The sequence below is a fragment of the Pseudophryne corroboree genome, chromosome 11 (assembly GCF_028390025.1).
Source record: "Pseudophryne corroboree isolate aPseCor3 chromosome 11, aPseCor3.hap2, whole genome shotgun sequence".
NCBI lineage: Eukaryota > Metazoa > Chordata > Amphibia > Anura > Myobatrachidae > Pseudophryne > Pseudophryne corroboree.
Genome location: NC_086454.1, coordinates 70500980 through 70744772, shown reverse-complemented (window position 1 = coordinate 70744772; position 243793 = coordinate 70500980). Strand labels below are relative to the sequence as shown.

Genomic DNA, 243793 nt, shown 5'->3' with positions numbered 1-243793 from the left:
TAGATATAACACATAGCAGTGTACACAGGACACCACAGCTTCGTTAGGCAGAAGTCTCAAGACTGAATATTACTATTCCAGACTTTACTTGAGACCCTAATGTACCGTAGCAGCAGCAGCCAGTCAGTGTCACTCCCTCTTCACAGTGTGTGGCCACGCCCCCGGATAGGCGGCCAATCACAAGGCAGACTGGGTGTCTGTTCTGGAATTTGCATATGAAAGCGTGTCGGCCAATGAGAGCTCTCCGCTCATTAGCATGCACCTTGGCTGTTTAGCATGTGGGCTGTGTGCAGCGCTAGGAGGGAGCGGAGTGGCTGCAGCAGTTACACTGTATCCCTGGTACTAGCGCCGCGCTCCCGGGAGCAGGAGGAGGCGGGGACAGGAGCTGCCCCTTGTGTGCTGCTGTACTAGTGATCGCTGGCTGCAGGAGAGGAGAGAGGGAAACGCTGCTGCGCTGGGACCCGGGAGCACACTGCATGGACTGGTCCCTCCCAGCGCCTGGCCGCCGCTCATTGTCTGTACCGAAGCAGGGGCTTGTAGCGCAGCCCACACTGGCGGGGATGAGGATGTGCCGCCCCGACTGGCTCATAGCTCTGTCCGCCCTCCTACTGCTGCTGATCTCCCCTTCCTCAGGTGGGCCCAGCGGGGCTTCATCGCCGTCCCCCTGCCCGGTGCCATGCCGCTGCAACGCGGAGAGAGGAGTGGACTGCTCCGGGAGAGGGCTGCTGGCGGTGCCCGAGGGTCTCAGCGTCTTCACCAACATGCTGTGAGTATGGCAGGTGGGGGGAAAGGTGCAGGGGGGGCTCCCGGTGCCCTCAGGGAGGGGGCAGATGCAGGAGGAGAGGACTCTGGTGCCCTCAGGTGGGGGCAGATGCAGGCTGTGGGGCTCCGGCTGCCTGGCACCAGGCTTTGGCAGCTGCTCTGACTCGGTACCCGGGGTCAGTGTGGTCCCCTGTGCCCTATACCTCTCTGCCCCACTCCCACCACTCTATACACTGAATAAAGCCACTTGCAGCCATAGATCAGAACTCCCCTGGCCAAGCAGCAGCTCTATAGAGGGAGCTAGAGAGTGGGGGGCACTTCTGCTGATACTTTATAAGATTACCCAACTCCTGCAGTGCTCCACAGGGGCCACCGCTGCCCTCCAGCCTGACATTCACCTGCTTATTCTATAACCCATGCCAGGCATCTCTACTGTATTGTGCATGTAGCCCATTAAACACTGAACTCTACTTCTACTGTGTTTTTTGATACTAGTGACAACAACAAACTATTGCGGAGTTCATTGTTTCCTGTTATTATTATTATTATTATTATTATTATTATTATTATTATTATTATTATTAATAATAAAAATAAAAAAATAATATATATATATATATATATATATTTTTTTTTTTTGGTGTTTTTAGAAATGCATGAAGTTGATCTGATGTCCTGCATCAGTAGTAACATTGTAAAAGGAGAAAAATATTTCCTTTACACAACCTATTGCACAGTTGATACATAAAGGTCGCATAGTAAATAAATAAAGGTCACCTGATCTTGGAGTGGCAAGCACCTTAGCAGTGAATGGGAAAGACAGCGCTGGTTGCTTACAAATGTTTTGGCTGAAAAGTTTTGTGACTGCTGCTTTATGGGTCATCCGGGTTACCTTCAGTTGACTTGATTCATCAGACTTCATTACATTCCATGATTGTTATTGTAGCTACCCAAATAATCAACTTAGTTGTTTTGTGGCTTTTAATGCTGACACTTTTTAATGGACCAATCGTAGATTTATCGAAGCAATGCAATCGGTGTGGAGTTAGTATGTTCTTCCCGTCTTTGTGTGGGTTTCCCCCAGGTGCTCCTGTTTCCTCCCACAATCCAAAAACATACAGGTAGATTAATTGGCTCTGACATAAAAACTTAACCCTAGTGTGTAAATGTAGTTGGAAATATAGATTGTAAGCTCCACTGGAGCAGGGACTGGTATGATGGTCTGTAAAGTGCTGTGGTGTATCGATGCACTATATCTAGAAGTAAAAAGTGCTCCCTATGTTTACATATTCCATTATTAGTTCACTGAAAAGTTCTTCTGCAATTTATATATAAATAATGCCAAGAATTTTTGTTTTATAGCGCCTATATGTACTCTTGTTAGAAAAGTTGTACTTTTACTATATAGATTGTTCATGTTGCCAGTCTACTATTAAAAATGTGAGCTCTTCTGGCGAGGGAGCTCAAATTCCTCTTGTTTATTGTATGACTTACCTTTATAGTCTGGCTTTACTCTTTTATCCTTCAATTTTGTAATGTGCTGTTTACACCGGTGGTACGGTGTAAGTATTATACATATATGACATGCATAGTATGTAGATGTGTTTTGAGTAACAATCTAGTTTGGTGCTCTATTTAGCCAGTTTTTGTTCTTTATTTGTCTGTAGGCAGAGAAAAAAAGACTCTCTCCCTGCAGAGGTTGATACATGACAAGCCCTTCTGTAGAACGCAATATTGTTGAAGTCCTCCTGCAATTACCCCTGCTGACCTCTTTTCCCACCCAGAAAGTCACAATGGTCTAGCTGTGTAGCCCTAGTGTTTATTACGTACAGCAGGACTCATAGACTTGGGAAGCATAGTGTCAGGGAATTCTACTACCGGACTATGGGAAAGGTATCTGGTTGCTGATCTAACTATTCTAGTCCTAACGAGCTATAGTTGAGAAATAAACTAAATTAAACATTAGTGACCATTGGACTGCGACTGTATGCTTGGACTTGTAGTATCTCAAGTGCTTTACAGTCACAAGGGGTCTAGCTCGCAAAAGGAACATATAACCTAATGTGACAAGCAGTATATTTGTATGACACTTTCTTGAGGCATTTCTACCTCCTGTGTCAGTTTACTTCCTCTAGCAGTGTAAACTTTGACAAATAAATCAATTCCTTTGTTGTAACGTGTATATGTAGTATTTTATTTTATGATTTTTACACTGCACATATTTTAGTTCTTGCCAATGCTTTTTATAATCTATTTTATTCCAATATAATTTTTTTTTTTTATGAGTTCATGATAGACTACAGTAGCTGGCATTGTACATATACTGTTTTAGTGACACAGCTTGAAAGTCGTTGCTTCATTTTAGTGTTTTATGTTGTGGAATCTTCAGATATAATTAAAGTGCCCGTTTATTGTCTAATATAAGTTAAAGAATGGTTTGGCAGTTGAAGGTATCAAACATTGACCTTGGATGAGGAATACAACTCCTATACTTTATTGTTAGAAGTTGAGACTGTTATCTACAAGACTATTGCAGGTTTTGTATGTGAAGGGTTCAGACTTCTTTTTATATCCCAGACAAGTCTTGGCTATAAATTAAATCAATATGATTTTTGTTCCTTACTCCAGATGGGATACAGGTCAACTGTTTGGCAAGACTGAACTTTTTTTTTTTTTTTCTTCCTTTCCCCGACTATGCTTTCCAGTACAAGCAGTCCTCTTAATTATCCTGTGGTTTAGCTTTTTCCCTCTATACGGAAAAGCATATTTGGTACCCTGTAATGTATTCTTAGAGTTTATTAAAGATGACCTAAATTGCAATACATTTTCTTTCTATCGCTCCGTAAATGAAGCCATTTAGGTTTAAGATGGTTGCGGTGAATTGTCTGTATTTCAAGGGCGGAAGGGTATGTGTGTGTGTAACAAAAAAAATCTCTCTCTCTCTCTCTCTCTCTCTCTCTCTCTCTCTCTCTCTCTCTCTCTCTCTCTCTCATGCAGGTTTAAAAAAAAAAACCTTAAACAGAACACACAACAGTGCGCTAATAAATGTGATCTAGGAATTAGGTGATGTTTTATTACTTATAAATGCTCTCCATTATAGCTGCATCAACTGTAAATTCACACTTTTAAACTGATTTCGGGTGTCCTCACATTGATCATTCACTACTAAAGTTTTACCTGACACAATGGAGGCAGCCATTTTGTGCAGGGATATTGTTTCCCGTGCTTCAGTGATGTCGCTGGTTCACAGAAAATTAAATTGATATGACAGATTATTAAGAAAATTAGTTTAGTTCAGAGGTTCCCAAACTCTGTCCTCAGGGCACCCCAATAGTCAGGGTTTTAAGTCTTATCCATGGCCCATCACAGATGGTTAAATCAAATTGACTGAGGTACTCATTTACTCACCTGTGGCCAAGCATGGATATACTTAAAATCTGGACCGTTGGGATGACTTGAACGGCCTCTGGTTTGGCTCAAAAACGTGTAAATGGTAGACTTGGAGTTTATTAATGGTTTAGGATACAAAAGCGTTTGGGGGAGGAGGATGGTACATTTGGGAGCAGAGCCACAATAATTTGACTTTGCTACATGCTGCTGCAAAAGTCTAGTATTTGTGTCATTAAATTTAAACACTATCTGTCCATGCAGAAATATACTTGCTGTATGTATGCCAACTAAAGTATCACACATCTAATCACTGCTCAGGATACTATAACTGAGGCATTCAGGGGCCTATTCTCTGTGCGATTCTGCCTAAAGGCTAATTTTGAGTTTGCGATTCCCCTTTGAACTCCCCGGAGCCCAGAACCACAGATATTGGGGGTAATTCTGAGTTGATCGCAGCAGGAACTTTGTTAGCAGTTGGGCAAAACCATGTGCACTGCAGGTGTGGCAGATATAACATGTGCAGAGAGAGTTAGATTTGGGTGGGTTATTTTGTTTCTGTGCAGTGTAAATACTGGCTGCTTTATTTTTACACTGCAATTTAGATTGCAGATTGAACACACCCCACCCAAATCTAACACTCTCTGCACATGTTATAGCTGCCTTCCCTGCAGTGCACATGGTTTTGCCCAACTGCTAACAAAGTTCCTGCTGTGATCAACTCAGAATTACCCTCGTTGACTATACACACGGTGTAATTTTGTCTATGTAAAGTATGAAAAAGTAAAAAAAAAATTTTTTTTTGGAAAAACTCATGTCGACTTTTTGTTATGTCGACCTACTGACTGTCGACCTAAGTGTAGTTGACCTAGAGACCGCATACCGAGATACCATTGGCCCATCTTCCATGATGTTGGTTACCTTTCACTGCAATATTTGGTGCAACCAGTTAGGCATTCTAATTAACATTTTCAGGTTGTTGTGTTAACAATGTACAATTCCTGTGTGTTATGATTATGAAGGCATTGTTATCCTTTTCTGCATGTGTGGTCTTGGCTTGTCTACAACTTTCTTGTTAAGCTTCCTCTTATTTTGTTACTTAGACCTGATTTGCGTTGTTGTTGTTGTTGTTGTTGTTGTTGTTTCTAGGTTGAAGGTTAATTTAATCAGCACTTTTTCTACAATGTAATTGTTCTACCTCTGAGGATTTTAGTCTTCTAGCTAAAGCATCAGCTGCATCAAGACAATGCAGGGAGACATTATGTAATTACATTAGTGTATATGCTGTATATTTTGGCGATTGTACAGACACGATCGAGAACTATTGTGGTAAAGGAATTTGAAGGTAAACAAGCAAGCAGCAACAAGTCAGGATATTTGGCTTCCTACATGTAATATCTGACAATCTAAACTCCATTCAGCGTGTACGGTACAATAATCTTTTTTCATGTAATAAGTTTGCAGTTATTTTATACATGTATTTATATATAACATTTATTTTCCCTGTGTAATAAGTGTTTGTTTGATTGTGGTCTAAATGACTTTCTCTAACGTCCTAGTGGATGCTGGGGACTCCGTAAGGACCATGGGGAATAGACGGGCTCCGCAGGAGACAGGGCACTTTAAGAAAGAATTAGGATACTGGTGTGCACTGGCTCCTCCCTCTATGTCCCTCCTCCAGACCTCAGTTTGAATCTGTGCCCGGACGAGCTGGGTGCTGTTTAGTGAGCTCTCCAAAGCTTGCTATAAGAAAGTATTTTGTTAGGTTTTTTATTTTCAGGGAGATCTGCTGGCAACAGACTCCCTGCATCGTGGGACTGAGGGGAGAGAAGCAGCCCTACTCTCTGAAGCTAGGCCCTGCTTCTTAGGCTACTGGACACCATTAGCTCCAGAGGGATCGTACACAGGATCTCACCCTTTGTCATCCGATCCGGGAGCCGCGCCGCCGTCCCCATCGCAGAGCCGGAAGACAGAAGCCGGGTGAAAGAAGCAAGAAGACTTCAAAATCGGCGGCAGAAGACTCCAGTCTTCACTGAGGTAGCGCACAGCACTGCAGCTGTGCGCCATTGCTCCCACATTACACCCACATACTCCGGTCACTGTAGGGTGCAGGGTGGGGCGCCCTGGGCAGCAATTAGGACCTCTTGGCTAAAGTTGAACATATATACAGTTGGGCACTGTATATATGTATGAGCCCCCGCCATAATATTGTACAGAAACGCGGGACAGAAGCCCGCCGCTGAGGGGGAGGGGCTTCTTCCTCAGCACTCACCAGCGCCATTTCTCTCCACAGCTCCGCTGAGAGGAAGCTCCCCAGGCTCTCCCCTGCAGAATCACGGTAGAAAGAGGGTAAAAAGAGAGGAGGGGGGGCACATAAATTTGGCGCAAAAACAGTATATACAGCAGCTACTGGGTTAACACTAAGTTACTGTGTGACTCCTGGGTAATATAGCGCTGGGGTGTATGCTGGCATACTCTCTCGCTGTCTCTCCAAAAGGCCTTGTGGTGGAACGGTCTTCAAATAGAGCATCCCCTGTGTGTGTGGTGTGTCGGTACGCTTGTGTCGGCATGTTTGACGAGGAAGGCTATGTGGAAACAGAGCGGGTACAAATGAATGTGGGGTCGCCGCCGACACCCGATTGGATGGATATGTGGAAGGTTTTAAATGATAATGTTAATTCCTTGCATAAAAGGTTGGATAAAGCTGAAGCCTTGGGACAGTCAGGGTCTCAACCCATGCCTGATCCTACAGCGCAGAGGCCGTCGGGGTCTCAGAAGCGCCCACTATCCCAAGTTGTTGACACAGATTTCAACACAGATTCCGACTCCAGTGTCGATGGCGATGATGCAAAGTTGCAGCCTAAAATGGCTAAAGCCATCCGCTACATGATTATAGCAATGAAAGATATGTTACACATCACAGAGGAAACCCCAGTCCCTGACAAGAGGGTTTATATTTATGGGGAAAAAAGGCAAGAGGTGACCCTTCCCCCTTCACATGAGTTAAATGAGTTATATGAAAAGGCTTGGGAATCTCCAGATAGAAAACTGCAGATTTCCAAACGGATGCTTATGGCGTATCCTTTCCCGCCAACGGACAGGTTACGCTGGGAATCCTCCCCTAGGGTAGACAAAGCTTTAACACGCTTATCCAAGAGGGTAGCCCTGCCGTCATAGGATACGGCCACCCTAAAAGATGCTGCGGATAGAAAGCAGGAGGGTATCCTGAAGTCCATTTATACACATTCAGGTACCCTACTAAGGCCGGCGATTGCGTCGGCCTGAATGTGTAGTGCTGTAGCAGCATGGACAGATACCTTATATGAGGAACTTGATACCTTGGACAAGTATACTATAGTACTGACCCTGGGGCATATAAAAGACGCTGTCCTATATATGAGGGATGCCCAAAGAGACATTAGCCTTCTGGGCTCTAGAATAAATGCAATGTCGATTTCCGCCAGAAGGGTCCTGTGGACTCGGCAATGGACAGGCGATGCCGACTCAAAAAGGCACATGGAGGTTTTACCTTACAGGGGTGAGGCGTTGTTTGGGGACGGTCTCTCGGACCTGGTCTCCACAGCTACGGCTGGAAAGTCAAATTTTTTGCCATATATTCCCTCACAACCTAAGAAAGCACCGTATTATCAAATGCAGTTCTTTCGATCACATAGAGGCAAGAAAGTCCGAGGTGCGTCTTTTCTTGCCAGAGGCAGGGGTAGAGGAAAGAAGCTGCACAATACAGCTAGTTCCCAGGAACAGAAGTCCTCCCCGGCTTCCTCTAAATCCGCCACATGACGCTGGGGCTCCACAGGCGGAGCCATGCCCGGTGGGGGCGCGTCTCCGAAATTTCAGCCACAAGTGGGTTCACTCACAGGTGGATCCCTGGGCTATAGAGATTGTGTCTCAGGGTTACAAGCTGGAATTCGAAGTGATGCCCCCTCACCGTTGCCTCAAATCGGCCCTGCCAGCTTCCCCCATAGAGAGGGAAATAGTGTTAGCAGCAATTCACAAATTGTATCTCCAGCAGGTGGTGGTAAAGGTTCCCCTCCTTCAACAGGGAAGGGGTTACTATTCAACAATGTTTGTAGTACCGAAACCGGACGGTTCAGTCAGACCCATATTGAATTTAAAATCCCTGAACATATACCTGAAAAGGTTCAAGTTCAAGATGGAATCGCTCAGAGCGGTCATCGCAAGTCTGGAGGAAGGGGATTTTATGGTGTCTCTGGACATAAAGGATGCTTACCTTCATGTCCCCATTTATCCACCTCATCAGGAGTACCTCAGATTTGTGGTACATGATTGTCATTACCAATTCCAGACGTTGCCGTTTGGTCTGTCCACGGCACCGAGAATATTTACCAAGGTAATGGCAGAAATGATGGTGCTCCTGCGAAAGCAGGGAGTCACAATTATCCCATACTTGGACGATCTCCTCATAAAGGCGAGGTCCAGAGAGCAGTTGCTGATCAGCGTAGCACGCTCTCGGGTAGTGTTACAACAGCACAACTGGATTCTGAATATTCCAAAGTCGCAGCTGATTCCTACGACGCGTCTGCCCTTCCTGGGCATGATTCTGGACACAGACCAGAAGAAGGTTTTTCTCCAGACGGAGAAGGCTCAGGAACTCATGACACTGGTCAGAGACCTCTTAAAACCAAAACAGGTGTCGGTGCATCACTGCACGCGAGTCCTGGGAAAGATGGTGGCATCATACGAGGCCATTCCCTTCGGCAGGTTCCATGCGAGGACCTTTCAATGGGATCTGTTGGACAAGTGGTCCGGATCGCATCTACAGATGCATCGGCTGATCACCCTATCCCCCAGGGCCAGGGTGTCTCTTCTGTGGTGGCTGCAGAGTGCTCACCTTCTCGAGGGCCGCAGATTCGGCATTCAGGACTGGGTCCTGGTGACCACGGATGCAAGCCTCCGAGGGTGGGGGGCAGTCACACAGGGAAGAAATTTCCAAGGTCTGTGGTCAAGTCAGGAGACTTGCCTTCACATCAATATCCTGGAACTAAGGGCCATATACAACGCCCTAAGTCAAGCGGAGACCCTGCTTCGCAACCAATCGGTGCTGATTCAATCAGACAACATCACCGCAGTGGCTCATGTAAACCGCCAAGGTGGCACAAGGAGCAGGGTGGCGATGGCGGAAGCCACCAGAATTCTTCGATGGGCGGAGAATCACGTACGAGCACTGTCAGCAGTGTTCATTCTGGGAGTGGACAACTGGGAAGCAGACTTCCTCAGCAGACACGACCTCCACCCGGGAGAGTGGGGACTTCATCAAGAAGTCTTCACGCAGATTGCAAGGCGATGGGAACTGCCACAGGTGGACATGATGGCGTCCCGTCTCAACAAAAAGCTACAGAGGTATTGCGCCAGGTCAAGAGACCCTCAGGCGATCGCTGTAGACGCACTAGTGACACCGTGGATGTTCCAGTCTGTTTATGTGTTTTCTCCTCTTCCTCTCATACCCAAGGTGCTGAGAATCATAAGAAAAAGAGGAGTGAGAACAATACTCATTGTTCCGGATTGGCCAAGAAGGACTTGGTATCCAGAGCTACAAGAAATGCTCACAGAGGACCCATGGCCTCTACCTCTAAGACAGGATCTGTTACAACAGGGGCCCTGTCTGTTCCAAGACTTACCGTGGCTGCGTTTGACGGAATGGCGGTTGAACGCCGGATCCTAGCAGAAAAAGGCATTCCGGATGAGGTTAGTTCTACGCTGATAAAGGCTAGGAAGGACGTGACTGCTAAACATTATCACCGTATATGGCGAAAATATGTTGCTTGGTGTGAGGCCAGGAAGGCCCCTACGGAGGAATTCCAGCTGGGCCGTTTCCTTCATTTCCTACAGTCGGGAGTGACTTTGGGCCTAAAATTGGGGTCCATTAAGGTCCAGATTTCGGCCCTATCCATTTTCTTTCAAAAAGAACTGGCTTCTCTTCCTGAAGTTCAGACGTTTGTGAAGGGAGTGCTGCATATTCAGCCCTTGTTTGTGCCCCCAGTGGCACCTTGGGATCTTAACGTGGTATTGAGTTTCCTGAAATCACACTGGTTTGAGCCACTTAAAACCGTGGAGTTGAAATATCTCACGTGGAAGGTGGTCATGCTATTAGCCTTGGCTTCGGCTAGGCGTGTGTCAGAATTGGCGGCTTTGTCACATTAAAGCCCTTCTCTGGTTTTCCATATGGACAGGGCAGAATTGCGTACTCGTCCACAATTTCTGCCAAAAGTGGTGTCATCTTTTCATATGAACCAACCTATTGTGGTGCCTGTTGCTACTCGTGACTGGGAGGATTCCGAGTTACTGGATGTAGTCAGGGCTTTGAAGATTTATGTAGCCAGAACGGCTAGAGTCAGGAAAACTGAGTCGCTGTTTATCCTGTATGCATCCAACAAGCTGGGTGCTCCTGCTTCAAAGCAAACTATTGCTTGCTGGATCTGTAACACGATTCAGCAGGCTCATTCTGCGGCTGGATTGCCGCTTCCAAAATCAGTGAAAGCCCACTCCACAAGGAAGGTGGGCTCTTCTTGGGCGGCTACCCGAGGGGTCTCGGCATTACAGCTTTGCTGAGCGTCTACTTGGTCAGGTTCAAACACTTTTGCAAAGTTCTACAAGTTTGATACCCTGGCTGAGGAGGACCTTGTGTTTGCTCATTCGGTGCTGCAGAGTCGTCCGCACTCTCTCGCCCGTTTGGGAGCTTTGGTATAATCCCCATGGTCCTTACGGAGTCCCCAGCATCCACTAGGACGTTATAGAAAATTAAGATTTTACTTACCGGTAAATCTATTTCTCGTAGTCCGTAGTGGATGCTGGGCGCCCGTCCCAAGTGCGGACTTCTTCTTCTGCAATACTTGTATATAGTTATTGCTTAAATAAGGGTTATGTTATGGTTGCATCAGGGTTATCTGATGCTCTGTTGTTGTTCATACTGTTAACTGGGTAAGTTTATAACGAGTTATACGGTGTGATTGGTGTGGCTGGTATGAGTCTTACCCTGGATTCCAAAATCCTTTCCTTGTACTGTCAGCTCTTCCGGGCACAGTTTCCTTAACTGAGGTCTGGAGGAGGGACATAGAGGGAGGAGCCAGTGCACACCAGTATCCTAATTCTTTCTTAAAGTGCCCTGTCTCCTGTGGAACCCGTCTATTCCCCATGGTCCTTACGGAGTCCCCAGCATCCACTACGGACTACGAGAAATAGATTTACCGGTAAGTAAAATCTTATTATTTCCTCTTTATAATTTCATTGAAAACATCTAGTGATTGTTAATTTATGTAGGATAACTCATTTACTGTATGTTTTTATTTACTAATTTATTATACATATATAATAAAATTTCTTTTTTTTTTTCTTTCAAATATTATTGTCGGGATCTAGTTAATACCCTGGCAGAATACCAATGCCGGGAATGCAGTTGCGCCGGGGCTATTCACATTCGTAAGTGTCCTCGACACCCATAGAGTGGGAATAGGATCTGTGGTGAGCACAGCGGGTCCGCAAGGGGCTTTCTAGTGCTCATGCCAGTGACTGTATACTGATCGCCGGGATTCCATACCCAACCCACTAAATAATAATATTATTATTATTATTATTATTATTATTATTATTAATAATAATTCTGTCTGTTTATCTATATCTCCTTCACGCTAAAGGGGTACACACACGGAGAGATCAGTGTTTAAAATCTAAGCAACCTGACTAGATTGCTTAGATTTTAAGCATGGATCTTTCGTGTGTATGCCCCACAGCGATAACGATGCACGGCCCCGCCCATCGCTATCGCCGGTGCTAGATTGAGCCTGCATGCAGGCTTAATCTAGCGGGTTTGCTCACTTCAGCGCTGTGTGAAGCGAGCAGATCCCCCTCGTCGTTGCCCCCCCCCCAGCACAGCACATCACGCTGAGCGTGAGGAAGGGGGGGGGAGATGTGTACTGAGCGGTCTGTGTAAAGATCGCTCGGCACACATCTCTCCCGTCAGTACCCCCCTTAAGGTGCATTATTACAATCCTTGTGTCACCTTACTTTTTTAATAGGAAAACAATGAAGCTCAAGCTGCCACAGAGGTTTATGCAACTGTTTTCCAGTGTGCCAGGGGCAAATTTGGCACCTAACTGCGTCAGCCCCCCTCTGGCATGAACAGATAAACACCTCACTTTGGGGAGTGCACAGTAGTATAAGCGCAGATGCAGCAACATTGGATTACTCCTGCGTTGTACTCGTTTCACAGTGTTCTTTCCCAATAAACTGCCTTTTATTTCTTGGCATACAGAAGTGACAGGTCTTGTTTGACCGTCCATTTGGCATGCCCCCTGTTTCCTGAGGAAACATACAGTCCATCTCTTACTTTGTGCCAGTTTTCAATATAATTATTATTTTTTCTTAAATAGGCAAAGAATACTTGTAGAGTACTTCAGGAGCTGTATTTCAGTAACAAAACCACGTAGTATAATTCACATTATAGAACTTATGCTGAGCAATTAGGTCACCCCTCCCCTTATAGCCTATTATTTGTTTAAACACAAATAAGAAACAAGATCGCTTTATTCCTCATAAGTGAGAGTTGTTAATAATAATAATAATAATATATTTATATATCCTGAGCTTATTTATATATTGAATAGTATTGTGCAGTGCTATGTATATATGCAGTGGCAAATGTAGGATTTATAGAGGGGGGTTTCCAAATGCAATCCACAATCTCCCACTCTGCCAGAACTCCCGCACTTGCTCCAATGTTCCACAATCGGTAGAAGAACCTAGTACCAACCCTGCACATTAATGTACACATTGGTCTTTTTTTACACTGGACACTGTATTGAATACAGTATTAATATTTAGCACTATAGATGGTCTATATTATAGGCTTTATCAAAATTATTTAACTAATATAAATAAAATAAGTGGTCATGTAAAGGTTAAAGAATAAATACACAAACATTACAGTAGAGAACCAGTAGGAGACAGAACTGTACTTTCTAAGCACACATTCTTCCACCTCATTGTAAGATGCCTGTCTCTTCTACATGGCAGCTACTCTCTGGTCCAGTGCATTGATTGAGGGTTCAAATCCACACCCAGAGCAAACTTGGTAGAAGAAGGTGCTACCACTGGGCATGTGCAGCAGCTCTACTCTGTCCCTTAAACTGCATGTTGTGGTGGCAGCTCTAGTAATCATATTATATTCTGTTGCTATTGTCATAATCTGAGTCACTGGCCAAGAGGAGAGGGGTTTCCAGGCAACCGGAAACCCCCGCTGCGTTTGCCTATGAATTATGGCTACCTGAAGTGTTGTCCTGTTAGGGTAAAACCTTCCAAAGAGGATAATGTGAGATTTGCTTATAGCATCCAATCAAGTTCTAGCTATCCATTTTATAGCATGTACTAGATCAGTATAGAATTTGATTGGTTGCTTTGGGCAACACCTCCTTTTGCCCTCTACAGCAGGTTTGATAAATCTCTCCCAATGCCTGATGCTTTAATGGTACACAGTTGAACTACTACTGAAAATGTCAGCTACCATTGCTGTTTTCAAAGGCATTTAAGCAGGAATGAAATATCTCTATATGGGATGATTATGCTATATAACAAAAAAAAACAGAAAAAAATAAGCCTGGTGAATCTGTCACCTTACCAGTGGATTGCACTAATCTTCATTAAGGTGGGGTATCACTTCTGTAGTAAGTAGCTATACAGAATGCAGCGTTTGTGCGGCAGTGATGTCGCTTAAGCCGTGTCAGTTCGTAGGCTGTTTGCTGAACAACATAAGGTCAGATGACACAGTGACTGTATTTGGCTGGAACCTTTTTATCTTCTGTATGATGGCTAATTGTGTCATCACAGTTCCACCTTCTAATAATATAAAGTTTTAAACACCTCTTATGTGTATGGTAAGTTTAAGTAATTATCTGCAGCTATATTTATCTGATGTGCCGAGGAGAGACTATTTAGTCTGATTTTCATACTCGTTTAGATGTGTGTTTATGATGAGGTGATTAAAAACCTTTTGAACTGTACCATAATGTTGTTTCTTGTTTTCTGAATGGGACTGTCAAATGAAATTGCCACTTTAATCTTTTTAAAAGCCCTTAGTAACAGGTGAAGATGAGAAGGTGAAAGATCTGAACCCTTCTGTACACGAATTGGTGAGGGAGGGATTTGGTTGTTTGCTTTCATACATGGTTGTTGATGCTAATATTGTATACTATTCTTATTTGATGTTCATACCCGTAGCTGAAAAGGGTAGCAGTTGATTTACCGACGGTCATAATCCCGACACCCATTGACCGACCCATTGATTAACTCCTTGATTAACTCTTTCTGCACATGTTATATCTGCCTCCCCTCCAGTGCACATGGTTTTGCCCAACTGCCAACAAAATTCCTGCTGCGATCAACTTGGAATTACCCCCATGGTCTCTTACGTACAAGGCCTACCTATAGGGTATAGCAAGTAAAATGTCTAGTAGAATACGTTGCTGGCAAGGGAATATTCGAACTTCAAAGTACAAAACTGATTTGAGATTATTAGAGAAGTTGATTTAATATCCAGCTATCCCCAAGGGCAGCAACACTTCTTTATAAAGGAAAAGAGGGCAGTGCCACAGAGCAGTTAAGCTGGGTACACACTAGACCAGTGGTCTCTAACCTTAATTGGGGTGTGAGCTACTTTCGGAAAATAAAACCTCTGAAAGAGTTACCCCCTCCCCCCAATGCGCGTGCGTTCCTGCGAAAGTGGGTGTGGTCTCACAACTACTAGTAATGCCCCCCAGCGTAGTGCCAGATACACAAATAATGCCCCTCAGCAGTGCCAGATATACAAATAATGCCCCTCAGCAGTGCCATTTATGCTCCCCGCAGTGCCCGATACAGTGCCCCACACAGAGCTAACCCTTGCTGGTTCTTCTACTGCCACCGGTGCTGCTTTTCCTGTATGCCTCTCCTGTGAAGTCCGGAGAGCGGCTGCGGCGAGGGACACAGTCTCTAGCAGCGGCGGGCATTTCAAATATGGTGCCGGTAAGTGAGCCAATCAGGTGCCGCCAGTGCCGGTCCACGAGCTCTGATTGGCTGACGGCCGGCACCATATTGAAAATGAAGGGAGGAGGAGTGCCAATGACTGCCCAAGTCCGTGCGCTCTGTGAGCTACCGAAAATACTACGGCGAGCTACTGGTAGCTCGCGAGCTACGGGTTGGAGATCACTGCACTAGACAATATTTATGAATGATTGGTCGTTTTCCGACAGATCAGAATGACGAATCGTTCACGTTGTCCAGTGTGTACGCACTCCCATGAGTTGTTCGTCATGTCTTCAGATTGGTCGTGCATGCAGCTAAATCTGATGATATAGTCATCGATTTTCAGAACATGGCACTTTGTGTACGGACTACCTAGTGTTCATTCTAGCACCCTGCACTTGTCATAGCCCATGCAGTTCTTCTTTCCTGCCTGGGGTGTTTCTCTGCTGTGGTGCTTCTAGCACGCTCTTGTTTGAATCTCAGTGCTGAGATACAGACCAGAGTGTGCTAGAAGTACCAGAGCAGAGAGTGACACCCCAGGTATTAAAGGGGAACTGCATGGGTTGTGTAGGGTGCTAGAATGAACACTAACTACCTACATATACCTGATATATCGTTAATGACCAAACTCCCGAATGGCGCATGATATATATTTCGGTCGTTTGTAAGATTTCAGTGTGTATGCACTATCATTTGACCAGGAGTTAAAGAGAAATTGGGACGACCATTGTGTTGTTTGCACATCGTCTAATGTGTTCCCAGCTTTAGAAGTGAGGGGTAATTTGAGAGATTTAGTTGCATGTTATAGTGGCCATATATCTTATCCCCGTTTTGATCTGATTTGATTGGTGGACATCGATGACCAGCAATCCGTCGGAGGAATCTGAAAAATACTGCATGTCAAAAATCCCTGCCTTCATGATACCGATCATTTTTTTTTGTTGGAACCGGCATATTGAGGATTTCCAACATGTTGGATTTCCCCGTTCACCGTCCCAGTCATTGGCAGAACGTGGAATTGGCCCAATACCTGCTATGAATGAGCCCTTTAGCTGTACCGCCTCTCTTGAGTGACAGGATTAGAATAGTAAGTGTAGTTTTTTTAATAGTTTCATATTTTAGGTACTTTTAAGTTTAATTTTTTATTTATTTTCTTTATCTGCAAACTTTTTTTAAAGACAAAACTTAGTGTGAGGTGGAAGATGCCAAAGCCTAATTTAAATCAGATGAGCTGCTCCGAAGCATTAGTGTATGGGGACCTCAAGCCCACATGATACTGTGGGTTTAGCTAGGAATAGACTTTAAATTGGTGGTCTCTTCCTAGCTTGGATAACTTTGTTGCACAACATTTAAATTTAAAAAACAAAACAAAAACAATCTTTTGCAAATGGTTTATAACAGGCCATAGGGAATCCATCTGGACCAGGGACCTTGGATGGTTCCTTGAATTTTAGTGCGGTTTTCATTTTGTCAACTCTTATCTCATTATTTAGGAATTTGACAGATAATTGGTCTAGAGGGTGACGAGTTTACAAGAGTGTAAGGATTGTATATAGCACGTCAGTGTCCTGGAAAGATGTAGTTTTGTGGATGTAGGTAGTGATATTCCTAGAATACATCGCGGCTCTGTTTATGGTGGTAGGGAAGTCTAGGCTGCACCATAACTGACCAATGTGGTGGTGGTAATAATATTATTATATGTTGCTTAATGTTCTTGAAACGTCTCTATTTCTTTTTGGGCAAACTGTTTTTCAAAATGATTGACTGGCTGTTTAGGGATTATAGTACTGAGAAAACACATTGTTCCTACATCTCCTGTTTTAACCACTTAACTGGCATGGTCAGATTTCATGCAACTGTGCCGTCCCACCCTGTCCCCCCGTTTTTGACGAGCAGATCCGTTCTGCAGATGTGCATAATATAATGTTTAAATATTTAAAAAAATTATTTTTCAACTTTATTTAATAAAATAAATTTTAAAAAACAATGTTAATGCTTTTGAAGGGAAAAATCGTCAGTTAAGTGGTTTTAAATGACAGTTTATTTATGAAGACAAATTAAATTGAGCTTTGCTAGTTACCTTTTTTTGATTCTTTTTGCAGTCTCAATCAGATTGATTATTTTTTATTTTTTTTTCCAATAGCATTTTCATTCCACATGACTGGGTTGATCCAGTCCCTCAGTAGGCTTATGTAGCTTTGCTTTAAGTAGTCAAAGCAAATCTATGTGGCATTTTATTGCAGTCATCATTGGTGGAGTGCAGTACTGGAGAGAGAAGGCATGCTGCATTTACAAATGGTTAACTTTTTGTATTGGTCTTATATTCTAGGCGTCTATTTTAATGATGAGCAAAAGGCGGTTCTCCTAGCCTTCACTTGTGGCCCCCTGCTCCCTTCGGCTTTGTTGCAATACTTGTTTGTTCCAGCTTGTAATTCTTTGTAACATATCAGTAGGCATTTTAAACAAAGTGCGGCCTCTTTTTAAATTAAAACAGTCATATAACTTTTATTACTGAGATTAAAGGTAATATTCAGCCCTTTTTGAAGGTTAAAGAAACATCTAAACTGTCAGGGTGTCTATCGCTGCTTTATGCATCTAGGGCCTAATTCAGACCTGATCGCAGCAGCAAATTTGTTCTCTAATGGGCAAAACCATATGCACTGCAGGGGAGTGTAGATATAACGTGCAGAGAGAGTTAAGGGGGGTACTCACGGAGCGATATTCTAAGCAATCTGACTAGATTGCTTAGAATTTGAGCATTATCGCTCCGTGTGTACCCCCTACAGCGATAGCGATGCTCAGCCCCGCGTGCTAGAGGCCAATCTAGCGGGTCGCTCACTTCACCCGCTGGTTAGCTCAGCACACATGTCTCCCGCATCGGTCCGTCTATATGGGCCTTTAGATTTGGGTGGGTTATATTGTCTCTGTGCAGGGTAAATACTGGCTGCTTTATTCTTACACTGCAATTTAGATTTCAGTTTGAATACACCCCACCCAAATCTAACTCTCTCTCTGCACATGTTATATCTGGCCTCGATTCCCCCCCCCGGAGGGAGAATAAATAGTGTAGTGCGCCACCGTGTCCACAGCGTGGCGAGCACAGCAATCCTGCAAGGGGCTCATTTGTGCTCACCCAGCTGTCGTTATGCCGGCGGTCAGGATCCCGGCTGTCTGCATACCATACTAGACACCCATAATCTGCTCAAATCATGTAATAAATTGACAAACTTTTAGGAAATAGATTAAGTATGAAAAAGTTCAAAAAAAGAAAAAAATTGTGAAACTCATGTCAACCTTTTCACCTGTTGACCTAGAGACCCTGTCAACCTGGTTACTGTCGACCTATGAACTTTTTTTTTTTTTTTTTGTGTGCTGCTTTCTTTATGGAGGTGCAAAAATAAATATCATTGGAAATGTTGTCCACTGTCAACTTGTGTTACATAGCTGAAACCTCCCCAATTTGGAGACCTAAATGTGTTTCTGAACCTGAATGTTGATCTTACAACTCTCTAATTAAATTTGTAATTGTTACAAAAACTAACTCTATGACCCTATGCTTAATGTTCCGGCTTTCTTTTGACACTTTGGACAATGTCTTACACCTTTTTACAAATATATGTACCCTGATGTTACAAGTTATTTTGCAGAATGCAGTCAAAATGTGGAAACTTATCTTGCTGTGAGAAATTCAGCATGTGCACGTTTCTCTCTCCTAAGAACATCTGATACTGATAGCCATGTGTTGACCGAGCTGTTAATATTTCACTCAGGTTGTGTAGGTCAGGTGTATCTGTACTTGAAGGCTCTGTGCCTTTCCCATAATGCATTGCATGGCACCTTTGCAGAGCATAGTCTGTCGAAAGCTATAATCCACAAACAGAATCACTTGGGGACATAAAATCCTGCGAGGGAATGTGGTTTAACAGACTTTGGTGCAACTAGAATGATAAAATGTTCCAAAGTCTATGCAAAGCATTATGGTAATGTGTGTAAATCTCACCCAGGATGCAGTTTTCCCTGTGTGCCCATATACGTTGTCTGCTACATTTGAGCTTTAAATAAGTCTCTTTATTTCCATTTAGTATCTATGAGCATCTTTTACATTAAGTATTCCCGGGTAATCCCTTCCTTGATGACAAATGACACGGGAGCACCGTTTGGCCATTTACCACCGTAGCTACAACTAATAAATTGCCTCTTTTTGTAAGACCTTAGCTTTGCGTGTTTTTGGCCGAACAGCAGTCTGTGACTCTTGCCCAAGCTGTCTATCTGAATCCAGTCAAAAACAAGCTTTGCCCATTGTGCGTCACCTTAGGTATTCTGACCTGAAGGTGCAGTACAACTCTTAGTGAAGGCAAAATATAATGACAAAGTTCTTTTTAAATTGTGTCTGGCTTATACACATTAATTTCTCTAACGTCCTAGTGGATGCTGGGGACTCCGTAAGGACCATGGGGAATAGACGGGCTCCGCAGGAGACATGGCACTTTAAGAAAGAATTTGGATTCTGGTGTACTCTGGCTCCTCCCTCTATGTCCCTCCTCCAGACCTCAGTTTGAATCTGTGCCCGGACGAGCTGGGTGCTGTTTAGTGAGCTCTCCAAAGCTTGCTATAAGAAAGTATTTTGTTAGGTTTTTTATTTTCAAGGAGATCTGCTGGCAACAGACTCCCTGCATCGTGGGACTGAGGGGAGAGAAGCAGCCCTACTCTCTGAAGCTAGGTCCTGCTTCTTAGGCTACTGGACACCATTAGCTCCAGAGGGATCGTACACAGGATCTCACCCTTTGTCGTCCGATCCGGGAGCCGCGCCGCCGCCCCCCTCGCAGAGCCGGAAGACAGAAGCCGGGTGAAAGAAGCAAGAAGACTTCAAAATCGGTGGCAGAAGACTCAAGTCTTCACTGAGGTAGCGCACTGCAGCTGTGCGCCATTGCTCCCACACTACACCCACATACTCCGGTCACTGTAGGGTGCAGGGTGGGGCGCCCTGGGCAGCAATTAGGACCTCTTGGCAAAAGTTGAACATATATACAGTTGGGCACTGTATATATGTATGAGCCCCGCCATAATATTGTACAGAAACGCGGGACAGAAGCCCGCCGCTGAGGGGGCGGGGCTTCTTCCTCAGCACTCACCAGCGCCATTTTTTCTCCACAGCTCCGCTGAGAGGAAGCTCCCCAGGCTCTCCCCTGCAGATTCACGGTAGAAGAGGGTAAAAAGAGAGGGGGGGCACATAAATTAGGCGCAAAAACATAATATACAGCAGCTACTGGGTTAACACTAAGTTACTGTGTGATTCCTGGGTCATATAGCGCTGGGGTGTGTGTTGGCATACTCTCTCTCTGTCTCTCCAAAGGGCCTTGTGGGGGAACGGTCTTCAAAAAAGAGCATCCCCTGTGTGTGTGGTGTCGGTACGCTTGTGTCGACATGTTTGACGAGTAAGGCTATGTGGAAACAGAGCGGGAGCAAATGAATGTGATGTCTCCGCCGACGGCGCCGACACCTGATTGCATGGATATGTGGAAGGTTTTAAATGATAATGTTAATTCCTTGCATAAAAGGTTGGATAAAGCTGAAACCTTAGGACAGTCGGGGTCTCAGCCCATGCCTGATCCTATGTCGCAGAGGCCGTCAGGGTCTCAGAAGCGCCCACTATCCCAAATTGTTGACACAGATACCGACATGGATTCTGACTCCAGTGTCGATTACGATGATGCAAAGTTACAGCCTAAATTGGCTAAAGCCATCCGTTATATGATTATAGCAATGAAGGATGTGTTGCACATCACAGAGGAAACCCCAGTCCCTGACAAGAGGGTTCATATGTATGGGGAAAAAAGGCAGGTGGTGACCTTTCCCCCTTCACATGAGTTAAATGAGTTATGTGAAAAGGCTTGGGAATCTCCAGATAAAAAACTGCAGATTTCCAAACGGATGCTCATGGCGTATCCTTTCCCGCCAACGGACAGGTTACGCTGGGAAACCCCTAGGGTGGACAAAGCTCTAACACGCTTATCCAAGAGGGTAGCCCTGCCGTCACAGGATACGGCCACCCTAAAAGATGCTGCGGATAGAAAGCAAGAGGGTACCCTGAAGTCCATTTATACACATTCAGGTACCTTACTAAGGCCGGCAGTTGCGTCGGCCTGGGTGTGTAGTGCTGTAGCAGCATGGACGGATACCTCATCTGAGGAACTGGATACCTTAGACAAGGATACTATATTAATGACCCTGGGGCATATAAAAGACGCTGTCCTATATATGAGAGATGCTCAAAGAGACATTAGCCTACTGGGCTCTAGAATAAATGCAATGTCGATTTCTGCCAGAAGGGTCCTGTGGACTCTGCAATGGACAGGCGATGCCGACTCAAAAAGGCACATGGAGGTTTTACCTTACAAGGGTGAGGAATTGTTTGGGGAGGGTCTCTCGGACCTGGTCTCCACAGCTACTGCTGGAAAGTCAAATTTTTTGCCATATGTTCCCTCACAACCTAAGAAAGCACCGTATTACCAAATGCAGTCCTTTCGATCACAAAAAGGCAAGAAAGTCCGAGGTGCATCCTTTCTTGCCAGAGGCAGGGGCAGAGGAAGGAAGCTGCACAACACAGCTAGTTCCCAGGAAGTCCTCCCCGGCTTCCACTAAATCCACCGCATGACGCTGGGGCTCCACAGGCGGAGCTAGGCCCGGTGGGGGCGCGTCTCCGAAATTTCAGCCACAACTGGGTTCACTCCCAGGTCGATCCCTGGGCAATAGAGATTGTGTCTCAGGGATACAAGCTGGAATTCGAAGTGATGCCCCCTCACTGATACCTCAAATCGGCCCTGCCAGCTTCCCCCTTAGAGAGGGAAATAGTGTTAGCTACAATTTGTGAATTGTATCTTCAGCAGGTGGTGGTCCCCTTCTTCAACAAGAAAAGGGTTATTATTCGACCATGTTTGTGGTACCGAAACCGGACGGTTCGGTCAGACCCATATTGAATTTAAAATCCCTGAACATATACCTGAAAAGGTTCAAGTTCAAGATGGAATCGCTCAGAGCGGTCATCGCAAGCCTGGAAGGGGGGGATTTTATGGTGTCTCTGGACATAAAGGATGCATACCTTCATGTCCCCATTTATCCACCTCATCAGGCGTACCTCAGATTTGTGGTACAGGATTGTCATTACCAATTCCAGACGTTGCCGTTTGGTCTGTCCACGGCACCGAGAATATTTTCCAAGGTAATGGCGGAAATGATGGTGCTCCTGCGAAAGCAAGGGGTCAAAAATATCCCAATACTTGGACGATCTCCTCCATAAAGGCGAGGTCCAGAGAGCAGTTGCTGATCAGTGTAGCACGCTCTCAGGAAGTGTTACAACAGCACGGCTGGATTCTAAATATTCCAAAGTCGCAGTTGATTCCTACGACTTGTCTGGCCTTCCTGGGCATGATTCTGGACACAGACCAGAAGAGGGTTTATCTCCCGATGGAGAAGGCTCAGGAGCTCATGACACTGGTCAGAGACCTATTAAAACCAAAACAGGTGTCGGTGCATCACTGCACGCGAGTCCTGGGAAAGATGGTGGCATCATACGAGGCCATTTCCTTTGGCAGGTTCCATGCGAGGACCTTTCAATGGGATCTGTTGGACAAGTGGTCCGGATCACATCTTCAGATGCATCGGCTGATCACCCTATCCCCCAGGGCCAGGGTGTCTCTCCTGTGGTGGCTGCAGAGTGCTCACCTTCTAGAGGGCCGCAGATTCGGCATTCAGGACTGGGTCCTGGTGACCACGGATGCAAGCCTCCGAGGGTGGGGGGCAGTCGCACACGGAAGAAATTTCCAGGGTCTGTGGTCAAGTCAGGAGACTTGCCTTCACAACACATCCTGGAACTAAGGGCCATATACAATGCCCTACGTCAAGCGGAGACCCTGCTTCGTGACCAATCTGTTCTGATTCAGTCAGACATCACCACCGCAGTGGCTCATGTAAACCGCCAAGGCGGCACAAGGAGCAGGGTGGCGATGGCAGAAGCCACCAAAATTCTTCGCTGGGCGGAGAATCACGTAAGCGCACTGTCAGCAGTGTTCATTCCGGGAGTGGACAACTGGGAAGCAGACTTCCTCAGCAGGCACGACCTCCACCCGGGAGAGTGGGGACTTCATCAAGAAGTCTTCACGCAGATTGCAAGTCGGTGGGAACTGCCACAGGTGGACATGATGGCATCCCGCCTCAACAAAAAGCTACAGAGGTATTGCGCCAGGTCAAGAGACCCTCAGGCGATAACTGTAGACGCACTAGTGACACCGTGGGTGTTCCAGTCGGTTTATGTATTTCCTCCTCTTCCTCTCATACCAAAGGTGGTGAGAATCATGAGAAGAGGAGTGAGAACAATACTCATTGTTCCGGATTGGCCAAGAAGGATTTGGTATCCAGATCTGCAAGAAATGCTTACAGAGGACCCATGGCCTCTGCCTCTAAGACAGGACTTGTTGCAACAGGGGCCCTGTATGTTCCAAGACTTACCGCGGCTGCGTTTGACGGCATGGCGGTTGAACGCCGGATCCTAGCAGAAAAAGGCATACTGGATGAGGTTATTCCTACGCTGATAAAGGCTAGGAAGGACGTGACGGCTAAACATTATCACCGTATATGGCGAAAATATGTTGCTTGGTGTGAGGCCAGGAATGCCCCCACGGAGGAATTCCAGCTGGGCCGTTTCCTTCACTTCCTACAGTCGGGAGTGACTTTGGGCCTAAAATTGGGTTCCATTAAGGTCCAGATTTCGGCCCTGTCTATTTTCTTTCAAAAAGAACTGGCTTCTCTGCCTGAAGTTCAGACGTTTGTAAAGGGAGTGCTGCATATTCAGCCCCCTTTTGTGCCTCCAGTGGCACCTTGGGATCTTAACGTGGTGTTGAGTTTCCTGAAGTCACACTGGTTTGAGCCACTAAAAACCGTGGAGTTAAAATATCTCACGTGGAAGGTGGTCATGCTGTTAGCCTTGGCTTCGGCTAGGCGGGTGTCAGAATTAGCGGCTTTGTCACATAAAAGCCCCTATCTGGTTTTCCATATGGACAGGGCAGAATTGCGGACCCGTCCACAATTTCTGCCAAAAGTGGTGTCATCTTTTCATATGAACCAACCTATTGTGGTGCCTGTGGCTACTCGTGACTTGGAGGATTCCGAGTTTACTAGATGTGGTCAGGGCTTTGAAGGTTTATGTAGCCAGAACGGCTAGAGTCAGGAAAACTGAGTCGCTGTTTATCCTGTATGCATCCAACAAGCTGGGTGCTCCTGCTTCAAAGCAAACTATTGCTCGCTGGATCTGTAACACGATTCAGCAGGCTCATTCTGCGGCTGGATTGCCGCTGCCAAAATCGGTAAAAGCCGACTCCACAAGGAAGGTGGGCTCTTCTTGGGCGGCTGCCCGAGGGGTCTCTGCATTATAGCTTTGCCGAGCAGCTACTTGGTCTGGTTCGAACACTTTTGCAAAGTTCTACAAGTTTGATACCCTGGCTGAGGAGGACCTTGTGTTTGCTCATTCGGTGCTGCAGAGTCGTCCGCACTCTCCCGCCCGTTTGGGAGCTTTGGTATAATCCCCATGGTCCTTACGGAGTCCCCAGCTTCCACTAGGACGTTAGAGAAAATAAGATTTTACTTACCGGTAAATCTATTTCTCGTAGTCCGTAGTGGATGCTGGGCGCCCGTCCCAAGTGCGGACTTCTTCTGCAATACTTGTATATAGTTATTGCTTAAATAAGGGTTATGTTATAGTTGCATCAGGGTTGATCTGATGCTCTGTTGTTGTTCATACTGTTAACTGGGTAAGTTTTTCACAAGTTATACGGTGTGATTGGTGTGACTGGTATGAGTCTTGCCCTGGATTCCAAAATCCTTTCCTAGTACTGTCGGCTCTTCCGGGCACAGTTTCTCTAACTGAGGTCTGGAGGAGGGACATAGAGGGAGGAGCCAGAGCACACCAGAATCCAAATTCTTTCTTAAAGTGCCCTGTCTCCTGCGGAGCCCGTCTATTCCCCATGGTCCTTACGGAGTCCCCAGCATCCACTACGGACTACGAGAAATAGATTTACTGGTAAGTAAAATCTTATTTTAACAAGTAGGACCTGCCTGGTGAGGTCTGTCTTCATTACGGTTGTAGCCTCTCCTAAAGTACCATGTGTCCAGTTCTAAAGTTGCTGAAGAACTTGATTTACCTTGACTACCCACTGAAGTGGTTTTAAAAGTCTATAATTCCCACAATATTTTGCCCCACCTTATTAATAACCCAATGCATTCCCTGTTTGGGAACTCTCCAAGCCTTGCTCCCACAGATGCAGTCATTCATGCTTTGCACTGATGAGACCCAACAAGGTTGAAATGGGCTCTGTAAATATGATTGATAGCTCTGCATCCCAAGCTGTGTCCTTAAGGGCATTGGTGATCGCTGAATGGTGTGTGGGAGCGCGCATCGTTCATCGGTCACCAATATTGTCCGCATACACACTCAGCGATTTTAGTCTAGAAAATAAACCATAAATTAAATAAATGAAACCATAAATATCGTTATTGTTTATTTTTAGGCTTATATCGTCGTGTGTGTATGCGGGCAATATAGGTGACTGATGAACGATGCGCGCTCCCACACACCGTTCAGTGATCACCAATATTGAGCTGACCTGAAGCTCAACTCCTCAATGTCGGGCTGAGCTGCATGTTCGGGAATGCCGGTGGTTACGTCACTGAACGTCGTCCATCGCCGGCAATTCCCCGTAGCCTAGTGTTTACCTGTTTTACTGCTAAACCAGCAGTTCTGCGCAACATTGGGCAAATAATGAGTGGTTTGCACATCATCAGACAGAACTCAGAGGAGGAGTTTTAAGCATTTTCTTTTCAGTTCTTAGGGGTAATGCGGTTTGTTTGCGTTGGACTGTGAATCTCGTCTGTTCTAATTGGCTTTCTTATTTACTCACTGAGTCCCTTCATTGCCATTAGCCAGTGGCGGCTGTCGTTAGGTAAAAGGTGGAAAAGACAAATTAAGTCTCTCAACCAGCCAGGCTCAATTTACCTTCCTGACTCACTGTACAATCACATCTCATCTCTACTACATGGTAGTGAGAGATTTCCTCACAATAATTACCTTCCCTGCCCTTTGGCCTTTGTACTATTTGTATGGAGTAACTCTGTTGCTCAGTGAGCATTTCCAAACAAGGCAGTGCCTCAAGCTGTCCTGGAGATGTGATTAATGCTTTTGACAATGCACGTTGGGCTTCGCTGCCTGAGATATACACATTCTGAACCTGCTTGTAAAGTGCCCTTTGTGTGGAGAGAATACAAACAAATCAATTTTGGTAAAAGTTCTACTAGGAACAAACACTGAATAACTAGTGCAATCTGTTCCACGCTGATAAATTGTTTTTACAAATGTTTCCATCCCTGCAGCATTATTTGTGTTCAGTCGTATTGCTGCTCCACCTTTTAGTTTTTGTGGCCAGTAGTGATTTTTATATTTTATTTTACTGAATTGATTTTTATGGTAAATTATGCAAATTCTGTGGTTGGTCCTGGTAAGGTATGAAATTAGTGTGCTTGTGTCATGCTTTTATATGTTCCTTTATATGTACCTTATTTCTCCAAATAGAAGCCAAAAGAAGTCCTTCCCAGTAAAATGTATTGCATATCTGGTTTTGTAGTGTCCCCAAGAGTAAGTTTCCTTTACAGTGTTATTGCAAATCGTCCAATTGGAAGACACCAAAAACAGGTTGCGGGACCCCAAAGCAGGGATTGTCCAGCTTTTCTTTTAATTTTTTTTTGTATATGGTACAGTTGCAGGCTAACACATGTCATTAGTGGGAAATCTGTGAAATGACCAGCCGTACATTTTTAGGGAATCTGTAAGTATTCCCGGTAGACACGGTGCCGGTGGTCACAATACAGACATTGCATCCCGATGGTCAAGATCCCAATGGGGGTGAGGTAACCTCTCCCCTTAGTGCCTAAACCTAGCCCCCTCCCTCCACAGTCTAAACCAAATACTCCCCCCCCCCCCCCCCCCCCCCCCCCCCCCCCCCCGCCGCTGCCAAAACCTAACCCTCACGGCTATACTTACCTTTGTGTTTCCGGATGTTGGAATTCTGGCGTCGGGACCTGTTCTGGATTCCAGCTCCTGCGTTCTGACGGGTGTTGGGATTCCGGTAATGGTATTTCAGCTGCCGGTATCTCGAACATATACCAGTTTTTGATATGAATGTCTATACACATTGTCTGATTCTAGAGTCCATCTGATTGACTCATTTGGTGGTGTAATTCTCGTTTTACATGATCATTCTCTGTTAATGTATAATGTAGTACTCAGTGTAGCTGGACTATCTGGAAGTCTTAGGATTGTGTTTGGGAAGAGTGGATATTTTGCAAGGTAGACTGGGCCAAAGAGGGTACTATCCCCAGCTCTGTCATGGCGATGGTAAGGAGACCCTATCCCTGAAATCTGAAGGCGGCAACATTGTGGACTGAAACATAATTGTGTGAATGCATCATTGTACTAAGTAATTGGTGATGCCACAGAGAAATCATTGGGCGGTGTTTTTGTGAGTTGATTATTAGACCTTTTGTGGGATAAACCCTAATGTGAACGCAGCCTTTCCATTCAATAAGGACTGGTGACACCACTGATGTTGGATCTAACTATTATACTTGCCCCTTTAGGTTGTTTTTCCCCTTAGGAAGTTAATTATTATTATTATTTTTTTACTGTTTGTGTATAACTATGCGCTTTACATAGATGTGTATTCCAGCACCTAATTCACAAGGTGTATGGAAAAAGAACAAACTGCTGCGCTGAATATCAGGAACGAAACATAATGTACAGAGAGCCAACGTAGAAAATAACAATGTTTATTAATAAAACATATAAAAAGATTAATTATCAAATAACCGGTGAATAATATATATAAATATATATAAGAACAATCAATAGACGTGAACTAGTGGTATATTGTAATAACTCAGCTTATTGGGGTGAAAAGTTCCGTGATTCACTTGTTAGATAGTTGATAAATACCAGGTGTGTTGGTAGGATCCTAATGAATTAAAAGTCCCTTAGTTGAAATTGATATTCAATACCTTTCCAAAATGGGCTGGTAAGAGCCGAGCGTCCTCGGCTTCAATGTCCTGCAATGCCCATATACGCTGTGCAGCGGAAAGGAATGGACAGTCTCTTTCACAACCTGGTCGTGGCGGTGTGTGCGCTGATGCCGCTGATGTCGGATGCTGTAGACGGAGGGTGCAGCGGGGACCAAGGAACACCTGGAAGATTTCACCTGAGCTGGGTGTGGATAGGGGCGGGTCCTGACGCGTTTCGTCACGTTCACGTGACTTTCTCGAAGGTGTATGTCACAGCTAAGGGTTTCTGGCATGTCATGTTGGGTGAACCTCCCTGTTTTAGGGTGGGACGCATGACTCATCACATTGACATTCCGCCACTCACCGCATGCGCATCTGTGTTTATGAAGGCCATATGTATGAACATTTAAGCAAAGGACAGCTCTCCCTGGGTGGCATGTACCAACCTTGTGCGATACATCCCACCACTTACAGCGCCGATACTAATAGCATATGTACTAAAATATGTCATTAGTATCGCAGAAGGCAGCTCTCCTGATAAGAACTACCCTTTGCGATGGCTGCCAGTCCCTGGACTACTGGGTCTCTGAGACATTTACATTTGGTCAGAATGGGAGAGCCTCTGTATTCATTGTAATACGAAACACACAGTTTTGTTCCATTGTTTTGAAAAACTCTGGGACACCTTCACGTGATTTGCGCTCATTGGAGCTCATTAGCTACAAAAGAGGTGTTTAATAGTTTTACATCCCAGTCATATATACATCAGAATTCTGTGGAAATGAAAGCTGACATGTCCTCCAGTCATGGTCAGAAAGCTGCTGATTTATGGTTGGAAATTTGACTTCTTTGCAAGCTTTCAATGAAGCAACCTAATCCTCGTTTTTGCCCAGCAATGCTGTAATATGATACTATCTCCTTGGCTTCTTCCCATAGTTATCACAAAGTGGGTGTGGTGAACCTTTATCTGATAGTGAGCCCGCACTACAATGTCATAGCCTCTGGCAGTGCTTCCTCTATCTCTATAGTGGGTGTTTCGGTTAATGTATTACTGAAATGCCATCCAGCACTTACAAGGTTAATGTCGATTTTTATGACCTGTATTCTTCACTAGGCGTGCCTGTTCCCCCTGCAAAAACCATTAATTATATTTATATGGAGCTATGTTGCAATATATGTTACAGCAGTTTTTGTTTGCACTTGTTGCAATTTATTAGCATTTGTTTGCAAAATAAATAAAACTTATGGGGACTGATTTTTGAGTAGTACTCAAAGTGGCTGCAAGTTGTGGGCACTCGCGGAAGCCTGACATACTACTGTGTTACTGCGGGAATCCGTTCAAATAATACAATGGGTTCATGGACGTGTGAGTGGAAACCTGTGCCGCCCATTGGTTTTATGCCAGAAGCAGCAAGCATAGCCGTATGGTATCTATACTTGCGCCAGCTCCATGCTACAGTAGTTGCAAAAGTTCTGTCTGAAACGTGCTTCCCCTTCCCTGTAGGCACAACTCAATATTACACAGATTCTGATACATAGCCATAAAATTCCCATAAGTAAATGTGGTTATGGGCGTTGTCACCGCCCACATCACTCCCCTATTTTACAAAAAGGCTGATCTGGCCAACTCGGAATAGGGCGCAAAAAAAATCGCCATTTGCTTATGTACACGAAGATCAGTGTGAATCACCCCCAATGAGTTTACTTAGCGCTTTATAGCATACTTCTGCATTATTTTATTTCTCAGACCTCTGCATTCAATGTATATGTACAAAATTTGAGACCTATACATGCAGTCTCACTACTCATTTCTGTTTTGGTCTCTGTTTATTAAACAGGAATGTTCGGGAGACCCTTCTGAGTTTTTGGGAGTTCTCCCGCATTCCGGGAAAACAGATGGAGTATTCCTCAGTGAAGTTGGAGGATTGGAGACTTGATGATGTGATTTGGCGCATTGTACAACAGAGTGTGCAGTGACTTTCCCCACCTGGGCATGCCCTCCTAGAGGTCAAAAGAAATTGTCTGTTTATTAAAATGTCGGCAGTATTACTGGTGGATTAAACTTGCAGCATGACTCCAAATGGATGGTGTAACAAATTGAATACATTCATGTATTGTCTATGGCTGGCTATGCATCCTGTAACTCAGCAGTGAGTCACTGGGTTACCTTTACCAGCTTGTGTGTTCTGTACTCCTTTCACTCTTGTATGTGTACGGTGCTCAACACTTTTTCTTCCATAAACACCATTCAGTATGTTTTACCAGCGGACGGGATGGCAGCTGTCAATATCCCGACTGCGGCATCCACCCCGTCAGAATGCCGGCAGCAGGGCGAGTCCCCTTGCGGGCTCACTGCACTCAACACAAATTTATTCCCCCCCCCCCCCCTGTTGGGTGTCGTGGACACCCGCGATTGGTAATAACCCTGGTGCAAGGGGATTCCGGCTAGCGGCATTGTCGGCTGTCGGGATTCTGGCGTCAGTATCCTGACCGCCGGGATCCCGACAGCTGGCAAATTAAACGCATCCCCTGCCTGAACCCATCCGTGTTAAATAATAGAGGGAGAGCTGTATGAAGCGGTGAAAAGAGCGGAGAAGCGAGCCAGTGGAGAAGTTGCCCATAGCAACCAATCCACTGCTAGTTATAATTTTATAAAATGTACTTGAAAAATGTTACCTCATGCTGATTCTTCTCCACTGGCACACTTTTCACTGCTTCATACATCTCCCCCAATGATAGGTGTAGTTATATTCACTTAAAGAGAGGTGAGAATACTAAAGAGTCATTAAGAAAACTTTCTTGCATTTCCTGATTTTGAACATAAAAAAGCTTCTGCATGCTTCAGGTACAAAGGCCTAGCATTCCACAGGTTACATGAGGCATACTGTGTACTGGAGGCCAAGCCCTGTAAGGCTGTGCACACAGGGACCTTTGACTGACGGAGAGCTTGTCTTCAGTGCGGTGATCAGACTACATCAACTACTGCTCTTTTTTGTAATATTACATAACATATTCTGTACTATACTATATAATTTCTGACCTGCAGACACTCTTTACCCGTCTTCTTGTCTGCATGTTATGTAACATGCTCTAGGTTTGCTGCCTACATGTGCAGTCTTCTGCCACCTGATACTTATTCCAGTGTCATCTGCTGACGTAGCTATGTTTATTTACCCTGTACTTGTCCTATATTGTCTGCAACTGTAAGTTGCTGTTTTCCGGTTTTGATTATTTATGTACTCTGTAATTGGGCGCTGCAGAACCCTTGTGGCGCCATATAAATAAAGGATAATAATAATTACTTCTACCATGTTCTCCATAATTGTAGTCTTTTGGTATTTTTGCTTCTTGAATTTTCTGCTTTTGTTGTTCTTAATTGTGCTTATTGCACTTCTCTGTATTTCCCACCATACTACGACGCAGTGGGACTTTTTGGCATCTCAGAAATGTCTTATATGGTTTATTCTACTTCTATTTTTCTGATACCACTAATAAAAAAATAATAATAATAATAATAAAAAAAATAAAAAAAAATAAAAAATATAAATATATATATATATATATATATATATATATATATATATATATATATATATAATATATTTCTCTAACGTCCTAAGTGGATGCTGGGGACTCCGTAAGGACCATGGGGAATAGCGGCTCCGCAGGAGACTGGGCACATCTAAAGAAAGCTTTAGGACTATCTGGTGTGCACTGGCTCCTCCCCCTATGACCCTCCTCCAAGCCTCAGTTAGATCTCTATGCCCGAACGAGAAGGGTGCACACTAAGGGCTCTCCTGAGCTTCTTAGTGAAAGTTTTAGATTAGGTTTTTTATTTTCAGTGAGACCTGCTGGCAACAGGCTCACTGCATCGAGGGACTAAGGGGAGAAGAAGCGAACTCACCTGCGTGCAGAGTGGATTGGGCTTCTTAGGCTACTGGACATTAGCTCCAGAGGGACGATCACAGGCCCAGCTTGGATGGGTCCCAGAGCCGCGCCGCCGGCCCCCTTACAGAGCCAGAAGGCAGAAGAGGTCCGGAAAATCGGCGGCAGAAGACGTCCTGTCTTCAACAAGGTAGCGCACAGCACTGCAGCTGTGCGCCATTGCTCTCAGCACACTTCACACTTCGGTCACTGAGGGTGCAGGGCGCTGGGGGGGGGCGCCCTGAGACGCAATAAAAACACCTTGGATGGCAAAAAAAATGCATCACATATAGCTCCTGGGCTATATGGATGCATTTAACCCCTGCCAGAATCCATAAAAAAGCAGGAGAAAAGTCTGCGAAAAAGGGGCGGAGCCTATCTCCTCAGCACACTGGCGCCATTTTCCCTCACAACTCCGTTGGAGGGAAGCTCCCTGTCTCTCCCCTGCAGTCACTACACTACAGAAAGGGTTAAAAAAAGAGAGGGGGGCACTAATTGGGCGCAGTATTAACTATACAGCAGCTATAAGGGAAAAAACACTTATATAAGGTTATCCCTGTATATATATAGCGCTCTGGTGTGTGCTGGCAAACTCTCCCTCTGTCTCCCCAAAGGGCTAGTGGGGTCCTGTCCTCTATCAGAGCATTCCCTGTGTGTGTGCTGTATGTTGGTACTTTTGTGTCGACATGTATGAGGAGAAAAATGATGTGGAGACGGAGCAGATTGCCTGTAATAGTGATGTCACCCCCTAGGGGGTCGACACCTGAGTGGATGAACTGTTGGAAGGAATTACGTGACAGTGTCAGCTCTGTATAAAAGACAGTGGTTGACATGAGACAGCCGGCTACTCAGCTTGTGCCTGTCCAGACGTCTCATAGGCCGTCAGGGGCTCTAAAGCGCCCGTTACCTCAGATGGCAGATATAGACGCCGACACGGATACTGACTCCAGTGTCGACGGTGAAGAGACGAATGTGACTTCCAGTAGGGCCACACGTTACATGATTGAGGCAATGAAAAATGTTTTACACATTTCTGATAATACGAGTACCACCAAAAAAGGGGTATTATGTTCGGTGAGGAAAAACTACCTGTAGTTTTCCTGAATCTGAGAAATGAAATGAGGTGTGTGATGATGCGTGGGTTTCCCCCGATAACGACGGATAATTTCTAAAATGTTATTGGCATTATATCCTTTCCCGCCAGAGGTTAGGGTGCGTTGGGAAACACCCCCTAGGGGGGATAAAGCGCTCACACGCTTGTAAGGGCTCTACCTTCGCCTGAGATGGCCGCCCTTAAGGATCCTGCTGATAGAAAGCAGGAGGGTATCCTAAAAGGTATTTACACACATACTGGTGTTATACTGCGACCAGCAATCGCCTCAGCCTGGATGTGCAGTGCTTGGTTGGCGTGGTCGGATTCCCTGACTGAAAATATTGATACCCTAGATAGGGACAGTATATTTTTGCCTATAGAGCATTTAAAAGATGCATTTTTATATATGCGTGATGCACAGCGGAATATTTGCCGACTGGCATCAAGTCTAAGCGCGTTGTCCATTTCTACCAGTAGAGGGTTATGGACACGTCAGTGGTCAGGTGATGCGTATTCCAAACGGCATTTGGAAGTATTGCTTTATTAAAGGAGGAGTTATTTGGGGTCGGTCTTTCAGACCTCGTGGCCACGGCAACAGCTGGGAATTCCACGTTTGTACCTCAGGTCGCCTCTCAACATGAGAAGACGCCGTATTATCAGGCGCAGTCTTTTCGTGGACAAGCGGGCAAAAGGTTCCTCATTTCTGCCCCGTGACAGAGGGAGAGGAAAAAGGCTGCAGAAATCAGCCAGTTCCCAGGAACAGAAACCCTCTCCCACCTCTGCCAAGCCCTCAGTATACGCTGGGGCTTTACAAGCAGAATCAGGCACGGTGGGGGGCCCGTCTCAATGAATTTCAGCGCGCAGTGGGCTCACTCGCAAGTAGACCCCTGGATCCTTCAGGTGATATCTCAGGGGTACAAATTAGAATTCGAGACGTCTCCCCCTAGCCGTTTCCTAAAGTCGGCTTTACCGATGTCTCCTTCTGACAGGGAGACAGTTTTGGAAGTCATTCACAAGCTGTATTCCCAGCAGGTGATAATCAAGATACCCCTCCTGCAACAGGGAACGGGGTATTATTCCACACTGTTGTGGTACCGAAGCCGGACGGCTCTGTGAGACCGATTCTAAATCTAAAATCTTTGAACACTTACGTACAGAGGTTCAAATTCAAGATTGAGTCACTCAGAGCAGTGATTGCGAACCTGGAAGAAGGGGACTACATGATGTCTCGGGACATCAAGGATGCTTACCTTCATGTCAAAATTTACCCTTCTCACCAAGGGTACCTCAGGTTTATGGTACAGAACTGTCACTATCAGTTCAGACGCTGCCGTATGGATGGTACACGGCACCCCGGGTCTTTACCAAGGTAATGGCCGAAATGATGATATTCCTTCGAAGGAAGTGAATTTTAGTTATCCCTTCCTTGGACAATTCCCTGATAAGGGTAAGATCCAGGGAACAGTTGCAGGTCGGTGTAGCACTATCTCAGGTAGTGTTGCGGCAGCACGATTGGATTCTCAATATTCCAAAATCGCACCTGGTTCCGACGACGTGTCTTCTGTTCCTAGGGATGATCCTGGACACAGTCCAGAAAAAGGTGTTTCTCCCGGAGGAGAAAGCCAGGGAGTTATCCGAGCTAGTCAGGAACCTCCTAAAACCGAGCCAAGTCTCAGTGCATCAATGCACAAGGGTTCTGGGCAAAATGGTGGCTTCCTACGAAGCAATCCCATTCGGCAGATTCCACGCAAGAACTTTCCAGTGGGACCTGCTGGACAAATGGTCCGGATCGCATCTTCAGATGCATCAGCGGATAACCCTAATCATGTGATAGCACTGTCAGCAGTATTCATTCCGGGAGTGGACAACTGGGAAGCAGACTTCCTCAGCACGACCTCCACCCGGGAGAGTGGGGACTTCACCCAGAAGTCTTCCACATGATTAAAAACTCGACAGGTATTGCGCCAGGTCCAGGAACCCTCAGGCAATAAGCTGTAGACGCTCTGGTAACACCGTGGGTGTACCAGTCAGGGTATGTGTTCCCTCCTCTGCCTCTCATACCCAAGGTACTGAGATTGATAAGATGGAGAGGAGTAAGCACTATATTCGTGGTTCCGGATTGGCCAAGAAGGACTTGGTAACCGGAACTTCAAGAGATGCTCACGGAGGATCCGTGGCCTCTACCTCTAAGAAGGGACCTGCTCCAGCAAGGACCCTGTCTGTTCCAAGACTTACCGCGGCTGCGTTTGACGGCATGGCGGTTGAACGCCGGATCCTGAAGGAAAAAAGGCATTCCGGATGAAGTCATCCCTATCCTGATCAAAGCCAGGAAGGATGTAACCGCAAAAACATTATCACCGCAATTGGCGAAAATATGTTGCGTGGTGCGAGGCCAGTAAGGCCCGACGGAGGAAATTCAACTGGGTCGATTCCTACATTTCCTGCAAACAGGAGTGTCTATGGGCCTGAAATTGGGGTCCATTAAGGTTCAAATTTCGGCCCTGTCAATTTTCTTCCAAAAAGAACTAGCTTCAGTCTCTGAAGTTCAGACGTTTGTAAAAGGGGTACTGCATATACAGCCTCCTTTTGTGCCTCCAGTGGCACTTTGGGATCTCAATGTAGTTTTGGGTTCCAAAAGTCACATTGGTTTGAACCACTTAAATCTGTGGAGTTAAAATATCTCACATGGAAAGTGGTCATGCTGTTGGCCCTGGCCTGGGCCAGGCGCGTGTCAGAATTGGCGGCTTTATCCTGTAAAAGCCCTTATCTGATTTTCCATTCGGACAGGGCGGAATTGAGGACTCGTCCTCAGTTTCTCCCCAAGGTGGTTTCAGCGTCTCACCTGAACCAACCTATTGGTGGTGCCTGCGGCTACTAGGGACTTGGAGGCCTCCAAGTTGCTAGACGTTGTCAGTGCCCTGAAAATATGTTTCCAGGACGGCTGGAGTCTCGCTGTTTATCCTGTGTGCACCCAACAAGCTGGGTGCTCCTGCTTCTAAGCAGACTATTGCTCGTTGGATTTGTAGTACAATTCAGCTTGCACATTCTGTGGCAGGCCTGCCACAGCCAAAAATCTGTAAATGCCCACTCCACAAGGAAGATGGGCTCATCTTGGGCGGCTGCCCGAGGGGTCTCGGCTTTACAACTTTGCCGAGCAGCTACTTGGTCAGGAGCAAATACATTTGTAAAATTCTACAAAATTGATATCCTGGCTGAGGAGGACCTGGAGTTCTCTCATTTGGTGCTGCAGAGTCATCCGCACTCTCCCGCCCGTTTGGGAGCTTTGGTATAATCCCCATGGTCCTTACGGAGTCCCCAGCATCCACTTAGGACGTTAGAGAAAATAAGAATTTACTTACCGATAATTCTATTTCTCATAGTCCGTAGTGGATGCTGGGCGCCCATCCCAAGTGCGGATTGTCTGCAATACTTGTACATAGTTATTGTTACAAAAATCGGGTTATTATTGTTGTGAGCCATCTTTCAGAGGCTCCTCTGTTATCATGCTGTTAACTGGGTTCAGATCACAGGTTGTACGGTGTGATTGGTGTGGCTGGTATGAGTCTTACCCGGGATTCAAAATCCTTCCTTATTGTGTACGCTCGTCCGGGCACAGTATCCTAACTGAGGCTTGGAGGAGGGTCATAGGGGGAGGAGCCAGTGCACACCAGATAGTTCTAAAGCTTTCTTTAGATGTGCCCAGTCTCCTGCGGAACCGCTATTCCCCATGGTCCTTACGGAGTCCCCAGCATCCACTACGGACTATGAGAAATAGAATTATCGGTAAGTAAATTCTTATTTTATATATATATATATATATATATATATATATATATATATATATAATATAATATAATATAATATAATATATATATATTATACAGGTTGAGTCTCCCTTATCCAAAATGCTTGGGACTAGAGGTATTTTGGATATCGGATTTTTCCGTATTTTGGAATAATTGCATACCTTAATGAGATATCATGGTGATGGGACCCAAGTCTTAGCACAGAATGCATTTATGTTACATATACACCTTATACACACAGCCTGAAGTCATTTTAGCCAATTTTTTTTGTAACTTTGTGCATTGAACAAAGTGTATCTACATTCACACAATTCATTTATGTTTCATATACACCTTATACACACAGCCTGAAGGTCATTTAATACAATATTTTTAATAACTTTGTGTATTAAACAAACAAAGTTTGTGTACACTGAGCCATCAGAAAACAAAGGTTTCACTATCTGACTCCAAAAAGTCCGTATTTCGGAATATTCCGTATTTCGGAATATTTGGATATGGGATACTCAACCTGTATGTGTGTGTGTATATATATATATATATATATATATATATATATATATATATATATATATATATATATATATATATATATATATATATATATATATATATATATAATAAGAATTTACTTACCGATAATTCTATTTCTCATAGTCCGTAGTGGATGCTGGGGACTTATAAATACACATATACATACACAGTCCAAAAACACGGCACTCTGCGGACTTGATCAACAGGATAAATAATTCCAACAGCCTTGCTTAGCACAGGTCCGAGAACTTATTCTGGATTCTATGTGTTTACTTCCAAAAACAGCTTAATTGAATGGGTGAGAAAAAGGGGCTCTAATTGAATAGCCCTGGGCATTAAAGCTCAAGGCTACCCCTTTTTTCCACCCCCTTTTAAATGAACGTGGCTAATTGAATTCCACCCTATGTAATCCAAACACTACAAACACATTATATAATCTTCAAGAAATAAGTCTGGCCGTTGCTGCTCTAGTAAAGTCATTAGTCATAATGGGAACTATAAGTCCCATCACAGTGTGAATGCTGTCTGGAGAATGAAAATAAATTTAGGAACTATGTTAAGTCTTTTCTAAATAAGGTTAGTAGAATATTGGGGTCGATTCAATTCGGCAATTTATGAATAGCGCCGGGAATTAGCTCCCGCCGCTATTCAATTCAGCTCCAGTTAAATCGGCGATGGCCCGTTCTCGCCGACTAAACAGGTTGAATTGTCGGGAGAACGGGCATTCTCCGACTTAACTCCCCGGCGCGAGGCTGATTCCCGACAGAATCAGCCTCGCGCCGGCCGCGAGGCAGCACTTTTGTCGGGTTTCTTCTCTCATCCCCCGGGGATGAGAGAAGAATTCCCGACAATTGCGGGTAACTAGCAGCTGAATTGAATAGCGTCGGGAGCCAATTCCCGGCGCTATTCATAAGTTGCCGAATTGAATCGACCCCAATGTATTGAAAAAAAAATTGACAGTGCTCTTATACGGTTTATGTATAATGTTTAAAAGTTGTTCAGGGAATACATTTTCACACTTGCATTCCAAGTTTGCTTGAAAGATTTGGGTGTACATGAGGTTATTAACATAGCAATGTAATTACTATATACTAAAGTACAGAACAAAACCGGTTCATTCACAAGGGTTAGTCAATGATTTAAAGTTTAATACTTTAATAAGATGAGTTTTTTTGTTTTTATTATTATCCATTGTACACCCCTGTGTAATGTAAACCGACCCTTTGTGCGTGATTTAATCGGTTTTCTAAAGCGTCTGATTGTCTGGCCTTTGTAAAAATCCAATTGAAGTCTTTTTCGTTTTTGTGACAAATAACATTTTATCACGAAACCAAAGTTCACACACACCAAGGTTCTGGTGTCTGATTTTATAAACAGCTGCAGAGTACAGTTCGTGAGAGTACAGTTCGTGCTTCTAAAGAATACAGCCTTTTAAAGTCCTTGTCATTATATACTCATTGTGTGGCACTAAATATATACATTTATGTTTGCACTATGCATACAGGAATGATGGAGTTATATTGTTGGTTTTTGTAGTTCTATGTCTTGTGAAGTTCAATGCAATAAGTAACATAAGTTGAATCTTTAATATTCTTTTCTAGTTTTTTTTTTTTTTTTTTTTAAAGCGTACTTCTACTCAAAACACAATAGCCAAAGTTAACTCTGGGTCCAGCATTTGGGACTCCCTGGCTGTTCTGCTCTACTATTTTGTAGGATGTCCAGTGTATGCACAGTGTCTGCTAATGGAAAATTATGGTATAGCTTTCTGCAAAGCTGACCTTATGTAATCATGCCAATTAGAAGGAATACATACTATTTACTGGCGGCCAGGATGCTGGCTGTCAAGATACAGACAGTGGCATCCCAGCCGCCAGTATGCCGGTAGTGGGGTGAGCGCTAGAAAGCCCCTTACGGGCTCGCTGCATTCGCTATGCTGCGGGCACGGTGGCTCCCTGCACTCGCGCAGGGGGGAGAAAAGCCTGTGGAGACTGTATTCTGGCGTTTGCATTTCACCGCCTTTTGGGATTCTGGCATATTTAATGCCTGGACCTTTAGTTCCTTTTAGTTTTGTTTCAGTTATAACCCACAAAAAGACATCTGAATACTTTCAAAACCAGCGGCACATACAGTAGTTATTCTGTGATTTTTTTTTTGTGTTTTTTTTTTTACTTTTAGACCAGTAGTTTCCAAACTTTTTTGAATCACTGCGCCCTAGAGTATCAGAATTTTTTTCATGGCACCCCTAGGCCAAAAATTTCTTATTGAGAAATTTAGAAAGAAATATAAAATCAAGTAGATTGTTTATATGTCATCCTTAGGCTCAACTGTGTGGTGAGGGACAAGATTTGCTTCGGTTTGTCCCCATATTTTATGACTGACAGCTACTAGCACTAGTTTTGCCTATTATATTGACCATAAATAATTTGAATTGGTCCTGGACCACCAATCCAAGGCACCGTTGCAAGTGTCCCGAGGCACCCCAGGGAGCCACGGCACGCAGTTTGGGAACCACTGTTTTAGACGACTTTTATTTATTTGCTTGTGCTTTTGTTCAGTGTTGTGTTTCTTTCTTTTTTTTTTTTTATTATTTCAGTGAAGGTGTAACATCATATCACTTATTGGACAGGGGCTCATATCTTATACTAATGTGCTCCAATGAAAGTGACTGTTGGTTCCTGTCTGTATGTACCTGTGTTCCTCTCTGAATTTTTTTTTTAGGACATATAAATATACATGTTATGCTGTATGTAATATATGTGCTGGCTGGTTATCCCGAGGGGTGGTCTTCAGTATGCCGACTGACGGGATCCCGGCGCACAGTATACCGGCGCCGGGATCCCGACAGCCGGCATACCGACAGCCGGCATACCGACACTTATTCTCCCTCATGGGGGTCCACGACCCCCCTGGAGGGAGAATAAAATAGTGTGGCGCGCGGGCGTAGCGTGCCCGCAAGGGGCTCATTTGCGCTCGCCACACTGTCGGTAAGCCGGCGGTCGGGCTCCCGGCGCCGGTATGCTGGTCACCGGGAGCCCGACCGCCGGCATATCGTAGTGAACCCATCCCGGGAATCTGTAGTGTTGTGTGTATTAAGCCACCGTGCAGCACCCGGAACTCGGCAAAAGACTTAACTCTAAACTTAGGCCCAGATTTATCAAGCCTTGGAGAGTGATAAATTGCACGGTGACAAAGTACCAGCCAGTCAGCTCCTAACTGCCATGTTACAGGCTGTGTTTGAAAAATGACAGGAGCTGGTTGGTTGGTACTTTATCACCGTGCAGTTCTCTCCAAGAGTGAGATTCAAATGACATATCACGCCCAATTTCCTTACTAAAATGATCTCCGTCATCGCGCATATTGCGCCCATAGCAATCAGGTTTACTGTGTAAGGGGCTGGGTACCTCGCTACTCGGGGGGAGGGGGGGGGGGGAAGCGAGCCGAAATAATGATACAACGTCCCTGAAGGCAGAAACAGAACGAGTGTGGAAACGGGTGAAAAGAATTGAATCCCACCCCAAGGCTTGATAAATCTGGGCCTTTACTTATTAACTTCTAAGCCCACCCCCAGATTACTGTGAAACTAGCCAATGGAAGTCTGGGGGCTGCCTTAGGAGAGTAAAGCCCCCCCCCCGTTGCACTGTAACAAGAAATCGCCCGATTTTATCCCAAATAACAGACTGTGTGCACAAATATCTGGTCCTTCTGTAGCTCAGGGATGGGGAACCTTCGGCCCCCCAGCTGTTCTTGAATTACACATACAGTACCAGCATGCCTTGCTGCAGTTTTGTTATTTGGCCATGCTAAAACTGTTGCAGGGCATGCTGGGATGTGTAGTTCAACAGCTGGAGGGCCGAAGGTTCTCCATCCCCGCTGTAGCTGAATGATTGGCCAGATTTTAACCCTGAATGGAAAAAAATTGGATAGTGTGCACAGAACTTTAATATAGATGACTATCCCAGTAATTTTCTCACATAATCTATCTTTTGCCAATAGATGTGCCCTCTTATTATTGTACTATAATGGGCCCTACACACTGGCAAATAATACTGAAATATATGAACGGTCGCGTTCATTAATGAACGAGATACCGTTCATATCGTTCAGTGTGGAGGCACCAGTGATGATGAACGATGCGTGGCCCCGTATGGACGAGATTGTCCATATTTGCCTGCACTGCTATGGAGCCGGGTGACGGGAGGAGTGAAGAAACCTCACCCCCCCCCACCCCCCGTCACTGCGCCCCCCCTCCTGCCGCCAGGTTGGCCGTATCCGCCGTCGGGCAGCTCGGCAGCGGATCTATCAGTGAGTACGGCCCATAAGAATATCTCGGACTAATACTGAGAGGTAAGTTTCACAAGTGCTCTGAATTAGCAACTGATACGCTTTCACATGGCAAACCCGGGTTCGCCCGGGAATTTGAACACTGGTCCTACCCGGCATTGACCCGAGTCAGACCGCTTTCACACTGCACTTCAACCCGGGTTGGTCCCTCTCACAATGAACCCGGGCCAGCCCTGAAAACACTATGGATGTTATTAAAATGGACTTTGTCAGGCTTTGCCCAGGGCACTGGCTGCTGACATCATCAGAGAGACACAGGAACATGCAATCAGCAGTGTTTTGTCCCAGGTTGGTCACTTTCACACTGCACTACGACCTGGGTCGGACCGGTGTATAACTCTGCTTTAATCCCGGGTTGAAATGCCCGTTTTTTTCACTTTGGTGCTTTCACGCTGCACCTCAACCCAGGTCGACCTGGCAATAACTTGGGGTATGACTGATGCATTCAGAATTAAAAAATCAAATCTGATTTCTGCCCTTTTTGTTTGCTGCTCTATCATGTTGCAAATTAATTTAAGAATTAGCCTCTAGCTGTGCTTGTGTTTTGTGGTTGAGTATTTTATTTATTTTGTATAGTTACTATCCTAGCCCTTTTAATCCCTGTATGTATTTTTTATTATCTAGCTCGCTTGCACTCTAGCTCGCTTGCACTCTAGCTCGCTTGCACTCTAGCTCGCTTGCTCTCTAGCTCGCTTGATCTCCAGCTCGCTTGCTCTCTAGCTCGCGCTCTTTCTCTCTCTCCTTCTACCACCCGCAGCTTTATAAGCAGTGTTGCTAACCACTGTCTGATGTTGTGGTACAAAAAATCCCCCAACAATAAACATAACGTAACAGTTTAGGATAATAAAGTTTTTTTGTTTTTTTTTAGAATTAACCTGGCAGAATTGTATAGTATACTATTTTTTTGTGTGAGTGGATTAATGACCAGTTGTTGTGATTAGTGACTCTGGGGCTGTAGATATATTTCTGCTTTATACATTTCCTTAGCTCACGTGTGCTTGTTTGGGATTTTCAATATCAATTTAGATATCCGGCCTTAAGGTTTTTTTTGGCCGGTGGGGTAAGAAGCATTTTGTGTACACACTATTTCAGCAGCCCTCGGTATAGTCTTTTCCCCCCTTTTCTTTAAGTTTAGCAAAACAGGCGTGTAATTCGTTATTGAGCAGAAGCAGTGGGGTTGCTTTGTGCAGGTCTTAATTAAGGGCTTTGTAAGCCTCAACAAAAGCGAGTTGAAAAAAAAAGTATTGCATAGGGCTCATTGTTGCGTGTCCCCATTCGCCTGGCTTGCTGGCCGGCTATTGGTTCACGGTGTGCTTTCTGAACATAACGGACACTTTTGTTTGTGGCTAACGGGGGTGAAAGAAGCCAATTATTGGCGCTTTTATGCTAGTTTTTATTTCGTTTTGAACTCCGTTAAAGGGCAGCTGTGAAATGAGGGAAATAAAAGCCAATATCGACTGAGCTTACACTTGGTCCTGTGGTAACTTAGAAACTTTTTGCTGTTTGGATGTTGCAGTGTTTTATAGTTAAGTTTCATTTTTATGCCTAATTAGCATTTGATAAGTGGGGATCAGGTTTACTTGTCCAGCAAAACGGCAAATCTTTAATGTACCTGGAAACCTTCAGGGGATTTATAGTGGTGATCTGTTCACAAATGGATTTTGGCAATCTGATTTTATTTGCGTAGTATTTTTCAGCTTGGTAACACAATAAGTGACCTTTTTATAACCATGTGTACTAGTTACAGTGATTTAAATTAATTTCAGACTGGCAATTTATTTGTTATTTTCTAATGTAATAAAAATAGTAATACAACAAAGAAAATAACAAGGAGGCATTAAACCTCAGTTTAAGCACATCACTTAGTTGTGCATACATAATATATACTGTGTGTGTGTATGTGTGTGTGTGTGTATATATATGTATATATATATATATATATATATATATATATATATATATATATATATATATATATATATATATATATATATATATATATATAAATAAATATATATATATATATATATATATATATATATATTATAATTGTGATCGTTCCGGTATCACGCAAAAAACTGCTGGATGAATGTGGATCACGTTTTGTATTATCTCAATGTGACATCAAGGAGATTAGCGCTTTAAAGGAAAAAACAGATGCGCGACACTCTGTGTGCAGGCTCCTCAAGTCCAAAATTACTATATGTATATAATAACTTTTTGGGGATAAATCTACTTCTAGCAACTGTTTATGAACAATGGAGACTTTTTTTTTTTTTTTTTTTGGAAGACATCCACGTGAGAGAAGTTGCAGACAAACGCTAGTAGTAATAATAATAATAATGGCTAGTGGGGAAACAGATTATCAGGCCGACAAAGTATATGTAGGTATGAAAACAAAAGTTTGGGAGCATATACAGGTGTCCGCTTCTAATCTATGCGACTCGTGTTTCAATAGGACCTGTGCATATAGCCATATCTTTTAGACAGTTTTCTTCTGGGCTGAGTAACATGAACTCAGTAAAGAAGTTTATTAATGAAATTGCACCTATATTCCTTTGTTTTGTGTTTTTATGTTTTCTTATTACCCCATATGATGCCAGTGCCCAGACGTGTTTACGGGACATACCACAAGCCGGCAGTTAGGTAGCTAACATGTCCCTATTTTCTGCCATACTGCATCAAATCTTATCCGGTTTTTCCCCCAGCTTGGTTGAATTAATAAAGTTAAATAAAAAGTATTTTGGACACTTTGTGACTTGTTCCAGTTGACTTTGTGTGTGCAGCTATGTCATAGTTTTTTTTGCGTTGATCCTTCAAACCATATTTACTTGATGGTTCTTACTCCTTTTTACCATCAAGGCTTGTGTGTTATGGCATCTGATGTATTATCTTCCTTTGTTTCATATTGTTTCCTTTTTCTGTCCTTCTGCACAGAACACCTCAGAGTTGTGTTTAATTACTACTATGCATTTTTCATTGTTTCCTACTGGGAGGTGAAGGAGGAAGAGCAGATCAGCTACAGGGCTAATCACCCACTTACAAATTGCCGCTTTGTGACTTGCTCCAGTTGACATTGTTTGCTTTATACTTTGGCTAGAAGTCAGCTGCACTTTATACTGTGCATGCCAGTATTTGTCTTCTGCATGCTGTCCCTGCCATCTTGGACACTTGTAAAGTTCTAGGTGAGTCAATAAGCTACGGCACATGGAAAGTGCCATCCGCTGTCTGTAAGAAAGCCCAGGACTCGGCAGCCATTTACATCGGTGTCCTCTCTGTCTTTTTGTTTAAAGACTGGTGATCATTAAATGCAGGGGTGCTCAACATGCTGCCTTCCAGCTGTTGTGGAAAAACAAATCCCAGCATACCCTGCCACAGTTTTGCTCTTAGGGAATGCTGAATCTCTGGCAGGGCATGCTGGGATGTGTGGTTTCCCAATAGCTGGAGGGCCACTTGTGGAACACCCCTGTTTAAATGCATTTTACAAGGGTTTTAACCCTAGTCGTCATATTTAAAGGAGCTCTAAAAATAGAACCCACAATTCTTAGTGACCCCCCCCCCCCCACCCACCCACTTGAAATCTTACAAACATTCTGTTGCCTAGCATCTTTACGAATGCGTTCTTAACTTGAACTTAGCGTAAGCGTATGGTCTGGAAATGCTCCCGTGGACATCCAATCCCCTGAAAATGGTAGCGACAAACGTACATTGGACATGTATGTGTTTGGCCATGTATTCTCACTCGCTCGCCTTTTACTTTGCGGTGAAGGGACCGAGGGTAGAGCTTCTGAATGTGCATTGTTATTTTTAACTAGTGTATTAATAGCGGTTTAGTCTTACAGTTACTGTTGGGTTAATAATAAATGATACAGCGTTTACTGCATATGAGTGAAGTAAAGACTTAAGTTTGCAAGCAAGGCCCTCTAACCCCTCTGTAGTGCTCAGCCCTGTTTTATTAGCTCATTGTTTCCAATTGTAAAGTGCTGCGGTATGTCAATCAATGTTAGTATTAATTATGTTGTCCTTTTTTCTTATTTGAGGTCTATTAAGCAGCTATACTGTAACTATCCTGCAGTTATTGTCCTAGCACCAGGAGCTGCACAGTGCTTCATGGTGGATGTAGCGCTCCAAACAGCGCTTTGCCCTGGAAGAGAATCAGCCAAATTTACCACTGAAATGTTGTAAATTTATTTTTTAACCATCCTCTGCCTAATTAGCTCAGGTCTCAGAACACTGCATTCACGGACTTAGTACCTCTGGATGAGAATGTGTGCTCCATCAAACATACTAACCTGAGAGATTGGCCCTTATCCTGGGGATGTAGCAGAGAATCATTTGTAATACAGGTTGAGTATCCCATATCCATATATTCCGAAATACGGAATATTCCGAAATACGGACTTTTTTGAGTGAGAGTGAAATAGTGAAACCTTTGTTTTTTGATGTCTAAATGTACACAAACTTTGTTTAATACACAAAGTTATTAAAAATATTGTATTAAATGACCTTCAGGCTGTGTGTATAAGGTGTATATGAAACATAAATGAATTGTGTGAATGTAGACACACTTTGTTTAATGCACAAAGTTATAAAAAATATTGGCTAAAATGACCTTCAGGCTGTGTGTATAAGGTGTATATGTAACATAAATGCATTCTGTGCTTAGATTTAGGTCCCATCACCATGATATCTCATTATGGTATGCAATTATTCCAAAATACGGAAAAATCCCATATCCAAAGTACCTCTGGTCCCAAGCATTTTGGATAAGGGATACTCAACCTGTAATCGCAATCTGCTCTTCTTCTTTTTTTTTTTTTTTTTTCCTTCGTCTTCCCTTTCCCCGGGGGTATTTAGTGTTTTTCTTTTCCCTCTCTTGTTAGTCTAGTAATGTGAGTCTTATCTTAAATACCTGACCCCTGAATTCATTATCTGCAACCTTTCTAGCAGCCAGTGTGGTGTGAATGGCATACATTCACAGTGACTCTCACCAGGGTAATGGATCTAGGAAGAGCTCCCCGCCATGTGAACTGTCGGTTAACCCATTTGTAACCATATTGCAAGCTAATTCTTTTTGCCGGTGTAACCATTACTGTTTATTGCAATGAGCATTTCTTATGCATGGACTAAAAAAAACCACTTGTATAACAAAAGCTTTATCTGCATAAACCGATCATACGTTTAAAGAAAAAGCCTGTTCAGTTGTATTACATCTGAAAATGCGCTAGACCAACCATGGCTGCATCATGCAATATGGGTAATTTTAGGCTGCCCCCCCCCCCCCCCCCCCCTCAAACTACGGTAGATGTTTATCATATTTTGGGACAGATTTAGTGGACAAGTTGCTAAAAGCAATCAATCTGCCTTGAACTGTCCTTTTTCTAGCACGGCCTGTAAAGTGACAGTTCAAAACTAATTGGTCGGCATGGCCAACTGCTTCTCTCTCTGCGATTTCTGTTTGATGATCCGACAATCTTCTTGATATTTTTAGCACACACACACACTAAAGGCCCCCATACACTAGAGCAATATTGTGCCTTTTGGCACAATATCTACGCATCGGGCCGACTTATCGCGAGTAAGTGGACCACATCGTATGTGGTCCACTTACAGTTACGATCTGAGGTGCACTCTTTGGGGTCGTATGAAGGACTTTAATGTAAGATCTGGCCCTGTTGCTTGCGATGAGGGTGCATGCAATCTAATGTTAGCACATCGTGAGTGAAGGTTCCCTGGACTCGCGATATTGCGAGTGTAGGTCTAGTAGCTGCCTGCGGCTGGCAGGGAGTTGAAGGGGTATGCACACACTATATAACATATGAGCCTTTTGGACAATATCTTCTGTCAAGTCTAAATGGTTGTATTATCAAAGCTGGACAGATTTGGACCATTATATCCACAAAATGCTAATATATACACGCTACACGATAAATCAGTCCAATCTTCCAATTATTGTTAATTTGGCCCAAAAATTGTATAGTGTGTACATAACTTTAGTGGCGTGCATGGCCCAAGAAAATGCTTGGAGCCCCTTATGGTCTTAATCCATTTCTGGGCCTCGTACAGATCTGCGAGATGTAAAATTGCTGCACAAAGCAGTGGGGAAGGTATTTCCTGTTTGTTTCCGGTTATTATGGTGCAGTCTCATTGGCTGGTAGCATTTATTTTTGGATTTGGTTGAATAAACTATAATTCTTTTATAAATTTGAACTTATTTATGTTTTTAGCTTTCAATCACGAGTAAATTTATATGCGGCACAAATTGGCACACTTCTTCTTTCTTTTATTTGATATAAATAACCCAGCCTTTATTGTGAGTGGAGGTAAGGAACTTATAAGAATGGGCAGTGCAGTGTTTGTCTGTGCACTAATGATGCAAAGTTTTTATATACTGAAAAACTTTCTTAAGAAAAAAAAAAGTATTAAAAGTTGTCTTGGTTGAATATATTCACTAGAGGGGGAATTCAATTGTTTTTGGGCGCCCGATGGGCAATAGTCAATTGTTTTGTCGATGGTGCCCATTACTTAACGCTTGTCGCTCCCAGATGCACCAGGTTCAGATGCATAAAGCCGCTAAACCTGTGCAAAGAACTGGGTGCGTTGGGTTTGGGCATCCAAAAGCCCAACTTTGGACTTTCTGCTCACATCCTGAAGAGGGTGCGAGCAGAAATAAAGGGCGCCTGGGGAACTCTTCCCCCATTGGCAGAACAATTGAATATTGCCCATTTTAGGGCATAAAACAAAATGAATTACCCCTTTAGGGACTTGTGGCATTACAGATGCACCCATTGCCCTGCTACAGTGTTCCTCGGCTATTGTGTGCTAGTGAATTATAGTGTATTCCCTTATTTTCACTAATGTTGGTTCACATCACAAAATGGCCGCCAACCTTTATACGTCATGGTAAAACAATGCATTACATCCTAATAGCCATTTAGCATGGTGTAAGTTGAGATTTTCATCCTTAACATTTATTTAGAAGACACTTTTATACTCTTATTTGGTCTTTATTGAAGCCCGTTAATGCCCACTGGGCTTTACCTAGATTCCCTTTGATAATTTTATACATGCATACACTTGGGGGGGAATTCAATTGATATTGCTACCCAATCTCCCGTCTAAAGTGACGGGAGATTGCAGGGGAAATATTCAGTTGATGCTGTTTATCGCGCCGATCGTGCCCATTAGTGTCGGGTAAAGCAGCTAAACCCGAGTAAACTAATGGGCGCAAACGCAAAAAGTGCTGTTTGGGCACACAAATCGCTGACTTTTTGCACGTTTCAGCTTGCCAGCACAGACGACTGCGAACTGAAATGTGTCTCCCCGCGGCTCAACGTGCCCAAACGGAGCAACAATTGAATTGCTCCACGGACGCCATCTAGTGACAGCCATGGGGATAAACAATGAAATTCCCCCCTTTGGGTTTAATGCAACATGAAAATTTGGCCTGAGATGCCGGAGAATTGCTACATTTGTGCGCCCTTATCTTTTTATTAATTTTGTCCTTGACCGGTTTCAAAATATTTTATTTATGCTACTACAGCACTGATAAAAGGCAGGCTGAATTCCAGGACTAGTTTATTTCCTGTCGGGATAATTTTGTTTAGAAAGTAGATTTATTATGCCCCCTATCATAAATAAGTAATCAGAAAGCATTGTGTTGCTATGATACATAATCAAAACACTGCAATCAACCCATGCACAATAAATGATCCCTTCTTTTAAAGTCTGGTATAACATATTCCTAGTGAAAAGAGTGCCAAATACATTACATGTTTTCCATTTTAAGACTGTGTGTATTTCTCATGCTACTTTGGGCTATTTCCGTCCAGCATTCAGCATTTCCAAACCATCACGTCTAATTTAAAAGTGGCAATGCTTTCGCTGGCTCACATAAACCTTGTGTGTTGCTTTTATAGGATCTCTTTTCCAGAACCGCTGTGTACATTTTGTGGTGGAAACAAAAGTTATTTCTGTCGTATGCCAGCCCTCATAAGGTGCCAAGGGCTCTACGAATAAAGTTTGCTTGGTCAAGTGACACAACTAGTTTTTGTATTGTCACAAAATAATTCATCTGCACTTGCTTTTAGTGGCAAGCTGCTAATACAGGATAAAAATCCACATAGCATGCGTATTGTTTGAGAAGGAGTTCAAGAAATGCTTTCTGGATTGCTGTGAAGCTGATTCACGTCACCCAATGTCACTATGGTTTAAGTGACTTTGGCTGAAGTCAACTAGCTTCACTTGCACCCCTGTAGTACAGTATTTCCTAACCTCTGTTCTCAAGGTACAGTCCAGGTTTTAAGGATAACCAAGCTTGAGCACAGGTGACTTAATTAGTACCTCAGTTATTTTAATTTACAGATCTGTGCTAAAGCATGGATATCATTAAAACCTAGACTGTTAGGGTGTGTACATACGGAGAGATCCCTGCTATGTTCGATTTTGACTATGCGATTTCCCTTGAACTCCCCCAGAGACCAGATAGCACAGATTGTACAGATTTTGACTATCTGTGCTTGAGATTTTGTCTGTGTACGATTTTGACTAAGTGCCAATTTTGACTATACTTTGTACTAGATTGTACACTAGATAGTCAAGATTGACTTGCCTGCACAGTCTATCTAGCCTTACGATACCGACCCCACGGGAGCGCGCATCGGGATCGAATCTGTATTGCAAGCTGCCTAACACCTTGAGATATGCACTAACTTTTCATAAGATTTTGACTATATAGTCAAAATCTCACAGATTTATCTCACCGTGTGTACACACCCTAAGGCCGTGTACACACGGTTAGATTCGGACTTATCCGGTTCTCACTGTCCGACGGGGGGCCGGGTCGGCACTTAGCCAGTATCGCAAGCACATAATGAGTGTGCTTGCGATCCTGGTTCTGTGCGATTTTGGCTAAGTGTCAATCCTGACTATCTCTTCTATAGAGATAGTCAGTCAGGATTGACTTGCCTGCACAGCCTATTTTTTCGGCCGATGCCGACCGCGCGGGGCCGCGCATCGGATCGGGATCGCAAGGTGACTGTCACCTTGCGATCTGCACTATCTTTTCTTCCGATTCTGACTATATAGTCAGAATCGGAAGAAAAGATCTTACAGTGTGTACACACCTTTAGGATCAGATTCAATTTGCCGTGTTTAAATACCACGGGCTGATTGAGCTGCCAGGGCTAGCGACCCATAGGCTGCACTTAACGCAGATTTTTGTTTGAGCCTGAGGTTAGGCTTGAACAGAAATCAGTGTTAAATGTCCTGATCTCTGGTGCCGCAGATGTGTTAACCCGTAACTCTGGGAATTTATCCTGGATTCTTTGTGTTAATGCGCGTAATCTGGTAATTTACCACGTGAGGAATAGGTGCTCTAAATGAATAGCCTCTGGTGTTTAAAGCTAGAGGCTACCACCCTTTTCCGTGCGCAGTAAATTACCTCATCTAATTGAATTACCAAAGTTGTCAAACTATATGGCATAGAAGCCAAATCTGACCATATTCCAAGAACTCTGTAGCACATACAAAGCAAAAATGTCACGAGAACAGGTGATCGCCCCCAAATGAATGTAAACATAAAGTGATGTTAAGTCATTTCATTTACATGATTAATGTTAGTTTCCCTAAATGTTAATTACTCCAAGCTAATTCTACCTCAATGCCATAGTCACTTTTCCCCTAGCCCCCTGTTGGTAAATTACTGGTCTTTACTGTTGGTAGTATCTTACTGGGCGCTACTATTGCTGGAGTTAGCTGCTGTGTGTGTCATAGTACTTGCTGTTGCTATCATTGCTGACATTATTGGCCTTTATTAGTATTGATTATAATTAGACACTAATATATTACTATGTTAATAGGCATTTCTCTCCTTAACAGCTTATTACTGGCCATTTCTGTGAACTCATTTGCTACAAACAGTTTACTAGCATGTGTTGAAGTTCCTTAGGACGTGCCTCACAGTAACTGTGTTAAGCTCTTGGTCATTCGTGTGTGTCTGTGTCTGTGTGTGTGTGTGTGTGTGTGTGTGTGTGTTGTTAAATAATATACAGCCCTCAGGGGGCGCCAAGTTTGTGTGTGCGGCGACCAAACTTGCAGATTTCCCACCGCAGGTCGATATTGCAAGAACAACCCTGCTTTTATTTCATGTGGTGTGGAAGATTCTACTGTGAGGCATGACTAGTCTAGCACCCTCTCATGCCTCCGTCATAGCTTATATGTTTCCATAGACACAATCTGCCAAGTACAGAATACGTATTGTGTATGTTTAGATTGTAAGCTCGCAAGAGCAGTGCCTTCTCCCCTCATCTGCCTTTCCTTCTCTTACTTTATCTTATACTCAATACTCCCTTTAATGACACCTAACCCCTGGTTTTCTGTATATACCTTGTACAGGATCCCGGCGGTCAGAATACAGACGCTGGGATCCCGACCGCCACAATGCAGTCAGGGGGCTCGCCACAGGTTCTGTTCCCACTCCATGGGTGTTAATTGCTCTACAGCTTGATGCATTATTTATTTATTTATTTTACCTTGAATTCATTATCTTGATCGCCGACGAGTGCTAATGTAGATCAAGCAGTCCGCGGTGTTGTCCGTTCCTGTTAGCACTGGTCTTAAGGTTTTTTCTTTGTTTTCGGCGCATGCGCAGTTTTTTAGCTTCTGGCGCATTCGAAGTGTCTCAGGCCGGACGCCGGGTTTTCAGTGAAGGTAAGACATCAGGCTGTAGGCGGGAAACGCATCAGGCGCTAAGCATAATGGGTATAGACCCAGTGTGCAAATCATGCAACCCCCTGGAGAATCTCGACTAGTTTCGCCTGTCTCTAAGCAGGCTTCCTCAGGATGCTGAGGAAGCCTGCTTAGACAGGCGAAACTAGTCGAGATTGCAGAGACCCCAATTCTTTCTGTCGGCAGACACTCGTGATTTTTGCTTTGTGTGATTGAAGTAAGTGGCTTTTACATGCTTCTCCTGGGATAGAAACGCTATATGGACTCATGAGGTACTGGCCTGTTTTTGAATTATAATAAGACTGCTTTCCTGGTAAAAATATCCAGACTTGGTGAAGAACTGCCCCATTCAGAGCATTAAGGACTATGGTCCAGTGAATACTGAACACATTTGAAAATATCCGAAGACAATCTGAGTTTGTTTAGAGAATGATAAGTGAATAAATCGCTAAAATATAGCGTATCACTGACTGTGTATGTTTATGTTTTTGTGTGTTTTGTCTTGTGTTTTATTTCAATTTTTTGTATACCGGTATTAGGAATCACCATAATCGTTTTAGTATTTTTAAAATTGATTGAATAAGATACCATGTGAAGGGTTTCATATTTTACCTTTAATAAAGGAGATTTATTTCATCCAATATTTATTCTGTGACATTTGATGTTTGACAGTTTGGTTATATAGCCAAATAAGAAATAGGATTCATTTGATATAATCTAGCGCTGGGAGATATCCTTTTGTGTTTTGTGTTTCGAGTTATAGAGAGGATAGTGGAATCCTCTCTCCTTCTCCATAGCTGCTTTAACTTATCAAGTGAGGCAAATAAAGCGCAGTCCCCAACTCTCCTTTCATCTTATTGTGAATGGACATATAAAGTGAAAATAGTGCTGCTGTATAGGGACGCTCACATCAGTAATAAATAGCGTCTGTTTTGCAGACACAATGAGTTTACGCACCTAACTTGTTGAAAAATGGGACCCTAAAAACCCTCTGTTATCATGCCGCGTGTTGTTATAGTCAGTGATGGTGCCCACACGCCTGTTTTCAGACGTTCGGACAGACTTTTTATTTTATTTTATTTTTTTATGATCGTTGAATTGGTTTTCAGCCAACGACCCCCTCCATGTCTGTCCATCTCTGACTATTTATTTAGTATACAGTTGACCATTACGGGCCAGTTTAGAAGGGTTCAGTATGAGTTACCGATGGACGGGATGCCAGCGGTCAGTATACCAACAACTGCATCCCGTTCATCAGAATCCCAACAGCCCACCATTTAGCCCCCTAACCCTCTTTTCCCTACCCTAACCCTCCCTCCCTGGTTCCTAACCCTAAACTTCCCGTGCCTGCACTCTAAGCCTAAGCCCCCTTGTGGTGCCTAAATCTAACCTCTCCCCACCCCCGCGGCAGGACGTCAGCGCGTCCCACTGTCAGGCCGATCAGTATACCGGCTGTTGGTATTTTGACGCTGGCATCCCGTTTGACATTGGTATTTCGACGACGGGATTGTGTCCTCCCCCGTGATCCCAGCGTCAATATATCGACCGCTGGGATCCTGTTCATTAGCAAGCTAACTGCTTCCCGTGCTAGAAAGCTGGTGTTTAATGAAGTTGCATTATTTCCTCACTTGTTCCAGTCCTGTTCATAGTCAAAATCTATAATTGTACCATTTTGATGTGAATGTGGTTTTACTTCATTCTGTGTATGGTAAGGATGTGTCCTGTATTATGCCAGCACCGATCCATATTGGATTCAGGTTCTGTACACTGTTGTGACCGGCAGTGATTATTATGTATTGTTTTGTAGTATTCCTGGTTAAATGGTATCCATATACATTTTCAGAACCTTTGCAATCTGGTAGAAAATGCAATAGATAGCACCTATCCTTGTGTATCAATGCCTATTTCCCCATATATTGTAAGCTTGCGAGCAGGGCCTTCCTACCTCTGACTGTTTGTTATTACCTAGTTTTATCACTGTTGTTTACAATTGTAAAGCGCAACGGAATATACTGCGCTATATATGAAACTGTTGATAAATAATGAATATACATGAAAATAAAGTGGTTATTACTTTTCCGAATAAGGATTTGGTTGATTATGAAAAAATGCAAAATAAACAATAAAAATAGAATGATGACAGTGCGCTGCTAACAGCTGCTTTTCGGGTATCGCTAAATAGAGATATCTCCTCCCTCCAAATCAAACCGACAAATACAAACGTATAGGATACCACTGAACCAGCGCCAGTGTCGGACTGGGACATGAAGGGCCCACCGGGGGAATGCTTTTATAGGGGGCCATACTTAGGGGTGTGGACAGCCTACAAAGGGGGTGTGGCCAGCTTCCACAGAGGCTTGAAATACACAATAGTCTAGTGCAGTGTAATGCAACATATCTACCATGTATAATACAAGTGCATAGTCTGGAACCTGATCCCCAGAGGAAGGAGTGGGCCCTCAGGCAGTGGGGCCTACTGGTGGTTTCCCTGGTACCCCTGTGGGCCAGTCCGACCCTGACCAGCACTGTGTAGAGGTCAGAATAGTCGTTCTCTTGTAGTCTCTATCTTTTGACTCAATAAATACCGAAAACAGAGAGATACAGAACATAGTATAATACCATAAGGTTTAAAAATTGAATAACACATCATGACAATACATAAAAACATTCTGTGCTGAATCGATTTCTGACATAATGGAACGAACGATCTGTCAACTTAATCATACAGCATGTACTACTAATTGGCATTCACACATGGACTGAATTCTGTATAGGTAAGGACAATGGCTAATTACTAAGTGCAAGTGAGAACTGACATAGGACAGTTCTTATGAGCGTATGGACAGCAGACTTTCCAGCTGCTGCAAAGGAATATTTCTGGTGTCAGTCCGCCTCTCTGGTCTGGCATAGATCGTACCACGTCCTCCTTCTATCAGGCTTGTCCACTGGGGCACCCACGCATTCCGACCCTACCTGGGTCTTTCTCAAGGTAAGCTCCTTATTTCACCAGAAATATTCCTTTGCTGCAGCGGGAAAGTCTGATGTCCATATGAGCGATAAGAACTTAATGTTCTTGGCTCTTCTGGGGAGATTTATCAAATCTTCTACAGAGGATATGAGGAGTTAAGCTTGGTACACACTATACAGTCATCAGTTCAATCATCCAAAAATTGCATGATCGACCCGGTAATTGCATAGTCCGTATGCAGGGATGGTAGCCGATAAATGGCTTTCAAACGCTCCTGCAACGGTACGATCTGATGTGCTGCACATACTATCTTAGCTGTTGACCTCCCGATTGAAAGACCTCAGAAGAAAGCTCACAGTGAGCTAGAAATTGTCTAGTATGTATGGGTGCACTGTGATCTGATAATCACTCTGTCGCCTAAGAGCATTTATCTGCTAGTGTGTACCCAGAGGATCTCTAGATTCTGATTGTTTACTGAGCACAACGTCTCACTTGTCCCCATCGTGCTTGGTAAATGTCATTGCTACATTATTTTGTCCACCTGCGTTAGTACTTACCACGCCATACTGTGCTTTGTACCATAGCTGATGTGGCATTTCAAATGCTATCTAATACAGCATTCTGAAGTTGGCATATCAGGAGTAACCCACAAGGCATATATTTTGCATTTACATTTATGGAGAAGAGCAAAGCATATTTTCAAGGCCTACAATAAATTGTGATCCTCTGCTGTACAAGAAGTCTGCTATAAAGACATTGCGGCGCAAAGTCATAGAAGTCCTCCATATGTCATTAAAGATGATTTCTGCTCATTTTCTGGCTTACGTGGAAACCAGAAACACAGACATTTTTAGATTTCCCCAAAGTGTATATTACAATAAATCGGTTCTACAGCCCTATATTTACTTGGACTTTAAATCATAACTAAATACTTATTTAGGATACCGAACATGAGTTTTGTACACAGCTGACCTTTCAGTTTATCAGATTGTAGACTAGATTTCATGTCCTATGTCTTTTATTTTTTTTGTTATATTTTTGTTTTGTTTATACCACAAATTGAATTTTTTTTATAATAATACCAGTACCGTAGAAACGAAGTGCAAATGTGACTTGCTTTTATTATTGGAGTCATCTTGTTAATGTCAGTTGCATTTGATTTATGTAAGAACTCCATGATGATGCTTGCATGACCCAGAACTGGTTTATAACTTTATATAACAGCGTGGACTTATGGTAGTCGGCATCTATCCCTGATGACTGTTAAGTGGCTGGTGAAAGAGCTTTTGGGGGACATTTACTAAGCAGTGATAAGAGCAGAGAAGTAAGCCAGTGGAGAAGTTGCCCATGGCAACCAATCGGCACTGAAGTAGCATCTATGCTTTGCATACTATAAAATTATACAGGGCTGCTGATTGGTTGATGGGGAAACTTCTCCACTGACTCACTTCTCCGCTCTTATCACTGCTTAGTAAATGTCCCCCTTTGTCTGCTATGTTTTTAGAAATTTGGCAAAGTGATGTTACAACAGACGTCTTATATTCTGATGTCACTTGAAATTGCACCGTCCTTCATTTACATAGATCTAGGTCGCTAGCGTTATCTTCCTGTTGGTCGTGCAGCAGGACTGACGGGCGACATCGTTTGCGGCTGTGGGTACCCACATTGGGCATAGACACTGAGTGATAAGCCCAATAAGTTGATGCGATTCGGCCGGAAACGACACATTAGGCCAATATTGCTCAAATGTGTCCCCGGATTAAATGTCTCTGCACATGTTACATCTGCCCCACACGCAGCGAATATGGTTTCCTAATTCCTTGCTTTATTGCTTTACCTACAAACATGGGGAACTGATGGTATCCTACAAACAGTAGTGAAGTGAACTTGCCGATGCACACTTTGAAGGCAGCCATTTTGTGGTCTTGACCAATATAATGCAGCCCATTAATCACCAGACGTGCCTCATGAATTATTGTATCACCTTGTTGCTGGCATCTAGATAAAGATTACGCTTCCTATTCATTAGCACTGACTCAGGGGTTCGTCTAGCGCAGATGTTTCCGAACTCCGTCGGTGCGTGCCAACGGATTGTCGCATATATGCAATTTACGGCTAATACCCAGAGAATTTTTTGGCATTCATGAAATCTATAAAGTACTACAATGAGATATATAGAGATGAGCGGATTCGGTTTTACTCGTATTTACTCTGTTCTCAAAACGGCATCTGATTGGCTATCCAAAACACGTGACATCCGTGGGCCAAAATGATGCCGTTTTGAGAAACGAGTAAAACCGAATCCGCTCATCTCTAATAGAGAAAATATACACACACACACACACACACACACACACACACACACACACACACACACACACACACACACACACGTACGTAAAATGGATCAGTGAAATTGCCTGCCTGCGTCTTACAAACTTTTTTTTTTTGTATTTACAGAGATATCAGTATGAACAACATCACAAAGCTGCCAGAGGGTGCTTTTAAGAGTTTGCCCTACCTTGTAGAACTGTAAGTATATAATTTGTTAACTTCTTTAATAAAGCAAAGAACTTTTAAACTGAACAGTCTACACTGTCCAAGATTCTAGTTTAAAGAGGAAAGAGGTTCTCCTAAAGAAAAGTGCGTGTGTATGTACAACTGAGTTCTTAACCTTTTGCTCACCAAGCATGTTATACTCTACCCCCTCCCATCCAACGCTACAGACTTCCCATACGTGTTACTACCACAACTTTCTGTAGCGCCTGCTCCTTCTCTAGACTTGCATCTACAGCGGATTCGGAAACGCCCACAAAAGTGATGGCAGCCCAGTCTACATTGATTACATTTTCCTATTAAAGAGGGCACACAACTCGTCTGTGTCACTTCTGATAGTATTGCCTATTTGGCAGTGGTGCACTTAGTGTCTATAAAGATTTATCAGGCACTGTAATCATTTTTGCCTCCTCTCCCGAGAGACTGACAAATTTTGGCAAGTTCTCCCAGACTCCTTTTTTAGAGTGGTCATGCCTTCCAGATCTCGCCCACATCCCAGTGAGGGAGCTTATTCACTATTATAATGCCATCAAGCTGTGTCCACCACTGTGTGTTATAGCAGGGAGGGGGTGGGACTTAATAACACAGGTCGTGACCGCCCCCTCCCCCCCCAAAGTTCCCACTTAGACCTATCCTCTTCAGATATCCCGAATTGGAGGCTTACAATGAAGGCAGATATACTTACATTGGCACACAATATTCCAGCTTCCACTCCTTTTTCTAAATGAAATTCAATATCTTTGACAGTGTTTTTACACTCAGTAGCCATTTTAGGTTCCAAGTGGCTCCCACCATTACAATTCAGTAGACTGATCTGTTGGGAAAGAGCCTGCTTACCCTGCAACCACAGCCTTCTCTAAACTCTTTAATATATAATTTTGCATCATCCTTTATTAATATCTTTCGTATATAGACGATTTACAGTGTAGACTTAGCAATACTGTAAAGGAAAGAAAACCCTATTGGCTTATTTCCTTCCCAAGTGTGCCTTCTCATTCCATGTTTTGGTAATGCATCTATGATCCATTATTGTGCCAGATGCCTACGCACGTTGGTGACGACAACCATTCCGGGGCTGAAACTATATTCACGCTCCTAGTGACCTCTTCTAAGCTTAAGCCCATGTATGCTGGTCCACTGTATGTAGAGGACTCTATTTTCCTATTATTAGTGTGTGTGAGCTGTATTGTGTAATATGTATCAGACGTTTCAGAATACTGAGCCATAAAATGTGCTTTGCTGGTTCAATTATAACAGTTTGCTGTTATGTATTTGTACATGTGGTGTTTTTAAAATAATGTAAATTCAAACTAATTAGTGTTTACAATATCTAAGTGGGTGGGAGCATGCTACAGTAAAGTCCGTGTATACGTAGAGGGGTTTCAAGACGTCTTGTCCAACTGATTCCAATTAGACCCATCCTGTCTGTGTAATCGGAAGGGGAAAATGTTGCCGATGTTTACATCTTGTCAGAAAAATGGTTTATTCAATCCATTTAGTGTGTATGTATGTATGTGTGTGTGTGTGTGTGTGTGTATATGTATATATATATATATATATATATATATATATATATATATATATATATATATATATATATTTACACACACACTGCGCATATGTATCTCTATGCATGTGTATTGCACACAAAAATACACACAACTGTATATTCAATAAAATAGTTGGACAGTGACTCATTATGGTTTTCATATCCGACCTCTAATTGGACACTCTAATCATGGTTGGAAAGTTGACGTGGATTTATATTTTTCTACAGATGCTATCCTCTATTAACATCGTTAATTTAAGTTGGACTGTTGTGACCTAGTTATAGCATTTGGAAATATCTCCCAACAACTTGTGAGAAGTACTCTCATACATAACAAAGGGTGTGACGAGGGTGGAATTGTTAATGAGCGTTTATTAGCAGTACAAATCTCTTAGCACGTACAGCAGTCAGAGAAAAAGCTTTATTAGGAAGTTGATCCTGTTAAATAAACATTGGAAGGGATTGCTCTCTGTATTGGGGATTACATTACTGCTGCAAATGTCATCTACTGCTCCCTGATACATGTGAAATCTAATTCTATTACTTTTATATTGACCTCACCACTGTTTAAATACTGCCTTTTATGCCACTGTGAATTGATTTTTTTTTTAATTTTTTATCTGTGACCCCATGTATGCTGTACCCCTAGTATCTGCACACCTCGCCAGCCAGCAGCAACCTATAGAGTGGGCCTCAGATGGTCGCCTCGGAGGGTTCCTCCTTGAGCAGGATGTACTACATGCTAATTTTATTCATATGAGCAGGCACGGCCAAGTCGTGCCCCCCCACTGCTGGAAAACTACACATCTCAGCATGCCCTGCCGCAGTTTAAGCATTCCATAATAGCAAAACTGTAGCAAAGCATGCTGGGATTTGTCGTTTCACAGCAGCTGGAGAGCCACAGGTTGGCCAGGCCTGATATAGAGTATATCATATTACACAAGTCAGTTTTCCCATATATGACTTGGGTCCTTGTATGGCTTATCTCCCACAGTGTAACCTTCGTAGTGCACCCAACATGGCTGCCTCATCTGGTACGCTTGTGGATAGAATGAAAAATACATGGACCTGGCTGTTATGTTAGGACCCTACTACCAGCGCTAGGACTCTGCAACCCCCTATTTTTGTAAGCTACTCTAGTCGCAACCTGTTCCACTCAGGGCAATCCTACGTAGTATGTCCAAGATGGCTGCCTCACCTGGTACTTTTCATGGGTGTAATATATAACCTATGGAATTTATTACCCAAAGTGACTACACTAACCTTACAGTATGCCTATTGTGTTCTCTAGGCTTTTTTTTTCTTTGTGGCTGTCTACTTGCTTTAATACAATATAATTTTCAAAATGTTTTTTTTTTATTTTTTTTTATTGTAAAGCGACTTTGAGTCCTGCTGGAGAAAAGTTCTATTATATAAATAAATTGTATTTTTCTTATTAATAATATGGTGCTGCATTTATATTTGGTGTTGTAGGTGTAGATTTGGGATGGCTTTGATGCAGCTGACCATCTAGACGTATGCAGTCTTTCTTTTTTTTTTTCTTTTTTTAATCCTTGTTTTCTTATTGCTGTTTATCCTACCCTCCAGCTGCTTTGGAACTAGATTTCCCAGCATGCCATAGTGGTCCTATTAAAACTGTGGCAGGCAGGGCATTCTGGGATATGTAGTTCTGCAGCAGCTGGCAGGCCGCATCTTGAACACGCTTGTTCTACAGACTAGTCATAGTTACACCTATCTGCCAGAGCCTTCTAAAGATGTTTACTGTGTGGCTGTTCATGTTGCCCATCAACAAGTATATGTAGCACTGACTGAAGGACACTGACACTCTGCTGATTGCACTTTGTACACACAAGATTGACTTATGGGGCAACTGCCTTTGACACACTTTGCCAACGCTCCTATGGGGTTACTAGATTATCTTCAGTGTTCTAAAAGACCATGGTTGGCATCAACTGATTGCAGACCCATGGATGTGGCATATAACCTCAGCAGTCCCAATTTTCACTGGAGAGCCCCATTTGCCATGTTTTAGCATCCCGTAGATCGACCTGCCAGACACGTGAGCAGGTAAAGTGATGTTAAGGAAGGCATAAGAACCTGTGTTCTTATCAGAGCCCACTTATACTGCAGCCTGGAATTCTGGGAGGTACATTTGGTTATAATATAAGGTGAAAGGGTCTTTTCTTCTGAGGATTGCATATTGCAGCTAGGCTATTACAGAGTCTGTAGTATTATTGTTAGATTTTTTTAAAGCAGCATGTCAGCTACACTTGATTGTAATTACTGTATGCTTACACGATTATACTACATGCTCATTAAGCCACAAACTTGTCAAGCAGTCGGATAGAACAGTGTGCACCTCTTATCTGATCTCTGCGAGGTGTGGCTAGTGAATTGCGGCCAAACACCAAACGTTGCTTTTCATTACTCTCCGATCACCTCCCAGTGCCTGTGTACTCATAGCTTAACCAGTGCCTCCTGCGCTACAGCTCATGGTGGTCCGAGTGTCTGCTTTGGCTGATGCAGCCTTACAGACATCTGTAAATTGCTTCCAGATGAGTGTCTGTTGGACGGACAAAAGAGAAATGTTAAAAGATTTTTAGATTGCAATATGCAATAGTTTTTAATGGATTCCTGTCCGGTTATTGTTCCATAATTGAGATGCCCTCATGTAGTATTTGTTTGCCTAAAAAAAAATGTATATATATTCTATTAGTTAGATTAGATGTTTAGGCCATTTTATATACGGAACCATTATACGTAAGAATGTAGACACCAGTATGTGCTTTATATTCCTGTAAATGTAGACAGTAGTACATCCTTTATGTCCCAGTGTTGTCACTAGTTTTGTAGTAATAGAAATTACTTATTAGTTAGACAGCTCACAAATTAGCTCTCTTCATTTGCTCCCTTCAATAGATCATTGTTTCCTATCATCTGTCCTCAAGGCACACTTACTTCCTGGTTTCAAGGAGATCCATGCTTGAGCACAGGTGGTTGAATCAATATAACTGAGGTTATTACTAATTAAGGGTACCTGTGCTCAAGTATAGCTATCCTTAAAAGCTGGACTGCTAGTGTGCCTTGAAGACCAAGGTTGGGAAACGCTTGAATAGATGGACTTTAACATACCCTCCAACATTTTACACACAAAAATTGGTACAAATGAGAAACCTTTTCCTATACTTTCAACGGAAGTTTGGAGAGCCATAAATCGGTACAGACCATAAAAAAAAAAAAAAAAAAAAAAAAAGGTACTGTACCTATTAAAAAGGTACAGTTGGAGGGTATGCTTTAAATTAGAGCTGTGCGGGTTTGGTTTTACTCGGGGCTTGAAACGGCATCTTATTGGATCACGGATGTCACGCGTTTTAGATAGCCAATAAGCAAAACACGAAATACCCGAGTAAATCCGAGTAAAACCATACCCGCTCATCTCTACTTTAAATCAGGTGTATTCAGTATAGCTGCCCTTCAGGTTCTGTGAAACTACACACCCCATCATGCCCTGCTTAGTTTTGTCATTAGGGCATGCTAAAACTGTGGCAAAGTATGCTGGGATGTTTAGTTCCACAGCAGCTGGAGGACTGTATGTTGAAAACCCCTGCCATTTAAATGTTTCTATGCAGTGTCTATCAACATGTCTGCTGAAAGGAATTCTGATGTGTCTAGGTACAAAGGCTTCCCCATGATCAAACCAGTATTTGCAATATCTCCAGTTTTTCTTTTCTTATAATCATCACATTGTTTTATTTTCATTGACCTCTGATGTGCTTTCTGCATTGGCACAATTGTCTCAGTAAACTGCTGTGCTTCATATACTCGGGGCAATGAAAATAAAACCACTGTACCTGATGATATAAAGACATGGTTAGAAAGAAAAGGTCAGTGCTACCCATCCAAGTTTTTAGTAAAAGCTGCAGGATGGCGCGTAAAACCAATACGTAACAGCTAACTGAAATGCAAAATAAAAAAAATAACTTTAAACGTGTGAAAGCAATTTCACTTGAGGCTCACTGTAAAATGTAGTCCCAGACAGGCTCCAGACCTAATTGTGAATGGTTTATTTCTTTTTCATCCACTAGGGGTCACTGGAGTACTCTTGGGATATGGACGGCTTCCACCGGAAGAAGGCACTGAATAAATTAATTTTGAGACTACTCCTCCCCTCCATATCCTGCAGCACTCCAGTGTTTTTTCTGTGCTCGACACAGTTAGAAGGCATAGTGGAGCTCGTCCACAAAGTATTGGAATTTTTTCTAAGTTTTTTTTTTTCTTCAATTTCCACGTCCTTTCCCCCCTTCTAACAGGCGTGGGTCAGGGACAGTGGAAGCGGCTGAGTAGCCGTGAGTGTCGGACCTCTCTGTAAAGAGCTCCCTCACTCCACTTGCAGGCTGCCTGCAGGAAAGCTGGACGGAGCTTGGATGAAAGCCCCGTCATAGACTTCTGTCACGGTCCAGGTATGTTGGGTTGGGGCGGTCAGCGCTTGCTGCCGCTCCACTGTGGGGGATTGTTTGGTACTCACCGTGCCCGGAGCGCGTGTACATGGGCCGCTTCACGGTCCATGCGGCGCGCTCTCACTCTCCGGCCCCCAGCATCCTAGGAGACCGCTGCTCCCTGCGCAGCAGCAGCGCTGCTTGGCTACACAGACACGCCGCCATGCTGTGTGTGGCGGGCGGGAGCACGTGTGCATAGGCCGCTCCACGGCTCTATGCAGCACGCTCTCTGCTTCCGCCATCCGCCCGCAGCAGCCGAGGAGTTCCGTTGTCCGGGGCCTACAGGACAGGCCGCTCACACGGCCCTTTGCAAAAACTTCCACAGGCCCAGACCCGGTGCTGTACACGGAGGTCGTGGGAGTGGGGGGGAGACTTTAACAGTATTGGGCAGTGTTAAGTTTTAAGAAAAAAACTTGGTGCTTAGTATGTTTAATGTTCTCCTGTCTGTTCCAGGTTTCCTATTTTACATCTCAGCTAAGAGTGGTACTAGGGGAATTTTGGGGTCAGTTTTCGTATTAGCAGGCACTGCACTTGCCTAAGATATATACCAGGAACTTTGGTGTTATTACTGAGTCGTGCAGTCTGTCTGTGTGGAGTTTGTATTGTCTGTCATAATGAGTAAGACACCAGCAAAATCTAAGAAACATTTGTCATGTCATGTCTGTAAGAGTGTGTTGCCTGATGGATCCACCACATGTACAGCATGTGTTGTTAATACAGCCATAAATACGATTTCCATTCCAGAAGTAAAGCCAGCATCTCAGGACCCTCCGTGGGCTTTACTTGCAGATGTATTAGTTGGTTTACAATCAGAGCTGGCCGCCTCTCGTGAAGAAAGAGAGGCGGCAAGATCTGAGTTTAAAATGAGACCATTTGAGTTACCTGGAGAATCTCAAACTGGTCATAAGTCCACCTTGAGTGGAAAAGATAAGTTTCCTTTTCCTACTAATTTTCCTGTCTCTGGGATACTAGATCTCACTGAACAGGAGTATGAGGAGGGCGAAATAGAACAACAGTCAGAAGGTGACGACTTTGACAGCCCAGGTATTGACAATCTCATCAGAGCAGTTCGTCAGTCGCTGGAGTTTACAGAAACTGAGGAGCCACTGACGAATGATGAAGTAGTCTTTACTAAACGACAGATCTCCGATGTGTTTCCCTATCTCGGAATCTCTTAATAAAATGTTACTGGAGTCACGGAAAAATCCGGACAAACGGTTTTCTATTCCTCGTAGATTTAAATCGAGTTACCCGTTTCCAGAGGCCATGACAGCTACATGGGAGAACCCACCATTGGTGGATTCATCCGTATCTAAACTTACGAGGAAGTTAACCATACCAGTACCAACTGCTACTACACTTAAAGACCCTGCAGATCGTAAAATAGAGGCTATGCTAAGGTCCATGTATACAGCAACTGGAGTGCTGTTAAGACCTGGGTTGGTTGGCATTTGGGTTACTAAAGCTTTAATGGTATGGATAAAAGAGCTCAAGTCGGCTCTGCAAGATGATCATCTTATACTTCTCGCAGATCAAATCTGGGAAGCTGCTGAATATTTATGTACAGCTTCTACTGACGTCTGTCAGCTTACTTCTCGCCTGTCCTCATCGCTAGTCATAGTACGACGAGCACTTTGGCTGCGTTCGTGGCAGGCGGAGACGGAGGTTAAAAAAGGTATAGAGGCATTGCCTTATGATGGCGAGAAGCTTTTTGGTCCTGAATTGGACAAATGGATTTCTGAGGCTACTGGAGGGAAGTCTGTTTTTCTTCCTTCGCCTACAACTATACCTAAACGGAAATATTCTGGTCCGGCGTTCAAATCCTTTAGAACTCAGCCCTTTCGTGGGCAGGGCACAGGAGCAGTCACGCCGGGCAGAAGAGGTCGGGGACGTAGTGCCCGACAATCCAATGCACGTCGTCAAGACACCAAGACCACTAACAAACCAGTGGCATGACGGGCTCCCAGCCCATCTCGGATCCCCAATTGTGGGAGCACGCCTTCAGAGCTTTCAGGGGGCGTGGCTGCAGACGTCCACAGATGGGTGGATCCGCAATTTAGTATTAGAGGGTTACAAAATAGAGTTCGATTATCTTCCGACAGGAAGATTTTTCACGACAGGACTGCCTGTGTCGGACGACAAGAAAGCAGTTCTGCAGGTTGCCATTCAGTCTCTGCTGAATGCTGCAGTGATAATTCCAGTCCCTGTGCAGGAACAGGGGCAGGGTTATTATTCCAGTCTGTTTCTGGTACCAAAACCAGATGGCTCAGTCAGGCCAATATTGAACCTAAAAGGTCTCAATCATTACGTCACTTACCACAGATTCAAGATGGAATCTCTCAGGTCAGTAATTGCAGGGTTAGAGCCACAGGAATTCATGATTGCACTAGATCTCAAGGATGCGTATTTGCACATTCCGATTTGGCCACCTCACCAAAGTTTTTTAAGGTTTGCGATAAGGCGAGACCATTACCAATTTCAGGCTCTACCGTTTGGCCTCTCATCAGCGCCTCGGGTATTCACCAAGGTAATGTCCGTGATGACAGCTCATCTCAGGTCCCTAGGGGTAATAATTGTTCCGTATTTAGACGATCTACTCATAAAGGCTCCGTCTCAACAATTGCTTCTCCAACATGCCTTGCTAACGTACAATGTACTAGTTCAGCACGGTTGGATAGTCAGTTTAAAGAAATCACATCTAATTCCGTGTCAACGACTTCAATTCCTAGGGATGATTCTCGATACAGTAAAACAAAGGGTTTACTTGCCACAACAGAAAGTACAGGGCATTCGTCATCTGGTGCAATTAGTGCTCAAGCCACGCACAGTCTCAGTACATTTGTGCATTCGCCTTTTAGGCACAATGGTGGCGGCTTTCGAAGCACTTCAGTTCGGAAGATTTCACTCACGTCCGTTTCAACTGGAGGTGTTAGCACAGTGGTCGGGATCACATCTGCAGCTGCACCACAGGGTGAGGTTGTCACCACAAGTCAGGGTGTCTCTTCTCTGGTGGTTAAAAATACACAATCTATCTGCAGGGAGACGATTCGGAGTCGCGAATTGGATAATTCTGACAACGGACGCAAGTCTCAGAGGTTGGGGAGCTGTAGTTCAGAGTTATCGGCTCCAGGGCCTCTGGGCGGATCACGAAAGATCGCTATCCATAAATGTTCTGGAACTCAGGGCGATTTACAATGCTCTAAGACAAGCGGTGTACATGTTTCGTTTTCAGACTGTGCAGGTGCAGTCAGACAATGCGACGGCAGTCGCATACATAAACAAACAAGGAGGAACGAGAAGCCGCATGGCTATGCGGGAAGTAGCTCGGATCCTCAGATGGGCCGAATATCACCAGGTGATATTATCGGCAGTGTTCATTCCTGGAGTGGACAACTGGGAGGCAGATTTTCTCAGTCGTCGGGATTTTCATCCAGGAGAGTGGGCATTAAATCCAGAAGTTTTTCAGATGTTGATCCAGAAGTGGGGTTACCCTCAGGTGGATCTAATGGCATCCCGCCACAATCATCAGGTGTCGAGATATGTGTCCAGAACAAGAGATCCAAGGGCAGTGGCGGTGGATGCTCTCACAGCCACGTGGCCATACAGCCTTGTGTATCTGTTTCCACCGTTTCCGCTGCTCCCGCTGGTGCTAAAACGGATCAAGAGAGGGTTCGTCACAGTCATTCTAATAGCGCCTCATTGGCCTCGGAGGGCTTGGTTCTCGGATCTTCTCGGGTTACTCGCAGACGATCCATGGCCACTCCCACTACGTCCGGACCTGTTACAACAGGGTCCGTTCCTCTACCCCGATTTAGCGCGGCTGCGTTTGACGGGGTGGCTGTTGAAAAGGCCATCTTAAGGAAAGAGGGCATTCCTGAGTCTGTTATACCAACCATGGTACGAGCTAGGAAGCCGGTTACGGCAGCTCATTATTATAGAATTTGGCGTACTTATATAGGTTGGTGTGAAGCTCGGAAATTTCCGACATCGTCTTTTAAATTATCCCGTCTTTTGTTATTTTTACAAATGGGGTTAGATGGAGGACTACGTCTTTCCACACTAAAGGTGCAGGTATCTGCGTTGTCAATTTATTTTCAAAGGAAATTGGCCTCGTTGCAGTCAATACATACGTTTCTACAGGGTGTAAAGAGGATACAGCCTCCTTTCATTCCACCTACAGCACCATGGGACTTGAATCTGGTTTTAGATTTCTTACAGTCCGATTACTTTGAACCCTTACAACAAGTGGATATTAAATTTCTCACTTGGAAAACGATTTTTCTTTTAGCCTTAGCCTCGGCTAAGCGTGTTTCAGATTTGGGTGCCTTGTCATGCAAGTCACCGTATTTAATTTTTCATGATGACAGAGCGGAACTTCGGACGAATCCCATTTTTCTACCAAAAGTAGTGTCGTCTTTTCACATCAATCAACCAATAGTAGTTCCTGTGTTAACAGGAGATTCTGGAACGTTGGATGTAGTTCGCGCATTGCGCATCTATGTTTCCCGAACGTCTACTGTGCGTAAGACAGATACGTTGTTTGTTCTCTATGACGCAGCTAAGAGGGGTTGGCCAGCCTCTAAGCAGACCTTATCCAGATGGATCAAACTGACTATACGTCAGGCTTACCTTTATGCTAAGTTACAGCCACCTACTTCAGTAACAGCTCATTCCACACGTTCTGTGGGGACGTCATGGGCAGCGAGTCGTGGGGCTTCTACGACACAGCTTTGCCGTGCGGCTACTTGGTCGTCAGTGCACACGTTTGTGCGCTTTTACAAGTTTGATACGTTCGCGGCATCAGCATCTAGCTTTGGCCGTTTAGTGTTACAAGTGCCAAACAGCTCTCCCGCCACGGAGGAGACTTTGGTACATCCCAAGAGTACTCCAGTGACCCCTAGTGGATGAAAAAGAAAATAGGATTTTGGTACTTACCAGGTAAATCCTTTTCTTTGAATCCATAGGGGGCACTGGACGCCCACCCAGAGCAGTTTACCTGTTTTAGGAGTTCAGTGGTTCTTATGGTAACACACTTTCACGACTGGTTTAAATTTAACAAGGGTTAATCAGTTATGGTGTCAACTGTTTAGTTGTCTGTTACGTTGTGTCAACTTTATTGTTGTCTGTGAGACTATATGTAATTCTCCTTTTGTCAATCTCTCTATCGATCCTGTTCGGCTCAGTAAAAAACACTGAAGTGCTGCAGGATATGGAGGGGAGGAGTAGTCTCAAAATTAATTTATTCAGTGCCTTCTTCCGGTGGAAGCCGTCCATATCCCAAGAGTACTCCAGTGCCCCCTATGGATTCAAAGAAAAGGATTTACCTGGTAAGTACCAAAATCCTATTTTTTCACGCTAGCAAGCCCATTGCTTTAGATAGACACAGCTTGCTCTGTCCATTATAACTGTAAGGGTTCGAGGGTGCAAAACAGTTACAGAGGTAAATTATTTATTGGTGCTAGAGGCAGAAAGGGTTAACCTAAAAATACAATTGGTTTTATACAACACTGAGAAATATACGCAGGGAAAGTTACACAACACAATCAAAAGAAAAATAAAATGGAGTAAAAAAGAAGTTTTAAATACTTAGTAAAAGAGGCTGGCGGGCAACAAGCTAAAGTGTTAAGATGGGCAACACCTACCTGGTATCTTCCTTTTTTTTTTTTTATGCAACTGCTGGGCTTGCATTAAAAACTAGAGATGTTGTGGTCTCCTGTGTAGGGATGGACATCGCATTGCGATGGTTTGCAACCATCAGTGTTTTTGATACGATGGCATTGTTTGTACCATTTGATGGGGGAATTCCAATGTTTGCCAACATCGAATGGTAAACATTTGATGGTGCTCTGATGGTCCCGCCCTCAGTCCTGTCCCAGTCCGGCTACGCATCATAAAGCATTTGCACATGTGCGGACACGCTGCAGAGATCCACTCATGCGCGAACAGGAGGTTTTTTTTGCGCATGCGCAAATTTATGATTTTTTTTTTTTTCTATCAAATTCTTTTGATGCAATGGTCCGTTACCATTGCATCAAAAGATTGAATGATGGAAGCCCAGCCATCAATTGATGGTGGGCTTCCGATGTCCATCCCTACTCCTGTGTCTCCTGTACCACCGTTAGGTCTTAGTCCCAACATCATTACTGTTTTGTGCAAATGGCACAAATCTCTGATTGTGAACAATTCCAGTCACTAGAAGAGAAGGTACTAAGGGGGATATTTATATAATATTGGAGAGAGATAAAGTGTACAGAGATAAAGTACTCATCTGCTTCTGTCATATTACAAGATGTGTTTGAAAAATGATGGTTTGGAGCTGATTGGTTGGAACTTTGGGGGTAATTCCAAGTTGATCGCAGCAGGAAATTTTTTAGCAGTTGGGCAAAACCATGTGCACTGCAGGGGAGGCAAATATAACATGTGCAGGGAGAGTTAGATTTGGGTGGGTTATTTTGTTTCTGTGCAGGGTAAATACTGACTGCTTTATTTTTGCACTGCAGTTTAGATTGCAGATTGAACACACCCCACCCAAATCTAACACTCTGTACATGTTATATCTGCCTCCCCTGCAGTGCACATGGTTTTGCCCAACTGCTAACAAAATTCCTGCTGCGATCAACTCAGAATTCCCCCCTTTGTGTCTCCAAGCTTTGATAAATATTCCAAGTTTTAGGTAAGGTCCTCTTGTAGCGTTAGATTGATGCCTGAAATAGTTGCCTTTTAGTTTAGCAATATATGCAGTTATTTCAGCCCAATGTAAGAACATGTGTGTACTTATTTGTATGCTTTACACCTTCAGCTTGTGTTTTTCCTGATCACCAAATTTATCTGAAGCAGGAAAAAAGGTGGGGCTTATTTAATAATTACCACTTTTAGTTCAGCTTTACTTAAGTGTCACGTAATTATTTTCTCTGGGATATACAGTATGTATTTACTTTTTCAAGTACATGTTCTGTATATGAAGCTCTCTTCCTCATGCTGCTGTAGACATATAAGTCTGCTTGTGTCCGATAAGGGTAGCACCTAATGCCCCCTACACATTTGACGGCTGATACAGCAGACGGACGACCCATTGACGGGGGGAGTGAAGTTTCTTCACTCCCTGGCGTCACCCGGCCCCATAAGCCTGCATGCTAATATGGACAATATTGTCCATATTGGCTTACGGGTATAAACTAGCCGGTATCAACGATAAACGACTGAGGGGCCGCGCATCATTGATCGTTGGTGCCTGCACACTGAAAGATATGAACAATTTCTCATTCATTACCTAACGAGATTGTTCATGTCGGCCGCACACATCGGCAAGTGTGTAGGGCCCTTAGCAGGCACAGATATATCCAGCTGGATTCTGGGAAGTGTCCTGTCTGAAGATGAAGGAGCCAGATACCTACTGCAAACATGCTGCTTGATGTCAGGCACTGAAGTGGGTAGGAAAATAAAGGTTAAAAGTCAGGCCAGGATTGGAGAGAGAGCAAGGATGGTTGTGGTCACTAGCCTGGAGTTGAGGGATGGAGAAAACCATAGTCGTGCAACAAAGGTTTCAGCAACATTGTAACTATCTTTGCTGTTCACTCAGTAAATGCTCAGAAGTCATGGAGGGCTGAGAACAGATGCCTTAGATGAGAGACATACAGGTGCATGCACTAATGAGGCATGATGTCGTAATCCTGTGGTTAAAAAAACCGAAATTGTTGTTAGACGCATGATGTCATAAATTACTGATGTCATACATACCCAAACCCCAATTCCAGGGCTTGGTGACTACTCTTGCAAACATAATAATGATAAAAAAACAAGGGGGTCTTATAGTGTATCAAATAATATCCACCAAAGTGCAATAAAGTGGTCCCGTACCAAGGCATAAAATATATGACTTATTTGATAACACAAAACGACTTCTTGGACGGCTTTCCATATGCATAATTTTTTATGAAACTCAACCCCTGAGATAATCAAAGTTGTGTGTTTGCGTCATCACTGTTGTTTGATCTGCCGATTGTCTTCCAGTTATTGAGAGAAACCTGAGCTATTTTTATTCTGTTTTTTTTATTACTGTATGTGTGATTTCTATCTTTATGGATTGTTTTATATTCTATGTGAATGCGACCACAGTATTTCCCTTGTATGTTTAGTTGTTGAGCTCCAGTAAAGAAGGTTATGCATATTGAAAATCGTCCAGGAAGTTGTTTGTTAACAGGTAAGCTTTATGTATTTTTTTTTTTTTGGTAAGGGACTACTTTATTTCTTTTTACTACACGTTGGTGGATATTGAGACACTATTGCAGTTTTTTCCCCCCACTTTGTTTGTGGATTTGGTGCGCTTCATACAAGTTATTGCCATCCTGTGTTGAGGAGCATGCAACTGGGTATTACATTTTTGGGATCTCTACTGCGGAAGTATTGATTGCATTAATTTTGTTGTGAGAATGTAGTATTATTTAGTTGTGTGTATGTATGTGTGTATGTATATATATGTATATATATATATGTATATATATGTGTATATATATATATATATATATATATATATATATATATATATATATATATATATATATAAAAGACAAAACAGATACTCTCCCTTTTGCGCTATTAAACAGAAAGTGAGAAAGGATTGGGTTAAGGCTGCCAAATTCCACTAAGTCCCTTGTTAGGAGGGACTAAAAAGATACAAATATGTGCCAATAGAGGAATGGGCGCACTTGGGTTGTTTTTCCACCCAATATTCAACGGGGAAAAACAGCAGTCTCCCTAAGATATTTACTCCTAATTTGTGAGCATAAAACCACATTTAACATGTTCCATGTAAAATTTATTACAACATAAAAGCAATGATACAAAACGGTATAGTATCTCTTCTTGCAGATAACACCATATAGTACAGAGGACCAGTTGAAATAACTTTGATAGATTCCTCCTTCTCCTTTGACAATTCGGAGATTTGATGTTTATGAACAAATAACCCTCATAAACATCAAATCTCCGAATTGTCAAAGGAGAAGGAGGAATCTATCAAAGTTATTTCAACTGGTCCTCTGTACTATATGGTGTTATCTGCAAGAAGAGATACTATACCGTTTTGTATCATTGCTTTTATGTTGTAATAAATTTTACATGGAACATGTTAAATGTGGTTTTATGCTCACAAATTAGGAGTAAATATCTTAGGGAGACTGCTGTTTTTCCCCGTTGAATATTGGGTGGAAAAACAACCCAAGTGCGCCCATTCCTCTATTGGCACATATATATATATATATATATATATATATATATATATATATATATATATATATATATATATATATATATATATATATTCCAAATATTCCATATATACAGCGGCACTCAGAGACTTATGGTAAGTGAAAAAATGTGCAAAATTTAATTCATATTACAAACTGTTCAGGCCCCATTTAGGCCTGAACAGTTTGTAATATGAATTAAATTTTGCACATTTTTTCACTTACCATAAGTCTCTGAGTGCCGCTGTATATATGGAATATTTGGATTATTGATTATTTCAAGAGGGCACCGGAGCAAAGTGTCCATGAGAGGTGAGTGCCGGTCCTATATTATATATATATATATATATATATATATATATATATATATATATATATATATATATATATAGTGTGTATGTGTGTGTGTATATATATATATATACACAATATTTTGAAACCAAGCCCTTCTTACAACATAGCACTAAGAACAGCATACAATATAATTAATATGGATGTTTAACCATCTTCTAATATGTTCCAGCTCTTCCATGTGCATCTTCAGCAGCAGGGATATCCATGTTAAATTTTCTTCCCGAAACCTAAAACCGTGGCCACAGTTTTGCTAATCCCCATTCACAGTTCAGCAAATTACTCAGCTGGGTAACTCTCTGCAAAATAATGTCGACACTTAGTGTGGAAATTGTAGCCCAGCTGTAATAAAACACTTGAGTAATATGTAACGTACGCAGCCAAGATATGGAAATAGTTTGGGTTTTAATCATTTTTAGCCTTTTACGAAGGCCATTCTGCGCCTGTGTTTGTTAAAGCATGGTTTAAAACAAGCTGGCTCATATTTAGCAGGTTAATTGCAGGACTTAAGCCCATCACAGTCACCTTAGTGCCAACATTTTCATAGACCAGAAACATGAGTCTCTGTCTTACTTAATCTGAAATATGGATTTATATTTTTGGGAATGGTAGGGTACAAAAAGAAAAAAGGGAGGGAGGGGGTTATAAAAAATGAGGCTTTTTTTTTTTTTTTAAAGGGGAACTCCATTCAGATTGAGAGGTCTATGTATCAAACTTTGAGAGCTTTAATGGAGAGAGGTAAAATATCAGCCAATTGCTCCTAACTGCCGGTTTTCAAACACAGCAATAAAACTAGTTGATTGGTTTGTACTTGATCTCTCTCCACTTTGTCACTCTGAGTTGACACATCTCTCCCTGAATCGTTTGTCAGTAAACTACAGGTTGAGTATCCCATATCCAAATATTCCGAAATACGGAATATCCCGAAATACGGACTTTTTTGAGTGAGACTGATAGTGAAACCTTTTTTTTTTTTTTTTGATGGCGCAATGTACACAAACTTTGTTTAATACTCAAAGTTATTAAAAATATTGTATTAAATGACCTTCAGGCTGTGTGTATATGAAACATAAATTGTGTGAATGTACACACACTTTGTTTAATGTACAAAGTTATAAAAAAATATTGCCTAAAATTACCTCAGGCTGGGTGTATAAGATGTATTTGTAACATAAATGCATTCTGTGCTTAGATTTAGGTCCCATCACCATGATATCTCATTATGGTATGCAATTATTCCAAAATACAGAAAAATACAATATCCAAAATTCCTCTGGTCCCAAGCATTTTGGATAAGGGATACTCAACCTGTACCACTCTCCAACATCCCGACACTGAATATGCTGACATATTAGGGGGTAACTATTTGTACACCACCTGTCCCTTACCCTAACCCTCGGGGTGTAGCGATTAGGGCTAACCCTCCCAGGGTGTCTGCTACGGCTAACCCATCATGGGGGAGGGGGCATATGGGGCTAACCCCCTCCCCTTAGTGCCTAACCCTAAAACCCCCTAGTGCCTATCCCTATATACCCCAGGGGCCCTACCCTAAGTAAGAACCCCGATACTCGCCTTCGGCATCTCCTGAATGCTGTTGGGATTCCGGCATTTGTCACCTGACTGCAGGCATCCCATCAGGAGGGATGCTAGACACATCCTCTCTGGAGAATGCGGTCAGGATCCCGATGGCAAGTTCTGCGGTTAGAGTTAGGCTGTGAGAGGGGGGCAGTTAGGCTTAGCCTACGGATTGGGGGGTGGGTTTAGTGGTAGCATTAAAATACTCAACTGGATCTGTTGGGATGCAGCTGTCTGGAGTAACCTGTGATCCTAATATGTGATGGGATAACGTGTGCAGTTTTCCTTTCCTGCGATCAGACTGTAATTTCAGCCTTTCTGCTATTTGATATCTGGGGGGGAAAAACAGGCGTAGATGTGGGGCGTCTGCTGAATCGCAGCAATCGTACAAGCGGGTGACATTATAGGGTCGGTGGGGTATATTTATTTTTATTAATGTTTAACTTGTCAGGAGTTTTGCTTTTTAAGAACTTTGTATGTGTTTGACCTTTCCCCAATATCCGAGAACCATTACTATGGGTGTTATACCTGATGCCGGCAGTCGGGGTGCCGGTGGTCACATGACCTACATCGGTATCCCGACCTTGAGAATGCCGACAGTGCCTAACTCCCAACCCGGGACCCTAATAGTCATCCCTATACTTGCCTCCGGGATGTCTGTGTTATGGCGCTGGGATTTAGACAGGTGTCTAGACTTCGTCGTCTGTCACATGACCTCCAGCATCCCGACCGTATCCCATTACTACATGAGGCAAATCCTACAGATGTATTGTCATATCCCTATCCTTATTGTGCCACATGGCGCAAGGTTCCTGGCTTGACTACTTCACCCCTGGTAGCGATTCCCTTGCTTGACTACTTTTTCCAGAATTTGCGTCTCAATTCACCAATAGTGTACTAAGTACTGTAGTTAGGGTTGGTAGAATGTAGCAGATTAAGAATAACATTGCGAGGTGCGAGTCACTTGTTGAGGACGACTCTGGTCTTTTTAACCAGATTAGACACTTTTTCCTAAAATTTTGCATGTTCATTAATTTGCAGTCGGCAGGCTGCACTTAATACAGATTTCAGGAGGCTTGAACAGAATCTGTGGTAAGTAGGACTTTCTGCTGTTGTGGATGCCGCCAACACGTTAACCCATATCTCCGGGCACTCATCTTGTAATCTGCGTTAATACACGTTAGCCACGCAAGAAAAACTGAATCGCTGTAGGCATAATAGTCTGACGCTGTAAGCACTTTTCCACGCACGGTAATTAGCAAGGCTAATTGAGTCTGAACCTAAGACGCATAGGTAGATGTGTGATTAGTCGTTATGAGGAAAAGTAGTATCGGTGAACGTCATGCTTCCCCCACATGTATTACTGTGGAGATGTGTGCTACATGACAGGAATACCCTCTTGGATTGAGGATAGCTGTACGTAGAGACATCTGCACATTTCATATATCGCATTGTGGCTTGCAGGCTAGGCATAATATGGCCAAACACACACAGCTGCTTATCCTGTGATGTCATCCTATTGATTAGAGCAGTGGTTCTCAAATTGTGTGCCGTGGCATCCTGGGGTGCCTCAGGACACTTACAGGGGTGCCCTGGTAGGTGGTCCAGGACCAATTACAATTATTGATGGTCAATGTAATAGGCAAATTGACAGCCACCAGTGCTGGTGGCTGTCAATCATAAACTATGTGGACAAACAGAAGCAAATCTTGTCCCCCACCACACAATTGGACCTAAGGATGACATATAAACACAATTTACTTAAATTAGTGTTTCTCTCTAAATTTCTCAAAAGGAAACGTTTGGCCTAGGGGAGCCGTGAAAAATATTCTGATACTATAGGGCACCATGATTCAAAAAAAGTTTGAGAACCACTGGATTAGAGGATTCAGACAAAAGTTTTTGAGTGGCACACAAATTAAAAAAAAATCCATGATGCAACACATTCCAAGAGATTGTGCAGAATGATCAGAGTGTGAAAAATGTACAGTATTTTGTGTGTGTGTGTGTGTGCGCGTGTTCAGATTGAATGAACATCATAAAGTCATAATGCACTGTTTTCTGATGATGCTTAAACCAAAGTACAACGTCCAAAAAAATAAATTTGGTCTGTATATCAGTATTTGGTTTCATGTACACATTGTTCCGTGGTGAGACGTTAAAATTGGGCACCTACAGTATGTGTTTGGCACAAATGCTGTTTGTCAGGTCTTATGCTTCATATGCATGTTGGATACGTGCAGTGAGGAATGTAATGGTTTAAAATTGCAAAAGGGGTGTGGATTAAAAGATCGACAATGAATAGGTTTACATGCATTAGATCGACAGGGTTAAAAGGTCGACAGAGAAATGATCAACACAAGTTTTTCTTATTTATTTTGTATTTAACCATGTCTAAGCTAGTGGAAATGTTTACCCTCACACGCGCGCTCTTGGCTCACTGCGCTTCGGGCAAGGTGCCGCACACCGGTTACTACTCCCAATCACGGTCCACGTGGATGGTAAATGATAAAGTTGGGGGGGGGGGAAGTTGCCGACTTTTTGGGCCTGCCTACCTAATGCTGTTCCACCATATGGTGTCGACCTAATGACCTATCATCCAGTATCCACTCCTATTGCCACAACTTTGGCTCAAGGCAAAAACGAAGTCTCACCGTTGGGCCCCTGATGTATAGTAGTGTAGGATCCAGTTAGCCCTTTTACTAAGCTGACTAGTGACTGACTAAAAAACATTCCCACCTTCTGAGAAGATTTTGCAAGTGTACATGAACATTGATATCTGTTGGTTAAAAGAAGGTGCTACACTCTTTAGAAATTGGATTTACACACGAGAATATCTCTTTTATAATAATAAATTAAAAATGAAAGCCGTGACTCCCAAATAAGATATGTTTTAATTAAAGTGGTCTCCCTTTTCCGTCCTATTTGTGTATAAAGCACACCCACGGATGCGCCTCTGTGCACGGCGTGATACCGACAGTAGGTGTTGCCATATCAAAGAGTCGTGTCACACCTGTGTCTTTTCAAGACCATTTCAAATGAAAACTATAACCTCACATAAAAGGTACCGGAAAAAGCAATATTTTAGCACTTACAAACGAGATGATTAAATATATTCATGCTATGAGAATTGTACATATATTTCATTGATGCAGAGTTTAATTGTACTGAATTGCTTTGCTTTAAAGTATTATTTTGTAGTATTTTTATTATTATTATTATTATTATTCAGCCAAAACAAAGTTTGTTTCGTTACCAAGGATAATTGAACAAGTATAGGGTATTTTGGTGTTACTGAATTCAAAAATGAAAGTAGCTCTTTCAAATTGGCTCTAGTTCTTGAGATAATGGTTTAATTACTAACTAATTAATAGGGAATTTAGCCATAACTCATGCTTATGGGAATCTACATGAGCATTCCACAAGCTGAGACATGTGAATATTCTAGTAGTTCATTCTACAATTAATCTACAATATTCCTCCTCCATATATGTGTTTGGCCACGAACAGTTGAGCGGTTCGTGTTGTCTAGTGTGTTTCTAAAAAAATGGAGCCATACTGATGTCCTATTCGGAATCGGTACCACAAAGCTACTCCAATATCGCTCTCATACGGATGCCAATAAAATGAGTGTTCATCAGTGTAATTATTACTCGCATAACGCCTAATATTTAAACTTGCGAAATCAGGACAATATAAACCCTGCCCATGATGCATGCATCCCTGCTCTGATACACTCAGAAGCAGGCAATTCTGAGTGTAGTTCCATTTGAGGTCCCGATTTCCTGGCACCCATATGACGTCGGCAAACGAACACAATAGATCAAGTTAGTGTTACAGATTATTAGATGATATAACTTGTAGTCTGTCTGGGTGTGTGTTTCTATGCCGTTTCCTTGGTTGCCTGGGGAGTCTACCTTATGTGAGACAATTGGCAGATCTCCTATTAGGAGCACAGATTTTATAGTAATGCGTCACCCCACTTAATATAACCTTTATGAAGGAGAGGAGGGAATTATTAGGAGCCAGTAGAAGACGTCTGTGAAAACTGCTGCAAAAGGAAAATAGTTACCACACACAGACTGGACAGATGACTCTGCATTGGTGACTGAAATTTGCGCCCAATTCTGGCCTTTATTTTAAAGCCTTTTGGTCTGAACGTTAGGTCAGATTGTATGTCTACATGTGTGGCGCCAAATTCTATCAATCCAACCCTTCAGCTATTTTGCCAATGATCCGGGTTCTATGCTGCAAGTTTAGGTTGGTTGTATATTGTGGTGACTGTCAATTTTGATTGTAGCAATCAACCTAGGCTTGGGTACACATTAAACTGGGAATCGTGGAAGACTGCATGACCGATTGGACGAAATGTCTGTCTGCTGAACACACTGATCGATTATAGTGTACGATCGTGCGCTATATTGTTCATGGCCACGTTCAGCTGCACGCTGCCGGATACCGAGTCGTCTTATCGGCCGTGCAGCACAGTTGATGGGGTAAGAGTGCGCTGTAGTGCGTACACACACTACCCCACGTGCACAATATGTTGGTCTGATCTACCAAATTGTACAACTAAACATCCTAGTGATATTTGGTGGACCCCTTTCTTTAAAGTAAACCTTCATTACCTTCACAACCAGAAATAAGACACGGAGACTTGAATTTTGGCAGAAAAATTGCTAGCTATTTATTTGTCCCTAACCAATAGCAAACCTGTAAATAGAAATTTTTATTAAGATGCCGATCCAGCCGGCATATGGTGGCAGCAAAAAGAACGGCTCTATTAACCTAAATTAACCTTAAATTACTAAAACTTCGAAACGATCCTAATTTTAATACAACCGGCCCTCATTCCGAGTCGTTCGCTCGGTATTTTTCATCGCATCGCAGTGAATTTCCGCTTAGTGCGCATGCGCAATATTCGCACTGCGACTGCGCCAAGTATCTTTGCTATGAAGAAAGTATTTTTACTCACGGCTTTTTCATCGCTCCGGCGATCGTAATGTGATTGACAGGAAATGGGTGTTACTGGGCGGAAACACGGCGTTTTATGGGCGTGTGGATGAAAACGCTACCGTTTCCGGAAAAAACGCAGGAGTGGCCGGAGAAACGGGGGAGTGGTTGGGCGAACGCTGGGTGTGTTTGTGACGTCAAACCAGGAACGACAAGCACTGAACTGATCGCACAGGCAGAGTAAGTGTGGAGCTACTCTAAAACTGCTAAGTAGTTTGTGATCGCAATATTGCGAATACATCGGTCGCAATTTTAAGATGCTAAGATACACTCCCAGTAGGCGGCGGCTTAGCGTGTGTAACTCTGCTAAATTCGCCTTGCGACCGATCAACTCGGAATGAGGGCCCCATCACACACCGGTAATAGGTGACAACTCAACCCCCACAGTGACTACCCACCGCTCCTGGGTGCCCTGCCGCTGCCTTCCCGGACGGATGGTCAAGCGGCCAATAAGTCGATGGAGGTGAGTGCACCTAAACCATACTAAACTGTAAAACACTACAGTTTACCATACAAATAGAAAACTGCCGTTCTTTTCCGCCAACAGCGAAAGACTCATCCCCAAAGTCTTCGCACCGCCACCATAACCTACCCTAACTCCTGCAAAACGAAACCAAGATCCTCCAGGAACAAGATCATCCCCTCATTGGATAGATGTACCCCATCAGGCCGGAAAAGGTGGCTGTCTCTGAACCGAATCCTAGGGTGGCGAACCACCCTCCCTCCGTGGGACAGCACCCACTTCGCCACCGCCCCGTTCACCTTTTTCCGGGCCTCATCAATTTGGCGACCATCCGCCACACCCCTCCAACTCAACCTCGGCACCATCAATGAAAAAACCAACACACAATTGGTCCATGCCGCGGCCACACTTGCCAGATCTTGTATCATGGCCCACCGCAGATCCAGGGATGTCCTCTTCCCCAGGTCGTTGCCACCTAGATGGACAACCAAGACCCTAGGGACTCCATGCTTGCTGGCCTGGCTAACTAGCCTACTCTTCAGCTCGCTCCACATCATCCCTCGCCAGCCAAGCCATCTAACACCCTGTGCTCCAGGCAACGCCTGAGCCCCCTCCGATGCCACAAACTTGGCCGCCCAGTACACATAGGAGTGGCCGACCACCCAAATAGCCAAATTGTCTTCAACCCAACCTGAAGGGGAAAAGAGGGGTAAAATTGATTACTAAAGCTTCATTAATTGCTTTCACCTGAAGGATCTGCCAAAAAGAAAAAACTTATAGATCTCGCTATTGCAGCAGTCACGGCCTAGCCGATCTGCACCATGCTTCCTTGCCAATCTGAAGCGAACATAGACACACAAAGGGGAAGTTCAAAATAAATTCAAACGAAATTAAAAGGGGGGGGGGGAGGGGGGGTATAAAATGGGAAACACATGTAATAACTCAGCTGGAGGTGAAAGCGTAAAGACCTGCTGAGGGACTCTGATTAGAACAGATTAGCCGAATTGTATATTAGAATTCAGTCCGTCAAGTCAGGCAAAAAATCGCAAAATAACTCCAGACCCCCGCTGCCGACTCATGCCAGCAACGACGAGTAGCTAATCCCTGAGTAGGATAAAAAGGGGGAAACCAACAGACGCACAATACCATAATTTACAGAACTGTAACAACATAATACAAACGCAAATAAACAGAGCGCCATGCGCAATCCGCCTTCTCATGCCACGGGGCGAATATATCGTCTGTAACTTGACGACTTCCATCGCCCCACCGCCTGGATTTCAGTTCTGGACAAACCCGCTGCCGCAGCCGACGTCGCAGCGCCTATTCGAAAGGAATGGGTACCGAACGCAGCGGGTGGGAGGCCCAAGCCTGTCAAACAACGCCTCAGCATCCAACGAAACTGGTATTTCGTCACCGGCAGCCCGTCATAATGCAATAGCCATGACCCCCTCCTAGCGGGCCGCACCGCCACATATTGCACAGCCAGACCTACTGGGCAAACGCTCTCCTCCTGTGCCGGAACCAAAGTGACCCAGCGACCTTTCCCCACTTGGTCCGTCTTAGAGCGCCGCAATCTACACAGCAAGGACCTCTCACCCACTACCACGTCTCCGACCAGCATGCGCGAATCTGCTCTCTTGGAAGGCGCTACCAACTCCGATACCCTAAAGGCCCCGTGGTAAGCCATTGAGAACGCCAAACTGAACAAAAGCGTCTCAAACCTGGACGACGCGACTCGCCCCACCGCCGCGATGACGGCCGGCAACAAAGCCGCATCGATGGGCCGCCTCCCATCTGGAGGCGTCGGCGCTACTCGCGCCCACCCTTTCATAGCCTTCCGCAGAACATCGTTTTTTGTCACAACGGGGACGCCCCGCAGCTTGCAGAAAAACGAGACTCCAGCCAAGTACCGGGATACCACCACACGGGACCTACCGGAAACATACAGCTGCCAAATAAAAGAAAGCATCAGCCGATGCCTGCTCTTACCTTTCTGCTGACGACCTTGGACAAACTCCTCCCATTCGTTCCAGGCTTGTCCGTAGGCCTTGAGCGTGGCTGGCGCGACTGACCGCAGCGCTAGACCCTCCAGTCCGGCCCGATCACCTGCCAAACATAACCGGGACAATGAAAACCTTGCTCGTCGGCCTCGGGTGCCAACAACCAAAACCTCTCCCACTGTCCTCGCGACAAAGCGTCGGCAATTCCATTCTCCAAACCGGGCACATGTTGCGCGCGGAACCACAGGTTCCTGCGCAAGCATGTCAAAAGCAATTTCCCTAGCACCCGCAGAACCACCAACGACTTTGCCCTCTGGTTATTAATGGCATGCACCACGCCCAGATTATCGCATCTAAACATTATGCTGCGATTAGCCAGCCGATCGCCCCAGACCTCCAACGCTACCATAATGGGAAAAAGCTCCAGAAGCACTAGATCTTTTGTTAGACCTTCGCTATGCCATTTTGCCGGCCAGGATGCCGCGCACCAAGATCCCTCCAGAAAACAACCGAATCCAGAGGCACCCGCTGTGTCGGTGAACAGCTGCAACCGCTCGCTGTCCACCGCTGGCGCTTGCCAATATGCACACCCCGTTGAACTCCTCCAGGAACGAGGCCCATATGGCCAAATCCCTTTTTATTTCGGAGGACAAACGCACAAAGTGATGTGGCCTGGCACACCCCGCCGTCGCCCTTTCCAGCTTCCGGCAGAAAACCCTGCCCATCGGTATTACCCGACAAGCAAAGTTCAACATGCCCAGCAAGGACTGCGCCTGCCGCAGCGTGACTTTACGCGACCCTTCGAACCGGCAAATGGAGTCGCGGAGCTTCGAAACCTTGTCCCGGGGCAGCAGACACTCTCCCGCCACCGTGTCAATCTCAATCCCCAAAAATGACAAGCATGAGGCCGGCCCCTCTGTTTTTTCCACGGCCACGGGCACACCGAAGTGGTAAAATAGAGCTCGGATGCTAAAAAGCAAGTCCCCGCACCGCGTAGCATTAGCCGGACCCGCACACAAAGTCATTGAGGTAATGTGCAACCCCGTGACCCCCTGACGAAGACTCCACGCACCAATGAAGAAACGTGCTAAAACGTTCGAAAAATGAGCATGAAACGGAACATCCCATCGGCAAACATTTGTCGATGAAATACTCCGCTCCAATCCGGAAACCCATAAAACGGAATGAGTCCGGATGCAACGGCAATAACCTAAAAGCTGATTCAACATCAATCTTAGCCATAAGGGCCCCGGTCCCGTAGCTGCGGACCATCTCTAGCGCCTCGTCGAATGACTGATACACCACCGAGCAATGAGCCGGCGGTATTGCGTCATTGACCGACGCCCCTAACGGGTAAGAAAGATGCTGGATGAGCCGGAAAGCGCCTGGAGTCTTCTTAGGAACCACCCCGACCGGAGAGATGACCAAATCATCCACCGGGGGTGACAAACGGTCCCTCCATCCTGCCCAACCTGACCTCCTTATCCACTTTCTCCCGAAGCACTCCCGGCAAGGCTCAGGCAGATTGGAGGTTCCTTTGTGCCCGCACGGACACCTCACTCGCAACAGGCAAGCGAAAACCAAACTTAAAACCGTCAAACAAAAATTTTGCATCCTCTCTATTCGGATACAATTCCAACCACCAGCCCATAGTCCCCAACTTAATTGGTGTTGGAGCTCTGCGGAGCGGACCCGCTCGCGGCCTGCTTGGGGTACGCTTGCTTACCCCGCGCTCCCTGTCTACCGCCTTTGAAACAAGAGGAGGCTGGGTGGGATCCACCACACTGCAAGCAGGAGTGACGAAAACGACACTGCTTGCCAAAGGAACATGTTCCGCTGTTAAAAGCGAAACACTTTCCTCTCCTCTCGTGGCGGAACGCCCTCCTGCCCGGCCGGCCGATCCACCTGCCTTGGCAAATCCGCCGTCCACGCCGGACGCCTGGGCTGATGGCCCCGCGCGTCGCCCATCCGTCTCCTGTTTCCGGGGTTCCTCCTCCTGTTGCGAGGCCCGGGTTACTTTGAGCCAGACCTCCACATCCTTAAATCCGAAGTCCATGACCCGCAAGCCATCCTGTTTCTCCCGAAACTCCTGATCATACCGACGCCACTCCGAGCCCAAGGATGTGCGCTGCATGTCGTGTACGAGATGCAGATACCGGATTACATTCATGTGCTCCTCCGGCCTATCCTCCAAGTAGCATGCCGCAAATACGCAGAACCCGGCCAGCCAATTATCGAAGGACCGGAAAGCCTCAGCCCCCATGCCCTTCTTTGCGGCCGCTGCCTTATAATCCTTCTTCATGGCCCTTGTTAAAACGAAAACGTCCACGAAGTCACCCCTACGAATCTTCTTGCGGCAGCTATCCCGCAGCCCCCGCATTACTGCGGTGTAGTCGCAGCGAACGACCCCGGGCAAATCGCGGCGCTTCTTGGCCCTACGAGCTTCCTCGCTATCCCGCTTGCGCCGCTTACGCCTCTTCTGCTGCTTTGCCGCCCGCTTGGCGAATTTCGTCGCCCTCTTCCTCGCCCTAGTAGTGCTACTTACTTCGGACGCCTGCGACGACAAGGAAGATGAAGAGGAGGAAGAAGAAGAGCTGCGCGAACTAGAGCTTGCGGAGGACCCCGATACTGACTGCACCACCTCACCTGATGCTGTCGACTGTTCCGACATGGAATCCTCTGGCGCGTCAACCTCGACGTCTTCATCCATGAAGCCTGCCATCCCTTCGTCCTCGTTCTACAAAAGACAAAGAAGAGGGGGACCCGGCTCGCACTCGCGGCGCATGCCGAGCCCCACGAGCGGGGGGCCCTGCGCCCACGCGCCCCTGCCCATCCCGTCCTTGCCCTAGCTCCAATTCCGCAGCGGCTGCTCCAAGCTCCCGGCAGGCGCGGGCCACCCGCTGCGCTGCTGAAGCTCCCCGCCTGCCGAACCCGCCTGCCTCTGCAGACGCGCCGGAACTTGCTGCCGCCCTTGGGGAGGCCACCGCGGCAAGCGGCCCCAACGCCTCCACCACTGTGGCCAGGGCCGACGCCAGTGCCCCGGGAGGGTTCCGACCGCCGCGAAAACCGGTAACGGACCCCGAAGGACCCCCGGCCAGCGCCCGAGCGCGATCCCGCCGCCCGACGGTCGTGCTCCCGGCACCCGACGTCCGCCGCCCAGGCGGGAAAGCGGGGGCACCCCTGTCGGAACCCCCACTCTCCCCATCAGAAAACGCCTCCTCCCCTTGGAACTCAGAGTTATCCCCCGAACCTGGGGAGGAGCCGCCATCCTGCCACGCAGCGCGTGCTGCGGCCCTCCGGCCGCTGACCCATTCCCTGTCGCCCCTCCTCCCCCGGAAGCCACTGTATTCTGGCTCCGGTGAAGTATTTTGGGTAGACAGGGAGGGCCGCGGTGCTGCTGCGTGCGGTCCCGCGCGTACAGCACCTCCCACGGTGGGCACGCGCGCCGTGTACGCGCCCCAGCACCGCTCACTGAAAGGACCTCTTGCCCCTGCCTTGGTCTCTCCTGCCCAGCGCTGCCTTCAACTGACATGCGCTGCACCCCCCTGTCCGTCCCCCTCCCCCGGCCCCTGCCAGCCCCCGGCTGCCGGGGAGCTATGAGAGGGGACAGAAGCGCTGGTGATGTCCCTGCGCGCCCCCGTGCGCGGTTGCGGCCACTTGCGGTGAGCGCGGGCGCACCTCGTGCGCGCGTCCCACTGCCGCCCGCCGTGAATGTCCCAGCCGCCGCATCCACTGCTGCGCGAGGCTCAGATACAGGCCCCGCGCGGCGAACAGGCGACCTCTGTCCGGCCCTCTCCCCCTGCCCGGCACTTCCACCCGGCCGCGGCAAGGGGGGGGAGATAGAGGCCGGGTCTGCCCGCATCACCTGGCGCCCGCGGGCGCCCGACGCCGACACTGCCTCCGCTGCACCCGGAGGCGAAGGCCGAAGCCCGTCAACCCCCGGGCGGCCTGGACGGACCTCCGGCGCCCCCCGCCGCCCGTAACTAGCCGGCAACGCCTGCCCGGCCCCAAGCGGCGAGGCCGATCCGGCCCGCCGAGTCGCTCTCCTGCCCGCGCCCGTGGAGGCTCTGGGGGACGGAGCCCCGTCCCCCAGGCCAACCACCCCTTCCCCTGGCTCAGCTCCACCGCTAGAACTGCGGTATCGAGCTGGAGGCCCAGCGGAACGGTGAGGGCGGGCAGACATGCTGACACTGAAGTATGGCACTGGCAGGGGGGGACACAGCAGAATTGCACCCAAAATTGCCACAAAATATGTGTGGACAATATTAATGTCTGCACAGCAGTATGCTGACACTGAAGGATGGCACTGGCAGGGGGGAACACAGCAGAATTGCACCCAAAATTACCACAAAATGTGTGGACAATGGGGGTAATTCCAAGTTGATCGCAGCAGGAATTTAGTTAGCAACTGGGCAAAACCATGTGCACTGCAGGGGAGGCAGATTTAACATGTGCAGAGAGAGTTAGATTTGGGTGGGTTATTTTGTTTCTGTGCAGGGTAAATACTGGCTGCTTTATTTTTACACTGCAAATTAGATTGCAGATTGAACACACCACACCCAAATCTAACTCTCTCTGCACATGTTAAATCTGCCTCCCCTGCAGTGCACATGGTTTTGCCCAACTGCTAAAAAAATTCCTGCTGCGATCAACTTGGAATTACCCCCAATATTAATGTCTGCACAGCAGTACTCACCAAGGCAAAATCTCCACAAGAGAGATCTAAAATGGCCTCACCTTTCTTATATATCACAAACCCTCCCCTTCAAAAAGGGCAGTACTTTCTTCACAGCTAGGTCCACCCCTCACCAGATGTTTAACTCTTTCCTTTCCTATGCAGTCAATTCTCTCTCCATATCTTCTAATGTGTACACAGCCTAATTTCATTTTCGTTGCAGACCATTATTAATCTGGGTCAGTGGTTCATTTTTGGACAGTTCTGCTGCTAGTGTCCAGTTTGATAATTGACCTAATTGGCATCTCCGTTGCTTTGTTGATGGATAACTTAAGTGATAGAGTGGTCTCCATCTGTAGCCTGATTGAAGCTACAGGAGTGGTACCTCTGTGATTACCACTGCAGGCCGCCAACTCCCTCTCTGTGTAAAGATTGTATGTCCAACCTTTGTTTCAGTGGGTTTGCTATGTAAAGTGCAGTGCATCCTATTAGGCGAAAGGCACTATATTAATATTGTAGCGAATCACATCATGAAATGAGTCGTATACCGCTTTTACGACAAAAACCTAGGTCCAAGCTGGATTTCCGGACATGGATACAACCCAGGTCAGACCCAGTTTACAGTGCGCCTTGGTTCCAGATTATCAGTGAGTTGGCCTTGTTTACACTGAACCCTGGTCTGCCTTGCATGTCACTCTCAGACACTCCCTTGAGGCGGACCTCTGCATACCCAGCCAGTCAGCAGCTTTTAAATATAACTCGCGTCACGCTTTTTACACAGCACCCTTGTACCCCTTTCACACCGCACAAATAACCCGGCATCGACGCAGTATATTGCCATGTCGACGTGGGTCGCTGTGCGGTGTGAAAGGGGTCAGTCCAGAATTTCCGGGTCGCCTGACCCGGAATTTCAACCTGGAAATAAAGAAGAGTTATTACCGGGATGCGGACCCGGTATTGCGTTCTGAAGGCACCATTACCCGGCTCTGACCCTGGTAGCTTCGAACAGAATTATTTTTCAGGACCCTTTTACACTGAGCCACAACCCGGGGGTAACCCGGCAATAACCCAGTGGCGGTGGAAAAGGGGTGTTAGTTGTTCTTTTACAAACACTGTGAGTATTCAGACGTACAGAGTGGAAAAATAAATGCATGTTTTTTTTTGTGTAACTGTTTACTGTTGCCCTATGTTTCAAAGCGTTAAACATTAAATTCATTAAAATGTAATAGGCTAGATGCATCATCACTTGGAAAGTGATAAAATGGAGAATGAAAAAGTACCAGCCAATCAGCTCCTAACTGCCATGTCACAGGCTGTGTTTGAAAAATGTCAGTTAGGAGCTGATTGGCTGGTACTTTTTCACTCTCCATTTTATCACTTTCCAAGCGATGATACATCTAGCCCAATATATTTTATATTTATTTCATATTTTGTTTTGTGTTATATGTTTATATATTATATGTTTGGTAGTCATGAAAGCTCTTGTTCATGTGTAAATTAGCCTAGATATGTAATTACCCCCAAATCAGGTAATTACCTGAGAGCTAATCCATCTGCTACGGATCCGTGCGCCCAGGTATTGCCTTGATGTTGAAGGTTTAATATGTCTTCTAAGAAAAAAAAAAAAAAAAAACATGTCTGAAGGCTAAGAAATGTGTCATCTTCCGTTCCCTCAGCCCGGCAGGCATTATTTATATCATCTGAAGAGTTTGTGTCTAGTGCTAATAGTGCACATCCCCTCCCCGCCCCTAATTATGAGGTTCTTGACCCTTATAAGCAGTAAGTCCGTCAACGGCCCACGAATATTTGGCAGGCATGTTAGAAAAACCTTTCGCATACTCGGCCAGTTGTATCCTGTTTCCTGGAAGATTGCCAGAGAGAGGAAAAGCGGATGCTGCTTGAATTGCTCCTCTCTGTTAGTTGGTTTAGCAGGCTGAATAAACAGGAGTTGCCTTGAGGTAGGCAGCTCATCTCTACTTAAAGTCACGCAACAGCTCTTGGTTGCAGCATGTTCCTCCACAATAAACCGGGGACATCGGTTAAATGAGCATTGTCTCTCTTTTTTTTTTTTTTTTCCCTTTGTCCTTCTTTTTCTTCAGGAGATGATATTTACCTCCATCCCTGCATCAGCCATGTTATATCTAGCTCTAGCCTATGTTTTGACTAATCCCAGTGATAAAGGCAACACAGAATTTGGATGCGTCTATAAATGTGCAATATATTTTATGGCTGTTTCTTCTGAGTCAGTATGGATAGTGTAATAATGGTTAGCATTACTGCCTCACAGCACTGAGGTCCTGGGTTCAATTCCCATCACGTCCAGAACTGTGTTGAGTTTGTATGTTCTTCCCCGTATTTGCGTGGGTTTCCTCTGGGTACTCTGGCTAGCACCCACAATCCAAACATATGGTAAGTTAATTGGCTCCCATAGGCGTCGGAACGGGGGGGGGGGGGGGGCAAGGGGGCAGCTTAACCCTCCCAAACATGATCGAGGCGCTGGTGCGGGGGAGCGCTTCCTTCTGCATCCCTGTAAGCGGCTACAACTTTAAAAGCAATGTGCTGGCGCAGGCAGGGTGCGGGGCCCCTTCTATACTGCCCAGCTGTCTCTTCACTGGTGATGTATTACAGGGAGGAGGCGTGGCTGTGGTCCCGGAATGCGACGCCTCCTTCCAGTAATGCATCACCAAGGAAGAGACAGCCGGCCAGTACAGAAGGGGCACTGCACCCTGCCTGCGGCAGCACACTACTTTAAAAGCCGCCCACGGGGATACAGGGGTAAGCGCTCCCCCGCACTGATGGGGGGGGGGGGGGGGTTTGAAGGAGAGGAGACCGGCACCACGGGAGGGGGGCGGAGGTTGAAGGAGAGGCGCAAAAATTAAATTCAAACTTGCCCCCCCCCCTGCGTTAAATCATTCTGGTGCCCCTGTTGGCTCCCAATGAAAAATAACCCTGGTCTGTAAGTGTGTGCATGTACTGTACTGTACTGTGTGTTTAGGGCAGACTAGATGGGCCAAGTGGTTCTTATCTGCTGTCAGATATTATTATATTCTATAATTATGGAGTATTTGAAATGTTTTTGTTTATCTGTAGCTGTTGCGTTTAACAGTAAGAATGCGCAAAGAACTTATGAGGCCATTTATTATTGAGTTGAGGATAAAGAATTTTTATTGGGGGATATGTATCAAGGATGGCTTTCATTAGGTCGACAACGTTTGGTCAACATGCATTAGGTCGACGTGGTTATTAGGTCTACATGTACTGCGTCGACATGGAAAAAGGTCGACATGAGTTTCTTACAATTTTTTTGCCCTTTTTCATACTTAACGATCCACGTGGACTACAATTGGGAACGGTAACCTGTGCCGAGCACAGCGGTAGCAGAGCAAGACATCACAATGCAATAATTGGGGTTCCCCGTCACTTTTCGAAGAAAATGACACCAAAAAAAGTTTAAAAAAACTCATGTCAACCTTTTTCCATGTCGACCTAGCACATGTTGACTTAGTGATCATGTCGACCAAACTTTATCAACTCCATGTATGTCGACCTAATGAACCACACCCATGTATCAAACCTTTGAAAAAGATAAAACGGAGAGACTTAATGGGTCCAGCCAGCCACCTTCTAACTAACCTTTTACAGGCTGTTTTTGAAAAAAGACAGCTAGGAGTTGATTGGTTTGTGCTTTATCTCTCTCCCAGGTTTGAGACATCTACCCCTCTGTATTGCCCATTATCGCAGTGATACAAAATGTTGTACCTCAGCTATTTATTATATGTAGCCTCACTTTTGCTGGTCCTGAGTGCTGGATAGAGTTTGTGCCACCCTGTGTTGGAAACTTTTTCTGCTTGGTGAATTGCTTGAGGCTCCTGTTCCCATAGACTGCTGTAGTGACAAACAATATAGTAACAAGTTGTGATTTCCCCATAGTTAACCTTTTTAATAAATGGTAAGAAGTAGGGACAAAGCCTTTCTACTGCTTTTTTTTCGTCAAAGGTTTGTCTGGTCCTTGCTTCAAAAATAGACCCTTCATTGTGCAATATGGCAGATTTTAATAATTGGTAACTGATCTTGACAGGCTTTCGGATGTTGTTTGCGTTATGCCCCATTACTCACTGTTTTGCCTGAAACAATTTACTTGCAGATGTGAACAGACCACTTTTTTAAGATACATACAAAACAACAAGCGCAGTAGATTTGTGCCTGGCAAAGTCTTATGGTGTGTGCACACGGTGAGATTTTTTCTTATATAGTCAAAATCGCAAGAAAAGTTAGTGCAAATCGCAAGGTATTATGCCACTTGCGATCCCGATGCGCGGTCCCGCCAGGTCGGTATCGCAAGAAAAGAGAGACTGTGCAGGCAAGTCAATCCTTGCTAGATCGGTGTACTATCTAGTTCATCTCACGTCAATGACATCTCACATAAGCTAAAATCGTAAGCACACATCGTCCATATCTCAAGAAAAGTTAGTCCAAATCGGTGGTGCTGGGCTCCGGGGAGTTCTGGGGAAATCGCAAAGTGAAAATCGGACATAGCAAGGATCTCACCGTGTGTACACACCATAACACTTAAGCTTGCAGAAACAGCTGAAAAACGGATCACCTTGAAGTCGCAATGATTTGTCTGATTTGGTAACAGTGAGGCATATGTATTAACCTGAAGAAGGGATAAAGCAGTGATAAGCGCAAGGTGGTAGTGCACCAGCCAATCGGCTTGTAACCGTCAATTTACATATTGGAGCTGATTGGCTGGTGCGTTATCACCTTGCACTATCACTGCTTTATCCCTTTTCCAGGCTTAGTACATCTGCCCCAGTGTTTCTTACAATAAAATGCAATTTATGTTACACATCAGTGCCTGTATAACTTATAAGGCACCACAAGAGTTCCGTGGCGCAATACAAAGGAATAGGAGAAGGTACATAAGTACAAACTTGTACAATTGCACAACACATAAATACATCATTTGCATTTAATGGCATAACTACTGTATGTAGACAGAAGCAATGTAGAGAGGGCTCTGGCTCGCATGAGTTTATAGCATACAGTCTAGCTTTGATGATATGAACTGTTTATACTTGTTACTGAGAGTAACGATAATTTGTGGCCCTTGTGAAGGTAGGAGGCTCTTTATGTCACGTTGCCCTGTTCTAATGCCATGCTGCTATTGTAGGTAGTGGCCCATTAACTTCTTATTATTGGTCTAGAACAGAGGTTCCCAAACACGATCCTCAAAGGCATCCTATCCGTCCAGGTTGTAAGGGTAATCAAGCTTGTGCACAGGTGACTTAATCATACCCCTTTCAGACTGACCATAGCCGGGTCGCACCCGGGAATGTGTACACAGGTGCTTCCCAGGTGCCACCCGGCTTGAGACCCCATCAGACCTGCGGCCCGACCGGCATATTGCCGGGTTGGTGACGTCACCACTGACGCTACCGGAGGCGGTGCTTGGAGATAATCATCTCTGAGCACAGCCTCCTCCTATGCAGAGAACGGGTGCCGGGGCGCCTTGACTCGGCTTACCCGTTCAAACTGCACCGCATCCCGGGTCAATTCCGGATCCAGCCCAGGTCGAGACCTGGGCTGAAATGCCAGGACACTCGACCTGGGATATTCTTTCAGGACCCATTCACACTGAGCAAATTCCCGAGTTGATGCGCATTCATGTGCAATACCCCGGGAAATATTTGTCAGTGTGAAAGGGGTATTAGTACCTCAGTCAGTCTGATTTAACCATCTTTGCTCAGCCATGGATATCCTTAAAACCTGGACCGTTAGAATGTCTTGAAGATTGCGTTTGGGAACCTTTGGTTTAGAAGTTAGCCCCTTTCTACTGTGCCCATGATTGGGAAGTTGCTGTTAAGACGACACCAGCACCAGACATGGGGACATCCCATTAACGGAGCAGCAAAATTCATTCTTAAGAATTTCCTTTTTTGTTGGTTTACAACAGTTTGATACTGCATGTTACACCTTACCATCCCTATTAAACTACTTCTATTGGGTTTGCCTTCTGTTGCAATACATTGATTTAATTCTGCAATGTGCAAAATAAACAAGATTATTCATATACACTTTAAAGTGACATTATTCTGAAAAACATTACCAAATAACTTAAAGACAACCTGTGTTAAATAACTTTTTCAAATTCCTTTTCTTTAGTGCTACAGATTATTACCATTCCCTCTTTCCCATAAACCTTTTATTGGTGCTATTTTATGCACTGGCTGAAATAAAGACTTGATGGTGTATGTCAGAGCACTCGTCCAATCAGGAGAGAATTCATTTTGGTTACTGCATTACGGGGGTCATTCCGAGTTGTTCTCTCGCTAGCAGATTTTAGCAGCATTGCACACGCTAGGCCGCCGCCCTCTGGGAGTGTATCTTAGCTTAGCAGAATTGCGAACGTAAGATTAGCAGAATTGCGAATAGAAAATTCTTAGCAGTTTCTGAGTAGCTCGAGACTTACTCCTACACTGCGATCAGCTCAGCCCGTTTCGTTCCTGGTTTGATGTCACAAACACGCCCTGCGTTCGGCCAGCTACTCCCCCGTTTCTCCAGACACTCTCGCGTTTTATCCTGGCACGCCTGCGTTTTTCTGCTCACTCCCAGAAAACGGTCAGTTTCCGCCCAGAAACACCCACTTCCTGTCAATCACACTCCGATCACTTCAACGATGAAAATTCTTCGTTCGGACGTGAGTAAATCTACTAAGTTTTGAGCTAAAACACTTAGCTCATGCGCATGCGTATTTTCGCCCTAATCGCTCCGTTGCGAAAAACGTCAACGAGCGAACAACTCGGAATGACCCCCTATATCCTTCCTCTCCTGCTGCATCCATACATACTGTAAGTGGCTTCCCCCCCCCCCCCCAAATACAAAGACTGAGGTGGATCACTCTAAGCAGTCACTGAACAGTGATGTTAAAGATATATAATGTACTAATATATGTTACTTTTTGCTACACGCCCCTTTTAAACATGAGTTCTCTATCAGCTATGAACTATCACTTTGCATTGCCATCCTGACTGATAAACCGTGAATACTGGTTTACCATTAAGATGAATAATATGCGTAAAAAGGTAACTGACAAACGAGATATGACATGGGAAAGAGTTGTAATCTCACAGTAACTACCTGCTGTTAGGGTTATCGTTGTTTAATAGGGCTGCAAAGCAAACATGTTTGACCAGTAACCATATATGGAGGCCAGCGCCTTCCCAGATAGTCAGTCAGTGGTAGATATCTTTGAGGAAACAAGATTGCTAAAAAGGAAAAAAAAATATATATATATATATATATTGACTAGAGTAATTTCAGAAAATAAAATTTGAGATCCTCCTTGATCTGCAAGAGCAAGTACAGCGAATTGGTTTCCGTACTCTAGGTTGACACTGTCTAGGTCGACACATATTGGTCGACATTGAGTAGGTCGACACAATAAATAGGTTGACACTGCCATTAGGTCGACATGAAAAAAGGTTGACATGAGTTTTTCACTTTTTTTTTTTTTTTTTTCATTTTAGAACTTCTTCATACTTTATGGTCCACGTGGACTACAATTGGGAACAGTAACCTGCCCGAAAGTGAGCCATGCGAGGGAACGCAGTGCACTAATTGGGGTTCCCCGTCACTTTACGAAGAAAACTATGCCAAAAAACATAAACTCATGTCGACCTTGTTCATGTTAACCTAATGGCAGTGTCCACCCATTTCCCATGTCCACCCATTTCCCGTGTCGTGTCGATCCATTTCCCGTGTCGACCTAATGTATGTCTACCTAGACACTGTCGACCCTGAGTCCCCATACCCCAGCGAATTCCGGGTGTATAATCAGTCCTGGTTACTGGATGACTTATACAGCTGTTGTGAAAAGCTAACCATTTTTTAGACAATGGAGTACAATTGTTTAGGAGGGTACTGAGTTTCCATTAGGGTGTGGTACAAAATGTCAGCATTCATTATATTGACATGGACATTTGTCGATTGTTCACAATGTTGAAATTGCCAGAAAGTCAACTTTGTCATTGTCGACATAGCACTTTTAGCCAATTTTAACCCTATCCGCAGTTTAACTCTAACACTAAAATGTTCTGATATTCTATCGACATTATGCCACTGTCAACATTCTGTGCATGTCGCCATTGTGAATGTCAGCATTTTTACTATTTACATTATGTTGACATTCTGAATATCTACATGATTGCATACACTTTGTTATTCTTTCCAGTATCCTAGCTATTGCTCAGTTGCTTAGTCTGCATGAAGTTGGACTTATACAAATGAGTGTGGAAAACCTAACTGAAATGCAGTGCTTTATACTTGAGCTGTTTGTCCTGCATCAGATCCCCATTGTATACTGTCCAGTCTGTGTGGTAGGTGGCTAGCTTTGGGGATGGAGCAGGGAGGAAATATTTAACTAAAACTACGTCTTTACTTGAAAGTCGGGGTAAGCGTTAAGAATACAATTTGGTCTTTGTTTGTATCTTTAGACTACCTACAGTACCTGGAGGGCAGTTTTCTTTGGTTAGATGTTGCTGCAGTGTAGATATCCCTACTTTTATGATCAACCCCTTGGACAAATGGACTGGGTTTTATGCGATGGGACACCAGTGCACATGAAGGTCCATGTCTACTCTATTCTGCAGAGGAGAAGTATGCTTAGGTGGCACAGGGGTAGATGTACTAAGCCTTGGAGAAAGATAAACTACCAACCAATCCGCTGTCATTTTTCAAAAACACCCTGTAACCTGGCTGTTATTTTATCTATCTCCACTTTCTCCGACGGTTAGTACATATGCCGCTTGATCTCTCGCCACCTTATCACTCCTCCACAATCTAAAGAGGACTATGCTGAGGTGTGGTTATCACTTTAAAGTCCAACCTTCTACAGCTTTGGAACCACCTATTTCATGAAACTTTATATTGCTTGGTTTAGCCTAGTTGATAGCTTGAATAATTAAGTGAGGTGGTATCAAAATGATCTTTCCTCATTAATGTCACTTTGTGTGCTAATTATCTTGGTACATTTAGTCTGAGTGTTCCTAGAAATACCATTCTCTGCTGAAGCCTGAATATGTACTGTTAAATCATCTGTGATTCTTGTTACAATATAAAACAAAATACATATATAATATAATAAAATACTGGGCTAACAATCATATGGTGTTTGTAACATGGGCAGGCCACTTCAGTGGAGTAGTTGATTCTTTTTCGACAAGTTCTGGAAAGATTTATAAATACAAGATTTGCATTTTTATCTTTTTAATAACTCTTTATATACTGAAGTCGCAGTCGGGATCCTGACACGGGCGCTACCCGGCTGTGACCTGCGTCAGCCCCCTTTCACACTGCCGTCTCCTACCCGGCTTATTGCCGGGTCGGTAACATGACCTCCAAGCCCCGCCTGTACATTCTCTGTAAACGGGAAGGCGGGTCGATGCGATCTGGCTCCCGTTTACACTGCGCAGTTTGCCGGGTGAACACGTGTTCAACCCTGCAAACTACCCGAGTTGGAATACCGGGTCACTCGACCCGGATTATTCCAACTCTGCCCTTTTACACCGAGCAGCAACATGGGTTGTGCACACTCATGTCCAATAACCCATGTTATATGCTGGCGGTGTAAAAGGGGTATAAGTGATTTATATAATGCGCGCACACACATTCTGCAGCACTTCAGAGTATTCAGACATTCATATCAATCCATGTACCAGTGGAGCTTACACGCTGTATTCCCTTTCACATGGACACTTGAACCGTGCGGTTGGTATAAAGGTTAGTTTTGCTACTTTTCAGCAATGAGGTCATAGGTTCGATTCCCACCATGGCCCTAAGAGGGATGGAGTTTGTATGTTCTCTCCATGCTTAAGTGGGTTACCTCCCACACTGCCAAAACTATACCGGTAGGTTAATGGGTTTCAGACCAAAATGATTCCTATTGATTGTACATGTGGTTGACAATATATAGATTGTAAACTCCACTGATCCTGGGTGTGATGTGAATGGCCAAATATTCTCTGTAAAGCGTTGTGACATATGTGCACGCTATGTAATAGTGTGGGAGGAAACCCATGCAAACAGTGGGCTGAGGATGCAAATTCTACTCAGATAGGGCCCCGCATGATATTGAACCTATGACCCCACTTGCGGCAGGCCCATATAGCCATATAAATGTTATAATCTGATTTTGCTCGAAGAGGTTTGTTTGTTTGTTTTTTTCTCATTTGTCCAGTCATGTTACGACCTAACGGGAAAGTTATAATCTGTATTGGTTGTCATTTATCTTCTGTTAATTCATGGTTAGGAGGGCCTTGCTGTTAAACACCAGATGTAAAACCAATTAGCCAGCAATTATCAGCACATCCCCTTACTAATAGCCATGTAAAATGTGAAGAGCCGGCTGAAGAGAGCTCTGGGACAAACCCAGCGAGCCCCCACCACTCCACATGGAAGGATCTATACAGCTTGTGCTCAGCTTACCGTGTAAACTGATTCCTGCTGGCAGCCTGGTGGCTGAGATTACTAGGTGTGCCACATTTTAGCACTTGTCTGATTCTGCATTCAGTAAAGGGCTTGTGATATTTAATCCTCGGTGCAGCAAAGGTTGGACCACACAGAAAATGTTTATCAGGAAGCAGTACCAGGAGAGGAAAACAAGTCGGGAGGAAAGACTGTTCCGGGGAATGCACATCTAGAAGGGATTTCGGCTTTTCTTGGTGTTGATCCTTAAACATCGCCAGAATCTTACTTTGTGGCATTTAGGTGCCTGACGCTTTGATTTGTGTGTATCTCGGTATTTATCAAATTGCTGCCATTAGAGATCATCCATTCTTATATTTGTTAAATAAATAAATGTAAAAAAGTGATATGGAGTAAAGCACACCTAATGCCATTGAATGCACAGATAAAGTTTCGTGTAGAGGCTTTTTTGTTATTATTATCTTTATATGGCGCCACAAGGGTTCTTCAGTGCCTAATACCCCTTTTCCATCTACGATGCAGGTCGCAGCCGGGAGCCTGACACGGGTACTACCCGGCTGCGACCCGCATCGATGGCCCCTTTCCCAACAGCAGTCACCATCCCGGCATATTGCTGGGTTGGTGACGCCGCTGGTGACACGGAAGGGGCGGCGCAGGGAGATCACATGATCTCCCAGCGCTGCCCTTCCATACAGTGTAAACGGGAGCCGTGTTGCATCGACACGGCTTCCGTCTACACTACAACCCTACCCGGATCATTCCCGTGTCCTACCCGGGTAGGATTCCCGGGTCACTTGATCCGGGTTTTTGCAGAGGGAGCCATTTCCACTAGCACCCCCGTGCATTTACCTGTATTTTTTGAGCTAGTGGAAAAGGGGTATAAAACAAAGTACACATGAGAATAACAAGAAAACAGCTTCTTACAGTACAAGACAGGTGTAGGACAAGAACATGGTATATAAACATTCCTGCAGCAGCGGATGTGACCCTAAGCTGAGCATCAGGGTGGCAGAAACCAAGGGTTAGGCGCTGTTATAGGGAGTATGGAATTGGAGATAGTCTAAGTAAGAGAAGGAAAAGCACATGAGCGGAGAGGGCCCTGCTCGTGAGCACCTCCTACACGTAATGAAGGAATAAATAAAAGCAGATTGAGAAAGTGCTTTCATTTGTATCCGTATATTTCATATACAGTAGATGTGAGTTTCGACAACAGTCATGCTATCTATACTATGCTGTTAGGAAACACTGGTCCTCCCTAAAATTCATTCTGCAAAATGGTCACTGGTGCCTATGCAACCAGCACAGTTAGTGATATAATCTGCTTGCTGTGAACATTACAATGATCTGATTGGCTGCAAATTTTTGTCTCCGCCCACTTCCTGTTGAGGGTATTCCAGATGAATATTGACTATAATAATCTTAGTGATGGCCATTGATGGGCTATCCATCGAGGATGGTACCATTGATGGATAACCTTGATGGTGTAAAACCATCTGTAAATGAACCATCGTTGGTTTTACCCATCAACTGTCACCCTTGCATTACTATACAATGAAATGCAGGCCAATCAGAGCCCAGGGGCATGGCTTCATGGGTGTCAGGGGGAAACAAAAGAAACAAAAATTTGGTAGCACTGAACCATCGATGGTGGGAAACCCTCTGGTTCTCCCCCATCGATGGTAAAAGTATTCGACATCTGCCATAGACCATCGATTTCGAATCATCGATGGCTAATGGCCATCGCTAAATAATCTTAGCTGCCTTTAAAACTGAATGTGCAGTGCACCTTACCAGTAGTGGTCTGAATGGATTTCTGATTTACTCTTAAACTGCTCATTTGATGGTCATGCACAGTTTTTAAAAATGGGGCACTGCCCTCGGGGTCCTGAAGGCAAATGCAGTAGGCAATTTTTTTATTTCTATAGACCTTACATAGTACGAAGTGCAAATCTCATCATTCATATCAGTCTCTGCCCCAGTGGTGTTTACACTCCATTCCTGATGTTGTCAGTCCCGATCCACAGACCTCAAACGGGGTAGAGTGTTGTCCAGAACCGGGCGTTTCTTAATGATGGGTCTGGGCTTATTTTATCCCAATTTCACATGTCGTAACGTTAGAAGGTATGCAATATATATTCCATAAAACACACATGGTAATTGTCTCCAGACAAACCGATCCGTTGGAGAGCGGCACACCTGGTGAAAACCCACTCAAACACTGGGTGCAAGTACAAACTCCACACACATTGGTTATGTTGCCTCGTACAAAGTAATGTACCTAGTTCTAAAATGTCACTGTCCAAAAATGAATACATGACATTAGCTCTTTTTGTCCCTCTCTGTCATTACAGTTTATGAAGTGTGGCAGAATCACAATATAGTTCCTCCCAGGTGTGCTACAAAATATCAACATGGACTGAATGTGGACATGAACATTATGACAGCATTGTAAATGACGACACAGTTGGCATGCTTACTAAGGGGTATATTCAATTGAAGTCGAAAGCTGCCGTCTGACGAAAAGACGGCAGTTTTCGACTTTTTTAGGTCGGAAGGGGTTCCGACCTATTCAGTCTAACCCCAAATTATTCGACAAGTCGAGGAATTTGACTTGTCGAAAAGCACGTGGATCGGCGGAATAGCTGCCGATCCGCGTGCTTGTGTCGAAAATGGGGCCAGAACCGATAGGTTTTGGTCCCCTTTTTGACCATCTCAATTCGACTTTAAAAAAAGTTGAAGTGAGATGCGGGAGCAGAGACGGGGAGAGCCGTGGGCAGACGGGGGAGAGCAGCGCCGGAGAATGTGTCACAGCCGCCGCTCACAGCAGCGTCCACCCGGCTCCAGCAAGCTAGACCTCGCCGTGAACGGCGGCTGTGATGCAGGAGCAGAGATGGGGGAGAGGGGGAGCCGCGGGCAGATGGGGAGAACAGCGCTACAGCAGCGGGCAGCGTAGCCGGAGGATGTCACGGCCGCCGCTCACGTCAGCGTCCACCCAGCTCCAGCAAGCAAGACCTCGTGAGCAGCGGCTGTGACATCCACCGGCTACGCTGCCTGCTGCTGTAGCGCTGCCCCTCCCCCATCTGTCTGCGGCTCTCCCCATCTCAGCTCCCGCATCTCAATTCGACTTTTATTAAAGTCAAATTGAGATTGCATTAAATAGCCCAGGTCGGATCCATTCCGACAAATGCATGTCGGAATGGATCCTACTTCAATTGAATATACCCCATAGCCTATTTGTGCATTTAAACCTTAACTTGCAACGTAACCCTAACATGAACTTTTGACATTAACAATACCGGCATTCTGAATGTCGACATCCAAACCATATTGATATTCTGTGGTCGACGTTCTGACAACATACTGTTCCTACCACCATTTTAGAAGATCCGCACTAGGGGGCTAATTCGGATCCCTTAGGATCTGTGTCCTGATGCTCAAAGTATAGATGTTCAGCACTTTGCGCAGGCACAGAACGGGTCCTGTGACACAGGATGCAGTACGGCATCAGACGGTCAGTGATTTACAGTCTTATCCTATTCCGTGTGGGGGGGGGGGGGGGGGGCGATGAGGGCCTCCATTTGTGTAAACGGAGGAGCGAGGGAAGAGGCCAGGATCTCTGTTGTTGAACAGAGATTTCCTGGAATCTTAAGAGGATCTGCAACGGGCGGCTTGCGCGACCCCATGGGTGCCGCATGCCACCAGATGGTGCCGCAGTGATCCGCTGATATGTCCTAGGACACGGGTCAGATCATTACTGCAGCAAGAGTCGACTACTTCACAGGTTCTCAAACTCGGTCCTCAGGACCCCACACGGTTCATGTTTTGCAGGTTACCTGTAGATTTTTAAAGTGTGACAGTTGGTGATACACAGTGCAGCTGCTGGGTGACATGAAAAACGTGAACCGTGTGGGGTCCTGAGGACAGAGTTTGAGAACCACTGGTCTACTTGTAATACAGGGGCAGATGTATTAACCTGGAGATGTCCTAAGGAAGTGATAAACCAGTGATATGTGTAAAGTGATAAAGGCACCAGCCAATCAGCTCGAATATGTAAATTAACAGGATCTGATTGGCTGCTGCCTTTATCACCTTACACATATCACTGGTTTATCACTTCCTTATGCCGTCTCCAGGTTAATACATCTGTCCCACAGAGCTATCCAAGGAATAGCTACTCCAATCACACATGAATTGGCTCCAAGCTCCTTGCTTAAACAGGAATATTGGAGTTGCTTTGTGTACCCTAGGCCCAGTTCCACATGCGGCGTGGGGGATGTAGAGTTCCCGTGATATTAAAACCTCCTATAGCAACAGTTGTTTGTGCTTGCGTTTCTTTAGGCTGGATTTGTGAAACGCATTAAAGATGGGCAAAACTGGTCACGGCTTTGGCTGGGAGGAGGGATGTCTGTGAAAAGAAATCTCTAACTCCATATTTGTATAGCAAGCCGTAATACTAATAATGAGGCATCCTTCCTACATTACTGAACTAGGTCATTCTCCAGCTCTCATAATGACCGCTGGCACTTTACAAGCAAGAAACGATGGTCTGTCTGAGGCTTTGTCTGAATGGAAGAACTGTCCTTATTGTGCCCTTTCCAGGACTAATTATTGTAGAATGTCTTTGGTTTAACAAGTCACACATTCTTCACAATCAATTAGCGATGGCTCTAAAGATTACTAATGTGTATGTGTGTGGGGGGGTTTTGTCCTTCTTTTTCTCAACTCATTAATATAATTTTAATAAATTCTCGCTTTCTCTAATTTCCCCCCCCCCCCCCTCCTCCAAGTCTCAATTATTATTACAATTTTTCTTCCAGGCGGCTGGCGGGCAATGACCTCTCTTTCATCCATCCCATGGCCTTGTCTGGCCTGAGAGAACTCAAAGTTCTGTAAGTAATTGTGCAGTTTTGTTAGTAATTACATGCTTGCCCTGCTCTGTCAGCACAGCAAGCCTTTCCATTTAACCCTTCTGGGCCTGCTGGAAGTCTGTCATCGCTCCTTGGCGCAAGTCACACCTGCCTCTACAGACGCTGCATTTAGAGAAGTGTCCTGGATTTGTAGGTATCGCCAGCTTTGGGTTAATGATCCATTACAGGTGATTGCGTATAAAAGTTTTAGAGGAACTTTTTGTGGTTTTAAAACCCCATCCTGCACAACTTTAAAATTGTGGAGCATACTGTTCTATTTAGTGGCACAGGAGAATATTAACCTGTCAACTCCCAGACCCCCTCTGATTATAGCCCACCTGTTAAATCCCCAACCATCCATTTTCGCTACTGCATTATATAGCACAGTGAAAGTGGCTATCCTTCCTACTGTGTTCTACATAAACATATAGAACAGTAATCTGGGGTGCAAAGGAGAAATATTTCCCCCCCGCAAAACATTGATTAATCGGGAAACTTGTGTTTGTACAGGTAGTATGGGGATAGATTTACTTACCAGCCTGTTGACCAATAGAGTTAAATCTATTGGCGCTTTAAATTTAGTGATCCAAGTCACCGTTGAGAGGCAGCTTAGACAACCTGCAGTTTAGTAAATATACCTTTATACTACCTACACAAACACAAGTTTCCAGATTTTAATCAGTGTTTTATGGGAGAATTTTTTTTTAACTTTGCTCACCAGGTTATTGTGTGTAATCAGTTTGTCCTTCCTAAAATGGGTGTGGCTTCATTAAAATGGGTGTGGCTTTGCTTAAAGGGGCGTGGTGTTGCAGGAGAAGATTACCTTATACCCCAGTTTTGAGACCTGCACGCCGAGACATTGGTGACCACAACAAAAAATAATAATTCTGATTCATGCCCCTTACATTATTTGTCATTATTCCTCCTTATAGTAATGCCCCTTACACAGTATGCCACACACTGCAATGACCCTTAGACATTATGCCACACACCGTAATGTCTGTGACACATTATGACACAGACCGCAATGCCCATTATACATTATACCACATACAATGCCCATGATACAGTATACCACACACCGTCATGCCTGTGACATTATGACACACACCGCAATGCCCGGTATATATTATACCACATACCACATTGTCCGTGATACAGTATGCCACACATCGCAATGCCCATTACACATTAAGCCATACAGTAAGGCTTCTAATTACTTTTAAGTTACCTGATCATTGCCAAGGGTTTCATGATCTAGGTTCCATGCACGGTGCCAGGGGTTTTCATGCTCAGGGTGTTATGCTCGTTGCCAGGGATTTCATGCGCTGGGTGTTATGCTCGTTGCCAGAGGTTTCATGCGCTGGGTGTCAAGCTTGTTGCCAGGGATTTCATGCACTGGGTGTCATGCTTGTTAGTTGTTGCTAGGGAGTAATGCTGCCCAACCCGCCCCCCCGCTGTTCAGTGAGCCGCGGGCAATGCTGCCTGATTCCCCCCCCCCCCCCTACCCGCTGCCACTGAAGGTTGTAGTGAGCCGTGGGCACCGCTGCCCAATTTCCCCCCTGTTGCTGCTGCTGCACCGGTTTTACAAGGTGGCAGGGCTGCAGGTGGCCGCAGCCAGCGATATGCGCTCCCGCGGGTACCGGCACTTCCTATACGCTAGAGGTCAAGTATGACCCCTAGCGTGTCTCCTCCATGGCGGCAGACATTTTGGAAGGGACATTTAGCAGATTGACATGCGGGCGGCTAGTCCGCATGTCAGTCTGCTCTGAATCAGTGGCGGCACCTCTGCAGTGGCTGCGGGGGGAGTTTATCTTGCATTTACTCAATATCTGCAATATTGGCACAGTTAATCTTCAGTGACTTGCCATACTTGGCCACATTACAATTCCTGCTTTCCTACACTTTATAGGCAGAATGTGATTATAACTGTTCATAAGAATAAAAACAAGAGTTTCTATAGTATATACCATGGGCTGTGGATGGTCAGTAATGGAATTGAAACTTGGCAATCATTTTATGACCAGCGAAATATATGTAATGGTCATTAAAAAAAATAAAAAGCAAAGGAAAAAGGTCTGCACTTTCCATAATACTATCCCGTTTATGTTTTGCAGGACTCTTCAAAATAATCAGCTGAAAACTGTCCCTAGTGACGCTTTGAAGGTTCTGCCGTCCCTACAGTCCCTGTAAGTGGTTCTCATTATTTACTTGCAATTTATATACATACATCGCTTATGTTGTTTTCAACATTTATCTCAAGTCAATGGAGATGTTCATGTTAGATTAACATTCAGTGTATGATTCTTACAAGGATTATTCTTTGTATACAAGTTCTTACACAACTGCCACCAGTATTTACAGATTATGCTTAACCACTGCTTGTTTCCACCTAAAATAGTTTCAGCCAAATATGTGAAAGCCCTATAGATCTCCTGTTATATCATAGTGCTGAGGTTACACTGACTGACTGTTACAGTTCTGGGACTGTCAATACTATGTCATGTGGCTTACCCATAGCTGCTGTGTTTGAGACTAGACCGCTTTGCCTACCCACAAGTGAATCCAGCAGAGGCCTGCCTGCACAGAAGTTAATGTATACTTACAGAGGGTTGAAATTGATATGGCGGCATTCATAATACCGACTGCGGTATCCCGATCATGAGAATCCTAAAAGGGGAATTTTATTTAGCTACCCCCCTCCTGCTGAGCCCCCTAACCCTCCCTTTCTGTAGCCTAACCATAACCCACAGCCCCCCCCCCCCACCGCTCCCTACCTGCAGCATGAACCTAAGCCTGCACCCCTCAACCTATCCCTCCCTGGGGGGTGTAAACCTGACTTCATACCCTCCCCCTGCCGAAGCTTACCTCTCTGGTATGGCGGCGGATACTCATCTGGGATTCCGGCACCAGGCTGGAGACCCTATTCGGGATGCCGCTTTGCAACCAAGACACATTTTCAGCAAAGAAGCAGCAAAATGGACACCCAATGGCAGACTATACTCATGCAACCTGACTTGCCAAGAGGGGCTGTTTGGTGTGACTGCAGAAAAGATGTATCTGCACTTAATCTCCCAGTATGCCCATATTTAGGTTTTTTTTTGGGTGTGTTTTTTTTTTTTTGGGGGGGGGGGGGGGGGGGGGTGGTCTGTAGGACTCCCAAGAGTGTATGTCAGTCTCTTGTATGCTTCCAACTTCACTCATTCAACTTTATCATCTATCCCATCGTCACAGCCCCTCCCCCTTATTACATTACAATCTGACATGGCTGCCAAAATGTCGGCAAGTGTGGATTCGGGATAGTATATGTAGGCACTGGTGGTGCTATGGGACACAACGCTTGTTGATGTTTAATACTTAAAAACTTCAGTGGTAGCTGTTTGATCTTTAATGTTTGTGTTCATACTTATAAGTCATCATACTTTAGAGTGTTTTTTTTTATTTATTTTTTTCCTCTTGCAATGTTGCCATTTTATTACAATGAAACAAACAATAATTCAGTTGTCTGTTGTGCTTTGTTTGTGCATAGTTTTAGACAATTAATACTTTTTTTATGTTGTGTATATTTGTAGCATTCACAGTATTTGGGGTAACATCTGCCCGAGGATAGTATCTCTCAGTTGCTCTTCCACACCATAACAAAAGAAAACTATTCATTCATCGCCCTCGTCTTGATCCTTTTGGACACATTTTATTCAAATGAACTAATTCAGTGTCTTATAGGAGCACTTACTGTATGGTGTCAGTAAGTGGTCAGTCTGTAATAAGGGATACACATTCACTGGTCCCCCCCAGTATCTCATCACATACATTATTATTTATTATAGGGAGGTGGGAAGGTATCCGGACTCTGGTCAACATCACTTAGGTCGACACCCATTGTTTGACAGTGAATAGGTCGACACGAACAAGGTCTACATGCAAAAAGGTCGACATGAGTTTTTCATATTAAAAAAACAACAACTTTTTTTATACTTTACGATCCACGTGGACTACGATTGGGAACGGTAACCTGTGGCGAGCACAGCGGTAGCGGAGCGAGGCACCTTGCCCGAAGCCGCGAGCCATGCGAAGGGACACGGTGCACTAATTGGGGTTCCCGGTCACTTTACAAAGACACCAGAATTTTTTTTCAAACTCATGTCGACATTTTTTCATATCGACCTTGTTCTTGTCGACCTAGCCAATGTCGGCCTAATGGGTGTCGACCTAGAGTCCCATACCCTGTGGAAAAGCTTCACTTTTTCAACCATGCAGGTTCTTAAGTAATTATAGCTATACCCAGTTATTACTGATCTTCCAGTCAATCAGACCAGTTGTTAGAGTGGCTCTGGATTCTAGCCTAGTGACCCCTCCAATGTTCTTTCCGACTGCATAATAACTTCTAGTTTTTGTAGGAAATATTAGCCCAGATCACTGGTAAAGAAGAACTACAGTCAGAGCTAAAATTATGCAGCAGCATTCTCCACTAATGCCGGGGTCCTGTGCCTGGCACCCTGCCACCTGCAAGACACCCAAGCCCTGGCAGTGATTAATGGTCTGCCCTCCTTCTCCTCCTATCCGGAGTATACAAGAACATTTTGAATTTCAAGTGCTGCTGACCGTACACTTTTACGTCTGGATGGAGTTCTTTTTAAATATCATGAGACTGTGAAGCAGATGCTCTCTGTTCCTCCATTATCAGAGCGTTGTGTAGAAGTGTGCTTCATGTGTATACACACACACACACACACACACACACACACACACACACACACACACACACACACACACACACACACACTCGTTTACATGCTACGCCCTGTTTTAATTTTAGTATGAATATTTTAAGTACAGAAGATGGTTGTGAGGATTCCAAACTCTCGGAGCACTATAATTTAATCTTTGCAAAGTTCTATTTTTGCATCCAAAAAGTGTTCAGTCTTCAGACATCTACAGTATGTGTCAAAGAACTGCTCGGCTATGGGCTCTTTGTACATAGTGCCGTATGCAATATGCACACTCTTCAAGTTCCTCCACCTCCAGGGCGTTATGTATGTATGTATGTAATAGCATGTGACCCGACAAAGAAGAGAAGCCAGACTACCTTCATACCGTGTGCACTGAGAGGGGATTTTTTTATTTTTTTTTATTTGCTTCATATTTAAATCTAGGTGTTAATTATTGAATTATACTATATGTGAATCTGGGTTCGACTAAATGACCGTGGCATCTAGAAAATGTAGATGGGCAAGCTAGAACTCTGGAATAACCCTGGTTATGACCAAGGTCGCGGACCTGCAACAGTTAACCAAGGTTGACCCTTTCACACCGACACAGAACCTGTAATTTGCTGGGTCAAATGCTCAATGTGAAAGGGGTACGTGACCACCACATCGGGTGCGTGCTGTGCATTACAGCATGGTAATGTTCTCTGTATGCTATAGGGACTTGATGGACGCAGCTGGATATGTATCTTGCGCTGCTGCTGAACTCTGGCATTGTTTGCAGGCCCTCTGGTTACTGTTGTGGTGTTTGAGCATAACCCTAACAATTGTGTTTTTCTCCGGCAGGGTCCACAGGTTATCCACAGGATAACAATGGGATATGATGAAACAACGGCGAATTTGCACCAAGCGGTCAAAGCTTTCCGGCCTCCCAGCATGCAACGGGCCCGTCCATATATCCCCGCCTCCTGGCTCAGGCAAATCGTTTTTTGTTTGGTGCGGCAGGAGCCGGGCCATGGCATAGGTTACACTATTGACCCTTACATGCAGCTCCCCACCTATGGTGTATCACTTCCAGCAGCAGCCTCTCAAAAGAAACAATCTGATAAGCCGGTGGTAAGTAAATCTTCACCCTCACAGACTACATATGATTCAGATGAGGGGTCATCGGAAGATGAAAGATCAATTAATTCTACTTTGGCATACGAAGAGGAGGAGGAAGGTCTCTGCTCAGTGGCTATAGTGGAGTTAATTAAAGCAATAAAAGCCATTCTATCCTTAGAGGATTCAGCAGAGCCAGTGTTAAAAACCAAGGCACCTGTGTTTAAACGTCCCAAAACAGTTAAGACTGAGTTTCCAGGGTTAGATCAGCTGACGGAAATCATGGAAGAGGCTTGGGCTATGCCCAATAAGAAGTTTAGAATTCCTAAGAAATGGAATTCCAATGATCCTCTTCCAGCTGGAGATTGTTTAAAAAGTGAGGTGGCTCCTAAAGTAGATACGCATGTAATTAGATTATTGCGAAAATCTACTTTACCTTTGCCTTCATTAAATGATGTCACGGATAGGAGAGTGGATGGTTTTCTAAAAACCATTTTTTCTCTGTCTGGGGCAGTCATAAGGCCATCCATGGCTTCAGCTTGGATGGCAAAGGCAGTGGCTGCCTGGGCTAATACATTTGAGGGGGATTTTTCAACAGCTTCTAGAGACCAAAAATCCCATATAGCACATATAAAGCAGACTGCAATGTTCTTGGAAGAAGCAGCATTGGATATGGGTACTATTTCCTACAGGGCATCGGCTTCAACAATAGCTGCTCGCAGAGCAGTTTGGCTACATACGTGGAAAGTTGATTCAGAATCTAAGAAGGTTTTGGAATCTCTGCCCTTTTCTGGAGATATTCTTTTTGGAAAAGAATTGACAGATATTCTGGAGTCAGAAGCAGACTCCAAGAAGGTCAAGTTTCCTTCCACATACAATTTCAAACCTAAAGTACCGGCTTTTCGGCCCTTTCGGTCTCAAGGAAAAGCTAAAGGAAAAAGTGATGGCAAGCAGCCCCAATACAACAAGTCTGGTAAGACTAAAAAGCATTGGGCTGCTAGAGGACCAGTTGGGGAAAAAAGATAAGCCATCAGCCTGATGGTGCGGGCCTCCACCTGGGGGACCCCAGGGCGGGGGGCCCACTTCAGCTTGCACAGATCTGGCAGCAGTCTACAACAGATGCCTGGGTGCAGGAAGCGGTATCTCTAGGTTATGCTTTTGCCTTCAAGAAGCACCCTCCTCGAAGTTTTTTTTTGTACCAGCCTGTCTCTGGTAGAGACGAAGGCCAGGGTTTGTTAGAGGCAGTTCAGAAAATGCTTCAGTCAGGAGTAGTCCTTCCAGTTCCTCCTGCACAACGAGGACTGGGTTTTTACTCCAACCTGTTTTTAGTTCAGAAGCCAAATAGGTCATTTTCGGCCCATTCTCAATCTAAAAGTGCTGAACAAATACATTTGGGTACGTCACATGGAGACGTTACGGTCCATCATTTTGGTCATGGAATTATATGGTATCCCTGGATATACAGGAACTTACCTACATGTTCTCAGGTTTGCTATCCTTCAACAGCATTTTCAATTCCAGGTCCTACCTTTTAGGTTAGCCACAGATCCCAGAGTATTTACCAAGATTATGGTGGTAATGGCAGCTTATCTCCGCCAGCAGGGGATAAGAATTTTTCCATACCTCGATGATATTTTAACCCTAGCACAGACGCAGGAATTGCTCTTATGCTCTTATGTCATCTGCAACAGACAACGTGTCTACAGAACCACGGGTGGCTCATAAATTGGGCAAAATCGTCTCTGGCTCCGTCACAGCGAATGACTCACTTGGGGGCTGTACTGGATTAAATTCTTTAGAGAGTAATGTTACCTCTGAACAAGATATCAAAGGTTCGGTCAAGGATTCAGGACTTGTTACGCAGTCAAAAGGTATCCATTCACATAGCAATGCGCGTGATGGGTTTGTTGGTGTCAACATTCGACATGGTGGAGAATGCACAATTCCACTCGAGGCCTCTGCAGCATCTGATTCTTGCCAAATGGAATGGGTTGCATCAGACGATAAAAATAAACTATGGCTACAGACATCCCATCTGGACAAGGGGAGACCCTTTTGGATATCAGATTGGGAAATTCTGACGACAGATGCTAGTCTCCAGGACTGGGGAGCAGTGTCAGAAAGGTTGCGTTTTCAGAGGCAATGGACCAAGGAAGAAAGTTGCCTGCCAATAAATATATTGGTATTTTGGGCCATATACATGGTACTGATTCAGGCAAAGGCCATCCTTCGGGGAAAACCTGCCCAGATCCGCTCGGACAATGCGACTGCGGTAGCGTACCTCAGCCATCAGGGAGGAACTCGCAGCCGAAAAACAATGATGGAGGTAAGTCACATATTAAAGTGGGCAGAACTTCATCATCCAGCCTTGTCTGCAGTATTCATCCCGGGAGTCCTAAACTGGAAAGCAGACTTTCTCAGTCGCACGCCATTCAGGCAAACGAATGGGCTCTACACCCGGAGGTCTTCCAGACTCTAGTAGACAAGTGGGGGTTGCAGAGATAGATCTCATGGCGTCCCGTCTGAACAACAAAGTGCTCACATACGGGTCAAGAACAAAGGATCCCAGAGCGATTTTTGTGGATACCTTATCGGTGAGATGGGACATTCATCTGGCTTGTGTGTTGACTCCAATCACTCTATTACCCAGGGTGGTGAGAAAGATAAAGCAAGGTAAAGATGCCGTGATACTAATAGCTCCGGCTTGGCCCAGAAGGCATTGGTACACCGATCTGCAGAGGATGTTGATGGATGTTCTACTTCTGCTCCCTCAATGTCCAGATCTACTGATGCAGGGTCCTTGTTATCACATACATCTGGAACGACTGTCTGTGACGACGTGGCTCTTGAACCCCCTATCCTGAAGTGAAGAGGATTCTCACAACAGGTAATTCAAAGTTATGCTCAGAGCAAGGAAACCTTCCTCAGCACACATTTATCACCGAATATGGCAAACCTATATTCATTGGTGCAGTGAACGGAAAGGCAGGAATGGATAAAGGATTGAAAGTGGCTTCCTTGAAAGTGCAAGTGTCTGCATTGATTGTATGGTTCTGAAAGAAAATTGGCAATTTACAGGATGTACGTACTTTTTTCCAGGGAATGCATTCAACGTGCTTTTGTTCCTCCTACAGTGCCTTGGGACTTAAGTCTAGTCCTGAAAGCCCTTCAAGTTGCCCGTTTGAACCACTTAATAAAGTGGATCTTAAATGGTTGACAGCTAAAGTTCTCTTTCTACTGGCTATGGCGTCTGCTAGAAGAGTATCAGATTTAGGGGCATCATCATGTCATTCCCCATTTCTGATTTTTTTTTATCCAGATAAAGCAGTTCTCAGAAATAGATCTGGGTATCTTTTGAAGGTGGTGTCTCAATTCCACCTTAATGAAGAAATTGTAGTCCCGGCTTTCCAGGTACCGGGCCTTTCTGCCCGGATATGCATCGCTGGACGTGGTCCTTGCATTAAGGATCTATGTGGATTGTACCAGTGCCATCAGAAAGACAGATACTCTTCATTCTCTACGGATTTCACAAGAGGATGGCCTGCTACTAAACAGACGCTGGCAAGATGGCTTCGGATGACTATTTCAGAAGCATATTCTCAGGCTGATCTCCCGATTCCGGCTAATGTCTCTGATCATGCTACTCATAAGCTTGGTCCATCATGGGCAGCACAACGTGGTGCTTCAGCAGAACAGATATGTAAGGTGGGCCACATGGTCTTCCATTAACACATTCATTAGACATTATGCATTAGATACCTTTGCCTCTCATGATGCTGAATTTGGGTGAAGGATTCTCCTGTACAATCAGGAACATCCCCACCACTAAATTGCTTTGGGAAATCCCATTGTTATCCTGTGGATAACCTGTGGACCCTGCCGGAGAAATATACGTTATGGTAAGAACTTACTGTTGATAATGGTATTTTTCCTAAGTCCACAGGGATCCCTCCCTGACGCACCTGATTTGAGGATCCTTTTACTCACTAACCTCTTCCTTCTTGTACGGAAGGGTGTGCATGTGTGTTCTTATCGCCTGATTAGGGCTATCTATGATAGTCCTGCCTTGAGCTTTGGAATACAACTGATTTGCCTGAGCCAGGAGGCGGGTATATATGGACGGGCTCGTTTCATGCTGGGAGGCCGGAAAGATTTGACTGACTGGTGCAAATCCGCTGTCGCTTCATCATATCCCATTGTTATCCTGTGGATCCTGTGGTCTTAGGAGAAACACCATTATCAACAGTAAGTTCTTACCATAACGTATATATTGCCGTCTTAAAAAATGGCTCCATTTTTGTCCCTCTCTTAGTTTACTGAAACTTGTCAAACTGTCTGGCTTCAGCCTCTGCAAATGTTCAAATAACAGTACACTTTGGGCCTACTTCAGGTTGGATCGCAAATCGTAATCCAACCGGAATTTTTGTGTTTGGCCGGTGGGCGCATGTGCAGGGCCCTTCCGGCGTATGCACCCCCACAGTAAATGCAAACGCATCTGGCTGTCATTCAGGCGGAGGCGTTCGCTGGGTGGCAACGGGCAAATCTTACTTTTTTTTTATTTTTATAACTGTTACACATCCTAGTGATCATTTAAAAGTTGCCCTATTAACTTTCTGCAGATTTTTATGTATATTCGGAGTAAAATGTAATTTATACAACGGACACAAATTGGAAGGGATAAATATCCTGAGATATTTCACCTACAGTAAAAAGGGAGGAAAGTTGGGGATGTTAGGTTAGAAATTCAGGGGCGGTAAGAGGCAGTGGTTCTAATGTACTAATATTGATAGTGTAACCTGCAAAGGGTTAAAGAAATAGTATCAAATATTGGAACAGCTGTATTAACCTGTAGAAGGCATAAGGAAGTGATAAAGCAGTGATATGTGCAAGGTGATAAACGCACCAGCCAATCAGCTCCTGTCAGTTTGCATATTGGAGCTGATTGGCTGGTGCGTTTATTGCCTTGCACTTATCGCTGCTTTATCACTTCCTTATGCCTTCTACAGGTTAATACTTCTGCCCCATTGTCTGTGTAGAGACCAGAGGGTTAGAAAGCATGTTGTAGCAAACAGAGCAAGATTAATATTAGAGATGAGCGGATTCGGTTTTACTCGGTTTTACTCGGTTCTCAAAACCGAATCTTATTGGCTATCCAAAACACGTGACATCCGTGAGCCAATTAGATGCCGTTTTGAGAACCGAGTAAAACCGAGTAAAACCGAACCCGCTCATCTCTAATTAATATTGCATTTTTACAACTTTTATCTTTTATACCGGTAAAAGAATGGTTTTGTCTCCGCTTGGGATTTCCAGGGCTGCAACAAAGGGTTCCTCGCTGTACACAAGACATGAAGATAGACAGTTTAGACAACATTTGGTGATGAGGCTTTGTGTGTAATATGCATATTTGTGTTGTGTGTTTGTGTACATACATACATACATACATACATACATACATACATACATACATTTTATATACATAGCAATGGCAGAGGGAGCACTCAATGGGCTTCATATAGCAAAATAATGGACTGCAACCACCGTATATATACAGTATGTAAGTATATATGCTTTGTGTGGAATGAGAGAGAGCTTTTCTGTTAGCAGGGAAATGTTGAGCCAACTGTTTTAAGATGGCAGGTTTGGCACATTGGGTTGTGTTCCATGAGACCTACCAGGTTGTCTGAACTAAAACCAAATCCTCCTGATGGTTTCGATGTTTGCACAGCTACTGAGTCTCTTGGCAAGCAGCAACAGTTGAGTACACAATGGAAATTATTGAAATGAAATTTCAGTGTCAACTCTGCTCTTTAGACACCCGTACGCACACGCCATGTTATTAACTTTATTTACTTTCTATTTAGGTACACATACGTACATACATAATTTTATAGCCACCATCTAACACATATTTGTACAATAGCAGTTATACTATTCTGTATAGTAAGCTAATTGTTATTATAAACAAAGCAGGTTGCTTGTGTGTGATGAACTCCACATTTCAGGTGTGCCTTCACCGACCATTCTGCAGTCTGTCATAGGGGGTCTTTCGGAGTTGATCGCTCGCTGCCGTTTTTTCGCAGCGCAGCGAACAGGTTACTACTGCGTATGCACCGCTATGTGCTCGCGTGTCGTACGGGTACAAAGCAGATCGTTGCTGGGCGATGGATTTAACGAAGAATCCATTCGCGCAGCCGATCGCAAGGAGATTGACAGGAAGAGGCCGTTCATGGGTGTCAACTGACCGTTTTCAGGGAGTATTTGGAAAAACGCAGGCGTTTGCAGGGCGGGTGTCTGACGTCCATTCCGGGACCAAAAAGACTGAAGTGATCGCAAGGGCTGAGCAAGTCCAGAGCTACTCGGAAACTGCAAAAAAAAAGTTTTCGTCTCGCTCGGCTGCACACGCGCTTGCACACTTGCGAGGCGAAAACACACTACCCCGTGGGCGGCGACTATGTGTTTGCACGGCTGCTAAAAGTAGCTAGCGAGCGATCAATTCGGAATGACCCCCATAGAACGCTTTTACAGTAACGCAAGTGACGGAACTCTTCTCCCTGCTGTCTGTTGCTTTTATGTGCTGCATTTTCATGAATGTTGGTTCAGCCCATAAAGTGCAGACTGGGACTGATTCAGGTTTGTAAGTCGAGCAGAAAAAAAAAGCAAGTAACTTTGTGTCTGGAACAAACCATGCAAGGGGAGCAAATACATTTCTATTCCTGTGTGCAGGATAAATACTGGCTGCTTTTGCATGTAGCCAAGAAATGTTAGGCAGCTTCATTCTTACACTGCAATTTAGATTTCAGTATCAACACACCCCACCCAAATCTAACTCACCCCACCCAAATCTAACTCTCTGCTGTACATATTAAGGTGCCCACACATGGTAAGATATTTTTCTCTAACGTCCTTGAGGATGCTGGGACTCCGTAAGGACCATGGGGAATAGACGGGCGCGGCAGGAGATAGGGCACTTTAAGAAAGCTTTGGATTCTGGGTGTGCACTGGCTCCTCCCTCTATGCCCCTCCTCCAGTCCTCAGTTTTTACACTGTGCCCAGAGCAAGATGGGTGCACTGCAGAGAGCTCTCCAGAGTTCTCTGCCTGAAAGCATTTTTGTTTGGATTTTTCTTTCTACTTTTTACTACTTTTTCACAGGGAGCACTGCTGGCAACAGGCTCCCTGCATCAAGGGACTGAGGAGAGAGGAGCAGACCTTCTTGTCAAAGATAGGCTCTGCTTCCTCGGCTACTGGACACCATTAGCTCCAGAGGGGGTGAACGCAGGTTCTTACTGGGCGTCCACCCCCGGAGCCGCGCCGCCGTTCTCCTCACAGAGCCAGAAGTACAGAAGTCAGAAGACGTCTCAGGCGGCAGAAGCCTTCAGCTTCACTGAGGTAACGCACTGCAGCGGTGCGTCATTGATCCCATACACCTCACACACTCCGGTCACTGTAAGGGTGCAGGGCGCAGGGGGGGGCGCCCTGGGCAGCAATATAAACCTCTGCATGGCAAAAAGACTATATACATGTACAGGTGGGCTCTGTACATGTATATAAAAGAGCCCCGCCATATTTTACGAAGTTTGAGCGGGACAGAAGCCCGCCGCCGAGGGGGCGGGGCTTCTCCCTCAGCACTCACCAGCGCCATTTTCTCTCCACAGCACTGCTGAGAGGAAACTCCCCGGACTCTCCCCTGCTTACACACTGTGAAAGGGTGATTAAAAGAGAGGGGGGGGCACATCATTTGCGGTTTACATATTACACAGCGCTGCTGGGGAAAAACATTTTCTGTTGGTCTCCAGGGTTATTGCGCTGGGGTGTGTGCTGGCATACTCTCTCTGTCTCTCCAAAGGGCCTTGACAGGGATACTGTCTTCAGAAAAGGGGTTCCCTGTGTGTGTGAAGTGTGTCGGTACGCGTGTGTCGACATGTTTGACGAGGAAGGCTCACTTACTGTGGAGGGGGAGTGTTTGAATGTCAGGTCGCCGTCGGCAACGCCGGCACCGGAATGGGTGGATATGCTGAATGTCTTGAATGCAAATGTCAATCTATTGCATAAAAGGTTAGACAAGGCAGAAGCTAGGGTTCAGTCAGGTACCCAGTCCATGCAAGAAAAAAAATTACCAAGGTAATAAACCCGGCGCCTCAAAATGTGTTGTTTGACCCAAAGCAGCTGTTTGCAGGGATAGTCAATCCCTGAAAATGCTAATAGGAGGAGGATGTACAGCGCTAAACACTAGACATATATGATATAATATAGCGTTTTAATTAAACAAAATAAATTTTTGGTTGCAACCACATATATAAAATACAATAAAATAGGTATAATGATAAAAATAGGGCAAACACAGCACAGCACTTGGTTATATATATTACCACTATTAGAGGCCAATCACAGTCTCCTGTGTAGATCCTTTTGGAAAAAGATGTGCCACAGTCCAAGGGGTGTATAAAACACTTGTAGAGAAGTATAGTCCATACGAAGTAAATGGAGGACCTTGAAGCTTGATTGTGGACAGTTAGAGTCCTAGTGAAAGCATGGTCTCATACTCGTCTGTTGGACATCACAAGTTCCCCTTCAGCATAAGGACTTCTAGGCGTATTCCAAAGTGAGGATGTTTGGCTGTAGTGGAGGCCTCTGCAAACCAACGCGTTTCGCTGTAACAAACAGCTTTATCAAGGTGTGTGTGTCGACATGTTTGACGAGGAAGGCTCACTTACTGTGGAGGGGGAGTGTTTGAATGTCAGGTCGCCGTCGGCAACGCCGGCACCGGAATGGGTGGATATGCTGAATGTCTTGAATGCAAATGTCAATCTATTGCATAAAAGGTTAGACAAGGCAGAAGCTAGGGTTCAGTCAGGTACCCAGTCCATGCCTGTCCCTGTGGCGCCAGGCCCGTCGGGGTCTCAGAAGCGCACCATATCCCAGATCGATGACACAGATACCGACACAGATTCTGACTCTAGTGTCGACTATGGAGATGCAAAATTACAGCCGAAGGTGGCAAAAGGTATTCGGTACATGATTATGGCCATTAAAGAGGTTTTGCATATTACTGAGGAACACGTACTGACACGAGGGTACACATGTATAAAGAGAAAAAGCCTGAAGTCACTTTTCCATCATCATTTGAATTAAGTGAATTGTGCGAAAAGGCTTGGGACTCTCCAGATAGGAGACCACAAGTTCCCAAAAGGATTCTTATGGCGTGTCCTTTTCCACAAACTGATAGGATATGCTGGGAATCTTCACCAAAGGTGGACAAGGCGCTGACACGCTTGTCCAAAAAGGTGGCACTGCCTTCTCAGGATACGGCTTCCCTCAAAGAACCGGCTGATCGCAGGCAGGAAATTACCTTGAAGCACATTTACACTTACTCCGGTACTATTGCTAGACCGGCTATGGCGTCGGCCTGGGTTTGTAGTGCGGTTGTGGCATGTGCAGATTCCTTACCTGCGGAGATTGACACCTTAGATAGGGATGCCATTCAAATGACCATAGAGCATATCAGAGATGCTGCCTTGTATATGAGAAATGCTCAGAGAGACATTTGTTTATTAAGCTCCAGAATAAATGCTATGTCTATTTCTGCTAGGCGACTCCTGTGGACTCGGCAGTGGACGGGAGATGCCGATTCTAAGCGGCACATGGAGTCCTTGCCGTACAAGGGGGAGGAGTTGTTTGGAGAGGGCCTCTCGGACCTGGTCTCTACGGCTGGTAAGTCGAATTTCTTACCTTATGTCCCCCCGCAGCATACTAAGAAGGCACCTCATTATCAAATGCAGTCCTTTCGTTCCAATAAAAACAAGAAGGTGCGGGGTTCGTCCTTTGTTACCAGAGGAAAAGGCAGGGGAAAGAAGCTGCACACAGCTAGTTCTCAAGAGCAGAAGTCCTCCCCTGCGTCTGCAAAGTCCACCGCATGACGCTGGGGATTCCTGGGGGGGAGGCAGATCTGGTGGGGGCTCGTCTTCGGTTTTTCAGCCACGTCTGGGTTCAATCGCAGGTGGATCCCTGGGCAGTAGAGATTGTTGCTCAGGGATACAGGCTAGAATTCGAAGACTTGCCTCCTCGCCGGTTTTTCAAATCTGCTCTGCCAATTTCCCCATCAGAGAGGGAGTCAGTGTTGACAGCAATCCAAAAATTGTTTGTTCAACAGGTGATTGTCACAGTTCCTCATCTCCAGCAGGGAGAGGGATATTATTCAACCCTGTTTGTGGTCTCGAAACCGGACGGTTCGGTCAGGCCCATTTTAAACCTGAAATCTCTGAACTTGTACTTAAAAAGGTTCAAGTTCAAAATGGAATCACTCCGGGCGGTCATCGCCAGCCTGGAGGGGGGGATTGGATGGTGTCCCTGGACATAAAGGATGCATACCTTCATGTTCCAATATTCCCCCCCCCCCCCATCAGGCGTTCCTGAGATTTGCAGTGCAGGACTGTCACTACCAATTTCAGACGTTGCCGTTTGGGCTTTCCACGGCCCCGAGGGTTTTCACCAAGGTAATGGCGGAAATGATGGTGCTCCTGCGCAGGCAGGGGGTCACAATTATCCCATACTTGGACGATCTCCTAATAAAGGCGAGATCTCGGGAGAAGTTGCTGGACAGCGTGTCTCTGTCCATGAAGACGTTGCAGCTACACGGCTGGATTCTCAATATACCGAAGTCCCAGCTAGTTCCTACAACGCGTCTGACCTTTCTGGGCCTGATCCTAGACACAGACCAGAAAAAGGTTTTTCTTCCGATCGAAAAGGTTCAGGAACTCATGACCATGGTAAGGAACCTATTGAAACCAAAGAAGGTTTCAGTGCATCAGTGCATGCGGGTCCTGGGGAAGATGGTGGCTTCATACGAGGCCATCCCTTTCGGCAGATTCCATGCAAGGACTTTTCAATGGGACCTCTTGGACAAGTGGTCCGGGTCCCATTTACAAATGCATCAAAGGATCACCCTGTCTCCCAGGACCAGGGTATCTCTCCTGTGGTGGCTGAACAGTGCTCACCTTCTAGAGGGTCGCAGGTTCGGCATTCAGGACTGGGTCCTGGTGACCACGGACTCAAGCCTCCGAGGCTGGGGAGCAGTGGCACTGGGAAGAAATTTCCAAGGTCTCTGGTCAATCCTGGAGACTTGTCTCCACATCAACGTCCTGGAGTTGAGGGCCATATACAACGCCCTGCGTCAAGCGGAGAACTTACTTCGGAGAAGACCGGTTCTGATTCAGTCAGACAATGTCACGGCAGTGGCTCATATAAACCGCCAAGGCGGAACAAGGAGCAGAGTGGCCATGGCAGAAGCAACCAGGATTCTACGCTGGGCGGAAGGCCATGTAAGCGCGCTGTGAGCAGGTGTTCATCCCGGGGGTGGACAACTGGGAGGCGGACTTCCTCAGCAGGCACGACCTGCATCCGGGGGAGTGGGGACTTCATCAAGAAGTCTTTGCACAGATCGCAGATCGGTGGGGCCTGCCTCAAATAGACATGATGGCGTCCCGTCTCAACAAAAAGCTAAAGCGGTATTGCGCCAGGTCAAGGGACCCTCAGGCGGTAGCGGTAGACGCTCTGGTGACACCTTGGGTGTTCAGATCGGTCTATGTGTTTCCTCCTCTTCCTCTCATACCCAAGGTGTTGAGAATTGTAAGAATAAGCAGGGTTAGAACCCTCATTGTTCCAGATTGGTCACGGAGGACTTGGTATCCGGAACTGCAAGAGTTGATCACAGAAGATCCGTGGCCTATTCCTCTAAGGCAGGATCTGCTGCAGCAGGGGCCCTGTCTGTTCCAAGACTTACCGCGGCTGCGTTTGACGGCATGGCGGTTGAACGCCGGATCCTAGCGGAAAAAGGAATTCCGGAGGAAGTCATTCCTACCCTGATCAAGGCTAGGAAAGACGTGACGTTGAAACATTATCACCGTATATGGCGGAAATATGTTTCTTGGTGTGAGGCCAGAGCTGCTCCTACGGAGGAGTTCCATTTGGGCCGTCTACTTCACTTTCTTCAAACAGGAGTGACCTTGGGCCTAAAATTAGGGTCCATAAAGGTCCAGATTTCGGCCTTATCCATTTTCTTTCAAAGAGAATTAGCCTCTCTTCCTGAGGTACAGACTTTTGTGAAGGGGGTGCTGCATATTTAGCCTCCCTTTGTGCCTCCGGTGGCGCCTTGGGATCTTAACGTGGTGTTACGTTTCCTCAAGTCACATTGGTTTGAACCACTTAAAACTGTGGAGTTGAAATACCTCACGTGGAAAGTGGTCATGTTGTTGGCGTTAGCTTCGGCGAGACGTGTTTCAGAATTGGCGGCTTTATCGCATAAAAGCCCATACTCTGTTTTTCACGTGGATAGGGCAGAGTGGAGGACTCGTCCTCACTTTCTGCCAAAAGTGGTCTCATCTTTTCATGTGAACCAAACTATTGTCATGCCTGTGGCTACAAGGGACTTGGAGAATTCCGAGTCCCTGGATGTAGTCAGGGCTTTGAAGATTTATGTGACCAGAACGGCTCGGATCAGGAAGACTGAAGCTTTGTTTGTTCTGTATGCGGCCAACAAGGTTGGCGCGCCTGCTTCAAATCAGACTATTGCTCGTTGGATCTGTAACACGATTCAGCAGGCGCATTCTACGGCAGGATTGCCGTTGCCGAAATCTGTTAAGGCCCACTCCACTAGGAAAGTGGGCTCTTCTTGGGCGGCTGCCCGAGGGGTCTCGGCATTACAGTTGTGCCGAGCAGCTACTTGGTCGGGGATAAACACCTTTGCAAAGTTCTATAAGTTTGATACCCTGGCTGAGGAGGACCTCCTGTTTGCTCAATCGGTGCTGCAGAGTCATCCGCACTCTCCCGCCCGTTTGGGAGCTTTGGTATAATCCCCATGGTCCTTACGGAGTCCCAGCATCCTCTAGGACGTTAGAGAAAATAAGATTTTACTTACCGGTAAATCTATTTCTCGTAGTCCGTAGAGGATGCTGGGCGCCCGTCCCAAGTGCGGACTTCTTCTGTATGACTTGTATATAGTTCTTGCTTACATAAGGGTTATGTTATAGTTTTCGGTGATACCGTGGCTATGATGTTGTTCATACTGTTAACTGGGTAAGTTTATGTTAAGTTATAGGGTGTGATTGGTGTGGCTGGTATGAATCTCGCCCTTAGATTTACAAAAATCCTTCCTCGTACTGTCCATCTCCTCTGGGCACAGTTTCCCTAACTGAGCTCTGGAGGAGGGGCATAGAGGGAGGAGCCAGTGCACACCCAGAATCCAAAGCTTTCTTAAAGTGCCCTATCTCCTGCGGAGCCCGTCTATTCCCCATGGTCCTTACGGAGTCCCAGCATCCTCTACGGACTACGAGAAATAGATTTACCGGTGAGTAAAATCTTATTTGAACTATGTGGGCGTTTCCGACCTATCGGAATGACACATCGTTTAACAACGGTCCGTGTGCGCATGTAAACGATGCGATGCGTGTACCCGCCGGCCGTTCGTCGTCTCCACAGATCTCTTGAACATGCTGAGAGATCTGAGGAGGTGGCAAACGATGGGCCCTGCTCCCCCTGCCGTCACTCGTTGTTGCTGGCATCAGCAGGAGCGTGTGCGCTTCTGATAACTGCATCCCACCGGGTTTTGTCGCTCGCGAAGTGTCGCTGAAGGACAGGTGTGGGGAGCCTTTACATCTGTCCAACCTGCAGTGCAACATGGTTTTGCCCAGTTGCTTGCTTGCTTTGCTTTACTTACAACCATCAATCAGGCCCTGTGTGCATTCTGAAGGGACAATTCAGTTAGCAGCGGTGACTGTGAGCTGCCGGTGTTCTGACGGTTTCTCTTGCATCTCACAACCTTACAACCTATTGATGTGAGCTGTAAAATCTTCAAATTTTGGGTTCCTGTACTTATTGGTGATGTGCGAAGCTGCACCTAGAGTCTGATTCAGAAATGGATACAATGTCTATGTACGTAATGGAGAGATTTCCTTTTTTTTTTACACTGCCCATGCGTAAAAGTCGCACTGACAATGTGCTGCGATGGTCTTGCGTCGGTGGTCGCATTGAGGATTCATTTGCTAAGTGACTGATAGATGGGGAGCATTTGTGGGAGGTACTGGGGGGGGAAGGGGGGGTGACTAAAACGCCAGCCGTTTCAGGGCGCATGTGACTGCTTGCGACTGCAATCTCGTAGGCAGTAAACATGGCTCTGGCGTCTTTCTTCTGAAGGCCACTCTGTGTGACCACCGCTAACTGATCACTGGTAATTGATCACTCCCCCAGGCTCCCAGGGAGTCAACAAGCTGTTATATCTCCTCCAACATGGCCACCCACATGTACCTGAGCAGCAAGATCAGCTAGTGTTTGGCCAGCCTAAAGGGGGGTTCTCACGGAGCGATCACTACTTAAAATCTAAGCAATATGACTAGATTGCTTAGATTTTAAGCAGTATCGCTCCGTGTGTAGCCCCCACAGCGATAGCGATGCGCAGCACCGCGCATCGCTATCGCTGGTGCTAGATTGGTCTAGATGTAGATCTAGCAAGTCGCTCGTTTCACCCGCTGGGTGAAATGAGCGCTCCCCCCGCACGCTCAGCACAGATCGCGCTGTGCTGAGCGGCGGGAGAGATGTGTGCTGAGCGCTTCGCTCAGAACACATCTCTCCCGCATCGGCTGGTGAGTACCGGCCTTAAGGCTACACTTGACCTAATCACTGAATTGCAATCCTGTCCTGTATAGGATGATAGGATAACAGCTGCAATTATGGGGCACATGTAGAATTTGTTTATTGTGGGGTTTTTTTTTATCATTATTTTAATACTGCGCAAGTGCACAAAAAAATTGCAATTGCTGGTATACTGGGTAGTATCAGAATAAAAAAAAATGTTTGGGGTAGATTTACTAAAGCTTCTAAAAACTGGTTGCTATAGTCAGATTTTAGATAGCATTTCTGTGTTGCATTGTGGAAAGTGATATACAGAATCCGATTTGATTGCTATGGACAACACCCACTTCTCAGTTTTAGAAGGATTTGTAAACCTGTTTGTTTTGCAGTATTTTACATTTGGGATACTAAATATGGACTCAAGAAAATGTTCGCAGTTACAAATGAGTTATTCGTTATTTAGATTTGAAAGCTGACAGTATGTAAATTGAGCTGTGACTATGTAGGCCAGTTAACCCTTCCAGAGCTGACTGGTATTATTATTATTATTATTATTATTATTATTAGTCCCCAACAAAGTTTACATTCCAAAAGAGAAGATATGACACGGAAACTGTGTTCTTATTATTTTGTGATCTTCTCAGACTAACTGTTTGGCAAACCTTAAATATATGAATTGTAACAGTGCATAGCGTTACAAGAATGCTGCCCAGGGGAAAGCAATGGTTGCGTAGATTTTCTTGGTTTGAAAATCATTATAAGGGATGCCTTCTGGATTTAGATGTCAAATTTGACTTTCCAAGTCTCCTTGATTAAGCTGGAACATGATGGGGAAAAAAAGCCGTTACTGTATGAAATGCTTTCTATTGTGTTTTTATGAAAAGACCTTTGGGCCGACACATCTCCTGGGTACCTGGTATACAACACGTCGGTACATACCCAGCTAACCTTTAAATAGGAGGAAAAACGTACTTTTAAAATTTGCATTGTAAATAGAAAAATGTGGGCGTGTTCATTAAACAGTGTTAAGCCATTTATTTATTATGTCTATCTATGTGGTAGGAACTATTTAACAAGTTCCAAAGCTTCTCAGAGCTTGTTAAATTGCTCTATATCACAGTCATCGATCATTACTGACATCATGAGATCATGAGATGGAATTATCCAGTTCTGCCTATGGGGAAATCCCGGTAGGAGGATTTTCTGGACACTCCCTCACTCCCCAGTGGGCTGGTATATGCAGTGGAACGGTCGGGAGTGAGAGAACTTCTACAGAGATTCACCTTTTTATGTATGCTGTATGTCTGCCTTAACATTGTTAAATTGTTTCTCTAAAGGACAATTCTATTTACAAGGGGAGAAAATAAATAGATGATGATAGATGATATAGCCCAGTGGTTCCCAAACTTTTTTTTAATCGCGGTGCCTTAGAATATCAGATTTTTTTTCATGGCATCCCTAGGCCAAAAGTTTCTCATTACGACATGTATAAAGAAATATTAAATTTAATTTAAGTAAATTGTGTTTGTCATCCTTAGGGTCAGTTATGTGGTGAGGGACAGGATTTGCTTCCGTTTGTCCACATATTTTATAATTGGCCGCAATCTGCACTGGGTTTGCCTGTTATATTGACCATAAATAATTAGAATTAGTCCTGGACCACCATCCAAGGCACCCATGCAAGTGTCCTGAGTCACCCCACGGCACACAGGTGCAGATGTATTAACCTGGAGAAGGCATAAGGAAGTGATAAACCAATGATATGTGCAAGGTGATAAAGGCACCAGCCAATCAGCACCAATATGTAAATTAACAGTTAGGATCTGATTGGCTGGGGTTTATCACCTTACACTTATCACTGGTTTATCACTTCCTTATGCCTTCTCCAGGTTAATACATAATACATGTGCCCACAGTTTGAGAACCGCTGTTATAGGGGATTATTTTGTAGTGTTTATGTGCACACAATGTGGGTATTTTGTTGTGTATCCGGTCTTTAGGTCGACAGCATTTAGGCCGAAACTCATTAGGTCGACCACTATTGGTCGACATGAAAAAAGGCCGCCGTGAGTATTTCCCCCCTTTTTTTTTTTCCTGTTCATTTTGTGAACTTTTTCATACATTACGATCCACGTGGACTATGATTGGGAATAGTAACCTGTGCCAAGTGCAGCAAGGCACCTTGCCCCGAAGCATGGCGAATGAAGTGAGCTATGTGAGGGGGTACGGTGCACCAATTGGGGTTCCCGGTCCGTGACAACCTTTTTCCGTGCCGGCCTAGTCACTGTCTACCCTATGATCCACACCCTTTGGTTGCGCTTATGGATTAAATATTTGGTCAAGCCCTGAGACTGTTTGGGTGGACTGCTATATGTGCCTATAGTGTTAGGTCAATACACTGCTCCCTGTTTGTCTATAAGGAAATAATGAAGTATTTTCTTGGCACTAGATGAGTTTATCCTACCGGAAAATCTCTCTTTTGATCTTCAGGGGAGGTTTTTAAATCTGGAGTAAGAAGACAAAAAAAGACAGGTATTTTCTAGTTCATTTTTAATGGAGCCCCGGGCATTTTGTATCCTGAGATGTTTTAATGCACCTCTGTTTAAATATCCCTTTCTCCTGTGCAGGCAAAAATGATTCATCAATACAGGATTATTTATTTGCATTAGGTAAGAGGCACGCAGGTGGCATTACGTAAGGAAGAGTCATTTCTCAGGTCACTGCTTTGCATCAACAATGTATTTTGAGAAGATCTTTCTTTCCTTGTAAAAATAATTCTGACACGTTCATAAGCCTCTAAGCAACTTGTCAAGAGTGACAGGGGGATTGATGTGGAAGAGAATTAGCGTTCTGAGATAGTATACAATGTTTGTGAGCAGAGAATTCCAAGACAAACTTTACCTGTCTTATTTGCAATTTAAAGTAATCTACTGTTGATTGGAGTCGCAATCTAGTTACTACTCCAGTTTAAAATTCTGCTAGCCTATCTTCATTATAATCTCTCTCTCTCTCTCTCTGCTAATGTAGTGTATCTAGTATCGGTCTTATGTAGTGTATCTAGTATCTTCTATATCATATATAATATAATGTGTGTGTATAATTATATTTTGTTTTCATGTAGTTATGTTAAACAAGTTAGTCCACTTAGCCCACATTATTACAATAATTATTATCAGTAGTTCACCTGTATCTATTTAAAAGGGTTTCTCTGTCTAGTAGTACCTCTACCTAATAGTATCTCTGGCTTATCTAATGTATTTGTCTATTATGTGCTTCATACACAATGCATGGTGTGTGTGTGTGTGTGTGTGTGTGTGTGTGTGTGTGTGTGTGTGTGTATATATATATATATATATATATATATATATATATATATATATTTATTTGTGTATGTATATATATATAATATAGAGAGAGACATTTATTTATGATATCATGTGTATGTATGTATGTATATATAGAAGTATCCCATATCCAAATATTCCGAAAAACTGAATTTTTTGAGTGAGATAGTGAAAGCTTTGTTTTCTGATGGCTCAGCGTACACAAACTTTTGTTTAATACACAGTTATTAAAAATATTGTATTAAATGACCTTCAGGCTGTGTGTATAAGGTGTATATGAAACATAAATGGAATTGTGTGTATGTACACAAACTTTGTTTAATGCACAATGTTTTTAAAAATGTTGGGTAAAATAACTTTCAGGCTGTGTGTTTAAGGTGTATATGAAAATGCATTCCGAGCTTAGACTTGGGTCTCCTCGCCATAATATCTCATTATGGTATGCAAAATATTCCAAAATACAGAAAAATCCGATATCCAAAATACTTCTGGTCCCAAGCATTTTGGATTTGGGATACTCAACCTGTATATACATATTTGTGTGTGTGTATGTGTGTGTATGTGTGTATGTGTGTGTATGTATGTATATGTATATATATATATATATATATATATATATATATATATATATATATATATATATATATATATATATATATATATATATATATATATTATTTTTTCCCCATGTAGTTATGGTAAACAAGTTCATATATCGTGCATGTTTATTCCCAATTATTAGGTATTAATATGTTATTGTTCATGTTGCCTTGTTGTAGCTAATTGAGAGCCCTTCTCTGTTTATAATGTATGACCATATGGTTTACAGTATATTAAACAGGAAGCTAAATACAGGAAAATGTAAATGAAAACCGCTCCTATGTATAAAAAAAGGATTTATTTTGCTTTAAAAACATGTGACCTATTTCTGAGGAAATTAAAAAGTACAAAGAACCAGATGAATATTTAATAAAGCTACCGAGATCCCTGAAGTATTTGACGTGGTCAGTGTGTTTCCGTTTACCTTTTGATAACTTCAGCATGTTATATATAAGCTGCATTTTTATGAAGAATTAAAGGGATAAACCTGTGGGCAGAAGGTTGCCCAGGAATTACATTTTCTGCCTGTTTGTGTTTTAACATCAGTGGAAGCTGCCATGCTACTTGCTGGGCTGTGATAAAGTTAAAATGCTTTGGACACCTACACACTGAAGGAGCATACTGTGTGGACTGAAACAACATTCATGAGAATGCATCCGATGTCACTGAGGCAGCCACTTTGTGACTGAACCAACATGTGCCTCTTATCACTGCTTCCTAGTGATATGAATAGGCTACATTCTCTGGATCATATGTCCAGCCCACCAAATGACTTCCCTGTGCAGGCAACTCTTGTCTACTCTTCAGAAATGACTCTTTGAATTCATAGGGAGTAAAAGTAGCCCTTGTAGACCCGGCTTCACTTTCTTGTGAAGTGAGCTGGACATTGAATCAATTTACCGTCATGCCTCGTCTAGAATCTGCAGGTGGTTGGTGGGACCTGATCATGTGGAGAGGATGTTCATAGTGTCCACAAAAATGACGTAGGTCAGAGTTTCCTAAATCCCGCCATCACAGTCCATGTTTTAAGGGTATCCATGCTTAAATCCAGACATTTACTTCAACTTGACTGAGGTACTAATTAAGTCACCTCGCCTCAAGTATGGATAGCCTTAAAACCTGGACTATAATGGCGGATATGGGGAAAATCTATTATAAGCCAACCCTGGAATAATATTGCATATGTTGATTTTTCTGGCTTAATGCAACACATTTGCAAAGCTGAATTATGAGCCTGATAGGGTTGGCTACAATATGCTGGTGGTCAGAATCCCAACAGTCCATCGAGTTTCTGACCATCAGGATCCTGACTATATCCTGCCTAATAAACTGACAGACCTGGCCAGTACAATAGAAGGTTCTTGCCACAAAAAACACCCAAGTTTACACACTTCCACTCTCCGGCCACCTAGCCGGCGGACTATGTTTAGAGCCCCAAAAATTTGTATCTTATGGTAAACTTAAATGAAACTGTGGTTGATTCTAACACAACAATCTATTGTGTGCAGTTGTTCAGATTTCAGTTACCTCCAGTAAAGACATGAATAGCATACACAGTCTTCAGCTTTTGTTTTACTTTTCAAAAGAAAATAAGTCGCAACTGTTGCTCATTTTATGTTCATTTTTCAGCTGACAGCTACTAGGAAGGCAAAAGATTGTAGATCTGTAAATGATCTCTCCCTGCTTTGTTTTGAGAAGCTTAATGCATCGGCAGCTCCGCTATTAATCAAGAACCTGACAGGAGAGTGCAGGTGTTTTTTGTTTAAATAGGAGGGAGTCTGTCCATTTATGTTTAACCTACATTATGCCAGAGGGACCTCAGTACCAATGTCTCCTTAACTCTTTCATGCCGGAGGGGCCTGCTTGTTACTTTTGTTGTTGTACATAACTTCACTTGAAGGACTTAAGGAACTGGTTGGATTCATGGTTTTGCCAGTTCAAAGTATTCCTTAAAGGAGGATTAATTAAACAACCCCTGAAATCTGATAGTCTAGGTGGGTCGCTAGTTCAAAGCTTAGCTCTTTGTTATATACTTTGCTATGATCTCTATTGTATTGATGTTATTTATGTTACAAAAAGCATAAACTGCTTGTTAGGGAGTGGAGTAGTGGTGCGAGGAGTGACGATTGGTCTAGGTTCAGCCTCCAATTTTATTTATTTCACCCTGGTACAAAATGCTCTGAAAAAAAATCACTTATTAAGCCCCATATTCACGGGCGAACCGCTCAGCACACATCTCTCCCCCCACTCAGCACAGTGCGATGTGTGCTGTGCATGCAGGGGGGGAGCCGCTCATTTAGCGAGCTGCTAGATTGAGCCTGCAGGCTAATCTAGCACCAGCGATAGCAAGGCGCAGGGCTGCGCATCGCTATCTCTGTGGGGGGGTACACGGAGAGATCATTCTTAAAATCTAAGCATTCTAGTCAGATTGCATAAGGGGGGTACACACGGAGAGAGCTGTTTTAAAAGCTAAGCAATCTGACTAGATAGCTTAGATTTTAAGCACGGATCTGCCGCGTGTATGCCCCCCAGCGATAGCGATGTGCGGCCCCGCGCATTGCTTTCGCCCGTGCTAGATTGGCCTGCATGCAGGCTCAATCTAGCGGGTCGCTCGCTTCAGCGCTGTGTGAAGTGAGCGCTACCCCCCATCGCTCAGCACATTGCGCTGTGCTGACCAGGGGGAGAGATGTGTGCTGAGCGGTCTGTGTTAAGATCGCTCAGCATACATCTCCCCCCGTCAGTACTGGCCTTTAGATTTTAGGCTGGGATCGCTCGGTGAGTACCCCAAGGTTTAGTCTATTGCAATAGCCCAGATTAAGGGAGTTGATTTTAAAAACCTAAAAATCCCTCTCCTAATCAGTTCATTGTCTGACAACTGTTTATGGAAATAAATCTGCATTTAGAAACAGTACATTTTTCAATGGGGTAAATAGGAAGCTTTGAAGCTTCAGATCCTGTGTGCTCATTTTTAACTAAAGCTGGTACACACTAGAAAGATATATTGTTTGTTCTAGCATCAATTATGTATCTGTAGTTCATCGGTGGGTGCGTATGTCTGTGAACACCGTTGTTCACAATCATACAGACTTATAAAAATAATAATTGTGTGTATATGTATGTGTGTGTGTGTGTGTATATATATATATTTATATATATTTATTTATTATAAAACTCTTGATACAGTGCCGCGGAATACATACGACTCGCTGATGGCTGGGATCCCGGCTGTCTTGATCACGACAGCAGGATCCCAGCCACCAGTATTGCCGGTAGTGTGGCGAGCGCTAGAAAGCCCCTTGCTTGGCTCGCTGCGCTCACCGAACTGAAAATACTGTACTTGGTATTTTGACAACGAGGGTTTTGTCCGTTTCTGTACATCCACATTTTCATCACGTATCCTGTAATTAGGCTACAACTCTTCAGTACAGGGCAGTAAAATTGCAGTGCACGGTGACCACGCAGACTAACAAGGTTGAAGGTCAAAATAGTTTTCGTGATGCAATTGTTGGAGAAATGTGTCAATATTTACACCCTATCCAGAGGGGTTGGGTTCAAGATGCCAACAGTCAGGATGCCGACTTTGGCATCTTGACAGTCAAAATCTCGACTGATCCCGGTAAGTATTTTAATCCTCCCCTCCTACAGTTTAACCCTAACTGCAACCTTCCGCAGCCTAACCTTACCCCCCTCCCCATCAGCCTAACCCACCCCCTGGTGTCTAACTCTAACCCCAGTACTTACCATCAGGATCTGTTGGGATTCCACTGTCTGTATTCTGTTGGGATCCTGACCGCATCCCATCCAGAGTACAAGATAGATCAGCCTAGTAATATCACATGGTGAATGCTTGTGCAATGTTTGCCCATATACTTATCTAAATGCATTGTGTTTAAAACGAATGCTAATAAGTCATCATTGCTGAGAGTGTAAATTCAACTTTCTCTATTAGCTTTTTATTTTTTTTATACTACTTTTAATAAATGTATTTTGAAGATAAACCTGCAGATCCTGTGCTTGACCTTGCATTTCTTCGAATTTCCTAAAGTGGATCTGTCATGCATCTCTTTCCCAAGTATGAAGGACAGTCGGGGAAGTATGCCGCTACCTATTTTACCCTTCAGTGGCGTGTGTAACAGTGTCCAGTGTTAATGGGACGTTTTTCCGAGGCATTGGGCTTGCGCAGTGCGGGATAGAATACATCCTAATTTTCTGCAAGTATATTCACTATATACTGACTGTAATAGGCATATTCAGTTAGACAGCAGCCACTCGTGTTGTGCGTTATGGTACTACGATTCTGTTTGCACCTCGATAGGGTAGAAGCAGCACCCGCCTACAGACTTTTTGTGCACAGTCCTTTGGAACTAGGGTAAAACCACATGAATTGACTTGACACGGATAGTTCCAAGCTGATTCTCAAATGTGACCTTACTTAAAAAAAAAAACATTAAATAATCATTTGCATAAAATACCCATAACTAGAGATAAGAAAATATTGTATAATATAAGCATGAAGAACAATACAAGTCTAAATTCCATGTCATTCTACGTAAACCGTTTTGTAATTGTTAATCCAATTAGGATTGAGGGAAGATGAGAGGTGATGGTACCGTTCTAAGGTCCGTAAAGTTGTGGCAAAACAAAATTCCCCAGTGTGGTAACTTGTAATTTTACTTTTACAGTGAAAATATGCAGACTGACCCAGTAATCGCCAGTCTTTATAGAGAGGGCTGACCAACAATAATTGCATTTTTTTCTTTTCTTGCATACATAAAGAATAATAGAAAGTGTCTGGAAAAGTAGTTTTATATCACAGACTAATTGTAAATTAATAGTTTGCCCATAGATAACCATTTTATACAAATGTTATATTTTATTGCAGTTTGTCTTCTTTTTTTCTCCCCAAGTTTAACTTTTGTGTATTGGGCGTTCGCCATTCGTTTGCCAGGTATAAATGCCCATGTGTATTGTAGGACTATTGATTTCCTGTGTACTAGCGGGTGCATAGTCAATGTGCCCCTGAGCAACCTGAGGGATTGGAACAGGCTGGGAGATATGATGATGTTGTTATCCATATGATGTTGATATGTATAGCCTAACTGATATAATGGCTTTTTTTATACTATTATTTATTTTGGATTTTTTTCATGTAATGGTGGTGTGCTGTTCTCCTGCTGTATGCTCTTAAGGGATACTTTGCGGTGTTTTATGAATTGGACTGTGACCTGGCACCCTTTTTTGTTTAGGCCTTCCAATATACTATAAATATACTGAAGTAAAGGAAAAATAAATAAATATATATGTATATATGTGTGTGTGTATGTATGTATGTATATATATGTGTATATATATATATATATATATATATGTATATGTGTATATATATATATATATATATATATATATGTGTGTGTGTATATAAATATATAATATAATATAATATATATATATGTGTGTGTGTGTGTATATTTCTCTGACGTCCTAGTGGATGCTGGGAACTCCGTAAGGACCATGGGGAATAGCGGCTCCGCAGGAGACTGGGCACAACTAAAGAAAGCTTTAGGACTACCTGATGTGCACTGGCTCCTCCCTCTATGACCCTCCTCCAGACCTCAGTTAGAATTTTGTGCCCGGCCGAGCTGGATGCACACTAGGGGCTCTCCTGAGCTCTTAGAAAAGAAAGTTATATTAAGGTTTTTTATTTTCAGTGAGATCTGCTGGCAACAGACTCACTGCTACGAGGGACTTAGGGGAGAGAAGCGGATCTACCTGCTTGCAGCTAGCTTGGGCTTCTTAGGCTACTGGACACCATTAGCTTCAGAGGGATCGAACACAGGCCCAGCCTCGGTCGTCCGGTCCCGAAGCCGCGCCGCCGTCCCCCTTGCAAAGCCAGAAGCAAGAAGATGTTCCTGAAAATCGGCGGCAGAAGACTTCGGTCTTAATTAAGGTAGCGCACAGCACTGCAGCTGTGCGCCATTGCTCCCCATGCACACCACACACTCCGGTCACTGATGGGTGCTGGGGGGGGGGGGGGGGGGCGCGCCCTGGGGCTGCAATAAGAGTACCTTACTGGCAAAATAACACATAATATAGTCATTAAGACTATATATGTGTAAAATCCCCTGCCATATATTCCATAAAAAAGCGGGAGAAGTTAGCCGAGAAAGGGGCGGGGCTATCTCCCTCAGCACACTAGCACCATTTCCTCTCACAGCTCCGCTGGAAGGACGCTCCCAAGGCTCTCCCCTGCAGTTTCCAGACTTCATAGGGTAAAAAAGAGAGGGGGGGCACTAAATTTAGGCGCAGTATCTGTATATTAATAGTGTGAATCCCTACATTATATATAGCGCTCTGGTGTGTGCTGGCATACTCTGTCTCCCCAAAGGACTTTGTGGGGTCCTGTCCTCAGTCAGAGCATTCCCTGTGTGTGTGCGTGTGTCGGTACGGCTGTGTCGACATGTTTGATGAGGAGGCTTATGTGGAGGCGGAGCAGGTGCCGATAAATGTGATGTCACCCCCTGCGGGGTCGACACCTGAGTGGATGGTTATGTGGAAGGAATTACGCGACAGTGTCAACTCCTTACATAAAAGGTTTGACGACATAGCAGATGTGGGACAGCCGGCTTCTCAGCCTGTGCCTGCCCAGACGTCTCAAAAGCCATCAGGGGCTCTAAAACGCCCGCTACCTCAGATGGCAGACACAGATGTCGACACGGATACTGACTCCAGTGTCGACGATGATGAGACTAGTGTACATTCCAATAGAGCCACCCGTTACATGATTACGGCAATGAAAAATGTGTTGCATATTTCTGATATTACCCCAGGTACCACAAAAAAGGGTATTATGTTTGGGGAGAAAAACTACCAGTGGTTTTTCCCCCATCTGATGAATTAAATGAAGTGTGTGAAGAAGCGTGGGCTTCCCCCGATAAGAAACTGGTAATTTCTAAAAAGTTACTAATGGCGTACCCTTTCCCGCCAGAGGACAGGTCACGTTGGGAGACATCCCCTAGGGTGGATAAAGCGCTCACACGTTTGTCAAAAAAGGTGGCACTACCGTCTCCGGACACGGCCGCCCTAAAGGAGCCTGCAGATAGAAAGCAGGAGGCTATCCTGAAGTCTGTATATACACACTCAGGTATTATACTGAGACCGGCTATTGCTTCAGCATGGATGTGCAGTGCTGCAGCTGCGTGGTCAGATTCACTGTCGGAAAACATTGATACCCTAGACAGGGACACTATATTGCTAACCGTAGAGCATATTAAAGACGCTGTCTTGTACATGAGAGATGCACAGAGGGATATTTGCCGGCTGGCATCTAAAACGCAATGTCCATTTCTGCCAGGAGAGGATTGTGGACTCGGCAGTGGACAGGAGATGCAGATTCTAAAAGGCACATGGAAGTATTGCCTTACAAGGGTGAGGAGTTGTTTGGGGATGGTCTCTCGGACCTCGTTTCCACAGCGACAGCTGGGAAGTCAGCATTTTTACCCCATGTTCCCTCACAGCCAAAGAAAGCACCGTATTATCAGGTACAGTCCTTTCGGCCCCAGAAAGGCAAGCGGGTTAGAGGCGCGTCCTTTCTGTCCAGAGGCAGAGGTAGAGGGAAAAAGCTACAACATACAGCCAGTTCCCAGGAACAAAAGTCCTCCCCCGCTTCCTCTAAGTCCACCGCATGACGCTGGGGCTCCACAGGCGGAGCCAGGTACGGTGGGGGCCCGTCTCAAGAACTTCAGCAACCAGTGGGCTAGCTCACAGGTGGATCCCTGGATTCTACAAGTAGTATCTCAGGGGTACAACCTGGAATTCAAGACGTCTCCCCCCTCGCCGTTTCCTCAAATCCGCCTTGCCGACAGCTCCCCCGGACAGGGAGGCAGTGCTGGAGGCGATTCACAAGCTGTATTCTCAGCACGTGATAATCAAGGTACCCCTCCTTCAACAAGGACGGGGTTACTATTCCACAATGTTTGTAGTACCGAAACCGGACGGTTCGGTGAGACCCATTTTAAATTTAAAATCCTTGAACACTTATATAAGAAGGTTCAAGTTCAAGATGGAATCGCTCAGGGCGGTGATTGCAAGCCTGGACGAGGGGGATTACATTGTATCACTGGACATCAAGGATGCTTACCTGCATGTCCCCATTTACCCTCCTCACCAGGAGTACCTCAGATTTGTGGTACAGGACTGTCATTACCAATTCCAGACGTTGCCGTTTGGTCTGTCCACGGCACCGCGGGTATTTACCAAGGTAATGGCCGAAATGATGATACTCCTTCGGAGAAAGGGAGTTTTAATTATCCCGTACTTGGACGATCTCCTTATAAAGGCGAGGTCCAGGGAACAGTTGTTGATCGGTGTAGCACTAGCTCGGGAAGTGCTACAACAGCACGGCTGGATCCTGAATATTCCAAAGTCGCAGCTGGTTCCTACAACGCGTCTACTGTTCCTGGGGATGGTTCTGGACACAGAACAGAAAAAAAGTGTTTCTCCCGGAGGAGAAGGCCAAGGAGTTGTCATCTCTAGTCAGAGACCTCCTAAAACCAAAACAGGTGTCGGTGCACCACTGCACGCGAGTCCTGGGAAAGATGGTGGCTTCTTACGAAGCAATTCCATTCGGAAGGTTCCATGCAAGGATCTTTCAGTGGGATCTGTTGGACAAGTGGTCCGGATCGCATCTTCAGATGCATCGGCTGATAACCCTGTCTCCAAGGACCAGGGTGTCGCTGTTGTGGTGGCTGCAGAGTGCTCATCTTCTAGAGGGCCGCAGATTCGGCATACAGGACTGGACCCTGGTGACCACGGATGCCATCCTTCGAGGTTGGGGGGCAGTCACACAGGGAAGAAACTTCCAAGGACTATGGACAAGTCAGGAGACTTCCCTACACATAAATATTCTGGAACTAAGGGCCATTTACAATGCCCTAAGTCAGGCAAGACCCCTGCTTCAACACCAGCCAGTGCTGATCCAGTCAGACAACATCACGGCGGTCGCCCATGTAAACCATCAGGGCGGCACAAGAAGCAGGATGGCGATGGCAGAAGCCATAAGGATTCTCCGATGGGCGGAAAATCATGTGTTAGCACTGTCAGCAGTGTTCATTCCCGGAGTGGACAACTGGGAAGCAGACTTTCTCAGCAGACACGACCTCCACCCGGGAGAGTGGGGACTTCATCCAGAAGTCTTCCAAATGGTTGTACACCGGTGGGAAAGGCCACAGGTGGACATGATGGCGTCCCGCCTCAACAAAAAGCTAAAAAGATATTGCGCCAGGTCAAGGGACCCTCAGGCGATAGCTGTGGACGCTCTGGTAACACAGTGGGTGTACCAGTCGGTGTATCAGAATCAGAATCAGAATCAGCTTTATTGGCCAGGTATACTTACGTATACTAGGAATTTGTCTTCGGTTTGCTATACAACAGCCAAGTAGGTAACAGGTAAGCAGGTGTGTGTGTGTGTGTGTGTGTGGGGGCAAGTAAAGTTACACAGATAGGTATACCGTAGGGACACAAGTGAGTTACATGTACGTCTAGTCAGTCAATGTTCAGGAGTTCAGCAGGCGGACAGCTTGGGGAAAGAAACTTTTGAGGCTTCTGGTGGATCTGGCGGGGACAGCCCTGTAACGCCTGCCTGAAGGAAGCAAGTTAAACATGCTGTGGCCGGGGTGTAGCTGGTCTTTTACTATCTTCATTGCCCGCTTTTTAGCTCTGGACAAGTACAGGTCCTGGACTGAGGGAAGGTCGGCCCCGATGATCTTCTCTGCGGTTCTGACCACCTTTTGGAGCCTGCATATGTCCCTCGCGCTGGCGGAGCTGTACCATACGAGTATCGAGGAGCACAGTACCGACTCCACAATCGCGGAGTAGAAGAGGAGCAGGAGCTTCTGTGGGATGTTGAACTTCCTTAGTTGCCTGAGGAAGAACAACCTCTGCTGCGCTTTCCCAACAGTGGCGTCAGTGTTGGACCCCCATTTAAGGTCCCTGGAGATTGTGGTCCCTAGAAACTTGAAGGAGTCCACTAGCGATACCACACTGTCAGCAATCGTTAGCGGAGGTGCACTAGATGACTTCTTCCTGAAGTCCACTATCATCTCAACAGTTTTGAGGGGGTTGAGGTCAAGGTTGTTGTGGATGCACCACTGAGCCAGCCGGTCTACTTCCCGTCTATAGGCCGATTCGTCCCCATCCTTGATGAGGCCGATGATGTATGTGTTCCCTCCTCTGCCTCTCATACCCAAGGTACTGAGAATAATAAGAAGGAGAGGAGTAAGAACTATACTCATTGTTCCGGATTGGCCAAGAAGAGCTTGGTACCCAGAACTTCAAGAAATGATCTCAGAGGACCCATGGCCTCTGCCGCTCAGACAGGACCTGCTGCAGCAGGGGCCCTGTCTGTTCCAAGACTTACCGCGGCTGCGTTTGACGGCATGGCGGTTGAACGCCGGATCCTGAAGGAACAGGGCATTCCGGAGGAAGTTATCCCTACGCTAATTAAAGCTAGGAAAGAAGTGACCGCAAACCATTATCACCGCATATGGCGGAAATATGTTGCGTGGTGTGAGGCCAGGAAGGCCCCAACGGAGGAATTTCAGCTAGGTCGATTTCTGCACTTCCTACAGTCGGGGGTGACTGGGCCTAAAATTGGGTTCCATTAAGGTTCAGATTTCGGCTCTATCGATTTTCTTACAAAAAGAACTGGATTCACTACCTGAAGTTCAGACGTTTGTTAAGGGAGTGCTGCATATTCAGCCCCCTTTTGTGCCCCCAGTGGCACCTTGGGATCTCAACGTGGTGTTGGATTTCCTAAAGTCGCATTGGTTTGAACCACTTAAAACCGTAGAACTAAAATATCTCACGTGGAAAGTGGTCATGCTGTTGGCCTTGGCTTCGGCCAGGCGTGTCTCAGAATTGGCGGCTTTGTCTTGTAAAAGCCCTTATCTGATTTTCCATATGGATAGGGCGGAATTGAGGACTCGTCCCCAATTTCTCCCAAAGGTTGTTTCAGCGTTTCATTTGAACCCGCCTATTGTGGTGCCTGCGGCTACTCGTGACTTGGAGGACTCCAAGTTGCTGGACGTAGTCCGGGCCCTAAAAATCTATGTTTCCAGGACAGCTGGAGTCAGAAAGACTGCCTCGCTATTTATCCTGCATGCGCCCAACAAGTTGGGTGCGCCTGCTTCAAAGCAGACTATTGCTCGCTGGATCTGTAGCACGATTCAACTTGCACATTCTGCGGCTGGACTGCCGCATCCAAAATCTGTAAAAGCCCATTTCACGAGGAAGGTGGGCTCTTCTTGGGCGGCTGCCCGAGGGGTCTCGGCTTTACAACTTTGCCGAGCAGCTACTTGGTCGGGGTCAAACACATTTGCTAAATTCTACAAGTTTGATACCCTGGCTGAGGAGGACCTAGAGTTCGCTCATTCGGTGCTGCAGAGTCATCCGCACTCTCCCGCCCGTTTGGGAGCTTTGGTATAATCCCCATGGTCCTTACGGAGTTCCCAGCATCCACTAGGACGTCAGAGAAAATAAGATTTTACTCACCGGTAAATCTATTTCTCGTAGTCCGTAGTGGATGCTGGGCGCCCGTCCCAAGTGCGGATTGTCTGCAATACTTGTATATAGTTATTGTTTAACTAAAGGGTTATTGTTGAGCCATCTGTTGAGAGGCTCAGTTATATTTCATACTGTTAACTGGGTATAGTATCACGAGTTATACGGTGTGATTGGTGTGGCTGGTATGAGTCTTACCCGGGATTCAAAATCCTTTCCTTATTGTGTCAGCTCTTCCGGGCACAGTATCCTAACTGAGGTCTGGAGGAGGGTCATAGAGGGAGGAGCCAGTGCACACCAGGTAGTCCTAAAGCTTTCTTTAGTTGTGCCCAGTCTCCTGCGGAGCCGCTATTCCCCATGGTCCATACGGAGTACCCAGCATCCACTACGGACTACGAGAAATAGATTTACCTACCGGTGAGTAAAATCTTATATATATATATATATATATATATATATATATATATATATATATATATATATATGTATGTATGTATGTATATATGTATGTATGTGTGTATATATATATATATATATGTATGTATGTGTGTATATGTGTATATATATATATATATATATATATATATATATATATATATATAGCCATTGTGGTGCTGCACTCATATCTATTAAGAAGCAATATCAGGGTGCTCCCAATGGGCCTATCCGATGCAGGTCCACTAATATAGGCGAAGATCCATGAAGAGTGAAGTTCCCCTTCACACTTCGTGGATCTTCGTGTGTGTATATGTACATGTGTGCTTGTGAATAAAAAAAAATAAAAAAAAATAAAAAAAAATAAAAAAAAAATATATATATATATATATATATATATATATATATATATATATGAAAATAAAAGTGAGAATAGGCGCCTCCTAGTGTAATATTTAAATGTATGATATGACCATCACCCTTAGTCTCACCCTGTAAAGTGGAACTATACCGTATATGGTGGAATTCCAACCACCCTTGAAATAGCATAGGGTCACAATCTGAGCGACGTCATCAGTGGTGTTCTATTGGTATTCCTCCTTGTTGTTACTTTTTTTCTTAAAGCGGAAGTGAATTGAAGACTGATGAGCTCTGACGGTAAACCTGGTTTGTTGCTCCCTGAGCCCCTCCTGTGAAGAGCAGGGAGTGTGTGATGGGGGAGGTAGCACAGGGCAGACACAACCTGGAGCTGCTCCTGGTTGTGTCTGCCCTGTGCTACCTCCCCCATCACACACTCCCTGCTCTTCACAGGAGGGGCTCAGGGAGCAACAAACCAGGTTTACCGTCAGAGCTCATCAGTCTTCAATTCACTTCCGCTTTAAGAAAAAAAGTAACAACAAGGAGGAATACCAATAGAACACCACTGATGACGTTGCTCAGATTGTGACCCTATGCTATTTCAAGGGTGGTTGGAATTCCACCATATACGGTATAGTTCCACTTTACAGGGTGAGACTAAGGGTGATGGTCATATCATACATTTAAATATTACACTAGGAGGCGCCTATTCTCACTTTTATTTTCCAGATCTACAATTGGTTGGCTTGAACAGCTAACCACTGGAGAAAAGGGCTGCCACCCCATGAAATAGAACATTGGGGGAGTGTATTCTAGAACACGGAAATTTACCATTACGGAAAGGATAGGTCGTTATAAGAAGGACTCAGCGCCATTTACCACCACCACTACCAAAAAAAAAAAAAAAAATATATATATATATATATATATATATATATATATATATACTAGGTGCTTCATCGCGCCCTACGGGCGCTCTTCACACCGTCGCAAGGGGCTACGCCCCCTTAACCCTTGCATGCCTTTCTGGGGTTTAATATTTGTATTATATGGAGTATTACCTGCATTCCTTTGTTAGTGGTTAAATATTGCACAATGAAAGGGCGTGCGATGGTGAAGGAGGCGCAGCCCCTTGCGACGGCGTGAACAGCACCTGCAGGGCACGATGTACAGAATGTAGCGGGTGCGGGGGACACTGCGGATGGTGTCTGTAGATGCTGCGGGTGGAGGGGAGGCAGAAGTGGGGGTGGGGCCCGGATGGGGAAGGTTCGGAAGGTGCTGCGCGTGGGGGAGGGGCAGAGGAGTGGGGGATGCAGATGGGGGAGGGGTCCGGAGGCACTGAAGGTGGGGGAGGGGCAGGGGTGCCACGGGTGGGAGAGGGGCAGGTGTGGGGATGTTGTGGATGGATGAAGGGTTCCGGAGGTGCTGTGGGATGGGAAGGGACGGGAGTGCCGGGGGTGGGGTAGGGGACCGCAGGCACCATGGGTAGGGTAGGGGCAGGTACGGGTGTTGCGGCGGATGGGAAAGGAGGTCCGGAGGTGCTGCAGGTGGTGGAGGGACAGGTGCGGGGGTGCCATTGGTGGGGGAGGGGTGGGTGAGGGGGGGACCGCTGATGGAGGAGGGTGTCTGCAGATGCTGCGGGTGGAGGGGGGCAGGTGTGGGGGAGACATATAAGGGGGGTGAATGGTGGAAGGGGCCTGGAGGTGCTGTGGGTGGTGAAGGGGTGGAGGAGTGGGAGCCACGGGTGGTGTAGGGGGTCTGGAGGCACAGCATGTGGGGGAGGGGTGGAGTGCCGCATGTGGTGGAGGGGAAGGTGCGGAGGTGTGGTGCATTGGGGAGAGGTCTGGAGGCGCTGCGGGTACTGTATATGCCATAAAAGGTAGTTGGAGGGTATGCAGTAACAGGGCCAGGACAGGGGTGACAGGGTCAGTACAGGGTTGACGGGGCCAGGACAGGGGTGACAGGGTCAGAACAGGGGTGATGGTGCCAGGACAGGCGTGACGGGGCCAGGACAGGGGTGACGGGGCCAGGACAGAAATGATAGGGACAGGATAAGGGTGAAAGGGCCAGGATAAGGGTGGCAGGGCAAGGCCAGGGGTGACAGGGACATGACAGAACACAGGGCACGGGAGAGATTGGTATTAGGGACAAAACAGTGGTGACAGACAGATGTGTCTTACCGGAGTCACTGCTGCTGGCTGCTGCTGTTCCACTCCAACCTGTTGGGATCTGCTGCTGCTGGAGACTTGGCATGGCTGACTCTCTCAGGCTGGATTCCTGCTTCCTCTGCCCGTCCGCATCCCTCCCCCCCTCCTCAGTCACACACCGCAGACCTCGCGCAGCTGCCGGGCACTGTGGTAAGGTGAGACTGGAAATGACTGGTTAGCCCCCAGGAGATGCTGCGGCTGGAGGGAGGAGGGGGTCATAGCATGCACGTGGCGCGGACCTCACGGCTTCCGGGCACTGTGGTAAAGGGAGACTGGGAGTGACTGGTTAGCTCCCAGGAGACACTGCGGCTGAAGGGAGGAGTGGGTCAGAGCCTGCAAGCAGCTCGGATTTCTGTAGCGCTACCCGCCAGCTAAAGTGTGTGAAGGAGCTGGGTGCACCTCACTGCGGGTGGCAGTGCTGCAGCTAGCGGTGGGGTTGCTGGGGCTGGAGATAACAGAGGCAGTACGGAACCTGCACAGCGGCAGGTGCCCCACTAAACTGCAGCTAAGAAGCGTGGAGTGTGCCAGAAAGTGACGCTCCTCCGCACCAGAGAGACCCTGCTGAGTATGCCGATGTGGGGGGTCAAGCACACAGTGAGCCGATGCCCGTCTGTCTGTATGACATACCCCTCACACACCCCCATACCTCCCAAATGTCCCGATTTTCGCGGGACAGTCCCATTTTTTGGGGTCTGTCCCGCTGTCCCACCCGCGGGTCGCAGTGTCCGGCGGTGGGGGGGGGGGGGGGGCAGTTGGAAAGCTCCTGTACTCGCTGTTCTGCTTAGCAGAGCAGCGGTGAATAGTGGAGACAGAGGGAGAGGGGGCATCAGGGGGTACGGATTAATGGGGGGGTTCCAGCAGCAGAGCCGGATTAAGGTGGGGCGGGGCAGGGGATACGTACCGTTGGCCCCACAGTTTTAGGGGGCCCCCCGGCTGGAGTAGCTCTGTTCCAGCTCAGAAGCTCCCCCCCCCCGTCCTGCCAGCAACAGCGGCAGCATTTGTGCTACAGTCAGCACACGCTGCTGCATATTGGCAGGTCTGTGGTGTTGCAGGGAGGCAGCAGCCTCCCTGCTTTCTTCTCCCTGTGCGGGTGTGTAGAGGGGAGCGACCACCTCCTCTGGATTTAGCCCTAGCTGAGGGGCCAAAATCCCATCAAAAAAATAAAAATCGAAATTTGCATAAGGGGGCGTGGCCACGCGGGTCGCGATTAGGCCACGCCCCTAACCCACAGCTGGCACAGCAATGAGATAGGGCTCCCCTGTCACAAGTGCCCTGGGCCCCCCGGACTCATAATCAGCCCCTGGGAGCATGCCAGCAGCTCACAGAGCGCTGGGCATGCTCCCTCACTGACGAAAACGGGGCCCTCCCGTGAAGCCACGCCCCCTTTTCGCCGAGTGTGTTTCCCTCCCTCCTGCCTGGATAAAGCTCCTGCAGAAAGCTGGGAGGTCTGCACCCCTGCCTGTGCCATGCCCAATGCCCATGCTATCTGCTTCTGCTCCTAGTCTCCTGTAGATTTGGCCAGATCTCTGTGACTCATTTGACTAACTCCGCCCAGTGTTGTAACTCCGCCCAGCGTTAGCAAATGAATCACAAGGTCACAGAATAGGGCTATTATATAGGAGATAAATATATATATATAGTATTAGATTGCTCTGGGACCCTGAATTTAAGCTCAGTTAGACTATATTAATAGAATTTGTAAAAAAAAAAAAAAAAACACATTCCAAAGTGGAAATATTTTCGCAGTTCAGATTTCCCCTTTCTCTCACCATCACACCGTAATAGATCATCTCTTGTGCCAGGTTTACTGTTTTGCTTGTCAAACTTTTTTAGTCTCAAAATATTTTATCTCTTCCCTTTCAGTAAACTTGCTCCTGGTCATGACACTAAACTATTTTGATGAATTGGGTGTTTCTCTATCTCCCTCTCTCCCAGGCGACTAGACGCTAACCATATTGTCACCGTGCCAGATGACAGCTTCGAGGGTCTTGTGCAGCTTCGACATCTGTGGCTGGATGACAACAGTTTAACAGAGGTCCCCGTCCGTCCTCTTGGCAACCTCCCATCCCTTCAGGCTTTAACACTGGCGCTGAACAAAATCACTCACGTACCAGATTATGCCTTCTCAAATCTCTCAAGTCTTGTTGTGTTGTAAGTATTCTAAGATCATTTCTCAAGTTAATGGGAAACTTTAACTTGTATGTCACATCAACCAGTAATATTTAAATGCCAAAGAAAATTATGTTCGATTGGAAGATATTTAAGATAACCTTTGTTTCTTCTGAGTCTTTTTTTTTTTTTTTTTTTTTCTTTCTTTCTTTTAAATCCACACTAGGCTTTTTTTTTTTTTTTAAAGCATTTATTAACATGTTTTACAAGTAACAGCGCAAACCAAAAATGTAGCTGAAACCTGTAGCAGGACTGGTTATTTTGCTTTAGTACAGTTTAGGGGAAAACAGGCTGCAATTAATCAATTAGGAGCTGAGTTGATGCCGGTTGGCCTTAATTGAACCTGTGTTGAGTGCATGGAACGAAGTGCAGAAATTCGTCCTTGTGCAGAGTCTGTGGTCAGACTGCTCCAATCCATATGCTCTGTTTCATAGCCGTCATCGTAATCGGTGTTCACTTGGTGCAAAGGATCTCTGAACAGGCATATATTTGTCACCACACAACTCTGGTGTGGAGGGTATGGCATCGACCATGCTAAATTGGAACTGCTGACACCAGCATTGAGGCCAGCAGTGCCAGACCGTTTTAGACACTAATGGGTCTATTCATGAAGCAGTGAAAAGTGTGGAGGAGTGAGCCAGTGCAGAAGTTGCCCATGGCAACCAATCAGCTGCTACGTACAATTGTATTGTATGCAAATTAAAAATGTTATTTCAATGCTGATTGGTTGTACCTGAGGTACCCGCCACCTTAAAGCAATGCTGAACCCCGGATAAGTAATTCTGTTTATTTTAATATGTTGAAGGCCATTTAAAATGAAATTTGTTCTTTTTTTTTTTTAAATTTCGTTTTCACAAACCTGTTCATTGGCCTTAAATCTAGTACAACAATATTTACGGTTTACCCTATTCACTTTTCCTAATTATATTATTTTTTTTCTTTTCTTCTTGACTAATGTAATCCAAGATGTATTTTTATTCACAAACTATTTGTTTTATGTGTTTTCTAGGCACCTTCACAACAATAAAATAAAAAGCTTAGCACCCCACTGCTTTGATGGGTTGGACAGTCTGGAAGCGCTGTAAGTAGCACACCTACATACCCTGTCTATCCAATAGTTCTCCATCTGGGTTTAAAAAGCTGATGGTGTGACTAAAGTGTTCCTGCATATTGTGTCAAGGCATACTTCCTACATGATAGATCTCTTGCTCCAGGGGCTGTGGCTGAGAGGATTGGTTTCATCAACAAAACACTTAATTGCTCTATTAGAAAGATACAGGATGTGGGCAGAATAGATACTAGGTTTGTTTGTGAACTTTGGAGCATTCAGAATGTAGTGGGAGTTTTGTTCTCGCTGGACGACGTTACTTGCAAAATCTCAGATGGGTCGGGTGTTGAATATTTCTTGTTTGAAGGTACGATGTCATTCTTTTGATAATAAAGTCAAATATAACTTGTATGTGAGCGTTTTCCTGTGGAATAAAATCGGTTGTGTCATGAGAATACCGATATAAGGCAGGACGGTTAAATAAGTTTAACTTAAAACTGATCGACCTAGCGGTGAATGCTGATTGGCCAGAAAGCTTTGCATGAAACCAAGTACTCTGTAAGAGTTCTGTAGGTCATATCCTTTCTCAGAGACTAGCTTCTTGTACAGACCTCTGATGATCTCTCGATCAGTGTGACGGGTCGCTGGGCTTTTGGAAACACACACGATCGCTGCATATTTCTTAATGTACTTTAAATGTACTACTTAGATCAGTGTTGGGTTACAAGTGGACCTCTGTACCTTCACCTACAGCCTCTAGCTCCCTCCTGCTTTGTCAGTTTGGTTTGCTTGTAACACTTGTGTTATATGTGCTGATATGTTACCTCGTATAGATGTATGTGTTGTTAATCAAATAAATTATTGTAACTTGTTACTGAGACTAGGGGGAAAATGCAGTCCTTTAGAACGTTGGAGGGTAACTGTGTCCTGATGTTTATCTGGTTGCCAATCGCCTAATTAGATTGTATAGTAACTTGAACATTATACGTAGCGCAGGCAGCAACCATTATTGCAATAATGAGGTAATAGGAAAAAAACAAAGGTGTAAAGTGTAGTTTAGTATCAACAGTTGGTTGATTGAACACAGTCTTGATGCACTCTTCTGGAATGCTTGGGAGACTCCAGAATTTCAGGGAATACTGCAGGACTTTCGCCAGAGTAGGGGCCCCTACCGGAGCCTTCTTCACTTTCTTCTGAAGTGTTTAGTGCCTTGAAGGCGCTATTGAATGTGAATTGCGTTGCCATCGCCACTACTGCATGATGACGCAAATTAAGTCACAACTCCAGAACTTGACCCTTGGAACTCTGCTGTGGGCTTCCAAAAAGTAAGCAGGTACCAGTCAGTCTTATAATGTAATGGAAAGTTATGTTCAGGCCTGTTTAATATTTGCTCTTAACAAGTAAACACAATTTAGCAACAACTGGCTTAGGCGCTACATTTGTTCAATAAATATTCTCAGCACTTACAGTATATCCTATTTAAAAATGGCTACTTACCTAGGGGCCTATGAGTTGCATGCAGTGCCCATGTTCAGAGGTGTGCTATTTTCTGCTACGGCACATGCGTTACACTATGTTTGCGCTCAGAGCCGCAGTTGTGATAGACACACGTGTCAGAAATGTATTGGAAACGTGCTGGGCATTCCTGGACGATGACTGAGAGATGGCTATTCAGGAGCACAGAGACGCCAATCTTATGGGCGTGTAATGGGACTGGCTCTAAAGTAGTTTCGGGCAGTATGGATGGTATAATGGTTAGCATTACTGCCTCACAGCACTGAGATCATGGGTTCGAATCTCACCATGGCTCTACTGTGTGGAGTTTGTATATTTTCCCCGTGATTGAGTGGGTTTCCACCGGGTACTCCTGTTTCCTCCCACAATCCAAAAATATACTGGTAGGTGAATTCGCTCCCAACAAAAAAATAACCCGTAACTGTTGATAATTTATTTTAGAGGCAATTTTTATAGAATTCATGGAGGTAGTTAATCTATTTGTCGACTAGAACAAGCTTGTGGGTTTGAGGGTTTTTTTTTTTTTGTTAAACATCTTGGTTTCTAATGACTCTGAGCTATGAATGTATTCACTTCTTGGAGCCTTCCTTGTAACATTTACATCTGATACAGCTCCGTTTTTCAAGTCAAGCTTAAAGACATTTGTTCCTCTTGACTTGCAAAGAATAAATGTATCTAGATTTGTTTCCTTCCCCTTATCCTGTCTTGCTCCCATTGCTGTTATCAGTTCACACGAATAGAGGGTTTGTTGTACTCTTTCAAGGTAAAAAAAAAAAAAAAAAAAAAAGGAAAATGCTGAATAGTTCTATTATGAAAATATAGTGCCGTTGTTATCAAACCGTGTAACTGTAATGATATTGCTCCTAATTCAACATGAGCAGGTATTCAAACAAAGGTGGGAAGGTATGAAAAAATAATTAAGTGCAGATAACTTATGTTTGACCCCAACAGGGGTGGCAGATAGGATCGGTAAACACTCGTAGGTGGTGCCAGTCGCCTATTCCCATCATAGATTAAATTGCATATGGCGACTTTCTTTTCTGATTATGATTTCACAGCTGTGTGCATTTGCATGGATATACATTTTTTTATTTAATAATTTCTTATTTAAATATCATACGTGATCACAAGATTACACAATTTGTGTACTTTAAAAAATAGGCCTTTCTCATTCCCTTGCCCCATGGAAAATGTGAGCTATAGCGTTGCTCTGGGACTATTTTATTTCCTGAAAGAACAAAAAAGTCTCCTGATATTTACTTCTATTTTCACTCTACTTTTAAACATTGCCCCCATGTTTTTGTAACCCTCTTACAAGGTGTAGGTCCTGCCATATTAGTCTTTAAAAGGATTGTTTTTACAGGGGAAGTATTGAAATAGAGTATTTTGAACCATAATTAAGTGCAGGAGGATACAGGTGCCCAGACCCCCACTTATACTCCAGAGCAGTAACTAGGTTTCAAACTTGCTATACATAACCTACGTTGTAGTTGTCCATTGTAGAGACCAGGGCTATAACGGGGACCGCCAGAATGCCATAGGTGAGTATCTGGGTTAGGCACTAGCAGGGCGGTTAGCTGTAGCTGCCACCCTCCGACGGTTAGTCCGAGCCGCCACCACCCAAGGGTTAGGGTAGGGGGCAGGAGAGGGGTAAAATACGTACCTCTGTGTGTTGGGATGCCCCAGTTAGTCATGTGACTGCCGTCATCCCTACTGTCGGTATTTCATACTAAACCCATATGAGGCAGTGAAAAGAGTGGAGAAATTGCCCATGGCAACCAGTAACCTTTATCAAGTGCATTCCATAAAATTATACGCAGCAGCTGATTGGTTGCCATAGACCACCTCTCCACTGGCTCATTTCTCCGTTCTTTTCACATCTTCACCCAAGTTTCATTCCCCTTATATCCTTCACCCCTGTTTGTCCTTAAGGCACGCTCACCATCGTAAATATTTGGCCTCATAAAATTTGAGTTCACAATGAAACTACGGGATGCAGTCAGTTTACCTCCAATCAAAATCCCGACATTCAAAATCCCGACACCAATTGACCGATGGTCAAAATCCCGACATGGACAAAATACCGACATTTAAAATACCGGCAAGGTCAAAATACCGACATGTAAAATGCCGACAGGTCAAAATACCGACATGAGTTTTTCATGATTTTTTTTCATTGAAACCGACTTGTTCATACTTTACCATCCCAGAGGACCTGGAGGGGGAATATAATAGTGTGCCGAGCGCAGCGAGGCACCGTGCCCGAAACATGGCGAGCGCAGCGGTACACTTTATATGGTATCCATGTTGACTTATGTCGACATACACACACAAAAACAACAAAAATGCATGTCGGCATTTTAAATGTCGGCATTTTAAATGTCGGCATTTTAAATGTCGGTATTTTGTCCATGTCGGGATTTTGACCTTGTCGGGATTTTGACCATCGGTCAATTGGTGTCGGGATTTTGAACGTCGGAATTTTGATTGGAGGTATTTCATGCCAATCCCGAAACTACTGGTAGGGGTCCAGCCACAATAACACGCCAAATCATCTGATTGGGTTGGAAGAACCAGCCATTGATTCGTATAAACTACTGTATATCCAAGCCACCGTCCAATCATACTAGAAAGGCCGTTTTTTATATTGTGACGAAATTTCTTTGTACAGTGTAGTTATTCATGTTTGTCACATGCTTACAGCTATATATAATATGTTCAATGCAAAGTTGTCGTGTTTTTGTTTGTTTTTTGTTGGTCTTTAGTTGGTCGTTTTTGAAAGTCTTGTTATGAAACTAGTGAAAAGTTTGCTTGTGTTCCTGCATTTGTTTCTTTGCAAAGCCGTACAGCACGCACAAAGCTGTTGGCCTGAACTGAGCTGACCCTCTGTCCGTTGTTTTGCTGGATCAGATATAAATTGCATACTGAAGGAAGTAATTAAAGATGGAAAGACAAATACTGTGGTCTAGCTAGGGGATAAAGAATACCACTGATTTTGTTAACATGCCAGCCATTCCCCTATGTTTTAAAAGGATGTTTAAAGCAACACACTCGCCAATATAAAGAAAAAAAACAGAACTTAAAATTTCTGTCCTACCACTAGCAATTGCTTTCCTGTGTCTGTAGGCTGATTTTAGAAGAATAAATTGTGTTCTAGGGGCATATTTATTTAAAAATGCGCCCAGCCCCTGAAAATGAATAATCCTTATTGCCGCATATGACGGGGAATGTATTAATCGAAGTTGTCGGGACAAACACCCAGAAGAGCCTTTCCCAGTGATCATCGGAAAGTAAAATGATTGCATACGTGATCACTTTAGTTCCGACTTCAGGCCCCGGGTAAGCGACTGTAAATGTGCGGCTATCAGCTGCGCAATGCAGAAATCAGCATGACTGAAATCAGGATCACCTTCAGGCCTCCTGAGAGGGCTCACAAGATCCCTTCCTGGCAGGGCTGCTTTACTGAAGTTAGCAGGCTAAAGTCATCTGTAGATGGCGTTCGCCCATACTTGTAAGAACTGCTTTGTGGATCTTGTTGCATACCGTCCCCATGGAAAACTATGGTGATGGCTCATGCAAGGGTTAGGGGACCAGAAGCAGGAGGTGCTCCTGATCTCTCCTGTTACATTCCAGCCACACTTAATTCTGCCCTTAAACCTACAAAGACAGTAGTTTCCATATATTTTAAGGACAAAATTGTTTGATAAATACTTGTATATTTATGGTGTAGATCAGGGGCCGCTAGACGGAGCACTAAGAGGCAGGAGAGGCGGGGGTGGGGGTGAGTATGTGTGGGACAATGTATATCTGGAACTGTGGCGGCATTTGTGTATCTGGCACTGTGGCGGCATTTGTGTATCTGGCACTACAACTAAGGGGCATAACTACTGGGGGCAGGCTAATTTTTAAGTTGATGATTTTTGTATGGCCCCCGAAGGATTTTATAAATTTTATAAATATCCAAATGGCCCTTGGTAGAAAAAAAGTTCCCCACCCCTGGTGTAGATCATTGATAGACATTATAAATGCAACCATTGCCATATGTTATCAATTTGATTCCTAGGAAGCAGGCTCTTGCATCATAAAAGCTGTAAAAAAAAAAAAAATGATAAAACTACAACGCAGTTTGTGTACTTTAGATTATAGCTGTGCAGGAGGTGGCACAGCGGGGGTGGCAAACTTAAAGGTAGTAAAACTTGAACTTTTGGCGGACAGTAGCCGCCCCCCCCCCCCCCCCCCCCAAAAACAAAAAAACAAAAAAACAAACTTCATTAACCAGTAGTGAGAGATCGGTCATTCCTTATAATCACTCTCCACTTGACCGTTACGGCTGGTGCCTCTAATGGAGGAGGGGCCAAAACAGCGGTGTGATCTTTAACTTCCTACAAACTACCAGCTGTGTGCTAACGAGTGTTAAGGGCCCAATTTCATCCGTTTTCGGGCATTCGGCCCGATTGATCAGATGAAATCGTGCATTTTGGAGGCGTTTCAGTTCCGATGCACGTTCCCGTGAGCATCGGATCGGATCCTCCAAATTGAATGTGCTGCACATTCAATCTGGTCCGAACCCGCAGGCGTGGCTGGGATCACCCAGGATGGCCCAAGATGCATCGTATGCAATAGGACAGCATATGATGTATCGTTGGCGATCCTGCCTCTGCCGGGGGTGATCGCCCGTGAAATATCTGTCTGACATGTCGTAGTAGTGTATGGGGCCCTTTAGGGCTCTTCCAGATCCCCTGGGCTGTAGGTGTCTGATGAACAAACGTAAAGACCCATGGAGCTGCAGCTTTGCCCTCCCCACCAAGGCCCCTGTCTATTATACCATGAAAGTCACAAACAAATACACACTAGCCACCTGTGCTCCACACAAAAAAATGGTTGAAAAAGGGGTATGGGGTCCAGCCAAAATTAACAGTGAGCGACCTTTTACCTGTGCAGGTTGTCAGTTGTTAGAGGCAGTTCATTATAAAAAAAAAAAAATATTTAAAATATTTCAACATTGTCCCTTTAAGCATAATGCACCTTTTGCTTGTGTTGGTGAAAAGTCAGCATGTACTGTATGCCGAGAGTCAGAAGCACTTTGTCCTTAATAATCTATTTGTGTTTGGAATGGGCTTTATCAGGTGAAACACCGTGACTGCTCTGCTCTTTTATTGCCATTGTGATATTGGCACAGCCAAGTCATTGACTGACTAAAGACCTACCTGTTAAGTCAGGGCTTCAGATAACTTTGTATAGGCTACAAATAAAGCACTATTTAAAAGAGTATGTGTCAAAGGCTGTGTGTTACTCAGCTACCAAACTTTCCATGGAGTGTTTGGAGAGGTGGGAAACATTCAAATGTGCAATATTGAAGGCACAGACCTTTGTATCAAAACTGTTAGGAAAAACACAAGGAAAAGGAAGCCAGTGTGGTTTGCAAAAGAAGTAGCAAATATTGTGAGAGCAAAAAAGATGGCTTTTAGGAAATATAAGCAGACACAAAATAATGAAGACAAAAAGATATATCTTGTTAGACAGAAGGAGACAAAGAAGGTTATCAGATGTGCAAAGGCACAAGCGGAGGAGAAAATGGCCCAGTCAGTGGGTAAAGGAGGCAAAACTTTTTTTAGGTATATAGGCGAAAAGAGAAAAACAAAAGGCGGAATTATAAAACTAAAGACGGACACTGGGAGTCTTGCTGAAGGAGACAATTTAATAGCAGATCATCTTAATGATTATTTTTGCTCAGTATTTACTACTGAAAGAGAGGGGAAGGGGCCACAGTTAAGTTGCAGGGATATTCAGGAAAATGAAACAAGTACATTTACAGAGGAGAATGTCCTAACAGAACTCTCAAAGCTGAAAGTGGACAAATCTATGGGGCCAGATGGGATACATCCAAGGATACTAAAAGAACTTAAAGAGGTGCTGGTAGCACCATTGACAGAATTATTCAACCAGTCATTAGCTACAGGAGTAATTCCAGGGGACTGGAAAAGAGCAAACGTAGTCCCACTGCACAAAAGTGGAAGCAAGGAAGAGGCAAACAACTACAGACCAGTGAGTCTTACATCAGTAGTAGGGAAATTGATGGAAACACTCTTAAAAGAAAGAGTTGTAGATTATCTCAAATCCGGCAATTTACTGGATCCCAAACAGCATGGATTCACTGGGGGGAGATCATGTCAAACAAATCTTATTGACTTTTTTGATTGTGTGACTAAAGTGATGGATAAAGGTGGAGCCATGGATATAGTTTATCTAGACTTTAGTAAGGCTTTTGACACAGTTCCACATCGCAGACTGCTAAATAGACTTGAAAGTTTGGGATTGGATATTAGGATTATTGAATGGATAAGATCTTGGTTGAAGGATAGAAAACAGAGAGTTGTGGTAAATGGAGTGCATTCACAGGAGGGAAATGTTACCAGTGGAGTACCCCAGGGATCTGTACTTGGACCAGTGCTTTTTAATATATTTATTGGTGACATTGCAAATGGCATTAAAGGGAAAGTATGCCTTTTTGCAGATGACACAAAGGTATGCAACAGGGTAGACACCAGGTGGGGTAAAACAAATGATTGAGGATCTAGGTAGACTAGAGGAATGGTCAAGAGTCTGGCAATTACAGTTTAATGCCAAAAAATGCAAAATCATGCACTTGGGTCTCAAAAATCCTAAAGCTAAATACAGTATTAATGGCACTAAACTGGAAACTACTGAGGAGGAAAGGGATCTAGGAGTTACTATTTCAGATGACTTAAAGGCAGGTAAGCAATGTAACAAGGCAATCAGGAAAGCTAGTCAGATGCTTGGCTGCATTGGGAGAGGAATCAGCAGCAGAAAGAAAGAAGTAATAATGCCACTGTATAGGTCATTGGTACGGCCTCATCTAGAATACTGTATTCAGTTCTGGAGGCCATATCTTCAAAAGGATATTAATACATTAGAAACTGTACAAAGGAGGGCAACTAAAATGGTGCATGGCCTACATCACAAAACATACCCAGAAAGACTAAGAAATCTCAATATGTATAGTTTGGAGCAGAGAAGGGAAAAGGGGGGACATGATAGAAACTTTCAAATATATCAAGGGTTTCAACAAAGTCCAGGAGGGAAACATTCTCCAAATGAAGAGAAGCAAAAGGACACGAGGACATGCACTGAGACTGGAGGGGGGGAGGTTCAGGGGAAATTTGCGGAAAAATTATTTCACAGAACGGGTAGTGGACAAGTGGAATAGCCTCCCATCAGAGGTGGTAGAGGCTAAGACAGTAGAGCAATTTAAACATGCATGGGATAGACATAAGGATATCCTTACAAAGAAATAAGGATCAAATAAGGTTAGAGATAAAAAAATATTAAAAAAAAAAAAAAAGGGGCAGACTAGATGGGCCAAGTGGTTCTTATCTGCCGACAAATTCTATGTTTCTATGTTTGCACTTGACTAAATAAATTGATTCATGGGAGCAAGTTGTCATTAAGATGGGGAATGATTGAACGGGTGGTCTTCAGTATGCCGACTGACGGGATCCCGGCGCACAGTATACTGGCGCCGGGATCCTGACAGCCGGCATACCGACACTTATTCTCCCTCGTGGGGGTCCACGACCCCCCTGGAAGGAGAATAAAATAGTGTGGCGCGGCGAGCGCAGCGAGCCCGCAAGGGGCTCATTTGCGCTCGCCACACTGTCGGTAAGCCGGCGGTCGGGCTCCCGGCGCCGGTATGCTGGTCGCCGGGAGCCCGACCGCCGGCATATCGTAGTGAACCCCTTGTAGGAGAGCAACCTCATTGGATAGGATACTGGGACTACACTCATTTGAGATACTATATTATCACTAGTTCTTCCCCCACCATGTAGGAGTTCACCAATTCCTTGGACGTATCTACAAAGCAATACTGTCAAGCTGTCAGTCACTCTGTGTCTGCTATGTTCAATCTGGTTCACTACGATATGTTGATATATACGATATTGAACATAGCAGACACAGAGTGACTGACCGCTTGACAGTATTGCTTTGTAGATACGTCCAAGGAATTGGTGAACTCCTACATGGTGGGGGAAGAACTAGTGATAATATAGTATCTCAAATGAGTGTAGTCCCAGTATCCTATCCAATGAGGTTGCTCTCCTACAAGATATGCATCGGGGTCCAGCTGGCTATAATGTTCTGGAGTGATAGTACTGATCCTGATATTTCACTGCAGTTCAGTAATATGCTGTCTTTCATTGTTAATATGCTGTCTTTCATTGTTAATATGTGCAACCGGGAACCATATGATGTTTGTTTGTTTGTTTGTTTGCTTGATTGTTTGTTTGTTTTTTTGTTTTTGTTTTTTTTACCAGTCAAGACAAATCCATTTATATGTATGCTAACCCGAACCAATCAAAGGCACAAAATTCTTTATGGTTTCAAGTTCATTTATATTCACATGGTACGAATAAATCTAGTATTGCTGAATTAAAGCACAGTGGCCATTCTCAGCTTATCAAGGAGCTTACAAAGTGAAAACTTCTTTTTTTTTTTTTTTAGATTCCGCTGTCTGACATTGGCGTCCCAATTAAAAATAGCATGAAGGGGGGGAGTGTAATTTATAGTTGTTACTGGAAGTCTGACCATGTGTTCTATTATTTTAGACACAATGGCGGTGTTCAAATGATATATCACACCCAATCTCCTTTCTAAAATGATCCTCGTTACCGCGCATATCGCGCCCATAGTAATCTGGTTTAGCTGTGTGAAGGGTTGGGTGCCTCACTACCCCAGGAGTAGCGAGCTGAAATGATACCACGCCCCTGAGGGCAGAAACAGAACGGGTGTGATAGGGGGTGAAAAGAATTGAATACCGCCCAATGTGTTATGCTTTGTCAAGATAGAAAGTAATGATATTCAAAATTAAGATAATACTTTATGGTTGTGATTTATTGCATACAAAATAATTTTACTTTTTATTTTTTTTATTTTAGGGACCTTAATTATAACAACCTTATGGATTTCCCAGATGTCATAAAGTCCCTGTGCAATTTAAAAGAACTGTAAGTATGGTTTGGTTTTCTTTGCTCATAAAGCTTGGTAGTTATTGATTATTTATACAATGTCACATAGCAATGAACAGAGAATAGTTAATAATTATTTATTGCCAGTTATTTATATAGCACATACGTATTCCGCAGCACTTTGACAGAGAATATTCATAGCAGTCACTGGCCCCAATGGAGCTTACAATATATATTATATACTGATTGGGTAGGTGTGACTGCCGGTCACCATACCGACGCCAGGATACCGGCTTTTAGATGCCCAGCGAGGGGGGGAGCGCAACGAAGCCCCTTGTGGGCTCACTGCGCTCGCCACAGGTTCTGTTCCCACTCTATGGCTGTCGTGGACACCCACGAGTTAGAATAGTCCCTGACAGTCGGCATGCCGACTGTTGGGATTGACAGGGGGCGGGATCCCGGCGTCGGTATTGTGACCGGCGGTCTCCTGACCACCGGTCACATAACTACATCCCTATATACCACATCTACACAATTACACACTAGGGTTGATTTTTATTAAGAGCTAATTATGTTTTTGGATTGTGGGATGAAACTGGAGTACTTGGAGGAATCCATTCAAGCAGAGGGAGAATATACAAACTCCACACTGGGCTGGGGTGGGAATCTCATCAGCACCTGCCCTTTTGGAGTTTTATTGTCTGAATTCTCCACCACACAAATGGGTCCATTTAGTCAACGGTCAACTAGACTACCAGTTTATTGTTTGGACTGTAGAAAAAACAAATACAAACTCAACAGCTTGCAAATTGTAAAATAATGAATTTCATTGCATTTATAATATTTAAACTGTTACTTTGGTTTATTTTGTTTGGTTTAGAGGCTTCCACAGTAATTCCATTTCAACTATCCCCGATGGCGCATTTGAGAAGAATCCACTGCTAAAAAGCATGTAAGTTACGTTATTTGGATTACAAGCTATAGTGGTGTAATTCATACATGTACCACATCAACTTTATTTTTGTAACCCAAATTGATTTGGATTTTTTTAGTTTAATTTATTTTTCTAACAAAGTTTTCAATAGTTCCTAAATGGATGCCTACAAAAATTCCTGATTTTCATGGCATAGTCGAGATTTTATTGGCCAAAATGGATATCTCTACCAAATGTCCAGATATTCCAGCCATAGTCCTGATTTTTGTTGTCCAAAAAGGGGGATGTGAGCCAATAGAGAAGGGTTATGGCATCAGCCAAAACATGGGTAATTTTGATAGACTCGAACATTATTTTGATCTTCAGCATGGGCAAGTATTTTTGTATGCTTGATGTTATTAGGTATGCCTAGATGTATAGTACAAGGGAATACAACCTGTTGTTTGGAACCTCCAAAAAGAAAATGGTATTGTAGAATTGTATTAAGTTGTTTTAGGGTATTGTGATGTTGATAACAATTATCTTTTACTGTCCTTCTTTGGCCGTTTCAACTGTTCAGATTTGCACAAATTGTGAGAAGTGTGGTAGTAACTATCAAACTATATAAATATTACTGCAACACAGAGGCTGACATATCCGTTCCTATCATGCTTTCCAAAACTTTCCATCACATATTCCCTTTTGGTGGTAGGTATCAAATTGTATAAAATGTAGAGCGGTCAACTGGCTATTTCCTCAGCAAACTTATGTAGCCCATTCTCTCTGAGGTATCTATTCATGAAGCAGTGAAAAGAGTGGAGAAGTTGCCCATGGTTACCAATCAGCATTGATTATCATTTGCATACTATAAAATTATACAGAGCGGCTGATTGGTTGCCATGGGCAACTTTTCCACTTGCTCACTTCTCCATACTTTTCACTACTTCATGAATTGACCCCAGAGTTTGGTCCATCTGGTTCTAGTGTGAAGCAACATATGAGGCACCAGGGCTTATCAGAAACTGGCCAAGCTGGCCCATATTTCCCACTTGTGGATTTCTAAGATAGTAGACAATGGTAGAAATTCCATCTCTCTCCTGGTGCGGTAAAGGGTTGTCTGACTGCACTCTCGCTGTTGTCGCTACTGTACAACCTCTCATATTGGGTTCATTGTTATTTACACGTGGCCATGTATCATTTCAGCAATTGATAGGAAAAGTGTATGCTACTACATTTTGTGTGGTTAAGTCATAGAGGGAGATGTATCAAGGCTTAGAGAGAGATATAGTATCATCCAATCAGCTCCTATATTTACAGTGTGTTAAAGAAATGAGTTAGGAGCCCTTTGGATGGTACTTTATCTCTCTCCAATTTAGGTCTCTTGATGAATCCCCCCCCCCCCCCCCCCCCCCCCGCTTTAAACAGTAGTTTGTTTTTTTAGATTTTCTGTATGTTCAGTAGTTGAATAATCCGCGTTAACATTTCTTAAATGAATTAGTTGGTGGTATTTAGTCCAGTGATGATGCTTTGTCCCTCCTAATACAGGTCCACGCTGACCTATACTCTCATTGAACAATATAACTAACAGTTTGTCCTTTTCTTTTTTTATTCTCTTAGACAATTGTACGATAATCCATTGTCTTTTGTCGGGAATTCAGCTTTTCAAAACTTATCAGACCTTCGCTTCTTGTAAGTACTTGTCTAGCCTTTAGTAGAATGTGTGAAGTGAGATACTTGACACAGCGGTAGTGGCTCTGGCTGCTTTCTATAATTACACTGCTTAACTGTACTCTGACCCACTGACCTCTAAAAAGGTTAAATAAAAACATTAAAATGTAGTTGGGCTTTGAAAATGCCTTGCTGATGCAGGTACTGCCGTATCACACACTATCACACTGTGTACAAATGTCAGTTGTTGGCATTTATGCTCCACTTGTGGGCTAAAGAAACTCCTGTTGAGGGTTTGTGAGAGCTTTAAATAATGGGATTTAAACGATGAGCGTTCCAAAATCCTTCTTTAAAGTTCATCTAGAAGCCAATCATTAGAGTAGAACATTCCACCTAACTTATTTTATTCTAGAACAATTCAATTATTTTCTCTTCTGCTGATCCATCTTATAGACCTATTACTAACTAGATGTTATAGACTTGTTACTAACTGGATGTCATGAAAAGAACTCCCTACCTCTGTGTCTAGGATGGTATCCGGACTCCAGGTCGACAGCACAAAGGTCGACACACCTTAGGTCGACACCAATTGGTCGACACACCTTAGGTCGACATGGACAAAAGGTCGACTTGGACACAAGGTCGACATGAGTTTTTCACGATTTTTTTCTTTTTTTGAACCTTTTCATACTTAACGATCCACGTGGACTACGATTGGAACGGTAAAGTGTGCCGAGCGAAGCGTAGGCACCATGCCCGAAGCATGGCGAGCGAAGCGGTGCACTAATTGGGGTTCCCGGTCACTCTACGAAGAAAACGACACCAAAAAAACATAAAAAACTCATGTCGACCTTTTTCCATGTCGACCTTGTTCCTGTCGACCTTTTGTCCATGTCGACCTAAGGTGTCGACCAATTGGCGTCGACCTAAGGTGTGTCGACCTTTGTGCTGCCGACCCTCAGTCCCAGACCCGTCTAGGATGGTATGTAGTCATGTGACTGGCATTCGGAAGACTGTTCTCTCCCCCCCGCCCCCCCCCACCCTTCCTCACTGGCATTCTGCGTTGGGATGCTGTCTGCCTGGATCCCGGCTGCCTACATCCCGTTACACACCGCTGCCATGGGCACCCATCACTTACCGCGGATTTCTGCTCACACCCTCCTGAGCTGTGAGCAGAAATACGCCCAAAGTAGGGCTTTTGGGTACCTTAACCGCATCATGCCCAGCACTTGGGCGTTGTAGCTCTCCCTTTTAAGTGCGAAATCGCCTACATTTTGAGCGATAAGTGAAGGGCACCCGTGCCCAGAAACACAATCAATTGAGTAGCTTGCTTACTTTAAACTGGAGCTGCGGCCGTGATAACACAATTGAATCCCCGTCCTCTTCCTATGATTCTTTAAATTTACGAGCAGACTGTTTGCATGTGGTGGTCTGTTAGCATGGAAATCGTTTTGCTCACACAAGTGTGGCTGCAAGTTAAAACATTGCTTCCCAAAATCATCTGTCCATGACCAAACACACAAGTTAGATCTTTGTTACTACATATAAGTTAATCACTAGCTTGGTGATAAGGTGCTTAACTAGAAGTATCGCTAAAGCTCTGTACCACTACCTACATAATTTATCTTGACAGCTCACACTCACTATGAGACGTGTGAAAGTACTGATTCATGATAAACACCCCAGACCTTATCACATTATGAGGACCTGTCTCCAATAATTTTTTAATAGGCATTATTTTTTTATTTACTTTTGAATTAGCTTAGTAACATTCTATTTTCAGATATTACTGAATAATCTTACTGAAGCACCCCCCTTTTTTTTTTTTACAGGATAATACGAGGAGCATCTGATATTCAGTGGTTTCCAAATTTGACGGGAACAGTTAACCTTGAAAGCCTGTGAGTATTTGTTAGTGGGATTCTAGCCGCCGTCTTGGGCACGCAGAAAACGGTCATAAACTACTTTTTTTTCTAAGAATCTTTGTCAGTTTAAATATGCCATGTAATACTTTGTTTATACTATAATGCAACTAGAGAGCAATACAATATACAGAATAGAAGGAATATCACTGTGTAGTTGGCTAATAATGAAAATTTTTCACATTTCCAGGGATACGTCTTTAAAACCTGGGATTAAACCTGGAAACTGGGCACAGTTGGTGGTGATGCCTGCTGTATTAGGAGTTTGCTTAGGACCTCATTCAGAGATGGATGGAAATTCAGTGCTGCTTGTAAACCACTTAGAATTTCCATCCGATTTTAAGGAGGAACATGCAGGAGATGTCTCAGTATAAGAGAGACACCTCCTGCATGTAGCTGCGATCCCAGCACTGCGATCGACGTCTCAATCTGGGGGCCAACATCGGTTGACGTTCACGCAGATGGCCATCCGTGTATGATTCGGATTACACAGCTGACCAATGGAAGGGGGGGGGGTCTGCGAGGCCAGGAAGTCTGCTTGATGACACGCAGACCCATGTCTCTCTCCCCTCCCAGAAAACGGGTGCGTCGGAAGGGGAAATATGGGCGACATCGCAAAGGCCCGTTCTGTGCATGTGCAGAACGGACCTTGCGCAGCCGCAGATTCCCGATATTCGTGAGTCTGTGTACTGCATCAAGCCTGTGACCCTTTCTGAATCAGGCCCTTAGTCCTTTACCATCATACTGAATCTTTCAGCAAATACATTGAAATCTATATGATTCTGTATGGCCAATTATTGTAATGTTAGCATTCAAAAGTGTACAAATAGCTGGATTACGTGTATCCATTCCTGGTCTGCCAATGACTAATGTTGGAAGAACCTCTATAATTATGAGTGGAGGCATGATGGCATTCACAAGGCGCCATGTGCAAGTCATTAAGTGCATGCCAGGGCTGCGGTTACTGACGGATGCTGAAGGGACATCTTTGGGAACATTGCAACCTATATCTGCTTATGCATTATCAGTACAACCAGAGATGGTCCCGGGGGGGGTGAAAAGTGCGAGTAGACTGGTTTAGGGAAAACAAGGGCATATTGCAACCCTGCTAGTAGACCTAGTGTGCTTAGCACAGGGATGGTAAACCGTATCTCTGTAATGGTTGGCTTAGCATTATGGCAGATGGCTACAAGTGACCTCTCAACTGCAGGAAGCTGCAAGTCAGTGGACTAACAAATAGGGAGGACATAAATGTTACTTAGATGTATAAACAAGAATGCAATTACTGAATACTCGTGTATCGCCATCTGCTTCTGATCCTTCATGCTAGATCTAGAGGTAAGATTTCTAATACATTATTTGTATGTTGTACAGGACCCTGACAGGCACCAAGATAAAAAGCATCCCACTGAACTTATGCCAGGAGCAAAAGATGCTTCGATCTTTGTAAGTCCATGTTGGTAACGTTGTTTTCTTTGTTTTTGTTTTAATTGTTTTGTTTTTTTAATTACTTATATGCTTTAGTCTTGTCCAAGGCTTTATTAACTGATCTCTCCTCTGCCAACCAGGGACCTTTCCTACAATGAGATTACAACGTTGAACGGATTGAAAGGATGCAGTTCATTGGAGGAAGTGTAAGTAACAGTACTTAGGTTCTTGTCAGGTAATGAAATGGTTAAACACAAGAAAAGTAAAATAAGATGCTATAAACACCACCTTCCCCAGGAGTAAAAAAAACCCGTCCAAATTGCTCCTCTTATCAGTCAGGTTATCTGATCTGCTGTTGACTGGCTAAGGTGGGCAGTATGGGGTAAAAACACCACTACTTATTTTTTTATGTGCTGGTAACAGTTGGCTGTGCAGCTCAGTATGAACTTAATATTTTTAATTAAGGCTTTCTTAAACATGTATAAATAAACCCTTGTGAATACTTGCTGTGAGTCCTGATGTAGCATTTTGTTTAGTTTTATATGGTATATAATCTATATGAAACATGGGTGTCATTCGTTTGGTCTGTAATTATCTTTAATCGCCTGTTAGTATTTATAGTTTTAACTAGCTTCTTTGGCTTTTTTTATAGTTACTTGCAACATAATCAAATCACAGAGGTTCAAAACGAGTCTTTACAAGGCCTGACATCTTTACGTGTTCTGTAAGTATATACTGTTTACAATTGATTGTATTTGCTTCTGGGTTTTTTTTTGTCGTTGTTTTTTTACTATCACAAAATGTCCTTAAAGAAAAGGATTTACCTAATTCCTACTGCTATTGCAGGTATTGTAATTGAGGTAATGGCTTGTTTTCTTATATGAAGGTTTTTTTTTTTAACCTGATACAAAGTGTGCGGATATGCTAACCAATAGGACTTAAAGGCTATAGGGTCTTACACGCGAAGAGATCCGTGCTTAAATTCGAAACAATCTGACGCACAGATCTCTCCGTGTGTAGGGTGCCGGCTCTAGATTTGGCATGCATGTAAAATCTAGTGAGATCGTTAATTTCACCGCTGGGCGAAATGAGCGGTCTTCCCGCCCTCCCGTGTCTCCCCCCCTCGCTCAGCACACATCTCGCTGTGTGCTGAGCAGGGGGAGAGATGTGTGCCGAGTGGTCTGTGCTAGATCTCTCAGCACACATCTCTCGCCGTGTGTACTGGCCATATGTCTGACTACACTGGGCTTCTGATATTTAATTGGTTGGTATAAGGTTTGCAGGGCACCGTTGATCTTTACGCCCAGATAAGGTTATTTGCATAAACTTAGGCATTCAGCAGGTATCCAGTTACCCGCTGTCAATGACCATGGGTAAATGTATTGCCGGGGGCTATGCTATTAGCCCTGATGTGGTGCGCGACTCTCCCCGATACTGGCACTTATCGCAGTTTGTTTTGGGTGCCTCAGGCTTATCCCTGATCCCACGATAATGCCCATAGGTAAAAAATTGCGATATCCATCCGTTTCGATCCATCGAGACCGGATCGCACATAATTGGATACCCCCCCCCACCCTATGACTTAAAATCACACATGCAGAAACTCTTTAGTTGTGAAAATATGAAGAAAGTAATGGCAGCTAAGTAGTCGGACACTAGGGGGGGAAAAAAATCAAACCCTGCTTTCTTGAAGATTAATGATGTTTGTTTTTAACGGTTACAGCGATCTCAGCAGAAATTCAATCAGCCGGATTCACAATGAAGCTTTCACCACTCTTACATCAACATCTAAACTGTAAGTGGCCTATCAAATGTAACGTTCTCATCCACCAGAACTGCTGTAAAGATAATCCCTCCCTCCCCCACTCTCTCCATTCTGCGTTTCTGTCTATGCTAAGATTTACTTACTAAAAGTATTTAATAAGATCCTAGACCCTCGGGGTAATTACCTGAAATCAATGTAATTTACCATTAAAATAACAACCGTGCTTTGAAAGTACATTGTAGTCAGATTAAGATTTTTGTGGTGAAATAAGAAATCTCAAGGGCATTTGCAAAAATAAATGTTGTGAGAGCTAAGTATTATAAACTGTAGTTACTGAACATGAAAATACAGATTCCTGGCGCCCAGTTGTCAGTTTCTCCGTTCTTCTGTCTGCTGGTAGTGTTGCGCAATCAAAGGTTATTTGCTTAAATGTTTATCTGTTTATATCATGTTGATGTTTTCAGAGACCTGAGTTTTAATCAGCTGACAAACTTTCCAACTGGGGGGCTTCATGCCCTAATACAGCTGAAACTCACAGGGAATTCTGCATTCAAAGATTCGCTCTCCGCAAAGGACTTTCTCAAACTCCAGTAAGTCATCTCCATGTGTAAATATATTAAGTGTCTTTTATTGAGATTGAACTCAAGCAAGATTACAATACAGGTGACTTTACTTAAATGATCTTGCAAGATTCTCGTAAACCCCTGATCCATAAAATGCAGTCATTTGGAATTCATGTGTGGGACCTATTCACTGGAAGACTTGGGGCTCTTTGGATAATGGTTTTTTTCCTGTTATTTAGAGAACCATGTGTAATGTATACTGAATTCTATAAAAAAATAATTATATTCATGAAGCAGTGAAGAGTGGAGAAGTGAGCCTGTGGAGAAGTTGCCCATGGCAACCAATCAGCTGCTCTGTACAATTGCATATTATGCAGATTATAAAAAATGTTACTTCAATGCTGATTGGTTGCCATGGGCAACTTCTCCACTGGCTCACATCTCCATACTTATCACTGCTTCATGAATAGACCCCAGAGTCACTGGTATTAACAATTGTATTGCAGTACTCACTGCTGTAGACTTAATTTAGAGTTGGACCTAAGTAGACTTTGCACATCTTGCACTCTTGTTTTGAGTTAAGTGTATCTTATATATACATCCCTTTGCAGGATGGGAAGGGATGTCGTATAGAAGATCTACAGTGTCTAGGTCAGGCATACCCAAGCTCAGTCCTCAAGGCACACTTAGCAGTCCAGGTATTAGTAATATCCATGCTTGAGCACAGGTGACTGAAGTAGTACCTCAGTTGTTTTGATTTAACCATCTGTGCTGAAGCCTGGATATCACTAAAACCTGCACTGTTAGTATGCCTCGAGGATCAAGGTTGGGTATGCCTGGTCTAGGTAGACAGTCATTAGGTCAACCCCATATGGTCAACATGCATGAAGTCGACAGGGACAAAAGATCGACAGGTAAAAGGTAGTCGGTGGGTAATGTCGACGTGGCAATGGTCGACACAAGTTTTGGGTGGTTTTAGGGTGTCATTTTGTAGGCTTTATCATATGTGATCACAATCGGTGGAAACGTGTACCCTAACTTCGCTCGCCACGCTTCGGGCTGGTTACATTTCCCAATTCTAGTCCTCGTGGAAAGCAAATCAAGCAAAAGTTGGAAAAACCTGTAAAAAAGTGAACAAAACTTGACTATTGTCATGTCGACCTTTTGTACCTCCTGTCGACCTAGACACTGTCAGCCTATCATTTGGATAACGATGGGAAGGAGGGTTAGAGGAGTCCATATTTGTCCTGTTGTGATATGGAGGTGCCAGTCATCCATGCCTCTCAGAAATATGCCCAGTTTTGAACACCGCATCTTTAATAGTATCTTTGCATGTCCCATAGACTTGTTACAAGTATTCTAGTTGTTGCCCACATATGCATTTATTGCACCAGCAAATCATAATATTTGTGAAACTGAATCTACCATATAGAACATACTTTCCCTCCTTTTAAACCTACAGTGTGGGCAAGTGGATAGGTGTCTGAGGCTAGAAGAATTCCCCAAAGTCAGGTCTTTGTAAATTGGGAGTCTCCCAGACATTCCGGTAGAGTAGGCAAGTATGATAGTTGTAACTCCATTCTGGAAACAAGTCTGCAGTGGCATTGTGTATGCCAAAGTTGCAATTTACTTTAAATCTGGCCCTGAGACTGTTAGAGGAGGCACTTTATGGTCATGTTGTGTTTGCATGATGTTTTCACAGAACAACTGCAATTACAGGATTTCCCAAAAGGCCCCACGTATATGGATAGAATTATATGTGCATTGTGCGTACAGCAATTGTGTCCTTCTTTGTACTTCAGGTCCGTGTCTGTTCCATACGCTTATCAGTGCTGTGCGTTTTCCGCATGTGACTCCTACATGACTTCAACTGTTGAAGAAGATGCTTCAAAGTATCAGAAACTACTGCTGGACCATGAGAAAGGTATTCAATTAAAAAGCAAAAGATCATTGACTGAGTCAGACCGACATACTGGAAATAGGATGATAAACAAACTGCTACTACAAACGCTAAACCGTACAAGACTACAGAAGTGCAAATATTGCACATATTAGGCATTGGAATATGATCTAGAAGGGACTACTTACAGATGACGAAATCATGGTTGATACATTTTAGCTGAAAACAAGAAAGGAACATCACACTGACAGATCAGTCTGACTGTATGTACTCAATAAACAGGATCCACCTAGCTGCATGTCGTCACAGCTTATGAATGTTCCAAGGTGAAGTTCATACCGGTCAATGACGACGAAGGCCACCTAGAACAGAGGATCCACCTCAAATAACAAACTGTTTAATGAACTCTACTTTACATTATCTCTAAGTTCCAGAAATTGACACACATTGGTTACATGACAAGTAGTATAAAGACATTGGTGGTTCTTTCTATTGTAAACACAATAAAAAGTGACTAAATACACAGACACAACTAAAAGCACAATATTAAAGCATTATAAAAAACAATGGAATAATGATAGGGAACGGGATGAGCTATGTAGATCTTAAGCTGGGCAGATCTGACGATTGGTAAGTACACACACACTCACCGATCATCGGCCTATTGTGTCGTGCCTGACATCACAACCAGGCAGGCAATTACATATTCCTGCCCAGTTGTGTGGTCCGTCACCGGCAGCTTCTGCAGCAACTGCACGGGTGGTCCATACACACAGCATGATGTGCTGATATATCTGCAATTGGCTGTGCTGCAATGTCGATGTGATGATGTCCTTCACAGACATATTGGGGGAAGGGGGGGGGGGGGGAATTACACATTGGCCAATGTGCGCACAATTCTGGATATTGGCCGTTCAATTAAACGGCTGATATATCGGCCATTGTGTACCCAGCAACTACATACTCACAGTAGGTTACTTACACTTTAGCCAGTAATAACAGGTGCACACATTCAGAATATCTATTGCTGATCGTGTAATGTAGAGATCGATTCTTTTGAGCCATTCACAAATTAGTGGGGGGTTAAGGGTTTTCCAAACCACCAGCATAATCACATTGAATTACTCTAGGTGTTTCAACTGAGGGTTTTTTTTTTAACACCTTAAGAACATTAAATAGCCAGAAGCATAATCAGAAGACACCTCCTCACCCACTAAAAATGAAATGGAGCATGTGATTGGTTCTTTAGAGAGTGTCACACTTCTTAGGGAAACTGAACATAACTGTAGAAAAGTGTTGGTAGGTTACAGAGACAGTGTACAGGGCTTAAAAGCAATTGCTACTGAAGTACATTGTAATGGTGACTTTTCTTCCTTAGGAGCCATTGAAGATTATATGATCACAGAAGAGGATAAAGACCATGTGCAAACTGTCGTTCACTGCAGTCCATCCACAGGTAATGGTCCCGGCACGTCAGGCTTTTGTTTCTGTGGATGTTTAATACTATTGTTACCAGTTTCCTAAAATGTATCGTAGTTTCTTGTCTGAAGTTGTATAGATTACAAGAGCACCTACTAGTATACAATATACAGTAGGTCCTCGGTCTATCATTAACTTGTGGTGTAAACATTTTTATAAGAGACCTGAATTCACAAAGACAAAGAGATGCATGATACAATTATATACGTCTTATAAGCATTAGCAACTGTGAAAAATACAGATCTTAATTCAGTTGTACATAGGTTTACAGAGCAAGACGGTAGGACAGAGTGGGGGTGAATGCACCCGTGCACCTATTCTTGCATGCATAAAAATTCCATTTTGCAGAGCAAGAATATTGAAATAATGTATAGAGGAGCACTGGCGTATTTATTTATGCACACAGGCCCCCCGGGGGTCCAAGGGGGGCACACACCGCTCACCCTACGCCCATTAATAGAAATACTAACACCCTCCGGAGTCCCGCGGCGCTGCCTAGATCACTGGGAAAATGGCGCTGCGCCATTTTACCAGTGTTTCGCGCATGCGCAGTAGGTAAATCACAGGGAAAATGGCCGCCGTGCCATTTTCCCGGAGATTTGCGCATGCACTGTGGACTCTGGGACAGTGCTAGGGTTCCCTAGGGACCCTAGTGCCCAGATTCTACACAGCGCTGCGGGCTAGAGAGGAGGGGGCCAAGCCTTCGCCTGCACATGGGCCGCCTCCTCTCTAGAAACGCCCCTGTAGAGGAGAGTAGGGTATATTTGTGCCAGTGTTCCTTATTTGGGAGGAGGGGGAGCCTCACAGCGATTTCCACCCAACAAAAGAATTTGTACATTTATCAAGCGCAGTGCTGATGGCCTTTGATATTTAAGTTCATTCAGAGCAATGTAATAAAAAGATTTGCACACCAAAATGTGAAACTTAATATAAGCAGTTTTTATATCCCCTTTACCTCTTGACTAATATAAGCCATAAATAAGACTCATCTGAGAAGGGTGACAACAATAACAACGGATCCGGCATGATATACCGGCAGACGGGATGCCGGCTGTCAGTATACAGTCAGCGCCATCCCATCTGCCAGAATCCCGGCAGTGAGTCTCCTCGCCACAGGTTCTTTTCCACCAACAGAGTGCGAATACCGGACGGGTGTTGGGCTTCCATCTGCCTATAAAATGCCGCTGTCGGGATTCCAGCGTCAGTCTCTCAATATTTGTAAACAATACGTACAGCTTCTCTCCATCATACCAAAGGTCTCCAAAAGCCACTTCTGTACCCAAATCTACCCACCAGTCTTGGGGAAAAAAAAAAAAAAAGCCCAAATCTGTTATACAGCTGTTTTCAGTGATTGAGAGAGATCCCTAATTAATCGCAGAAAATATGCAAATGTAAAAGTCCTACTGATTTTGTAAAACTGCCAGTACTAAAATACTTATTTTCTATGTCCTCTACTGGGTGTGTTCGGGTGACCGGCGTTTGGGATCCCACCGGTCACCATACCGACGCCAATATCCCGAGCTTTAGATTGTCGGCGGGGGCCAGCGACGTTCATCACAGATTCTATTCCCACTCTATTTGTGTCATGGACACCCATGAGTGGGAATAGTCCCTGCTGACTGTCTGGCAGGCAATCTGTCGGGATCCCGGCGTCGGTATAGTGAATGGCGCTCACATAACTACATCCCCCTCTACTAATCCTGTAAGATAATAAATAATTCCAATGACCAAATTCTTCAGTGGTTTCTATTTATTACCATTATGCTGCTTAGTAGAGGCTGTAATGGCATTGGGCCATGTTTTGGACACAGATCTAGCTTAAAACTCCATTAATTGGTTTGTCACTAGCACTTCCCATGTTCCAATTCAGAATATGTTCACTTTTACTCTAGTTCTAAATAGTCTAGTTAATTCTAACTAAAACTTGTCTTTCTATGTGGCTAAAATGCATGATTTGTGATTTGACATGTGATTTCATTCTTCTATCCCCCTTTCAGGTGCTTTTAAACCCTGTGAGTTCCTGCTTGGCAGCTGGATGATTCGGCTCACTGTATGGTTCATCTTCCTGCTAGCGTTGATCTTCAACATCATTGTCCTCATGACCATGTTCGCTTCCTGTTCACCATTGTCGTCCTCCAAACTCTTCATAGGTCTCATATCTGTCTCCAATCTCTTCATGGGTATTTATACTGGAATTTTGACTGTACTGGACACAGCCTCTTGGGGAAAGTTTGCAGAGTTTGGCATCTGGTGGGAAACTGGCAGCGGATGTAAGGTGGCCGGGTTCCTTGCAATTTTCTCTTCAGAAAGTGCAATTTTCTTCTTGACCTTGGCAGCCATTGAACGGAGCTCGTCAGCAAAGGATATAATTAAGAAAGAAAAGAGCCACCATCTAAAGAAATTTCAAATTGCTTCAGTTCTTGCTCTGTTCCTTGCTATAGCAGCAGGATGCTTGCCTTTATTCCATGTTGGAGAATTTTCCTCCTCTCCCCTCTGTTTGCCTTTCCCGACAGGAGAAACCCCTTCGTTGGGCTTCACAGTTACCCTCGTCCTTCTTAACTCGTTGGCATTTTTGGTGATGGTCATAACCTATACTAAACTGTACTGCACTTTGGAGAAGGAAGACCTCTCAGAAAACGCGGAGTCCAGTATGATCAAGCATGTTGCTTGGTTGATCTTCACCAACTGCATCTTCTTCTGTCCTGTCGCCTTCTTCTCATTTGCACCACTCATCACGGCAATATCTATCACTCCTGAGATCATGAAATCTGTGACTTTAATATTTTTCCCATTGCCAGCCTGCCTCAACCCTGTGCTGTACGTTTTCTTCAACCCCAAATTTAAGGAAGACTGGAAGCTGTTGAGGTGGTACTTGACCAAGAGAAGCGGTTCTGTTGCCGTTGCAACCAACGCACAAAGGGGATGCGTGACCCAAGATTTTTATTACGACTTTGGAATGTATTCCCATTTACAAGGTAACTTTTCAGTGTGTGACTACTGTGAGTCAGTTCTCCTAAAGAATCCTCCTTGTAAACACTTAATAAAGTCTCACAGCTGCCCTGCCTTGGCAGTTGTGCCCTGCCACCGGTCAGAAAACTACTGGTCGGACTTTGGTACTCAGTCTGCCCACTCAGATTGTGCAGATGAGGAAGATTCCTTTGTGTCGGACAGCTCAGACCAGGTCCAAGCCTGCGGCCGAGCCTGCTTCTACCAGAGCCGTGGGTTTCCTTTGGTTCGTTACGCATATAACATACCAAGAATGAAAGACTGAGAACACACAGATGGACCTATTTCTAATGAATATAGCATTTGTCAGAAAGCACAAATCATTAAGGACCTATCGGCAAAGGGAGCACTTTCATAAGCATGTCACTTATAAGAAGGGAAGTGGACAGAGGACTTTAGGACTCTCAACTGAGACCCTTTTCTTGTCTATGGGACCGTGTGTTTTGCGCTGAGAAGTTCTGTACGCAGTTCTGTGCCTCTGCGGGAGACAAAAGGTTAAAGACTGACTGTCTGATAAATAATTTGTAAACCAAAATTTTACCTGCATATGTTTTGTTTGTCTATATTCTGATCCATGTAATGCTGTGCCTGCTTTCTTTTTATACAATGTAATGTCCTTTTATGTTAGTTGTTTTTGTATGTTGTGTAGGTCTGTCACCTGCGTCTATGTAGGTTTTGACGGAATGTCATTAGATGAAGAGAGCTGTTGATATTTTTTTGCAGCAAAATAACTTGTGTACTTAGTAACTCAGGATAATGTACTGCAGGGCCTAGAAGGGATATTGTTCAGAAATGTCATACAGTCACCCTAAGTATGTCTAATCTGGTTTTGCTGTCGAAGAATTCACCTGTGACGGATATTGCCCTGAAAGTTGCTGAGTATAATAGATTACACATATGGGAGTGAGTTTGCTTTAGACAAACTGTACAGAGAAGCACCCTGTGCCAAGCACGCGGAAGCCTGTAGCCGCTACACATGGAAGATTGTGCGTGCATAAGGCTAATGTGGCATCCGCAGATACATAAATTAGTCAAGCACAAGAGTGAGCTGTTCATACAAAACAAACGTGATGTAAAGAGCGGTCAGGTGAGAAGCATAATAAAACAGTATTATGCATTCACGATTAAAAGGCCTTAATACTACAGTAAAAGTGTAAATGATTCATTAAGCAAGATTGCGCTACAAATAGAAAGTGCATATTGCCGACTGATGTTGGAGATACATGTCGATGTAAGCCTGACGCTTCCCAACGGTCGTGAGTAGTGGTTTGGTCTGAAATGACATCCTGAGTTTATTGACATTGCCACAATTTAATTTCAGTTTTTGTCATAACTAGCCTGGTGTTAAAATATTGATGCTTACAGAGTCCTCTTATGGACAAACTTGTTCAATCAGCAATACTGTGGACTCGTACAATAGTCCGTCAAATCTCTAGGAACCATTGCTGAGGCATGACAGCCGAAATACTTCAGGCTTCGATCATAAATAATAAATGGCAAACTAATAACTTTTAAACATTTGGGGAAGCTGTTGCAGAAATATCCATTCGGCCTGAATCAGAGGTGGATCATGCAGCTGCTGTGTGTAATTATGCTAATGCGCAGCGGCGTCTTGTGGAAATAGACACCTGTAAGCTTCTGTGATCAGCTGCTGCGGCCGTGGACATTGGTCAGCTGAGTAACCCTCAGCTTACTCAGATCCGTAGCCGAGGCCAGTAAATTTGCATCAGAAAATGCAGACACTGGCCTCTGATATCCCAGAAAATGGTGGCAAACCCCCCCCCCCCCCTTTTTTTTTTTTTTTACATGAAATCTGTCACTCCCTCTATACCTCCAAGTGGCTTATGGGACATTGCATGTAACACTGCAGAACCCATTCTGTACATGCACTCAACGGGTCCTGTCCATGCACAGTACTCCCGGTATCCGAGTTATACGCAAACCACCAATTTGCAGCGGTGACATAGGGGGAGATGTACTAAGCCTGAAAAGTGATAAATATCACTGTGATAAAGCACCAGCCAATCGGCTCCTAACTGCCATGTCACAGGCTGTTTGAAAAATGACAGTTAGGAGCCGATTGGCTGGTGCTTTATCACAGTGATATTTATCACTTTTCAAGCTTAGTACATCTGGCCCATAGTATAAAACCATCAACTGAAAATTAATTTGCGTAATAGATCGTTTCTTTTACGTCCTCATTAAATGGAACAGAAATTGGATGCATTTTGGACCAATTCTGAACTCCTCATTTGAAGGCTTTGCATGATAAACTAAAGGATTCCTAACCACTGTGAAGAAAGATCCATAATGATCATTTCATGGCAGAAAATAATTAATCCTTCAATCTAACATGCCTTTTATGAATTTAAAAACAACCAGGGCTTGTATTGCTTATAGGTTTGTTTGTTTTTTTGTAGTGCACCAATAATGTTCACAAATTTAATTCTGAGCACTTGACTGCCAAATATGTATATTTTTTTTGTTTGTTTGTTGTCCAAGTTTTTTAAGTCTTTGGAAGTTAAATTTTGGATTTAAAAAAAAAAATCGGATTTTGTTAAACAATACTTTTTGTTTTTTTTAGCTCTCTAACCTGGTAATTACAGGAGAATTATGTTTGTTAGGTTGCCTGTTCATATAACTGATGAATGTTATTAATCATTGTACACACAAAGCACAATTTGTCAAATGCGAACCCTTGCCAGAACCCACCCCCCCTCCCCTCCCTTTCAGAGACATTCCGGTTTTAACATTGAAGCTAGCTTGAAGTTTTACAAATTAAGCTGTATATAGTGAGCATATTTTTTTTATCTTTGTATTGTAAATTATTTGATAGAGCACAAGGTTGGGTTGTATAGCTTCAGTTTATTTTGTTAATTAAAGCTACCTCCTAAAACTATATTGGCTGCCAGTAGCAGAATAAATTGGTTTATATACTTATTTTTTTTCTCCTTGCATTGTAAATAAGCTCTTTTGTACATAGCCGCTGTAATAAAACAAAGTTGTATATTAATCATGAGCAGTTTCTGTGTTCTTTTATTTTGGATTTTTTTTTTTTTATTATATCAAAAAGCATAATAGGTTTGTTTTTGTGTGGGTCTTTTGCAACAAAAAAAATTCTATGGCTAATAGTATTCACCTTATAAAAGCAGAAGACTGTAGGCAGAATGCATCTATACAGGTAACAAATACCACGTAACTTTGAAAATGCATGCTCATTTACAGTAGGAGGTGGCGGTCCTTACAATGCACTGAAGTGATGACATCAGGACTCTGATGTTTTAAGCGACTGAATCAGAGTGCACTCTTTACAAATACTACTTACCAGACTACATACATCGGGGCAGATTCAATAAGCTGCAAACTAGTTTGGGCAACTGTTTGTCCAACTGCAAAAATCTAGCGGCTTGCCATTTAATTAGAAAATTACATTAACGTGGGTTTTAAAGGGTGACATAGCAGTTCCACCTTTTAGAGCTGCTGTCGTTTTAGAAGTTCTAATTGTAATGTAAAAATGTTAAGATATAGTGCAGTACCTCAGGTATATCCTTCCTAGTGAATGGTGATGTTTTTAAAAGTGTTAAAATAGTAATATATGACCAATGTAGATAATTCATTGTTCATGTAGCTTTCTCTGCAAAATAGAATTTTTTTTTTTTTAATTATTTGATATTCTAAAGCCTTTCATCTGCTGAGACGCACGTGCAGGTCATAGTGTTTTATTCATTTATAAAAGCTGCAAACATACTGACGCCCTACAACACCCTAAAAGAATACCATACCAGAGCCTAAATAACACACGCCCAGATGGATGGAAAATAACACATGTTGCGCCAAAGAAAACATGGCTAAAGCAGATTGCCCAAAGACCATCACCCATTGCACTACCATATTGATGATGCCAAGCAAGCTACCCTAAACCCATCCCATTGTGTGTAATTATTAGAGATTCCCTGCCTTTGGCTGTGACAGTGCCAGCAAGCTTACGCTACCGGCACGAACGTCAATCAAGTCAAGTACAACAGCCACCTATATTTTTCTTATAGCCACGAACAGCATACTAGACTGCCTTTGTGGCTACTTGTTATAGGTTATAACCTCTTGGGGGTCCAAAATGATTTCCTCACACTTTCATGCACTTCACATAAATCACACACTTCTAACTTAACATGCGTTGCTTGCATCTTAAGTTTTCGAATTGTTCTGCGCAAGCTGTTCTGATTTTATTAGCAATTACAGGACACAACTCATAGCTCATTGTATCTGCCCCATTATTTTAATATTTATTGTATAATTTACAGCTGTACCGCATTTTGTGTTCCCGATAAGACCAGGAAAAGGTGATGGTAGAGAGAGGGAAAAGTTTTAAAACACTGACCACTTTTAAGGAAAAACCAAAAAAGGCAATTTGCAGATTACTGCACTGGATTAATTTTGGTAATAATGTATATAAGAAAATAAAAGAAGTTCACTAGAAATGAAACCATTATCTAGTTTACGTCTTGTCCGCTCAGGTTAAAGCATGTGCTGATGCAGCCTTGCCACAGAGTAGGCTGGCCACAAGACATTTCGGTTGTGTCAAGTGTACGGTAGATTGCAGCGCAATAGTTTTATTTATTAACAGTTTCTTATGTAACGCAGAAAATTCTGCCTCTTCCTATCAGAACATTATTAGAAACACATGGTTCATAAACAGTGGCGTATTTAAAGGGGATCCGGTCTGAAGACTGACCGTGTCTAGGTCGACAATGTTTAGGTCGACCACTATAGGTCGACAGTCACTAGGTCGACATGGATGGAAGGTCGACAGGGTTTCCAGGTCGACATGTGCTAGGTCGACAGGTCTAAAGGTCGACATGAGTTTTTCAAAAAAAAATTCTTTTTTTGAATTTTTTCATACTTAACGATCCACGTGGACTACGATTGGAACTGTAAAGTGTGCCGAGCGAAGCAAAGGCACCATGCCCAAAGCATGGCGAGCGAAGCGAGCCATGCGAGGGGACGCGGTGCACTAATTTGGGATCCCGGTCACTCTACGAAGAAAACGACACAAAAAAAATATCCTCATGTCGACCTTTAGACCTGTCGACCTAGCACATGCCGACCTAGAAACCCTGTCGACCTTCCATCCATGTCGACCTAGTGACTGTCGACCTATAGTGGTCGACCTAAACATTGTCGACCTAGACACTGTCAATTTGATGAACCACACCCATTTAAAGTGGGTTCAGGGTGTGTACATGGGCCCCCACACTGCACTCATTTCAGTTCCCTGCCTCATACCCTGCCGCCCATGTCGTTATTTAATTAAGATCTCTGGAAAAATTGCACTGGTATCATATTTCTGATATATTTACCAGACATATGGCACTAGATTTCCATAGATTTTGCCATACTACTAGTGCCACATACACAGAAGTCTCTGGCAGTGTCTCTGAGTGCACTGGCACCATGTTTTTTTTCACCTGGTCTTAAAATACCCGATTATAAATATCATGTATTGACAGATGGGTTTACATATGACTTGCAGACTATATTCCAGTCTGTATTTAATCGCCTGAGGCCAAATAGTTGCTTCTTTTCATGCTTCAGGGAAAATGAATTTCAGCACTTTGTGAATATCCCATATCTAGAGTACACACATTCTTGTAGTGGGCACAAATTTGAAGCAACCTAATCCAGTTTTGCAATTCTATCACTATTGTAGTGTGCTAAAGAACCCTGATGGGTAACAGGCAGGATTAAAATAATTCCTGATCCTGACTGACAATGAAAGCTCTTTTTACAGTCATCTGAATTAGCAATATTTAATTATTGGCCAAGAGTTAGGAAAAGGTCAAGCCAAGATGACATTAGCCAGTATTTTGAAATAAACCCAGAAAAGAAAGATAAGCATCTGCTTTGTCACATGATCTATACAGTGCCAGCGTTGTGAAGTGGTTCTTCTAAATATTAAAGAAGAGTGCAACAGGAACATACAGAAGACCACAATTATTCTGTCACACTGGTTTCAAAATAGAATACAGAGGGGCAGATGTATTAAGCCTGGAGAAGTGATAAAGCAGTGATAAGTGGAAGGTGATAACGCACCAGCCAATCAGATCCTAACTGTCATTTTTCAAACCATAATGATTGGCTGGTGCGTTATCACCTTCCACTTATCACTGCTTTATCACTTCTCCGAGCTTAATACATCTGCCCCAATGTGAGAAAACCACCAGAAGACATAATACCAGTAGCCTGTATGCAGCACACCTTTGCTTATGCCAGTGGTTCCCAAACTCGGGTTTATTTACTAAGACTTGGGGCGGGATGTACTATAGCAAAAATGCTGTAAAAACCAAGTTTTCAGGGTTTTTACCGCATTTTCTTATGTCCTTACCTCTGTCCGCCAGGTCTCCGCCACGCAGGGTAACGCCAGCTTTTGCTGGCATTATCCTATAGAAGGCAATGGTGGTTCTTCCGCAATGCTATGTGGAGAGAGTTCTGTCACGGAACCCTCCCAGCATCCCCCACGGGCGCCGTTGGCCTGCACATGCAAAGATGAACTCCTGGATGCTCACTAGACGATATCTTGAACGATTTGCCAATTTCCGATGGATCCAGTGTCCACATGCGCACTCCCGTGGCTTCGTTTGTAGCATCATCAGATTGACCAAAAATGCTGCTCAATCTATCGTTTGCAGCTCCGTACACAGTAATGAGGGATGGAAACATTCGATTGTTCAGTGTCGCTTCAGCTGGGTACACTCATCATGTATTGTGTACCCAGCATAACAGTCCAGGTCTATCCATTCTAAAGTACAGGTGACTTAATTAGTACCTCAGTTCATGTGATGATACCATCTGTTCACAAGCATGGACCGTTGGGTTGCCTTGAGGACTGAAGGCCCCATTCAGATGCTGTCGTAAAGTGTAGTACGCAATTTGGTGAATGTTTTTGTTATGCGCATGCATCTGGGCTAGGGCGTTTCTACAGACGAGGAGGCCTGTGTGCAGGCTCCGGCTGGTCACCCTCCTCTCTAGCCGGCATCGCTGTGTAGACACTGGGCACTAAGGTCCCTAGGAGACCCTAGCGCTGTCTCAGAGTCTACAGCGCATGCGCAGATCTCTGGGAAAATGTTGTGGTGGACATGTTCCCAGTGATTTTCCTACTGTGCATGCGTGAATCACCGGGCAAATGGCGCCGCACTATTTTCCAAGTGATTTCAGTATCGCTGCTGCTGCGCCGTGGGACTCCGGAGGGTAAGTATATCAATTAATGGGTGTGCAGTGTGTGGCCCCCCTGAACCCCCGGGGGCCCACATACACCACACACACTGCAATGTATAACACTGTATATACAGTGTACACTGTATAAATACGCCAGTGCGTCTGGACCTCACTGCGTATGCCCAGTGATTGAATTGTGATGGTCGCTATGAGGAATCAGTCGCAAAGTAAGTGACAGCATTTGAGGGTGGTAACGGGGAGTGGTCGGAAATACAAAGGCATATCCTGGCCGTTCAGACAGCGATTTCTAGGTGTGCATAAATTAGCAGTTGCGATCTTAGGGCCTGTTCATTATGGATCGCTGCTGCGGCTGAGATAGCGATGTTCACAAATATTCTATTGCTAAAATTTGCATGTGAAGAGCCTCCCAGAAAAGATAAGACACCCACCGATTCATTTGCAAATCTGCGTAGGCATTAGCAGGTTCGCAATGTATACGCAAAAAAAGGACACCATCAACATTTGCGGCTCACCCCAGCATATTCAAATCAATGAGAATGCAGTTGCACTGGGTGCCATTTTTTGAACGCAGCGTTAGCAGATGACATCAGATAAATGCCCCGAAAATGGCCATGACACGCCTGCGTTTTCCCAACCATTCCCCACAAACGTCATGTTACCACCCACAAACGGTCACTTCCTGTCTATCAAAATGCGTTCACTTTACAATTAGGCTACATACGCAAGGCGATCACATTTTTCCCTTCGCACACATGCAATGTGTTGGCAGCACATGTGCAGTCTGCAGATAATCGCTCACTGCATGCAATCTCACATTTGCAATTGGTAATGAATCAGGCCCTTACATGCTACTGCATCCCGGGAGAGCAGCTATGTCTGTGCATTTACAAAGACACTCAGACTCTGCATGATGACCCAATTTGCAGCGATGGTACCGATGTTTCAGCACTTGTATGTCGTTAGACAGCAAAAAGGGCAGGGGTGGACATCCATATGCTCAGATTAGCTTCTGACCATATTAGCATACAGTCACAATTACATACGGCAACAGATAGCAACAGCAATCGCATCTGAATTAGGGCCCGAGTTTGGGAAACTTTGGCTTGTGGACAACATTACTGAATGCATATTGGAGGAGACCACAAGAAAATGGTGCTGACATACATATTTCTCCGGCTGGGTCCACAGGTTATCCACAGGATAACATTGTGATATTCCGGAGCGACAGCGGAAATGGCACCAAACGGTCACAAGCTTTCTGGTCTCCCAGGATGCATCTGGGCTCCTCCATATAATCACGCACACTGACCCAGTCAAATCAGTTTTTTGTTTGGTGTGGCAGGAGCTGGACCATGGTGATATGGGTACGATTGCTTCTAAAGCATCAGCCTTGACGGTAGCCGCTCGTAGGGCAGTTTGGCTACGCACTTGGAAAGCAGATGCAGAATCCAAGAAAGCTTTGGAAGCGTTGCCTTTCACTGGTAATATATTGTTTGGAAAACAATTGTCAGATATTCTAGAATCGGAAGCGGAATCCAAAAAGGTCCGCTTTCCGGCTAGTTATAACCCTAAGACTAAGGGTTCAAAATTTCGGCCATTTCGATGGCAAGGAAAAGCAAAAGAGGAGGCTAAGCAACCCCAGTTCAATAGATCAGGCAGGTGTAGGAAGCAACGGGCTAGTAGAAGGACAGCTTCCAAACCAGAACAGAAGCCATCAGTCTGAGGATACGGTCCTCCGCCTGGAGGATTCCAGGGTTGGGGGCCGACTCCTTCAATTTGCACACATATGGCAGCAGTCGACGACAGATGCTTGGGTGCAGAAGGTGGTATCTCTCGGTTATGGTTTCCCTTTCAGGAGGCAGCCTCAAAGGTTTTTTTGCACCAGCCCGTCTCGTATAGAGTCGAAGGCCAGAGCTCTGCAAGAAGCAGTTCAGAAATTGCTTCAGTCTGGTGTAATTATCCCAGTACCTGCATCGCAACGGGGACAGGGTTTTTACTCCAATCTATTTTTGATTCAGAAGCCAAATGGGTCATTCCGACCAATTCTCAATCTCCGAATGTTAAACAAATACATTTGGATTCCAAGGTTCCACATGGAGACGTTACGCTCCATAGTTTTGGCTATGGAACCAGGAGATTACATGGTATCTTTGGATATACAGGATGCTTACCTACATGTGCCCATAGCACGGTCTCATCAATGTTACCTCAGGTTTGCCATCCTCCAGCAACATTTTCAGTTCCAAGCCTTGCTTTTCGGGCTAGCAACAGCACCCAGAGTATTTACCAAAATGATGGTGGTTATGGCAGCTGATCTCCGCAAGCAGGGGATAAGAATATTTCCATACCTCGACGACCTTTTAATCCTAGCGCATTCGCAGGAATTACTTTTGAGCCATCTTCAACAGACAGTAGTTTGTCTACAAAGACACGGGTGGCTCATAAACTGGGAAAAGTCGTCTCTGAATCTGTCACAACGAATGGTTCATTTGGGGGAAATATTGGATTCAGGTCTACAGAGAATTTTCTTACCAGAGAAAAAGATATCAAAGGTGCAGGTAATGACTCAGGAGTTGTTGCACACTTAGACAATGTCAGTCCATGCAGCAATGCGACTGTTGGGTCTGATGGTGTCAACCTTCAATATGGTGGATTATGCACAATTCCACTCCAGACCTTATTCTGACCAAATGGAACGGAAAACATCAGACAATAAAAAAACAGATGATAAAGTTTCCGGGAAACGTAAGAAGGTCTCTAGTTTGGTGGCTACAGAGGGACCATTTAAACAAGGGGAGACCTTTTTGGATAGAGGAATGGCAAGTCCTGACAACAGATGCCAGTCTTCAGGGCTGGGAAGTGGTGCTCGAAGGCCTTGGTTCCAGGGAAAATGGACCATAAGGGAAAGTCACCTGCCAATAAATCTGTTGGAAATAAGGGCCATATATATGGCTCTAGTTCAGGCAAAGGACAGTCTGCAAGGAAGACCAGTCCAGATCCGCTCAGACAATGCAACAGCGGTAGCGTACCTCAATCATCAGGGAGGAACTCACAGCTAAAGATTGATGGAGGAAGTAACTCGCATACTAAGATGGGCAGAGCTCCATCTTCCAGCATTGTCAGCAGTGTTTGTTCCAGGAGTACGGAACTGGGAAGCGGATTTTCTCAGTCCACACACCATTCAGGAAACCGAATGGGCATTACACCCAGAAGTGTTTCAGACTATAGTGAACAGATGGGGTCTGCCAGAGATAGGTCTCATGGCGTCTCGTCTGAACAACAAAGTTCCAATGTACGGATCAAGAACAAAGGATCCCGGAGCAATCCTTGTAGACGCACTGTCAGTAAATTGGAAATTTCATCTGGCATATGTTTCCTCCAATCTCTCTGTTACCCAGAGTAGTGAGGAAAATGAAGCAAGCAAAGGGAGCCATAATTCTAATAGCTCCAGCTTGGCCCAGAAGGCATTGGTACACAGATCTCCTAAGGATTTCCATGGAAGCACCAGTACTGCTCTCTCAACGTCCAGATCTGCTAATGCAGGGTCCTTGTTATCACAGCCATCTGGATCGTCTAGCTTTAACGGCGTGGCTATTGAGACCTCTATCCTAGAAGCTAGAGGATTTTCAAAACAAGTAATTCAAACTATGCTTAGAGCAAGAAAACCTTCTTCAGCTCGTATTTATCATCGAATATGGCAAGCCTATATACATTGGTGTAGTGAAAAAAGTTTGAATCCAAGATCTTTTAAAGTATCCAGGATTTGGGATTTTCTTCAAGCAGGATTGGATAAGGGGTTGAAAGTAGCTTCCTTGAGAGTTCAAGTATCAGCATTAACTGTATGGTTTCAGAGAAAGATTGCTGACTTACAGGATGTGCGTACTTTCTTTCAGGGAGTTTTACACATTCAACCTCCGTTTGTTCCTCCTGCAGCTCCCTGGGATTTGAATCTGGTTCTTAAAATCCTTCAGGGACCTCCGTTTGAACCGCTTAAGAGAGCAGATCTTAAATGGTTGACGGCTAAACTGCTCTTTCTACTGGCAATGGCGTCAGCTAGAAGAGTGTCAGATTTAGGAGCACTGTCGTGTAAGTCTCCTTTTCTAATATTTTTTTCCAGATAAGGCAGTTCTCAGAACTAGGCCTGGTTATCTTCCGAAGGTGGTTTCAAAATTTCACCTTAACAAAGAGATTGTAGTTCCAGCTTTTCATGTATCGGGACTTTCTGCGGGAGAAGCATCGCTGGATGTGGTCCGAGCGTTAAGAATCTATGTAGATCGTACTAGTGCCATCAGAAAGACAGATTCTCTCATTCTCTATGGATTTCACAGAAGAGGATGGCCTGCTAGTAAACAGACGCTGGCAAGATGGCTCCGAATGGTAATTTCAGAATCTTATTCTCGTGCTGATCTCATTACTCTGGCTAATGTCTCTGCTCACTCTACACGTAAGGTAGGTCCTTCATGGGCAGCACAGTATGGTGCTTCAGCAGAACAGATTTGTAAGGCAGCCACATGGTCTTCCATTAACACTTTCATTAGACATTATGCCATGGATACTTTTGCCTCTCATGACGCTGAATTCGGGGCGAAAGGTTCTCCCGTCTAATCAGGAGCGTCCCCACCACTAAAACTGGCTATGTGGATAACCTGTGGACCTAGCCGGAGAAATAGACGTTATGGTAAGAACTTACCGTTGAATACGTGATTTCTCCTATGTCCACAGGTATCCACAGGGGTCCCACCCTGACGCACCTGATTTGAGGATCTTTACAATCACTAAACCTCTTCCCTCTTGCATAGAAGGGTGTGCATGTGTGTTCTTATCGCCTGAATAGGTTTCTACCTGATGCTCCTGCCTAAGTTGCTGTGGAAATAACTGATTTGACTGAGTCAGTGGGCGGGATTATATGGAGGAGCCCCGATGCATCCTGGGAGGCCAGAAAGCTTGTGACCGTTTGGTGCCATTTCCGCTGTCGCTCCGGCATATCCCAATGCTATCCTGTGGATACCTGTGGACATAGGAGAAATTACGTTATCAACGGTAAGTTCTTACCATAACGTCTATTTATCAGGGCTTATCCATATCATACTATTTCTCTGGCGTTTTCTAAAGACGCAACACGCCTGAACAAGCTCTAATCTGTAACAACAAGAGGAATTATCCAGTTGCTATTTAATGGATAATTTTAAAAGGCGCAGTCACAGAATCTACAAAAAACCTTTCTATGACTTATATATGTATATAGATCATTCTTTGTAACTCATATGGCAAAGTGTTAGCATGATGCTAAGAGACATTGGGTGGAATTCAAATGTTTGAAAAGTCGGTTGTGTGTCTGTTTTTTCCTGTCTATTAGATGGGAAAAAACAGACTCCTAACTGACTTTTCAAACATTTGAATCTCCCCCATTATATAGTTTAGTAGTCGCACTAATAGCAAACTAATATTTGATTAGTTGTGATTGGCAGGAGTGTTCTGCCTACACCATTGTATTAAATCACAGTTGTGTTATTACTACTCTTGGATCATGGGTGGATTCTGAACTTACCACAGTCTCACCTGGAACCGACGCAGAGGCTTCCTTTCTTGGGAATGATACTGGACACAGAGTCTCATAGAGTGTTCCTTCCCTTGGAGAAGGCCATGGTGATCCAGTCGATGGTTCGGGCTGTCCTGAAACCAACCCGGATCTCGTGCATCTGTGCATTCGCCTTCTGGGGAAAATGGTGGCCTCTTACGAGGCGCTTCAGTACGGAAGGTTTCATGCAAGGCCCTTCCAGCTGGATCTGTTGGACAAATGGTCCAGATCGCATCTTCACATGCACCAGAGGATCTGTCTGTCGCCAAGAGCCAGAATCTCCCTTCTGTGGTGGCTACAGACTTCTCATCTCGTTGAGGGTCGGAGGTTCGGGATTCAGAATTGGATTCTGCTAACCATAGACGCAAGTCTGAGGTTGGGGAGCAGTCACCCAGGGGGTGCAGTTTCAAGGAAGATGGTCAAGTCCAGAAGTCATCCGTCCAATAAACATCCTGGAACTCAGGGCAATCTACAATGCCCTTCTGCAGGCCTCATCTCTACTTCGGAATCAGGCCATTCAGGTCCAGTCGGACAATGTGATGGCAGTAACGTACATAAACCAACAAGGTGGAACGAAAGCAGAGCAGCAATGTCAGAGGTGTCAAGAATTCTCCTCTAGGCAGAAAAACACGCCGTGGCATTGTCTGCGGTCTTCATTTTGGGAGTAGACAACTGGGAAGCAGACTTACTCAGCAGACATGACCTGCACCCGGGGGAGTGGGGCTTCCACCCGGAGGTGTTCCAGTAGTTGACACGTCGGTGTGGATATCCACAGATCGACATGATGGCCTCTCGACTCAACAAGAAGCTCAAGCGGTACTGTTCCAGGTTTAGGGACCCACAAGCAGTGGCGGTAGACGCTCTGACAACTCCGTGGGTCTACCAGCTGGTGTACGTGTTTCCTCCACTTCCTCTGATCCCAAGAATTCTAAAGAGAATAAAAAGGGAAGGGTTCAAGCAATCCTCATTGCTCCGGACTGGCCTCGAAGGGCCTGGTACGCGTATCTTCTCGAGATGCTGATCGAAGATCTGTGGCCTCTACCTCTTCGCGAGGATCTTCTACAGGGCACATTCGTCTATGAAGACTTACCGCGGCTAAATTTAATGGCATGGAAGTTGAACGGCTGCTTCTAGCCAGGAGAGGGATTCCTGACAAGGTCATCCCGACTATGATCCAGCCAGTAGGGGGTAACGTAATTGTCAGTATTTTGACCTTGTCGGGATTTTGACCGTCGGTCAATTGCTGTTGGGATTTCGAACGTCGAGATTTTGATTGGAGGTATTTCATACCGAACCCTACCAAACAGTAGCTGACGTGCCGCCACCACGGGTGCTCCAGCGCTAGGCCTTAGGGATCATAAGGCACCAGGATTAGTATGAGGCTGCAATCCCTAGGGTTGATGTCAGGTGTGGGGAGTTAGACGCTCTCCTGGTCACCCCTCCCCCAGTTCATGACCAGTTTCCGTGAGTCTCCCGCCATGAACTGTTGCCTCACTTCCGTCTCAGATGCTACCACAAGGGGTCTTGGTCACAGCATAGGCCGCTACGTCTGTGTTCACTAAGCGCTACCGCAAGGAGACCCGGTCGCAGTACAGGCATCTGTATGACCGGTGCGTCTGTATGCACAAGTGCGTCTGTGTCCACTTAGTTTACACTAGTAGCATCTGGATCCACTCAGCGTTCGCTAACGTATTGATTGATCTTGGAAGTGAGGTGAGTTTCCCTGTATCCCACTCTACTGAGTACGGGTTATACAGCACTAAATTTCTATCTACTTTGCCAGTATGAATAGTTAAGTTTAAGTGCCTATTGCATATGAGTTTGTGTACAATACTGTGGTTTTCTTTGCATTGCGTCTGAATACTTTAAGGTCTGTGTAAAACAGAATTCAGTAATATGTACTACTACATACTTTAAAATGTGTTTGTAGTTGATTATGTGCTCAAATGACTAATATATAACATGTGACTGACTGCTAGTGTGATTGCTGACTTTATTATATGTTTGTCAGTTGCTTCTTCTGGTCCTCAATGCTGTTGCATGGGTAGGGTCAGATTGATATCACTTTAGAAGGTTAAAGTGATTACAGTCATAGTACACTGTTAAAGTGCTTTATCATGTCTTAAGAGCGACAAGGGTGACAAAGGTACACTCACAGTTTCACCAACACTTTTATCATGTTTGTCTTGCAAAACTGTATGATCCTCTCAGGATCTGGCACAGGATGGTTTATGTGCAAATTGTTTTGCGTTTCAGCAGATTACAAGGCAGATCCCTGTTCAACGTCAGGTACAGATAGATCCACCATGGGCGATGTTTGCACAGACTTTGTCCAGTATAGCTGAATGGGTAATTCCTACAGCTTCGCTACCAGGAATGGGGTACACAAATAACCCATACATACAGCTCCCTACCTACGGTATACCATTTCCCTCACCAGCTTCTCCAAAGAGACAAGCTGATAAATCAAGTGTAAGTAAACTGTCAACTTCACAGGTTACACAGGATGATTCATCGGATGATGACAGCTCTATATACTCTACTTCGGTATATGAAGAACAAGTTGAAGGTCTCAGGTCAGTGGATATAGCTGAGTTAATTAGAGCAATAAAAGCCGTTCTATCCTTAGAGGATTCAGCAGAGCCTGTGTTAAAAGCCAAGGCACCTGTATTTAAACGGCCCAAAGTAGGTAAGACTGAGTTTCCAGGGTCAGAGCAGCTAACAGAAATCATGGAGGAGGCTTGGGCTACACCCATTAAAAAATATATAATTCCCAAAAAATGGGATTCCAATTATCCTTTTCCAGCTGGGGACTGTTTAAAATGGGAAATGTCTCCCAAAGTAAATACGCATGTCATTCGATTAGTGCGAAAATCTATACTGCCTTTGCCATCAACGTCATTGGATGATGTCACGGATAGAAGAGTGGATGGTTTTCTGAAAACCATATTTTCTCTGGGGGCAGTCATAAGGCCAGCCATGGCTTCAGCTTGGATGGCAAAAGCAGTTGCTGCCTGGATAAAGGTACTGGAAGACGGCCTTTCAGCACCTTCAAGGGAGCAAGAATCCTATATAGCTCATATAAAACAGGCTGCAATATTCTTGGAAGAAGCAGCATTAGATATGGGCACTATCTCCTCCAGGGCATCAGCTTCAACAATAGCTGCTCGCAGAGCAGTTTGGTTACGTACATGGAAAGCTGATTCAGAATCTAAGAAGGTTCTGGAATCTTTGCCTTTTACGGGAAGTATTCTGTTTGGTAAAGAATTGACAGATATTCTGGAGTCAGAAGCAGACTACAAAAAGGAAAAAAAAACTCCTTCCACATATAACCCCAAACGTAGGGGTCCCGCCAGGGCCGGTGCGAGGGTGTTTGGCACCCCCCTGCAAAATATAAATTTGCACCCTCCCATATTCCTTTGGTCCACGTCGGGAAAAGGGGTGTGGTCTCACACAATAGTACCCCCATTTAAAATTACGCCACAATGTAGCACAATCTTATTCATCTTATACGTAATGCCCCACCCGTACTAGTAGCATCCTTATATGTAATGCACCCCAGTAGTAGTAGCATCCTTATACATAATGCCCCCCCAGTAGTAGTAGCATCCTTATACATAATGCACCCACAGTAGTAGTAGCATCCTTATACATAATGCACCCACAGTAGTAGCGTCCTTATACGTAGTGCACCCCCAGTAGTAGACGCGTCCTTATACGTAATGCCCCCCCAGTAGTAGTAGCGTCCTTATACGTAGTACACCCCTCAGTAGTAGAAGCGTCCTTATATGTAATTCCCCCGTAGTAGTAGTGTCCTTATACATAATGCGCCCCCAGTAGTAGTACCGTCCTTATACATAATGCCCCCCCAGTAGTAGTAGCATCCTTATACATAATGCCCCCCCATTAGTAGTAGCATCCTTATACATAATGCCCCCCAGTAGTAGCGTCCTTATACGTAATGCCCCCCCAGTAGTAGTAGCTTCCTTATACATAATGCCCCCCAGTAGTAGTAGCTTCCTTATATGTAATGCCCCCCCAGTAGTAGTAGCATTGTTATACATAATGCCCCCGCAGTAATAGTAGCATCCTTGTACATAATGCCCCCAATTAGTAGTAGCTTCCTTATACGTAATCCCCCCCCAGTAGTAGTACCATCCTTATACATAATGCCCCCCAGTAGTAGTAGCGTCCTTATATGTAATGCCCCCCAGCAGTAGTAGCATCCTTATATGCAATGCCCCCCCAGTAGTAGTAGTGTCCTTATACGTAATGCCCCCAGTAGTAGCGTCCTTATACGTAATGCCCCCCTAGTAATAGTAGCGTCCTTATACATAATGCCGCCCCTGTAGTAGTAGCGTCCATACATGTAATGGCCTCCCCAGTAGTAGCGTCCATAAAGCGCGCGCACACAGACATACCTCACACACACACACACACACACAATTCACACAAACACATACACACCCACCATATACACACACACACACACACATATTTCTCTCTCACTCACCACTTACCAAGTCTGGCTGGCCATCACTGCAGTGATTACTCTCCCACTGTTCAGCTGCCTGGTCCCATGTAGCTCCGCCCCTCTATCCTGTGTAGCTCCGCCGCCTTATGCTGCTGTAGCTCCTCCCCCTTTTCAGGACCCGCACTGCACACAGCTGCTGTCACAGGTGATTTTTTTTATTTTTATTTTGGGGGGGGGGGAGAGGCTTTTCATGCTGCCGGCGCCGCTGCCTGTCATACAGTGACAGGCACAGCAGCTGGCAGCAGCAGCAGGGAGGGTATACAGAGCAGTGGGAGCGTCTTTCCGTCCCCACGCCTCCCTGCACTGCATCCCTTCACTGAGCAGATAGCGCCGGGCCTGGGTCCCGCTTTTCAGCACTTTGGGTCACAAGGAAAAGCAAAAGGAAAAAGTGATTGTAAGCAGCCCCAATATAATAAATTTGGTAAGGTGAAAAATCAATGGGCTACCAGAACACCAGTATCCAAACCAGAGAATAAGCCATCAGCCTGATGGCCCAGGCCTCGTCCTGGGGGACCCCATGGTATGGGGCCGACTTCTTCAGTTTCCATAGATATGGCAGCAGTCTACAACAGATGCCTGAATGCATGAAGTGGTATCTCTAGGTTATGTTTTTCCCTTCAAGAAGCATCCTCCTCGATGGTTCTTCTGCACCAGACCATCTCGGGTAGAGATGAAGGCCAGGGCTTTGCAAGAAGCAGTTCAGAAATTGCTTCAGTCAGGAGTAATCATTCCAGTACACCCTGCACAACCGGGACAGGGGTTTTACTCCAACCTGTTTTTGGTTCAGAAGCCAAATGGGTCATTTCGGCTAATTCTCAATCTCAAAATGCTGGACAAATATATTTGGGTCCCACGGTTTCACATGGAGATGTTACGCTCCATAGTTTTAGCCATGGAACCAGGGGATTATATGGTATCCCTGGATATTCAGGATGCTTACCTACATGTTCCTATAGCACTGTCCCATCAGTGCTATCTCAGGTTTGGTATCCTCCAGCAGCATTTTCAGTTCCAGGCATTACCATTTGGGTTAGCTACGGCACCCAGAGTATTTACCAAAATCATGGTGGTTATGGCAGCTTATCTCCACAAGCAGGGGATAAGAATTTTTCCATACTTCGACGACCTTTTAATTCTAGCACAATCACAGGAATTGCTCTTGGACCATCTCCAACAGACAACATGTCTGCAGAGGCACGGATGGCTCATAAATTGGTCAAAATTGTCTATAGTTCCGTCACAACGGATGACTCACTTGGGGGCTGTACTGGATTCAAGTCTGCAGAAAATATTTTTACCTCAGGACAAGTTAGCCAAGGTACAGTAAAGGACTCAGGAGTTGGTACACAGTCAAACAATGGGGGTCATTCTGAGTTGATCGCAGCCAGCAACTTTTTGCTGCTGGTGCGATCAACTAATCCCCGCCTACGGGGGGAGTGTATTTTAGCTTAGCAGGGCTGCGAATGCTTGTGAAGCCCTGCTTTGCTGAAAAGTAATCCTGGATCTACTTACCCTGTGCAACGGATCCAGCGACGTTCCACCTGGTTTTGACGTCAGACATCCACCCTCTGTTTACCTGGACACACCTGCGTTCGGACAACAACTCCTCGAAAATGGCCTCCAACGGTGAGTATCCGCCCCGGAACGCCTCTCCGTTGTCAATGTTCTTCTGTCCAGCGATGCGTCTTTTTTTTCCGCTGGGCGCTCCGTTGCCCGATGATGTCGCGCGTGCGCAATGCGCAGTTCTGACCTGTTCGCATGGCAGTGAAGAACCACTGTGTGCGAACGGGTTTGAATGAACCCCAATATCAATCCATGCAGCAATGCGACTAATGGGTTTTATGGTGTCAACATTCGACATGATGGCGTATGCACAATTCCACTCAAGACCTCTGCAGCGTCTGATTCTGGCTAGATGGAATGGAATACATCAGACAATAAAGAAACAGACTATGGTACTTTCACACAAGGTAAGAAAGTCATTGGGGGTCATTCCGAGTTGATCGCTCGCTAGCAGTTTTTAGCAGCCGTACAAATGCTATGCCGCCGCCAACTGGGAGTGTATTTTAGCTTAGCAGAAGTGTGAACGGTTGTATCGCAGAGCACCTGCAAAAATGTTTTGTGTAGTTTCAGAGTAGCTCAGATTGGAATGCGTAGAGGTGAGGGCTGCGCTTAGATCACCAGCTATATTTAGGCAGTTGCTGTGTAAGCAAGTGAAGGGGATCCACACTCCCTTCCGGTATGAGCAATGAAAATGTGGGTATGTTACACTGCGCTTACCATATAGCTCTAAATGTGGCAAATTAAATGAAAAACCAAAATTCTGGTATATTAAAAATCAAGAGAAAGCATTTAAATGTAAAAAAGTGTTTATTAAATAATTAGATAAAAAATAGTATATATAACAATGGCCTAATACCGGAATACTTTACAGGTAGGACAATACACATACACAGACAAGAAACAAAAAACAGAAAGAAGGTGGTATTCTGTGGGGTAGATACACAATTCTGCGTTTTACTCGTCCCCAATCATGAAAGTCTGAATAAATTTGCTGGAAAATGTGGCACAAATATTTCAATGCCTAAAAAAGAGTTCTCTGTAAGCACCCTCTGTTGGGCTGTAGCTTCATTTGTAGTGTCCAGAACACAAAGTCAATATTGCATAAGAGAGTAGTTTTACTCACAGTGGTAGCAAGTGTCCGTAGTAGACAGTGTCCATAATGTGCAAGGAAAGTTTTCCGTCGCTGGTGCTGAAAAAGGGAAGAAATCCAAGAGTCTGCCGGCAGACTGAATTACTTATGCTGAAATCAACTGGTTTCGCCTGAACCCAGGCTTCATCAGGATAATGGAGCAGTGTGATGTTCCTGGATTTTATCCCTGCTTAGCTTTGCATTTCCGCCCACACTCTGGTGTCTGCGGAGCATCACTTCCGCCCTGAGCTCTGTGGGTGGGCATATCCTCCCAGGCTGTATGTCATATCCACTCCACCGAGCGCAGCTGCAGCATGCTTTTTGCTGGTTCCAGTGTAAAGGCGGTGACGCGTCACATCCGCCCTTACCTTAGTTTTGGCTATAGTATAAAACTGATTTAGTCCCCTTCTTAGACGGGACTTTCGGTTTAAATTATATGCATATATCTGTATCTAGGCATAAACCAAGGTGAAAAAAAGAAAGAAAAAGACAAAGGAACATACAAGACAGACAATGTAGAACATAGGACACGAGGCACATAAATAATTATGAGATATAAGTTACTCACAAGGGATCCCACAGATATTTTCAAGAAAGATCTAGATAACATTCTCAAACAAGCAACTGAAGATAAGATCCTCCCGAAGGGAGAATACAAATTCGTCTATCCGGAACACCCAAGGACAGCAGTCTTCTACCATCTACCAAAAATACATAAGGACTAAAAAGACCACCTGGGAGGCCGATTATAGCCGGAATCAACTCCCTTACTCCCTGCACTGCGAACAAATGCAGCTAGCGATCAACTCGGAATGACCATCATTAGCCTGGTGGCTACAAACATCCCATCTAGACAAAGGGAGACCCTTTTGGATATCAGATTGGGAGATCCTGACAACAGATGCCAGTCTTCAGGGCTGGAGAGCAGTGTCCGGAAGATTATGGTTCCAGGGACAATGGACCACAGAAGAAAGTCGCCTGCCAATAAATCTGTTAGAACTTCGGGCCATATAAATGGCACTGATTCAGGCAAAGGACACTCCAAGGAAGACCAGTCCAGATCCGCTCTGACAATGTAACGGTGGTAGCATACCTCAACCATCAGGGAGGAACGCGCAGTCAAACAGCAATGAAGGAGGTAAGTCACATACTAAAATGGGCAGAACTCCATCTTTCAGCATTGTCCGCAGTATTTGTTCCGGGAGTCCTAAACTGGGAAGCAGATTTTCTCAGTCGACACGCCATTCAGGCAAGCAAATGGGCTCTACACCCGGAAGTCTTTCAGACTCAGGTAGACAAGTGGGGTTTGCCAGAGATAGATCTCATGGCGTCCCGTCTGAACAACAAAGTACCCATATACAGGTCAAGAATAAAGGATCTCGGAGCGATCTTTGTGGACGCCCTGTCAGTGAAATGGGACTTTCATCTGATGTATCTGTTTCCTTCAATCATCCTGCTATCCAGGGTGGTGAGGAAGATAAAAGAAGCAAACGGTGCCGTCATTCTAATAGCTCCGGCTTGGCCCAGAAGGCATTATAATAATAATAATAATAATTTTATTTATATAGCGCTTTTTCTCCAAACAGGACTCAAGGAGCTTTACAGACATCAAAGCAAGCATAATACAGCAATACACAGGCATAAAAATGAAAACCGAAAATGTATAATCATAATGCAGGGTTGGTGTAGGCATTTTGGGTAATAACTTCCATGGGCTGTGTATTCCACCCTCACAGGGTGCCAGGTGCGGCAGCCATCTTGGGCGCATAACGTAGGATTTAAAAAGGGCTTATGAAGGACTGCCGTGCCCCAGAGAGCAGCAGTGGTGATATCTGCAGGTGGTCACTCAACCCCCTAAAACATGGATACACAAAACAAATGAGAGATCACGTCTGCGCTCGTCTAGGAATACTGCACTTAGAGAGGTTGGGTTAATGGTGCACAGTCTCTGATGGATGGAAAGTTCTTAAATTATGTTTGTTGGCTTAATATGTCCCGTGATGTCGTTGATACGTGTTAGGCCTCTCTTGTGACGATATCTTTATGTGTCTTTATTTCTCCGAGTCGGATCTTGAATAGATTTGTGTCGTTGGACCGTGGTGTATTTCTCCTATAAAGGTATCTTTGGTATTCGTTCTCCGGATTTTCTCCTGTACTTCTGACCAGGGTACCAGGATGGTTCTTGTCCTCAATAGTTGGAGACAGAGATAGCCGCTGATAGTGTAGTAAGCGTGTTGAAAATGACGTCTTAAACTAGTAAGGGTGTCTTTTAGGGAGATCTTAAGAAAAGTAGCAACTGCTGGTTGCGTACCGTACTCACGTGAGAGACGTGATGTACCCCTTGCATAAAGGTATCTTTAGTGTTCTTGTGATTTTCTCCTCTTCCTCCAGACAGGATCCTTTATGGTTCTTATCCTCGGGAGTGGAAAAGGAGATAGGACAGTTGATAGTGTAGTAAGTTTTTAGATGAAGTGAGTAATTACTGAGAAGTAATTCACTCCTCTGAACTTATCACTTTTAATGGGAGAGTGCGTACCATACTCACATCCATACAGGAAGGTGAAAAACACATAAAGGTATCTTTTCTTGTGTCGATATGTTTTCATACACGGTCACACTCATGCAGATTGAATAGATGGAAAGAATAGTGGGCGTACCCAACTCACACTATACAATGCGGGGACTTGTGTATAAAGGTATCTTTAGGGTGGTCCCGCTGGTTCTAGAAGTTCCTTATTCCAAAATCCATTCCTCTCATATTATACATGAAGAAAAACGAAACATGGTGTCATGGGGTGACACATTTAAAATGATTTATTGCACAAAAACTTCTAAAACAACATTAAACTGCCAATGCACTCCAGGTAAGAAAGGGGGGTGTACACGGGTGAATAAAGATGTTAAAGTCCGGATTTTTCTCACCTTAGTAGGTACCGTCCCAGTCAGTCCCTAGTAGTCCTGGCCCTCACACCAACGCGTTTCGACTGAAGGAGTCTTTTTCAAGGTGTGTAATGAGGGCACTAGTGCCACTATTTATACCCCATAACAGGAAGTCATGTGATGGGGGTGTGGTTACCAAATACAAAGCATAACAGTAAAATGTAGTATAAAATACATGATGGCAAAATTTTGCCTAAAACAAACAGTAAAAGAACAATATAATTGATTAAAAAATGCTTTACATGCCTTTTTCAGAGTGCACAATGTGTTTAAAAGGAGCTCGACACGTCACTTCCGGTATTTGGAACGCATGTGGTTCCGGAAGTGACGTGTGTAAAGAGGACTATGAATAATATAGGGATTATTCTAAAACGTGGATAAAATAAGAGTGAGTAGTTTGGGTGTCCATAAACAACTATGTGTTGCTAGCAGGGCCTGCCGGCGTCCTGATGTCGTTTGCCGCTGTTCGAGTAGTGGAACGCATGTACCGGAAGTGACGGTCATGCGTTCCACCTGAGAGGGGAGACGCGCACTTCCGGTAAGTGGAGTGCAGGAACTGGAGGGCGGCTTGTGCGTTCCAGGTGTTCGGAATGGAACGCACGCGATCCCGGAAGTAGCGGGAAGTACTGCGTGCGTTCCACCCAGGGGGAGGGGCGCATAGAAGTATGTTCAATTATGGGAAGTAGTGTTGCGTTCCAGATAGTATAAATGGAACGCTCATGTCCCATAGAAGGAACTGTGATATTCTGATGATAATAATCCCTGACTATTTGAGGGTCAGGTACACGAGGTGGACAAGTACAAAAATTTGGAAAAGTACAAACAATTAGGGTGAGGTGTCTATGGAGAGCCGTCTATTACAGGTGATGGTACTGGCCAATAATGTGCCTCCTTGTACGAAAAGTAGATACATAAACAGTGTATAAATTCATTAACAGTATATGAGTTGTAAGCAACTTAATAAAGAATGTCCCATGGTTACAATGATTAGCGCTGGCAAAAATAAATGATAAATAAATAATGGATAAATAATGACAGTCACAGGACTAAGAAACAGTAAAATGCAGTGACATAATACAATTTGGGTATAAGGAAGGAGTGAAATTGATTCACTGAATGATAATGACCGTGTGGCTGGCACAGGGTAGGAGGGTGGAGCTAACTAATAGGTAGGAGGATTGGGTGAGAGACTCAATGCTATGGGGGAGTTAGTAAATGGTCCAGGGCCCTTAAAGAAACCATTTTGTTTCAAATTCCAAGTTAAGACCTTTGGGTTTCAAGGTACCCAGATTGAAAATGCTCCGCATTTCAGTTTGAGCAAGTCTTTCTTCAATATTTCCCTTTCTCCAATTTCCTGCCACAACTTGAATGCCACAGAAAAGTGATAACTCTGATGGTTTACAGTCATGTTTCTCTTTGAAGTGGGCAGAAATTCCATGAGTAGGGAGACCTTTCTTTATGTTTCTGAGGTGCTCGCTCATTCTTTCTTTTAATTTCCTGGTTGTCCTTCCTACATATTGTTTGTTGCATTTGCATTGTACTAGATAGACAACATTTTTGCTGTCGCACGTGATGAATTCTTTAATGTCGTATTTCTTCTGATTGCTGGTGGATGTATAGCTGGTTATGACAGATGTGCTGCTTTTACAATTGCGGCACATTTGACATTGGCCGCACCTATAGAAGCCCTTGCTCTTGATGGTGGTGGTTTTCTTAGGGACCTCCAGTGCACTTTTTACTAGATGTTTGCGTAGATTGTCAGCCTTTCGGTATATAAATCTTGGCTTATCCGATATGTATTGTTTCAGTATGGGATCCTGGAGCAGTAGTCCCCAGTTTTTTCTTACAATATGTTCCAGCCCCTTATATTGGCTGCTATATTTAGTGATGAAGGTAACCGTATTTGCATCGCCTCCCCGTCTATGGTCCTCCATAGATGTGGTTGGTCGTATCATCAGTTCCCTATCTGCTTGCTTGTATTTTTCATATGGCGCGTCCAATAGTTTGGTTTCATATCCCTTTTTCTGGAATTGGTTTTTCATTGACGTGCCTTGATTGTGGTAGTCCCGTAGTTTAGAGCAATTTTTTCTTATCCTATGGAACTGGCTACCAGGTACTAATGATAGCCAATTGGGATGGTGATTGCTACTTGAAGGAATGAATGAGTTAAAATCCGTTGGCTTAGTGTATGTTTTAGTATGTATCGCGCCTTCTTCTATAAATATGGATAAAGCAAGAAAATTGACGGTTTCAGTGCTCTTCTGGTATGTGAGCTTTATGTTTCGGTCGTTAGTATTCAGAAAATCGCAGAAGGTGTCCAACAGGGTTGAATCCCCCTTCCAAATGAAGAGGATATCGTCTATGTAACGTTTCCATAGCACCAGGTTCGCCCCAAATTCATGGTCACCAAAGACTGTTTTTTCTTCCCAATGGGCCATGAAGAGGTTGGCATAACTGGGGGCAAACCTGGTGCCCATGGCTGTGCCATGTAATTGTAGGTAAAATGAGTTGTCAAACCAGAAAAAATTATTGGTTAAAATAAATTTGATGCTTTCCAAAACAAAAGTCATTCGATCGTGATCCATAGAATCCACTTCTAAAAAAAGGGAAGTGGCTTCCAAACCGTGTTGATGACTGATGGCCGTATAGAGAGATGTAACATCTGCTGTGACAAGGATGAATTCTGGTGACCAACTGATGAGTTGTAGTTCTTGTAGGACTGCTGTAGAATCTTTGAGGTAAGATCTGGTATTTTGTGCAAGTGGCTGTAGGATGTGATCGATGTACTGAGATAAATTTGAGGTAATCGATTCTGTGCCAGCTACTATGGGTCGACCTGGTGGATGTACGTTATCTTTATGAATTTTGGGAAGGGTGTAAATAACTGGTAGAGACGGATGTGTAATGGTGATGTAATCTCGTTCTTTATCGGTGATTACTTTCTTGCGTTCGTATTTGGTCAGGAGATCTATCATTCTTTTGGATGTTCCTTCCGATGGGTTCCCTCTGAGTTTCTTGTAGGTTCTTCCATCGTTTAGTTGTCTTTCGATTTCCTTCTTATATTCTTCTACATTCTGGATAAACACTGCGCCCCCTTTATCCACTGGTTTGATAACAATGGTGTGGTTATCTTGAAGACTCTTTAAGGCCTCTCTTTCTACTTTTGTCATGTTTGGTTTAGTCGTATTTTTAAATGTGGTGTTTTCGAGTTCGTCTTTAACAATTCGTTCGAAACTCTCAATGAAGCACCCCTTCTTGAAGGTGGGGAAAAAGGTCGACTTAGGGTTGAACGTGGACGTGCCCTGGTCATTAGGGGTGGTGGGAATATCCTGGTCGTGAAAAATTTTTTTTAGGGTCAGGAAGGTGCATACTTCAATCCCTTCTTGAGGACGTTTTTTTTGATGAGGAAAACGTCCTCAAGAAGGGATTGAAGTATGCACCTTCCAGCAAACTGGATAAGTTTGAGGCTTACATCGACCTGCAACGGTTTATAAGAAAACTGACCCTAAAAATTTTTTTTCACGACCAGGATATACCCACCACCCCTAATGACCAGGGCACGTCCACGTTCAAACCTAAGTCGACCTTTTTCCCCACCTTCAAGAAGGGGTGCTTCATTGAGAGTTTCGAACGAATTGTTAAAGACTAACTCGAAAACACCACATTTAAAAATACGACTAAACCAAACATGACAAAAGCAGAAAGAGAGGCCTTAAAGAGTCTTCAAGATAACCACACCATTGTTATCAAACCAGCGGATAAAGGGGGCGCAGTGGTTATCCAGAATGTAGAAGAATATAAGAAGGAAATCGAAAGAAAACTAAATGATGGAAGAACCTACAAGAAACTCAGAGGTAACCCATCGGAAGGAACATCCAAAAGAATATTAGATCTCCTGACCAAATACGAACGCAAGAAAGTCATCACCGATAAAGAACGAGATTACATCACCATTACACATCCGTCTCTACCAGTTATTTACACCCTTCCCAAAATTCATAAAGATAACGTACATCCACCAGGTCGACCCATAGTAGCTGGCACAGAATCGATTACCTCAAATTTATCTCAGTACATCGATCACATCCTACAGCCACTTGCACACAATACCAGATCTTACCTCAAAGATTCTACAGCAGTCCTACAAGAACTACAACTCATCAGTTGGTTCATCCTTGTCACAGCAGATGTTACATCTCTCTATACGGCCATCAGTCATCAACACGGTTTGGAAGCCACTTCCCATTTTTTAGAAGTGGATTCTATGGATCACGATCGAATGACTTTTGTTTTGGAAAGCATCAAATTTATTTTAACCAATAATTTTTTCTGGTTTGACAACTCATTTTACCTACAATTTCATGGCACAGCCATGGGCACCAGGTTCGCCCCCAGTTATGCCAACCTCTTCATGGCCCATTGGGAAGAAAAACAGTCTTTGGTGACCATGAATTTGGGGCGAACCTGGTGCTATGGAAACGTTACATAGACGATATCCTCTTCATTTGGAAGGGGGATTCAACCCTGTTGGACACCTTCTGCGATTTTATGAATACTAACGACCGAAACATAAAGCTCACATACCAGAAGAGCACTGAAACCGTCAATTTTCTTGATTTATCCATATTTATAGAAGAAGGCGCGATACATACTAAAACATACACTAAGCCAACGGATTGTAACTCATTCATTCCTTCAAGTAGCAATCACCATCCCAACTGGCTATCATCAGTACCTGGTAGCCAGTTCCATAGGATAAGAAAAAATTGCTCTAAACTACGGGACTACCACAATCAAGGCACGTCAATGAAAAACTAATTCCAGAAAAAGGGATATGAAACCAAACTATTGGACGCGCCATATGAAAAATACAAGCAAGCAGATAGGGAACTGATGATACGACCAACCACATCTACGGAGGACCATAGACGGGGAGGCGATGCAAATACGGTTACCTTCATCACTAAATATAGCAGCCAATATAAGGGGCTGGAACATATTGTAAGAAAAAACTGGGGACTACTGCTCCAGGATCCCATACTGAAACAATACATATCGGATAAGCCAAGATTTATATACCGAAAGGCTGACAATCTACGCAAACATCTAGTAAAAAGTGCACTGGAGGTCCCTAAGAAAACCACCACCATCAAGAGCAAGGGCTTCTATAGGTGCGGCCAATGTCAAATGTGCCGCAATTGTAAAAGCAGCACATCTGTCATAACCAGCTATACATCTACCAGCAATCAGAAGAAATACGACATTAAAGAATTCATCACGTGCGACAGCAAAAATGTTGTCTATCTAGTACAATGCAAATGCAACAAACAATATGTAGGAAGGACAACCATGAAATTAAAAGAAAGAATGAGCGAGCACCTCAGAAACATAAAGAAAGGTCTCCCTACTCATGGAATTTCTGCCCACTTCAAAGAGAAACATGACTGTAAACCATCAGAGTTATCACTTTTCTGTGGCATTCAAGTTGTGGCAGGAAATTGGAGAAAGGGAAATATTGAAGAAAGACTTGCTCAAACTGAAATGCGGAGCATTTTCAATCTGGGTACCTTGAAACCCAAAGGTCTTAACTTGGAATTTGAAACAAAATGGTTTCTTTAAGGGCCCTGGACCATTTACTAACTCCCCCATAGCATTGAGTCTCTCACCCAATCCTCCTACCTATTAGTTAGCTCCACCCTCCTACCCTGTGCCAGCCACACGGTCATTATCATTCAGTGAACCAATTTTACTCCTTCCTTATACCCAAATTGTATTATGTCACTGTATTTTACTGTTTCTTAGTCCTGTGACTGTCATTATTTATCCATTATTTATTTATCATTTATTTTTGCCAGCGCTAATCATTGTAACCATGGGACATTCTTTATTAAGTTGCTTACAACTCATATACTGTTAATGAATTTATACACTGTTTATGTATCTACTTTTCGTACAAGGAGGCACATTATTGGCCAGTACCATCACCTGTAATAGACGGCTCTCCATAGACACCTCACCCTAATTGTTTGTACTTTTCCAAATTTTTGTACTTGTCCACCTCGTGTACCTGACCCTCAAATAGTCAGGGATTATTATCATCTGAATATCACAGTTCCTTCTATGGGACATGTGCGTTCCATTTATACTATCTGGAACGCAACACTACTTCCCATAATTGAACATACTTCTATGCGCCCCTCCCCCTGGGTGAAACGCACGCAGTACTTCCCGCTACTTCCGGGATCGCGTGCGTTCCATTCCGAACACCTGGAACGCACAAGCCGCCCTCCAGTTCCTGCACTCCACTTACCGGAAGTGCGCGTCTCCCCTCTCAGGTGGAACGCATGACCGTCACTTCCGGTACATGCGTTCCACTACTCGAACAGCGGCAAACGACATCAGGACGCCGGGAGGCCCTGCTAGCAACACATAGTTGCTTATGGACACCCAAACTACTCACTCTTATTTTATCCACGTTTTAGAATAATCCCTATATTATTCATAGTCCTCTTTACACACGCCACTTCCGGAACCACATGCGTTCCAAATACCGGAAGTGACGTGTCGAGCTCCTTTTAAACACATTGTGCACTCTGAAAAAGGCATGTAAAGCATTTTTTAATCAATTATATTGTTCTTTTACTGTTTGTTTTAGGCAAAATTTTGCCATCATGTATTTTATACTACATTTTACTGTTATGCTTTGTATTTGGTAACCACACCCCCATCACATGACTTCCTGTTATGGGGTATAAATAGTGGCACTAGTGCCCTCATTACACACCTTGAAAAAGACTCCTTCAGTCGAAACGCGTTGGTGTGAGGGCCAGGACTACTAGGCACTGACTGGGACGGTACCTACTAAGGTGAGAAAAATCCGGACTTTAACATCTTTTATTCACCCATGTACACCCCCCTTTCTTACCTGGAGTCCATTGGCAGTTTAATGTTGTTTTAGAAGTTTTTGTGCAATAAATCATTTTAAATGTGTCACCCCATGACACCATGTTTCGTTTTTCTTCATGTATAATATGAGAGGAATGGATTTTGGAATAAGGAACTTCTAGAACCAGCGGGACCACCCTAAAGATACCTTTATACACAAGTCCCCGCATTGTATAGTGTGAGTTGGGTACGCCCACTATTCTTTCCATCTATTCAATCTGCATGAGTGTGACCGTGTATGAAAACATATCGACACAAGAAAAGATACCTTTATGTGTTTTTCACCTTCCTGTATGGATGTGAGTACGGTACGCACTCTCCCATTAAAAGTGATAAGTTCAGAGGAGTGAATTACTTCTCAGTAATTACTCACTTCATCTAAAAACTTACTACACTATCAACTGTCCTATCTCCTTTTCCACTCCCGAGGATAAGAACCATAAAGGATCCTGTCTGGAGGAAGAGGAGAAAATCACAAGAACACTAAAGATACCTTTATGCAAGGGGTACATCACGCCTCTCACGTGAGTACGGTACGCAACCAGCAGTTGCTACTTTTCTTAAGATCTCCCTAAAAGACACCCTTACTAGTTTAAGACGTCATTTTCAACACGCTTACTACACTATCAGCGGCTATCTCTGTCTCTCTGTCTCCAACTATTGAGGACAAGAACCATCCTGGTACCCTGGTCAGAAGTACAGGAGAAAATCCGGAGAACGAATACCAAAGATACCTTTATAGGAGAAATACACCACGGTCCAACGACACGAATCTATTCAAGATCCGACTCGGAGAAATAAAGTCACATAAAGATATCGTCACAAGAGAGGCCTAACACGTATCAACGACATCACGGAACATATTAAGCCAACAAACATAATTTAAGAACTTTCCATCCATCAGAGACTGTGCACCATTAACCCAACCTCTCTAAGTGCAGTATTCCTAGACGAGCGCAGACGTGATCTCTCATTTGTTTTGTGCATAGCGTAGGATTACCCTGGGTGGAATAGTCCATTCCTAGAAGAGGTGACACAAAATGGGGGTGATTGCAGCGTCCTAACATTCAGAGTAGGTAGGGTACAAACAAAACTATCAGGTCCATGTATTTTCACCCATTGGTACACAGATCTGCAGAGAATGTCGATGGATGCTCCACTTCTGTTTCCTCAACGTTCAGCTCTACTAATGCAGGGTCCTTGTTATCACAGGCATCTGGATCGACTATCGTTGACGGCGTGGCTCTTGAAACCTCTATCCTGAAGTCAAGAGGATTCTCACAACAGGTAATTCAAACAATGCTCAGAGCAAGGAAACCTTCCTCAGCTCGCATTTATCACTGAATATGGCAGGCCTATATTCATTGGTGCAGTGAAAGAAATATGGACCCGAAATCTTTCCAAATTTCTAGAGTCTTAGATTTCCTTCAGGCAGGAATGGATAAAGGTTTGAAGGTGGCTTCCTTGAGAGTACAAGTATCAGCATTGACTGTATGGTTCCAAAAGAAAATTGCCAATTTACAGGATGTGCTAACTTTCTTCCACAGAATGCTGTGCATTCAACCTCCTTTTGTTCCTCCTACAGCGCCTTGGGACTTAAATTTTTTCCTGAAAGCCCTTCAAGTTGCTCCATTTGAACCACTTAATAAAGTGGATCTTAAATGGTTGACAGCTAAAGTTCTCTTTCTACTGACTATGGGATCAGCTAGAAGAGTGTCAAATTTAGGAGCGCTGTCATGTCTTTCTCCTTTTCTGATTTTTTATCCAGATAAAGCAGTTCTTAGAACTAGGTCTGTGTATCTTCCTAAGGTGGTGTCTAAATTCTACCTTAATGAAGAAATTGTAGTCCCGGCTTTTCAGGTATCGGGACTTTCTGCGGGAGATGCGTCGCTGGACGTAGTCCGGCCATTAAGGATCTACGTGGATCGTACCGGTGCCATCAGAAAGACAGATTCTCTCTTCATTCTCAAGGGATTTCACAAGAGAGGACGGCCTGCTACTAAACAGACGCTGGCAAGATGGCTTTGAATGACGATTTCAGAAGCATATTCTCAAGATGATCTCCCTGTTCCGGCTAATGTCTCTGCTCACTCTACTCGTAAAGTAGGTCCTTCATGGGCAGTACAAAATGGTGCTTCAGCAGAACAGATAGGTAAGGCAGCCTCATGGTCTTCCATTAACACATTCATTAGACATTATGCCTTGGATACTTTTGCCTCTCATGATGCTGAATTCGGGCGCAAGGTTCTCCTGTCCAATCAGGAGCGTCCCCACCACTAAATTGCTTTGGGAAATCCCATTGTTATCCTGTGGATAACCTGTGGACCCTGCCGGAGAAATATACGTTATGGTAAGAACTTACCGTTGATAACGGTATTTCTCCTAAGTCCCCAGGTTCCACAGGGATACCATCTTGACGCACCTGATTTGAGGATCTTTCTACTCGCTAAACCTCTTCCTTCTTGTACAGAAGGGTGTGCATGTGTATTCTTCTCGCCTGATTAGGGCTCTACATGATGCTCCTGCCTAAATGCTTTGGAATACAACTGATTTGCCTGAGCCAGTGGGCGGGGATATATGGACGGGCCCGTTGCATCCTGGGAGGACTGAAAGCTTGTGATCGTTTGGTGCCAATCCGCTATCGCTCCATCATATCCCATTGTTATCCTGTGGAACCATAACGTATATTTCTTTCTAAGGTGGTGTCCACGTTTCCATCAACCAACCTATTGTGGTTCCGGCTGTTATGGACACCTCTGCTACTTCAAAGTCTTTGGATGTTGTGAGGGCTTTGAAGGTGTATGTAAAGAGAACAGCTCGTCACAGGAAATCCGACTCGCTGTTCGTTCTCTATGATCTCAATAAAATTGGGTGTCCTACTTCAAAGCAGTCTATTGCACGCTGGATCAGGCTCACTATCCAGCATGCTTATTCCACGACAGGATTGCCGGTTCCAAAAAATGTACAGGCTCACTCTACTGGGTCGGTGGGTTCTTCTTGGGCGGCTGCCCGGGGTATCTCGGCTTTACAGCTCTGCCGAGCAGCTACTTGGTCAGGTTCAAACACGTTTGCAAAGTTATACAAGTTCGATATGTTGGCCTCTGAGGACTTTCAGTTTGGTCAGTCAGTTCTGCAGGAACCTCAGCACTCTCCCACCTGGTTTGGGAGCTTTGGTACTTCCCCATGGTACTAAATGGATTCCCAGTATCCCCAAAGACGTAAGAGAAAATAGGATTTTAATTACCTACCGGTTAATCCTTTTCTTGTAGTCCATAGGGGATACTGGGCGCCCACCGGGTGCTTCGTTCTTCCTGCACTGTTACTTAGTTAACTATTCTGGTTGGTTCAGCTGTTGCTGTTCATGTTTCAAGTTTGATTAGCATGGCTTTTCTATTGTTCAGTGAGTGCTGGTTCGTAATCTCACCACTTTCCTTATCTATCCTTCACTCAAAGTATGTCCGTCTCCTCGGGCACAGTTTCCTAGACTGAGTCTGGTAGGAAGGGCATAGAGGGAGGAGCCAGCACACACTATCAAATTCTTACTAAATACTTACTAATACTAAATGGATTCCCAGTATTCCCTATGGACTACGAGAAAAGGATTTACCGGTAGGTAATTAAAATCCTATTTTTTGTTCCTATAGTATTATTAACCTCAATAATATTAATTTCCACTCATTTCCAGTCAAGTTTTGTCCATATCACAATATTGTTTTCATCCAGCATCGGATCTTGCAGGTTTTGAATTCGGGACTCGGCGCAATTGTAGTCCCTTTGCCACAATGTCTGCAATAAAGTGGAAATATGTTTAATTAATACAAAAATTAGTTGTGTATATTGGTAAAAAAAAAAAAAAAAAAAAAAAACATTTACATTGTACTACATACCTTGTGTAAAGCTGGATGAAGCAAAACCTTCTCCAGGTCGAAAATAACTTTCAGGAACTGATTGTACATTGAGGCTGAAAATAATCTGTACAGAGGATTACAGCATCTAAAAATATATATTGTACAATACATATTTTTCATTGTTTGTACTGTGGTCAAAACTGCCTGGAAATGAATGTTATTGAGGTTAATAATACTCTAGGAACAATACCAAAAAAAGGTAGGGAGGTAGAGTATGTATGTAGTGGAAGGAAGGATTGATTAGTAATTTAATTTCATTTTAAAAATGTTCATTATTCATAGGGGCATTGGTCTTTAATGCACAGACAACAATTTTTATTGGTTATATTATTGGGTTTTGTGTTTTGGTTTTGGATTCGGTTCCGCGGCCGTGTTTTGGATTCGGACGCGTTTTGGCAAAACCTCCCTTAAAATTTTTTGTCAGATTCGGTGTGTTTTGGATTCGAGTTTTTTTTTCAAAAAACAGCTTAAATCATAGATCCTATAGTATTATTAACCTCAATAACCATAATTTCTACTCATTTCCAGTCTATTCTGAACACCTCACACCTCACAATATTATTTTTAGTCCTAAAATTTACACCGAGGTTGCTGGATGACTAAGCTAAGCGACCCAAGTGGGTAGCACAAACACCTGGCCCATCTAGGAGTGGCACTGCAGTGTCAGACAGGATGGCACTTAAAAAAATTGGCCCCAAACATCACATGATGCAAAGATAAATAAAAAAAGAGGTGCAAGATGGAATTGTCCTTGGGCCCTCCCACCCACCCTTATGTTGTAAACAGGACATGCACACTTTAACAAACCCATCATTTCAGCAACAGGGTCTGCCACACGACTGTGGCTGAAATGACTGTTTGGTTTGGGCCCCACCAAAAAAAGAAGCAATCAATCTCTCCTTGCTCAAACTGGCTCTACAGAGGCAAGATGTCGACCTCATCATCATCCTCTGATTCCTCACCCCTTTCACTGTGTACATCCCCCTCCTCACAGAGTATTAATTCGTCCCCACTGGAATCCACCATCACAGGTCCCTGTGTACTTTTTGGAGGCAATTGCTGGTAAATGTCTCCACGGAGGAATTGATTATAATTAATTTTGATGAACATCATCTTCTCGACATTTTGTGGAAGTAACCTCGTACGCCGATCGCTGACAAGGTGACCGGCTGCGCTAAACACTCTTTCGGAGTACACACTGGAGGGGGGGCAACTTAGGTAAAATAAAGCCAGTTTGTGCAAGGGCCTCCAAATTGCCTCTTTTTACTGCCAGTATACGTACGGACTGTCTGACATGCCTACTTGGATGCTGTCACTCATATAATCCTCCACCATTCTTTCAATGGTGACAGAATCATATGCAGTGACAGTAGACGACATGTCAGTAATCGTTGGTAGGTCCTTCAGTCCGGACCAGATGTCAGTTTTCGCTCCTGACTGCCCTGCATCACCGCCAGCTGGTGGTTTTGGAAATCTGATCCTTTTCCTGGCAGCTCCAGTGGCGGTAGAAAATGAAGGAGGAGCTGTTGGCGGGTCACGTTCTGCTTGACTTGACAAGTGTCTCACCAGCAGGTCTTTGAACATCTGCAGACTTGTGTCTGCCGGAAAGAGAGATACAACGTAGGCTTTAAACCTAGGATTGAGCACGGTGGCCAAAATGTAGTGCTCTGATTTCAACAGATTGACCACCTGTGAATCCTGGTTAAGCGAATTAAGGGCTCCATCCACAAGTTCCACATGCCTAGCGGAATCGCTCCATTTTAGCTCCTCCTTCAATCTCTCCAGCTGCTTCTGCAAAAGCCTGATGAGGGGAATGACCTGACTCAGGCTGGCAGTGTCTGAACTGACTTCACGTGTGGCAAGTTCAAACCGTTGCAGAACTTTGCACAACGTTGAAATCATTCTCCACTGCACTTGAGTCAGGTGCATTCCCCCTCCTTTGCCTATATCATAGGCAGATGTATAGGCTTAAATGGCCCTTTGCTGCTCCTCCATCCTCTGAAGCATATAGAGGGTTGAATTCCACCTCGTTACCACCTCTTGCTTCAGCTGATGGCGGGGCAGGTTCAGGAATGTTTGCTGGTGCTCCAGTCTTCGGCACGCGGTGGCTGAATGCCGAAAGTGGCCCACAATTCTTCCTGCCACCGACAGCATCTCTTGCACGCCCCTGTCGTTTTTTAAATAATTCTGCACCACCAAATTCATTGTATGTGCAAAACATGGGACGTGCTGGAATCTGCCCAAATGTAATGCACGCACAATATTGGTGGCGTTGTCCGATGTCACAAATCCCCAGGAGAGTCCAATTGGGGTAAGCCAATCTGCGATGATGTTCCTCAGTTTCCGTAAGTGGTTGTCAGCTGTGTGCCTCTTATGGAAAGCGGTGATACAAAGCGTAGCCTGCCTAGGAATGAGTTGGCATTTGCGAGATGCTGCTACTGGTGCTGCCGCTGCTGTTGTTGCTGCGGGAGGCAATACATCTACCCAGTGGGCTGTCAGTCATATAGTCCTTAGTCTGCCCTGCTACACTTGTCCACATGTCCGTGGTTAAGTGGACATTGGGTACAACTGCATTTTTTAGGACACTGGTGACTCTTTTTCTGAAGTCTGTGTACATTCTCGGTATCGCCTGCCTAGAGAAGTGGAACCTAGATGGCATTTGGTACCGGGGACACACTACCTCAAGAAATTTTCTAAGTCCCTGTGGACTAATGGCGGATACCGGATGCACGTCTAACACCAACACAGCTGCCAAGGCCTGAGTTATCTGCTTTGCAACAGGATGACTGCTGTGATATTTCATATTCCTCGCAAAGGACTGTTGGACAGTCAATTGCTTACTGGAAGTAGTACAAGTGGTCTTCCGAATTCCCCTCTGGGATGATGATCGACTCCCAGCAGCAACAACAGCAGAGCCAGGAGCAGTAGGCGTTATACTCAAGGATCCATCGGAGGAATCCCAGTCAGGAGAGGACTCGTCCTGCAGGACTATTGGCTTTCCGGTCTAAGGAGGAAATTGACACTGAGGGAGTTGGTGGTGTGGTTTGCAGGAGCTTGGGTACAAGAGGAAGAAGGGATTTAGTTGTCAGTGGACTGCTTCCGCTGTTACCCAAAGTTTTTGAACTTGTCAATGACTTCTGATGAATGCGCTCCAGGTGACGTATAAGGGAGGATGTTCCTAGGTGGTTAACGTCCTTACCCCTACTTATTACAGCTTGACAAAGGCAACACACGGCTTGACACCAGTTGTCCGCATTTCTGTTGAAATAATTCCACACGAAGAGGTGATTTTTTGGTATTTTGACCAGGCATGTCAATGGCCATATTCATCCCACGGACAACAGGTGTCTCCCCGGGTGCCTGACTTAAACAAACCACCTCTCCATCAGATTCCTCCTTGTCAATTTCCTCCTCAGCGCCAGCAACACCCATATCCTCATCCTGGTGTACTTCAACAGTGATATCTTCAATTTGAATATCAGGAACTGGACTGTGGGTGCTCCTTCCAGCACTTGCAGGGGGCGTGCAAATGGTTGAAGGAGCCACCTCTTCCTGTCCAGTGTTGGGAAGGTCAGGCATCGCAACCGACACAATTGGACTCTGCTTGGGGATTTGTGATTTAGAAGAACGCAGTTCTTTGCTGTGCTTTTGCCAGCTTAACTCTTTTCATTTTTCTAGCGGGAGGTTGAGTGCTTTCATCCTCATGTGAAGCTGAACCACAAGCCATGAACATAGGCCAGGGCCTCAGCCGTTCCTTGCCACTCCGTGTTGTAAATGGCATATTGGCAAGTTTACGCTTCTCAGACGCTTTTCATTTTGATTTTTGGGTCATTTTACTGAACTTTAGTTTTTTGGATTTTACATGCTCTCTACTATGACATTGGGCATCGGCCTTGGCAGACGACGTTGATGGTATTGAATCATCTCTGCCATGACTACTGGCAGCAGCTTCAGCACGAGCTGGAAGTGGATCTTGATCTTTCCCTATTTTACCCTCCACATTTTTGTTCTCCATTTTTTAATGTGTGGAATTATATGCCAGTAATATATCAATAGCAATGGCCTACTGTACTGTACTACTATATACTGGTGGTCACCACAATGCTGCACTATACTACTATATACTGGTCACAACAATGCAGCACAGATATGGATACTAGAAGTGACACAGAGCTGCAAGATACAGCAATGGCCTACTGTACTGTACTACTATATACTGGTGGTCACCACAATGCTGCACTGTACTACTATATACCGGTCACAACAATGTAGCATATATTGAGCACTGATCAGGATACTAGAAGTGACACAGAGCAGCAAGAAACAGCAATGGCCTACTGTACTGTACTACTATTTACTGGTGGTCACCACAATGCTGCACTGTACTACTATATACTGGTCACAACAATGCAGCACAGACTGAGCACTGATCAGGATACTAGAAGTGACACAGCAGCAAGAAACAGCAATGGCCTACTGTACTGTACTACTATATACTGGTGGTCACCATGATGCTGCACTGTACTACTATATGCTGGTCACAACAATGCAGCACAGATATGGATACTAGAAGTGACACAGAGCTGCAAGATACAGCAATGGCCTACTGTACTGCACTACTATACTGTTGGTCACCACAATGCGGCACTGTACTACTATATACTGATCACAACAATGCAGCAGATATTGACACTGATCAGGATACTAGAAGTGACACAGAGCAGCAGGAAACAGCAATGGCCTACTGTACTGTACTATTATATACTGGTGGTCACCACAATGCTGCACTGTACTGCTATGTACTGGTCACAACAATGCAGCACAGATATGGATAGTAGAAATGACACAGCTGCAAAATACAGCAATGGTCTACTGTATTGTACTACTATGCTGGTGGTCACCACAGTGCTGCACTGTACTACTATGTACTGGTCACAACAATGCAGCACATATAGGGATACTAGAAGTGACACAGAGCTGCAAGATACAGCAATGGCCTACAGTACTGTACTACTATACTGGTGGTCACCACAATGCTGCACTGTACTACTATATACTGGTCACAACAATGCAGCAGATATTTAGCACTGATCAGGATACTAGAAGTGACACAGAGCAGCAAGAAACAGCAATGGCCTACTGTACTGTACTACTATATACTGGTGGTCACCATAATGCTGCACCGTACTAATATATACTGGTCACAACAATGCAGCACAGATTTGGATACTAGAAGTGACACGGAGCTGCAAGATACAGCAATGGCCTACTGTACTGTACTACAATACTGGTGGTCACCACAATGCTGCACTGTACTACTATATACTGGTCACAACAATGCAGCAGATATTGAGCACTGATCAGGATACTAGAAGTGACACAGAGCAGCAAGAAACAGCAATGGCCCACTGTACTGTACTACTATATACTGGTGGTCACCATAATGCTGCACTATACTACTATATACTGGTCACAACAATGCAGCACATATATGGATACTAGAAGTGACACAGAGCTGCAAGATACAGCAATGGCCTACTGTACTATACTATTATATACTGGTGGTCACCACAATGCTTCACTGTACTACTATATACTGGTCACAAAAATACAGCAGATATTGAGCACTGATCAGGATATTAGAAGTGACACAGAGCAGCAAGAAACAGCAATGGCCTACTGTAATGCACTACTATATACTGGTGGTCACCACAATGCTGCACTGTACTACTATATACTGGTCACAACAATGCAGCACAGATATGGATACTAGAAGTGACACAGTTGCAAGATACAGCAATGGCCTACTGTACTGTACTGTACTACTATATACTAGTGGTCACCACAATGCTTCACTGTACTACTATATACTGGTCACAACAATGCAGCAGATATTGAGCACTGATCAGGATACTAGAAGTGACACAGAGCAGCAAGAAACAGCAATGGCCTACTGTACTGTACTACTATATACTGGTGGTCACCATAATGCTGCACTGTACTACTATATACTGGTCACAACAATGCAGCACAGATTGAGCACTGATCAGGATACGAAGAGTGACACAGAGCAGCAAGAAACAGCAATGACCTACTGTACTGTACTACTATACTGGTGGTCACCACAATGCTGCACTGTACTACTATATACTGGTCACAACAATGCAGCACAGATATGGATACTAGACGTGACACATAGCTGCAAGATACAGCAATGGCCTACTGTACTGTACTACTATACTGGTGGTCACCACAATGCTGCACTGTACTACTATATACTGGTCACAACAATGCAGCACAGATATGGATACTAGAAGTGACACAGAGCTGCAAGATACAGCAATGGCCTACTGTACTACTATACTGGTGGTCACAATTCTGCACTGTATACTGGTCACAACAATGCAGCAGATATTGAGCACTGATCAGGATACTAGAAGTGACACAGAGCAGCAAGAAACAGCAATGGCCTACTGTACTGTACTGCTATATACTGGTGGTCACCACAATGCTGCACTGTGCTACTATATACTGGTCACAACAATGAAGCACAGATATGGATACTAGAAGTGACACAGAGCTGCAAGATACAGCAATGACCTGCTGTACTATACTACTATATACTGGTGGTCACCACAATGCTGCACTGTACTACTATATACTGGTCACAACAATGCAGCAGATATTGAGCACTGATCAGGATACTAGGAGTGACACAGAGCAGCAAGAAACAGCAATGGCCCACTGTACTGTACTACTATATACTGGTGGTCACCACGATGCTGCACTGTGCTACTATATACTGGTCACAACAATGCAGCACAGATTTGAATACTAGAAGTGACACAGAGCTGCAAGATACAGCAATGGCCTACTGTACTGTACTAGTATACTGGTAGTCACCACAATTCTGCACTGCAGTACTATATACTGGTCACAACAATGCAGCAGATATTGAGCACTGATCAGGATACTAGAAGTGACACAGAGCAGCAAGAAACAGCAATGGCCTACTGTACTGTACTACTATATACTGGTGGTCACCACAATGCTGCACTGTACTACTATATACTGGTCACAACAATGCAGCACAGATTAAGCACTGATCAGGATACTAGAACTGAGTCTGACACGGAGCTGCAAGATACAGCAATGGCCTACTGTACTGTACTAATTAAATATACTGGTGGTCACCACAATGCAGCACATTGAGCACAGATATTGAGATTTTCAGGAAGAGCACGTAGCCACGTCCTCTCCGCTCAATCTACAATGCACGAGTGAAAATGGCAGCGACGCGCGGTTCTTTATATGGAATACGAATCTCGCAAGAATCCGACAGCGGGATGATGACGTTTTCCCCCGTTCGGGTTTTGCGTCTTAGGCGGTAAGAACCGAGGCTGCCTCGGACCCGTGTAAACCACGTTAAGTTTAAGGGGGGGTTCGGATCTCAACGAACCGAACCCACTCATCTCTACACACTACGTGTATGAGTCAGGGATAATAATTGAACACTACGGTTTCATTTCACCAACAGTGTCGCACAATACTTGTATGAGTAGGAAATAAAATATATTTCTGTGGTACCACCTTCACCCATAGCGTCACACAATAGGTGTACGAGTCAGAAATGGTAGTTGAACACTGCGGCGGACCTTCAACAACAGCATCGAACAATATGTGTATGAGTAGGAAATATAATATATTACTATGGTACCATCCTCATAAACAACGTCACAAAACGTCTATGAGTTAGAAATGGAAGTCGAACACTGTGGTCGATCTTCACCAACAGTGTTGCACAATACGTGTATGAGTAGGAAATAATAATATACTGCGGTCTGACTGGCAGTGTCACAGTACTTCTGAAAATAAAGTAAAAATTGTATAGTATACTGGGGTACAGCACAAACAAAAAAAAGATACATTTTTTTATAATTATAATTTTGTTTTTTTTTATTTTATTACTTTAATTATACACTGGGGCGGAGCCCCTGAATGTATGGACAAATCACCCCTTTCAGATACAACAGACAGAGCACCCCCGGATTGATACTGAAAGGACACACTAGCCCCTGGATGTTACTGGGTTAATTTAATTAGCACTGGGGCAGAGCCCCTTCGATGTATGCACAGAGGACTCCTTTCAGATACAGCAGACAGAGCACCCCTACTGATACAGCAGAGAAGACACAGAGGACTCCTTTCAGCTACACCTGCCCCATACAAAAAAAATATATTTGTATCAATTGCTTGATACAAGTTCTGGCGCTATGATTGTGCTGGTTCTCTAAGCTGCTGTTAAAGTGAGAGACAGTCAATCTCTCATATACTGGAAATACAACGTGTAGAACATGAAAACAGCGCTAATAAAGAATCTAAAAAACAGGTGTTTCCTTAAAATAAATTACATACGTTTTAATATTATTCAACATATATATAAAAAAGAAAACTCTCACAGATATGAACCATAAAAATATAGAGCCTCTATAGCCAGTCTCTGACCACCGACATTTTTATGTAAATGTGCACACCTCTTAGTATTAGTAATGTCCCTGTGACCGGTCACAATATCAACAGGATCCTTAGTTTTAAATATGCAGATGTATCCAATCTTGTGGTATAGTTACCAAAATTGCAGTGGATTGGCCGGGTATCCCACCTAGCGAGGGTCCAGAGGCTGTCTCCGATCCGACGCAGATGTTTGGTGGTTTTCCCTCTGTTAAATTTTCTACGTCCATAGGTTGAAAATGTCCAAGATGGTAATAACTGCAATGGTATCCTGAAGGTGGCTTTAGGGTGTCTGGGTCAGGGCTGGTTCCCTTACGCGTTTCGCTGGCGTTTGGCAGCTTTATCAAAGGTGTTCTTACTGGGCTCATATGGCTCTTATATAAGAATAACAATTAACAACCTGGAAACACCTGTTCCTATTTAATTAGGTTTATATACACAAAATCATATTAACTATACATATATAGCAGCAGAAAGACAGACATCTTCTAATGTAGATAAATAAATAAAAAAACGAGATGTATAAATGTATTAAAAACATTGTTTTAGTTAAGTGTCAGAATGGGTCCGATCACATGACCTCTGTCATGTGATGTGGGTTTGTCCTTGTCGTATATCCCTATTGGTCAGCAACATAAACTACTGAGTAACCATGGTAACCACCCCCACTATTCCCCGGTCACATGATTTTATCTCCCAATCATTGTATTCAATCGTAAGGTCCCTCATCATACGTCCGGTATTATTTCCTTATAAGGACTTCCGGATCGGCCACGTCATATCGTCATGTGACCGTGGCTCGACCGCCCGTCATAATGACGTATCCTGAGGCCCGATCACGTGATCGTCGGGTTTCCTGGACAGTGTGAAGGTACCCTACACTGCGGCGGCGCAGGACGTATATTCAATTCCAAGTCACATGATAACATTCCGTCATGTGATCGCCGCTGAATTACTTACACAGTATAGGAGTGCCTCACAGTGCAGCCGCGCGAACACGTGATCAGTACTAGGTGACATAATATTGTTTACCTTTTCTTAAAAGGACAGGGACCTCTTTCTAAAAAAAGAGACATAAAATAAACCCATTTTTTCTACTCCTATACAATTCTACATATCCCTTTTCATTCCAGATATCCGTGCGGTAGTGGATATCTCTATAGGTTAGATTTCAACTTTTTTTATAAAATAGAACACATTAAATTAAAATTAGGATTAAAGTTAGGATAAGGGGATCCAAAGGACATAGTGGGATAAAGAAACCCACCCTAGCTATTTATAAACTGAGCAATTATCAAAAGTAAGTACATGCCCACATATATATGGGCTTATGCGGTTCTTCCTACGCATCATCCCTCTTATATCAGATGTCCATAATGGTTATTCTATTTACATTTATTTTTATTTTTAATATACACCAGATATGTCCATATATATATGTGGGCATGTACTTACTTTTGATAATTGCTCAGTTTATAAATAGCTAGGGTGGGTTTCTTTATCCCACTATGTCCTTTGGATCCCCTTATCCTAACTTTAATCCTAATTTTAATTTAATGTGTTCTATTTTAGAAAAAAAGTTGAAATCTAACCTATAGAGATATCCACTGCCGCACGGATATCTGGAATGAAAAGGGATATGTAGAATTGTATAGGAGTAGAAAAAATGGGTTTATTTTATGTCTCTTTTTTTAGAAAGAGGTCCCTGTCCTTTTAAGAAAAGGTAAACAATATTATGTCACCTAGTACTGATCACGTGTTCGCGCGGCTGCACTGTGAGGCACTCCTATACTGTGTAAGTAATTCAGCGGCGATCACATGACGGAATGTTATCATGTGACTTGGAGTTGAATATACGTCCTGCGCCGCCGCAGTGTAGGGTACCTTCACACTGTCCAGGAAACCCGACGATCACGTGATCGGGCCTCAGGATACGTCATTATGACGGGCGGTCGAGCCACGGTCACATGACGATATGACGTGGCCGATCCGGAAGTCCTTATAAGGAAATAATACCGGACGTATGATGAGGGACCTTACGATTGAATACAATGATTGGGAGATAAAATCATGTGACCGGGGAATAGTGGGGGTGGTTACCATGGTTACTCAGTAGTTTATGTTGCTGACCAATAGGGATATACGACAAGGACAAACCCACATCACATGATAGAGGTCATGTGATCGGACCCATTCTGACACTTAACTAAAACAATGTTTTTAATACATTTATACATCTCGTTTTTTTATTTATTTATCTACATTAGAAGATGTCTGTCTTTCTGCTGCTATATATGTATAGTTAATATGATTTTGTGTATATAAACCTAATTAAATAGGAACAGGTGTTTCCAGGTTGTTAATTGTTATTCTTATATAAGAGCCATATGAGCCCAGTAAGAGCACCTTTGATAAAGCTGCCAAACGCCAGCGAAACGCGTAAGGGAACCAGCCCTGACCCAGACACCCTAAAGCCACCTTCAGGATACCATTGCAGTTATTACCATCTTGGACATTTTCAACCTATGGACGTGGAAAATTAACAGAGGGAAAACCACCAAACATCTGCGTCGGATCGGAGACAGCCTCTGGACCCTCGCTAGGTGGGATACCCGGCCAATCCACTGCAATTTTGGTAACTATACCACAAGATTGGATACATCTGCATATTTAAAACTAAGGATCCTGTTGATATTGTGACCGGTCACAGGGACATTACGGGTTCACTACGGCTGGCCGGCGGTCGGGCTCCCGGCGACCAGCATCCCGGCGCCGGGAGCCCGACCGCCGGCTTACCGACAGCTTGGCGAGCGCAAATGAGCCCCTTGCGGGCTCGCTGCGCTCGCCACGCTACGGGCACGGTGGCGCGCTACGCGCGCCACACTATTTTATTCTCCCTCTATGGGGGTCGTGGACCCCCACGAGGGAAAATAATTGTCGGTATTCCGGCTGTCGGGCTCCCGGCGCCGGTATACTGAGCGCCGGGAGCCCGACCGCCGGCAAACAGAAGACCACCCGGACATTACTAATACTAAGAGGTGTGCACATTTACATCAAAATGTCGGTGGTTAGAGACTGGCTATAGAGGCTCTATATTTTTATGGTTCATATCTGTGAGAGTTTTCTTTTTTATATATATGTTGAATAATAGTAAAACGTATGTAATTTATTTTAAGGAAACACCTGCCCCATAGCCAGATCAAGGAGGGGGATGCAGGGCATACTGTGCCCTGGGCCCCCCTTTGTCAGGGGCCCCCCGGCCAAAGCACACTGACATCACTAGCTTTCCCTTTTAATGTGAGAGAGCCATAATGCAAGCAGGACAGTATGCAGTGCAGGCAGAGACAGAGGAATATCATGATTCATGAGCTACCGATGGAGTTTTCTGACCAGAGGAGAGATAGGAGGATGGAGAGAGCTCTAAGTGACACAGGTATCCCAGCTGCTCCTCCTCCCTACCTGTGTAAACTTTTCTGTAACTAAATCATTTGGGTCTAGAAATAGAGACACACACAAACAATCCTCCTGAGTCCTGTCCCAGTGTGTAAGTAGTACAGAGTCTGATGCTATTTTTGCATGTGACAAGATAAATTATATTATTTTTCTATGTGTATTTTAAGATTGTTTAAGTTGTCTTTGTTCCACTACAAGAACTAGATGGAGCTACTGCATAAACAGTACCCAGGCATTATTAAACTATTACGTTAAAACTAATATACACCATTGGTTTAAATTTAATATACACAAACTATACCTCCCACCATGACAAATTCCAGGACGGACAAAATTCTTTCTACCTGGACTTCCTTCTTAATTTATTATTTCAAACACCTGTGTTGCTATACCTTTCTTATTAATTAAATAGTTCAACACAGGTAACATCAATCATACTGTGTATTAAAAGGGAAGTCCAGGTAGAGAGCAATTTTGGGAGGTACTGTATGCACAATCTAATATACATCCCCCACCTTCCACCGGTGCCCCCATGTCTTAAGTGCCCCGGTCACCCCTAAGGCTTAATCCGGCCCTGACCCGCCCCAAGCCGAAATAACACAGTACTGATGGACACGTCCGTCCAGTACACTCTCCACAGCCGGAGTGAAGATGGCACCAATTACCGGGGACCTTTATAAAATCCAAACCCATGAGAATCCAACAGCGGGAAGATGACGTTCGGCCTTGCTTTGGGATCTGATTAAGGCGGGAAGTCCCACTCATCTCTAATTGTTAGTAATCTGTTTAAGTCAGAAGATACGCAGACACAAAAGGGAGAAAATCAGAAGGCAACCAATCAGGAGACAGAAGTGCACATAATTAGATATAGACACTCAAAGAGGGGAAAGCAGGGCCATCTTAACATATGGGCACACTCAGTAGCGGCTCTTGCCACGGGCAAGCAGGCTTTTTGCCCGGAGCGCTGCCGCCGCCGCCGTGGCAGGAGCCGCTACTCCTGATCCCCCACTCTTCCCGACTGCTGCAGGCAGAGTGGGCTGTGTGGGTGCCCGCTGCAACCAGTGTCGCTGACTGATGCTAGAGGTCATAACTGACCCCTAGTGTCAGTGCGGCGCTGCTATGGGAGAGACGTCATGACGTCTCTCCCATAGAGAGTAGCCGGCAGCGGCCAGAGACAGCAGCTGCGGGGCTTGTAAGTATTGTTTTTTTGTTTGTTTTTGTTGTTTGCAAGCGACGCTACTACAGGGGGCACAACTACAGGGGGCGCATACTGGGGGCATTAATACAGAGGGCACTGCTACGAGGGAACAGCTACTGGGGGGCAAATCAACTGGGGGCATAGCTACTGGGGGCACAGCTACTGGGGGCACTACTACAGGGGGCACTGTTACTGGGGACAAATCTACAGGGGGCACAACTACAGGGGGCACATACTGGGGGCACTAATACAGGGGCACAGCTACTGGGGGCACTACTACAGGGGGCACAGCTACTGGGGACACAGCTACAGGGGGCAAAGCTGCTGGGGGCACAACTACTGGAGGCACAAGTACAGGGGGATAACTGTGGCCATGCCCCTTCCCTATGAAGAAGCCATGCCCCTATTTTTGACCATGCGCCTTCGGCGCGCACCAACTCTGTTTTGCAGTGGTGGGGAGGGGCACCACAGGAAACTTTCGCCCTGGGCGCCGCAAGGTCTAGAACCTGCCCTGGGCACACTGGGCTGCTGCTCAGGACCCCACAATTTTAGGGCATGGTGGTGGTCACACAAACTATCTGCCTCCCAGCCTTTAGCCAGACAGTGAATGGCTATCAACATGCTGATTGGTGGATGGCTGGAGCTTTCCACTAATCAGAGTGCTGACAGACATTCAGTGTATGTAAGCATGTGGAGGGATGGCACAGAACCGCATGAGGGGCATGTTATGATATTGTTTTAATTGGTTCCCGTGAATGGGTGAAAAGGGGCACCAGTACATTGCTTTGTTCAAGGCCTACAGTGCTGATAAGATGGCCCTGGGAGAAAAAAGGCCAAAGGTGCATACATACGTTAAGATTTTGGCTATCTTCGATTTTAACTATGTGATATTGACTATCGGGTGTATTCAATTCAAGTCGGAACTGCTGTCAAATGGGAAAGACAGCAGTTTCTGACTTTTTGTGATCGAATCAGGATTCAACCTATTCAATGGAGCAGCCGTTTTTCCAACTTGTCGGCAATTCCGACTTGTCGGAAAACACGTGGATCGGCGGATTAGCCGCGGATCCACCACGTGCTTTGTCAAATTAACGGCCAATTCCGACAGTTTTTTGGCTGGTTTTCGACAATGCTGATCCGACTTTAATTGAATACTGCACTGTCGGATCCTCTCCATCGGAGAGGATCCGACATGCATTGAATATACCCGTATGTGTGCATGCGATTTTGGCTATGGCAGATTTTGACAATAATTTAGTAGTAGATAGTCAAAATTGACTTGCCTGCACAGTCTATTTTTTCTTGCGATACCGATGCTGCAGGGCCACACATCAGTATCGCAAGCTGTGTACACACTGTGAGATATGCACTAACTTTGCTTGCGATATCGCACAGTGTGGATTCACCTTTAGGCAAACAAGCAGAAAAGACACTGGTGTAAACGGTGAACAGAGAACAGAGAAAGGGGGGTCCGACAGACATACATAAAAGTGCCCAAATTGAATAGCCTAACAGTTCTAGAACCCTTAAGGTTTTGCCAATAGATTTAAAAGGCAAAACAAATTGCTTGTGAAAACAAATGGCTACTTTAAACTTAGCACAGCCTGAGCAGAACAGACTTCTGATGTGATGAGCATGTGAAACTAATGCATGAAGTGTTATTGGATATACATCTATATGAAACTATAGTTAGTAATAGCCTGTATGTATCATATATATATATATATATATATATATATACACATACATGAGTATGCTCAGGTACCTCTGTGCTGGAATCCTGGTAGTATCCATGCAAGCTTTAATTCTCAGGGCAATTTGTGACCTAGGCGAAACGCGTGAATAGAAGGCTATGTTCATCATTTGTTTTCCTTGTGTGTTTTCAGCCGTGCTGACCCTGGCTACATTCCATTGTGTCACTGAGTGAACATTTTATTTCGACCTTAACAATGAATGCTATGCAGGTGCTTATAGCAGCAATTATATACCTCTAGGTGTACTATATCATTTACTAGACCATGGGTGACCAAAACATAAATCTAACCTTTGATCACTCTATTGTAACTACTACATGATGGCCAATTAACAACAACAGCAAAAAGAGGTACAATTCTCTCAGGGAACATTCTCACTGGTCATAATGTACATTCGGTCGACATGTGTATGTTGACATGGTTGTTATGTTGGTTTTTATTGTGATTCTATTCCTAACTATGTGTCGTCGTTTCATATGACAACATTCTGTCAATGTTGACATTTTTCAGATGTTGACATTTTAACCATATTGAATGTAGACATTATAAAAGTAGACACTGCACTGGTGACTTGATTACTGCATCCCGTTATATATGTACAGAGCCGTCAAGAGTTGGGACGGGCTCGGATACTGGGGGGAGTGGCTATGCCCTTTATTACAAAAAGTAATCGCGCAGAATGGCCGTAGGAAGTTCGACCTGAGATGCTGGTGTCATGCTTTCTGCATACGAGATGGAGGTGAAAATGGTCAGAACACGCCTGCATTTTTGCTGCCCCTCCCCATAACCACCTCCAAATGGTGCCTGACTGTCTATCACTTTGTAAGTAACACCGAGCAACATTGTAGCAGTACCTTGGCGCATGCACAGAGTGACACAAGCGCAGCAGACGATAATCGTCCATCTGCATAAGTTTAGTCATTGCGCACATACAGCATATGAATCCCTTAGTACCATGCATGCAATATGGAGCAGTTACGGACGACTTGCACTCAACTCCGCAGCACCTCTAGTATAATTATACATAACCTATATGTCCCAGGGTGTCAGACTCTAGTAGCAGGTTAATGCTGGTTATGGGCAGGCGACTGTTCTCACATATTCTTTTATTTTTAATCATGTTCTCACATCTATAATAATTTCATTTTTTTTTTTTATGGAATCAATGCTGCTGTTTTGCATTAGCAAACTCTTCTACTTGAGTTTTATTCTGTTTAAAAAAATCTCTAAAGTGAGAAGAAAAAAAAATAACTATCCAAAGCAACGTTTGTAACCAATGAAACAGTAAGGCCCAAATGTAACAGCCTGCGAGTTGCAGGCAGCGTCCAGATACCAGAAATATAACTGCTAGACTTAAATTTAATGCTATATCAACCTGGTTTTGCTTCTATATATTGCTCCTTTAAATCTAGTGGTGATGTTGCCTGCAACTCGCAGTCTATTACATTTGGACCTAAGGGCCTAATTCTGAGTAGATCGCAGCAGCAAATTTGTTAGCAGTTGGGCAAAACCATGGCCCTCATTCCGAGTCGTTCGCTCGGTAATTTTCATCGCATCGCAGTGAAATTCCGCTTAGTACGCATGCGCAATATTCGCACTGCGACTGCGCCAAGTAATTTTACAATGAAGATAGTATTTTTACTCACGGCTTTTTCTTCGCTCCGGCGATCGTAGTGTGATTGACAGGAAATGGGTGTTACTGGGCGGAAACACGGCGTTTTAGAGGCGTGTGGATAAAAACGCTACCGTTTCCGGAAAAAACGCAGGAGTGGCCGGAGAAACGGGGGAGTGTCTGGGCGAACGCTGGGTGTGTTTATGACGTCAAACCAGGAACGACAAGCACTGAACTGATCGCAGATGCCGAGTAAGTCTGAAGCTACTCTGAAACTGCTAAGTAGTTTGTAATCGCAATATTGCGAATACATCGGTCGCAATTTTAAGAAGCTAAGATACACTCCCAGTAGGCGTAGGCTTAGCGTGAGCAACTCTGCTAAATTCGCCTTGCGAGCGATCAACTCGGAATGAGGGCCCATGTGCACTGCAGGGGGGGACAGATATAACATGTGCAAAGAGAGTTAGATTTGGGTGGGGTGTGTTCAAACTGAAATCTAAATTGCAGTGTAAAAATAAAGCAGCCAGTATTTACCCTGCACAGAAACGAAATAACCCACCCAAATCTAACTCTCTCTGCAAATGTTATATCTGTCACACCTGCAGTGCACATGGGGGTAATTCCAAGTTGATCGCAGCAGGAAATTTTTTAGCAGTTGGGCAAAACCATGTGCAGTGCAGGGGGGGCAGATGTAACTTGTGCAGAGAGAGTTAGATTTGGGTGTGGTGAGTTAAATCTGCAATCTAAGGCCCTCATTCCGAGTTGATCGGTCGCAAGGCGAATTTAGCAGAGTTACACACGCTAAGCCGCCGCCTACTGTGAGTGAATCTTAGCTTCTTAAAATTGCGACCGATGTATTCGCAATATTGCGATTACTAACTACTTAGCAGTTTCAGAGTAGCTCCAGACTTACTCTGCCTGTGCGATCAGTTCAGTGCTTGTCGTTCCTGGTTGACGTCACAAACACACCCAGCGTTCGCCCAGGCACTCCCACCGTTTCCCCGGCCACTCCTGCGTTTTTTCCGGAAACGGTAGCGTTTTCAGCCACACGCCCCTGAAACGCCGTGTTTCCGCCCAGTAACACCCATTTCCTGTCAATCACATTACGATCGCCGGAGCGAAGAAAAAGCCGTGAGTAAAAATACTATCTTCATAGTAAAGTTACTTGGCGCAGTCGCAGTGCGAACATTGCGCATGCGTACTAAGCGGATTTTCACTGCGATGCGATGAAAAATACCGAGCGAACAACTCGGAATGAGGGCCTAAATTGCAGTGTAAAAGTAAAGCAGCCAGTATTTACCCTGCACAGAAACAAAATAACCCACCCAAATCTAACTCTCTCTGCAAATGTTATATCTGCCCCCCTGCAGTGCACATGGTTTTGCCCAACTGCTAAAAGATTTCCTGCTGCGATCAACTTGGAATTACCCCCATGGTTTTGTCCAATTGCTAACAAACTTGCTGCTGCGATCAACTCAGAATTACCCCCTAAGTGTGGTCAACAGGTTGTTACATTGGTACACATGTTGCCAATGAGGGTCAGTCCTTCACAAACAATCTGACAAAAAGGGCTCAGTATATCTTGTCGACGGTTACCGTGTCAACACTGACGCAACGTTGACATGGTAACAGAGTTGACAAGCAGTTTTTTTAATCCTAACGCTAACCCTGATGTCAGCATTTTCACAATGTCTATGGCCGGAAGTCAAATGTTTGCGCTGGTGGCTGTCAGTGTCGGGCACGCGCCGGAGCAATTTAATTGTTGCTCCATTCAGGCACGAACAGCCCCCGTACTGGAAATGTGCAAAAAGTGATCTATTTGGGTGCCCAAGAGGCACTTTTTGCATTGCACCCATGGAGCTTTGGTTGGGTTTAGATGTTTTACGTGGCTAAACCCAGCACTGCAGAGTGTGATCAGTGCAAAAACCACCAGTTGAGTAGTGGCCCCGATCTCTAATCACTTTAGACTGGGGATCGGGTACACATAAACAATTGAATTTCCCATTTTATGTCATATGTCAACATTTTGTCCATATCGACATAATACTCATTACTCATGTCAACATCATAACATTCAACATCCTGGTGTTGATCATTTGAATGTTAACCTGGTGACTGAATACCATCAATAAGAGTCAACCGTTCATTTCTGAGTCTTCAATGGACATCTTCAGGCAGAAATTATATTATATAAGTATTGGTTAGGCAACATAAATTTGAATGGAGTTACCCTTTAAATGTTAACCTATACCTATAAGCAGCACCATCCCCCACTGCAGTGAAAACTTCACTAGTGGCTTGTTTTGCATCTGAGTAAATGTAGACATACTTGACTGGCTGTACTGGTCAGATTCTGTAATTTAATGGCAATCTCATATAGGGCCCAACCAGTCATCAAACACATAACAATAACCAGAGCCGACCTCTGCCTGGATACAGATGTATCCTCACACATCTTGCTTCAATACGCCATGCAGCAGGAGATGCCTGGCGTTAGTCAGCTGGCAGTTCTAGGCCAGCTCTGCTAACGTCAGGTGCATTTTTTTTACTGAAAATGCAACTTATTTGTATTGCTATGCAACTAGGATGCACAAGCAGAAGCTTCTGATTAAAATGATATGTGGCATGCCTATATTCTGTGTGCGACTGTGGCTGTATCTGCATATGAAATGATATGTTACATATCAAGGAATACACTGTAACGCAGCATTTCGTATGCAGATGCAGTCACAGACAGAATATAAGCATGCCGCATATCATTTTAATCAGCAGAATCTGCTTGTGCCCCTAGCCTAGGCATTCTTTCAGGCTCTGTCTAGTTTGTGATCCCGGAGAGGGCACTGGTGGGTCAGTGGAGATAGGATGGAGAAAACGAGGAGGCTGGGTAAGATTCCTGTGCATGTGCGCTGTGTTGTTTATTTAGCAATTGATACAAACAATATGGCAGCAGGAATACTGATGACAACAGAAGACATGCAATTGTGGGTGGAACAGCGTGGAAGCTGAAAGTCTATGGCAAAGTCTGTGACAAGGGTAACAATCGATCTGGGGACCGATGTATCGGTATAGGAACTGATGGTTCCTGGATCGTGGAGCACAGCAGGGATGATGGTGGGAATAGCGAGCCATGTAACTGTTGCAGGAGACAGGAACAAGTGGTTTAAATTCTCAGTGCAGGTTAGAATAACACTGGCAGCTTGCAGGCTGACGAACAGGTGTAGGTAACGAGATGCACCTGGAGGAGAGTCTCTACTGCAGAGGGCTGGAGCACACTGTAGCTGGATAAGGTGTGAAGCTGATCACAAGTAACCGTGTTGCTGGTGCTTGTGGTTCCACGGCAGTGCAGGACCAGACTGGAAAGCAGAGCAGGTACCAAGAGGAACTGGAGAACGGAGCCAGAGACACAGGTCAAAGGAATGACATGAAGTCCAAGGCAAGGACTGACTCACCCTGCTGCTCCTGATATACCCCCCCCGGTCTGCAGGTATTGGTTGGGAGTGAACGGGAGGTGCGGCCAGGCTCTGGATTGGCTGATGCGGAAGAGCTGACGGGAACTGTCATGGCGGCGCCCATGCTGTGGTTTGGCGGGAATACGGCGTGCGTGCACGCCGGCTGACAACAGGAGTGTCCTTAGGCCCAGAATAGCGTTTAGCGACAAGGTGACCAGTGGCAGCAAGACATGGGAGCCTCAGACGGAGGTTGCACCGGCGGACAGGTGCATCCAGGCTCGGACTGGCCCACAGGGGTACAGGGGAAACCACCGGTAGGCCCCACTGCCTGGGGGGCCCTCCTCCTCTAGGGATCAGGTTCTAGACTGTGCACTTGAATTATATATTATACATATGTTACCTTATACTGCACAGGATTATGATGTATTCTCTACAGTACATTGCTGTCATTAATCTGGCACATTATCATGCATGCACTAGCATTAATTACTATATAAATGATCAAGGAGTCCAGACCAGGTACTCTATAATGGTTAGCCAAACCTCTGTGGTGGCTGGCCACACCCCCTTTGAAGGCTGGCCACACCTCTAATCATGGGCTCCTACCACTGCATACCCCCGGTGGGCCCTTCATGCTCCAGTCCGACACTGGGTGCAGCTGCAGTAAGTCGATTCCTGACACATTCCAAATGCCCTAGGCATTTGCCTAGTTTGCCTATGCCTAGGGCCGGCTCTGACAATAACAGTAATTGGTTATTGTTATGTGTCTGACGTGTTTGTGGAGATATCTAACCAATCAGAAATGTTAGGAAATTACTAGTTGTTTAGGCCCTCAAAAAAAAATGATAAAATACCTCAACAAAATTTCTCCTTTTTAGGCTGATGTAAATTTGGATGTATTTTCTAGTGCAAACGGCAAATAATTTGTAGGTGCTCGACCCCGGGTGAAAAAGAATGATGGGTATTGTCTTTAATCAATCCTGTTAATGTGACTGCTACAATTTATCTGGGTTATTTCATTCATACTTGCAATCTGTCCATGACAGGAAAGCAGATTCCAATTTCATTTTCTCAAGGGCAAGTTAACAGATTATTTGTTTTGTATTTGCGACTGTATTTAACTGAATGTAATTGTATTTGTCTGTTATGACTGATATGTGTATGATATTTAATTAAAGTGCAATATTGTATGTCATGTAATTGTATACACTGAGGGTTCTCAGACTCTCTTACTACACTTGGTTCTGATGTTTTTCTGGCTGGCATGTCTCCGCTGGCCAGCCATCTCAGGATGTTCTTGTTGTTATAACGTTATAATAGTGTTCTGGTGGTCCAGGCTGCATGGGCACCGCCGTCTCCGCTGGCCAGCCATCTCATGATGTTCCTGTTGTTATAACGTCATAATAGTGTTCCGGTGGTCCAGGCTGAATGAACACTTTCAGCCATTCACAGTGACTTTACTTCTCATATGACTACAGTATCCAATCCCGGTGCAGAGCACCCTATTTAAATCATTCTCTGCCATCTACTCATTGCTAGTACAACTCGTCTTCAAGCTACTCCTGGTCACTGTGTCAGAAGCTGCTCTCTGACTTCTGAGTTTCCTGCTGATTGTTCCAGTTCCTCTCCAGTGATCTGCAGGGTGCTACCAGTGCCAGATTACTAAACAGTTAGAGTAGACACCGGCCTGTGGGCCCATGCCTTTTAGGGGCCACTGCAACAACAGATGAAAAAAATATTGATTTGATCTTAAAAGAAAATTACAATCGTGCTTTCTTAAATTGACTTATAAAGTTAGAAAAAAATGAATCAACTCAAAGAAAACAAAAACTTTGCATTAAAAACTCTATAGAGAAAACACTATTAATGTAATGTACCCATTAACAACTTAAAGTACATAAACCATATACATTAGATTCACATTTCACTTTCCAGATCATAGACTGTTGGTTGGTAAAATTAAAAACGTATTAGGAGTTTAATCAGGTGCTGAGTGCTGCCTTATCTTTCTACTAAACACAGTCCTGTGTTCAGTGCTTAACTACTCAGCAGGGTTATGGGATAAATGGTCAACCTAGTTAAGTTAAGGTCGGCAGTCATTAGGTTGACCACTATTGGTCAACATTAACATAGCCAACATGGGAAAATGGTCGTCACATGAAAAGGTTGACATGGATTTATTAACTGTTATTAGTGTAGTTTTTTTTTTTGCATAACATGATCAGGAACCCCAATTAGTGTCCTGTTTCCCCTTGCATGTGGGTAAGGTGCCTCGCTCCACTACTGCTGCGCTAGGCACAGGTTACTATTCCCAAGAAGTATGAAAAAGTTTTTTTTTTAAATCACATTTATTAAAAAAGCCTTGTCGACATGACCTGTGTCAACCATTGTCCTATTTCGACCATGTCAGTGTTGACCAATAGTGGTCGACCTATTAACTGTCGGCCTAGGTAGTGTCGATCTACCACCCGGATACCACTCAGCAGCAGGATCCTTCTCCAGTTCTCCCTGCTGCGATCAGCACTCATTCATTTCGCCAGTGTGCTGTCTGCTACCTGTAATTCAACCAGCACTACCAGCTACAGTCTGCTATTCACTCAGAGCTGGATGCAGCCACTGCAATCGCATGCAGCGGACGCATCCATACTTCCATAGGGTCTGCACACGCAATCCAGTCCTGCCAATAATACTAGTCCTGGCACATATACCATTGTACTCTCCTGGCATAAATCTCTGGGTTTTCCTAGCGGGATGCAGTTAAATAGCCGGCAGTCAGGATCCCGGCTGCTGACGATGCCGCCGGCCAGAATCCCGGCTCACAGGGGCTATTCCCAATGCAACAGGAGCACCTGTATGGACAGCTTCTGTATGACAGGGAGAATTATAAGCTAACCTTTTAGAGTTACCATGATTGGTTTTGTGAAACCATTATCTTATGCTATTTTACACTACTCAGTGGGGGTAAGGGGTAATTCTGAGTTGTTCGCAGCAGGAACTTTGTTAGCAGTTGGGCAAAACCATGTGCACTGCAGGGGAGGCAGATATAACATGTGCAGAGAGAGTTATGTTTGGGTGGGTTATATTGTTTCTGTGCAGGGTAAATATTGGCTACTTTATTTCTACACTGCAATTTAGATTTCAGTTTGAACACTCCCCACCCAAATCTAACTCTCTCTGCATATGTTATATCTGGCTCCCCCCCCCCGGACTGCACATGTTTTTGCGCAACTGCTGATAATTTTGATGCTGCGATCAACTCTGAGTTAGGCCCAGTGTCAGGGGTTAGGTGCAGGAGGCAGTGTATTGTGAAATTCCATTGCCTACAACATTCGTCTTTTCCTTTCTGGATTCAGTTGAAACATGGCTCTCATTTCAAACTTACACTACAGTACCTGCAAGCACAATAAAAAAAACCCTGCAGGACTTACACACCCAAAAGAGATTTTATCAAGTATTCAAACAACGGCGCCAGTCTGATTTAAAATATATTGTTAAGGATTTTAATAAATAAATATATAACAATGTTTGACAGTTGAACTAATTGTCTTAAGACAGTTTAGTAAGTGCAGTTTGTGGGAACACTACTTAAAAGATTATCAGTTTTAATGAGAAGCATAACAGGGGCTTAAGGAGTGATTCCGTAAAGTTATCCCAGAAAAACCTTAAAAGTTTGTCAGCTAAATAGAGATTTTGCATATTTCCTGGTGCCACATAGTGATCTGCCCTTTGTTTTATTGCTTCTGACAAAGGGGGAAAATATGCGTACTTGTTACAGGCTGAAATTTATAGAGGGAAATCTGTCATCGCACAGGTTTATAACATTCACAGCCTAAGGTAGAGTTATATGTTTTCTGCTATGCATTGTACCGGTTCCAATGTATTGACAATGAAAAGACAATGAATAGGTCAACCCCATATGGCCGACATACATTAGGTTGACACTGACAAAAGATTTACAGGTTCAAATGGTGAACATGGCAATGGTCGACACACACATATGGTCAACACGTGTCAACACAACTTTAAAAGGTTTTTTTGTGTGCATTTTTTTACACCTTTTTCAAACTTTACCATCCATCTGGACTATGATTGGGAATAGTAACATAAGCAAAGTGAGCCATGCAAGGTGATGTGGTACACTAATGGGGGTTCCCTGTGCTCTGACGGCGAAAACGATATAAAAAATAAGAAAAAAAACACTGTGTCGACTTTTCATAGGTTGACCTTTTGTCAGTGTCGACCTAATGCATGTCGACCATACTGGGATGACCTGACATTGTAGATCTTCTTTATCACACCCATATTGTTCAATATATATTTTAAATTCAGTCTGATCCTGTAGTTTTTGTTTATATAACACATATTTGAAACTCTGAGATCTATCAGTTAATAGACAAAGGGGGTACACCAGGTTGCATCGCTAAGCGTTGCGACCAAAATAACCCCGCTGGCGGCACTAGTGCGCACGATAACATTGCATTGGCTGCAAACGCTTCTACCTGATTCACAGGTAGAAGCGTTCGCGGGGCGGGCGGGTGCGGTGGCGGCCCATTGCGGGGGAAAACGGTGGCCGGTTGGCAAAATTTCCGATAGAGAAAATGGTGGCGGCCCGTCTACCTATGTAGCCGGGCTGCAGAGGTAGGGGGTCATCCACAGTTGCTGTGATTAAATTGTGGTCGCAGCTGCTTGGCGGCTTGGTCAGCATGCTAGGCAGCCTTGCCCTGCAATGGGCGGCCCCTAGCATGCAAAAGAATGGATTGCAGATTCTGCCATTGTGGAGATCTGTCAGCAAAACAGGTGGCAAACCTAATAGAAGTTAGTATTTAGATTAGAGAGGATTAATGACAAATGAGGCATATTTATAAACAAAGGCGCCGAGAGTGTGTGGGGGAGCGAGTACAAATTACCCACGCACAGGCTTGTTGAAGGTCTGTATATAAATTCTGTGACATCATACAGGAAAGATGGAAGATCAGGGCTAATGCAGGATTTCCAGTTGGGAATTTCCAAATTCTTGATTTCATGTAGCGTGCCCATCCAATGGAAGAGATTTGCCTTGCAGTCAACAAGTGCAAGTCCACCCATGTAATACACAACTGTTTACAGTGTGTGGTTCATGCTTCATGCTACCACGCATTGCTGAGCAGCACAACAGATAACAGAGTCCGCATTGTGTGCACCAGTGGGAGCGAGCAACCCAATATTTCAATTGTATTTCATTTACTACCATCACTCCCCAATGTAATTATTTCTCTCTCTGCCCTGTAGTTTATTTCCCATCCTCCCTGTCCCTGGCAATGCATCTCCCACTCCCTGGTAATTAATTTCCTTCTCCACCTCCCACCCCACCTCCTGTGGTTCACCTACTCCATCTAATTAATTACCTCCCACAGAGCACACTGTGTATAACAGTACACCTAGACATATACCCTTCGACATCCATATTATAAATATGTGTATATATATATATATATACATTCTATCTGTCTATCTATCTATCTATCTATCTATCTATCCATCCATATATATATATATATATATATACAGGTTGAGTATCCCATATCCAAATATCCGAAATACGGAATATTCCGAAATACGGACTTTTTTGAGCGAGAGTGAGATAGTGAAACTTTTGTTTTTTGATGGCTCAGTGTACACAAACTTTGTTTAATACACACAGTTATTAAAAAATATTGTATTAAATGACCTTCAGGCTGTGTGTATAAGGTGTATATGAAACATAAATGAATTGTGTGAATGTAGACACACTTTGTTTAATGCACAAAGTTATAAAAAATATTGGCTAAAATTACCTTCAGGCTGTGTATATAAGGTGTATATGTAACATAAATGCATTCTGTGCTTAGATTTAGGTCCCATTGCCATGATATCTCATTATGGTATGCAATTATTCCAAAATACGGAAAAATCCGATATCCAAAATACCTCTGGTCCCAAGCATTTTGGATAACGGATACTCAACCTGTATATATATATATATATATATATATATATATATATATATACACACACACACACACACACACACACACACACACACACACACACACACACACACACACTGTGTTAATAAATAAAAGCATGGTGTTGGCAGCATCGTGCTGTGGGGATGTATTTCAGCAGCAAGAACTAGGAGACTATTCAGGATAGAGGGAAAGATGAATGCAGCAATGTACAGAGACAGCCTGGATGAAAACCTGCTCCAGAGTGCTCCTTGACCTCAGACTGGGGCGATGATTCATCTTTCAGCAGGAAAACAACCCTAAGCACACAGCCAAAAGGAGTGGCTTCAGGACAACACTGTGCATGTCCTTGAGTGACCCAGCCAGTAACCAGAATTGAATCCGCTTGAACATCGCTGGAGAGATCTGAAAATGGCTGTGCACCGACACTTCCTATCCAACCTGATGGAGCTTGGGATGTGCTGCAAAGAGGAATGGGTGAAACTGGTCAAAGATAGGCATGCCAAGCTTGTGGCATCATATTCAAAAAGACTTGAGGCTGTACTTGCTGCCAAAGGTGCATCAACAAAGTATTGAGCAAAGGCTGTGAATACTTATGTACATGTGATTTTTATATATATATTTTTAATAAATTTGTAAAAATCACCAAAAAAACTTTTTTCACATTGTCATTATGGGGCATTGGGGGTCATTCCAAGTTGATCGCTAGCTGCATTTGTTCGCAGCGCAGCGATCAGGCTAATAAACGGCAGTTCTGCGCATGCGTATGCGGCGCAATGCGCTCTCGCGACGTATGGGCACAACGAACGATGTCGTTTTGCACAGGGTCTAGCGATGCATTTCAGCCGCACTGCTTGTCGCAGAGTGATTGACATGAAGTGGGCGTTTCTGGGTGGCAACTGACCGTTTTCAGGGAGTGTGTGGAAAAACGAGATTTATGGTAAGAACTTACCTTTGTTAAATCTCTTTCTGCGAGGTACACTGGGCTCCACAAGGATAGACATTGGGGTGTAGAGTAGGATCTTGATCCGAGGCACCAACAGGCTCAAAGCTTTTTACTGTTCCCAGAATGCACAGCGCCGCCTCCTCTATAACCCTGCCTCCCTGCACAGGAGCTCAGTTTTTAGTTAACCAGCCCAATGCAGTAGCAGGAAAAGAGACAACAACGGTTAGTAGCCACATACACCACACTCTCACGACAAGAGAAGTGTCAGCGGCTAATGCCATACCAACCCAAAGAAGCTAAGTGCATCAGGGTGGGCGCCTTGTGGAGCCCAGTGTACCTCGCAGAAAGAGATTTAACAAAGGTAAGTTCTTACCACAAATCTTGTTTTCTGCTGCGGGGTACACTGGGCTCCAGAAGGATAGACATTGGGGATGTCCTAAAGCAGTTCCTTATGGGAGGGGACGCACTGTAGCGGGCACAAGAACCCAGCGTCCAAAGGAAGCATCCTGCGAAGCGGCAGTATCGAAGGCATAGAACCTTATGAACGTGTTTACTAAGGACCACGTAGCCGCCTTGCACAATTGTTCAAGGGTCACACCACGGCGGGCCGCCCAAGAAGGTCCAACAGACCGAGTAGAATGGGCCGTAATGTGAGCAGGAGCCGACAGACCAGCCCTCACATAAGCATGTGCAATCACCATTCTAATCCATCTGGCCAAAGTTTGCTTGTGAGCAGGCCAGTCCCGTTTGTGAAATCCAAACAGTACAAAGAGAGAATCAGATTTCCTAATAGAAGCAGTTCTCTTCACATAGATACGGAGAGCCCGTACCACATCCAAAGACCTCTCTTTGGGAGACAGATCAGGAGAAACAAGTGCCGGACCACAATCTCCTGGTTAAGGTGGAACGAGGAAACCACCTTAGGTAAATATCCGGGACGAGTCCTAAGAACCGCCCGGACACGGTGAAATATCAGATATGGGGAACTACAGGACAAGGCACCCAAATCCGACACTCTTCTAGCAGAGGCAATAGCCAGCAGAAACACCACCTTAAGGGAAAGCCACTTAAGGTCAGCTGAACCAAGAGGTTCAAACGGAGACTCTTGTAATGCTTCCAAAACCACCGACAAGTCCCAAGGAGCCACAGGCGGGACATAGGGAGGTTGGATACGCAACACACCCTGAGTAAAGGTGTGCACATCAGGTAAGGTCGCAATTTTTCTCTGAAACCATACCGACAAGGCAGAAATATGAACCTTGAGGGAGGCCAGACGCAGGCCTAAGTCCAGGCCCTGCTGAAGAAAAGCCAACAACTTGGCCGTACTAAACTTGGAAGCATCATAATTGTTAGATGCGCACCAAACAAAGTAAGAATGCCAGACCCTATAGTAAATCCGAGCAGAAGCCAGTTTCCAGGCCCGCAACATAGTTTGAATGACCGCCTCAGAAAACCCTTTAGCCCTCAAGACGGAAGCTTCAAGAGCCACGCCATCAAAGACAGCCGGGCTAGGTCCTGGTAGACACAAGGGCCCTGAACGAGAAGGTCTGGGCGTTGTGGAAGTAGAATTGGACGCTCTGACGATAGACCCTGCAGGTCTGAGAACCAGTGCCGTCTGGGCCACGCCGGAGCTATGAGAAGCAGAATCCCTCTTTCTTGCTTGAACTTCCGAATTACCCTGGGCAGGAATGACACCGGAGGGAACACACACGGCAGCCGAAACCTCCACGGCACTGCCAGCGCATCCACGAATGCTGCTTGAGGATCCCTTGTCCTTGCTCCGAAGACCGGAACCTTGTGATTGTGTCGAGACTGTCACAAACTGAGGGCTGGCGCTGACCAGGGGGAAGCCTCAGTTGTAAGGGCTGAGGTATATGTGTACCTGGGAGGCAGTACAGGGTTCTTAGACATGCAGGGAACCTTTAGAACAAATGCCCGAAGGCGTGACCAAGACAACGAAGGAAAGTTCAAAGGTTTATTAAACACAGTTCAGAGGAATACTGATGACTTGGTACAGGTAACAGGAATCACAGTTCAGAGAAATACTTGGGATCGATGACGGAACACCGATGGTGACTTGGGATCGATGGCGGAGCACCGATGGAGACTTGGGATCGATGGCGGAGCACCGATGGAGACTTGGGATCGATGGCGGAGCACCGATGGAGACTTGGGATCGATGGCGGAGCACCGATGGAGACTTGGGATCGATGGCGGAACACCGATGGAGACTTGGGATCGATGGCGGAACACCGATGGAGACTTGGGATCGATGGCGGAACACCGATGGTTACTGGGGATCGATGGCGGAACACCGATGGTGACTTGGGATCGATGGCGGAACACCGATGGAGACTTGGGATCGATGGCGGAACACCGATGGAGACTTGGGATCGATGGCGGAACACCGATGGTGACTTGGGATCGATGGTGACTTGGGATCGATGGTGAAACACCGATGGTTACTGGGGATCGATGGCAGAACACCGATGGTTACTGGCAGGGCAGAGCACCGCTAGAAGCTGGAAGCCGGTCTCAGGTAACTGCCAGTCACAGGGAGCAATGTAGACACTGCAGAGTCAGGCTGTACTGCAGAGAAAGTCCATGGAAGAACAGCACACAGGAATCACTGTAGACAATTGAAGCACTGACATCTTTCCACCCCAGGAACAAGATATTTATACCAGCTGGGAAACAGGGATTGGCTGGCTGATTAACCAGAGACCAGAGTGCAGCTGCTGGGTAATCAGGCTGAGAGCAGAGTACAGCTGATAGGCTGAAAAGTAACATGTGATGAAAACAAACATGGCTGCGCCCATGTTTGAACTTGGAGGGAAAGACTGTTTGTAACTTGCATGTGAAACTTAACCCTGATGCTGCCAGAATCACAGTAAAGAGATTAGAAACAATGAGATGCAGCGTGCTGCACACAGACAGTGCAGATGGAATCCAGGCTTGGAACGCTGGGACAGTCTCAGGAGGCATTTGGAAGGTAAATACTGATAAGGAATTACCTGGATCGTGACAGCGACGCCATCAGATCTACGTCTGGAATGCCCCACCTTTCCACGAGGAGTTGAAACACTTCTGGATGGAGGCCCCACTCGCCGGCATGTACGTCCTGACGACTGAGAAAGTCCGCTTCCCAATTCAGGGCTCCCAGAATGAAGATTGCCGATATGGCCAGTAGATGGCGTTCCACCCAATATAGAATCCGTGAGACTTCCTTCATTGCCAGACGGCTTTGAGTGCTGCCTTGATGATTTATGTAAGCCACTGTGGTGGCGTTGTCCGACTGCACTTGAACAGGACAGTTCTGAATTAAATGCTGGGCTAGGTTCAATGCATTGAAGACTGCATGCAATTCCAGAATGTTGATTGAGAGGAGGGACTCCTCCTTGGTCCACCGACCCTAAAGGGAGTGTTGCTCCAGCACCGCGCCCCAACCTCTGAGACTGGCATCTGTCGTCAACAGGACCCAGTTGGATATCAAGAAGGGACGGCCCCTGCACAATTGTTGGTCCTAGAGCTACCAGAGCGGTGACAGACGGACCTCCGGAGTCAATGAGATCATTTGAGACCTGATCCGGTGAGGCAGGCCATCCTACTTGGCTAGAATCAGCCTCTGGAGGGGGCGAGAATGGAATTGAGCATACTCCACCATGTCGAATGCTGATACCATGAGGCCCAGCACCTGCATCGCCGAATGTATCGACACTTGCGGACGAGAAAGGAAGCAACGAATCCTGTCCTGAAGCTTCAGGACTTTCTCCTGACACAAGAACAACCTCTAGTTGTGAGTGTCCAATAGCGCTCCCAGATGCACCATGCTCTGAGCAGGGACCAGGGAGGATTTCTTCCAGTTGATGAGCCACCCGTGGGCTTGTAGAAACCGGACCGTCATATCTAGATGACGTAGGAGAAGTTCTGGGGAATTTGCCAGGATTAACAAGTCGTCCATATACGGCAGTATCCTGACCCCTTGACGGCGGAGTACCACCGTCATCACCGCCATGACTTTGGTGATGACTCGCGGAGCCGTTGTTAAACCAAAAGGTAACGCCCGAAACTGGTAATGGAGGTTGCCAATAGCAAACCTCAGGTATTGCTGATGTGACGCTGCTATAGGAATATGCAGGTAAGCATCCTGTATATCCAGGGAGACCATGTAGTCCCCAGGTTCCAAGGCCAAAACTATAGAGCGAAGGGTTTCCATACGGAACCTGGAAACCTTCACAAACCTGTTCAATGCCTTGAGGTTGAGAATGGGCCGGGAGGACCCATTCGGTTTCGGGACTAGAAACAGTGGAGAATAGTACCCCCGGCCCCTCTGCGCAAGAGGCACCTGTACTACGACTCTTGTATCCAGCAGGGTCTGTACCACCGAATGTAGAGTGTTTGCCTTTGTCTGGTCCAACGGGATGTCTGTCCGGCAAAATCGATGAGGGGGTCGGTTTTTGAAGGCTATGGCGTAACCTCGAGTGACGACTTCCCGTACCCAGGCATCTGAAGTGATCTTCAACCATTCCTGGGTATACCCTAGAAGCCGGCCCCCCACCCTGAGATCCCCCAGGGGGAGGCCCGCCCCATCATGCGGCAGGCTTATCGGCCTTGGAAGCTGGCTGACGGACCGCCCAGGCTCTTTTGGGCTTTGTCTTACCAGGTTTGGAAGTGCGGGCCTGCTTGTTGTACGCCTGACCTTTTGCTTTACCTGGAGGACGAAAGGGGCGAAAGGAAGTACCTTTAGCCTTCGACACAGAAGGAGCGGTACTTGGCAGACAAGCAGTTTTGGCAGTAGCCAAGTCAGGCACTATCTTATTTAAGTCCTCCCCAAACAGAATATCTCCCTTGAAAGGGAGTACCTCCAGGGTTTTTCTAGAGTCCAGATCCACAGACCAGGATCTCAGCCACAATATCCGGCGAGCCAGGACTGACTTAGTAGAGGCCTTGGCTGCTAGGATACCGGCATCAGAAGCCGCCTCTTTAATATAGCGAGAAGCTGTGACAATATATGACAAGCATTGTCTAGCATGGTCAGAAGAGATTTCAGCTTCTAACTCCAAGGCCCATGCTTCAATAGCCTCTGCAGCCCATGTTGCTGCAATAGTAGGCCTTTGTGCAGCACCCGTGAGGGTGTAAATCGTTTTCAGACAACCCTCCACACATTTATCCGTAGGTTCTTTTAGAGACGTGACGGTAGTGACAGGTACAGCTGAGGAAACCACCATTCTAGCCACGTCTACTGGAGGAGGCATTTCCCAATTCTTAGACAGCTCTGGTGCGAGGAGATAGAGAGCCAGCATCTTCTTTTGAGGCACAAACTTCGTACCCGGGTTTTCCCAGGGTTCCTGACGTATATCCACTAGGGGGTCAGAGTGAGGTAAAACTTGTTTAACAACCTTCTGACGCTGGAACCTATCTGGTTTCTTAGGAGGGACGGATGGCTCGGGATCATCCGTAATCTGTAGAATTAACTTAATAGCCTCCAAAAGATCAGGAACATCCACATGTAAACTACCCTCCCCATCAGCAATATCTGAGTCAGAACCTGTGGGTCAGTGTAAGTGCCGTCTTCATCAGACGAGGTGTCAGTGACAGCAGTGGATTGTGAGGAGACAAGAGCTCGCTTAGAGGACCCCTTGGGCTTAGGTGAGCGATGGTCAAACTTTTTAGTAGTGAGGGACTGGTTCAACTTCTTCAATTGAGCAGATAAATTGTCCGCCCACGGCGGGTTAGCGGCAGGGACCACATACGGTTGTACTGGCATAGGGGGTCCCATAGAGGGTGTTAGTTTATTAACTAGCATATGTAGAAGTGTGGAAAAAGCAGCCCACTGTGGGTCATTATGTTCCTCCGTTGCCACAGTCCCACTGGGGGGCAAGGAGCCCCCAGAACCAGAGCCCACAGCTGCTATATTTTCCTCATAGGGATCTGTGGCTTCAGCAACACCGGCAGTGTGTTCAGCCCCAGAACCATTACCCTCAGAAGCAGACATGATATAACTTGCAGTATCAGGTAACGCAGTACAATTGGCAGCAGCACAATACCTCTTACCCAAACCCCTGCGCAGTGTAGTCAGCACTAGCAGAGATAAAGGAGAGATATGGTGACTAAATCACAGAGAAAAATACGTATTAAAGTATATCTTTGTGAAAATCCTATATCAATATAAAACCTGACGCATCAAGCCCCCTCAGGTTATAGAATATAGGGATAGCAGGTTGAGTGAAAGACACGAAATGGACACCACTCAGCTAGCTAATGCACACACAGATAGTCACAGTTTGTACAATGCAGAGATTATTACTAACAATAATACTGCACTGGACTAGCTTATATATATAGCTATGTAGTCAATAGATATAACACTGCACAGTAAGAACTGGATGTATATCACAGGGTAATTGTACTAGAAAACCCTGACTAAATGCACTCTTTCTTAACTAGCACTGTCTAAAAAGGCAGGTAGAATACTTAAGTGTCATGTAAAGGCACAGCGTTGACAACCAGGCGGCTTTACACAGGAGGATTTGCCCAAGCAGTCCCATGAACAGTGAAGCTGAGAGATAATGTCGCCCAGACACTGACAGGGAGTGAGGGAGAGACAGATATGCAGCTCCAGGGTGGGAAATGGTGCCCTGGGGCTGGGGGAGGGGCTTCAGGTCTAAGCCTTATCCCCCTGCTGGCAAAACCACCGGGTACTGTGGGCTACTGAAAATGGTTTAGAGAGAAAACCTGACCTGCACGCATGCCCTGGTGATCTAGTGGGATCACCTGTACTGCCACAGTGTCCACCGCCAGCGCGTGCGGCCCGCCTCCCACTGACCGCGCCGGATCGCGATAAAGACCGGTTCCCGCAAGCGAGACCCACTCACCACCTCCCGAAGCGTGGCCACGCGATCCCTGAGAACCCCCGTCATGTGTGCCTGACCGTGAAGAAAACCGGAGCCTTCTGCTGTAGTTACCCGGCAACCAGGGCTCGGGAGTGTACAGCGCCGCTGGGGAGAGCCGGAGCTGCAGCCGTGAATGTCCACTGACATGTAACACTGCTGCTGTCCTGGAAGTCTTCCCTTTATTCCTCAGAAAAAAAGCTCTTCTTAGGGCTGCTTGGAGCAGCCCCACTGTTAAGTGCCTGCTACTGCAGCACCAACTACAAAACTGAGCTCCTGTGCTGGGAGGCAGGGTTATAGAGGAGGAGGCGCTGTGCATTCTGGGAACAGTCAAAGCTTTGAGCCTGTTGATGCCTCGGATCAAGATCCTACTCTACACCCCAATGTCTATCCTTGTGGAGCCCAGTGTACCCCGCAGCAGAAAAAGCAGGCGTGCCAGGAAAAACGCAGGCGTGGCTGGCCAAATGCTGGGCGGGTTTGTGACGTCAAATCCGGAACTGAATAGTCTGAAGTGATCGCAAGCACTGAGTAGGTTTTGAGCTACTCTGAAACTACACAAAAAATTTTTGTAGCCGCTCTGCGATACAACCGTTCGCACTTCTGCAAAGCTAAAATACACTCCCAGTGGGCGGCGGCATAGCGTTTGCACGGCTGATAAAAACTGCTAGCGAGCGAACAACTCGGAATGACCCCCATTGTGTATAGAATTTTGAGGGGAAAAATTAATTTATTCCATTTTGGAATAAGGCTGTAACATAACAAAATTTGGAAAAAGTGAAACGCTGTGAATACTTTCCGGATGCACTGTACATCAAAATCCATATACCTATGCACCACGTTTACAGTATGTCAGGTGCACATCAGATTGTCACACCCATATGAACACATTTGTGTACTGGATATGTTCTGTGACTTATAACAATGAGTAATTAGACTGCATATAGATCACAGTGTTCTGAAAGCATAATAACAAGATCTCTGATAATAAACACACGCACAGGTAGATGAGCTGGCTGTCGTGTGGACAGTGCTGTATCAGGGTGATTTTCCACTGTGTGCCTCCTAAGCCCCCCATACATGTGACATCCTGCACCCTGGGTGGTGGCACCACTGCACACCCCTTGTTATGGCCCTGGGTATATTAGCTCAGATCTCTATTATTTGTTTCCTGTAAATAAATGACCACTGACCACGTAATATCAAATTTCAACTCCATTATTAATTCATCTTTAGAGACACTTTGTGGCAGGGACGTGCAGACATAAGTATCTCCTTTATATTAATCTAATCATTATTATTCTGTAAATGGGGTTGCCTCCCGTTTCAAATGGGAAAGGTGTGGGAGCGGGGGGGGGGGGGGGGGGAAGCCATGGGCAGTAAAAATACATTGGAAGCGGCACCATTAGAGATGCCGCTTTCATACAGGGATGTGCTTTCAACCCATGAGCAAGCAGGCATCAGTCTCTAAGTGCCAACTACAAAGTGCTGAATGCAGTATAAAAGTAAAGCAATAAAACATCAACACAACATGTAAGACATAAAAGCTGCTGCATGTCTGTCTTATCTGGTAAAGAGCCAGCTTTACATGGTCAATATTATAGCCACAATGCACTTCAGCCTTTGAACAAACATATCACTGGCATTTATGTTACTGTAACTCTAAATCTCTCTGCACGTTACATCTGCCCCACCTGCAGTGCAGCATGGTTTTGCCCATTATATCCTTTTCACATCGCAAACCCTGGTCAGACCCGGGTTTTGAACCTGGCTCCGACCCGGGTCAGAGCCTTTCACATCGCACTATTGGCAGTAGCGGATCTTGCTACGGGCAAGCAGGATTTTTGGCCGGGGCGCCGCCTTCCGGAGGGTGCCGCCACCGTGGCAAGATCCGCTAATAATTGACCTCTAGGGTCCATGCGGTGCTATGGGAGAGACATCATGATGTCTCTTCCATAGATCCGAGTAGCGGTGCCGGCGGCCGGAGACGGAGGGCAGCAGCGGTCGGGAAGCAGGAGCGGGGATTGTGAGTTTTAATTTATTTTAATTTATTTTTTTATTTTCTACTTTACTGGGGGCACAGTACTGGGGGCACAGCACTGGGGGCAGTTCTACAGGGGGCACAGTACTGGGGGCAATTCTAAAGGGGGCACAGTACAGGAGGCACAGTACTGGGGGGCAATACTACTATGGGCACAGCTACAGGGGACATAACTGACCACACCCATTCTCCATGAAGCCACGCCCCTATTTTTGCCCGGGGCACCGCAAGGTCTAGATCCGGCCCTGACTATTGGCCAGGGTTATTCCTGGGTTATTGCAGAGTCGCCCATGTTAATACAGTGTAATGTCATTTTAAAAGGACTTTCTTGGCTCACAGTGATGAGGTTACTATACAGTAAAGAAAAGGAGGGGGCTCTGTGTGCAGGCCTCAGTCAGCTGACATGGAAACAGCCAATCACCACTATTTTCTCACACCCTGATTGAATATCCCAGGTCTGTAGCTTTTACATGCACAATAACCCGAGTCTGACCCAGGAATAACCTTTCTTTTAACTAGGGTTCAAATACCGCGTCTGGGCCAACCAAGATTATTGACTTTGTAACTTTTACACCGCACCTCGACCTGGGTCGACACGGCAATAACCCGGGAATAACCTGGGTTATTTTGGCGATGTGAAAGGGGTATTACTGTGTCTTTTTGGTTTGCTAACAAAACTGAATAACCAATAGAAAAAAAGTAAAAGGATAGATCAAAAGCGATAACACAATCATAAAATTTGATATACGTCACATGTTCTGTTGTCCCTTCGGGCAATCACTGTCTCAAATGTCTCATAATATCCAGATGTCAAACATGAAAAAAAGAGATAATACAATCTATTGGTAATATTGCTTAAAACACTGATAAAAATAGCCTTTGAGTGTCCAGAAAAGGAGGCCTAAAGTGCCAAAAACCAAATTTGATAGTAGATAAGGATAGTATCTCGCCACCGCTCTGCAGGTATTTTTGGACGTACCAAAACTCACATCAAGATAAGTAGGGACAGGTATATAAAGGTATCTTTTAATACTGTATCCACCGTATTATAAGGCAGGAAAGGAGCTATTTCAAAAAACGTACCCCACTCACTTTTGGAGGGGGATTGCTCTCCGGCTCCTGCTTCTCACCGATCAGCTGAGGACGCGAGGTCCTCGCGTCCTCAGCTGATCGGTGAGAAGCAGGAGCCAGAGAGCAGCGGAGACGCCAGGGGGAGTGCGGCGGAGACAGAGGGGCATAAATACCCTTGTTATCACTACCTGGACATGCACCTTGAAAAAGACCAGGGAGGTCGAAACGTCGTTGGTGAAACCAGGTAGTGATTTTTCTATCACTTTTGTTCATCTTGTTTTCTCTATGGAATACCCTTTTGGAGTATGTTTAACATGACAGTACTGGCATAAAACCGGATTATGCCATTTTTTGTCTATTACTTCTGACCTGCATGTTTTTGTACAAACCAAAAAGTGGAAACTACATAGAAAAACATCTTATTGCTGTTTTTATGAACTTTTAATAAAAACGTTTTGGATTATCGTGGATGTTATCCAGACTTGAAAGATACCTTTATACGTGGGAACAATCCCCCTCCAAAAGTGAGTGGGGTACGTTTTTTGAAATAGCTCCTTTCCTGCCTTATAATACGGTGGATACAGTATTAAAAGATACCTTTATATACCTGTCCCTACTTATCTTGATGTGAGTTTTGGTATGTCCAAAAATACCTGCAGAGCGGTGGCGAGATACTATCCTTATCTACTATCAAATTTGGTTTTTGGCACTTTAGGCCTCCCTTTCTGGACACTCAAAGGCTATTTTTATCAGTGTTTTAAGCAATATTACCCATAGATTGTATTATCTCTTTTTTTCATGTTTGACATCTGGATATTATGAGACATTTGAGACAGTGATTGCCCGAAGGGACAACAGAACATGTGACGTATATCAAATTTTATGATTGTGTTATCGCCTTTGATCTATCCTTTTACTTTTTTTCTATTGATTATTATTTTGATCTGTTATTTGGACAGATCTGTTGAGGATCTAGATTGGGCTGACAACTTTGCGCCAGGAATTTACACTGTTGTATTTTTATTAAAACTGAATAACCCCCTAATGCCCCATTTACACTATCATAAAAATCCTGGGTTTTTGCATGTGGACGTGCAAAACCCTGGATTTTGGTCGGTGTAAAAGGAGACTACCTAGAACTAAGGCTGGATACACACGACTATATACAGCCGATATATCATCCGAGTCGGCAGGTCAGACGATATAGCGTTCATATCATCCAGTGTGTATACACTATATTGTTAACGATGCGTGGTCCCGTGGGTCGTTAACGAAGTCCAATATCTTTAGTTCCAGCCTTGAAATCTATAGATATTGGACAAGACTGCATGCACCTGGATGTGGGCGATGCTGTCACTGACGATTCAGTGATGATATTGTTCAGTGTGTGTGTGTCCGATATTTTTTTTTTATTGAAATAAAGGACTAAAAAACATACAGAAACATTACACACATAAGTACCGTGTCCAACACAATACAAATGCAGACCGTATAGTACAGTTCAAGAAATACAGCACAGGCCAGCCTACACTATAAATCATGAGCTGCACTATGCATTTAAACTATACAATTATACAACAGTTAATAAGGCTATGGGTGTGGAGGGTAGGAGGGCTAGGGAGGGGGAATCACAAGCCCGAAGCTTTATTGAAAGACAGACACATATAAGGGAAGGGTCAATAAATAGAAAGACATCAATAAAACAACAGACATTGTGAATGGGGGGAAGGGGCCACGGTCCCAAGTCTCATTATGTAGTCCAAACAAGGGGAGAGCGGCAGAAGAAGGGGGGTTTAGTCATCTTCTTCCTCAGAGCTGTCCATGATGGAATAGTCTCTTAGCAGGCTGTGAACCAGCCTGCAACAGTCCTGGATGGACATCCTCTCCCTCCTCAATATGAGGTGGTTCCTGGCGAGCCACAAAGCGTCCTTAACACAGTTCATAAGGCGCCAGGCTTCCTGGATCGCCCCATAGGTGTGGGTGCCAGGGAATAGTCCATAGAGTACCGAGTGGTACATGAGACAGTTCCTTGGCACACAGTCTTTCAGTTTGTTTTCCAGGGCATCCAACAACAACTGTGCATAGATGTTTCCTCATGTATGATGCACCTGGGGCAATGTCTGTACCTGCACAGGTTCCAGGAATGCATGAATGACCTGAGAGGCAAATCCCCTTGAATGGCCATCCACGACAGGTCTTTGTGTCTGTTTGTGAGCCTTTTGGATGCTACATTCTCCCAGACCTGTTTCGCAGTCGCTGAAGGGAGCCCCGGAATCGACTCCATTACGTCTTTGGCTCTAATAAGCTTGTAGATGGTCTTTGGTTTCTACAAGTCAGGTTTAACTCCCTCCAGTTGGTGCTCCCTCACAAACTTGGATACGTTCAGGTAGAACCAGGGGGTGTTCCAGTTGTAAGGGATGGAGCTGTCCCATTTGTCCCAGCCGAGGACCCTCCAAAGGGGCAGGAGGAAGAAACAGGACATGGAGTTTCCTGCAGAGTCTTTAAAGTTCTCACACAATGTCCTGCGGATGCAGTTACACACAAAGAAGGCTCGCAGCATGGTGGGGATATCTGGAATTCCCTTTCCACCTTTGAGGGGCTCCTTGTACATAACTGATCACTTAACTCTGTTCATCTTGGAGCCCCAGATGAAATTAAACACTGCCCTTGTGATGGCCCTGCAGACCGCAACCAGTGGTAGCCAGGCCTGCGCAGTGTACTGCAGAATGGGAAGGATCTCGTTGCGCAGCACAAGTGATTTCCCCTCGATGGTAAGTT

At 44.5% G+C, this 243793-nt stretch overlaps 1 protein-coding gene across 1 annotated transcript; it reads left to right on the top strand.

The window, feature by feature from the left end:
* Positions 1–265: 265 nt before the first annotated feature.
* Positions 266–172270, top strand: LGR4 (leucine rich repeat containing G protein-coupled receptor 4). Its single transcript, XM_063944411.1, has 18 exons — positions 266–766; positions 58133–58204; positions 102901–102972; positions 105108–105179; positions 143855–144070; positions 145098–145169; positions 155606–155674; positions 156516–156587; positions 158166–158237; positions 160049–160117; positions 161513–161584; positions 161707–161772; positions 162219–162290; positions 163290–163361; positions 163796–163921; positions 165697–165818; positions 167173–167250; positions 169271–172270. Exons 1-18 carry the CDS (start codon positions 477–479, stop codon positions 170542–170544), a joined length of 2958 nt encoding a protein of 985 aa, XP_063800481.1. The 5' UTR covers positions 266–476; the 3' UTR covers positions 170545–172270.
* The last annotated feature ends 71523 nt before the right edge of the window (positions 172271–243793 follow it).

Bases quoted from the DNA above. Each gene is read 5' to 3' on its own strand.
- LGR4 (XM_063944411.1), top strand. From the start codon at position 477: ATGGACTGGTCCCTCCCAGCGCCTGGCCGCCGCTCATTGTCTGTACCG. The intron at 156,588-158,165 runs GTAAGTTACGTT...TTATTCTCTTAG, and splicing joins AATCCACTGCTAAAAAGCAT to ACAATTGTACGATAATCCAT. The intron at 160,118-161,512 runs GTGAGTATTTGT...TATGTTGTACAG, and splicing joins ACAGTTAACCTTGAAAGCCT to GACCCTGACAGGCACCAAGA.